Source organism: Thermobia domestica, chromosome 8 (assembly GCF_964235325.1).
Source record: "Thermobia domestica chromosome 8, izTheDome1.hap1.1, whole genome shotgun sequence".
Lineage (NCBI taxonomy): Eukaryota > Metazoa > Arthropoda > Insecta > Zygentoma > Lepismatidae > Thermobia > Thermobia domestica.
Genome location: NC_137461.1, coordinates 139,143,169 through 139,431,526, shown reverse-complemented (window position 1 = coordinate 139,431,526; position 288,358 = coordinate 139,143,169). Strand labels below are relative to the sequence as shown.

Below are 288,358 nucleotides of genomic sequence, written 5' to 3'. Positions count from 1 at the left end.
TTTTTCTAAGGTGTTTATAAATTATAATGTATACACCACGTCTTTGGATGATTTCAGTCAATTGTAGCTTATCTTTTATGGCTATTTTTACTTGAAAATACACAACTTTAACAGGCGAACACGAAACAGGCGAACTTTAACTGAACTGTTTGCTGCCGCGTAGTGCTTTCAAACGGGTCAGATCAGGCTTTCATGGGTTAGGGGTCGAGTCAAGCCTGCTTGAGACATGGGTCGGGTCAGGTCACCTACGCTAGGGTCAGGGCTGCTCTAGCCACGTTTCGGCTCGGGTCAACTTTCTTATGCGCCGTTTCGGCTAAATCCTTATCGGGTCGAGTTGAACTTTGACCCGACCCGACTCATGACCCGAATAGGTTTTAGCCGAAACGACGCATAAGAAAGTTGACCCGAGCCGACCCGTGGCTAGAGCAGCCCTGACCCGACCTATGACCCATGGAGGTTCGACTCGAGCCCTAACGCGTTGAAGCCTGACCTGACCCGTTTGCGAGCACTAGCTGCCGGCACTGGGCTCAGTAAGCGTTGGTGTAACTTCTAAAAGTGATGAATACTTATGCTGTCAGTCAAATCAGTGTGTATATTGTGGAAATGTTAACTTCCCTTTAGTTATTTAAAGATAATTAGGGATGGTATCGAGACGAGACGAGACGAGACTTTGTACAGTCTCGGTCTCGTCTCGGTTTAAAAATAGCTGTATCGGTCTCGGTCTCGTCTCGAGTCAAAAATCGCCGTCTCGGTCTCGGTCTCGTCTCGGTCAACAAATGCTTGTCTCGATCTCGGTCTCGGTCTCGAGGGCCAAATCTCGGTCTCGTCTCGAAAGTCTCGAAATAAATAGGTGAAAGTAAAATTGTAAAAGTATTATTATTGTAAAGTGTGTCGTTTCTGCTTTTTATTTTTGGCCTTATTCTTGACTTAGAATTATAGTATGGTGTACTTCTTCAGAGCTAATTTGCTAGTGCTGATGCCTTCCATGCGTGTGTTCTAGTTTCATTCATCAGTGGGTATATCATATCTGGGATAAAATTCTAATAGTAACCCATATTTCACTTTCAGCAAAAGACATTCTCATATGGCCTCAGTACTGCCTATAAATTAAACTCTATTAAATTAACTTCAGTACTATACAGTAGTTTATTTCCTTCCTTAGAATAAGAATTGTTCAATACATTCTAACGGATAACGCAACACATAGCAGCATGAATGTATTTAATCGTACCGAATTTGAAATTTTACAATTTCTCATTTATTATCCAATACATTCTGTTTCGACTGTCATTTTAAATGCATAATATAACGTTCATTATCTGAACAAATAGGGTAAATTATTACTACAATATATTTTGTTTAAAATTGATCAAATGCTTTATTACCGTTTTACATCTACGTGTTTAATTGACACCTTATAACACAAAATTCCTGAACTTTGTGATGGGGGCTACGGCACTCATCTTTGCTATGTGTGGCCTCGGGTTGCATCACGAAACAATTAGATTCAAAGTCAGATGTTTCGCATAGTTCGCGTCTAAATTTAAGTACATTCTGTTTCTTATACTAGTTCCTAAAGTTGTAATGCATTACATACGCATACGTATATTCACTGCCGTAACATAGATTAAGCTTATTCCTGAGCTCTTAGCGGTTCATGTGATCTTTATTCGAGAAAACCAATTGTGCGTTCATTACGTTGAAATTTTATATTGATTGAAAATTATGCGAAACATGATATATAGGTAATTCGAGCTAGCTGTATCTATTTTCTCTCTCTCGCCAAAACAAGTGATTCTTAACATTCTAGTATTCTTTTGTATTCATTTTCGTAGTTTTGCAGCAACATAAAGTATTAAATAGTCAAAATATATATATATTTTTCCCTGTATGACTTTCGTTAAATTTTGGATTCAATTTTATCCTACCTTACCTAGTAAATTTATACAGTATATATATATATATATATATATATATATATATATATATATATATATATATATATATATATATATATATATATATATATATATATATATATATATATGAACATTATGAACATTAGTGGTAGACTATGTTAAGTCACTTTTTGGTCAGATTGAGTTAGAATATTTTTTTAATAGACTATGTTCTCTCTAGTGGTGTAATGAGCCTAAAGCCATCTTACTACTTTGTAACTACTTAATATAGTTTGAAAAACAGTATTATAGATCTTAGTTAAGGAACCGATTTTTCGCTTCTCCTGTAAAATTACGAAATTATGACTTGGTTTAGTTTACCTCTGAGGTCTCGATATAAAATCATCACCATTATCATAATCAAGCATTATCAATCCACTGCTGGATGAAGTCTTCCCAAGTTTTCTCTACAACTATCTATCTTGAGTAATTCTTTTCCAGGTTACTCCCCCGTGGTTCCTGATTTTGTCACAATTTCTTGTATGTTGACATTTCCTAGGCTGTTTTTGTCACGTGGTATCCAATCTAAAATTGTTTTCGTCTATCGATCATAATTTCGTCTTGCAATATATCCATAACATTTTCCGATCTATTTTAAAAATTATTTCATTAGTACCAGTCATTAGTTGCCAAATAATTCATTTCTATATATTTGGGCTACAAATAGTTCATATCCTCTACTTTTGGAGCACAGACACGCTACTTTTTGATCTTCGGATCTGGCAACACTGACTTAATTATTTAAATCAACACAATGTAAGAACCCCCATTTGCTGTAATGGCTAGTACGCTTGATTTTGGTTCGCATGGTCCCGAGTTCGATTCCCGGTGGCGGTAATGTTCAACGACTGAAGTTTTTCGGATTAAACTATGATCAGTAACTCCACGTCTCCTTTAGCCGCCCTAGCATAATCGTGAAACCTTAAACTAAAACAAAACAAAAATCAACACAATGTGTATTACTAGCTGTAAGTCTTTGAATAATTGCATATAGCTATCGAGTTTGAGGTGGTCGGTGGTCAGTGGTCAAACTATAACAAATGAAATGCAGTTAGGGTGTAATTGAAAGTTTAATAAAGCAGTGTTTTAATCTAAAAAAATACACCAGGCCTAAGGCTTAGGGAGAACAACTAGTGCTACTGAAAAGTTGTCAGTTACGTTTAATTTCAGTTACAATTTGCTTTTACATGTACTGCTGGAACGAAAACTTTGACAATAACATTATAAGTAGCCCAAAGACTATGAAAAATATCGTGTTTTGAAAACATTCTTGCACCATAAAACAAATTACGAGTAATTTTAAAATATTTTGCACTTTAGCTACGTTATTTGCACTATATTTATAATAATATTTAGCAATTTATTTAAGTTCGCAACACTGCTTAAAATAATGTAACTGCGACTTGTTGTAATTTAAACTACTGAACACTAATGTTATAATGTTCCTGCCATTTGAGTTATTAGAGATCTCCAAAATGTTGATTTTAGTGATATGTATTGTCCTTTGTTACATTGAATAATATATGTGCTTTTGTGGTTTAATTTAATATCTAAATTAGAAATATATAGAGCTTTTTCGTGGCTAAGCAGTTAGCCTATGGCGTGACAGACCCGGGTTAGATTCCCGGCGGGAGCTCATGTGGTTTAGATTCAACGTTAATCAGTAGGTTCAGTTTCATATAACCTCGCTGCTGAAAGAGGCGTTAAACTCAATTAAAAAATGAAATGAAATTTTTGAGTTTTACGTCCCACGGTTATGCCGATTAGGCTAAAGGAGACTGTGATGATGAGAGATGAATAAAATGGTGGAATGAAGAAAGTGGGAGGAAACGAGAGAACCCCGAGAAAACGCACGCACTAAACTAAATTAACTAAACAGAAATATGTAATATCAAACGCAGTGCAATTTGAGAAATTACAACTTTATGTTGCGTTGGCAACATTGCTTGTTTATCTAGTGGTATTGCAGAGTATCTGGAAGAATTTCCCCTTCCATATTTCACACAGCATGTTAAAAAAAATTAGCATTTTTAATATATATGACTATTATATATAACTAGATGAAATACCCATTTTTCGCATGGGACCAGTATTTGGAAGTCAAGGCCTGTGGGAGTATCACTATCTCAGCAACCGCGAAAACTACTATATGCATTTGACACTAATATCGGTCATTTTGTATTATTTTTGCATGTCTGGGTACCCCCTCCCCAGCAGGTGAACCCCGGCCCGCATGCACTGGTAGCTGAATTTGAAAGTCATCGCTTATGGAAGTGACACCATTGATCTCAGCGACCGCAAAAACTATACATTTGACACTAATATCGGCCATTTTGGATTACTTTTACATGTCTCGGTATCCCTCCTGTGAACTCCGGCCCGCAGCTGAATGGGGTGAATTTGGAGGTTAATGCGATCGGAGTTTCACCATTGATCTCAGAAAACGCGAAAACTATTTCACACTAATATCGGTCATTTTGTATTATTTTTTAGTCTCGGTACTCCCCTCCCCCGCAAGTGAATCATGACCCGCATGCACTGGCAGCTGACTTTGAAAGTCATCGCTAATGGAAGTATCATCATTCATCGCAGCGACTGCGAAAACTATGTATTCGACATTAATATCGGTCATTTTCTACTACTTTTGCATGTCTTGGTAAACGCCCCTCATTCAAAATTTAAAAAAAAAAAAAAAAAAAAAAAACGCTTCTTCTTGGTCTAAGGATTGGGACATGATACTTGTCACTCAAATTTCGTAACTCTTGGACTCTCGTCTGGTCCCCAGGCCGCACACAGGCAATCACAAAGACAGACACGCAGACACACAGACAAACAAACTCTTCCTTTTACTTATATTAGATATGATATACAGGCAAGGATACAAGGGGAGTGTTAAAGGGGTTATACCTCCCCTTGACGCTCAGCTATACACTGTATAAAATGGGCTTCAATCCTACTTTTTCTTTACATTGGGTAAAATGTCAAACTATGCTTTAGCCCCTCCCTCGATCATATCCTGGATCCGCTAGTATATATATATATATATATATATATATATATGTTTAGAGAGGGAGAGCGAGAGACAGAGATGACTATACACATCAGCAGTGGATTTTGTTTCGGGAGAGGCTTGAGAACGAGTAAGAAATATTTGTGTTGTACGTGCAATGCGAAAAAAATGATCACAAATCTATTTCGGGAGGGGCTTCAGTCCGATAGCCATCCCCTAAATACGCCACTGAACATTAGTCAACCGTTCCCATATTACCTAATACAGCAACGAAAGAAATTTTGAATAAAGGTCAATCTTAATAGTTGTCTATATCAATATTCGAGACGAGACCGAGACTTTCGAGACTGACCTAAGTCTCGTCTCGGTGTCGTCTCGATTTATAGAGGTCCGTCTCGGTCTCGGTCTCGTCTCGGTAGATAAAAGGCCGTCTCGGTCTCGGTCTCGTCTCGGTATATAAAAGGCCGTCTCGGTCTCGGTCTCGTCTCGATAATTCGAGACGATACCGAGACGAGACCGAGACTAGTCTCGGTCTCGGTACCATCCCTTTAGATAATTTAAAATAAAAGTGTAGTAAAATGTAAAAATTATTTGTGATGTGCAAAGTAGGTATTCATATGAAAAGAGAAGTTGGGGCCAGCCGAGGAATGGGCGGACTACACTAGATGATAGACGATATCTAATCTTTCTGCGACATGAAGATATGATATTATGACTTACTTATGTCAAGGAAAATCTTGCGTTTCGAAATCTATCGCAAATTTACCTTCAATCGCATTGAGACCACAAAGTTACAGCTTTTACAAGTTTCCAATACTGACGCCATGTCTGTTGTCTCACCTGACACGCTTGGGGAGGGGGGGGGGGGGCTTGTGTGCTAAGAGCGGGGCGTACTTCCTCGAGATTATACAGCAATATTTAGACGAGTTTGTGTATGTGGGTTTCAACATTTTCTTCTCGACAAAAAGACAGGCACAGAGAGAGATTGCGGCACATTCGCGAGCAGACTCCCGATTGAAGTAAGTGGAATGCCAAGTACATTTTTTACATTTTTACACAGTGGGCCCTCATTTCAGTTTAGCAGGGTGGGCCCTATGGTTGCCAGTCCGCCCCTGCTTTAAATGTTGTTAATACGCAAAGTTCATTGATCTCATCACTTATTCATTTATTCTCTTATGATCATCACAACCTTTAGGGTACTTTCCGTAGATATAGAAAGGTGAAATGTAGTATCCAGGCTTGGTGTAGCGTGCAAGTAAACAAATGAAAAGCAACAGGATAATATTTCCCTCCTCCAAACTCCCTAAAGTGGAGTGTGTTGATTATTCAACAAAAAGACTTGAAATCCAATCGAAAAATTCATAAAATATAAAATATGTACCCAAGTCTCGACTTTGCAATAATAATAATAATAATAATAATAATAATAATAATAATAATAATAATAATAATAATAATAATAATAATAATAATAATAATAATAAAGGAATAACAGAATTACAAAATCAATTACATAAATGAACCTTCCAATTAAGAAAAAAAATGATTGCCACGACCCATCACCGTAACTTGAAACCGCCACTACCCCCCAGGGAAGCTCCATGCCCTTCGAGGGGGGCCCATTTTAAGACAAAATTGTCTTACTCCATATACGATACGAAAATGAAATTATAAGTGAAGCATCAAACAGGTTCACTACATTACATAAACAGAACAGCCCACAAAAGGTAATTAAAACAATAATTAGTCGTGGACCCATTTCAGTAAAAAATATCTACTACTAGGTGCCCTAGAAACAATATATATTCGTATATTATTGTCAGATTTGTCAATATTGTCCCCTTAATTAATTTGTCGTGTATGGAACGGGTCCAGAGGCATAACTAACGACCCTACAGACCTCCGGGGGCCCATAAAGAGAAAGAGAAGGGTTAAAAGAGGGGGCCCAAGAATTAGGAAAATGACTTCTTCTAGGGGGGCGCAAATACGTGTATTAATGCTTGCCCCTCCCCAGAAAAAATCTTAATTACGGCAATGTCACGACAGAATTCGAACCTGTGTCTTTGCCATACGAGTTTCATAATTTGCCAATCTACCACAAATTCCTCATACGAAGATAAAATAATAAACTAGTAGTTACGGAAGATAAAAATAGAACTTTCTTTTTCTACACGTGTTGATGCAATTCAAAGAATGCGAAAATAATGTCTGCCGCAGGTACGTAGCCAAGGGGTGGGGGTCCGGGGGTCCGTACCCCCCTTCGAGATCAGAAATGAAAAAACATTAAGGAAAGGTGAAACAAAAAGAGACAAGAAAAAGAAGAACCAATGTTAAAAATATAAAGCTACAGCAAGCGTTCGGTTACTCTTTCTTATGAGGAGCTTTGTGTGGGGGAAACAGGGGGGGGGGAGTCAAGTTAAAAATGGATATTATTGTAACGGAGCATTCTGAATTACATCTAGCTCTATGCTAATCCTATGGACTACAAATGACGATCAGATAGAGCCTTAGGTAGAACTTAAGAAATACCAGTAATCCCCAATAGTATGAGCGTGGCAACATAGGTTCCAGTGACACTTGTTAAAGAAATTTTCAATTTTGCGGCAACACTAATCCATTTCGCGACAGGATGTTTTCACTGTCGAAAGAGATCTCGTTGCCATCCTTAACGGCATTAAACGAAGACAAGAAAAAGAAGAAAAGACAAGAAGAACCGAGTTCGAAAGACCTCGGAAGACTATATCTTTTTCATTTTTTTAAATATCCTTTTACTCGAGATTTCTTCATAGTTTGTTACCAAAATACTTACTAACATATTCTCATTTTATTGTCCTAATAAACCAATATGGGTACGTTGTCAGTAAAATAGTTTAGATTGATTGAGCCTTTTGTGGGTAACCACAATATTTCATGTCACGGCCTTTCATTACAAAATCCTGGCTACACGAACCAAAATATTTTACCAGTAAAATATTTAGAATGACCCAGCTCCTGATGTGATAACCTCAATATTTCACCACGGATCTCCGCTATTACGAAATCCTGGCTACGTCGAATGACAATAAAACAAAAAAATAAATCCCACCTAATCAAATTCGGATATCCCATTGGTAACATTGCGAATCGAATTCATATTTTAAGGTTGGTAGGTAATGCCTTCTAACTACACCACCACATCTCAAGTAGTAACCACCAAGATACTGGTTCAATACCTAAAATTATGTCATCACCGAGAATCGAACCCGGAAACACACACATAGCTACATACATTAACTTATCAAAGAAATCATTTCTATGCTAACAGAAATATGGAAGAAAAGAGTCTTTTCATATGCTAACACGGACCCGTATTTAGGTAATTGCTATTCTGTGCTCGAGCACAGAGCGGCAGAATTTAAGGCCGCCAAATTTTGGATTTTTTAAAATAAAGATTCGCAATAAAGTAGGTCTAATATTTAAAACTAGCAACCAGTAGAGTCCCGCGCGAGCGCGAGAAAATATGTTAATGTGTTTAATTCGCTCTAATTACAGTAGTTACTAATCAGCTAGCTTATCTGATTACTTTAAAAAAGTCATCCTCTCCCACCCCCACCCCAAGGAGTGTGGATAAACTTGAGCATCATCAAAGCTGATACTGTAACACTCAACAACGTAGAAAACAGAATTAAACGCTAATATATGTCGTTTTCCCATTACTTTTTTATTCGAGTAATCTAAAAACACGAGAAAACGCATACAGGAGAAAAAGCATTTCTTTGCAAGTCCTTTGGGAAGAGATTTTTTATTCGATTAACCTAAAACATAAGAAGATGCATACAGGAGAAAACAGTTTCTTTGCAAATACTTTGGGAAGATATTGTTTTATTTCGGTCATCTAACGTCTCATGAGAAAACGTACGAGAAGATTATTTATTTATTTTTATTTTTATTTATTTATATTATTATTATTATTATTATTTTTTTTGCAAATACTTTGGGAAGTTTTTCTTTATTATTCAATTAACCTAAAACATGAGAAAAGAAAATGCATACAGGGAAAAAAGTGTATTTACAAATACTTTGGAAAGAATTTATCTTATTCGTTCGAGTATCTTAAAAGCGTATAGATCAATCCATACCAATTGATAGAGGAAAAAGAAAAATTGCCGCTCGACCTTTTTTTAAAAAAATCCATTTTTTTATGAATGTTTATACTATATTATGGTACTTCAAAACCACAATTAATTATTTTTAAAAACATCTCGTAGCAACGCAGCTTCTGCCGCCATTTTGCGTTTTCACGATTTCAGTCGTTTATGTTGTTTTGAATCTCAGCATGTATTTGTCCTAGCAAATTGAAAATTGCTCGGCGTGTCCAACTTGTGTAGAGCTAAAACTTTGTCCTCTTAACAATTTTGCCTAAAACTACTTGAATGGGGTGAAATCAGAGCCTACAGTGGCATCATTTTTGGACATTGAAGACATGTTTGGGAAGAGGAAGCAACTGAAGTAGAGCTCTTAATTTGTGTGTGCATGTAGTCCAGGGTCATACGTTTATACTAAAAAATTTGCAGACCTATAGCTGCTCCGAAAGGCCTGAAAAAATATCGTAAATTTGGGGAATTATGCCAATTTGGCATGCCCAATATCTCCAATGGGCCTGGATAAAAAATCTGAAATTTTGGGAATAGTTTTAGCGTAACATACCATAACACACAACAAAGCGCGTTTTGTGTCTTTGAGCCGAAGGGGATCAAAATATTAAGGAATGACGCCAGTTTCTCGTTATGAAATTTCCGCCATTCCCGTTCCTCTTGGGTCCGAATATTTGATTCAGGATCTTGTTCTGAAACACTTTCAGTCTACGTTCTTAATATAGACTAATGTATTGCTAATTTTAAATAATCGCTTTGTATGATTCATATTATGTATCAAGTTTTAACATTAAAATGGTGTTTTTTTATGAGTAATAAATTAATTTTGTGAATACTTAAAATATTATGTGTCCGTAAAATGAATGAACTACCTTTTTAGTAACATCTCTTCCTATATAACTCAACGTCAAAATTAAAGCAAAAGGTGGGAAAATAGTTATTTGAATATTAATCGAAGCTACATTACGGATGTTTTGATATAATGTATGATTGAAATATTATTATTATTATTATTATTATTATTATTATTATTATTATTATTATTATTATTATTATTATTATTATTATTATTATTATTATTATTATTATTATAGTGTTGGTTGGATTGGAGTTTAACATCCCTTTTAACACCGAAGCTATGTGAGAAGCGGACCTACAGCTTAACGTGGGATCCGAAGCACATAAGCTACCACTGGGAAACGAACCCGTGTGTCTCAAATGGAAGACGTGTACGCTAACCATATAGGTACGAGGTAGCACATCAATTACTGTAGTTAGAAAATAACCCAACATTTTATTATAACATTTTTCAATAAATAAAGTTCATTAAGAAAATAAGTTTCAATTAAAATGCTTGTTTATTGTGTGAATTAAAACTGTACTTTTTGAATTATATTTTTTTTATTGAATAATAATCTATTATTTCTCTATTCATTTGGGAGATACGCATTTTTTTAAATTCCTATTATTCGTTGTGTCCAGGGAACAAAACAAAACAGGTGGGTGACAACCAAACTCTATGAGGAAGAATACATTAATTTCCCGTCTGTTCGTAGAGCAGGGGTCGAACAATGGGAGGAAAAAGCTGTGTAACGAATGTTAATCAAACAGAATATACGCAATATACTACTTGTACTATATATATAACCAATATATATACGTATAAAGGCACAATTCACGATTCAAGGTTTTGAAAATTATAGGTGAAAAAAAAAAAAAAAGACCGATTACTCATTCAGAGGTTAATATATTAAAACGAATATTTATTTACCTTTTGTGGTAACACACAGCAGCGCAGATGAAGCGACTGACATGTGTGTAAGTCCCCGTCCCCTCTCCGGTTTTTTTCCTATATTTGCTTTCCACCACCTACAACATAACAAGAATACAATTAGTTCCACTCCTTCAGTCTGTAAGTTCATTTCACGCCTTGTAATGAGACGTAACGAATGCAAACGTACATACATACACACACACACACACACACACACACACACACACACATATATATATATATATATATATATATATATATATATATATATATATATATATATATATATATATATATATATATATATATATATATATATACTACCACTATAAAGGTGCATTATTGTATACTGTGTTCCTTCTCTCTTTCCAATGGATGAGATAGAATTCGTGTATAGTGTATGAGCAACTAATACAAGCACAGTAGTTTTTCCTTTACTGATTACGCAATGAGGTGCCGAAATTTATTTAATTATTTGGACAAAATTACAACTTCAGTTGATCTTAATTTCAACAAAATGGAGGTACATGAACTGCATAATAAAAGTTCCCATCCTTTCCCCCTCAATGTTCCATGACAGCATAATGTCCTCTCGGTAAATTCACCATCTGACTTACTCTTAAGAAAGAAAATAGTAGTGCCATTAACTTATTATAATTTTCAATGATATTCTTTTATGCTATCTTTATTTTTAATAAATTAATATTAAAATTGATGTATGAAGTAAAGTAATAATATGACATTTTAAAACATATCTACACATAAGCTTTTAAAATTAAAATAGTACCTCCACTGTAGATACCAGTGTTTCTTCCAGACATGTTTTTGTGAGGGCACTGTCCCCTCGGAGCTCTGAGAGTCCCCCGGAGCTCTGAGAGTGCCTCCCCTGAGGAGTAAAATAATACGTCTGTAATATAATAATAAATAGAATAGTACCAACACTGCCTCCCCGGAATACTAAATGTGCCTCTCCGAAACATTGTTTCTTAAAGAAACACTGGATACATCACTTTAAAAAATTACACTTTAATTTGTTTTTTATACACAACTAAACACGTACAAGGACTTTATTTCGGGGGTCCAAACTTATATGAAGGGAGTACAAATTAAATATGATGATAATTCATATTAAAATTTGTAAAATCACTCCTAAAATTAGACTATATTTATAGAAAAGTGGGATTTCATAGGGTTCGAACCCCCCAGGACCCATCCCATGCCTACGTCTCTGTGCATAAATGTAATGCATAACATTATTTAAGGAAGGATATAGGTTTTATGGATGAGTTAAGTTGTTTCATCACTACCAGTAACATTACAACGCAAGGAGACCGCGTTGGCTCAGTGGTAGAGCGTTCACCTCTGGGGAATGGGGTCCATGGTTCGATTCCAGCTCGCGTCAATTGGCCTTTCTGGTAGACAAACACCGTGTGCGTGGGTTTTCTCGGGGTTCCCCATTTCCTTCCACTTTCTCCATACCACCATTTCATTCATTTCTCATTATCATTGTCTCCTTTAGCCTAACCGACATAACCGTGGTACGTAAAACTGAAAAATTTAATTTCATTACATTACAATGTAAGGTTTATTTATTTTTTATTTATTTTTATTTATTTATTTATTATTATTATTTAATTTTATTTTTATTTATTTATTTAGTTATTTATTTGCATTTTCGGTTCCGAATAATATGGCTACTAAGTGAACAAATCACGAGTCGGTATTAGGATTCACATGCAATATGTTCATTAACCTTCCTTTACTCTTGATATATTTACTGTTTATTCCTTTCGGTTTCGGAAATTTTCACAAAAATTACAATTGTCTTTTCCCTTATAGTATTCATATGTCAACACAAAACATAATATTGTAATTCCCATTACTTCTGGAGCCCACCGAAAATAAATGACCAGAAGTATATCACGCTTGAGCCATCCGTTGGTCCCAGATGCAAGAAACCAAGCTACATTATTAGTTGTAATATAAACTATTGGTATTTAGTTCTGCTGTGTTGTTTGTTTATTAAAAGATAGCGTCCCTTTTCAACAACGAGGCTATAAGTGAGGTGGATTTAAAGTTTAAGGTGAAATTCGAACCATCATAATGCGTTCAAGCTTTGTATGCTCTCCCACAGGAATAGAACCCAGGACCACTTGAACCAAAATGCACGCGCTAGACTCTAGATCAATGGACAAGGTTCTTTGTCTTTTATTGATTTTTGAATTTGTACCCCACAGATACTAGCAAACAACTATTGAAAAGACGTATTATATCAAATAATATCAATAACAATCTATCTGTCTATATAAATAAAAAATGAAAGTGAATAGGTTTGTTACTTAGTAACTCTTGAATCACCCAACCGATATCCATCAAATTTTCAATATATATGAAGCTCGGGCCTGAGGTGGTTTTTTATCATTTCTCTTTGACGGTGCAACTTAAGGGAGGAGAAGATATTTAAAAATGATCGAAAATGACTAATCGACTGCTGACTAATATTAGTGCCGAATCCATAGGTTAGTTTTCGGGGTTGCTGAGATGAACAGTGACGCTTCCGATGTCGATAAAATTCAGCTCGGAAATTTGAGGAAGGGGGGAGAGGGATATATATGTATAAATGATCGAAAATGACCGATATCAGAGAGCGCTTCAGTAATGCTAAAAAGTGTCTAAAGGAAAATATCACTAATTTTTGTTATTTTAACCAAGTGAAATGGGTAATTGACACTAGTAGTACAATAATATTTAAGATTCATAATGTTAATACGCATTTTATTCACTACAATTAATTCATACCTGCACAAAAAATCTTTGATAGGAATCATATACATTGTTAGGAATGGAGGTTCAGTCACTCAGTGACAAAGCGAACACATCTGGTGCATGGGGTCTGTGGTTCGATCACAGCTCTCGTTAATTGAGTTTTGTGGTGGAAAAACACCCGTATTTTCTCGGGATTTTCCTATTTCCTTATCCATCATAATCCATCATTATCATCCATCTCATCATCCATCTCAGTTCATTCTTTACAATTGTCATGTGACTTTTTTGCTTTTTAATACTGAGAAGTCCGTTCAAAAGAGTATCACATAGTCTCAGAAATTCGAGAAAGGCTATATAACTATAATGGAGACTGCAAAGACTTTAATTATTTAACGACGTATAAAGTTTGTAACACATATACTACAATACACTACTTCAACTAATCACCAAAGAAAATTTCACGTAGCGTGACGATGGGTCTTAGTTTCACCTAGGAGAATTCAGATAACAACCCGAAACTTTCCCACTAATTACGAAAAAGCGTATTAATGAGTTCTATGTTATGTATCCAGGTAGTATAGACTATAGCTATTCTCTGGTTTTATGTTTTCACCACGTATTGTTTAGGGAATAACACCTAGGATACGCAACACAAAACAGAGAGTGAATTATGTAGGGTCTAAATTAACAAATCTAAATAATAGGAAACAAAACACAGTGGTTGCTTCAGTTCACAATTCAGAACAAAGATGTATCTGCAGTAAGTGGTCTCAAACTTCCTTAACAAGCTAGTTATTATTACATGCTCTTTGTATAGATGTTTTAAAAAAATGCACAACATAGCTGCATCCTGTTTTTCCGTTATTGTAGATGAATAAGCGACATAAAAACGAAGAAATGTCATTGTCTTCTGACACCTTGATTGGTTGACTACAAGTCCTTCTTCTTCTTTACGAAATTAATTTGTTTATTGCTTCACCCCAAAACCAGAATCAAAAGCGTTGTATGGTAACATTTCATCCCCAAGTGAAGTGCATATCTATGGAAGATAATGTGATCTCTATATACGTATGAGGACAATGCGTACCTGTAAAGCTATTCTCTGAGGCAAGTTAACTTTCACGCAACTTAATATAAACTTTTAATTGAAAAACTTGATCTGGAATATTACGGATACTCATAGCTTATGATGTAGTGTTTAAAATAGTAGTCATTTCGTATCTTTTCTAATGGTTTGCAACAGCATGAATAAATCTAATGATCATTTCCCCTCAACTAAAGATTGGGGAGTAACACATAGGATCACATTATGTCTATCTAATACAGAAAGGTGACAAAAAATTAGTCGAAGACTGAACAATTGCATTATTACTATTATAATAATATATTTATTATTATTGTAAGACCATGTGCTCGACTGGACCCTTGTAAGAATAACTAAGCTTCATATTCTCTAATAGGAAGTTTTAACTGTCACTAATGTTGTCAGAAAACAAAACGTTTTGATCAAGGAAAGAGATCCTAATCCTGGTTTATTTACTTTTATTTATTTAGGTCCGAACATAATTCCAGATACAGTTGAATGTCAATTTACACTGGAATATATGGGATAATTACATAGTGCAATAATAATAATAATAATAATAATAATATCTAAAGTAATAACAAGAAAAGCTGATAATAGCAAACTAGAATTTACTCACTAAAATGACGTCGTAGTATGGGGTTATAGGCAGCTTCAGAATTAAATAACTCAGTGGGTGTATGTGGCACTTCGTTGTATAATATAGGAAGTCTGTAGGACGGAGACTATTGAACTATTGAAAGTTTAGGCCGCATTAGCACTGTTTGCTTAGTCTGCAGAGTAGCAAATGTTTTGGCGTATTGAACTTACCAGAAAAGATCGGCCTGGTGACTAGCCGTAACCGAAACAGAAGCGTCCCGGCCCAAAACTTGACCGAATGGTCCGATTTACCCGGTGTGGAAAATCTAATTAAAAATGGTAATTTCGGCTTCCAATTTTTTCGTGCTCTGTTTAAACTGTTAATACTGTTTAAACGCAAAGAACTAAGTAAAATCTCATCTTTTTTCTCCAGGTTACCGAGTCTCAATGAAATAACCGGGTCAGTACGCGTTCGAAACCTCGACCCAGTGATGTTTCACATCACTCGACTGACGCGATGACCCGTTTCAGCTCTGACGTGCTTATTCCAGCCCTTCGCAATAGGTGAAATCGAGAGTGGATGTTCGGAACAGATACATTTTTAGAAATGATGATGGCTTTTTTTCCTATTTCAAAAAAAGATTTTATTTATATTAGTTTGTCAAAATTCGTGTTCATTCTATAATTCAATGTATCTTATTTAGTTTGAAATGTAAAACATGCAAAGTCTGCTGCGTCTATAAGAACATCCATCGGTTTCAACATTTGTAACTTTTCTTTATGATACAGTTTGGACTTCTAATATAGAAATTTAGCAATAAAATAGCACTCATTTTTTTGTTCACTTTGCGTTAGTAGCCTGGGATAGAAGGTATGACCTACACTACCTACTGGGTTTATTATGATGTATTTCGGATTAGTACGTTCAATTAACCTAACCGAATTTGCAACCGAACCACGCACAAAAAATTCATGTGTGTTAAACTTTTGTCATTATTCTAAATGTGTCTCAGAGTTCTACAATTTTCCAAGAAATTGACTACTTAATTTGATCACCAAGTTCGTTGTTCATTTTGAAAGAGACTTAATAAATTTTTCAAGCATCCTCTACATATTCGAATAGTCCTGAAAAAAATATAAAATCCAAATGTTACTTCTATATTGCTGTTGGATTTCTGGAAATGAAAATTTATAATGTTAGGTTCTCTCTCTTTTTAAGAAATAAGTTTAAATTCCATATTTTTATCTATGCTCCCTTTTCTTCTTCTTCTTCTTCTTTCACATTTTGTCCCTCCGTCTCACTCCTGTACCTGACTCTCCGTTTCACTTCTAACAGATATCCATCGGTTTCAATTGTTCATTGTGTGTGTGTTTAAGTTTCTCCCTCCATCAACTTATGTATTTTGTTTAGTCTCGCTTTTATTCTTTCATGTTATCGATACTATAAAGGTAACCAAGAAAGTTCTGTTGCTTTTTCACCCACCATCTTCGAATACTGATATGATACGTGAGACGTACCTGAAAGATCAAAAATAGTCCCCGTCAGAATCGATTACTTCTGCCAACGTTCTGGAAGGCCATGGATTCCATCGCGGTAGAACTTGGTAGGCCGTGAAGCGAAGAAAGTATCAAGCGCATTTTGCACCTCTACTAGGGATTTGAACTGGCGTTCTCTAAGGCGATTTCCAAGGAATTGGGGTGATAATCGGACGGTGCATTGTCCGGCGAGTATGGCGGATGTAATAGTGTTTCCCATTCAAGGCGTAGAATGGTGTCTTGGGCGGGCTTGGCGTTGTGCTTAGCATCTTAACAGGAGGACCCCTTTGCGATTCAGAAGTGATGGCTCCAGAGTTTTGAGTTTTTCTTGAATACGATTCAGCTGCCGACAGTGCACGGTTGCGTTGATGCTCTGAGCAGCTGATAGCAGTTCCCGATGCACGATGCCGCAAGCAGTCCACCAAACACACGGGAGGACCGTCTTCTGGTGCAGTGTTGGTTTCGGCTGTTTAAATAGCGGTACATGGGATGCTAACCAATAATGACGGCGCCATGGAGCTTCGTACAGTACCCACTTCTCATGACTTGTCAACACCCTGTCCAGAAATGGCTCCTTCCTTACACGAGACAGTAAAGAAACACAGGTATCTGCTCGCGTTGCCTTCTGGCCCGGAATCAAATCATGTGGGATCCATCGATCCAACTTGTAGTGCTTCCCAAGTTGGTGGAGGTGCTGCCAATTGGTTTCTCCATTCACACTGAGTTGTTGTTCCAGTTCCTCACATGTCTGGCCATTGTTCGCCTCAATTGCTGCCTGGAGATCTTCATTTTGTACATGTGTTTGTCTTCCGGCACGTGGCGTGTCTTCGAGTATTTTGTCACCGTCCTTAAACTTGTTAAACTACCGCTGCACTGTCCGTGTAGTCATGACCCCCTCACCAAAGGCTTGACATATCTTCCGCCCCATTGCAGCAGCGTTTGACCCCAGATTGAACCCGTACAGCATACACGCCTTTATGACGCTCTGTAGAGGTTCTGTGTTCACTCTGTTCGTACACAAGTTCTCGGTGTAACTGAACTGCTACAACCAGATAGTATGTTGGATATACCCACACCAACAAATGACCTTCGCTTATGTCCATTCAACTCGCGTGTGAGGTCCAACTGAACAGACCCACACAAAAAGAGACAGAACTTTCTTGGTTGCCTTATAATACATGAATATTTCGAAATTAGAATTTCGCTCATGGTGTTTGTTGGTTTTAGTATAGGAGAGACGAAAGCAGGAGAGAGAGAGAGAGAAGGTCTCTTTACCAGACACGATTATGGGATAAGAAGGTGTAAGTTGGGTGGCGTTTGCTGTCGCATTTTTTTTTTATGCGAAGTATACCACCCCGTGGCCTATATATAAAAACTTTAGGCCTCAGCCTTAGGAAGAGAACCCAATGCTTTTAATCTTCATTCCAGTTCTTCATCATATCCTACGATATAACCTGTACTCTCATTTAGAGTGATTTCTTAATTAGAGTTAAAACTGAATCACCTTACCAAAACATCTTTTTAGTGCATTTTATAACAGCATGCTTTTGAATACTTTTTTTTTCGGTTATTAGAATTTGTAATCCTAAGCCCGAGTACGGCTTGTAGTAGTATACAACAGGGCGAAGCTCGAATCTAGATCAGGTCTTACATATTAGTCTCTCACAAGTAAAGAGTCCAAATGGAATAATCGAGTTGCGGGATGAGACATAATGCACCTGATAGAGGATGTGAAAATATGTGTATGTGCAAAGTTATAGCTGCTGAGTGTAATAAGAAACGGAGGGGGTGGGGGTCAAAGTTGGTGGGAGAAAGGCTGTGCTATGTTATTGAAATACATCAAATAAACTTTTAAATTCTAGAAACAGTGAAAGATGCAATAGGTGATAGTTTCACATATGGGCAAAAGATCACGAATCTCCGCCGCCATCTTGAAATCCATTGTATTGAAATATCTCTGATATATATATATATATATATATATATATATATATATATATATATATATATATATATATATATATATATATATATATATATATATATATATATATATTGAAATAGAAAGGTAGTCATATGATATATCAATTAGGGCCAGTTCTCAAAACGTCAATTATGAACTTCAGTTACTGTCATCTGTACCTATTTGGAAGATTTAGGATCATCTTTATAATTATTTACGAAAATCTAGGAGACTGATACTCGTATGTTGAAAGTTTGGATTATCACGAAAACACATGTATAAGTTGAATATTTCCACCAGCCAAGAAAACTAACTGTGAAATTTGATATTCAAGTTGTATATTATTACATTATTAGTATCATATTTCATTGTTGAATATAAAATTTCTCTGTTAGTTTTCTTGGCTTGTAGATACTTTTAGCTTTGATGTGTTTTCGTGATAATCCAAACATTCAACATATGAGTATCAGTCTCCTAGATTTTCGTAAATAACCATAAAGATTATCCTAAACCTCCGAAACAGGTACAGATATCGATCACTAAAGTTCATAATTGACTTTTAAAGATACAAGAAACTGAAATTTGCTAGCTACGTACGTCCAGAAACGAAATTATTATTTATACATATGTATATTAGGCATATAGATACATTATAATCTACTTCGGTGATGCCATTGAATTAAAAGGTTATTTTTTTTTAAATCGCTGTGTTCAAAGAAACCTTTCGAAGATTGAGTTCTGATAGGAATTGCAATTCGAAAAGTATTTCTACAAAGTATTATGCTTGAGAGAGGAAACTGAAGTAATTATCTCACGTTGTTTCAAGATGTTTCTGTGAAAGTAAATGTTTGATGAAAAGGAGTCAACATCCTCCGTGATTTTCTTTTCGTCTGATTAGGATTTGGGGGGAAAGGAAGAGATTTTATAGTGTACAGTTTATTTTATGTACATTTTATACATCAATTACGTGTGTTTTCAGAAAACTATCTGCATACTCAAAAGAGAGAGAGAGAAGTATTTGATGAAAGTGGAATATTGTATCATCCCGATGTAAACAAATATTCTAATGAGATGCTAATTTGCAGTAGTAAACAAAAATTTGTATTGGTTAGTGCAATGCATTGCACTAAGAAGAGTGATGCAAATTTCGTTGTTGCTTCGATACGTTCCAATGGTCACGGTTTATTTGCTTTCAATTCCCATGAACCGTCTTCTCACAGTGTAACGGTGGTGGTCTTGCAGTGGCAAATGAGAGTCAATCTACTAGAAATTTTGCATTGTATTTGTGAAAGGGAAGTTCGGTGCTTCATTTCATGATTAGATGCTACAATGACTGTTAAAAGCAACTTCTATTCATAAAGAAGAAAAGAGAAAAGATTCCTTTATATAGCGTATCGTTTCGTAAAAAGAAAAGTAATGTACGTACATTGTTTTAAATGCCTCTCACGAAAATCTTAATGGTATGCTATGCATTAATGTGAATTGAGAACGCTTTGTGTGTGTTTCTTTTCCTTTAAAATAATAAATGTACTTTGACTTTCGAGCAATCATAGGAGCGAAGAGAATTTTGCAAGTTGTAAATAAATAAATAAATAAATAAATTATACATTTTGTGAACCTTGTATGCCGAAAAACATTTTTGGATGTCATCGATGGATTCATCCGAATGAATAGAGCGGGTCCATGATTCAACGAATCGATAACAAATTTTAGATTTACATAATTTTACACAATATTTTACAATTTGGACGTACTATATTATGATACCTGTACTTCGTTACGGAAGTTAACTAATATCAATGTCTAAATGTTGCTTGCATGCAACAATGTTACACAATAATAAAAAGTTGAATTGGTGGTCCTATTCTTATAGGTATATCTTCTAAGTATCTCCAGAATATATATCTATGCAAAATGGTTCATACTGACTTTCAATTATTTTCTAATAATGTATATTAGAATATTATAGTACTATTATATATATGCGTTTTGGAAACATTAATAAAATATGTATAAGGTATAGATAGAATATTGTTCAAGTAAGAATATTTCAAACATGTTGATAATTCTTTAAAAAAAGGGTATATATATATATATATATATATATATATATATATATATATATATAGATAGATAGATAGATAGATAGATAGGTAGCTGCAATGGGTCTATTCCGGACGTTTTCGTTCAGTTTAGACCCCTTTTGCAATGCACGAAAATACACAAGGGGTCTATACGGGACGAATGGGTCTATTGAGGACCAAAAATGGGTCTAAGCCGGACGATAGGGGTTTAAATGGGACGGAGGGGTCTAAGTAGGACGATCAGTGCTACCAACATACTTTTATTAAAGTGTTTACTGAAACTTTATAAATTATGCTCATCTGATGGTGATTTGAAGTTTAGTGTTTCTTTTCAGCAGTAAGGCTATTAGACACTTGAATCTAAAGTTTGAGGTGGAATCCGAACTACAATTTCTGTTCTTTTTCAACCGGGAATCAAACTCGGGACCCCACGTACCAAAGTCGTGAGTGCTAGCCACTATAGCAACGAGAATAGCAATAATCATGACATAAGAGCTTGTGGTAGCATTATAGTATCAAACTACATATATCCATTATATTTCTTCCATCTCATTTGGGATTTTTTTTTTTAATGAGAAATATTATACTAGTTTCCAACTCTACCATTATACCAAGATCACTAAAAGTACAGTCATCCAAGTAAATAAAACACATCTTAATTCCAAGTAATTCGGAATACTTAATAAATAAAAATATAAATACACAAAAACATTAAAATAGAAACTTAAAACATTAAACACTTGATGTAGCACTTACAATTTGGGACATCTTTTCGGTATAGTTTATAAATATCTTATTGATAAAGTTAAAGACCGTTTATGGTGGCGTTTCCTGGTTCGATGGTGGCTAGTGCCAAGTCAGATTTGGAATAGAAAAACACGGTGTGCATCGGTTTTCTCTGGGTTCTCCCGTTTCATCTATTATCAAGTGTGGGAGGATTCAGTAGTCTCCGTAGAAATAATCATTTTGGAAGCTCCACTATTTTCACGAAATATGGTCAAAGTCCTTTTTCAAGTATGATGTTGCAAACTAAATGTGTTTCAACTTTCATAAAACTCAAACCGGTTATAAGTGTGTGGGGGAAAGACTATGATGATTATTGAAGTTTAGCATCTTTTTTATGCACCAAGGCTATATAAGACATAGATCTACAGTGAAATATGGAATGTGAACGACCATAATACTTTAAAATTTAGGTACTCTTTCATCACGAATCGAACCCATGATCTAATGAACCAAGGACGTGTGTTAATTACTAGACCAGCGAAAAGTTTGGGGAAAAATTAAAAGTGTATATATTACATCTTGAAAATTGATCTACCAGCTTTCACAAGAACTAAAAAGAAAAATTAAAGTCGAGATACACGGAAGCGAATTAGATTAGTCTTAACTTATGGAACAGTAAAGAGATACCTGTAGAATGCATTCAAAGTTCACTACTCTTACGCTTTTGGTAAGGAAAAAATTTAACTTGGGAAAAAGTATTTTAAATCCATCTAGTAGCAAACGGTTTCTAGTCACCGTGCTCCAATCACCGCAGGCTTCTTAGAGGTACACATAATGATTTATTTATACTTTGTCATTTACCCTACACTTCCCTGGCTACAACCCAATTATGAATTAGATATTTGGAAGCTTCCAGTAGGATGGATGGTAAGTTAGGCATAAAGCCTAAATGTATATCAAATAACGAAGGGGCACTATTATGTTTGGTTTAAGTTAAACATGAAAGATATATGTCATCTCATTGAACCCGTGCCCTTATATGTGGAAGACATACCATGAATGCGCACTTACAAAAGGGGCCAACCTGTTCCAAAATGAGTGTTTCTTTAATTGACAATTTTGTAATACGAATTTTGATTACTCCCTCAGTAATCACCATAGCTAATAGGATCATTAATAACAACTAGCTCTTTATTTGTGTTAACATTCTCGGATTTACAGATTCTATAATTCAAAGAGAGAAGGATTACAATCATTAGATTGAATGAGTGGAGAATTGCAATATGTGTTATCAGTGGCGTATTTAAGATTTCGTTTCGGGAGGGGCTTTGCTAACTTTCGGGGGGGATTTGCCTGTAAATGTGAATATTTTGCAAGATATTTAATTTACTTTACTATAGTAAGTAAGATTTCCGAGGGTTTAAGCCCGGAAGACCCTCATAAATACGCCACTGTGTGTTATTGTTTATATTATTAAAAAAATATGATCATTCCAATGCAAAGTAAACATTTTTAATGCACTTAATTTTCCAACTTTAAAAATTTCTAATGTTTCTTAATATGCCAGTATTTACTCTAATTTCTCATCTAAATTTATGTTTTGTGCAGTTTGTGTTTAGAGTATATTCTTCTATAGTTATTTTGCGTTTTTTTAAAATTCAATTATTGTCAAATTACTTTAAGTTTAAGGCCACACGAAAATTCTATGAACAACAGGAATTGATATAGCATAATTAAATAAAAATATTGTTAAACCTACCCAGGGATTAGTGGCCGCTTGGCTTAGTGGTAGAGCGTTCACCTCTGGTGCTTGGGGTTCCTGGTCGATCCCAGCTCGCGCCAAATGAACTTAGTGGTGGACATACACCGTGTACGTGGGTTTTCTAAGGATTTTCCTATTTCCTCCCAATTTCTTCATTTTACCATTTCATTCATTTCTCACCATCACCGTCTCCTTTAGCCTATCCGGCATAACCGTGGGACATAAAACTCAAGGATTTCATTTCATTTTCTACCCACGGATCAAGGCCGGATTAAGGAGGGCTTAGGGGGCTGTAGACCTGAGCCTAAAGGCGGATGGGGCCCCCCAATTTGATCAAAGTCTCAACTGGCTGTCTAAAACGAATCATACAAGATACAATCATCATAAGATAAAATATGACCAAAAATATTATTCTCTTAACTTTCCTATTGCACTTTCACAGAAATGTATTAAGCAAAGTCTACAGGGCTCACTATTTTTTTTCTAGCCCCGGGTTTCCAGATGATTTAGTCCAGTCCTGCCAGGGTTCTGCTACTAGAAAGTGATGCCTCTGTGCATGCATGTGTACTTGTAAGGACGTATTCTGCTGGACACAGTCGAGATTAGTAGACTAACAGTACACAATTAGAAAGAGCAATTCTAACTTGTTCAAAAATGTATGTAAAAACTGCAGAGTATAAAGCTATAGAATTAGAGATTTTACGTATACAATAACAGAGTAACTACGGCTTCATCATACTGAGGTTTACTTTCACACAAATATGTGTATCAGTAGAGGTCAAAGCAGGATGTGTATTTACTGGTCGAACATTGTTTACTGATTTGCAATCGGAAAATCCTGTAACCAATCATTCTGTTCAAAATAAAAGTTAGCAAATGGTTTTATGTACATACAGATACAAAAGTATTTTAAACTCATGATGAAAATTTTCTATTTTTGATTACTATATTACAATATGTTGATGTTCTTAGGTTTAGTATGTTTGGTTACACCAGACCCACCACTCTCTGCTAATACTTTAATATATTAACAGTACAAACTATTTCTGTCTCCAACTGCTTTTTCATCACGTGACCATTTTTCTATATAAGATTGTTCTGTTTCAGCTTCTAAGCTGTAAGTTATCTTCTCGTAATTGATTCTTCGAGATTTCTTTCCTTCACAGTTTAATTTATTAAGACTATTACGGTGTTGCTCTCGTCTTTTAAGGCAATTGGGAAACCCTTACATTATGAGCTATCAAATCTTTGTTTCGAAAAAAAAAAAAAACAATAAATACTATTGGAAGTCAACACACTGCCCACACACTATTGAGTCAAAGTATGCCATTTGATTCGCTGTAGCCATTTGTTGTAAGTTCAGATAGATAGAAACGCTTCATATCCAAGTGGTCTATTCGGATCGTTTCCGGCGCGTTTAGACCCATCTTGGAATGAACTAAAATATGCAAGGGGTCTAAAACGGACAACTAAATGAAACATCGTTTCCGACTATTTTTCTATACACTGTTATTACTCCCGTTTTAAAAGGCTGAGGTAGCTAGCTACCATGAGACAAAAATAGCCAACTTGTTACAAATATGGTTTCTGGCTCGCGCTAGTTATAAAGTATAATCTACATTCTCGATATGCTTTACAGTATTTTCATTCTCTCTGTGAAGAAGAAAAGATACTGCAATTATACAGTAAATAGACATGATTTATGGACACTACAGTGCGTCAATGCAAGTTTTCGCTTACCCTCAGCTAGTATGCCTTCTATCTATTTACACGAAGCAACTCGGAGATTATTGCGTGTTTATAACTGACTAAATATGGAACATGGTAGGTATTAAATTTTGAAAATAAAAAAATAACAAAAATATTACTGAAAATCATAACAAACACACCATTTCCACTTACTTGTTATGGTATATCGTGTATAAGTTGAAACTACAGGTAAAGTGAATTCCCAAGAGGAAAAGAATATTAGTGAGGTACTGACACGTGAAAACTAGAGGTGATTTATTGCTTTACAATTCCTTTTGTCTGCCATTACAACAGGCTATGCAAAGAATATGCCAATCAATGAAACGAGCTGGTGAGTACCGTAGATTTTTGCTTAGGTGGCAAATAAAAGGAAGTATTCCTGGGTATATAGCGTCTTGCAGTGATAAAATTGCGCAAAGTATAACAAATAAGTTTTCGATTATTTTATTAGGTGCAATCTGACGTTCTTGTTCATAAACGAAGCTACATAATATAATGTTTCTGTAAAGATATGGTCCGTTTTGTCTGTTCTTCATTCATGGCTTAGTATGCTACCGAGAATTACTTTTACCACTATTCTACGTTGCGGCACTAAGCTATCTCACGTAGTCACATCTCGACTTTTGAGATTGACTTTGTTTCTAAAATGAATTATAATGTATAATTGTCTAGTTGAATTCTCATAATATAGAGTTTTATCGTCATCCAGTTATAATTCTTTAAAGGAGCAGATATAAAAATAATAGAATGGAACACAAGATAAGGAAATTCAATTACACAGTTTACTTTCGAAACTATCTTCATTTCCATTGTTATTTCTACGGCCAAATTCTCTTGTTACTTAAGAGTTCCAAAGTGGAATTGGACGTAAAGAGAAGCGTAAAGCCATGTCTAATATTCCCTTAAGAATTCTTCTATCAGCGTATATTTACAAGAAAAATATCCGTTTTCAAGAGTCCATAGTCCGTTCGATAATTATCGTAATATAATCACCTATTTATGTGTTACTCTCTTGAGGAAAGACAAATAATTTCAGGAAAACTGAAATTTCAAACAATTTGGACTATTTTGCAAGGGTTTCAATACTTTTCGGGGAACTGAAAATGCACATTCCGAAAATATAGTTACAACTACAAATTGATTTGCTGGTGTAGTCATGTGGGTCGTGTATTATACGTCATTATCCTCAGCACGGACGTACTTTCCGAACAAAACCACACACACATGTATTCTGAATTCCTAGTTCTGGTTATATTCGTGAATATTTAAGAATATCCTGCCAAAATAGTGATTTGTTTACTTTTACACAAAATGGTGCACAATCGCGGCCTCAGAGGCCGGTTAAGGCACGAGAAATACCACGAATAGCCTTAGAAAACTGTCAGATTACTACAAGTAGGAATGGGCACGAGTCGACTTTTCAGCCGAGGCAGAGAAATTTTCTGTATTCTAGTCACAGTTTTTAGGTCGATTTTCGAGTCGAATCGAGTTTGATACTTCGTTCACCCGTGCGGCTCCTTTTAGCTCATTTAGAGATCATAGATTTCTTTGTTTCGAAAACGAAAGCTATGAAAAAATAAGCAGTACTGTAGAATAATGTAGAATAATTTTAGTGTTGCTCCCGAGAAAGGGCAATTCTCACATCTCGTCACATCCCGAAAACGAGACGAGACTACATTACCCTGAGACAACACGAGACAATCTCAAATATCGTCTCATGAACATTGCTGCATGTAGCAAAATCAAGCTAAAATTTTGTAAAAAGGATTCCTTAACAGTAATTCGAGAAATAGCTAACACAGTGCTTACTAACCTGCGGATGCACTCGGAAGAATAGTGTGAAAATCTATTACCGTAGTACCCTGATACTCCGCCGCAAGGAGCCCTGACCCGGACACCGACGAACCAAGCGTAGGTATAGGCTCTCATATTCCATGTTTCTACGCATGTGGGTTGCGTCCCCAAAGCTCCTCTCGGGGCTTCTCCCTCAGACTCCGAAGTAACTTTTTTAACTTCGAGAATTAGAAAACACTACTTTTTGTAACAGTTATCACTTAAAATTTTCAAGTTGACCTCAGAAACACTATAACAGGGTTCTTTGGAGAATTTTTACAGAGTTGAAACTTTTGAAACTGTTACACTTCATTGTCATCCATTTCCCTCACATGCATATAGTTATTTTTTAGGCTGGTCTTTTGATTCAGGGGTTACTAATACGAGTACCTTGAGAGCACTTCTTATATAGAATTTAAAACTAAGTTTGAAATTATATAAAACTTTTATTTTCATTCATTTTAAACCTAATAGCACCAATTGAATGCATGTGTACCCCAACTTCAATTTTTCATTTACTGTTCCCATTTTTTTGGTGGAGAAATTTACTTATTCAAAGCATTGTTTTCTGAACGCTACGTTTCTGTAAGAAAATATTCAGATCATTTCAACAAAGTGGACAAGGAATAAGTATTTTTTTCTGTTGAGTGCAGCTGCACCCCTGCTTGCTGTTTAACATTCTGCAACGATTCAATTTCTCAGGGATTTCCAACAATGTGTTACAGGTTTTGTGAAAGATTTGTTTTCAATATTATTAAAAACATCTGAAGTATGATTACTTTCATGAGCAACAAACGTCCATCTGCACAGATTATCCCCGTATATACAGTATATTATATAGGATGTGAGTGTACTGTATAAATAAACGGTGTCCCATAAGTCTGGTTGCACAGGCCATCTAGATAGCGATTAAAGATATGAAAAAGTGATGAGACATAAGAGAGCAATGTTACTGGAAAGTATAGGCTTTCGGTCTAAAATGTTTCAATATTTCAAATTGGACCAAACATCTGAGCTCTACAGTGGTGTAGCGCTCAATTAAAGAATAGGCCTAACGTAGCGTTACCACACTACGCCATTAGTAGACAAAGTGAATGAAAGACGGGGTAGTTTGAAGTGTTCTGAACCACGAAAGATGAAAGATGGAAGAGACGGGCACATAGGCGCCGACTTTGGGGAGGCAGGACACTTTTGGCCCCCCAGTATTTAAAGGTGGGGTCCTCGCCCTCCCTAATATAATCCAGTTGAGGAAGAATTACCAAAGAGGAGCAAGAATTTCTGTCGTAAATTACGTCGTTCCTTTAATTCAATATTAGGAACAGCCTTCTTATTCGATAAAAAGCACCTTTTTCAAATCGGCGTGTAACCCTTTTAGGATGTCCACTTTTTGAGGTAAATTTTAGACTTTCACTCAAACAGCTACTGCTTCCTTACTATTTATCGTAGGATCGTGGTTTATACCTCGTTTTTCACAGGATAGCCCATACTTTCCAACGGCACCACTCTCTTGTCGTATTATACACCAGAAATAAGAAAATTAAAACAAAAACATGAGATTTTTCGAAAAAATCGAAATTTTTGTGCCTCTCTGGCCCGGACCTGGGTTCACGTAGGGACCTGAATCTTTTAAAAAAAAATCTTGTTATATACATAATACGTGCGCAAAATTTCGTTGTTGTATCTTAAAAACTGAGGTCGGGAGAAATTTTTGAAAGTCTGAAGGTGACCCATCTTTTCATATATGTATATAAATAGAGGAAGTTCGGGTATTATGGAATAGTCGGATAATATGGAATACCTCATTATCTCGCCTGTGATGTATTGCTTCCAAGCGGAGAGGAAAGAAACTACTACCTCACGTCCCCATGATGCTCTACAGTCAGTCTCCATGTGATTGTGACATTCGTTGTATTGGTAGACGTGAAAATCTGCTTTCTTATTCAGGAATATTTTTACAGATGAGTGGTTTACAACCTGTATTTTTTATTGGAATGTAATAGAACAACAATTCTTTATTTACTATGACGTTGGATATACAGATGTAGTTTGATAAGCGCCATTATCCTATACGCCTTCGAATGCGTTTAACAGCTCTTTCGTTTCCAAGGTGGCGTGGAGGGCAATATGGAATACCCGCAAGAAAAGCATGGTATTCCGTATTCCGTATCGTATTCTGAGTACTAAAATATCTATCGGTATTGGGCAATTAAACATACATTTATGATGACAACAATGCTAACTGTATTTTTTTTATTGGGGCCACGGTGGCTCAGTGGTAGAGCGTTCACCTCTGGTGCTTGAGATCCCGGGTTCGATCCCAGCCCCCGCCAAGTGAACGTTGTGGTGGACAAACACCGTGTGCGTGGGTTTTCTCGGGGTTCTCCCGTTTCCTCCCACTTTCTTTATTCCACCATTTCATTCATCTCACATCATCACCGTCTCCTTTAGCCTAACCGGCATAAGCGTCGGACGTAAAACTCAAAGATTTTCATTTGTATTTTTGTTACAGCAGATTTTCTGATGATACAAGGGGTGAGCTTGGTTCCAGCGTTCATCATGTTTAATGTGAGCACACAATGACTGTGCCGATACTGAAGCAGAGTATCATATTTATGACTTTTGCAAGTAATCACAATCAGTTATGGCTTGGCATTCAGAATTTTCATATATTGTCACTGTATTCATTATATGTTCAACAGAAAACACATTTCTTTTCTGTATAGCATTTGTATTCCATGCTCGACTATTTCATATTACCCTCCAAAGTGGTTTCTTTACAAATTATAAATTTTACCCACCCCTGTAACGAAACTTCTTTATCAAGATATGCATAAATAAAGCCAAATATGTAAGGCGTATACTTGTTTTCCTTTTTGTTTCAATGTGCAATTATTAACTGAGTTACAAGCGAAACAAAAATGGTATTCCATAATACCCGAACTTCCTCTATATATACCTAGGTATAAAATATTTTAAAAATGTACTGCGTCATTCCTATTTAGCCTAGAGTCATGGTTCAAACGCCATTTTCTTCAGTATAATAAGCCCTTTCCAACGTTATCACTCACATGTCCGTATCGTACACCTGAACCAGATAATTAGGGAAAAACTCGGAAGTATTTTTGCAAATTCAACCCAAAGATTTTGCCCCTGTGGCCTAGGCCTGGGTTGACGTAGGGATCTGAATTTTTATTTTTCTAAAAATAAATTGTTATGCACATAATACGTGTGCAAAATTCCAATATTGTATCTTAAAAACAAAGGGCAGAAAAATTGTTGAAAGTCTGAATTTAGGCTCTCTCTTTATACACACACATACGTATACATTTATTATAAAAATTTACTGCGTCATTACTATTTAGCCTAGAGTCATGGCTTAAACGTTATTTTCTTTAGTATAACAAACCCTTTCCAACGGTGCGAACACATGTACGTATGGTATTCCTGAACCGGAAAAATCGGGAAAACTGATTTTTTTTTCTGAAAAAACTCAGCCCCTCTGAACATTCGTGCCCCTCGTGCCCGGACTCGGCTTTACGTAGAGATCTCAGAAAATTTTGAGAAATATCCAATGGTACATACAATTCCAATCTGATATCGTGAAAACTACAGGCGTGAAAAATTGTTGAAATTTGGTTTAAGAAAAAGTAAAAAGTCACGCCCTCCCGCCCCCACTTGGCGCAGCCAAGTTGACCATCCGGTTCCAAAACGCATCTGGGGTGTTCTTTGGTCTATCCTTGACTTGACTAATAGAAAACGACTCAAGTACCTGTTATAGAACCTAAATAAGAGGTCAAAGACCATAGTACGCCATGGTAACAAAAGTAACAAAAAATCCTAAAAGAGTTAATAGTGCACTGAAGCTTCAACCAACACTATGGTAACACTGATATGAGAAGGGAAGATCAATGTGGTGCAGTGAAGCTCCCAGAATTTGAACTTGAATTTGTTTTAATGCGTTTACACAAATTTGACTTAGGTCATGAATTTAGCAGTGGAGCGGATGCAGCAGACCAAGATCTGGAGGGAAGGAGGCCTTTATCCAGCAGTTGGTAGAAAACGGCTGAATATGATTATATATTTATTCATTGTTTTGGCCCCCTCAATATTTTCTTCAATCGGCGCCTATGGACGGGCATATGAAAGATGAAGGATCACGTCCCACTTCAACGTTCACGGCACTGGCGCCACCACCAACCTTAGTAATACATACGTTGATTCAACGTTGAAATTTCATTTATTGTGAAACGAATAAACCGTTTAATAGGCAGACATTTTTCCTTTATCCAACGCTGGAAAACAGTACGAGTTAACATGTAACTGCCAGTTGTTGTTCTGAAGACAAATTCTTTAATCTATTAGGTCACCTCTGTTTAGATAGTAATGCTCATTGCTCAGTAGACAGATATTTCTTTTTTTATATTTTCGGTTATTAATCATAACTAAATATCAACGTTTTAATAAACATATGTATAGTAAAATTCACCCTGTTTTAATTTAATTTTGTTTTGTATTTGCCCCTTCCTCTTGTTTGTGAGTAGTAACGGTACTGCCATGAATATTGAAGTCGTGTGTAATCACTCAGCCAGTGGAGTAGAGATCACTCTGCCTGCCACGCGTTATTTAGTAGGTCGAGGTTGGCAAGAACCCATGCTCCGGTAGGACATCCTGACTGAGGGGTTTCCTGATTTATTCAGTCCCTCCAGGTGAATGCTGGGATGATAGTTACTCTTTTAGGCTAGAGCCGCATTCTTTCTTAATCCTAGCCCAACCTAAAGGGCGAATGTGACCTCGGTGCTGAAGGTCCGAACTCCTCCTTGTATCCTTCCCTTGAACAAAGAAAATGCTCGCGTGTGATCCTTTTCCCCTTCATATATCCGCCCATCCAGTGAACTTCAAACTACACAGGATTTGACTCGAGTCGAGTTGGGTAAATTTTCCAAGCCGAGCTCTCGAGTGGAATTGAAAGAAAACTCGCTCGGACTCACCATTTCCATCCCTAACTACAAGCCATCATGGCAGTAGATTCTGTCTTTTGGGAGAGTTTTGTTCCGATTCTTTGATTTCTATATTACTTTGTTTTTACCACTTCCAAATTTAATCGATTAAAAAGATAGAATTATGACGTCGTTCTATTAACATCTAGCACTCCAGAATTTTCCGTGCCTTCGCAGTAGAGACTGAGATGAAATGTTTAGAATCTGTGGAAGTTTATTTTCTGCGATTGCCAATTACACAGAAGTATTATTAGCGAGGAAAAGGGGGATTAGAGGGCCAATAGCCAGCCGGAAAAATGAAATGAAATCTTACGTCCTAAGGTTATTTCGGCTAGGCTAAAGGAGAGGGTGATGATGAGAAATAAATGAAATGGCAAAATGAAGAAAGTAGGAGAAAATGGGAGATTCACGAGGAAACCCACGCATACGGTGTTTGTCCACCACAAAGTTCACTTGGTGAGAGCAGGGTTTGAACCCGGGTTTATTTATTGCATACAGAATCTGGGAAGAATTGAAGCTCCTTTTACAAAACTTATGATATAAACTCACTTGGCTCATGAATATTTATGCTGTAACAGACATGCCATTTGTGTACTGTAATAGAGATGCATATTACGACACACAAATCCAAGACTAGAATGTTTTATCAGCAATACAAGAAAACTAGAAAATACAGCGGTACATAATTTAATTCAGTTGCATACTTTAAGTTTACAGAAAAATGCAAAATATTGATTTTAAAATACTTTGGTTTGAAATTCTTGAAATAACAATATCCCTGGGGAACACATTTGCTACATCTACTAAGAAGCATATCAAATATCACGCTTTATGCAAAAATAAGTAAAATGTGCTTTATTGTTCAATATCAGTAATAAAGACATTAAAAGATAAATTAAACGAATGTATTACGTGGTCTAATCAACTAGAGAATTATAATCCCAATTTTCTAGCTATGTGATATATGAATGCTACGTCGTGAAATAAAGAATAACATAAAATAATAATAGTAATAATAATATACAGTGAAACCTCATAATGACACCGATAAGATAAAAGGTTGATTTAAAATTGTGTATACACCTTTGTAAGTTGGAAATTATTGTACTGATTGCAATGGAATTCTCGCTATAGCTATTCTGGTTGACGCTTTTATTGGTGATATATTTTAAAACCTATAAAATATACCCATATTTCTTAGAACATAGTAAGGAGAGAGAAGCTGTTAAAAATTCGACACACTAAGGAATTTGCTACATGCATCTAAATATTGCCTTTAGGAGTGTTAATAAGAATATATCATAATTCATGTTATACAGACATTAATAATAACTTATACCAAACATACACACATCATGCCCCAGATGACTTAATAAAAAGATGAAAATAACGGAATGTAACACTCATAGGCGCCGACTTGAAGAAAATATTGGGGAGCCACTGGCGGAAATCCCGGGAGGATGAGAGGGACATGTCCCCCAATCTTGGACCTGGGGGACAGTCCCCCCAATAATCTGACGTGAAAAGTGCTTTTTGGGATAAGTGTTATGATTTGTGTCCGTCTGCCATAAAGGAATGTATGATGGAATTTATTTCTCTTAGCCTTTACCGGTATATATATATATATATATATATTAGAAAGAATCGTATTCTGTAGTATTTCAAACTGAACTTCGTGCTGTAGTGCGTTTAGTAGTTTCATCAATATGTATTAATTCCATATCCGCTACTTGGGCACAAATTGCAATAAATGCCAGAGGAGAATATGCCCCTCTCCTCATTCTGGAAAATTGTCTCAGCTGTAGGTACGGGCAAAAATCCCGGGGAAATTGGGAGACATGTCCCCCAACATTGGAACAGAGGCTCCCCCAATAATCCGTTTTTAAAAGTGCTTTTTGCAGATAAGTGTGATGATTTGTGTCCGACTCCCTCAAAGATAAGTGAGATGAAATTGATTTCTTTTGGCTTTTCCATTCTTAATGAAAATGAGGGTGTTCGACTGTGCGTGACGTAACCTGATGTGAAATCTTATCTCCTCCTCTCTCCTAGGCCCTAGCACACGAAGAGTATATAGACTACCCTACGTCAGTAGAGCCCATCTTTTCAGTAAACGCGCATTTCATCTATTTGTAGTATCAGCCTAGGCATCTACTCATTCTTCGTAAGTAAAGAAAATAATTTAATTGCTGGAATATTTTTCTCCGTAATCTTAAGGTTACATCTGTTAACTAAAGTGTATATGACACGTGTCAGATTTCTGTAACGATTCCTGTAATGATGTTGAGATTATCATCATTTTGCTCAAATAAGAGTATTGTTGCGTCATACATAATTTTCTTTCTTCATAGTTTTGGGAAAGTCATTATTTATATTATTATAAAACAAGTATCCAAAATTTTAACGTGGATCATTGTTGATGCCTAATTGGAAACATACCAATTATAAATATTCATGTATTAAGATTTCAGAATGCGTTCACGGCAGTGATTTGTAATACGGATGTGTACTACTACTACTTCATCTACATCGCCTAATATATAATATACTCTACAACGTGTTCATCTCAGAAATGAGATTCATCTACCGTAATATGAAAATCTTTGAGTTTTATGTCCCATGGTTATGCTGGCTGTGCTAAAGGAGACTGTGATAATGAGAAATGAATGAAATTTTGGAACGAAGAAAGTGGGAGGAAACGGGAGAACAACGAATAAACCCACGCACATGGTGTTTGTCCATACAAAGTGCACGTCGCGGGAGCAGGGTTTGAACCCGGGACCCGATGCATCAGAGGTGAACGCTCTACCACTGAGCCACTGCGGCCCTTTACCGTAATATGGATTTCATCTCCCTTCCCTAGAATAAGTCTCAAATCTGCCCACCTCGCAATGTTGCAGACAACCAGTGGGGCCTTTAGGATTTTGTTTCGAAGGGCTACGCAAAACAAAGGGAAGGAAGTGGCAATTGCCCACCTGAGTTTGAGAATTAAATGTATTTTAATTTATGCATGAATTGAAATTTCAATGGCAAGAATTGCAGACCGATAAATCCTATATGCTATAATACAAAAACTTAGGAGTGAATCTCACCTTTTATTCTATCCATAGAAGAAAAAGGAAGTATATTCTTGGCCTACCTAATTTTCCAGGTTAATTATTCTCCCGTTTTGATTTTCTTTAATTCAAACATTTCCTTCTTTTTAAAATAACAAAACGATATAATTTTTCCTTTGTTATAATAACTAAAGTTCCCTCATGTTGATATCCACTCAAGTTGGTATGGAACACCAGTTTCGCTTATCAACTCCTGTTAGTTTAGGTGTTACTGATGACGGCCGACTTGAAACAACGGTCGATAAAGTATGATAGGCGAAACTAAAGATAGTAACATCAAGAAAAAGAAACAGAAAATTAGAAAGGAACAAAGAAAGAAACAGAGGACGTAATTCTTATATTATATGAAATTTGGCAAATACAGTATTATTTCTGAACAAAGAGCATAAAAAAATGGAAAGTCAATGAAGTTCTTAGAAATGCTAAGAAGGATTATTGATTATTGTTCTAAGTGGAATGCGAAAAACCAACATATTTATTACGGGGTGATCTTGAGCCCGATAGCACCCTATACGCCACTGAAGACAACTCTGCTCCCCTGATCCTCCACAACATTGTTTTTGAATTTCATAAATATTTTGAACATTGCTTATATATATATATATATATATATATATATATATATATATATATATATATATATATATAGGGTGGGCCATTTTAATCAATCCACGGAAATGTCTGAAAAATTATAAAACATAGAAGAAATGTTTGAAGTACACGTTATATATTGCTAAGGGGGTAAACCAATTCAGCCAAAAGTACCCCTTCCCGCCCCCCCCCCCCGTAAATGGGGGTAACAGGGGGTAATTTTGAAATGTCAAATGGGAACACGGGTCGAGTAATACCTCGTTCGAAAGGTCTTGGAAAACTAAGTAACGCTGTACCAAAAGATGTGTCATATGGAGCACCAGTTTCAAAATGGCCGCCATGATATGGTTCCGAAACTCCAGTACCCGTAGTATGAAAACCATGGAAGGTAAATGAATGGAACAAAATTGAAATACGTAAATATCACAGGGCATATCGAATGATGTGATCCCTGTGATCCCAGTGGCCTGCGTGAAAGGTCTTGTGGGCTAACTTCAAAATTTCAATGTCCGACCGGACAACGGTTCGGGCGTACGCTTGACCTACCCAATGCTGATTGGAAGGCAGACTTCATGGATAGAGAATTGGTGCACTGAGTTAATGCGGATGGCCACAGTTACATTTTGATTAACTATTAGCACTCATGTCATATTGTGAGCTTGACTGTGTACGTATATCCCCGAAATGCTTTCCGAATAACCAGCAGGCATTGCATAAAAGTTTCTGTGGCGACGGAGATTAGCAAATTCACACGTTTGTAAGTGTTAGCAACTGCATTATTCGACAACTTCTTTAGTATACCATTCCTTCTGTTTTCGCATCAAATCATACTCAGCCATACAGATATGCGTTACCATTCAAATAAATTTTCACCTTTTTTTAGTCACTACAGCGTCATCCTTACAAACAAATGTTTCAACCACATCATACCTATTTGTAGCGTAGCCTTAATTTGCGAATTAAAATAGAGTTCTCATTTGAACTTTCACTGTTACTTTCCACCCCACTCACATACAGAGCGCAGGGAGAGATTATTTTGCAGTACTTGGATTTCCCTCTATACATTATGGCAACTTTACTCAAACATTTTTATCTGTGTTGTATCATTCTCGAGCCATGGAACGCCTCCGTGGTTTTCCTATTTAATTTTCGTTATTTTCATTTATCTCTAACCTAGAGATGCAAGAGCTCGAAAAAAAACCGGCTTTTTTGGAAAAAAACTTGGCTTTTTCTGCTTCGCTTTTTTGCTTGGGAAATTTTGGGCTTTTTTGAAAATTTTGCTTTAAACTGATAAAGCAGACTTTGTTTCGCTTCTCTACAACAAAAAAAAAATCATTTAATTAGTGGCTGATGCAGATAATAATATGAAACCTCGAAAATAAACCATGAATTTCAAAAAGATTTTTTTTAAATTCTTAACATATTTACATTCCAAAGGATTAACCAATATATGTAATAGTATTTTAACCTCTTATATACAATAAGTACTTTTAAAAAATAATACACAAATAACTACCAAAATTGTATGTAGTATTTTTACTTCAAAATATCACACACCCTCTTTTTGAAGCAAAATAAAGAAAAACATGAGAGAAATATGCTTATCAAGAGCTTCGTTTCGGGTGGTTCTGTACATTCTTAAAATTGTTCAGTTAAGTTTTAACTTTCATATACATTGTATGAATATTTCGAACAAATTTTTCACTGATTGATCACATACGTAATAATCTGTTACCACCTATCAGGTGCTTCGGATCTACAAAATCGGTAAAGCTCCAAATTCTGTAATGCACTGACTGTTCCCTAAGCTTCTTCAAAATCGGGAAAGTATGAGCATATGGTTTCCTAGGCTTTAGAATATATAACCACTATCACGGTTTACCCAGTCCTTAAGGTTTCTGAATTTTTAACAAGAAAATTCAACATATCGTTACGAAACTTTTTTTTTTTTTTTACAAAAAAGAAAAACTATGGAATACATTAAAAAAGAGTGGGAGAATCAATCACTGTTCCAATTCACAAGAAAGACGACAAAATTGATTGTAATAATTATCGAGGCATTTCTCTTAACATTCTATTAATAAGACTGACCCCATACGCAGATACAATTATTGGAGATTATCTGTGTGGATTTAGTCGAAATCGGGGTCGCGTGGCTCAGTGGTAGAGCGGTCACATCTGGTGCTTGGGGTCCCGGGTTCGATCCCAGCTCCCGCCAAGTGAACTTTGTGGTGGACAAACACCGTGTGCGTGGGTTTCCTCGGGGTTCTTCCGTTTCCTCCACTTTCTTCATTTCATTCATTACTCATCATCACCGTCTCCTTTAACCTAACCGGCATAACCGTGGGACGTAAAACTCAAAGATTTCATTTTTTCATTTCATTTAGTCGAAATCGACCAGATATTTACCATTCGACAAATACTCGAAAAGAAATGGGAATATATTACCCAGTACATCAACTGTCTATTGATTTTAGAAAGGCTTACAACTCGGTTAGGAGAGAAACATTGTACAACATTCTTACAGAATGTGGAATACCGAAAAAACTAGATTTATTAATTGTTTAAAAGAATCCCAGAGTAAAGTCCGAGTAGAAAAATGCGAGCTTCCACGTCGAGATTGACCTAAAACAAAAATATGCGTTATCGCCGTTATTATTTAGCTTTGTTCCGGAGTACGCTATAAGAAAAATCAAAGATAGGAACCAGGGCCTAGAGTTGAATGGTATTCACCAGGTTATTGTGTATGCTGATGATGTAAATCTGATAGGAGAACAATCGAAAGAAATGCAGAGGCCTTATTAAACGCTAGCAAGGACATGAGTAAATGCAGAGAAATCTAAATACAAGGAAGTTCACAAGGATCGTAATACGGCAAAAAATATGAATGCGTTAAAATATCAATTAATACTTTCGACACAGTGGGTACTTTCAAATATCTTGAATCAGTATTACCAGACCAAAATCATATACACAAAAGAATTTAAATGTCGACTAAAATCAGGAAATTCGTGTTATTATTCAGTTCAAAATATTTTGTCGTCGCGAATTCTGTCAAGGAATTTAAAGATTAAAATATATAAAATTATAATCATGCCTTTTATGCTTTATGGTTGTGAAATATGGTCGCTTACAGTGTGGGAAGAACGCAGACTGAAATTATTTGAGAATAAAATTCTGAGACGAATATTTGGACCCAAGAGGAACGGGAATGGGGAAAACTTCATAAGGAGGAACTACATAATTTATACGGTTTACCAAACATCGTTAGAGTCATCAAGTCTAGGAGGCTCAGGTGGGCAGGTCATGTAGCTAGAATGGAAGAAAGTAGGAACGCTTTCAAAGTTTTAACTGGAAATCCAATCGGGAAACGTCCATTAGGAAAACCTTAGCCCAGATGGGAGGACAATATTAAGATGGATCTAGCAGAAATAGGAATACAGAGTAGAAACTGGATTGAATTGGATAAGGACGGAAGTCAATGGAGAGCTTTCGTAGCCATAGAGAAAGAGAGAGAGAATACATTTAAATTAAGCACGACTGCACAACAAACATGAGTGAGTGATTAGCTTTCGCGCTTCTATCGTGAAGTCCGGGATTCAACCATTTTGACAAAAGTTTTTTCTTAATTCCATCTGTGAATGTAGAGATAGTGCGTGTACTGTGAGTCCTGGCCGACTTCCTTTCTAATCGTTTTTAAATCTTTGTTATTACTAATTACCAGCAGTGATGGATTTGCGAAGAGGATTAGGGTAGGGATGTCTTTCGGATTGAAGCCTCTACCCCGAAATTTCTAAAACAAACTAAATATCAGTTTTGCCTTTACTCATAAACTTCAAGCTGTCCTCAAATAAAATATTAGGAATTTTTAGAAAAACTAAGCATTAATAAGAAAAGCCCCTCCCAAAATACTTTTCTAAATCCGCCACTGATTATCAGTATAAAATGGTCTTCAAGGTTGTATCTGGAAGATTATAGCTGAATATAGAAACGAAACTAAATATTTGTTATTCCTGTACTCATAAATTTAAGCTCCTCTTAAATAAAAGTTAGGAATTTTTAGGGAAAAAAAAACAAACATTATTCAGAAAAAAACCTCCCAAATATTTTTCTAAATTCGATACTGATTTATTTCTATCAAATGGTATTCAAAGTTGTGTCCGGAAAATTATTGTTAAATCATTGCACAGCTACAGTAGAACGGAAATGTGGAAGTACGCTCTGACAGATATATATTGAAAAACATAAGTTTAATTATGTGCTAGAAGCTAGAGTACTAAGCCCTAAGAAATGAAACACGGATGACTAAAAAGAAATGATCTAGAGAAGAAAAAAATGTTGATAATTCAAAAGTTAAATAACTTCTAAAATTGCTCTCAAGTACTACGTACTTTATGTTTACTTTAATTCATAAACCATGTGCTCCATCCACCATGATGGTGAATTCCAGAGCGAAATATGGCACTTAGGTCATAGAAATATGGCATTTAGGTCATTTAACTTTAGACTATACTGTAAGAAAGCTATTTAAACAGAAAAATCATGAAAATGAAAAAAGCCAAAATTTCCAAAATTCTCGTTTTTTTTTTCAAAAAAAGCCGGCTTTTTATGTGCAAAAAACCATCGATTCAAAAAAGCCGGCTTTTTTGCATCTCTACTCTAACCGTATTCATACTATGGGCACTAGACGTTTTCTTAGACACAGTCACCATGTCTTGGCGATCATTTTGAAAACGGTGTCTCATGTCGAAAATATTCTTACAGAAGCTGTTTAATATTCATTTGTCTATGTAACGTGATGTTACTTACTTCAAGTTGCTATTTGAAATTTTGAAGTTGGCCCCGGATACCTTTCAGTTGACCCTTGGAGTCACCCCGACAACACCTCTCGATGTGCCTTACGTCAGTTACCTACTCCAGTTTTTCTTCTGTTGATTTATCTCCAATCCCTTTCATACTACGAGTACTAAACCTTTTCTCTGGCACGGATACTATGTTTCGGCGGCCTTTTGAGAACACTGCCATTTCACCTCAATCGTTTTCTCCTGCAAGATGTTTGATTTTGCAAGAGTTATCGAACGAGGTACCACTCGATTCATGTTACTATTTGAAATTTTGAAGTTAGCCCCCAAGATCTCTTCAGAGAGGCCACTGGAATCACAGGGACCACATCATTTGATATGCCCTATAATATTAACGTATTCCAATTTTGTTCCATTCATTTACCTTTCATGGTTTTCATACTACGGGTACTGGAGTTTCGGAACCATTTCATGGCGGCCATTTTGAAACTGGTGCTCCATATGAAACATCTTTTGGTACAATGTTACTTAGTTTTCCAAGACCTTTCGAATGAGGTATTACTCGACCCATGTTCCTATTTGACATTTCAAAGTTACCCCCCGTTACCCCCATTTACGGGGGGCGGAGAGGGGTACTTTTGGCGGAATTGGTTTTCCCCCTTAGCAATATATAACGTGTACTTCAAACATTTCTTCTATGTTTTATAATTTTTCAGATATTTCCGTGGATTGATTAAAATGGCCCACCTTATATATATATATATATATATATATATATATATATATATATATATATATATATATTACCCGTCCTGCTCAATGTTGAAGACGGATTTGCACCGATCGGGGGGGCAAACAATGAATAAATATATCATCATATTCAGACGTTTTCTATCAGGTGCTAGATGAAAGCCCTTCCCCCACAGGATCTCGGTCCGCTCCATCCGTTCCGCTGCGAATTTCAAGACCTAAATCAAATTTGCCTAAAACAAATTCAAGTTCAAGATTTGGGAACTTCACTGCAAGTTTGCGCACCACATTGATCGTCCCTTGTCACATCAGTGCTGCGATAGTGTTAGTTGAAGCTTTAGTGCTCTATTAAACACAACTTTGGAAGTGGCGTTTTGTATCGAATAAGAAGCCTGTTCCTAATATTGAATTAAAGGTACGACGAAGTTTACGACAGAAATTCTTTCTCCTCTTTGTTACTTTTTCCTAAACTGGATTATATTGGGGGGCGAGGACCCACCTTGAATTTTTTGGTGGGGGCAAAAGTGTCCTGCCCCCTTCCCCCGAAATCGGCGCCTATGATGCCCGCTATTCGCACGGGTAGAATAAGTTTTATGGAAAATATTTCAAAACATTGCAACAATGAAAAACTCGATCGACGGATTTTAGACATAGAATTAAACATAGAACTTACTCGTTACTCGTAAGTTGTGTTTAAAACTAGGGTTAAGTACACTATTTTTAAAAATAAAACTCATAATTGTAGAAAACTCGACATGAAATGAAAGCTTAACCTATTTTTGTTTTTGGTTTGTTTAACGTCCCACTCTTACGCCGTGGTGGCTGAAGGAGACGTGAACCTACTTATTATTGTGGAATCAGAACCACTTTTTTACGTATCACGTGGGAATCGAACCTAGGGCTACGCGCGCCGAAGGCAAGCGTCTAACCTCTAAACCAAGCATGAGTCCTCAACATCTTCGTTTTACTCCCATTGAGATGAAGAACAACAATGATGTACAGTGAATTATAATGGAGGAACCCATGTAATGAAAACGCAAAAGAAAGGTAGAATAAAGCTCAAACACCGCGTTGTACACTATAAAATTCACTTTTCTGCCATTGAACAAAGGACGAATATCACCAGATGTTATACCTTTATCACTTAGTCACTGCGGTACCCTTTAGGGATCATTAACCCGATGACCCTTTTCCCCTTTTTCACAGGTGTCTCTTTCAAAAGTACTTGTGATCCATGTGACCTCTATAAACTGCATCTCAAGTATCCAGTTGTGTGAAAAAATCGGTAGTGATAGTTGGGAAACGGAAAAATCGCTGCAAAAGGTTTCATAATGCGGAAGGGGAGGAACTCCTTCCATGTGGCAAGTTGTTGGTTCAATACATGAAAATAGAACAAAAATTTTACACGCCTGCAGCATTTTTGTTACTGACGGGAGTGAAATAGATGTTCTATCATCAAGTTAAAGGTTTATTTTGTGTTCTTAAATCCTTTGAATTTCCCTTTACGATGAATGATTAAAGAAAACTATGTCAGTTGGTTTTTCATTCTTTTTTCTTATTATAAAAAAGCAACGCTGTCTTGTCACTTGCTCAAGTGTTACGAATGAGCTAGTGCATTTAAAGTAGATAATATTTGCTTTCATTGTTTGTAGGCTCTACTGCCTGTGTACCCTAGAAAACTTCAAAGATATGTCTGTCTTTCCTTTTTATCTGGCAGATACAGTAGAAATAAGCTTAATAAAACATGGTACCATTCTTTATCATTCATGGCATCAGCCATTCAAATTTTACATATAGTTGTATCTGACACCGCCTGTGTGAACAACAGCCCTGGTGATGATTTATGGTGATTTATTGATTACTCTCAATACCTATATGAATGATTCGCTAATAATGATCGCAAATTGATATAAAATTGATCATTAAAAATCATTAAAACTTTCTAAATTAAATTATAGTTTTTTTTTTTTTTAGTCTAAAGCTCTTTTAAAGAATCGTTGAATTTGAAGGAGTTCGGGTAGGGATGGTATACACACGAGGCTGCAGTTCCGGTTTCGTCTCGTTTGACAAGTGGTCTCAGTCCCGATCTCGTCTCAAAGTAAATAGTATAAAATAAACAAAATGTGTAAGTAGTATCATTTTTTGCTTTTATTATTCAATTTGAATTATTGTGTGGCATATCCATTCGTAGCTAGGTGGCCAACACTCGTGCTTTTTATGCGTGTTCGCGGGTTCAATCATTAGGGTGTATATCAAACATTGGATAAAACTCGAATAGTGATCCACATTTCACTTTAAACAACAGATCTTATCATATAACCTCAGTACTTGCTATGCAGAGAAACTCTTCACAGTCAACTTCAATACTATAGTTAATTTCCTTCCTGCTGAATCAGAGTTATTCAATATCCTACCAGATAACACAGTAGAAGCAAGAATGTATTTGAATTATAGGAAATTTAAATTTTACAATTTCTCATTTATTGTTCGCTACCAGAATGCCCGTTCTTTGCACAAGGAGAATAAGTTTCATTTTGGACATATAGGGCAAAAATACTGTCACCAGTCAACTATGAATTCGACACTAATATCGATCATTTTCAATTATTTTTAAGTCACCATCCCCTTTAAGAGCACTAATGGGAGCTGGACTTAGAAGATTTAAACAGCATCGGAAGTGTCACTGTTTGTCTCAGCGACCCCGAAAATTATGAATTCAACACTACTATCGGTTATTTTTATATATAGTATATCCTATGTCCTAAAAATGGCGCTTACAAACTACAGAACACTATTCTGCAGGTCAAAATAAAGGGAAAATCTTATATGATGGAATGCTCTCCGGGGCCTCCCTCAGCTGGTATGGGGAATTAAAATTTCACTATGTGGCAACATCGCCTATTAATTTGGAACATTAGCATCGCTCTACAAATCCATCAAACAGTTATATCGATTGTTAAGATAATAATTGGTGCTAGTATCAACGTCTATTGACTTCACGGGCGTCTCTGGCGGTCTAAAGAGGGGACGCGTCCCCCAAATATTCTGAGTACGAGATAAATGCATCAATGCTGAAAGTATTTAGATCTATGTGGAAGAAGTAAAAATATAGACAGAACAAATTAAAGTTATGCCTGTTCTTAAACATTAGGTTAACGTGAATAGAATGTCCGCCTGACGTATGTCACTTTGAAAGAAGGATTTTATTTATTTATTTATTTATTTTTAAAGTTACGCTTCTTGGTTAGTCAAAGTAGTATCTGCTGCAGGAACATAAGTTTTTCATAGCTTAACCAGCAACAATTGGTTTCCATGACGAAGGGAGACTGGATAAGGGGATGTATAGAAATTTATCTGCGAATTAAGAAGGGGAATCTACAAGGACGGAAATATACACTAGAAGCGAAGGTGACCAAAAAGAATTTTAAAAGATAGAGAAATTTGAATATTATATATGAGAGTAAATTTCATGCGAATACTGTAGAAGGGCAGCAAGGGACAACTACTATGACAACATATAAACTAAAGATAGAAATGAGTGTTTAATGAGTGAATTGGGTTTGAAGAAGATTGAAAGAATACATTGAGGAGTCGGATGACACCAAGAATAAACAGTACATTTTAGACATTAAAACGGAAAATGAAGTAAACGAGGATGGTTCATTGGAGAAGTTCAAAAACATACAGCGAAATGAAGAACAAAAAGTAGATAATATATATACCCATTCCTTCCTCCAATTTGCAGAGCTGAATTTGGATTTAAACGACATCGGAAGTGTCACTGTTCATCTCAACGACACTTAAAACTATGGATTCGACATTAATATCGGTAATTTTCGATCATTTTTAAATTAATCCCCCTCACCTTCCCTTACATTGTACCGTTAAAATGAAATAATAAAAACAATCCCAGGTTGGAACTCATCTATGTTGAAAATTTGATTGTGATCGATTGGGTGGTTCAAGAGTTATTAAGTCACAAAAGTAGTCACTTTTATTTTGCATATAGCCTATAGATTACATTCTGCTTTGACTGCCATGTTAAACAAAGAAAATCACGTTCATTATCTAAACAAATAGATATTTTACTACTACAATAATTGTTTCAAATATATGAAATGCTTTATTACCTTTCACAAGACCAACTTTAATTGACATTTTATAACACGACCTTCTTACAATCTTATGATGAGCTTTTTCTCCATAATACTATAGCTGCACATTAAGTTGTAGGACCACTTCTTAAATACTCTCGGTGCAGAAGGGAATGCTAAACTTAAATCAAACAATCACCTTTTATTAACTATAGTCTCAGTGGCGTCTTCAATCGAGTTAGGTTTGAACTCAGATGTCTCTCGTAGTTCGAATTGCACTTTCCGGTTTTTTACAGGCTCATACAATCGTGATGCATTATATAGGAGTTTTTTTTTCTGTTGTAAAGAATGAAAATTACAAATTGTTGTATACTTCCGTGTTTATAGTGGAGCAAAACGAAACTGCTAGAATTTTTTATATAATTACGAAAAAAGCACAGTTGCGTAACGATAACAGAAAATAAAAATTTAAATCTCAGAGTGCTGAATACTATGATTGAATTAAAGTTTACAAAAAAAAAATCCCCTTTCGGGTATCATGGCTTAAAAATCTGTTTGTGGCACTCATGCCTGTGGGGGTGATGAGTGATCAGTACATCGAGTCCCCTCGCCGTTAATGCTGGCTTTCTCAACCGGAGTCCGCTACTACTTTCTTTCAAGTAGCTTCCTAATTGTCCTTATGACGCTGGATGCATGCAATAATGCCAACACTGTCTAGTGAGTATGCATGGTCGGCAATCCTTCCTCGAGCCAGACCCGACACTCCTTGACTTCGCTGACCTCACTAGGGCATTGTCGAGTTATTTAAACATTTACAACTTCGCTTCCTACTACATTAATTAGTTTTACATCGTTATCTACGTGAAATAGAAATTTATTTTTATTCCATACATACAAGCGGTTGTAATCAAACAACAGGGAATTTTAAACGTATATTTCTGTGGATAATTCCTTAACTGTGTAACCAGGGACAGATCCAGGCTGAGTATTGCTAGGGGAGCAGTCGTTCGAGCTCAAAACCAGTAATAATATATTGCAAAAAAAAAAAAAAAAAGTCAAACAATTTTATAAAAGGGAATGGACTCTTCTGTACAATTAACTTGTTTAAACATTGATACTGATGGATTACTATTATTATTATTATTATTAATAATAATAATAATAATAATAATAATAATAATAATAATAATAATAATAATAATAAATAGTAGTAGTAGTAGAAGAAGAAGAAGAAAAATACGATGCCAGAACCTTAGGTCTATTAACTTTCTGCACTATCAAACTAGAATTTCTAAAACTGCAATATTGGCAAACACTTGCGAACAGATAGCGTTTAAAGCTTATTGTCTACCAATTGTTTAAGAAAGCAGAAATCGGTTTTCAGAACGGTGCTGATTGTCATTGCTGCTGACTACCACAGCCAATTATTGGTGCTGATTGCCACGACTGGCGCTAATTGTCAATATCAAGGTGCTGATTGTCACGATGGCGTGCTGACTGCCACGAGTCTGAGAGGAAGTTGCTAGACGTAACATTACCGGACGTCAAGAAGCATGAAAGAAACGTGATGAACCTTAGGATCGTGTTGTTCACACCAAATTTTGTACGTACAAAATTGGTACGATTTATATGTTCTCACTTGAATTCCCTATGTCAGCATGAACTGTGTACAGCTGAGCAAATTGTTTCGAGCAGTTCTTGGAAATTCCATCAAAAAAAAAAAAACACTGCTGGCTGTCCCTCACAAGGGAAGTTCGGAAGAAAGCACTCGCCTGCAGAAAAACTAAGCATGCCATTTGAAGCCCTAATTCATGCTGATTACAACAAGCTAATAAAATTCCTGTACGGTTGAGAATTGTTCGAGATATTCAACTTGGCATTATATGAGAAAATGAGGATATGCGCATTTAAACGCCTTAAGTACAACATAATTAGCAATGAATATTGACATACGAATTGAATGCTATCGGAAGTAACAGAAAAAAAGACTGTTTTGCAATAACTAACGGGTTTGTTAGATACAATTAGTCATTATATTGTTCACAATAATGATAACTAAGAGATGAAAATTAATCACTATTGTTCTTCTGTTTTATGAAGAAATGACACAGGCAAAAGACTTCCTTCCATCATGAACATTTTATATGTGCAATTGCGTTGCATTCGTCAAGGAAACAGTTCGCAGAACCAAACCAGAAAGCAAATTCGATAAGTGATTCAAAAGGTATAGGCCTATAATTTGTTCGTAACCTACCTTGAGAAACGCAAACTGAAACAATCCAATGTATTGCGGTGATCGGAACTGATTCGTATGGATACGAACTGTATTTGATTATTTCGTTGGTACATCATAACGTCCTGATGAAGTTGTTTCATACTCTGTACAAATCTTCTGCCATAATCTTTGATTGGTAGGAATCCAAACACATCAAATAGTTGTATCCCCGTGTGTAGCAGTTCTCTGGTATCTTCTCAACCATTACGTCTTTCGTCATCCGTCATGCAACTTGTAATGAACAATTTGTCTGTGAATGGACCCAGTGATCAAACAGTAGCAAGTTCAAAACATCAGGCTTCGCTATGGAAGAAAATACTTAACGCGTTTAAATATGCATCCACTCATTTTTTCATATAAACTTCCAAGCTGAATATCTCGAACAGTTCTCAACTGTACAGGAATAATATTACCTGTTGAAATCAGCATGAATTGGTCCTTCAAATGGCATTGTTAGTTTCTCTGCAGGCGAGTGCTTTGTCCCGAACTTCCCTTGTCAGCACTGACTTCAGACTATCATATCCAAAACACAAAATCCGTTTATCTTGTTCCAATCTATCGTACTGCAGAAAGGAAGTTCCGTCTTCTAAGCAAAGATGATCATCCGGAAAATCTAGTTCTTTAAATGTGGAATTATTATAATTATTATTATTATTATTATTATTATTATTAATGCCAAGAACTGTCCATCTAGCATTGTTTAAATAGCCCTTCCTTTGACTTTAGAAACATTATTTGGGTGAATAAATACACACTAATTTTACATTATAATACTGATCCATTAAATAATACAATAAAACAATTAATTTAAACAACGAAATGTGCAAATTGTACATATAACAGAAAAGACAATCCCTTTATAAACATCCAAGCGTATGTCGTTACACTTAGTGAGTAACTTGGTAACTTACAGGATGCTACATAGATTTGCTGTGACGATTAGTAAATTAATCCCGCATTTAGTATGAGGGATTAATTCCGCTCTTTCCAAATAGTTTCTCTCAGGCTCATGGCAGTCAGCTCACCGTCGTGGCAGTCAGCACCTTGATATTTGCAATCAGCGCCAGTCGTGGCAATCAGCACCAATAATTGGCTGTGGCAGTCAGCACACATGGCAATCAGCACCAAACCTTCAGAACGAAGCGATAGCGCAAAATATCAAATCTTAAAAACAAAGAAGAAGAAATGGCTACCTGCATTTTCGAAGGTCGAAATTTTCTGAGCAAGAACGCCAATGCAAGTAATTTCTTGCGATGTATTGCTTCATTAAACTTCTACAACGTAAAAAAAAAAAAAAAAAAAAAAAAAAAAAAAAAATCCTCTGGATCTACCCCTGTGTAACAAAATAATATTGGAAGGTTGAAATCTTATGTGCTTGTTTTACAAAATTAGGTTTCGGAATTTGTTGAAAGCATGCTATTTGACTAAAAATGACTGGAAAGGGAATAGATCTACAGTATATTAAGTCACAACTCAAAATTTGAGTTGTTTTAAACACTTTCGATATACCTTGTGAATCACCTCAAAGGTGGAATTCCTCTTTCTCCCGTGTATATCCCTCTGAACAAGGTCACCCAAGGGTAATTGTGTACTATCAGAAATATAACTTAACAATGCGTGCATTTTGAGTAAAGACAATGGTGTATATATATATATATATATATATATATATATATATATATATATATATATATATATATGTGTGTGTGTGTGTGTGTGTGTGTGTCTATGTATTTTTTTGTCGACATTCGAAACGAGAGACCGAGACTTTGGAGAGTGAGCTTGATTTTTTTTTCTTTTTTTGTGACGAGTTAGTTTCAGGAAGTTACTCTCTCACGAAGTTATTCCCCAGTATTTCCAAGTAGCGTGTTGTTTGCCACGACTCGATTTTCGTGTTGATTGCCATGATTTTGCCACGATTTGCATTCCGATCTTACCACATTCATTATCGTGAAAATTCACACACACCTGGAGTAAAAGGAAGGGTTGTAAGGCACCTCTGTTTTTGATTCTCTGGAACAAGTGGTAAATGTTCTCGCCTTTGAACACAAAAGCTTAGTAAATTGATATAACTGCATTTTCTCTTTTAACTGAGTTTTTAATATGGGCTGTTACAAAATGTTACGTTTTCTGTTATGCTACGCGACTAAAGAACTGGGTTTTATATACTTTAGAAAAATGAAATGAAATATTTCAGTCTTACTTCCCATGGTTATGACGTGTAAGCTAAAGGATATGGTAATGATCAGAATGAATGAAAAATAGTGTAATGAAGAAAGTGGTAGGAAACAAGAACCCACTGCATCACTGTCATCTAAAGTGTTTACTCTGAGACTTGCTGGAAAAATTAAGCAAATATTTCTCATTTCTGCACCCCGAGAATCCACCTGAGATACGATCTTGTGTACGATTACATCACAAAAACAATATTTTAAATTATTCTTTTTTTTTCTGGGGGTGGTTCAGTATCGAATGATTTATCTTTCGATTGCGGAATTCAACTTCTTACATTTATATAGTCTAAATTTTACCTTCAAACGTCCGAGAGAATTAATGGTTCAAGAGAAATGTAATCTGCTAGTTTACTTCTGCCATAGGTTTTATTGTATCAAATCGTACACAGTACTCCCTTGTGGCTATGTGGATAGCCCCTTGTGGCTATGAGGATGGGCGTACGCGCCTTTGGAGTGGGAGACCTGGGTTAGATTACCGGCTGAATCTTATTTGGATCAGATTCCATGTTAAGCTGTAGGTTCATGTCTCAGTCTGCTGCTGAATGAAATGTTTAACTCAAATCTACTCCAATTCATGCACATTCCATCTTGTTTCAAAAAAGCTATGAAGGGATTGCTGACCCATGTATTTTAATAATCTCTGTTGAATTGATTTGATTTGATTTTTAGCTCGAGGCTATATGAGATGTGGACCTACAGTTTTAACGTAGAATCCGATCCACATGAGCTCCCGCTGGAATCGAACCCGGGTCTTCCAAGTTAGAGACGCGTACGCTAACCGCTTAGCCACAAAGGAGCCTTCTGAGTTTGCTTGAAAATAGCCAACTAACAATACAAAAGTCACTAAATTTTTGTATTACCAGTAGAAGTTTCCTTCCTCTCACCAAAGATGTTTAAAAGATTGCTAAATCCATATATTTAAATCTAAATTTGTTTAATTTAATCTCTAGGAAAGCTATGAAAGATAAAAGAAAAAGAAAAAAACATGCCTCCTGAAGGTCCGGGTTCACATTTTTCGGGATGGTTATCTCCTACTTATGGGTGGTCCTGATGAAATGCCTACATTCAACGTTGGCTACATATTCGAACACACACAAATTGTACGTCATATAAATTTTGAAAATGCATTTGGGGAAATTTTAAGCACACAAATGATTACCTCGAGTGCTCGAACTCAACTTGAATAAATTTAACAGCGTAACCCAATAACGTGCTTGGGACAGTTTGTATTGTATGTATTATGTTTATAAATATAATAGATTTGATTTTTATGATATGGTCATCTGGTAACCCTCGGCTTATGAGTCCATTATCTATAAATATTCACGATTGTGATATAAGATAAGCCAGACATAATACCGTGGCAAACAACACCAAAATGAAGTCGTGGAAAACAACACGTAAACTATTTCAAGCCCTTAAAAAAAAAACTCTTGAAGTTTGGAACTTCACTCCTAAGTCCTCGCAAACAACTCCTAAACGATTGATATTCACGAAGAGTTTGACTAATGGGAGACCCCACTATTTTGTTGTACTGTATATCCAGAACTTTTAACTCATAAACTTAACAATTTCACCCATAAATCCTTTGAAACAAATTCAAAACAATTAACGTAGGTTTCATTATTCGTGACGAATGGGCCCTCCTTTATTTTACTGGCTGTATCTTGAGAAGTGTAAACTTCTAAACTTTAGGATTTCAGTCTTAAATCCTCTCAGACAATTTTAAAACAATTGATGTAGGTTTTAAAATTATATGTGACGTATGGGGTGCTAACTTCACAAAGTTGGACCCAATTTGCGGTAATGTATCTTTAAAATAGTAACTTCCAACTTCGGGACTTCACTCCTATATCTTCCCAAACAAATCATAACCGATTGGTGTACGTTCTAAGAATATTCGCGAGAAGTTGGACTAGATGCATAAAAGTTTCGCATAGAAAGAACTTTCAATTTTTAAAATGTAGGCTAGAGATATGCATCCCCCACATTTAAAATGGGGGTAAGTCGAAAGCTGTGAGAACACAAAACTCGGGGCTTTCAGCAAAAAACGGCACCAAACTTTAGCATAGAAAACACTTTCTATTTCTAAAGTGGGTTGTTGCATTTCTCCAGCCCCCTCAAATTTATTGTTGCTTTAACTTGAGAAATGTGAGCACGGAACTGGGGATATAAACTGACATAGAAAAGACTTTCAGTTACTAAAGTGGGAGGTTGCATGTCTCTATTCCGCCCTCCAAATTTATTCTTGTTATAACTTGAGAACGACAAGAGCACAAAACTGGGGTTTTCAGAGTAAAAGGGTTTTAAAAAAGTTTGGCATAGAAAAGATTTTCAATTTCTAAAGTAGTGGCTGGAGAGATGGGTACCCCATATTTAATAGAGAGAGAACTCGAAAACGGCAAGAGAACAAAAGTAGTAGTTTTCAGCACAAAACTAGTACAAAACTTTTGCATAGAATGAACTTTCAATTTCCGAAGTCTCCAGCCCTCCCAAATTATTCTTGCTATAACTTAAGAACAGCGAGAGCACAAAACTTGGGGTTTTCGGTACAAAAGGTAAGAAAATACCACAAGACTTTGCCGTACAAAAGACTTTGAATTTCAAAATTGTGTGTGGGGGGGAGGGAGGATTGAGACCTGGACCTCTAAATAGGGGACCGCGATGGGTCAGTGGTATAGTATTCACCTCTGGTACTGAATCCCTCATTCAATCCAGATAGAAGATAGAACGTAGAAAATGTCTAGAAATGTCACGTTAATTTTGAAACGAGTACAGGGATTGAAACGAGTTCATGCAGACATGCTTAATTTTACACACCTTTATTTTTGTTAAGGTTACTGATCAGAACGAAATAATTATTCTACCATCCAGTAAAATGTTTTCTTTGTTTTGAACTTTCTTTTATGATAAATATTCCAGGTAAATTATGTCAGTTGTCTTTCTTCGTTCCTATTTTCTTTCGTTTTTTTTTCATCACTCACTTCTTGTCGCACTCTCCCATGTTTGAAATGAGCAAGTGGATTTAAAGCAGATAAAATTTCTGCTTTTATTGTTTCCGTTTGTCTTTCCTTTTGTTTAGCACATAGAAATAAGCTTCACAAAACATGCTACTATTTCTTATCATTCACGGCATCAGCCATCTAAAATTTTAGACATAGTTATATTTGTCACCGCCTATGTGAACAGTTCCAGTGGTGATTTCTTGAATATTCTCAGTACCTGTGTGAATAGTTCCCTAATAATGATGGTAAATTGGTATAAAGTTCATCATCAAAAATTCATGAAAATTTTCTAAACTATGTTACAAATGGTTGTTGAGCCTGTAATTCTTTCAACTTCTTTTAGAAAATCGTCCAATTTAGAGCAGTTCCGATTAGGGGTGGTATAGAGACGAGACCGCAGTGTAGGTCTTGTCTCGTTTGACAAATAATGGCCTCGATCCTGATCTCGTCTCGATAAACACACTGTACGCTTGTCTCGATCTAGAATGTCAAGTCTCGATTTCGTCTCGGAATAAGTAGTGTGAAATAAAAAATGTGAAAGTAGTATCATCTTACAGACTGTCGTTTCATCTTTCTTATTTTTAGCCTTCTTAGAATTATTGAATGGCGTGTCCATTCGTAGCTAAGTTGCAATGCTCGTGCTTCCTATGCGTGTTTGCGGATTCAATCATTAGTACGTATATCAAGCCTTGGATAAAACTCGAATAGTATCCACATTTCACTTTAAACAACATATCTTGTCTCATATAACCTCAATATTTGTTATATAGTGAAACTCTAATCAATCAACTTCAATACTATAGCTTATTTTCTTCCTGCTGAACCAGGGTTATTCAACATTCCTACCAGATAATGCCGTCGATAGTAGCAAGAATGTATTTAAACGATAGGAAATTTAAATTTTATAATTTCGTATTTATTATCCATTAATTCTTCTTTGACTGCCATGTTAAACAAAGAAAATCACGTTCATTATCTTAACAAATATATATTTTACTAATACAATATTTGTTTCAAATGGATGAAATCCTTAATTACCTTTCACAACACCAACTTTAATTGACACTTTATAACACGAGCTTATTGCAACCTTACGATACGCTTATTCTCCATAATATTATAGTTACACATTAAGCCGTAGGTCCACGTCTCATATAGCCTTGGTGCAGAACGGGACACTAAACTCAAATCCAACAATCATCTTTTATTATCTATGGTCTCGGGTTGTGTCACCAAACACGAGATTCAAACTCAGATATCTCTCCTAGTTCAGATTTCACTTTCTGTTTCTTATACAAGCTCATAAGACTGTGATGTCTTATATAGGTATACAACCTTTTTTTTTTTACCTAACAGTATGAATACTTCCAAATTATCGTACACTTCCGTGTTTGTAGTCGAGCAAATCGAAACTGCGTTCTCCATTTTCTCTTTCGATCCCCAATACTTGAATATGTTGCTCCCCCATATCAATTACTTGATTATGTTGCTCCAGCAAAGTTAGCTCCTTATGGCACACTTTCTATGCGTGCCGTCTGCTCACACTTGTTCTTAAGAGTAAAACTGAGATAAGTCACTGGTGTGAAATAAGTCTTCTGTATGTGAAATATCGACAGAAAGCCAGTGCGTCACCCCATGGGATGCATAAAAGTATAATTGGAAACGTTATCCCACTTTTACTAGTTCTTCAGGATTCGTGGTAGAATTATTGAATATACTCATAACCTGTTACAATTAACTGTCTATCTCTTGAGTAGTTTCAAAGGTTTTCTTCCCTTTTTGGAACAAAGACAAAGCCATGTTACTTCCTGAAAATTCATATAAAAATATCATCATATCATCCATGTTTCCTCCTGTATTTTCATGTATTTAAACATTTTGACTGATTGATGAAATCTGCTTTCTTTATGATAAATCAGAAAAATACGCTTGAGAGAGAGAGAGAGAGAGAGAGAGAGAGAGGGAGAGAGAAACAGATACAAAATTAAACGACACAACCCTTTCCTCCATTTGTAACTTTATATCTACCTAACCTACAGAGATTGTACTTTATATCAAACGACAAGAAATTTGTTTACATAATATTTTGTTATAAGTTTCAAAATCGTATAATTGAACGAAAGGTAAGAAATCAAAGAAACGTGGATATTCTATAGACTGCGGCGATTACATGAGATATGGCAGGCATATTGGGTGAAGCTTAAGTGAATATCTGGTCACTTTTACAATATGCCTATACTTGATGGGAAGAAGCTGTCCCATAAGTTTTATTGTTACTATTTTTTTTCGGTTCAGACCCCTGCATACTGCACTAAAACAGTTCGCACTTAATTAAAAATTTACAATTTTAATGGTGATGCTCGATGTCAAGCGTATACTATCTATACCGTAATTGTGCTTATACTGATCTTTGGTGCTTTGTTTAATTTTATTTTATGAATTATGCAAACTCTCGTCGAATTTGTGACTTCATTTTATATTTTCTGTAATGATTTTGCAACTCCATGTAATATTTTCATATCTTGGTGTCAAACATATAATATCTAGTCATATAGTGTAATTGCGCTTATACTGTTTTGATGTGTACTTTTTATTTTATTTTTTTTTTTAATTTAGAAACTACAAATTTCTTAAATTGTGTCATTTCTTGTCAGTACTACCAATATAATTTCACATTAGGCAATCTTGAATTCAAGATTTGCTTACACTTTCTCTTGAGTTAACATCTGCAAATTTCATTGCCTGAGGTTATTAGACGAATCTTGAATGGCCGAATGTTGAAGTCACCGAGTTCAATACTTTCATTCAAGTAGTTCCCCAATTGTCCTCACGACGCTGGGTGGATACCGAAATGTCGATACCATGTAATGAGTACGCATGGTCACTCGGGCCAGATCCGGTACTATTTAACTTTGCTGATCTCACTAGGACATTGCCGACTAAATTAAACATTAACAACTTTGCTTTCCAGTTAACATTAATTAGCTTTACATTGGTATCTACGTAAAATAGAAATTTCTTTTTATTCCTCGCATGCAAGCGCTTGTAATAAACAAGAAAAAATTTTAAATGTATCTTTCTGTGGATAATTCCTTAATTGTGTAACTAGAGGCGGATCCAAGTTGAATATTGGGGGGGGGGCAGTCGTTCGAGCTCAAAACAAGGTCATAATAGATTGCAAAAAAGAAAGAAGAAAGAAAAAACGAAAAGTCAAACAATTTTAGAAAAGGGAATGGACTCTTCTTTAGAATTAATATGAACAAAAACACCAGAGGTACAAAAAGTGCAGCCAAGTTCGTCAGCCTCAAAAAGTGTTGAGATGAGGATGGATGAGCCAAGTTTTTTACCACTGCATCTGAAACGAACACTGGAACTTGGCGCGAGATGTCTAACATATTCGAATACATTAAGATGTCTGTTCCTAGTTTCACGGCCGGGACATTTCAGCCATAAGGCTAATGGTGACCCCCAAATCCACCACGCTCACAAACACCATCCCTAAGGTTCGTTAACATCATTTACCTTGACACTTCGTGAAGGAATGTAAGTTTTCCTTGTCTGGGTTTCGAACCACCAATCTTACTGCAATATACTGTATATGTGCCATAATGCCTTAGCGAAGTTGATATTCCTAATGTTGGTGGTGGTCCCAAACCCACCACGCCCACCACCACTATTCCTAAGGTTCCTTAATATAATTTTCGTTGACATCTCGCGCCAAGTTCCAGTGTTCGTTTCAGATGCAGGACCAAGGAACTTGGTTCATCCATCCTCATCTCAACACTTTTTGAGGCTGACGAACTTGGCTGCACTTTTTGTACCTCTGGTGTTTTTGTTCATATTTCACTTCTTTTTGTAGTTCACCATGTCAATATCGTATATCTTAATTGTGGCATATTTTTTGGATTTAAATTTAAAATTGTACATTTTTAAAGGAGTCATAATGTGTCACATGCAACATTAGTTCCCAAGGGCTCTCCCACCGGAAATCGAATCCAGGACGCCGTACAAGAAAGGCGCACATGCTAGCCACTAGAACAGCGGGGAGGATTCATTCTATTAAATATACATATGTGAGAGAGTTAGGTCCAAACGAGATTCTAATTCATTAACCAGAACTACAAAATCACGATCGCTAACATCTCATTTTTCATTCCCTAAATACGAAGAGTATCAACAGGGACCAAAACCCTTAATGCTGAATCCTCGCAGCTACATAATTAAACATGGTTGGTTTTCAATATACTTAATTGTTCTCTACCATTCCACATTGCGAAATTACGGAGTTCATTACATGGCGCGCATGTTGCGCAGTTTCATACTGCCTCGGGTTTTCCTTCCAATTATATGCACCTTTCAAATAGCTTGTAATCTTAATAATATTTGCCACCAACATATCCTAACTGTATATAAAACTACATGAACTGACATAAATTAAAGAGGTGCTTCCGGTTGACGTGGAAAGTTGAAATGATGAGGGGGGATGAAGAATTTCCCCATGTTGTTTAAATGGGTCTTTTTTTTTTTTTTTTTACCTATAATCTCATGTTTTAGGAACTTGGAATTGGAATAGGAACTTGAAATTCAGTATGCTTCTACGTTTTTGTTAGTATTACCTAAGTAATCAGTAAAAATAAACAATTCCAACTTTAGAGTGGTTTTATGAGGAACTGAAAAAACATTTCCTTGTTATTTATATTGGACGTCTTCTACACCCCAAAATGTTTATTCACTTCCGGCAAGATTAGAATGATGAAATTTGGCACGATTGTAGCCTCTCGCGACTAACCTACAAGAAAATTGCTAAAAGTGATTTTTTTTTTTTTTTTTTAATTTTAAGGAATCTAAAGGGAGATGAAGAAATCCCCATGTTATTTAAATAGGCGTTTTCCTGGGATACAAAATCTTATGTTTTAGATAGTTGAAATAGGAAAAGAAATGTGAAACTCGGTAGAATTGTGAGCTTAAGAGGTGTGAGGAAGTAGGCCGAGCAAAGGCAGACGCGTGGGGGCGAACCCCAGGTGGGCAAATTCAGGGAATATGAAGAGCAAAGGCACAAAATTCACTGTTGATGAAAAGGCCGATACGTAAGAGATTCACACACTGTTCGCAGATAGAGACACGAAGCATCAAGAACATTTTTACATAATGACTGTGGTAACCATAATACAACTCGTGGTACCAATATATTTACGAAATCGGTTACATTTTGTTGCAAGTCTCACGTAAACTCGAACAATTAAATTTCTCATTTCTTCGGAAACTTCATTAATTCTAAATATCCTCACTTCTACAATCTCTTATTTATCAATTAATTTTAATATCTATTTAATACAAATGACTGCAATAAAGGAAAAATCTTCACTGAAAAAAGAAAAAAAATATTGGCTCCCCTTGTCTGGGTTTCCAACCACGAAATTTACGGCAGTATGTACGTGTCTTAGCCCACATTTTTAAAAGTTAACTGATTCTCAGAATGTGCCTCATTAACTTGCTTAAGTACTTATTACTAGCTTTCACTTATTTTACTCTCACACTGAGAAAAAATGTACGTAGGGACATAGGTTACATAGGTAGGTATGTGGCGTACGTAGGTTACATATGTAAATCCTGTAGTTTTTGGACTTAACGTACACTAAACGCATAACTGAAAGAGTATATTTTAAACATAGTTTCCGTATAAGTGTTCCGAATAAACGTACTTTCCGCACAAAGGAAAGAACTATGTAGACAGTCAGGATCTCACATACAGATGGCCGTTTGTAACTTATAGTTGACGTACGTAATGTACGGAAGACTTAGATGTCAGACATCCTGCAGCGACATTGTGTAACATCTAAGCGGGAAAGAGGGCAGTACGTATGTAGCATACGGATAACATGTGTTAAATATTGATTTATGTAGTAAACATAAGGATCCCGTATATTTATACACTATACCGGTGTCCGGATAACGGATTTTTCTCACTGACCTTAACTCGTTTTTCTATTAATCTAGAACGACAGGGACACGGACACAGAAACATAGAGGAGAGTTAAAATTCCAAAGGCTCTTCTACCGGAAATCGAACCCGGGACCCCATACTCCAAAGGCGCACGTGATAGACAGCGAGGAGGGCACCAAATCGACTACTCGGACGATTGACAACATTATCACAATGCACATGATGTGTTTAATAACGCAAAGTTTCACGTCTCTATCTCACTGGAAAATACCTAATCAATTTAATGAGTGAGTGAGTGAAACGATTTCTTGCTTGGTTAAAGACAGTTTCTTGCCTATAAAAAAATTTCATAGCACATTTCTCAAATTTCAGACTTTTCCCATACTCAAGTCATTGTAGGGTACCTTTATGCAGAATTTCCCATCTCTATCTCGTTGGGAACTACCTAATCAATTTGATGAGTGAGTGAGTGAAACGATATCTTGCTTGGCTATGGACAGTATTTTGCCTATAAAAATTCCCATAGCACAATACTCAAGTCATTATAGGGTACCTTTATGTAAAGTTTCACGTCTCTATCCCACTGGAAAATACCTAATCAATTTGTTGAATGAGTCAATGAAACGATTTCCGCCCTGGCTAAGGACAGTTTCTTGCCCATAAAAAAATTCCATAGTACATTCCTTAGATTTCTGACATTTTCTATACTCAAGTCGTTATAGAGTACCTTTACACAAAGTTTCACGTCTCTATCTCATTGGGGAGTACCTTATCAATTTGATGAGTGAGTGAGTGAAACGATTTCTTGCTTAGCTAAGGACAGTTTTTTGCCCATGAAAAATTTTCCATAGCACATTCATCAGATTTCGGACTTTTTCTATACTCAGGTCATTATAAAGTACCTTTGTGCTAAGTTTCACGTCTCTGTCTCATTGGGAAGTATCTAATCAATTTGATGAGTGAGTCAGTGAGTCAGCGAGCCTGAAAACTGCATATTTTAGGGGTCCAGTACTCGAATATGGTTGAAGGTAGGAATGTGAGATTTGGTATATGAGCACATCTCTCGGATATCTCCTTAAATTCTAAATTTCATGTTTCATCCCGTTACTAGAATCGGTTTTACAGAGCCTCGAAATCGGCGATTTTACCCAAAACTCTTGAAATCTTTAAGTTTTACGTCCCACGGTTATGCCGGTTAGGCTAAAGGAGACGGTGATGATGAGAAATGAATGAAATGGTGGAATGAAGAAAGTGGGAGGAAACGGGAGAACCCCGAGAAAACCCACGAGCACGATGTTTGTCCACCACAAAGTCCACACTGCGCGAGCTGGTATCGAACCAGGGACCCTAAGCACCGGAGGTGAACGCTCTACCACTGAGCCATCGTGCCCCCCACCCAAAACTCTTGTTCGTGTATAATATGCTTACGGCAGTGCAGGCCAGTTTTCATTTTCTTCGCGGAACTTGGCTGCCATGCACTGCCATGCATGTTGACTTGTTTAAACGTTGATACTGATGGATTACAAATAATAATAATAATAATAATAATAATAATAATAATAATAATAATAATAATAATAATAATAATAATAATAATAATAATAATACACAGTAGTAGCAGTAGAATAAGAATAATAATAAGAATACGAATTCTTCTTGAATCATGAACTTTAATTTCTATTCATACGCTAGTTGTATTATTTCCTTCTTTATATATTCAATTGCACTTGCATGTAAAATGCCAGAACCATTACGTTTATTGACTTTCTGTACTGTCAAACTGGACTTTCTAAAACAGGAATATTGGTAAACACTTGCGGATAAATGGTTTATAGCTTACTGTTTACCAATTGTTAACAAGAAGCAGAAATTAGTTTTGAGAAGGAACGGATAGCTCAAAATATTGCATCTTGAAAAGAAACAAGAGAAGCGGCCACCTACATTTTCGAAAGTGGGCATTTTCTGAGCAAGAATCCCAATGCAAGTAATTTATTGTGATGTATTGATTCATTTAACTTCTGCAATTGAAGATTACTTATTTTAGGTTTTATTCTACAATTATAATACAAAGTTTTAAACAAATCAAGAGCTACAACTTTGTAATGGGTTTTATTTTTTTAAATCCTATTCTTGGGGTTGCGATCGCCCCCGATCGCTATCCTGGATCCGCCCCTGTGTTTGTTTTACAAAATTAAATTTCGAGATTTTTAGGGAATGCTCTTTGAGTACTAAAAATGTCTTAAAAGGAATAAAGTTATATTTCTTATGAGTGGGGAGCTAACTTCAGGAAGTTACAATTAATAGGGATCAGGTCCCTGTATTTCTCCCCTACAGTCTCCGCTCTGTTCTAGTGGATAGCGAGCGTTATGTAAGAGGCTCCGAGTTCGATTCTTGATCAGTCTTAAAATTTGAACTCATTAACGTAGATCTGATTCGATCTTAAGGTATGGATTCACTTATACGGAAACCTCGGTGGCGCAGTGATAGAGCACCTACCTACTTCTTAGGATATGTGGCCCCAGCTTTGGTCCTGGTTCTCGCCAAGCCGGTTTCATTGAGGATGAAAACTATGTGCACGGGTTTTCTCGAAGACCTTCCATTACCTCCTTCTTTTTATATCACCAAGATTTTACCATCATTTGTTTGTTTCATTCGCTACCATCTCCTTCAGCCTTGGAGCATAATTGTGTGGCACTAAACTCAGAGATTTCATTTTCAAGCAGTGATTATTTCAGAGAGTGACAGGGAGCCCCTTGGAGCTATTGAATTCCTCCTGGACATGGTGAATGTGGATTTCCCACCATTTCAACAATATTACTTTTCACACCTAGCGTATTAAAATCCTCACCCCTGAGGGAAAATCTAAAACCATTACTGTTTTCAAGCAACGTATAGCTTCGGTACTAGAAAGAGGTCATAAATAAATTTCTAATTTATTCATTGGTAAATCCTTTGGTAAAGATGATGCTGAAATTATAACAAAGCAAAGTTTTTATAAAATGCATTAAAAAGAAGAAACTATTATTGAGAAGGTAAAATGAAGAAATTAAAAACATTGAGTGCGGTTTTCTGGAATATCAGGGATGTAGTTTAGTTTATAGAAACATTTAATCTCGCAAATCCTTTTAGTGTTAGTTTCATTTCTTTAATTTACCACCACAAAAACTATTTTCTCCCAAAGTTATTGTTTTCAAAATTTCTTGATGTTATTAACTATATTATTTGAATACCACTCATTCTAGCTTTGGAACTTCTTGTATAAATTAAAAGACAAATTCTGACCAAAGCATATATATACTAATAAATAATAGCGTTACAGTTTCAGCAAATTAATTTGCCGAAACTGTAATATTATACTATTATTTATTAGTTAATATATGCTTTGGTCAGAATTTGTCTTTTAATTTAAACTTTATTATTATTATTATTATTATGAATATCTCCATACCTAAGCGATTAGCGTACGCGTTTTGGCGTGGGGTACCTGGGTTCGATTCCCAGTAGGAGCTCATGTGTTTCGGATTCCACGTTAATCAGTACGTCCACTTCTCATACAGCTTAACTGCTGAAACGGATGTTAAACTCAAAATCAACTCAACTTACTAATAATGTAATAATAATAATAATAATAATAATAATAATAATAATAATAATAATAATAATAATAATAATAATAAACGACACAATGTAAGGAGTGAAAGGCAAGAAACCATATAAAAAAACTGCATGCGATCAGATGAAGTCGGAACCTCTCCTTTCAGTGTAATTACCAGTGAGACACTAAACCATAAATAAAACTAATATAACGGTCTTATTGATGGTGTTCCTAAAAATATGGGATATATTGTAGAGTGGTGTTACATTGGATTATTTAATTATCATTGAGTAACATGTATTTCTTATTCTATATACATGTATTGTAGTTATATATTATAATATTTCAAATGGTGTGTCTTTTAGTCTAGGGCAGTGGTGTCCAATTATAATGAGCCTGAGGGCCATAACCGTCTTAACTAGTAAAGTGGAGGGCCGCAGCTAATAATAATAATAATAATAATAATAATAATAATAATAATAATAATAATAATAATAATAATAATAATAATAATAATAATAATAATAATAATAATATGCTAGAAAAGAAAAATATAAAAAATATATATTTGAAATATTATATACCTATTCAATGTGACAAATGAGGGTGACTAGCAGCGTTTACAAGAACTGGGATATCCATATTCATTCCTGTTGTTGTGAGCTGCAGGAGATGTAAAAGAGAAAAATCTCCAAGACAGTTTCTGAAGCGATTCTTCACAATTTTCATGGTCGTAAATGCACTTTCACACAAATAAGTACTATCAAACATTGACAACCAAGATTTAGGGAAAGGTGTTACCGTGGATTCCCGCGCCTTTTTGTTGTACAGAAGCGATAAATGGATGCCTTATTTCGAAAGAAGAGTGGAAACATTAAATAAGTGAATAAATATAAATGAAAATAGTATCAGTAATAACAATCGTAAATCGTGAGAGCTTTGTGGGCCGCAAAAATGATTTGGCGGGCCGCATGCGGCCCGCGGGCCGCCATTTGGACAGCACTGGTCTAGGGCTTCTACATATTTTTTCAGCTTTAAATATGTTTGTGTAGAGCACAGCCTATACAATTGTTATTGAAATCTGTAACCAGTCTTTCTTGTTCGCTTTACTGCTTTATAACCAGCGGAAGAAAACAGCTATAAAGGAACTTCAGGTGTCAATCAACTATTGAGCTGCTTCGTGACGCACGTGGGGAGGCCTCCTCCTCTACATACTTCCCCCTTCTCAATAGCGTTTGTTATGAGCGAACGGTGGTCCGACTTTCTCCGAAGCAATTGTGTATGGCGATTATGTTCTATCTGCAATGTTGGTAGACACTGTTTTAGTCAATTTTCCATCCTAATTTCTGTGAACTGTTTAAACAGAATAGATTATGAAATGAGAAATGCTTGAGAAGAGACGTTTTAAAGAATACGCTCACAGTTGCCGACATTTTCTTACACATTCTGTTGAGAGTTGGATACCTGGAAATAACCAAAAATCGTCCCGAAAAAACCCCTTGACCATAAAAAATATCGTCATATCAATCAACGTTATTTCTATCGAATTACTGACACATCTCGGGAAAACGTTTCTTATGCTACTTAGATTGAATTATGTCAGATTCATTGCAATAAGATGTAAAATGTCGTTGTTATTTTAAAAAAATCCAAATTATTGGAAATATTTCGTCCCGTTTAAACCCCTCAAAATTATAGATATGTATAAATATGTTATTTATTAAAATTAATTAACGAAACTTTCTATAACGATGTTTCTCACAGTCCTTTACCACTCTCAACAAAATTTATTGGAAAATATAAACTTTTTTGTCCTTCGACTTTTTCGCCTCACAGAAAGATGCCTTGGTGGTATGTAATGAACAAAATACATTTTATTTCTTAAAAAAGAACAAAATATTTATTTGTGAATAGATAATAGGGTCGATAAAGCTTTTTATACTTATTTCTTTGTAAAACGGTGACATCAAAAGTCATTTCTGCAAAAAAAAAGTGAAATTTTAGGAAAAATATCATGACATTCCGAAAACTACATTAGAACAGAAGTGTTGATGGCAATAGCATATTCATAGTTTTATTCCTTCATGCATTTCTTCAGATCAAGATTTAGTCAATATAGTATAGAGAGGAGCAAATAAATCAAAGTTAGAAAATTTAGAATATATCTATTGTTTCGTCCTTTTTAGACCCCTAGCAGCTAAAGATAGATAGATAGATAGATAGATAGATAGATAGATAGATAGATAGATAGATAGATAGATAGATAGATAGATAGATAGATAGATAGATAGATATATATATATATATAGAGAGAGAGAGAGAGAGAGAGGGATAGTAGATTGATAGATATAACTCTCTTAGGAAACAAACCATACAAGGAAGACAAAAGCAAATCTTTTACTGGATACCACAAGTGCCAAGTAGAGACCGACACAGCGAAGTGACGAAATTAGGTAGCACTGCGAATATGTTGGAAACGAATTATTCAAGATAAATGGTTGTCAACGAAGCTTACTCAATCTCAGCAAGCACTCGCCGGAGCTAGAGCTTGCTCTACTCATTGAAGCTCGCGCATAAAAATTTTAGATACGCACTTGCTGGAGCTGGAGTTCACTATCTTCAATGTACCTCACGCTCACTCAATCTCAGGCACTCACTGTTTGGAGCTAGGGCTTGGTATCCTTAATAAAGCTTGCGCTCACATAATCATGTGTTCGTTAACCTTATTGAGCTCGCTCGCTAAGGGATTAGTGTTCCCTATTCTCAATGAGGTTTACACTCGCGCTTGTGGGCGCATTCAGTAACCTCACTGAGGTTTGTGCTCACATGGATTCACACTCAATTATTAAGCTCGAGCTCGAAGACTGGATTTGGAAGTTTGAACATCTCTGGACGAGATAATGCTCGCTGTCAATTGTACCTCTCAGATAGAGAATTTCGAATATAATTAAAAACTAAAGAAATACTTAACAATTAAAATACCATAATTAATATAATATACCGTATTATTTCGCACTAAAATCGGTGTAGGGGCAATCCAAATGAAATCGACCAATTTCCAGATCAAAGGTTGCTGACAAAATTTATTTATTTTTTAATTTTTTACCTGAGATTTTACCACATTTAAGGAGTTGAAAACGGGTATTCATTTATTTTTTAGCCGCGCAGGTTTGTTTGTGGCGGCCATTTTGTATAGGCGCCTGAGCGTCGTTTGAACTTTTCAGAGGATTCCGTTAAACGCTGTAACTTTTTAGCTCTTAAAGATAATGAGTTCAAACCAAAACCATATGAAAGATAATGGAACAGACAACATTCAATGTTCTTTGCACATTGAGACGTACTTCAGAACGTAGAGGAAAGATGATAACCCAGAAATTGCAATTTTGGAATGTACATTTTGAAACGAAATAAATGAGACTCACCTTCAATTCTTTGTGTATATGGAGACTAGATAGTAAATAACGTCCCAAACAAGTTTCAGATCTGAGACCCGTATACTTGGTTTTTTGGAAATTTTTAAACATTACTAATTTTCGAAAATCGTGTATTTTCACCATCAAATATCTCAGGAAGGACAGAAGTCAAAAATCCCAAATTTACACAAAATAGACGATAGTTGTGCAGCAACAAGTGAGCAAAACTGCATCACTGAGACTTGAGTAGTTTCTGAGTTATAAGTTGTTGCAGTGATGGGAAATTCACGATTTTAAAAACTGAATAGATGTGGAGGTTTTGTGTTGATATAGTATCTCAGACATACAATTTATCTGTTTCATCAGAAGTGCAGTCAAACAGCAAGAACTTCGAGATTTGCTATTTGTAAAAGAATTATTAATACCAGATATCATAGATTTGTACTTCTGACGAAAAGACAGATCAGATGTTATGAATACGCACAACCAGATGAATTTACTGATTGCACTACTTCAGTACTTCCAGAACATAGAATTTTGTCATTTGCACATACTGATGGCGTAGCCTGCATTTATGACAGAAATGGTGGATTGGGGGAATTGAAGACATCAGTCAGGAAAATAACGATCTTTTTGATCACTTTTTCCATCCCCATGGCCAAAGAACTTCTCTTAAACTATGTACGAATGACAAAGTGTGGGTGCTAATCACTAAGGTTCACCGGAAACTCACACCCACAGAGTTCATAATCCTTGCAGGTCGTAATTTCAATTATCAGTGCCAAACTCTATAGACAAATTACTCAACGATTTACCTCACTCATGTCTTAACAGCAGCGATGTAGGGAGAAAAGAAATAACAGACGACTTTCGTTTTTTGTACAAGATGTGATTCATAATTATGCATACTTTACCCATTTAACATTACAGTCGTGTTATTTTGACTTTTGCTACGAGCTTATATTTACACCAATGGCGCTTCATGATATTAACTCCCAGTGAAGAAAAACCTTATAGCTCAGAAACTACTCTAGTCTCAGTGATACAATTTTACCCACTTGTTACTGCACAACTATCGTCTATTTGTGCAAATTTGGGATTTTTTACTTCTGTCCTTCCTGAGATATTTGATGGTGAAAATACACGATTTTCGAAACTTCGTAATGTTTAAAAATTTCTAGAAACTCAAGAATATAGTTCTCAGATCTGAAACTTGCTTAGGACGTTGTTTACTATCTAGTCTCTATATACACAAAGAATTGAAGGTGAGTCTAATTTATTTCGTTTCAAAATGTACATTCCAAAATTGCAATTTCTAGGTTTCTAACCTCAATGTTCAGATCTTTTCTCGACGTTCTGAAGCACATATCAATGTGCAAAGAACATTGAATATTGTCCATTCCACTATCTTTCATATGGACTCATTATCTTTAAAACCTAAAATGTTACAGCGTTTAACGGAATGCACTAAAAAGTTCAAAATGCGTTCAGGCGCCTATACAAAATGGCCGATACTACAAAACCTGCGCGGCTAAAAAAAATAAATCAATACCCGTTTTCAACTCCCTAAATGTGGTATAAACTTAGGTAAAAAAATTAATAAAAGACTAAATTTTATCAGCAACCATCATTGGTCGATTTCATTTGGATTAACCCTGTAATGTGTTATTCTTAATTTACTACTTATTACATTCTCTCGATACAGTTGTGAATGTAAAGAGTCTTAGCGGATCATTGCTTTAAAGTTCTGCTCAAAAATCATCATTGCTACTCTCTTAGCAGTCTAAAACATATGGGACGTTCCGAGCACAATGGAATCAAGTACAATTATCCAGTTGTGAGAAAAAGACATGAAATCTTTGAATTTTACGTCCCACTGTTATGCCGGTTAGGCTAAAGGAGATGGTGATGATGAGTAATGGTCAAAAAGGTCAATTTGATTCCCTTATGCACTGAACGTGCCACCCATAAGTCCTTATTAAAATTAGTATTGTTTTTATTATTTAAATATTGTAGGAATGCCTATTTTGTGTTGAAAATTCTATTGACTTACCATATCTATTGACAAATTGCTTCACCTTTCCCTTTAATAATACAATTCATAATTTTCTATTTTATCCTTAGAAAAAAAGTAATATTTTCTTTTCTTTCCTTGTTTAGTATATTGAATTAAATACAGACATTTAACAAAAACGAAAACAGAGTTCATAAACAAGCTAGAATGTTATTCACAATACAAAATATTAGCCAACCAAACCATCCAACTGCATCATGTTGAGATTTTTTAAAGTTGTTCTATACATCTATCCAGCTACTACAGAACAGTTCTTTCTTTCCATTATATATATACATAAAAAATAGAGAGAGAAATAATAGAAAAAAAACTGAAGCTATTCTACTGCTCCAAACCTTAGAGGGAGAGAATGAAGTAACAGAGGAACCAGCATCAAAAGCGCTGAGGTCAGAGCGCGAGAGAGGGCTTTATCTTGCGTCTCCAGCCCAAACAGGTGGAATTCTTATTCAAAAGGCCACAATACGCCTTCAAAACCCAGTATACTGGCTTTTCTGTGCTGCCTGAATTTCGTTCTGTGTTCTCTCTTAATTGGATTTCCTCGAACCGTCAGCCATGTGTTAAATTGACGCCTTCAGTTGTTAGTATATAAGGGATAAAGAATGAATATACAGGGCGGGGGATAGAAAGGGGGAAAGAGACTCTAGTATAATCAGGGTTGCAAAATGCTATAATCTTCATATGCTGCAGAATATACTGTAACTAACGCTTAGACTAGTCAGTACTTTTAAGGTTTAGCTGATCTAATGATTTAGCTAAGTATGCAGTAGGAGCAATATTTAACATAGTCCGAACCAGCTCGGTAACTTTTCAAGGAAGTCACAATGGTAACAATTAAGCTAAGGGGGAAAAACCTTATCTCATGCTCTATTTCTTGTATACAAGAATAAGGACATTAAGTGACTTTTCTTCCCTTAGTTAATAGTGATAATAGTTCAATTGTCACCGGTGTGGCTTCCCACAAAAAGTATTACCGGTACAATTTATGATCAGTATCGCCAGCAGTGTATATGACACGTGCAAATTAAAATAGTACTTTATAAGGGGAGAGAGAAATACAGTATAAATATTTTTCGGTAACATTTGGGTATTTCTCTTCTTAAATTAAGCCTTAAAAAAAAAGTAAATAAAATGTATTAACCGACTTCAACGAAAGCGCTAAAAACAAAAAGTAGAAAATATTAATAATAAAGCGCTCAAAAGCATTAAATAATTCATTACTATTATCTAATATATATAAAAAAAAACTCTATGGCCTATGGAACCCGGAGGTTCAATGCCGCGTTCACAAAAGCTCTTCACTCACTTCTATCCTTAGCTAACTGCATCCAGTTTCTACTTTGTATCCCAATCTCTGCGAGATCCATCTTAATGTTGTCCTCCCATCTGCGCCTAGGTCTTCCTAATGGTCGTTTTCCGATTGGTCTTCCAGTCAAGACTTTGATAGCGTTTCTACTTTCTTCCATTCTAGCTACGTGACCTGCCCATCTAAGCCTCCTAGACTTGACGACCCTAACAACGTTGGGTAAACCGTATAAATTATGTAGTTCCTCGTTATGAAGTTTCCGCCATTCCCCATTCCCGTTCCTCTTGGGATATATATATTTGAAATCTGTTCGAAGACGAGCAGATTAATGCCTAATATCAGCCCTTTAGAGAACCAAACTAACAATACATTTATCTTTATTTAAAAATAATATTATGAAACTATATGTACAGCAGTTTGTTCCACGATCTTCTGCATTTTTTTATTTTTTAATTTTTTTTATTTTTTATTTTATTTTATTTTATTTTATTTATTTTTTTTTTGGCAATATCATAATCCCTTGCTATAGAACTTCTGTGGTTTCTGGTAAAAAAAAAAAAAAAAAAAAAAAAAAAAAACTGGTACACGTGGTGTCCACAATCCTGTTTTGAAACTAACTTAAGATCATTCAGGGAGTTCTGTAAAGACCGAAACAAATAATGATCTGACAGTCCCACGTTCGGACTATACGTTGGATCACTTAAACCTTCCAGTCAAGTTCTCTCAATTTCGGATGGATCGTTAAATGCACTGGCGGCTCGTAGAATAAAAGGTAGGGTGTGCCAAACCTCAAGATAAATACTTCATGGTTACTACTACTACTACTAATGTATTATTATGGTTATTATTAAGTGAATTGCTTAAAAAACTCGAAATTGCAGTCAGAAAAACTTATCATACTAACACGTTAAGTATAATCATAGGGTAACAACACTATGGCCACCAGTTTTGACACCACAGAAAATATATCTGTTAAGTCATTGTCACGCAGAAATAGTAATAAATCACTTTTGTTATTAATTGCGCAAAGAATATAATTGCTCAACACGGCCGATAGTTCGGATTTGAGCTTTTGTTTGTTCAGCATCGGATAGGAACAGGATACAACTGTTAAGTCATTTTCCGGAAAGGAATGTTTAAAAGTAGAAAAGTTCTGAGGGTTCACCTATTGGAAACGCGCGTAATACTTTCTAACAGACGTACTTTATTTATTTTCGCACAACCACACGAAAACACAGGGGAAATATAGCACAAAAGACACTAAGAAGATGCACGTCTAAACTGAGAGATGGACAGGCGGTTGATTCTGAATCCCTTTATTAGTCCACCAGCGAACGAGTGCGGGCGGCCGATTTTGGAACTAAAATACAAACAACAGTGTTTCTAACCGGATCACTTGTAATTAATCTATCACAGTTGTTTTTGCCCTGTTCATAATAAACCACTTCACGCATATGTTCAAGTTAAGACAAACACAATTTCAAAAGTTATGGAAGTTATTTTCAGAACATTTTAAGGGACTGAAAAAAAAAGTACATACACCCCCCATATTAATATGACAATAACTTGCGAATAAACTAACCTCAGTGTTGTACAAAGGAACACTGAGAACTTCGTAGCATTAGAGTGTAAGGAATTCCTAATTCATCTGTTAACAAAACCTCGAAGTTCATCTTTGTGAATCAAAGTTATACTTTGGCAACTGCGCTTTCATTGTTTAAAGCAAGTTCTATTGTGTAGTTTTGAGATAAGGCGTCTTCGAAATTGCTACCAATTTGGACCATGTGATCGATCGATTGACAGTACCTTCAGTAACAAATTTGCATTGAGATCATTTTCGGATGTGCTGCAAAAGACTGGTGAGAGAGAAACTGATAATCTAACCGCCTCCGAAGGAGATTTGGATCCGCCCCTAATTAAGAAGGTAGATAAAGATAACTTTCTCTGATATCTAACCTGTCATTATTTAGCATGATTTGGTAATTTAAAAATCCAGTATTTCTACCATATTTTGAAAAAAAAAAATATTTAAAAGAAATAAACCCAATGTTACATTGAGGCGGTAGGGGAGCGATTAAAATTTAAAGTGGGGAGCGTGACAATTGATTTCTTATAGCTCGTGAAATTCAGAAAAAATGAATTTCATATTAAAAAAGAAATACAAAATACATTTTCAGGGTAACTCTTACATTCATTATGTTATTATAAAGTTAATGGTACTTTTGAAATTGATTAGAGTAAGTAACAAAACCACTTGGGTAAGTTTTTCAAAATATCAAGTTAGAAGAACGAAGTTTGTCTTCCACTGCTATCTCATTGCTCAAAGATACCGGCGATGAAACAATTGGCCGGAAATCTACGTAGCACATTTTAGTACTTACACTTGAAATAAAAATACAGCTGTTTAAAGACGATTGATTACCTTTGTCTTTGAATTTCATGTGCACACAGGATTTGCTAAACAAGACCGTACATCTGATATGTTTGAACTATATGCAACTTATGTTCACGGGCTAAACTCAGTCTTCTGAAGTCAATCGACAAATGATTACGTATTACAGACACAAAGACAACACTAGGCTCCCAAGTTTCAAAATTATATTGTGTATGAAAACAGATAATAGAATTAATTCTTTGTCATAAGAGACCTAGGGTCTGAAAGAAATTCAGAGGGAGTTCAAAGGGAATTTCTATACTCATAAATAAAAGTTGTGAATTTATTGTGTATTGAACCAATGATATTTATGCTTACATTACCCATACGCTGATGTTTTATCGATACTTTTATTTCACATTTACCAAAAGGCTGGATTACGATTATAATCCTAAAAGAAAGATACATTGTAATCAGGTTTTACAAGGCAATCCCGAAAGACAAGCTATCCGATTCCGTAGCCCTTTAAAAAATTAAGGAAAATTTCTTCTTCACTTCCTTTTCCCCCAAAGGGTTCACATTAATCGAAACAATGAAATGAAATGTCTTTAGTTTAACGTCCCATGATTATGCTCTTTATGCTAGAGGAGACAGATGATTAATGAAAGTGAAAGATTGTAAAATTAATTGTTGGACTCTTACAGAACCACGTACAACAAAGACACATGCGCTAGCCAATAGACCAACGGAGAGAACTTCCACAGTTCTCGAGTGAAAACGTATCGGAATTCTTTCTTGGCTACAACTCAAGAAAATAATTTAGTTGTCAATCGATAGACCTACATTAAAACAAATACAAGCATCGCGAGTCTTAACTTGATTTAAACTTACAGTTACAAGATATTGCGCAAGTATCTAAACTACCAACCCATAATTAATATTTTAGTCATTACATCTTATTACTGAGTTTTACAGGTTTGTACTGTTTTATAATGAAATCAAATAAAACTTAATCAATTTTTATATATATATATAATCTGCTTAATACACGGTAGAAACTCACTTGTATGCTATCTTGTTCTTAAATTGTTAATTTCCATGCATATGCCATTATCCACAATACATCTGCATTACTGCAGGAATAACCATTACTGCATTCAATAACAACTATATAATTTATGGAGTTCTTTATTAAGCGAAACAGATTAGACTACTTATAACATGTAAACTGCAACTTTTGAAAATCGTTGGATACACTGCAGAGTGACGCTCTCCGTTCCCCTGTCCCACCGCGCTTACCTAGAAACTAATGTAAACACTACACTAGCGCCCTCCACGAAAAACCGCACTAATATCCTGGTCAGGTAATAGCAGAAGTTACACAGGAGAGCAAGGTCAAGGAACAAAACAACTGAAAGTGCGGAATCAACAACCTCTACAGACAAAACAAATTTTGGCAACAGTAAGCTTCAAACCTTTTCGTTCGGAAGGAATCGGCTGCAATCGTGTGATGAGGGCCTACGATTCTTGGCCCATGGCACCTACACTCAAACTGGGTTTTCACGTTGTTCGCCACACGAGTCAATGCGAGATTATACTAAGTCCACTCTGAAACAGCACAGGCCCTTTCTGCCTTTATTTTGTACTGACCGCGTGAATAGCGTGCCCATAAGCGTAAGTAGTACATGGAAAAACTGATTTGAAGGAGTCAGTTACTACTGTTTTTGGTTAAGAGGGAAATTATAGCAACAATAATAGCAGAATAACTTAAGATACATACATTTATCTATGTTAATACAAAAACGATGGGAGAGCCTCTGGTTAAATGTATAGTATGCGGTTAGGCTTTGTTACCACAGTATACAACACCCTTTCTGTTGACCAATTTCCACCGTTTCTTTTGATTTGCTAGGTGCACTCGCGCTAATTGTTGACAGTACAGGTCCGAATTTCATTCTGCCGGCCGGCAGCAGCTCGTGATGAACAATGGCCATCCAATCCCAACAAACGTACAGCATAACCTTCCTGGACATCAGTGGTTGATTTATCACGTCATTCTCTGCCGAGACAAAACCATCACTGTGGATCATTTCAGCGCTAAATCCATGAAATGCACCACAATTTTGTCCACAAGCACGCAGAGATATTTAAAAGATATGTCCTCATATTGCACTACAACGCTTACGCAAATGTTGCGTTAGAAACGTTGCAGACTCTTCATAAGTTGCAGTATGGAAATCTTCCTTATCCACCGTATTCTCTTGATGTCTCCCCCATCGATTACCATCTCTATCGACATCTCGAGCACTTCTTGGAAGGGAAGGCCATCCTTGATTATCGGTCGATGTAACATGCTGTTGAGGACGTCTTCACATCTTTCGTTCGGTGCAGAATCCAGTCGTTTGCTGAGCAATGGGAAAAGCGTGTAGTTGCAGACGGTAGCTGTTTTGCTTAACCAGATATTGTAGTTTTTTTGATATTTGGAAAACTGGAACGGACATTTCATTCGCACCGCCCTAATAAACGACAGGTATGTCAGTGCTGCTGTACCGATGAAGCTACGTAGAGCATATTAAAGTCGTAATTTATTATACAAATAATCGAAAACTCCCCAAGGAAATTTATTATCATCAATTACAACTGTATGTCCATAAAGCTCTTATCGGTATAGCTGCACTAGAACATCTGTAATTTACACCGAATTACTGCATCAATTTTTCCACACACACACACAAAATATATGAAGCATGTTTTAGCCCATGCTAAATCGAAGCAGTGTCCACTCCTTCTCCCTCTGAAGCCAGAGCGTGCATGCTAACTGTAATTCTCATTACATTCGTTCGCTCTTGCTTTCAACTATAATAATAATAATAATAATAATAATAATAATAATAATAATAATAATAATATTTGGTCTAGGAATTAATTCGTGCGGTTGGTACGCACACATTGAAGCTGTAGTACAAACACAAAATACATAAATACCTTAAGAAAAATATTGTCCATCGCTAGCCACCACTTTCGCCCATCTGTCAGGCAATGTACGGATTCCGTGGCGAAAGAAGTCCTCATTCTTGGAAGCGATCCAGTCAGAGACCCATGTTTCGATATCTTCTGAAGAAGTAAACCGCTGTCCAATCAAATCGTTGTTCATGCAATCGAACAAGTAGTAGTCCGAAGGAGCAACGTCTGGTGAATACGGCGGGTGGGGTAAAACTTCCCATCCGACATTTTCTAAATAGGTTTTGACCGGTTTTGCGACATGTGGGCGAGCGTTATCATGTTGAACAATAAGTTTATCATGTCTGTTCTCCCATTCTGGTCGTGTTCTGGCCAGAGCTTGCTTCAAACGCATTAATTGTCGTCGATAACGTTCTCCATTCATAGTTTCACCCGGTTGCAGCAGCTCATAGTACACCACACCTTTCATATCCCACCATATGCACAGTGAATATCTCGTTTTGGTTGTGATGGACCTGATTCACCTGGTTTCACCCAGGCCTTTTAGGGTTCTCGTAATGGATCCACTTCTCATCACCCGTAATAATTCGATGCAGAAACCCCTTTCTGCTCTGTCGTTGAAGCAGCAATTCGCAAATGGTTTTTCGTCTTTCAACGTCTCTGTCTTTCAATTCATGTGGAACCCAATGTGACATCTTTTGAATCATTCCCATGGCTTTCAAGCGTTTGGAGACTGTTGTTTGATCAACGCCTAATGCTGCTGCAAGTTGTTCCTGCGTTTGACAGAATCCTGCTCGAGCAATGCTGTCAATTCTTCGTCTTGAAATTTTTTTGACTGTCCAGCTCGCTCTTGGTCTGCCAAGCCGAAATCACCACTTCTAAACCGTGCAAACCACTTCTGACACGTTCGCTCAGCTAGAGCATGGTCACCATACACTTCCACCAAAATACGATGACTTTCAGTCGCACTTTTCTGCATGTTAAAGTAATGCAGCAGGACACCCCGCAAAAACACTTTATCAGGCACAAATTGCGCCATGTTCACTTAACTACAAACTGGTGTTGTTGACGCTTTAATCCACTGCCCTATACTACGAACGATACGCGATGACAGGGGTTTGCAACACATGTGTGGATACACGGAACTGTGGGACGCTCCGTTCGTTGCGCCATCTCTTGTCCACCCGCACGAATTAATTCCTAGACCAAATAATAATAATAGGTATTTCAAGAACGTTTATTAACCCATTACACACACAAATTCACTTGAGTAACTTTTGAGAAAATCGTCTGAAAAAACTCACCCCAAATATAAATACCGCTTGCAGATGTTTTGACAAGAAACGACTAGCTTGTTAATGAAGTATGCTCATGAAATATGAATATACTATTCTTAGCAATTTTTGAGAAAAGCGTAGAAAAAATTATCACTTTCTAATATTTTCGAGAATATGGCTTCCATATATAGAGACATGAAGCCGCGGATCCAGGACATGATCAAGGGAGGGGCTAAACTATAGTTTGCCGCTTTATCCAGTGTAAAGAAAGTAGGATTGAAGCCTATTTTATCCAGTGTATACCTGAGCGTCAAGGGGGGCTATAGCCCTTTCCTTGGATCCGCGAATATATATATGAGAGCGACAATGTTTGTGACTTTATACCTCTTGAACCACTTGATCAAATTTTCAACATAGATGAGGTTCAGACCTGGGGTATTCTTTATCAGTTCACTTTGACGGTGCTACTTAAGAATGGAAGAAGGAGAGAAATATTTAAAAATGATCAAAATGACCGATATTAGTGTCGAATCCATAGTTTTCGGAGTAATAGAGACAAACAATCACACTTCCGATGTCTTCTAAATCCAAATTCAGCCTCGCAACTTGGGAGAGTTGGCGGAGGAAGATAATTGAAAATGATCTATATTAGTGTCGAATCCATAGTTCCGAAGTCGCTAAGACGAACAGTAATACTTCCGAGACCGTTTAAATTCAAATTCAGCCCTTTATGTCCAAAACGAAACGTATTCTCCCCGTGCAAACAACGGGTATTCTACCAGTAACATTATATCATAACTAATGAATAGACATCGGATTGTTATGCAAATGCATATTTTGTTTTCTTATATGCATCTCTGTTAAACTTGGTAGTGGTTTCTAACAACAATAATACAGCTTGAATTTGAAGTTTTATAGAGCATATAAATGCATATTTCAAAGGATAGTGCATCTATTAGTATTTAAGAGCATATTCAGCATATTCTATAAGTTTCTATTTTATGGTTGTAGCATGGAATAAATCGTTTTAGTTTGTATTTTCAACGCATTTACATATCAATGCAACAGAACGGCTTTTAACGTGCAAAGTTTATGGAGGACCAATAATGTTAGCAACCGATGAGCAGGGCAAAGACGTTTACAATTGCCATGACGTTAAGAGAAATCTGATAATGATAAAGACATTGTAATATATTGTCGATACCAATTCAGAAACAAGAGACGCGAGGAATGCAACTCAGTGAATGCTTAGCTTCTAGTTAATGGAGTCCAGCACGAGCTCCAGTCAGTTCCTAGTAAATTCTGGTGCTCTGTGGAAAAGAAATTGACGGATGATGTTGCCAGAAATTCCGACTACAAGACAATTGAAGCCATGGGAATATATCTTCAAGGATCAAATTTCGAGTTGCAAGGACATATAGATACTAACTTGCTCCTCTTTATAAATATTGTCCAGTAACATCTATTGATGTTAGTAGGACAATAAGTGTCACCAATTGATACAGAAAAAAAGCACCTTGTGATATACTGTAAGGTTAATTACGGAAAGAAGTAAATCCTTAAACACACAAACTTTTTTTTTCTTGTACAGTGGAAGCGCGTAGAAAAATGCAGTAAAGATGTGTATTCTCCCTGCCTATTGCTTTTTCTACATTTCTTCATCTCATACTTCTTAAGAGGGAAATTTCTGCAATTACCTCGAAAATTACCGATTTTTCAAAGGAAGTAGTTATGAGAAAAATTTCCAAAAAACATTCCTTATTTTAAAAAAAAGTAAAAACAATAGTTTCGAAGATTTAGACTGAAATATGTCTGATGAAAAAAATGTTCGAAATCTCAAATGAGGACCCCCAATTTTTATTGAAAATTCGAATTCTACGAGTAAATTCTATTCGAAAATTTTTTCTCGAATCGTTATAGATGATGCTGTAATCAGCTGAAACTAGTCTCAGTAAGGTTTGTTCAATTGGAAAAGTCCTACTCGAGGCAAATTACTAGAAAGGAAGGACAAAACTTAGAAAAAAAAAATTCCCTGTCAAAAAGTAGCGAGTAGTATAAAATAATAATGAAACGTTGCCTCTGTTAATTCTCGGGCCAGTTGACATCCACGTTCTTTGCTAAATTTGGGCTTTAATGTTATTGGAATTCACCAATCAGCTTAGCAACCTCGGAAAACTATAGTTTCAGCACTAATCTCGGTCATTTTGGACATCGTATTTTTCACCCCTTCTCGTGCTGCGTGCAGATGAGGATTATGATTGAACTTCACTTAAAGGGCACTCACTGGGAACGTCACTATTCATCTGAGCGGTCCCGAAGAATATGAATTCGACACTGAAATTGGTTGTTCTTTACTTTTACACCAACCCTTCCCATTCGTCTCAGTGCTAGAGGTGTCTTACTCACAGATATTATATATATATTCAGATTGTAAGTCATGTGTGTATGCCCATTTGCTTTTAAAAATACATTTACAAACCGAGTTTCTTCTCCCTAACATAAGGAACACGTGAGATTGTTGGCACAAATCTTAACCCTACAATGCTTAGTGGGACAGATACGGGTCATAGTGGTAAATAATCTGTGCTTTCCTACATAACGGTATGTAGTTGCTAATACACGTTGAACCAGATTGAGAACGTTCGAAACTAGCAATTCCAGTTTCCGCATAGATGACACTATTAAGGGTACTGGTACTTCCGTTACTCATTTTTGTTTTCTTTTGCAAAACTATTTTTTCACAGAAAATAAATCGTACATTGTAGAGTTAAACCACCACCTCCTCTACGATTCCTCACCTCTCCTCTTATGGTATGCATCAAAAACTTTAAATAGCATACGATCTCTTCGATACTCTTAGTAAAGTAGTATGTCAAGCAAATGATGTGGATTTGTATACCGGACAACCAGCCAACCATACATTTATTTTTATATATAAGGTAAGGACAAGAATAAACGACCAAAAATACCATTAAAACTAATTGTATTTTGGTCGTTTATTCTTGTCCCATACTTTAAGATTATACTGGTGTGCGCTATTTCTGTACAGATATACTGACGAAAAACAAAGTATATTTCTTGTGAACCTTATAAACTCCAATTCTTGTCATAACTATTTTCCTCAAATTTATAATCTTCGAGATAATTGCTGAGGATATCAAAGTAACGTCCTCACAAAAATCCAGTTTGGTCGGAATTGTTTCAAAGTCTAATTTTACTGAACTAAAAACAGCTGTCGGTTTAAGTGACCGTGACTCATATGGGCAAACGTAAAACAAGTAATTCAAAATAAATAAATAAATAAATAAATAAATAAAAGAAGTCATAATATAACTGAACACAATCGTACACGAGTGGGTGATAACCGTTGGGAATTAGAATATAAACGCATTGCGAAAAACACGATAAAAATTAACATTTGTGAGGAAGAAATGAAAGAATTATAAATTGCTTAGCTATATGATGAGAATTGAGGACAAGAGAAAATGGTGACGGGATATGTACACAAGTTTTGAACTCATCTTTAATACACTTTTACCAGTTGATAGACTTTGGATTATGGGAAATTTATACTTAAAAAAAAAAAATAAATGGAACACATCCCGTGCCAAAATAATAATTTAGTGCAATTCATTTTGATCCAATTTAAACTTCATATAGGCAGTTGGATTGCTATCCGTGTAATATTATTACATTTTGCAATGTAAGGAATACCATTTATTATTTAATACATAACTTCCTGGCTAACTTAGTGACGTAGTTGACCTAGCCTAATGGTTGCAACTTTTGTTTTGATGAAACCTTCGATTTGGTAATATAAATTGAATTTTTAAGGTATGGAAACTGTGTAGTTAAGTAGAGTAATGGGCTAGTGAATTATGAATGATAATTACGCCATTGTAAGGCACAAAATTCTATATGCATTAGTTCCAGGTATTTGAAACAAAGGAAATCATATTAACAGAGTTATGAACAAGTTGAATGGTTTCGTGTTAATCTAAGTACAAGGATTCAAAGCTCAAATTTTCTGTTCGAAATACAGTGGACTCTTTTTAATTCGAAGTCCAAGGGGACACGAAAAAACTTCGAATTACCCAACAACATTCATTTTCACATATAAACAACGAACAAACCAAAGTACTGTGCATCAAAAACATATTCATATGGTGTAGACTTTACCTTTAAAGCAGCTTATTATTTGCGTGATCAAATACCGCAAACTAACAAACGACATTGACTCCACATAATTCAAACTACGTGTACAATGGAAAATATAATTACGCACAACACTACAACATACATTGAATTGCCCAAACAATCAAACACCAGTAACAACTTTTGTTGTCATTTTTAAGAAGTCGTAAACCTCTTTTGCTTAAATTTGATTGTTTTTGTACAGTCAAAAGATAATGAATTTAATGTATTGCGTGGAATACGATATTAATAACATTTGGTTGACTTTATCAATAATTCATCTTAAATTTTCAACCAATTCTGAAACAAGATGAGATTGGCACACGTTCTCAATTTTTACTTCTTCCCCGACTCACCATCTTTATCATTACATAGATTTTCTATATATCTTTTGCATTACTCTTCCCTATGGCTGCATCTGGATAACTGAAAACACGTTAAAACAGTATTTCACTGTTTTCATCTGTCCAACATTAAAATTTTTCAACTGTATTTACTTCGAATTATCCAAAACATAGATTCAAAAGTTTGATTTATCCACGATTTTTTACTATTGTTTTCGATATAGTTTTCAAGGGGAATTGACTTCTGTTCGAATTATCCAATATTTCGAATTAACGAGACTCCACTGTAATAGGTTAAAAAAAAAAAAAAGGTGGTGTGTTTCACTTTATTTTCACGCTTTCCTATCTTTGATCCATTTGCTCTTTAAAGTTCCTTCTTTCGGGAACAAACAAATAATAATTATAGTTCCCTCTTTTCGTTGTGTCGCATATTTCTGAGTCCAAGACGAATTATTTCTTGTAAGTTTACGTCCAAGAATATGGGGTCGTCTTGGTTTCGCGACATTTGGTGTGGAGTTTTACTTTACGAACCAATCATAAGATTCCATTTTTAAGCCCTGACATTGCCCTCTTTCTCAGCTATCGTTTTGGCTCTGAACTTTCGTAGATTCAGTGGAGCCTTCCAAATGAGGAGGTTCGTATCTGATTTTATTTTTCTCGTAGTTTTTTAATAAGTTCTGAAATTATGCCCCAGTATGGTAATGTAGATGATTTTTTCCCCCTTGTTAAAAGCATGGACGTCGTGTTGGATTCAAAAATATATGGTATCATTTACAAGTCAATATAAAACAAACATTTTAAATTCTATATGAGACTTTGACCATCATCCATCGACAATTGTATCCATGACACCATGCACCAGCAGGGAGGGTAAGTTCTATTTGTAAAGATATTGTTGGTTTGAAAGTTTGTCCTGTTGTGCATCTGTGAATATTGTATTATCAAAAACTGCAGATAACACTGATGCTTGTTTCTCTACATCAGCGAAGAAAAAGCGAGTAATGTACGAGTATGTTCCATAAATACTGGCTGGATGAGTAAATTCATCAGATAGCTTGCTGCAACCGAAGATCAAAGTGTTAAATTTGATACTCTGAAAGCTGTTCACGTCCACGCTGAAGGGAAAACAAAGCTGCAGTAAGGGAGAGGAATACTACAGTACGCAGGAAATAAGTAAGTTCTTTGTTAAGCAAAACTTCTACTGAAATAGATTATGTACAATATCAGCAATTGAGGCCAGCAAATACATTTCACACCGTCAAACATAATTCTTAACAATAATTCGTCGTACTGTGGGAAGAAGTTATGTATGCAAAATTCTAAAGTAGCTTCTAAAATTAGACTACAAACAGCAAAAATGAGAGAATCGTCAACAACATTGGGTTATTTTCTGTTGAATACATTTTAAATAAACTAGAATGGAGCTCTTTCTCCGTATCAACCGTGTAAAACACTCCGAACTTCTGTGGAATTTTATAGAACTTTATTTACTTTTACGGAATTTTATTAATAATCATCATAGATTTTCCATCATCGCTAGCAGGTTCCTTGTCGCAATTGAGAAACTTCCATGCACTACTATCTTCAGCTAGCCTCCTCATCTTCATACTAGCTGTAATTGATTAAAAAATAAATAAATAAATAAATAAATAAAAAACTGACCAATTTTCTCAAGTTCAAAGTAATATTTACAAGGGAATGTTCATTCCCGATATCTAACTATTTGTCAGGCTCTCATATTTCAAGATATAAAATAAATTTTAAATACTGATTTTTATTTTCTTTTCCGCTGAATATCTATTAGTCTTTTTAGTGTATTTACATGGGTTGTTTCAAATGTTGTGCAACTGTAGGTCCGAATTGAGAACTCAATCTGTGAGGATGTATCAGTAATTTTAGTTTTCAGGTGTTGCGAACATTAAGCTTAGTATAATTCTACATTTATTGTGCGATATTTTGGACCTTGTTTGTTCGTGTAATGATTTATATAATAAAAACATCTTTTAGAACTAAGAAGTGAATTATGTTGTACAAGTATCACGTAAAGCTTTAAAGCAACAGCCAGTGATTTTTTTAAAAAACTTACGCTCTTCTAGTTTCGTATAAATAAGCGCAAATACAGTACTAAAGGCTGACATTGGCAACTGAAGGATACTAATCTGGAAAATGTACACTCATGTCCAAAATAATTGTCGCATATCTATAACTGCCTTCTTGTAAGAATATAATTTTATAATGATTTTGCAGGATACGTTTAATACTGATACTATGTATATAATCGGGAAATGTATATTTGTGGTAAATTTCATAGGAAAAGAGTTATAAATACGAAAATTAGAATGAGTACAACAAAATGTTGCTAAATGGACAAGAAAGTTTTATTTTCGTTTTATTGTTCTTATTTACTGCTCTTTTGACATGAAATATGTCACTTACATGTCCTTTCCGATTATACACATACTAACATTATAAGAAATACCGGGAGAAATCGTTACCAAATTATATTCCTACAACAACATATTTATAGACATGCGACAATAATTTTGGACATGGGTGTACATTTAAACCAAAGCATATTTTATATATATAAATGAATGAATAGATCAATCCCCCCCCCCCCAGATGAGGATATTAAAATTCTTGATAGTTCTGCATACTATTATGAAAATACACCAGGAGACAGCAATGCCAACCTGTCTTATGGGATTTTTTGACACTTCTTTTTTTCGGAAGGAGATAAGGAAATTTTCGTCGAAACTGGCATATATATGGAATTGTTCATATATATGAAATCCACGTGAATAAAATTCTATAGGAGCGAAAAATAAATATCAGTGATCAAAGAGCGTGACATTAGTGTTAATTCTCAAACTTTGACCAGACTTTATCTCAGAACTTCATGCTACTGATGAAGTGTTTTGTGGAGAGTGTGATAGTAAAAAATCAACAGCCAAGGAACAAAAATTATGCTCCTGTAAAATAAAATAATGAACAAAGGAATGAATAAATGAAAATATCAAACAAACAAAAATTAAAGAAAGTAAAATATCAAACTAGAAACAATCAACTTACAAAATTTTGAACACGAAACATGTGGAAAATGAAGTTTTTCTACTATCGTTAAAGTCAGCATGAAGTGATGGCTCGAAGGTATGATAGACATAATGCATTTCCAACAACAAACGATAATTATTTTCGATTAAGGAATAATTAGTCACAAGCTATTTTATATTTATGGAATTGTATAGTTCGATTGCACATTTATTATTATTATCTCGTAATTGGTATACCGTGGGAAGTTCAAAAGCAAAATGGGACTTTTTGACTCGAGGGATGGGATTTTGTAACTTTCCAGGTTGGCATCACCGAGGGATAGAAAAAAAAAAAAAAAAGACCTCACCTGGATGGTTACTAATTTCATTAATCTGCAAAGGATTACCTGAATTTAAAAAAATAAAAACTAATTTCTATCATATTTCTGCATAGCTTTATTAAATCAGTTTTTTTTAAATATTTTATTATGCATTTGTTTATGCGAAAAAAAGTTCGACTTCCTCGTTTAGTTTTAATAATAATTGTACGGTTTACCAATACCACATGTTTTAACAGCAATTCTTTCGACATCATGCCTTTCTTTAAAAAAAAAATAAACATATCACTTTTCTTTTCTTCTATACTTAAGAAGAAAAAGATTTAATAATAGAGGACCAAGTTATCTGGACGATAATTGAAAAAAAAATGTACAAACAAACAGGAAAAATTTATTTTTTATACAATAAAGCAGTCTCTCTTGTTTCCTATGATCAATAGATGTAACTGAAGGCGCTCCGAATCTAATACGAGAGTCTCTTGATTTATCACTTCTGAGTAAAGAACACAACAAAAAATGTATTGTTTTCCGCTCTTGAAAAACACACACAAAACATGGCGTAATATGTATATACGTATGTATAGATATTTATATATATATAAACAAGAAGTTCAAAGGATTGACAGAATAATTTATAGACTAAAACACTAAAAACACTATTTACATTAAAAATTACATTACATTCTTACATACTCACAGTATAAACTTCTAGCTTAACCCCATGACAATCATTTACACAATAGACCCTAATAGTATTCTTGTTGATAAACACAATAGTACTGTATAGTAAGCGATTGGGAATGTTTGGAAGTAGTTCGTTTTCCTTAAAACCATGTATGGATAGCCTTTCTTGGGAACAAAGCTTTCACATCTTAAAACTCTTGTGTAGTTCATATTTCGGTAAGATTTTTTTTTTTTAATCCACAATTTTACTTTAGATGGCACCAAAGTATGGTATATTTCAAAGTGGATGGACGTTTCATGGGAAGTAATGGCAGCTGATTTCCCCCTTATCAATAGCTGAATCATCCAATGAAGATGCAGTGTGAATGAGGACACCTGAAACTAATTTTGCGACACAGCAAAGTGGCTTCTGCCACAAACTATGAACTACGCTGGTCTTTATTTCCTATTGGTTAATCGGGAATCACAGGTAGTCTGGGAAAGATCTGAAGAGATTTTTACAATCCATACATTGACTTACGAGTCTTTACCTGCAGCGCTGTCATTACTTGTAATCAGTGACGATTTCAGGGGGTGGCCCGGGAGTAAATTTCTTTCCTGAAGCTACGAAATCTCCCGCGGTAAATCTCCGATTGTGCTCAATAAGGGTTACTAGTATTTTGCAGTACTCCTGCGTACTAAAATTTCCTTCCGGGAGAAATCGTCTGAAACCATCACTGCCTGTAATATTTCCACTTACAATGGTGCATTTTATTCGCGATCTCAGTCTGATTTAATTGACTGGTGTCGATCATAAAATATTAGTAAAGAAAAGCGTAGGGCGGAAATACAAAAGGTGTATTTCCTTTCTTTCCCTTTCTTTCTTGTTTACAAATAAATAACTACATATGCACAAAAATAATTCCTTTATATTATCCAGTCCAGTATCATGATCTTGCATTTCAACTAATTCTTCCAATCAATATGATAGGTATTGTGTATCTGTAATTTCTCAAACTCAACAAGTTAATCAAATTCTAGCGAATTCCCCACCAAGCTTTACTAGTTATTAATAGTGATCATTTTCAAGACTCAGAGAGGTATATTCGAAGGTTTGTTAGGTATTAGAGAAAATTATTGAAATATATTCTCAATGTAAGAGTTGGGGCGGGCTAGAATGTCATTGTTCTATTTGATACTATGCCAATCACGCTCCTCACAAGAACAGTTTTAACTTAGAATGTTTCTAGTTTGATTACAGCATAAATTAATTTCGGAACGAATATGAAAGCTTGATCACTAGATGAGGGGAAAATTGAAGTTTTTACTAAGATCGCGAGAACTTAAGTCTATTATAGTATTATTGTTTCTGCAATGAACAAGAATTTTAAACCAACAGGAAACTTAGTTCCTCACCATTTTGCAAGTGTTTCTTCCATTTTCTTACCAAGGAAACTAAAATATAATACACAGTTTAACGTCCCACGATTATGCCTGTTAGGCTAAGGGTGAAATATCTCGTATACAACTTAAAATCGAACATATTTTCGTATTTTTGTTTTTGAATAGCAATCTGCTAAACAAATGTCATATTTGGGTATCATTTTATAAGTTTCTATATCTTTTCAACGATAAAAAAGAAAACTTCCGCCACTAAATTCATAAAATACCATATCTTCAACACACAAAATACAATACATTTCCACCATATATTTACTGGTATTTTTTTTTTTTTTATTATTATTGGTCTAAAGATAAATAACCTCATAATATATTACGTACGATTGTAAATGCACATTCACGCATTTAATCGTATCGTATCGCATTTAATCGTAATCGCATCAAATGCAATTACGATTATGCTATCACATTCAAGTGTTTATACCGTAATTTGAGATCGGATATCAATAAAGTATAGGATGCGTCAGGTATAATTAACATATTTCTCAACTAAACAATAGTGTCGTCCGAGAAAAGGAAATCGCTTTAGTACGTAGCACAATTATACAGTAATACCTTTTCCTTTAATAATAAAAAAAAAAAAAGAGACCTGAAATACTTAGGTTCTTTTAATTACTGAAAATATTATCAACCCGCAGTATTTGTTCGAAAAGTTAAGTTTTGTGAATATGACGTATAGATATTGAAAATTTACGTACTTTAATAAATAAATAAAATTGTCTCCCCTATCTGGGTGCATTCTAGTAGAATGTTAAAAGTTATGCTAGTTTAAAACCGGAAAAACTGCTTTTATTTGACTAATTTTCAGTTAAACATTTAAAAATGTATTATCATCTAATGAATAACTTCATTTGTTATGTACGCTTTAAGAAACTGCGGTTTCAAGTCAAAAATATATCAGTAATAGATAATAATAGGTAACGCAGAGGTTTACTCACTCAAAATAATCTAAGAGTTAAAAAGGAAATAATTATAAGTTTTTTAACACTTATAAAATGTTTAAAATTCTTGTTCAATGTATTTTTATAACAGACGTATGGACACACAATTACGTAGATATACCTTTTCATCCTTCACAATTTGAAGTGTCTATATATATACACTATATATAATAGTTTTTCCCATCCATTTGGTACCTAGTATACAATGTTTACTATTACTAATATTACCCTTTCATCCAAAGTTTGTACATCTTTATTCTTAACTATACAACCAATAAAAAGTCAGTTTAAAACAGATGGCAACATTTATAACAACATTATTTCCTGCGATTTCTCCATATGCGCTTATTTATTTGTTAACTTCTGACGCAAATAATACAGTTTGTTTATCCTATTACGTATGATCGGGTCAGAAAATAACAGTCAATGGTCTCCGAAACTCTGAACTGCCAGTTTGATAATGTCCACTGTATTGGGACATTTGTGCCATCGGAATAAGACCTGGTACGGGGCCTGCTTGTTGAAGGCCACTTCCGGGACCTGCACCGCCTGGATAATAGCTGGCTAATCCTGCTGGGGCACCTGCTGCAGCAGCCGATGCACTAGCTATTCCACCAGAGGACGTAGATGATGCTGACGACGCTGATGATGGTCCTGCTTCAGGGCGTTCTTGTTTGATGTCAGGAGACTCCGTCGGTGTCCTTGTGGTCGAAGATTCAGAATACACTTTACCAACATCAACGTAACTACGCTGTGTCTGCTCCGATGAACCTGACGCTCCACCAGTACTTGTACTACTGCTGCTGTAAGGTTTACTGCCGGAACTTGCTCCGCTGGATTCCATGTACATTTTGGCCGCTGCTGATGACTCAAAATATGCCTTGGTGATTGCTGAAGTTGAGTCCAAATAGCCCCTACCCATCGTGGGGTCCAGGTAGCTCTTGGGCGATGAGTCCATATATTTTGAGGCAGCGGACGGGTCTGGTGAGTACATTGACATGGCCGCATGAGCGCTCAAGGAAGACGCCAATGTTGAAGGAGGCATGTAGGCTGATCGGTATTTGTCAGCTTCCATTGAGTATTTCATTGCATCCATAGATGTCACAACCTGTAACGACAAAGTTAAAACAAAATTTTAGGAACAATGAAATCTTTAGATTTTAAATCTTTAAAAATGTACATTTCAATAACCACATTCAACTGACACTTTTTAGTATTTTTTTTAAAGTTTCATTTAATATTAAGAAATGAGACATTTATTCTTACTTTCCTTCAGCCTGTTGTAAACTATACATTATTTTGTTCTGAATTGTAATTAAACTGAAAAAAAAATGTAATTTTTAAGTTGCAATTAAATCGTCGTAATATTATTTTAAAAACTACAAATTGTCTGCACGCTACTAGTAGAAATTAACATTACACGCAATCTCATATTTTATAAATAAAAATAGTTTTTGGCTAGCTGGGGGCTTCGCCCCCAGTCCTCTGCGTTTACTCGGCCTACAGCCTCGCACCTTTTAACTCCACACTTCTACCAAAGTTTTTCATATTTCAACTGCCTAAAAGATAAGATTTTGTATCTCAACAAAACGCCCATTTAAATAACATGGAGATTTTTTTCATTTCCCCTTTAGACCCCCTAAACACTTGAAATATTCAGTTTCGGCAATTTTCCTGTGAGCTGCTCCCAGAAGGCTACAATCATGCCAAATTTCATCATTGTAGCCCTACAGGAAGTGCTTAAACATTTTGGGATGTTGAAGTTGTCCCATATAAATCACATGGGGAAGATTCTTCAGTTCCCTATAAAACTACTCTAAAGTTAGAAATTTTTATTTTTTGGTATTTACATAGGTAACGCTAACGAAAACGTACAAACGTACTGGTTTCTGTTCCAATTTAAAGTACCTAAAACATGAGTCCAAAGACCCATTTAAATAACATAGGGAAGTTCTTCGTTCCCCTTTTAGACACCCTAAAAATTAAAAATATTCACTTTTGGCAATTTTCCTGTGGGTTAGTTCACAAAAAGCTACAATCATGCCGAATTTCAACTTTTCACGTCAACCGGAAGTACCTCTTTATTTTATGTCAGTTCATGTAGTTTTATATATAGTTAGGACTAGCCTTTGGCAAGCTGGGGACTTCGCCCCTAGATCCCCACGTTTGCTCGACCTGCAGCCTCGCATCTCTTCGTATCGGCCTTTGCGTCAGCAGTGAATTTCGTTAACTTGCTGTTCATACTTCCTGAATTTGCCCAGGTGCTGGCTTCGCCGCCACACCCCACCTTTGCTCGGCCTACGACCTCGCACCTCTTAAACGCACAATTCTGCCGAAGTTTATTTTCCTATTTCAACTACGGTACTTAAATTTTGTGTCCCAAGAAAACGCCTATTTAAATAACATGAGAATTTCTTCACTCCCCTCTAGACACCTTAAAAATATTCATTTTTGGCAATTTTCCTGTCGGTTAGTCCCGAAAGGCTACAATTATGCCAAATTTCATCATTCTAATCCTGAAGGAAGTGTCTAAACATTTTGGGGTATAGAAGACGTCCCATATAAATAACATGGGAAATATTTTTCAGTTCACCATAAAACCACTCTAAAGTTGAAACTTTTTACTTTTAGTGATTTACTTAGGTAGGTAATGCTAACGAAAACTTATAAGCATACCGAATTTCAAGTTTTTATTCCAATTTCAAGTACCTAAAACATGAGATTGTAGGTAAAAAAAAAAAAAAAAAAAAAAAAAGACCCATATAAATAACACGGGAAATTATTCATCCCCTTTTTAGATCCTATAAAAATAAAAAATATTCACTTTTGACATTTTTTTCTGTCGGTTAGTCCCGGAAAGCTACAATCATGCCAAATTTCAACTTTCCACATCAACCAGAAATACCTCTTTAATTTATGTCAGTTCATGTAGTTTTATAGATATAGTTAGGATATTATTAAACGCATTACTAAGATGAAGGTGGAAACCTAAAACTTTTATTTTTCGGGCCTATTTTAGCATATCTCTCCACAATCTGAAAATCAAGACATTTTAGAACATCATGAACGAGAGGAGTAGAGTATTCGAGGATACAAACATTAACGAATAATTACACAGGGCCGCATAGGTTCTGTTGTTTTTATAATTTTGGGTGTTTTATAAGTATTTGAACATGCTGAAACCGAAACTGGCACTAGCTTTCTCATATCACGTAAGAATTTCTCACAATTCACGATTTATATATGTTGATTACGGTATGCATGTTTAAGCGTAATTCAACTGATTGACGCTAGATGTCACAAGTACGTGCTGAAATTATCTAGGCGGTAATAAAAATGAATATGTTTTAAATGAAAGGAAATTTAATTTAATTAAATTAATTAAAAATTTGCCTGCATGAATATTTAAAATATTTCTATATCAAACCTTGTTATCTCATTTCAAATAAATTTCATATTTAATTATCGCAAATCTTCGATGTACTTTAATAGTATGAAATGTTAATATCGTCGCCTAGTTCTCTTTTGTAGTTCGTTGAATACTGTGTTGCCATGGCATCTCGTGGTTGTAGGAATAGACCAGATTTATTTTGTTACATCTGTGGTGAATTTGTTCCATACAGAGACAGAAAATTACAGATTTTGTAAGAAGGGCATATTTCGCATACTTCCGTATGGAACTTGGAGAACAAGATAATCGTGGACTCCACACAATCTCTGTTGATTTTGTGTGGAATCGTTACGTAATTGGAGTACTGGAAAGAGGTCATCTATGCCATTCGCAGTACCAATGGTATGGAGAGAACCCAAAAACCACAGCGAAGATTGCTACTTCTGTTCCTGTGAAATTGTAGGACAATATACTCGAAAGAAGACAAATATACTGTATCCCAATATTCCCTCTGCAATGAGACCTGTGCTGCACGACCTAGACTTGCCTGTTCCGACACCTCCATCAAGACTTCAGTTTGTAAGTGATCCTAGTTCATACAGTGATTCAGTGGAAAATAGTGAAATAGAAGATGTTTACAACCCCCCTAGTGGATCTCGTGACCTTATACCACTCACTCAACGCCAGTTCAATGATTTAGTTAGAGACAAATCTGTTTAAAGAATCTGCTGAATTTCTTGGTTCTAGACTTATTGAAAATAACTTGCTGGCCTGTGGAACATTTTCCTGGTACATATATCGGGAAAAAATGTGCAGTATTTCTCAAAAGAAGTTTCTGTCATGTTTTGTTGTGATGTGTCAGGTTTGTTGATCAAGTTAAATTTCCCTTGCCTTTGTGTGATTGGCTTTCTTATTCATTGATTCGAATGAAACAAGTTTAAAATTTGTTTTGTTATATAATGAAAATAAGTTGCCCTCAGTTCCTATTGCTCATTCTGTGTCACTGAAAGAAACATATGACAACGTGTAATTTATTCTTAATAAAATTAAATACGAGGTAAATGGTTGGGTGGTGTGTGGAGATTTGAAGATTTTGAGCATTGTACTTGGGCAACAAGATGGGTATACAAAAATACCATGTTACATCTGCGAGTGGGATAATAGGGCACGAAATGACCATTGGGGAAGGAAACAGTGGCCATTACGAAAAACACTGAACGCGGGATCAAAAAACATCATTCAACGAAATTTAGTCAGTCCTGAGAAAGTTATACTTCCTCCCCTTCACATAAAATTAAGATTGATGAAACAGTTTGTTAAGGCACTCGACGAGGGAGGCAAATGTTTCAAGTTCATATGCAACAAATTTTCTTCACTTTCATGTGCCAAAGTTAAAGAAGGTGTTTTTGTTGGCCCAGACATTAGGAAGTTAATGAAGGATAAAAATTTCGAGACAATTGTGAGTAATGCTGAAAGGGATGCTTGGATATCATTTAAAAGCGTGGTGGTGAACTTCCTGGGGAACCACAAAAGTGATGATTACAGAGAAGTTGTTGAGAATATGTTAGTTAAATTTTAAGAACTGGGTTGCAACATGAATTTCAAGTTGTATTTTTTGCATTCTCATCTTGATTACTTTCCACCAAATCTCGAAGAATTAAGTAAGGAACAAGAGGAGCGGCTCCACCAAGACATGAGGGATATGGAGAAAATGTATCAGGCACTTTGAAGTGTTAGCATGATGGCTCACTACTGTTGCACATTGCACAGAGAAACTTAGGCAATCGCAAGAAAATTAGGAAAGCTTATAAGAGAAAGCGTGCTAAAAAGATGTGAAAAATAAGTATGTTATATGACTGTGTTGATTTCCATTTTACAACGTATATATTTCCATATTATATGTATATATGTAGTAATCTGTATGTGTAGAGAATTTTATATTCTTTTCTTTGTCTGTCTGCATCCACATTAAACAAAACATGTTCAGTTATTTAGTATAATAAGCTCTTTAGTCTGATAGAAGATAAGAAATAAGGTATAATAAAGCAGTATTGAATACGGAAGAAGGCCCAAATTTTGATATTGATTTTTAAGAAAACCTTACGTGACGAAAAAACGAATTCATTATTCGTACTCAGCTAGGAACAAAGAATTAAGTTCACCTATTAATCAAAAAACAACATGAACTTTTTTTCAATTTGCAGCCCTGTGTTATTGCTTTGGGAAAGGGGAGGAAAGTGACGTAAAAAATTTAGTTATATGTATCGGTGTCTTCCTGTTTCGCCTACAGCCCTGTCACCCTTTTTAGTCTATTTCTGTTATGCCTAATCTTCCTTATTCTAAATTTTCCCCTATTTACTTTCTATCCTGTTTAATGAATCTTGTTCTATCAATTATTCAATGAAAATCCAAATAACATATTTGTTCTTAGAATTTCTTTAACAAAGTTATTTCTGTTTGCTACCTATTTTATTATGAAGTTCTACGTTCACGTATTAAAATGTGGAGTTTTTCAGGAAATGAAAATAGGGGAGGGCGGGGCACATTTGAACATCGCTCTTATTGCGCAAGGGAGAGGAAATTTCTCGTAGTCTTCGTTTAGCAGTCGAAACTTCTTCCATACTCAGCAGTCTTATTTATTCCCTTGCCTATCGTCACCTAGTAAATGTGGTTGCTTTTCAGCTGAGTTCGTAAAATTTTTGTGGCAAAGTAATAAGGAATTACGTCTACATTAAGTAGTCTAAGGTAAGTTCATTTAAACATTATTGCTTACGTAGTCATTGCTCTATCTAATTCTTACCATAAATAAATAAATAAATCTAACGCTGTATAGTAGGGCACATTTGAGTAACTAATCGGGTCACATTTGGAAACTATTCAAATGTGTTTGTTGTCTCCCACCCCTAATATATTTGAAAATCAAGCTTCTGCACTTTCAGTTTCATCTCGCTTTTCTCTGAGTAATAGAAAAACCGTGTTCGGGTCAAATGTCATGATAATTATTGTATTTATATTAATTTGTTAATTCACATGGAAGCTGAATGATAAGAGACAAAAATTCTTGATATTAACTATTAATCTTCGCTTGTTTTGGTTACTTTAAGATAATAATATAAATTGCTGATAAACAGGAATGAATCGTTGTGTATCATTGACTCTGATGGATAATTATGAGTACTCAACAAACCTTTCCAAAATAATGATTGATTTTGACAAAGTTTGGGGGGAGGCGGGGGAGGATACAGATTTCACAGAGTTAGTGTCAAATGTTGGCAACTCAATCCCTATTTTACCTATGTATCGATATAATTTAATTTCGTGGAAAAACTATCTGAAATTGTAAAATAATTACGTAATTGGTTGAAGCAGAGTATTGCTAACACCTTCGGAACCTATGGTAGTTGTAAAAAAAAAAAAAAAAAAACTACGGAGGGATTCAGTAGAGACTGATAACACATATTAAGATATAAGATTGACATTTGAAAAAAAAAAGTGAAAAAGAAAATTGTTTTAAAAAGACTTTGGCTTTAAGGTTAGGTATGAATGTCGGAGAGAAGACGACTTGTAGAGTAATGAAATTAAAGTATGAAATAAAATTTGTAAAGTATGAAATTAGTTAATGCAATAAGTTAGTGTCTGAAATTTTCTGTTATATTGGGTAAGTAGTGTACCATTTGACCAAAAAAAAAAAAAAAAAAGTGAAGTTGTATAAGTTCTACCTAACATTCGCAAGAGCAGGACATTTTAAATTTTCAATTTAACACTATCAACTTCTCGTTAACAACTATATATACATACACACACACACATATTATATATATATATATATATATATATTGCTTTCAAATCAGTCAGTGGGAAGGTAATTCATGAAGTACGCCATTTCATGCCAAGCTACTTTTTTTTTTTTTTTTTTTTTTTTTTTTTTTTTTTTTTTTTTTTGTCGTCGTCGTCGTCAAAGGCCACCATTACACATTTGAAACAGCTTTAATTTAAACTTTAGTATTTATTAACGTTTTGGAAACTGTAATAAACTACGTATTATATATATATATATATATATATATATATATATATATATATATATATATATATATATATATATATATATATATATATATATATATATATATATATATATGAACAAAAGGAAATTTTCAAACAGCAGAAAATATTTAACTATTGGGAAAGTAGCTTGATACAGTTCGTCTGCAATCCGTTCTGAATCACGGACAAATTCTTGTTGAAATATGAATTTTATAAGTTGTTAAAATGAACTGGTAATTGATTTAAATTTCAGATTTTCACTTCTTTTGCCTTCACATTTCAATTTTGCTTGAAAGAAAAAAATGGTAACTATAATATTAGATTAGATTTAACCTTCTTTATTAATCTTTAAAAAACCTTAAACCTTGTTTATTAACCTTAGCCTTAAAAAAAGGAGGGAGAGAAAGAGAATATTTAAATTAATAAATGACCCAAAGGCTTATTTGTGTTATACCCGAGACTGCTAGGATTGGTTCCGTTGTGGGGAGAGGATTTATTCCTGTGGCTGCGATTAACAGTCACAGACAGACCGTTCTTCCTCAGAACAGAAGTAACCCTGTTACTCCACGTCACACCTAAACGCACAAAACAGGAAGCAAAAGTACGCAGAACAGAACGAAAATTGAGAACTAGTTTACACATACACATTTATTGAACAACCGGTTCAGGGGAAGGGAACGAGTTTATATATATATATATATATATATATATATATATATATATATATATATATATATATATATATATATAAAAGAGAACGTACAAATCCTTTGTTAGCTCATCACGCTAATACGGCTGAACCAATTTCTTTCATTTTTGGGGGGTTATTAAGATTTGGACCCTAGATGGTTTTTATCATATCACTTTAATTTTCAATTACCAGTGTCTTGAGATAATTGACCATTCAAGTGTCCATAACGTACAAATCCTTTGTTAGCTCATCATAGCTAAATCTAACCGTATTTATATGCAACCCACATGACCGTGTCACTCGGCGAGTTAACATAAATGACAGGCGATATAATGTTAACATTTACTCCAATCTTCTATGGTTTTTATCATATCACTTGAAAGCGAAAAAGTAAAAATTATCTAAGTAACAAAGTTTATTGCGTTCCGGGGTGACCCCAGCGAAGCGGGGTGAACGCTGCTAGTATATATATATATATATATATATATATATATATATATATATATATATATATATATATATATATACTAGCAGCGTTCACCCCGCTTCGCTGCGGTCACCCCGGAACGCAATAAACTTTGTTACTTAGATAATTTTTACTTTTTCGCTTTCAAGTGATATGATAAAAACCATAGAAGATTGCATTAAATGTTAACATTATATCGCCTGTCATTTATGTTAACCCGCCCCGCTTCGCTGCGGTCACCCCGGAAGTTTTCGCTTTCAAGTGATATGATAAAAACCATAGTAGATTGCACTAAATGTTAACATTATATCGCCTGTCATTTATGTTAACCCGCCGAGTGACACGGTCATGCGGGTTGCATATAAATACGTTTATTTTTACCTATGATGAATAACTAACAAAGGATTTGTACGTTATGGACACTTGAATGGTCAATTATCTCAAGACACTGGTAATTAAAAATTAAAGTGATATGATAAAAACCATCTAGGGTCCAAATCCTAATAACCCCCCAAAAATAAAAGAAATTGGTTCAGCCGTATTAGCGTGATGAGGTAACAAAGGATTTGTGCGTTCTCTTTTATATATATAGATATATATATAAAACGAAAAATGAGATTTGCTCCTATCCCGGCAAACTATGAATAGGACGCTCAGAATATCAACATAAATATATTATTTGCGATGTATGCGTAAGGCATAAAATGATCTGTAGCTCCCAGCGAGAAACGCCGACACCGTGCAAAATCGTAGGAAATTCAGATTTTTATAGAATTCTGTCCGTAGTTCACTCCCTAACGTGTCCCTGTTTATTTTCATGTATCAACCATCATTGTATACCCTGGTGAGTTCTTAAAAAGAATAAAATAAAATGAAATCCGTTGGATTACATACTGTAGCCCTCTATTATGGTGACCAAAGAGTTCTGAAGATACGCGTACTCCGCTAAACCATTTTACTGATAATTCTGTTGTAGTTATCGTGTGTTATACTAGTTAGAGCTTTAGTGGCAGATTTGAGCATTAATTGGAATAAATAGATATGCTTGGATTACACCGACAATCACCGCAAGGGCTTTTCCCTAACACTTATCAACGTTCTTTCAACAAGTGACTTCAGAAGAGAAAGGGGGTAATAGTTTTCCCCCTCATCTTTTTCTCTTTACTCAGCCGAGATAAATGGGTGTTGAAGATCTTCAGCGACAAATTTATACCCTTGGGGATATATATGTCTTTTCCCTCAACTGCCCTTGAACCATCTTGTGCAAACGCATCCCTTTTCGTATCAAATCACTTTTCCTCGTAAAGAGGAAGGGGATGATGATGCAGGGTAGCGGAATGAAATCTACTGACACTTACTTCCTGCTTTTGTGGATGTGATAGAGAGAGATGAAGAAGGGGGAGTTATTCTCTAAAGGCTGTTTCTCGATGAGAAAAAAAGTAGAAACAGGGGAAAGGGGATTTTTCCACCATTCTCTCTGTCTATTTATCCCCAACTGATAAATGCAGTGATTACTGCTTAAACGGCATAAGTAAGTGGTTGATGTATTTATTATACAAATCAAAACTACTCTGCGATCATTTCTTTAGAAGAAAGGGACTGTCATCAATTTACTTGCGGTTCCTCGACTATCGCAAATGTATAAATATATTTGATATAGTAGAGTAAGATGAATTCTGTTCACTAATGAAATAATTTGTTCAATACGGCGGGAGAATGAATTCTTTTGTACCAGAGGTCAAGCACCAAAGCGTAAGTGTTTTCCAGTCAGATTACGAGTTCGATCATGAAAATCCAGTCCTTCAAAGTCCTGCAAAGCTTCAAATTCTAAATTCCTATCGTGAGACTTACTGATGTTTAGCAAACGTTTACTTGATCGGAAATTGACGCTATCTTATTTTAAGTGGTAATTTGACGTTTGAACAAAATACTAAGTAGCGGAAGTCACTAATTTCAAATGATTATCAGGGGAAAAAAGGTCCATTAACAGGGTGTCTACTAAAATTCCAAAATGAAATTTCGTGACCTTTTCTTTACCAAACCATAAAATTTCCTAACATTCTCAAGAGCGAATTCGGGTGCAAATTAGACCGAATTTTCATGCATGCGATAGAATACTTTGCTTGCGATTCAGTAGCGTCTAAAGCCCACCATAAAGACATTTTTGGTGGTGAATTTTGACATTTTATAGAACAAAATTTTCCAGTCTGTGCTTATTTTTGTACAGATTAAAAAAAAAATCGTGAACCAAAAGCTAAATTTCTTGACTTTCATGACCGATAGACACCCTGATTAAGGTTGTAAGACTAAACCTATCCAAATATTTAAACATCATATTTAAAATACGCTCTGCTGTATTAATATATATTTTTTTAATAATGCGTTGTATAAATATGACGCAGTTCGAGTATAAGCCCTCCAACAACACTGTAAACATTAGTCCGTCTTAGGCTTATAATCCAGAAGAAAGCAATTGTGAAATTCACTAAACCATAACATGTGGCATGAAGTTTTTCTTTGCTTTCTATTATGAAATGAAATACCTTCTTTGGTATCCTTTGACAAGTTTCGGTATGACGTCACTGTTTCACTCACCTAATCTAAGTATTAGATAGTGATGAATAAGTTAACCTGTAGATTCATTTGAGATTTTTTTCTACGTTATTACATTTAGGGGTCATTTTGACCCCTTGACTTCTTTTCTTGTTTTTTCGAAGTATTGTTTTGTAGTTCTTGTTAGAAACCTACTGCTAGGACATAATCAATACTTTCCTAACGATTTCCCATTTAGGTATAAGGGCTCAACTTTATTATCAATTTTTTTTTATAACAAATTGCTATTTTTGCGAACTTTGATATATGTCTACATTGCAAAACTTATGCAATGGGTGAACTCTTCATCTTTTGTGTACAAGGGTTTTAAACTCGTCACTCCCATATCCGCGTACAATGTTATTCCTGTTCCTCTAAAATAAGTACCTGCAAAATTTCATCGTTTGTGACAAAACTCATCTTCCACCAGCCTGTTTTGACCACACAACAACTTATCAGACTAAACGCAGTCCTTAGACGTGAGTTATCTGACGTAATAAAAATCTACCAGCAATTAGAGAATCATTAGGCCTTTTCTCTTACATTTCTTCCTCTTTTTCTTCTTGCGCTTACAAAAGACTGTGTAGTAACTATCATAACTTAAATATGAAACCTTGTACAAAATTCCACCAAAAAAAAAAAAAAAAGAACAAAATTGAAGATAGGGCCAAATTAACCCCTAAATGAAAATACGTGTACATGTAATAACTACATTTCTACACCGCTATTTTAAATAAAATTATTAAATAAATACAAAATAATAGAGAAGAGCCTACTACAAGATGTCAGAACCATTATGATTTTTTTTTAAAATCATACACTTACGATACAAAAAAAGAATACCTAAGGGGTCAATTTGACTCCTGAAATGCATCTAAAGGTTAAAATCTCTAACTCAGCAACCATACACAGTAGAGAGACCATTTTTTGCCAGGCTATAATCGAACTTTTCCACAATTTGAAAGGGGGCCGCGGTGGCTCAGTGGTAGAGCGTTCACCTCTGGTACTTGGGGTTCTGGGTTCGCCAAGTGAACTTTGTGGTGGACAAACACCGTGTGCGTGGGTTTTCTCGGGGTTCTCCCGTTTCCTCCCACTTTCTTCATTCCACCATTTCATTCATTACTCATCATCACCGTCTCCTTTAGCCTAACCGGCATAACCGACGTAAAACTCAAAGATTTCATTTCACAATTTGAAACATTTTGGTGGCCATTGCTAGTATGATGATGATACAGTGGCATCGCAATTTTGAAAAAAGTTTCATTTAAAAATGCGCTTTAATAATTCGCACTGAACAAAATATTTATGAAACTGGACAAAACTGAGTGAGTTTTCCCAGTGGTTCCGCCTAAATATCTTTAGGATGTATTCTTACGAATTTCTTACGTTAGCGAGATTAAACTCCCATTAGAAATAACTTTATGTATTACAGTGTTTTCGAAAATCCCGTCCCTAAAAAGAAAGAGGGAAATTTTCTATAATATTCAATATTCCGACTCTGTTCAGAAAATTAATCGTTCAAGATAGAAGTGTTTATAAACTTGTAATTAAAAATGAATGTAAACCTGGTTCAAGTTTTTCGAAACTCACTCCTAAATGGTAAAACAGGGTTAGTTCATATACAATGTATTTAATTATTCAGAAAATACAGAACTGAATTTTGTATATTAACTCTACAAACTACGGAATGCGTGGTTTCCTAAATGTGAAAAGGGGGCAATTTTTATAGTACTAAAAATAATAGGATAACTTATTGTGCGCTATTCTGCAATATTAAAGTTTTGTACTATTTTGTTAGCATTTGTTTACAAGTGGATAACTCGAGTTTATTTTTGAAAGGTGAACAGTTAATACAACTATACCCTGGCCAGTGAACGATGATTTCTGACAGCTTTGCACAAGGTCACGGCGAGCAAGCAGAAGACAGCAGGTCAACCAACCTTAGGCTCAGAACCTGTCGCGTCTCCATGGTAACCACCGCACATTGCCAAACTTTCATTCACCCTCTCCCACCCTCAACGAGGAAGCAGATGATTCTTGCCTTGCGCGAGAAGTACATGGCAACACCGCACTCCTCAGTCGTCCTCGCGAGCTGAGCTGTCAGAAATCATCGTTTGCCGGCCAGGGTATAAGTTTTTACTTGTTTATTTAAAGCAGTAATATTCCATATGAAACGAAAGCATTATTACTTGATACGTATATTTTTTCTTGCATTTTACAATCAATTGTAAAATAATATATTGCTTAAATCACAGATTCTCTGATAACCATTTGTGTGCCCTTTTCGAAATTCCATGCTACGTCACTGATCACCATAAATTGATTCATTGCTTTGCCGATGCCATTGGTGTGCGAATTATCATAGTAGTGATCTGACGGGCACACACAAATTTTTGTTGGAAGGGGTCAATACTACAATACGTTACCTCTATATAACAACATTCAACCGAGGTTATTCTTCACCCGAAAACACGATAAGTAAATGTTAAATACTACCACCTATTTTTTCAAAAAAAAAAAAAAAAAAAAAATTATATATATATATATATATATATATATATATATATATATATATATATATATATATATATATATATATATATATGATAGAACTATACTCCTGTCGCTGTTACTCCCAGCCTGGCCCAATTCACTTGTTTACCCTCGATGAACTGGAACCACGTGGAGTTAATGCTACGTTGCAGTTTAACACACACTCCCTGAACTTCCCCATTCAGTTACGTCTGTGCCCCTTTTGCTTAGTCGCGTGCCGTTGCAACAGCCTAGTGCCTTCAAGGACATGAAGTCATCAGCCGCCAATGACAAGAACGCTGTATGTCACGGTCTTCTGCTTGAGACGGTGGCGCTACATGATTGGAGTACCGTTCATACAGTGGCACGACTATAGATTGCCTTTTTTATGAAAAGAAAAAAATACAAATGAGTGTCAATCGCGTCATTAGGACATATCAATCATTTCTCTGCTAAACAAGTATAGTTTTATGAAAAATGTGTAAAAAGGTATGTCGAGTTACGTGAGTTTTGAGGGAAGTCTGGACACGGTGGATCCCGCGTGGGTGCGCTCCTGGTAGTGATAAAATAACATTGAACTAAACATCCCACCAATTAACATGTTCAAGCTACTGACAATCGACAATACGTTTCAGTTAGAGAGTCCATACAGTTCAAGAAAAAATATCAAAAGAAAGGTACAAAAAATAAACTAAAATTTATCTTATATTTCCGTCATTGAAGGCTCTTCAACGAAGTCACATCTATATATATATATATATATATATATATATATATATATATATATATATATATATATATATATATATATATATATATATATATATATATATATATATATATATATATATATAAATGCTAGAAGATAAGGAAAGACCTGGTGTACAGTACAAGAATTGGAACATTACGACAGCGACAATGTCAGTGATTAAAGACACTTAGCATATTGTCAACACAGGTCTGCAAAAATAAAACAATGCTAAGCTGTTTCGGTTTAGTTAACTGATTCGTATGTCTTGGAGTGCGCTGAATCCAGGAATGGCAACCGTTTTGTCCTGGGACGTCTGGGTTTCGAACAAACGGGTGGTCATTGTTGAACAAAAATATGAACACAAATATGCGATTTACAGAAACACCGTTAACAGAACAATTAATGTAGCACAAATTAATGTAAAACCCGGGTTCGATTCCCGGCGGGAGCTCATGTGGTTCGGATTCCACGTTAATCAGTAGGTCCACGTCTCATATAGCCTCGCTGTTGAACGGGACGTTAAAATCAACTCAACTCAACAAATTAATGTACAGAAACACGCACACACGTAAAGACAAAAAAGTAATATCACGCTCAATCAGATTGCTTGTAAAATCGTCTTTTTTTTAAAGGTCAAACTTCGTTTGGAGCTTGTCCTTTTGTAGGTTGCTTCCGGAAGATCCCTAAACAACATCCAGCAGTAGTCTGCTATCATCGTAATACTCCAGTTCCCCTGATACCGTCATTCCATTTCTTTGATATCTTGATGGAAACGCTCGCCCTGCTCTTTACTCACTGCTCCTACGTTGTCAGGAAAGTAGTCACGGTAGGAGTTGAGAAAATGGACTTTTAATCTCATGGAGCAACCAAGTTTTCGGAACGCGTGCAACATTTTTTCCACCATTTCCTTGTACTGTGGGTCCTTTCGGTTTCCCAAAAAAGTTTTGATAATCCCAGTAAAGGCAACCCAAGCCTCTTTTTGAGTTGGAGTCATTGAACTGATGAAGTCTTTGTCAGATATGAGTTTTCTAATATCAGGGCTAACAAAAACCCGCGAACTCTTAGTATTTGAGCAACAAACAGTGTAGCCAGAACTACTTATCAACGTTTTACAAATCTAAGATGTAATCTTACTAAATTCGTTTTACGAACAGATTTATTGTTTTTGGTTTTTCTCTGTAATATCGTACTCTCATTCATGACACATTACCATACGTGTCAGTGATCCCCATCCGGAATAATATACATATATTTTTATGTTTCGGGGAGCACAAATACATTTAATCTTCCATGTTCATTTTTATTTTCGTGTGATACATTTGCATTTGGATTTCCAGCTACCTGTTTGATCAAGTTACATTTCGATTGTGCAAAAACTAGACGTCCCAGGAAGAAATGGGGATCATTTTCGACTTTGGTGCACCCAAAAGCGTAAAAGTCAGCTAAACTTATGCAAACAGCCTTTTGGTTGCAGACCTGTGTAATTTGCTTGACAATACAATGTAATTATTTTATGTTCTTATATTTTGCAACAAATAAAATTTTAAAAGAAGATAGTTACAAACTGTTGTGTGGGGTGTAGGTACTGAAATGTACTCAGACTTTTTTCTTTTATTTCAATAATACAGCGCCGTTAAATAAAGTAAGGGAGAGTTTAGAATCGAAACCACCAAGTGAAATACATTCTCAACTGAGAAGAAACCTACCATTATTTGTTGAAAAAGAGAAAGAAGTAAACCGATTTCTTTTTTTTATAAAACACAATTCTGAAAAGAAACGGTTGATATAATTCTAACTACCCTTTGAGAGAAATACTGCCAATTCGACTTTTCTTTTCTTGAAGTTCTTTCAGAATAGTAGTAGCTAGTAGGCAACTGAAAAAGAAATTCCAAAAAAAGAAACTCTTTGTAAAGTGTGGAAACTGTAAAAAGAACTTTTTTAAAAAAAATACTAGGAATTGCCACAAGTACTATTGCTTCCCTTTTTTGGACCATTCAGTTGCACTGAACAGGGGAACTATGAAACCAAAGCACCTCAATTTTGGTAAAACCATTTAGCAAGCTTGTGTGTGTATGTGTGTGCTGAAAGAGAGAGATTGCAGAGGGACAAACGTTGTAACAGTTTGAAAGACTATTTTACTTGCAAGAAGAAGAAAGGGGGAGGGAGGGAAATTGCTTCTCACACGCCTTTCAAAGAGGTTTACATATCCCTTTTATCGACCAAGCAGACTACTTTTCGTTTTCTTTTATGGTTCTAATAGCAAAATGCTTGCATTTTGGAGTTTGCCACTCCAGGAATTGAAGGCATGTCAAAGTTTTGTTGGTTAAAAAAAGAAAAGAAAAGAAATAAGACTGTTGAAACCAATCCTCATGATGAAGCTTGTTGGTGACAATGAAGAAATAAAAAGCATAGTGTGTAAATAGTTCTCCTTCCTGCCTTATGGAACTGACGGTTGTAACTGAGTTTCTGATACTCCCTTCCCGATTTAGATTTCTCCCCTCTTTAGATCTCAGATATTCTCTCTCTCTCTCTGTGAGTGTGTGTGTGTAATTGTGCTCATACTCCTAAATGCCAAGTTTTACCTCAAAATCGCATGTGGTAGTCCTTTCCCCTAGTCTTTTATCTTACTTGTCAGATATCTTATGTGCTTAATGTCTGTTACCTTAAGTGTCACCGTCATTTTGACAAGTTCGTAGAGGAAACCTGTTGCCGTTTGTGATAGCTTCTGCTTTCCTGCTGTCTGTACGCGTGTAGCTACTTTATTAAGGATCACGCTTATCGGCCTAAGATTGTATAATCTTAGAACGTCCATTCCCCTCCGATAACTCTTGAACGAAGGCGATTTTTTTTTGTTTAATCTGTTTTGTGTTTGCTAAAGCGATTATATCAACTGAGTTCGTTAATGGAGTGCATCTGTTTACGGGTGACGGCGACTTTACCTTTGGCTATCAATATTCCATTTTCTATTACTAAAACAGGAGTATATGCTAGAAGAACATATCGCGTTGATAGATGACAGAAAACATCCTCCAGTGGTTGGTTGAAATCTACCAAACGATACTGAAACATCTATGCGTGATCCTCTTTTTACTGTCTTTAGCTAAGTTGATTTCTTTCTATCTTTTTACACGTTATCGTTGCAAAGAAAAGATCACTGCGATAACCGCTGTTCGCAGTTCGAGTTTCTCTGTTGTTGCAATTATATATATTGAAATCGCTGAATTATAAATACATCATCATCTGGCATGAAATTTTTCAGTTCAACATCCTACAATTATGCCTTGTATGCCTTACACGTTGCCACGTTAAATGAATCTTGTGGCTGTTAAAAAAAAAAAAAAAATCTTGAAACCCTACCATATTTTACCATGTAAATATAGTCTTGAAAGAGAGAGACAACACTTTTTCCATCTTGCAAGGAGTTGAACAATGTGCAACTTTCTGGGACGTCTTGCTTGTTACTTGCTATCGCCCTCCCGCTGACATAAAGGAAAAACCAGTTTCGCCGCTTTCCGAAACAACTGATTCTTTTTAGACAGGGAGGGGAAGTGCGCCAAAATACACATTTTTAATGAGGAGACTCACTGTTTGTCCACTAGAGTGCAATGTTGCATGTGTGGAGACACTTTTCTTGCTTTCAAAAAGTTGTGAACATCTAAATAGTAAACAGGAGTAAATCGAGAGAACCTACGGACACGATGTTCTCCATCACTAACTTATCTAGTCGGGGATCTATCCAAAGAGGTGAGTGCTCTTTCACTATTATATATATATATATATATATATATATATATATATATATAGTGTGTGTGTGTGTGTGTGTGTGTGTGTGTGTGTGTGTGTGTGCAATGTGTATGTTGTTTATTGTAAATATGCTGAAGACAATTTTTAATTGTTCTCATTGAAAAAAAAAGTTAAAAAAAATTACATCTTTCCCTGATTGGAGAGATTTGTAACTTATTCGGTATGAAAATTACCGGGAGATGATGGCTACTTTTTCCCCCTCTGAATCGCATTTTGATTCCCCCAAAGAATCAAACTTCAACACCCCTTCTGGAGATGTTTGCTCCGCTCCTCCCCCTCAAACTATGTTTAGTGATATAGACTTTTAAATAGGCCTATATTTTGTCAAATTCTACTGGTTTTGTCCTTACATGTATGATAATTTAAATCTGCTAACTGTATTATTTTGTAATGAAAGATGTAAACTATTCACTTCTGGCCACTTACAATATACACATTCTGTCTCCTTGTTTCCACTGTTGTCAGATTTAACCATTTTACTGTGTGTCTATAGTTCTCACTCGTATTCTCAATCTCCAGTTCGTTGTCGGAGCTGAATTTGGATCACTACACTAACTACGTATAACAGTCATGTATAGATTTGCAAACTTATTATTTTGTACATTTACAATGTAATATACTTTCACTTACATAGAGCCTACTCGAACATATTCGGACAGCTTAGATGCAACTAGGGCAGATAGTACATACAATTTTAGTTATTGTTCCTAAGTTTATTGTTTTAATAAATTTCTAGTTTATTACTATGTCAGATGATCATACTTGTGGAGCCGATAAAGAGGGTATGTATCTTCAAGATCTCTGTTCAGTTGGGCCTAGTTTCATTCCCCCGATATCAAATATTTTATGTTCCCAAATTCCTGAAAAATAGAATGTGGAGACATGTAGAATATTTGCAAATGTAAATCTGCAAAGGAAAATGAACTTAATTCAAGAAGGAGTATTACCATTCACCCATAAATTAATTTTTAAAAAAATCCCCATAACATAATCTTGCCTCAAACAGGACTGGATTACCAGACCCACGCCACAAATCCCACCTAAATCTGTGCTTAAAATCTCAATGTCAGAAATAATCTCTTGAAATTTAGAGAATTCGCCTTAGCACTTTGACCACAAGCTCGACACGAAATTCTTGTTTATTTTCAAACTACAGAGGAAATTGATTATCCATGTTTACCATTCCTGTAGCATAAAAATATCTTGCAAAATAAAATGGTGTGTTCTTGGATTTCCTACACTGGATAGTACTTTTGTTCAGGCCGGTAGCCAGCCCAAAAATGTAGGGGGGGGTGAAGTTAGGGGGCCCCGAACCAACCATATTATAGTTTATCATTATATTATAGTTCATTTGCAAGCCTATCGTGAAAATTTTAGGAAAGCAGCGAAAATTTAGGCCCCCCTCTAGACTCCCCTGGATAGGGCCTGCTTTTGTTCCCTTCTATCGTACCACTGAAAATGTCAAATCAAATAATTTTTGTGCTCCTGAATATTACTTCTATGTTTCACCCTCGTCATCAATTCAATATATATGTACTATTTTGTAACATTCACTAACTTTTATTATATAAGCTTGTGGAAATAAAAATTAAGAGCTTTAAAACAATAATATTTATAATACTACTAATTACTTTCCCTATTGCACAGAAATTCTTCGTTCATTGATTGTAACAAATCTTAATTATCAGTACACCTCGGAATCTTACCACATGATGCTACAGCATTGGGTGTGCTTTGACCTCCGACACTATCATATTCGCCTCCAGCATTCCGTCCTGTTCTTCGCTTCCTTCTTCCAGTTTCTCTAGTCTCTGTATTGCCGTTAAGTCATCTCCCACTTGGTTCATCCACTTTATCTTTGGTCTTTCTCTTTCCTTATTGGAGTATACTCTTCCTTCCGTCAATCTTTTTTTGGCATTCTTATTTCACTCATTCTTAATACATGTCCAGCGGAGCTAGTTCATGATTTCACGAATCTGTCTCTTTCAGTATATTGTTTACACCTTCATTATTTAGTATTCCTCACCTTTCTCCTTTTATTGGCTCAGCTATATATATATTTCACATTATTTTCCTTTTAAATTGTATAGAACATTTATATCTATTCTTTTAGGACCCAAATCTCGGACTCGTACGTAACGCCTAGCCTAATTAGTGTCACGTACATCTGCATTTTGGTTCTTCTTGTCGTTATTTATTTTTTTATTTCTTCTAGTTTTTGGTTACCATATAATACCCTCCACTTCCTGCTTACACTCTGTCCTTAAACAAAAGGTATACGTAGGAAAATATTTTATCTACACATTAAACTAGCCTGTGTACTTTCATTGACAAGTTTGATCAAGATCAAATGAGTTCTCTAGATCACGAACGATAAATATTAGCCTTTTTGGTTGACTTTTTAAAATGAAATTAAGAACAAAAATGCATCCAGTTTTTTGTATGATTTTGGAGCTATTAAAATTTTGAATTCTCTTCAAACTTTCCAATTATCACTAAGATTTTGGTAAATTTCAAAACATTTTATTATTCCAGGTTTTCATTTATTTTTTTTAAAGGATGTATAACTTTGAAGGATATATTTTGAATCTTTTTTTTTTTTTTAATCCTTATTCCTGTTATCCAAATTAAAGTCATTCGGAACGCTAAATATCCGGATCAATATCACGAAGTAGTAGTAGCAATAAAAAATCAAAATATAAAGGAAATATTTTAAAATGTGAAGTGCATATATTCGTTCGTGAAAAAAATATAGTTTCCTTCAAATTCCTATTTAAGCCAACATCGAAATTTATATTTGAATGAAATTTCCTCTATTTCTGAATTGATTGTAGTAAAAGTCATCTTATTTTCAATATACATTAGGACTACTTTTTTAAAATTATTTAAACGAAAGCTATTTTAGATCTTTTTAAATTTCACATCACCTTTTTTTTTTTTTTATTTCCCCATTAGAATATATGCAGATTTTTGTATATCGAGATTACGTCCAGAACTAATTAATCCGGATAATTGGAGTCTCATTGTAATTCTCTCTCCGGCATTATTCCCAGTTCATAAGCGCATATAGCACAGGTTCAATACGGTGATACACAGTAGCGGATCTAGAAGATAAAAACTGGGGGGGGGGGGGACTGCCAGAACCCAGACTACGATAGGTATACCATGAGATTAATATAAACTTTCAGAAATATATAAATAATAGCTTATTTTCGTCACTCTGAAAACTGTAGGGCCCTATGTCCCCCGGACCCGGGCTAGATCCGCCACTGGTGATACATGCTCAAGCAAATCAGACTTCCAATGCAATTAAGTTTTGTGTTTTGTAAGAATAGACAAGAGTTCACTAATTCACCCCCACAACACAACTACCTCTTAATGCCTCGATAATACAAAAAAAATTCGGGGATTTGAATCAGAAAGCATCCACACCAGAGAGGCGTGATGATATTGGAATACTTGCAAACGCACTATATCATATTTCAAATAAATAAATAAATAAATAAAAATAAAATAAAAATGATGTGGACAACGAAACCCCTCTCAGCCAGAATTGATATGAAAAAGGTCAGACATATACGGTATATTATTTTGCAGTCATTAAAAATACAATTGAATTGTGGTATTACCATTATGACCCAAACGGTTAACACATACTCATGATTCATATTAATTTTTTCCTGTAGAATATATATATATCAATAAACTCGTACATACAAGCGGATAAAGCTATTGAGGGGAGAAGTGAATATGTATGCACATAAAATACATAAAACATCTCCCCTCCCCAGTCTAATGAAAATACACTACTGATTCCCCCCCCACACACACCCCGTTCCGTCTGTCTGACAGGAATAAATAAAATAAGAGAAAAAAAAACTCTCTTTATTCTCCCTTTCCCCTCAATCTCCAACCCTCTTGTGTAGTGAAAAACCGCGCTCGTTATTTCGCCACGTCACTTCCTGATGTTATCCGGACGTAATTAACCGCTCAGTATGTCCATGGCAACGAGTTCGACCCTTGAACTTATAACCTCTTCATCTTTTCACTAACGCATTATTCACACCAACTCGGCCGTTTATTTTCGCGCTTGGACTAGCAAATATCGGGAATTTAACGTTATTTGTGTTTTGTCAGTGTGCATGTATCTATATATGCGTGTATATAGTTATTATATTATGTTTATATGTACGAAGCCCTTTCTGTAGTGACGTCATCGTTTTCTCTATTTTGTTTATCATTAAAGTTGAATTGATTTTTTTTTAAATGTGTTTATATCGCTATTTAACTTCTGTACTTATAAAAAAAATAATAAATTTATTTCCTTATACATATGTAAGCTTATTATTACAAATTAAGTTTCTGTGTCAGAGGTATCACTTCTGATTAGTGTTGTTGACGAGACTACAGCTGGGGCTGTCCCATCTCGAAAAGATGTCGTGAAAATGCTTTCTCGTCTCGAAGATAGGAAGGTATCCTAAAAGCGAACTTTCTTCACACTTACATTTAACCCTTCATTGCCGAAATTGTGTTGTGGACCCAGGGGTCCACCGGGTCCGCTCCGTTCCTCCTTCCAAACTCAATATACATGTGTAAACTTTCTCAATAAAACAAGAGAAATGACTGATGTAGCATGAAAATTTGATCTTGCACTTCATCTGTACCCTTTCTCTTATAAAAAGATTCTAGTTCTTTCATATTTTTTTTCTGAAAATATTGGAAGTATTTTACAATTACTTATCGTCTTTTGGGATGGAGAATAATACCCGTTGAATACTATACAGACGTAGTAGCTTGTAGTATTGGATTCCCCCCCCCCCAACAAAATTTTCTGGGTGCACGCCTGGTATCTAATTCCCCAAGCTATTTAGGTATGTACTTATTATATGGCTATAGTCCGTGAAGAGAAATGTTTGTAGCTGCACTCGTAATGAACCAACCATTTCTTTCTTGGCTTGCTTTACTGCTTCATTGCAGTAGAAAACATAATGCAATGGATGATTCGATGATTCCAGCAGTCAACACGAGCGAAAATTTGTGCAGCAAATGAGATATAATACTCATCATTACCGCTATATTAATACAAAATTAGCAGAAAATTGTAACTAAAATTATAGTAACTAAAGTTTATTTGATCAAGTGGTTAAGAAGGCAATTCTAGTAATTATTAGCCTCGTTTGACTGAGGCATGCGCGCTGCTATTCTGTGCTCGAGCACAGGGCGGCAAAATTTTGAATTTTTTGTAGCTAGCTTATCTGATTACTAAAATGTCATCCTATCCCACTTCCAAAGGGTGAGGATGAACTTGAACATCATGAAAACTGATACCGCTAAACTCAGTGGAATTGAACTGGGTTAAAATTATTATTTTTTTTTTTCTATTTATCACAGCGACCCCAAAAACTATGAATTCAATTCTAATATTGGTCGTTTTCGATTATTTTTAAAATGTCCCCATGCCATTATTATAGGAATACCCCCATATCTCATCTCAAGTGTGACCTAGGACCTAGAACAGGTCATTTAGATAATTTCTCAGAGCTTTCAAAAATATTAAAATTTCAGGTTTCTATCTATTATGGTTCTCAATTGAAAAGCGCTATAGACAGGCAGACAGACAGCTTATTGTATTATTATTATAAATGCTATTAAACCATTACTAACGGTGAATAGTGTAAACAATAATTTTTCTTACCAGTTACCAGTGATGCTGGTGCGGGAGGCGGCAAATTAAATAGAGCACAGGAGCACACATTATATGAATACGGGCATGGACTGAGATGAAACCTTGATATTCTAAAAAATTCAAGATGGCCAGTCACACGATTCAAACTAGAGACCTTTTCACTGTGAAGCTAGAATCCTGAAAACTCTATCTACAATAAATGATTCCAAAATGTTACTAGGTATTAGTTTAAAAATGAGTTTTGGTGAGTATAAATATAGTGTAATAGATGATTAGCAGTCAACACGAGCGGAAATTTATGCAATCCTTTCTTTTGCAATCAACATCTAGAGCGATTATCTCGGCTGAGTTCGTAATGGAGTCAATTTGTTAACATCTAGAGAGATTATCTAGGACGAGTTCGTTTATGGAGTCAATCTATTTACATCTAGAGCGATCATCTCGACCGCGTTCGTTTATGGAGTCAATCTATTTACATCTAGAGCGATCATCTCGACCGCGTTCGTTTATGGATTCAATTCGTTAACATCTACAGCTTTTATCTAGGGCGAGTTCGTTAACGGAGTTAATCCGTTAACATCTTTCACGAGTAATGGTGATTAACTGTGGCTATCCATATCACACACATGTAGGCTAATACTGATCGCTTCAACTACCAGCACAGATACTTCATTTATAAATGTAAGTTTCACTAGATTCTCTTTACTCCCTTTAGCAGAACTTAGACCCCTATTGTAATTTGAACTTCATATTCAGTATCTTCCTATAATGTACCTTTTCAAGAAAATAATAGATAATAAACATGTTATAGTGCGTTTACTCAACAGAAGTGCACAGTTCGATCAATTTCTTTCAAGTTTCCATGCTGATTTTTACAACAGCATCCCTTCCTCTCTCTCTCCATCCCTTTTTTAACTGCATTTGCGGGGTTGCAACGTCTTAACAACTTTCTTCTCAATCCTATTGCTAATATCAAACAATGTTAGACAACGTAAGAACAAGGAAGGTTGTTTTAAGAACAGAGAATCTAGCACTAACTTAAACAACAACAATTGGAACTGTGGCAACTAAGACTACTCCACGTGGAGTTGACAAGCGACTGTCAATTGTTTGAAATGAGGGTTTTAGTTGGCCATTTAATCATCGGGGTGTTTCTCCCAAGACTCCTGGAACAATGACTTATTTTTGGCACGACGCACCTCACACAGAAGGCGGCCTTCTTTATATACGGACTGCACTTCGATTGAAGAAACGGAGTATATCTCGACTTGACTTAGAGAAGTATATAAATAGAGCGCGTCCGTCAAAATGACAACTACGTCTGAACTGACGCCAAATACGTACTTTGGAACAATAGCAATTACATGGTACATACTTAAAACATTTTGATTTTACCAGGTTAAGAAATAGCATACATCAGTAGCATTCATCTCCCAATCAAAACAACCAGTTCTCACCCTATTTACTACACTGGGATCTCCTTAATGGGCACTTCCATAATACTTTTTTAAAAAAAATAAATAAATAAATAAAATATACATGTATTATTACGGGACGGAACCTTCTTTTTAAAGAAAACACAGGCAGTAATTATATTCAGTTCAATCGTATTTAGAATAGAAACTAACTTTCTGCAATTTGATAATAAATCTGCTATAAAATATATAGTAGAGCAGAAGCAGGTGCGTACCCACAGGGGGGTCAACCGGATCATCTCCCTTCAAAATTTTCTAACTCGGCACACGTTTTCGTAATAGAATTATACTTGTTCAGCAGAAAAAATTATTGATGTAGCATAAAGATTATATCTTATTCTTCACGTACTCTTTCTTTCCTTATAAAAACAATCTAGTTCTATTTTTTTTTCTGAGAATACCGTATAGGTGGTAGTACTCAACAATTACTTGCCGTCTTTTCGAGTGTAGAATTTCACCTGTTCTCTAAAACAGATGTGGTGTCTTGTAATATTGGATCCCTTCAAATATATATATCTTTGGGCCTCTTCCAACGAAAATTTCTCGATGCGTACCAAAAGACATCTTTTTAAAATAGTTTTGTCATAAATCAATGACCTGATGAATCACCACACACAACAATTACAAGCTGAATTTCATATAATTATTTTCTGTGTTCACAACAAATTGTTTTCTGGTAGGAATCGTAGAAAACATGCAATGTTGTAACGCCGAATTTTTGATAGGTATATGTCCGACTGTTTTCTAGACTACTTCGTATACCCCACCCATATACGCTCGTTCTTTCGTATATTAAAGGTGAATATATACTGGACTATAAAAATATTACCTGAGTATGTTCCCCTACATGCCTCATTTAGGATTACCAACTCTGAGAAACAAAATTACCGGCATAATCCTCAAAACAGATAAATAATAATTGTATTTTAAATGTTGAAATACATAGTTGAGTCTGACAAAAATGTAGGTCAGTTCGCAATCCTAACCCCATTACATTTCTGAGTAAAGACAATCCTGGAGAGCCAGTCTCCAGTCTACCAAGAATTCTACGCACAACTACTCCTGTTGTTCGAGAAATTCACTCCTATTTTCTTGGGGCACACAACTACAAAGATAAAGGAACAAATGTCTTAATTTTACGATATCATTTCAATGTATTCCTCTCTCACTCTTTCGAAAATCTCCCTTCAGAAATCGGAACAATAAGTAGCCTACTGTATTTCGATATTAGCCTATAATTCACATTTATAACTAATCTCAGATTTACGTATTCTGCATCCAACTACCGTAGAATAACGAATTAATTTAAATTTGTGTAACATCTCAGTAATGGACACCTTATTTACGGACAAATAATCCTGTCACATCGGCGTCCGTTATTCGGAAGTTTCACTCTAGACCCCTTATTAGAAAATTCTGAGATTCTTTCTCAAACTTTAAGAAAAAGTATCAAAGTTACTTAATAAAATTATGTCAAACCATTATTTGTTACGGTTTGTTCAATACATTAGTCTACTCTGTATTGTTCCTTTGGCTCCTTTCAAAATTTGTTATCCTTTAAGCTTGTTCGTAATTTCAGTTTAATATTTATAGCCTTTTCAAGTTTAATTCTTTAACTGAGGCAACGCTGTTCTACATGTAGACGCTAAAGAAAATATAACACATTAATTAAATTGTTGCTACTGCCGATGGCGATAGCTACTTGTGTACATTAAGTGCTAAGTGTATCACCACTTAAAAGTGCTTCACTCTATAGTGACGTCATTCCATTTTACAATCTTTACTAGTTTTTATGTATGCCGTTCCTCTACAAAAGAGTGTTAACTCAACTTTTACGGAGAGACGAACGAAAAACGTTAACACTGAAAAAGAAAGATAGCCTGTCTAATATAAAGACGCCATTTTCCTCCTATGTTTTCTGTGTAGAGTTCTTCTTCTCAAGACGCAAGAGCGGGTTAGCGCGGGGAGGAAGGGAGGGAAGAATAACAGCCAAGTCAAAAGGAGGAGAATAGGAGAGACAAAAATGTTCTCGTTGGAAGAGCAAGAGAAAAGGAAGGGGTGGGGATAGACGGAAAGGAAAAGTGGGAGGAGAGAATGTTACTTCAAGCGAAGCTTCATCTCCAATCACGTGGTTTCTCAACGTTAATGTTGCCTCCCGCTCCAGCAAAAGAGAAGAGGCCAACTGTGTATCCATCCATCCACATGGATGCCATAAGATGTTTTTGTGGTCTATTTAATGGAAAGGCACAGGTTGTCTTGATTGCGACTGCTTTTTATTATTATTATTATTATTATTATTATTATTATTATTATTATTATTATTATTATTTAATCAATGTCCATAGGAGCTAAAAGCAGCTAAATTTCTCCGGATTTACATTTTGAGGATTCAAAGTCTTAACTTAGATAACGTTCCCTTTATTATGTCCAACTTGTCCGTATGTGAAGCTGTTCAATCGACAGGGTTCAAATTTTAGGGGCCGGGGCAGATGGCGCGTACCTATATAATTCAGCTCTCTGTGACAATTAATCTCGCATGACGATGGTCCGTTGATACACTGGCGTCTCTGGCATGTAATTTTTTTTTGGGGGGGGGGGGACATAAAAAAAGCTATTTAAATGGTACTACCTAACCCAAGCTATGTATTATCTTTGATTCCATTTGTTACTTTACAGACCCCCTGAGAACTCCGAACTCTGTTATAATCGTTTCACAGCCTGAATATTACATTCCAAATACGGTCGTTAGTAAATAAATTAAATTAGAATAAAATATGGAATATTTTGTACTTCAAAACATTGGGGGGACGCGTCTCCCTTGCCCCCCCCCCCCCGCCAGAGACGCCCATGTGTTGATGCGTCAACTGCACTACTTCCAAGCTCCAATCGAGTTTCAGAGCCCACGTTAATATTACTTCCAGTCTTTCATAACCTCGATGTCGGAGAACACAAAAATTCAAATTTTAAAATTACTGTGAAATTTCCTTCTACTCTCTACATTTGTCTTGCAACTTAGTTACAATATAGTTTTTACATTCGTTTTCATCTACATATCACGGATTCCTTTAGATGAGGCACATGAAATTTGGTGTTGAGTTTTCATCTAAAGCGATTAAATATGTAGGTCTATTTCAGCATTTTTAGATGTTTTATCTAGGAAGGGAAAAGGGTTAAGAGTGCTGTCCACTACGAGGTGCTCATTAGTCAATGTTCAGTGGTTGATTGGTTTCAGCAGCGAAGTTGTATGAGATGTGGATCTGCAGCTTAATATGGGATTCGAAGCAGACCAGCTCGTTCCGAGAATCGAATATGGGTTTCCTGCGCCACAGGGACCTACACTAGCTATATTCTACAGCCACGAGTGAGCTCCGCGTCAGAAGAATTCTACATGAAAGATTCAGAAAGATTGCCCACACTAACACGTGGGGCTGAAGTGTTTTAGATACAAAATCTGAAAGTTATATACAGACAGACAAGTTCTGTAGACCTCAAGTTGTTAGGCGGTATAAGTCTATATTAAGTAAGGTTATTTAGTTAATACGCGTACATTTTAGTTTTTGTACACGCGCATAACACAGCTGTAGCAAATGAGTTAGATACAGAGGTTCTTCAACATCTCCCCCTTTTTGAAATCATTAAATTGAATATGATGCTCAATACGATTTAAAGGATAACAAATCATTACAAAAAGCAATTACTCCACTTTTGTCTCTTTCCGCACTTCTATAATTACGTATGGTAATACTAAAGGTATTAATTTTTTAAAGTACGAGATCCCCCCCCCCAAAAAAAAAAAATCAGCTTGCTTTACTACGTATTACCTAATTGCATCTTATAATATGTTGTCCGTTCTTTCTACTATATCCTACCAATAGGATAGGTTTGTAAATGTGTTTCGCAGAGCAACAAATTATGAATTATTCTTTATCGAGTGTTTAGACTTAATGTTTGTCGAACAGATACTTCCGGTGCAAGGTATTCCTAATTCGATCCTACACTTATATATGAGTTTATGGAAAACAATATCGTATCTGCGGATTTTATTCTTTATTTTCCAGTTCCTTTCAACGTTCCCATTTCACCTATTCTTACACAATCATCCATTTTCATCAACCATGACCTGTTCTGCCTACAAGGAATAATCATAAGACAAAACTTTTATATTATTATTATTATTATTATTATTATTATTATTATTATTATTATTATTATTATTATTATTATTATTATTATTATTACTTTTTTGAATCAAGTGTAAGTCAAAGTATTACACATTTTAATAGTAGGGCCGATTTATGCATAACTGCAGAGGGCATTCAGGTTTGCCAAATATAATCTAATAAGACATCAATGAATATTTTAATCAAAAAAGCGCAAGCAATCTTCAGATTGTGGCCGGGCCCCCGAGGATCAGCGCTAAGGTTCTCAACTCTGAAAAATAAAATGACCTGCACCTGCTTATAATACACAAAACAAGTGAAGAATAATTATATTTTAAACGTTATACTTGAGCCTGGGGACGTATGCAAGAGGTGAGTCCAAGGAGTCCGGGCTTCCCGCTCCCCCTCCCCGAAAGCCATACTTTTTCTGTAAGTTTAGTCTATGTAATTTTAGGGGTGATTTTACAAATTTCAATATAATTTAAACTCATATTGAATTTGGACCCCACCCCTGAAAAGCTTTGGATTTCCTCCCAAAATAAATTTCCTGCGTACGTGCCTGGTTAACCTTACAAAAATATTGGCCAGTTGGCAGTCCTAATCGACGATGACTTTCCAAAATAAAAGAAGGTAAATGATGCCCATACATACAAAACAGGTACTGTATTTAGCAGGGTTGAAAAAAAACATGTTTTTTTTTTAAAAAATCATAAAAAACGTTTTTTATGTTTAAAACATGTTTTTTTTTGTTTAAAACGTTTTTAACGTTTAAAACAAAGTACTTTGTTTTAAACAAGAAAAAAACATGTTTAAAACGTTTATTTTGTTTAAAACAATAATCTACATAAGCATATATATTACATTTTTACACTCTTAGGTACTGCTTGCCATCTATATTCAACCGCGAGATCAAATTTCGGGAACTTCCCTAATCTCGATCCGCCCAAATGTTCAATTCCGGAGAAAAAATCGGGATTTTCCCGATCTCCGTTCACAGAATATGTAGTTTAGTTTCTTTGTGTTACGTTCTATCAGGGCTTTAAACCTCAATGGCTCAGTCTTAAACCTCAAATTAAGCTGGAAGATGGTTTTGGTACCAATTTGTTCCTGAAAGATGCAGCTTTGCTGGTGTGCATTTTATGTATGTGGGAGGAGGGTAAATATCGTTTTTTTTGTTTTGTTTTGTTTTCAACAGTTTTTGGGGGGCCGTTCCCCCTCTTGGGGGATAGATTCATAAAAATTGTTACATGAAGCAATGAAGTAGGTTACTACATGGTAATATCGTGTATTTGTACCAGAGTTGGCTGGTTTAAACCAAAAAACGAAAAATGGTAAAATCTTGATGAACACACGTTTGTGGGTTATCACGTTTCACTCCCGTATATTATTCGTATTATATTCAGACCTAAATTCCCCATTCATTACTCAAAAAGATTGCAATCAAAGAAAAATTCTAAATATTGTTTCGTTTCAATGTTTACTATTGATAAAATACATCGAAATGCCGTACTTTTTGTGTGTGGGGGGAGGGGGGTCAGACCCCACGAGAGACATTTAGTGAAATGAGAAGTCTCTTTGGTATTTATTTATGTATAAATGAGTCTGAGCCAAAGTGGACTCAAATAATTCGTATCTTTATTCACTTTTCTTACTAATATGCAAATTAAGTCGTTGTATTTCTTTAATTTGGACCAATAAAAGTTGCTGTTAACTAACTCGAACTAAATTAGTTTTTCTGTACTCCGTAGTACTTTGAAATTGTCCATATGTAATTCTGTATAATGGTTTCACTTGTGCAACTGTTTATCTTTTTGTCCTTCTGAAATGACTCTTGACAGTTATATTAAGAAGCATGTAAAGATCAGTGCAACGTATTTTTATCAGGATTCCTTCGTGAGTGAGTCGGCAGACGTATCGCATTTGTGGCCAATTAGTCCTGGTTCCGAGTTCAAATGGAGGACAATTTCTCTCGGATGTAACTCGAGAAACGATTTTTATTCCACTTTAAGCTTATGTGATCCCTTCCAGCATAACCCGGTTGTTGCATAATAACATCAAGGCGAAACAAACTTATTTCTGTCCATATATGATATGAATATATAGAGCAAATTATTTAAACCAAAAGAACCTGGTTTAAACCAAAAAAACGGTTTTTTGTTTTCTCAATAAAAACCATGGTTTTTGCCAACCCTGATTTGTACTTCTTGCTTATTATGGGGAGCAGGGAGGGGACAAAGTTAGCCAATTTTTGGAGTTTCAGTTTTTCGACGTAAATTACATTTATTTTTACAACAAGCATCAATAGCTCAGTCCTTAATTAAGCTAGAAAGGTGATTTGGTACCAAAGTATTTTTGAGAGATAAAGCTTTCCGTCACTTGCATTTTATGTATATACGGGGTACGTATGTACGGCCTAGAGAGGGAGGATGAAGTTTTTTTTTTCATTAATTTTTTTTTCATCAGGTTTTGGCGGGTATTCCTCCCCTCTGTGTGGTACATCCATAAAAATTGGTATGTGAAGCAATGAAGTAGTCCCCTACACGATAGTAACCTGTATGTGTACTTGTTGTTTATAGAGGAACAGGGGGTCAAATTTGGTTAATTTACATTTATTTTCGGGACGGTCCCGTATAACACAAGATATATTTCACTTAAGTGGTCTAGAAGCATAATTCTTGTTCGTATACATGATGTGTGCAGCAAAAATGATTTGGATATGGACGTGGTACTATAGTGGGGGAGGGGAGAGAATGTCTAATTCAATGAATGTTTTTCTGCGCATATTTTTTTTTTTTTAAATATTTCCTACATAAAACGAATTCATTACGCAATGGCAGCAATGGCTACCATTTCTTATATTATTGTCACAAGTATGTGGCCTACACATTAGCATCATTTTGTCAGCGCAGGTAACTGCAAGGGTTGCAAGGGCCCCGCAAAATCAATATTTTCATATTTTTAATGATTTTTTATGTCTGTTCTTTTTCTACGAATACGGCGGGAATTTCACGCATATTATCTCGTTGGAATTTGTGGTCTATAAGCTTTTCAATGGTATATATCTCATGAAATATTCAAATACTTCACTTGAACTTCTGTTGGTTTAGTTATAAGCACACTGATGTGCAGAATTTCGTTCAGTAATTGCTGTTATAATAAGAATATAACTCTGCTTGTAATTTACTCCATGCACAAACCCTGCGGAGGATGGGTTGTTTGTTAGAAAATTAAATTAGCTTCTTCAATCTGATATTTTAGTTGTTTTAAACATGTCCAACCAGCATCGAAAAAAAACACGTTTAAAACAATTTGTTTAAAACGTTTAAAACAAACTGAATAAAACAACAGCCCTCGTTTTAAACATGTTTTAAACACTTGTTTTAAACCTTTTGTTTTAAACATATCAACCCTGGTATTTAGGGTGACTAGGTTTTTTAGAAATATTTTTCTTAGCTTTCACAAAACGACATTATACATTGTTCGCCAAACCTCTAATATTCATAGCTACTCAATGGTGGCTATTATTTACCCCCTTACCTTGTAACGGTAACATCTACATTTTTACCAGTTTGGTTTCCCCTCAAGAAATGCCATTATTGTAATGTGTACAACTAAATATTCAGAATATCGATTACGATTATTAATTTTCTCTCCTTCGTTCTTTTGGCTGGGGGGGGCGTAGGGTGGCTCAGTGGTAAAGAGCTTACCTATAGTGTGTGGGGCCCTGGTCAATCCCCGGACAAGTGGGTTTTCTCGAAGTACTTCAGTTTCGTCGCATATTTCATTGTACCAATTCTTCCATCATCATTCACTTGCCTTTATCATAGTCTCCGTTAGCCTAAAGGATATAATCCTGGGATATAAACTGAAATATTCATCTCTTTTAGCTGGGTATGTTGTATTTCTTTGAATATTGAACCTTACAAGAATATCATCAAAAAATATTTTTCGATTTCCCTACAAATCCACCTGGACCACTCTTTTGGGTCGGGTAACCAGTGGCACGTCTGGTAATCATAACTGTATTTCTATAATGCAATCATCTAACCAATGATCGGGACTGCCTGAACTATATGCGACAACTGCTATGTATTATTGTCTAATACAAAACAATTTAGTCACATTACTGACTGCACAATGTTAAGTCATGTTCGAACATGTCAAAATTACTTTCCCAACGTTTTTCCTATAATCTCTGGAGACAATAACGTTATATTCAATATATCTACAATCTAATATTTTAAAATGTTCCCTCCCCCCCCCACAATTAATTAGGCACACACTTTTCTAGATTTACGTTTCCTAGTATAGTGCAATACAGTGGCGGCTTTAGTGGGTAATCCGGGTAGACACGGGCCTACCAAAATAATAATAATAAAAATATATAAACGCTAAAAAGATACAATAAAGAGTATATATATTTTCCACTGTTTATATTAATTTAATAAATATTTAAGAAATATTAATTCTATAATTATTTAAGAAATAGCATCGGCCATTACTGTAAAAGTAATTTCCTACTGTCATTAATCAATTAAATATGTATATGTAGCCACAAGCGAGAGAGCGTGCCTACCCAAAATTAAAATCCTAAAGCCGCCCCTAGTGCATTATTTTAAAATAAGTGTGTGTTGCAAAAGATCTGAACTGCAAGAGTTTACGTCCGTGACCCATCTTGTGCTGCCGCCTAATGGCGAGAAATTTCCTTACCTGAGCAGGCGCGGACAACCCAGAGATCGCCGACTGTTGTGCAGCCGCCGCGGCCGCTGCAGCTGCCATGCTTGCGGCGCTTAGAGATCCGTAGGCAGCCGCTGGACTATAGTATGATCCTACTTGACTCATCTGACTCGCTGCCATGCCTGCAAAATTAAAGAAAATAAATTTCATTTGCGAAGTTAAGAATATGAAATTTACACATTATGTAAATTAGATTTAAACCAAAGCGAACGGATTTTCTATTCTATTTTTTTTTCTTTTTACGACTATGGCGAATTATTCTGCACAAAACCAAGAAAAAACTATGAAAATGTCAAAAAGTAGTCATAGCAACTGAATATCAAGCCAATTAGTCATGTCTCTTCGTTGACTGTTTTACCAAGGGGTCTATAGATAGTCTATCTATTGTGCTTTCCCCGGTAAGTATATAGGTACAGCAAAATGAGTAGTCTTTAATTTCATTTATAGACAATATGTAAGTTTTCTTTCTTTCTTTTCTTTTTTTTTTTTTCACAGTTATTGAAATAAAATACTATATGACCATTTATCCGGAATAATGAGTTCTGGACGCAAACCGGATATGCAGAAATAGGATAATTGGGGCAATTATCAAAAAGGTTAAATTCTGAAATACAAATTTCTCTTTTTTCGTTTGTTTAATAAAAAGTTAGGCTTAATATTTAACACTCCTGTTTTTCATTTCTAAAAATTTTTTTTTTTTAATTATCTTAAAATATGAGAACAGAGAAATAAATTGTATTTCTGGAATTTCTGATATACCGACTAAGAACTATCCAAATAAGAGAATTCGAAAATTCCAATTAAACATCGGACCGTCAGATGTTCGTATTTTGTACGGACAGTTTATATTTTAAGATTTGTGTCCAGGTCCATATAATTAAAAAAAAAAAGTGATAAAATGTCAGTGTTTTTGTTTCAAACTTGGACAATAGATTAGTTACTATTTCCTTATAATTGCACCGATTACACACAGACAAACATCAAGAAAAAAAGCGGGAATTTTGATTTAATAGATACATGCAGGGCCGAATTCAGAGGGGTGCGCGTGCACCTTTGCACACACACCCCTCTTCGTTGTAAATATACACTATCTAAAATTAGATGTTAGCAGTGAAAATAGCAAAACTTTTTGAAACTTTCTGCCATTAAGTTTCCTTTTTTGGGGGCTTACAAAAAAAGAGCTTTGCAAAAGCAATAGTTTAAATCGATTTTGTGAAGGTTGAAGGAAAAGGATTCACCAAACGAAAAAATATAACATTTGTCAAGTACTGAAGAAAACGGAAGCCAGAAGGAGAGAACATTATTTTATCCTGCATAACACTTGCGACCCTTTAAAATACTTTCCTCCGTTCTATGCATCAGTGTTGTCAGGGGTAAAGAATATTGTCACATGTCACTTTAAAGAGTTTCCGTGTGATTGGTTATTTTTGTAGTTACTGGTGTATTGGTGCACCCCTCCCCCCAGACAATCCTGGGTACATGAATGATCAAGAAATGAAATGTGGCCTCTTCTATGAGAGAACTGCTACGATCTATGGAGTAAGTTTACATTAATACAGTGAAGAATTGTGAGCGAGAAGGAAAAAAAGTTTTCTAGTGAAATACATTATTTCGATCCTCAGACAAGAAGCTTCGAAAGCTAATCACAGGTACAGACTTGAGGCCCTTAGCTTCTATAAATATTCCACTGCTGAACACATTTGTAAACATAGGATGTAACGAATCAACTATCATTATTCAAGTTAAAATACAGTGTCTTGTGATTTAAATAAACAGATTACTCTATCTCAACTTTAAGAATACTAATTTTAGGACCGTATAGTTTTACTAATTTTTGATTTAATTAAAAATTTCATTAAAAATATTAATATGATTACAAACGAATATATACAATTTGCATTTCAACCAGTTTTATTTATTTCTGGGTATTTAATATATATATTTTTCATTTCCTGATTCCTGATTCGGATTACTAAAGTTCCGATAATTGGAATTATAAAAAGGAAAATTATCGAGTGATGAATATGCAAATAGCAAATGCGATAATTTTATAGTAGTACTGCGCCACCAAGGATAAAGATTAGGGTCTGTATTATACAAACACGTCATCAGTGACGGATCTAGAAAGTATAAATAGGAGACAGGCAGAACCCAGATTACTATAGGTAGATATAAATTTACTATAAACTTTCAAAAATATAAATAATAGCTTCAACTATATAGATCCCTTGATAGACATTTCAGGATATAATTGAACATTTTCCATTTGATATTGTTACCCAATTGAGTCAAGTGGCATAAGTAAACTAGTAGTTCACAGAAATAGACCACCTCTGATAAAAATTAATAGACCATTGATAAAATGTCTCCCGGTTTAGCCGGTACAGCCTCGAATTTCCATCATGTCCTTCAGCCCAGGAATTGTTCGAAATTCCTAATGTCCCGGTTTATCTTCAAAACTAAGTTAATGCAATTCGTGTGATTTTATATGCAGTATATCCTGCTTTTGTTAGTCATCGATATTCAAATGATAGACAAGTTTGGTGAGTGCTGACCTAGTACAGTATTTAATTAACATTGTTATTTCGCCTAGAAACAAGTGCCTAACTATGAACATACTGAAAATTTTCATACGGTGTCCCCATTTCTTTTCAGGATATAATAGTCTCACTCTTATAGCGAAATAAATTGGCCAATCAATCTATTCTTGATAATAATAATAATAATAATAATAATAATAATAATAATAATAATAATAATTAAACTTCAGTTAACACTTATAGTCATTGTGAAATGTTTTGCTTCATTTCGGTTATATTTCTTTAATACCCACATAATTATTGTAGATTGTGTTAACACAATTGATGACGCTACTCTGTCTTTATCATGACGTACAAAATTCTTTTATTGTAGTGTTCTCGTTACGACGCTTACAAATAAGCACAGAAGAACATATGTTTATCCTTGTTATTCTTTGTTCGTCTGGTTGTGTTGACAACAGTTGTGTTGTGCTCAACCATAGAATTTGTGTTTAAAGAGTTGGAAAGACAATTAAAGCTCTATTGTTCATTTGGAAAGTGTGTTTTCTTCCTATCTCCTATTTAGTACAGAAAATAGTTATTCATGCTAACTACCTATAATTACTTTTTTTTAAAAAGAATTTTGTCTTTAGGAAAATTAGACATCTTTTAATAGACTGATAAACAATACTTTCTTCTGTTGTCACTATGGGAGAATGTATAGACATTTGCCTTTTTTCACAATTTGCTGTTTCTTCACTTGTTGTTTACAGATGGTACTCTAAATGATTTGTATGGAATATGTAGTAAAATACTGTTAATGTAAATCCATATGTATTAGTTCCTTTTCTTTCCATACAAACAATTGGAATTTTGTTAGCCGAAAATTCTGATTTATAAATTTTTGATACTTTTTTCCTCCTCTGAAACCTCTAATAATGATTTTGCATTCAACCTTGTACCCCCAAGATTTAGCTATCTTTAATTCAAATTATACGTAACTTTATCATCAACAATTATTTACAATGCTAAAAAAGTTTATATGTTTGTGGCCAGTCCTTTCGACAATGGAATATCAAAAACCACAAGTGATAGAAACGTGCGGTTTTAGCTGGTCGATTCTAAATTTTGTGTAATTTGCCAGTTCTCATTCAAATTTTCTAAAAACACTTTATGATTCTATTCCACATTTTAGGCGTGCGTCGTTTTGGCGCTATTGACCCTTGTGAAAGGCAACCGGCAGAGAGGCTACGTATAGCGGGTTGATGGACATTCCAGGCGCTTTGCTTTAATCTCAATGACAAAGCTGACAACTTCTTAGGCTTGTGGATCCACAATGAGGCGTACTCAGATATGGAATCATACGAAAAAATATTTGCATTTGGTATCATCTAGTATTACGCAGTGTTTGTCCACCGTAAAGCCTACTGGTCGAAAGATTGGATCGAACCAGGGACCCCACTTATTCAAGTTTGCTACAAACTCACTCCAACATTTTATATACTATATTTATATGTTTGTCTATAGCAATTCACTTCCTTTGAGAGTCTTCCTGTCCTTTACTTGTGTTTGTAAAGGGACTTGTCCAGATATAGTTTGTGTAAATAGCGCAGATTCAGCTAGTAAATTATTAAATTTTAACACAGCGTTTCCAATCCCAGCGTAAAAGTGCTACTCTAGTATTCCACCAGCGAAATCCTTCGAATTGGTATTATTCAATTATTAAATGTAGATGACTGTAATCACTTCTTTATTGATAGCAATTTACGCAATAATCTACTTCCGTAACTGATATTGCTATTTGTTATTGAATACCAATTTTCAATAAAATACCAATATTTGCATAATGTTTCACTTTATTTTAACATTTTTAACGAATGATTAGAGCATATTGTTTTTATTTTGAAGTTTAATGTTCAACGATTTTGCACCGAGGCAAAAGGAGATAGTGATGAAGAGATGGATGATAGTGGTGAAATGATGGAAGCGGGAGAAAACGAGAAAACCCAAAGAAAACCCACGCAGTGTTTGTCCACCGTAAAGCCTACTGGTCGAAAGATTGGATCGTACCAGGAACCCCACGCACAAGAAGTGAGTGCAAGATAAAGCACATGTAATTGTTGAATAAACTTTAAGAATATTTCCACAAGTTCAATAGATATAGGTTATCAGGGATGCACCCCTTCCCCCCTAGGGCTTGGGTGCAAAAATCAAATTTACCACTCTTCCCCAAATTTTCCAAACTTACCACTCGTGTTCCAAATGTACTTTCTTGTCCAAAAATTTACCATTCTCTTAGTTTGGTTGTAATATTTTCAGCGAAAAGTTATGTCCCCTAATATTCTCATGGGCGCAACCTGTGTCCTAAAACCTGTCTGTGAGTATGTGAAATTTGAAACAATCACTGATTGCACATTCCAGGTTTAATACCTCTGTAATATACAATATATTTTATTTAATTCTTTAAATGCAGGACAATATCTAATTAACATATCTATCTATATCTATTACCGGTATATAATTTATTCACAATCATTAAATAGCATAGTTTTTGTAAAGTTTACTTCACTCAGCGCCGCGTAGCAGCGAAAATCAGAAGTCAATTGCCATGGCGATAGTATAGCGTGCATGTTGTACAGATGTTTTGCATGGTGGGGTTCAGTCTTCAAGAAAGAAAGAAACAAGAAGAGGTAGGGGACTGATAAATTGCTGTATGCCGTGACACTCGGTAGCTATGGTCTTTTCCTTTAGGTTTTCTTTTTTCTCATCCAACCAAACCCTGATAATACAAAGCCCTCTCCTCTCTATTTCTTTTGTTTATTCTCTGGTTGCTTGGGTTTGGTCTCGTATCTATTCACAGAGTTTATCTCAATCCTTTTTAATGTTTATATTCACCTATTTCTTACCACATTAAGAGGGATAACCAAAGCTAAGCAGGCGTAATTAATCTTTAGCTAAAACTAAAATGTGGATTCTTCACGCTATATTATTCATATTACAAGCTGCATTCGTACGAACTGCAGAAGTGTAATTTACATGTTAGATAGCTGTCAAAACGAAACTTTTGTGTGTGTGTGTGTGTGATCCTAAAGGCTAATCTTGGTCCACTTACCTTAATATAGCAAAGTGGGATCACCACCCACATAGCACAATAGTAAACAGGACGTCCTTTCTAAGCTCACAGGTTCAATATCTGTTCCAGAATAGTGAGGCTCGCAATAGAAACTTTAAAACTGTGGAAACACCCATGTGAGTTCTCTTGAATTTTAATGGGATATTCTCGTCACGGGACGATCTTTGAATGTCCAAAAGTTGTCCTATGATTATCCCACAAAGAGACTAGAAATGTTCCAGAAGTTTCCCGTAGGGAAATCATCTTGCCGAGGCATAAACATTTCCACAGAATGTGTACTGGCAAAGCAAGACGTCTCGTAGACATCCGAATAATTTTGAGACTGATGTTCCTTGAATATGTCTGTACTATGTGATCAAACTTACTAGGAGGCAAGTTTCTTTCCTTCATTATTATTTAACAAAAAAGTAACAAAATGGAAGATCTATTAGATTATTTCCTTTCATATGAGACGTGGACTCATACGCATAACTAGAGATAGGTCCTTCCTAATAAAGTATTTCCTTGTAGGTAAGGTTCTTTCAAGCCTCAAAAGTGAGGGGGCATTGCCCCCTAGCACAATATCCTATGATACTTACACCAATGCGTGGATCTATAGCTTAACGTGGGATTCCATCCACATAAGATGCTATTGAGAATCAAGCGTAGGTTTCCTGCATCCAAGAAGCGTACGCTAACCATATAGGTGCCAGGAAGCTCTCCCGTCACTATGAAACTTCTGTGGTTTCTGGTCAGAAATTGTGGCACATGATTTCCACAGGTCTCCTTTGAAACTAAGCTAACACCATTTAGAGAGTTTTACAGAGACCGAAAAAACTTCTAGTATAACGGGTCAGGTCCAGGCTATATGGTGGATGCATTAAAACTTCCCAGAGGCTCTCTCAATTTCTGACAGGTCGTTAAATATTTATGAGGTCTGGCCTAGTATACGACACTCTCTCTCTCAGTTGTCCGGGTTCTGGCAGTTTCTTTTGACTTGCTGGGTGCTTCACGCCAATTGTCGAGAGTATAGGTTCGGATCTATCGTTAAGCTCGACGCGACGCCAATAACTCATAATACACGATGCCCTTCCAATTTCACCAAACGCACACAGCATAACCCTCCTTGGCGTCAGGAACAACTTCTCGCTTCGTGCAAAAAGTTTTTCGCACCCTAGTGTCGTAGGTAATCTATTTTTCGTCACTAGTTATCAATCGCTTCAGAAATGACTCGAGTTCGTTACACTTCAGTAGAGTAAATATTTTAAAGTTAGATCACGTGGCATCCAAACATCGTACTACTCTTTGTAGCCAACTTTCTTCAAATGGGTTTAAACACTGTTTGATGATGGATCTTCAGGTCATTGACAATGCCAAAACTACATACAGGCGCGTCTTGCTAGTTAACCAGAATATTATCCACGCATGATAGATTTTCCGTTTCCAGATGCTGAAGATTTCGTTTTTTAACTTATCTCTTATAATTGCTACCACCGGTAGTGGTCAGTGTTACAATTAGCTCTTCTAAATGACCGAAAATTAATTATAATAGACTGTCTTCTGTCTACTAAGAAGTTATAAAATTGATTGCGTTTTTCCATCTGGTGAAGTCTAAATATGTTTATGAATGTCACGATGTGAGAATGTTGTACTCTTCACGATAAAGTTTTCGGATGTTCCAGATGATTCGAGAACCTTTCAGAATGTTCACATATTTAGGTCAATGCAATGTACTACGATTGATAATGGAATGTTCCCAAGATCCTCACGGGATTACTGAATTACAGATTGCACCAGAAAAACATTATCGTTAGGTCAGTTACAACCTTACTTCACCAGTACTGACAAATTGGCAAGTTGCCACATTGGCACCCCAGGTGTCTCTCCCAACATGGTCACACGAAAATCATTGTAGACTCCACGTCCATTCTTGGCCCAAGTTGACATTTGGCATACTTATATCGGACATAAGGGGCTACCTTGGTACCCAATTTCAAGGAAATCAAATGGGCAGTTTCTGAGATAACACTGATCCAAACTTTTCCCGCAATTTTCTGAAAATATTTGATTTTCAAATAAATCCCGCAATTTCCTGACAACTTATAACCTATTATTTCCTCTTCAAAAGTATATATTATTTTTTCTCTCTAGCTTAATATTTACGGGAGACATGACCAATTAAAGTTAGCAAAGTTTCACAAAAAACAACAAATTTGTCCATTTTTACCACCCTGTATTCTGAAACTACATGGGGTACGGGGCTAAAATTTGGTGCATGATCATTTCTCATAGACCACGTTTCATCAAATTCTGAGACGAGTTTTTTTTTTTTTCCTGCAAACTTGGTTGATTTCACATGGAATGGCTCATCTATTTTCCTGAACTCCTATCAGGTCCATCCTATATTTCCGTAACTCATTGTTTCGGTTTTATGTAAGATTTCCTTAGGTGACGACCATTTTTCCTAATCATCCATTTTCTTTTCCTTGACCGTGAGATGTAAAGCCAATTTAATTTCGGAACACTGTTAAGATACGGAGCTCCGTGGCTAAGCGATAAGCGTACGCGCCTTTGGCATGGGAGACCCGGGTTCGATTCCCGGCAGGTGCTCGTGTGGTTCGGATTCCATGTTAATCAGTAGGTCCCGTCTCATATATCCTCGCTACTGACTGGGACGTTAAAAATCAACTCAACTGTTAAGATACGCTATCAAGATTGTACTTAAATTGACCTGTTTATTCTGAGGTATTGAATGTAATTATGGGATACACATAAAGAGGGAACAGAATGTATTATACACTTTTGCTGCGACTGTACCTAGACACACACACACACACACACACACACACACACACACACACACACACACACAACCAGTGTACATATCTACTTTGTCTACTCTGTTAATAAAAATGTTCCTCAATTTTTTTCTTTCTGAAAAAGGAAATCTTTGTACATTCTTTACTTTACAATATATATATTTTTCCTTTCTTTCCAAATAAAAAAGTAGAAAAACAAACATTTAACTTAGGCTTGTTTCTCCTGGTGTTGCGCATACAGAAGCCAGATGATCGTTTCTTGTTTCTTGCTTTCTTTCACTTCAAACTATGGCATGACCCTTCCATTTAAGTGTCCCGAACATCAATCCTGCTTAAACAATACTAATTGCTTAACCTAACAAAACTCCACGCTCAAATATCCTCCAATTATCTTTCTGTGAAGAGGGTCATGTTTGCTCACGCGTTTGGAGCAGGGCGATAATTTATTTTACCCTACTCAACAAACGCATGTTCAAAACTAGATTTCTTATGACAGACAGACTTTGTACTGTTTTCCCCTTATTCTCTGGAAATTCTCTTTACTTTTTTCTTTAAAATTCTTTCTTCGTCTTTCTCTTTCTACCTTGTTCCAGATGAAAATGAGCACCTGTTGAATGGTCCTATAATTATTTGTGTAACATCTTTTTATTGTTGTTTGTTTTCAAGGACGAAAAAAAAAATATTAAAGAAACACAAGACAAGCGGAAATGCGTGCCTTTTCATTCAAATGCGTCCAACGACTTTTGTCTCTTGTATACGTTACTTAAAAGAGAAATTGTCACAAAAGTTTACTAAGGTGTCTAGACGCTTGAAGGACCAGTAAGTAGCATTCTTGGGTTTTTCTACTAAATTCTGTTAAAATCCCAAATAATATCTTCCGGTGGCTCAATGGTAGACCTCTGGTGCATGGGGTTCCTGGTTCGAACTTTGTGGTGAACAAATACAGTATGCGTCGGTTTACTCGAGGGTTCTCCCGTTTCCTCCCACTTTCTTCATTTCATTCATTTCTAATCCTCGCCGTCTTTTTACCCTAGCTGACATAACCGTGGGACATAAAAGTGAAAGATTTCATTTCATTCATTATTTTGCTTTGCAAAAAACGAAATGAAATCTTTAAGTTTAACGTCCCACGATTATGCCCGTTAGGCTATGGAGACGATAATTAAAGCAAGTGAATGATACAAGAATTTATGGAATGAGATGCCAGAGGAAACGGAAGTACGTCGAGATAACCCACGGACAGGATGTGTTATCCACCACAAACTTATTTGCTCGGGGATCGAACCAAGGATCACACGTATTAGAGGTAAGGAAAATACCGTTGAGCCACCGTGTTCCCTCCCCTACTTTGCTTTGCGTCCTTATACAACACAGAAAATTTGCGTCGACTCTGAAATACACCGGGGCGAGCGTGCAGCCTATGTAGGGCTAATATTACTTTTCACCAGGCGCGCACCCAGGAATTTTTGTTGGGAAGGGTTCAAAATTCGGAAAGGTCAATACTACAAGCTATTAGGTCTATGTATATAATATTTAACGAGTATTATTCTGCACTCGAGAAGACGATAAGTAATTGTAAAATACTTCAACCTATTCTATATTTTCAGAAAGAAATTATATAACTAGATTGTTTTTATAAGAGAAAGAGTACAGATAAAGTGTAAAATCAAATGTTCATGCTACATCAATTACTTCCCTGTTAAGCAAGTATGATTTTATTGAGAAAGAGTTTAATTAGGAAGTTTTCGGGAGTCTGAACCCGGTGGACTCCCCATGGATGCGCACATAACTTGTCCCCATGTAAGTATTAGAGCAGAGAAGGGACCTGTCCTTGGCATGTTGAATCTTAAAATAAGCTCTCTCTTGCTGTATCACTCTCAATCCAATACTCAAGAAACCGGCGCTGGGAGATTACTAGTACATTCTATTTCAACAAAAGAGGGAATTATATACTTAGAACACTGAATCTACTTAAAATGCCATTTCTCGGTATCTCCTACAATTTCTGCTATGTACCGTGATCCAACACTGAAACCGGAACTGATTTAAAAAAAAAAAAAAAAAAAAACGCAGATGGAATCTAGTCTTTATATGTTAAATTTCATAACTCCAAAAGAGATCTTTCTTCCATAGTTTATCATCTCTGGGGATCTACTCGTAATACTGAAACCGGAAGCGGTTAACTATACCGTTTGTTGTTTCAACGAAAGTATAAAAGCATAGATGGAATTTATTTTTATAACACTGGGTATCTCCTAAGCAAACAATTTCTCGCTATCATTTACCATTTGGCTCTATACACGCCGATCCAATATGGAAACAAAAAATAGTAGATCCTTCTTCTTTGAGTATAAGGGTAGAGGAGGAAATATAATCAGTTCCTCTATATGAATCAGTATTGAAACGTTTTCTTCACTATATGAATCAGCGAATCCTGCGTTGAAACCTTAAGTCGCAGTAGATTTCTACAACTCTCAGTTACATTGGAAAAGTGGTTCCCAACCTTGGGCGCTCTCCTTAGGGATCCTAAAAAGGAGCGAACAAGGATAGTAATTACTGATAAAAATGAACCGTGAAATTATCAATAATTCACCACTTTTAATGGTCATTTGCAACTTGCAAGTAGCTTTAGGAAGCTTCGCAGTCGCCCCACGTTTGGCATTTTGTCTGTCATGAGAAATCAGGAAAGGGAGGGAAGTATGCAGAGTACATTCTTGAGATGATTAAACTTGCTATCCTTTAATTTTTTTCTCCGTACTAAAACTGGACATGGTAGTAATTTCTAGCACGTGGTTTCAGTAGAATAGTAAAGGCGAGTGACACTGAATCCACATTTATATTACAATTCTCATTATCATCCAGAGTTTGTGCTGTGTTAACCATCAACAGACGACTAAACAGAAGCGTTATATTATGCAGAACATAGTTTAAAAATCAAAAATAGCAAAAGTATTTGGATATTTATCGAGTACAGTTGAGGTATAGGGTCTGGCGCTGAAGAGCCGTATATGTCATCGTCAAAAGTTAAATGAACATTTTACAACTTATGATAATGTAACTCTCGCCGAGACGAAACTCAGTCTTTCCGATATGAGTTTAAAAAAAAACACGCAGTAAACGACGCACAAGAATAGTTTAAAATAAAATAAGCATATGACGTTTTTCATTTATTATTTTTTTTTTAAATTTTGAAATTCGTATAGTATTAGACCTACTCTGGAAGGAGTAAAGTGGCCGAGCCCCCACAATAGGAAAATGAAATTAAATCTGAGTTTTATATCCCACGGTTATGCCGGTGAGGCTAAAGGAGACGGTGAAGATGAGAAATGAATGAAATGGTGGAATGAAGAAAGTGGGAGGAAACGGGAGAACCTCGAGAAAACCCACGAGCACGGTGTCTGTCCACCACAAAGTTCACACGGCGCGAGCTGGAATCGAACAAGGGACTCCAAGCACCGGAGGCCCCACATTAGGTGTGTGTAATGGATTTAAGGGGAAGGTGTTCAGCTAGAATTGATCGCGAGACGAGACAGGTCTCTTCCAATAGAAATTGTTTTTTCGAGACATCACTTCAACACCTTTTCGAGATTAAACAGCCCAACTTCTGTCTCCTAAGCAAGCCCACAATTAACACACAACCTGTAGAACTACTGTATACGTCCTCCCGCACAGAAGGGTGCTACAGATGTCAGGCGCAGGACTGCTTCACAAAATTTGGGTAGATGTTACGGGGTATAGGTAATATCACTAGCTAGGCCTCCCGCTTACGCCACTGATAAATAATGTCTGAGATTTACAAAAGGCAACTTAGCGCTTATACTTAATAACAACTCTTCAATTTACAATTTTCTTTCTTTCTTTCTCTCTTTCTTACAAACTAAAATAGACGACGAGTTTCATGTTAAGAGTAAAATGTATAACAAGCTGTCCAAATGTCTGAGTGATGTATGGTCGACAAAAATAAATGGCCTTCATATGTAAAAATGAGCCATTATTCCCTTCCTTCCTGCCATCTAATGAATGAATACTTAATCAACAGTCACCGTATTTATAGTATGCAATATTATGCTTGATGGTGAAAATTTTACTCATAATTAATTTTCTGCTTATTGTATATGGTATGTTGTTATTATGTTTTACGAAATATAAAAGAAGATATTCCGTTATGCATTATAAACCTTTATGCATTTCTCTACGTTTTCTTATCTTTTTTTAAAAAAGTTTTGATATATTGAGCTTCATTCTTTCTGCATACATACTGCTGCATAGGAAAACAAAACTAGTTTTGTGTGTCAACAAAACTATATATCTAGTCTTTTACATAGAAATCTTGCTATTAACATAAATTACGTGATTCTCTTAATTAACTGGTACATTTTATTCGTAAAATTATAGCAAGTAGTACCGTAGAGTATGTGTAGAAAATCCTTTCTCAACCTATGGTGCGTGGGACTTCTTGAATCTCAAAATTAATCATAATCAAATTGGAATTCGTAAGACTACCCCAATAAAGTTTATTTGAAGCTGCTTGTTTCTTTTTCTCTCTTTCTTTCTGTTTATACTTAGTCACGTTTGACTGTGTTTTACATCCTATTAAACACCAAGGTCATCAGAAACGGGCCTACTATTTATGTGGGTTTCAATCCAAACTGCGACCGGGCTTTTGTGTTTTGCAGTTGGTGAATACACAGACCATTACGTACGATCAACTTTTATAGTTAGGCCGTTCCCTAACAGCCGTGTTGGGCATTAATTACAATTAACCCATTAAAATTTATTGCCCTGGAAGTGAATTTTGATTGATTTCAATTACAATTAATTTCAATTTTGAGTTTACAATTAATATTAATTGCAATTCATTTCAATTTCAGTTAATTTTAATTCACCTTTTGCAATTAGCATTAATTGCGATTGAATTAAATTTTAAAATCTGCACATTAAAATTAAGGAATTAATATTTGTTAATTGACTATCAAGCACCTGTAATTGTTAATCGCAAAGGAGCAAATGAAATGTTTAACTGTTAATTGCAATGGAACAACTGAAGTCAGCAATTAGAAGTGCAGATAAGATACGTATGTGTATATTGCGTTGTCCGTCTGTTACTCAATTCACAGATTGGAAACAATTTACTATGAAGTGGTACGTAACAACCTTCCCCTATCCCCATCTGGGAAGCCAGAAAAAATGACCATCAGGTACTAGAAGGGTAAGTCATAAGTATTGTAATATTCTGGTACAGGATGTACTTCTATTTATTACATCAGTGGTAAAGCGTTCACCTCTAATGCATGGGGTCCTTGGTGCGCCCCCAGCTCACGCCAAGTGAACTATGTAGTGGACAAACATCATGTGTGTGGCTTTCCTCGGAGTTATTCCGTTTCCTCCCACCTTCATTACACCATTTCATTCGTTTCTCATCTTCACCGTCTCCTTTAGCCTAACCAACATAACTGGCACAGCCTAGCCTAGCCTAGCCAACGTAAAACTTAAAGATTTCATTTTTATACTTATTACAGTACTGTGGTAGTATAAGCTTCGATTTTATTTTATTTTATTTTGGATTCATGATTTATGTGATAGCAAACTATCATCTAAGCCACGAGATGTGAGTGTCTTAATCTGAGATTTTATTTTGTGTCAAATCTAATGTTAATTTTAGGGGGAGGGGGGTAAGTTAAACATCAGAAAATACGGAACTAAGTTCACTTGTAAATAATTGTATGTAAAATATTGGAACATGATGTAAACACACTGTTATACAATCACGCCTGTAAATATATATCCTATGTGCTGATGACGTCTTACTTACCCAACGAATAATCTCATTACGGAAAGCTGGCACTTATTTCTTAGTTCCTAAACTTTGAAATTTGTTCTGGAACTTCCGTAACCTGGATTCGGAGAAGTTTTCAGACTGCATGTGGCTTTATGTCACCTTCACGAGCATTTAGGTTTTCTACTGCAGCAAAAATCCTAATATAAAATCTTAGTTAATTTTAAGGATGGCGTCCAGTGGTTTACTCAAGATCTATGTCTGTAGTCATAGTGGGCAAAACTTACTCTGTTCAATATTCTGCGTTTAATAGGGTTAGTTTTTATGATATCTTTCATAAGTGAAACAGTATTCATTTTATGGTTATTACCGCCGATAGAGTGCTAGGATTAAAGTAAATCTCACATACCAACAGTACAACGAAAGCAGGTTAACAATGTTAGACCGTCTTCAGCCATCTTATTTTCCATTCCACGATTCCTATTCGATACTACATCTTGTCCTTTGAGACAAAGAAGTCACTCACTGCTCTTTCCACCTTCTATTGAGTGAAGTATTGTGGTTTCACAAAGTATACCATGAACCTAAACAGGTAGTAATAGGAAGGAGCAAGGTCAGGACTATATACTGGATATGAGATCAAAGCGATATTGTCAAGTTTCCTAATGTTTTCTTGCTTTCTCGAGCTAAATGTTTTGCGTTATTCTGTTGCAGCAGGGCGCTCTTTCGGTTCACCAATATATTTATGTATTTTTGCACCAATACAGGATATTTCTGGCGTACTCGAAGTAAGTTATCCCCTCATAGTACCATCACACACAAAACATGATTTTATGCTCAAAACGAACGTTTAACGACTGTTTCTAGAATTGGCCCTTGTTCAACATCTGTAATTGCACATTCGGGTTTCGGAAATACACCCACAACACGCCCATTTCTTCTGGACCTGAGCTGAGATAACCTCATGTGACACAATGTGGCAGCATCTGATACGCTTATGGTTTTGCTGAATTTGTAAAAGTGACGCATTATTATTAAATAGTACTTACGATTGTTGACTGTTGGTGGAAACTAGATGGCGTTAGTAGTGAAACGTCCGTCCAGTGCCATGGTGAGAGTTTGGGAGCTAATCGAAAAATCCCTTTGGGGAGAGAATTCCATTCAAGAAAACCAGGAATAATGCCAAAATTATGTGCTCACAAATAGAGCTGTGCAACATTCTTAAATATCAATATTGAAAAACATCACTGATCAATATATTGGTATTTTGATGTAGTAGAGACCTGCACGGGCCGAATTTTTCGGCCCGAGCCCAATCCAGCCCGAACGTACCTAGGCCCGGCCCAGCCCGGGCCCGAAAAATTTTGGAGATTTTCGGCCCAAGCCCGGCCCGGCCCGATAAGTTTTTCAAAATTCTTGGCCCAAGCCCGGCCCGGGCCCGATAAATTTTAAAAGTTTTTGGCCCGACCCCGGCCCGATAATTTTTAAAAAAAAATAGCTCGAGCCCGAATCTTTCTCAAAATTTAGTACTAAATTTGACCTAACCCTCAGAAACATTTTCTAAACTTTGGTTCACAACCTGACACTTGCCTTCCGAATGGTACCATTGCCTGCTAGAACTTTGCCTGTCATTGAGAGGACAAAAACTGCATTCCCTGTAACAAAAATCTAACTTAATTGATTTTTAGCATAAAGTGAAGATGGCAATATTGTTTAGCGTCAGGCAATCAGAGCTCAATTTACCGCATAATGCCTGCAATCCTCTATAGTGAAAGTGGAGCCGTCAAGCAACACAAACTGTAAATAGCTATTGCATTCTTTGTAACATTTTTCACGGACACACTTCTTCAACGTTTGGCTTTATTCCAATTATCATTTAACGGAAGTCAATAATTATTAAAGAATTGCAATTGATCGGCCCCAGCCCGGCCCGACCTGAAGAGAAATCAGTGTCGGCCAGCCCAAACCCGGCCCGGCCCAAAGAAATAACAGTGTCGGCCCGCCCAAGCCCGGCCCGGCGCAAAGAAATAACAGAGTCGGCCCGCCCAAGCCCGGCCCGTGCAGGTCTCTATGATGTAGTCAATATATCGAACACAGATATTTTATAGATTTGGAACATCAAAAGAGATGATTGGTCGATTTTTATCCAACTTCATATATAGTATTGCATAGCTCTACTCCCGACGTGCTGACAACATACACGTGCATGTCCCAAGTTAAAAACCATGGATTGGTCGGATTAACAGCTTCAAGGTTTCGTGGCAGCTTATATTATATTATATATATATATATATATATTCTGTGATTATCAGTTGTTAAATAGATCACTATAATCTTAGTTTCAGCACCCGATTCATTTTCTGTCCTATCATAAGTCACATAAAATCCTGGTTATTTGCCTAATAAGTACACGTTTTGTGTCTTAACAAGTAACCAGAAAATAACTGTAAACCCTTGGGAGGTGATACGATTATCATACTTACTTTGCAATCAACTGGTTTTGAATTAGAGCTTAGCGACAGGGCATTTTTTTTTTTTCCAAGTTTTGACCATTAGCATTGACGTAACTAGAAGATTTTGTAAAGGTGGAGATGGCTTCTTGCCTCTGAGCGCTGGAAGTACCTTTCAGGAGATCCTGATATAATAGTATTTATCGATTTTAGACAAATTCTGAAGTACTGCCAAAGAGACAAGATTGAAAGCTCTGTCGTTGCACCAAAAAAGATAAAAGTACTATCTCTCGTCTGGAAAAATACTGTTTCTATTGAACTGTCTCATCTTTTGTCGAGTCACGAAGTGCCTTGTCTAATAGATAACACTAATTTTGAGCCCTCTACCCCAATTTGTTCTTGGACTATACTTGGCAACTTAATAGCAGTCTATGTTTCGCCTATTTGAGGTTAATCTCATGATTTGAGAGTCCGCACCGAGACGACGCCAGTTTTAATTCCTTGGAGGACAGTTTTGCGTATATCAAATACCGAAACTGATAATTTTACTATATTATTTAGCCTACCTTAAAATGCAACATGTCAGCCCCCCCCCCCCCATCGTCATCAATGTTTCACCCACTGTCACAATGTAGCAGCGACTTATGACACATGCAAGAAACAAAATAAAAGTCGATGGGGAGTCAAAATAGAGACTGTATTTAACATATAAAATGTAAAAGTAACATAAAATCGCTTTCAGCAAAATGGAATGAACACATTTATTGTTGTCCAACAAAACTTAAGAAAAGAATGCGCTCTCTGCTCCGTCTAGTTACACCTGTGCCCATTAGTCTCATTTGCGGCCGCGGTGGCTCAATGGTAGAACTCTCACCTCCATACGTAGGGTCCCTGATCCCATACCACCTCGCCGCAAGTGGGCAAACACTGTGCGCGATTTCCCTATGGGTTCTCTCGTTTTCTCGCATACTTTGTTTATTCCACCATTATCATCCGTATCATCAGTCTCCTTTCGTCTTAGAGCATAATCGTCGGACGTCAAACTTAGTCCCATCAGATGAATGCTGAGCTAGTTTATAATTTTATATATATATTATACCTAGGTATAATACACAGTAGCTGTTGGAATAAAACTCTTCCATCAGTCAATATCTCAATGCATGTGCATAAGCCTATTTGTTTATGGGATATAATGTAACGTGTTCCCTGCCCTATTCTTTGTGCTGTAGTGTAAATTTGTCCCCCTTTAGAACTATAGTAAAATGCTTTCGTACTCTAATCCATAGATCAACAAAACTTTTGATAGAAATAGACGGGGTCCTTTTGTATTGGTTGAGAGACATTTTTGAAGACTAGCTTTATTGCACACCTGGCTTCTCTCTGTAGGTAGCCGTGGAGGAATGTCTCTGTTATTCCCGCCACAAGAATTCCAAGCACGTGTGAAGGAATGCCCGACGAAATAAGGTGGGTGAGAATGAAGGAAGAAAAAAAAGTGTCATACTAAACAGTGAGAGACTATAGAAGCTTTTGAACATTCGGTCAATATTTGTTGCATACACATGAACGAAAAGAGAAAAATTGGATGCACAACATATATAGACCTGTAATACGATATGCACGTTACGTAATAGGCCCTATTACTATTACAATGAATACTAGTAAGGAGCAAAAACACCTAGGCTACAGCGAGTAGTTTGTATGTGATCTTTGGCTGTGCAAAATATGATTGTAAGTGTCTGGGTGCAGTAAAGTATACACACAGTTAAAAAACAAAGCTGTAAGTAGCGTTGCAGAAGCGTCATGCTATTCTGACTGTACTTACCAGCGTTTCTCAAACTATAGTTCGTGGACCGCAAGCAGTACTCAAGGTCTGCCTTGTGGTTCTCTTAGTGTGATCATGAGTTTGAAAAAGGAAAGAAAAAATATGCGAATTGCATCATATACATACTATAGTTGAGTCTCAAATATAAGGGCACAGTGGCTCAGTGTAGGGCGCTCATCTCTGGTGCGTGGGGTCCCTGGTTCGATTCCACCAAGCGGCAAGTGGACCATGGTGTACAAACACCGTGGGTCTTCACAAAGCTCTCTCGTTTCCTCCCACTGTCGTCATTTCATCACTGTCATCCATCTTATGACTGAGTCCCTTAGCCACGGTCCATAACCGTGAGACGCTAAAGTCAATAAATAATAATAATAATAATAATAATAATAATAATAATAATAATAATAATAATAATAATAATAATAATAAGCAGAAGAAGAATAAATTACTGTTGAACTAGTCTGAATATAACCTTCCCTTATAATAGTGATGACGGTAACTTATTGCAGACTATAAAGAAAGTAAAAATTTTGTCACGATTTTTGTACAAATTTTTGCGAATTAAAACAACAACAGGTTAACACTACGTTTGGAAACATGTTCTCATTCTGGTTGTACATTGCTTACTGTGCCATAGGTTTCATTTTAGTCCATTTTATTTTCATGTTTTGAACTAGAAGACATAAGAAATACTAGTGTTTAGAACTTGGCTATCAAAGTTCGGTTTTGGACTTCGTGGAGTTTTCATAAAAATAAATCCCTCTAGGCGATACGTGATCGATGAAATTTTTGACAAACTGGTAGGCCTCCATAAGTCGTGGTACGCAAGTCTTTGGTTCCAGAGTTATGGGGGTCATTAATGGCTCGATTTGGATTTAGTCAAATTTTTGAAGAAAAGAAAAGATCTTACTAAATTGATATTTAGAACGACAGTACACTTCTTGTTAACATTAATTTGATGCATTAGAAAGTCAATGATAACATGCTTCATTAGTTATGTTGTATTGTCGATTTTTTTCAGCAATAGGGAAATTTATTAAAGCACGGGACGCAATTTATGGCGTGCGTGCGCACTAGACGACAGGAGCTAAGGTTGAGACAATGCCGCCAAGTGGTAAAAGGGTGTGGCTAAACAAACGAGTAAATGGTGAATAGCTTCTGTCGTGTATAAAGTGACGTGAATATACACATAGACGTGGCAACACCACTGCTCTCTCATTTGTTAACAATATTTAAAGAGAACTCAGAGCAAACCCTTCAAATGCCACAAACCCTGTCCCTTAACATAGATCATTTTGTCAATTGTGAAGGAAGGGCTTTAATTCTGTTTCCGAAGGCGTCCGAAATCATCTCTCTATAAATATTGGCAACGTCATTGATTAATAACGTGTCAATACCAGACATTTTGTTTACTTATCAGACTCACCATCCCAAGAGATCAGTCTTCAATAGAGGCAACAAAATCATTCTTGCAAACACGAGAATGAAATGACTTAAAAGCACTGATTATGGCATCATCTTGGTATTCATGTATACTTGGTGCTATCGATTTCTTAGTGCAAAAAACAGAAACACTTTATACATTACCATTGTGAATGCAGAAATAACACCTATTAATGTCAACAAACATAATAGTAATAAAAAATAAACCAGAAGTGTGTTGCAATTTTCCTCCCATAGTCTCTATGTGGTTTGACAGTGGTGAAAGTTGTTTCAATATGTGTTTCTTTGTATTTATGTCTTCGCAACATTGTTTGTTGGGCGTGTATGTGTGTGTGTGTATGCAACAACACATTTATAGTTTCAACTGTTGTCTCATTTGGCATTTGACGTGCAGAATTTACAATATAAACAGGTTGGGGGAATTTACGCGTTATATTTCAATGAGGCACCCAGCACCCTTAACGCATATCTACAGGTCTACACAGAGAAAAGAAGGAGAACGATATATCCCGCAGAGATAATTAGGGCGTGGCTGTTGTACAATAAACATCAAGGAAATAAGATTCCGAGGCAACTTTAGCCACACGTTTGCTCTTATGATGCCTATATTTATTTGCTATCCAATTACAGTTAGGTTAATTAAAATAACACTGATTTTAAAACTTTAATAAAGTATTAGGGAAAAAAGGGAGATACCGATCGACAGGTCTGATTGAGCTGCACAAAATGACATACATCAGAGTATATCCTCATGTGTAGTTTTCGAGAAAACAAATTTTATGGCACTAAAACTATGTCATTCATGGTCAAGAAAGCAGACTCGACAAAGCCTTCTATTAGCCGAAATGCATATTAAAATAGGCCTATACCCCATCAGGACCGGATCCAGATTGTTTTGACGGGGGTGCACCAATAACTACCATTACATTTGAATTAAATTCAAACTTTCTAGATACCTTCAGGCATCTGCAGTGTGAATAAAGAATTGCCCTGGAAATGCAGGTCTGTCTGGTCTCGATGATCGAACCCACGACTTTCCGAATGCGAAGTCAACACTTTACCAACTGAGCCATGGCTGCTTTGTATAATTTTCAGTACATAATTAGCTTGCTGCTTTAGATCAGGAATTTCTTTAAACATGGACACTTGGAATATGATGGATGTTACTATTTTCACTGCCAGCTTCTCATTTTAGATAGTGTATATTTACAGCGAAAGATGGGTGCACGTGCACCTCCCCTAAATTCGGCCCTGTACTCCATCAATGACACTAAGAAGGGTCACTGCAATTAATGAGATTTAATATAGAACTATCATTAACTCAACTTTATTTTTAAATATCCTTCAATTAAGGTGGATCACCACCGGAAGTCAGTACATATTTTAGCTCTTTGACTTAACTACTGCGCAATGAAACCTTACATATTATAAATATCTATATATATAAAAGAGAACGCACAAAATCCTTTGTCCGCTCATCACGCTAATACGGCTGAACCGATTTCTTTCATTTTTGGGGGGTTGTTAGGATTTGGACCCTAGATGGTTTTTATCATATCACTTTAATTTTCAATTACCAGTGTCTTGAGATAATTGACCAATCAGGTGTCAATACGTAGAAAAAATCCTTTGTCCGCTCATCACGCTAATACGGCTGAACCGATTTCTTTCATTTTTGGGGGGTTGTTAGGATGTGGACCCTAGATGTTTTTATCATATCACTTTAATTTTCAATTACCAGTGTCTTGAGATAATTGACCATTCAGGTGTCCATACGTACAAATCCTTTGTTATTAGTTCATCATAGGTATAAAAATAAACGTATTTATATGCAACCCGCATGACCCTGTGACTCGGCGGGTTAACATAACTGACAGGCGCTATAAATCACTTGAAAGCGAAAAAGTAAAAATTATCTAAGTAACAAAGTTTATTGCGTTCCGGGATGACCGCAGCGAAGCGGGGCGGGTTGGGGTGACCGCAGCGAAGCGGGGCGGGTTAACATAAATGACAGGCGATATAATGTTAACATTAGTGCAATCTTCTATGGTTTTTATCATATCACTTGAAAGCGAAAAAGTAAAAATTATCTAAGTAACAAAGTTTATTGCGTTCGGGGGTGACCGCAGCGAAGCGGGGCGGGTTAACATAAATGACAGGCGATATAATGTTAACATTTACTGCAATCTTCTATGGTTTTTATCATATCACTTGAAAGCGAAAAAGTAAAAATTATCTAAGTAACAAAGTTTATTGCGTTCCGGGGTGACCGCAGCGAAGCGGGGTGAACGCTGCTAGTTGTACTATAAGATAATGTTTCAGCTACAGCACAGGACACTGATTCATTTGACTGTCTCTCCTGATATCGAAAAATGTAACAAATAAAAGAAAATATTTGATTCGTTTTACAATGAGTACACAAGATGGCACTTGCATTAAGATCTTACAAGAAATGCTCAGTTTTACGAAATGTTTATTTGTATGTGTAAACTATTTTAAAGTAACGATCTTATTACGAAATATAAATATTGTTTGACTATTTTTCGTGTTATGTTTCATATTTTATTTAAATATTAATTTACATTTAAGGAAATAGATTTTGAGACGAAACTTGCGCACAACGCCTTAATGCGTTGTTGACAAATTTGTACGTTTACTGTAGTAGTTACAATAAGAAAATTCCTGGATTCTAGCGTCGCAGTTCGAGAAGCGGAATTGCGGTAAGAGAAGAAAACTAATTTCTCTAGTAAGTATCCAAGCAGAATTCCATGATTACTTCCTGTATTATCTGGCATAAGTAAACACTCGACACTATCTGGCAACGCGACACTATTTAAGCAGTGTTTAGCATAGCACTGGGAACACCTAGTGATCCACCTTAATGTATACACAGAGTTGTACATCTCTCTTGGAAAAAATTATTTTAGGAATATTTCCATATAAAGTGTGTTATGATAATATTTTGTGAGTAAATTGTATACAATTTATATCGAGAATCATTCACGTTTTCAATATATTCTTTGGGTTCAGTGGGAGAGATATATAAGAAAGAGAATATGAAAATGCGCCAATATGTCCCCTTATCGTGAAAAAAAAAAAAATACCGGTACACTTTATCTGCTTTTATATTTATGTGTACTATTTTATGCACTACAAAATACTGTATTTGTATTAATCCACTCAGTTTGAGTGTTCTGCAGTTTAACATTCATTTTAATACAATATTGTTGATTATATCTTATTCCCACCACGATGACTGGAAATAAAACAATCGTAACTTGATTATAAACATGTTTCTCAGTTATAACATTAATTATACATCGTCTAAGAGAATGTTAACCTCATTATTCTGTGTATTCCAAGTTCGCTAATTTCTACAAATTTACGAAACTATTTTTTTTTTAAATGTTAATTTAGTCTCAACTGCGTATCAATAACCCTATATAGTTTCTCAAGGTATGATATGCATATATCGAAAAGAAAGCAACACTCGTCACTAATTAAAACTTAACTATTTTCTATTCAACTTTACGAAGAAATACGTTGCTGGATAATGAATGTTTTTTTTTTTTTTTTTTTTTTTTAATTTCATCTTCAGATGGTGTTATATACATGTTTAAATCACATGGAAAATTTTTTTAAAAAAATGTAAGAGGTTAGAAATTCTTCGAAAGATGATAGGAATTTACATTTTAAAGGGCGTCAATAATTGTTTAAGAGGCATCATAAATTTAACTTCAAAGGGAACCAATAATTGTTAGAGAGAATATTGGTTCATACCAGTCTATTGCTGAGCGTCTAAATTTTGAAATATTCTAATTTAATTTAAATTACTAGCTGAGCAAAACAATACATTTATTTGTAAAAAAAAATATTAACGTGTAACAAACAGTTTTGCCAACTATCCACTTTGGCTTCATCAGACCTTATATATCTGATATAGTGTCTGACAAAGCCAAGTAGATAGTTCGTGAAACTGTTACACGTTAATTTTTTTTTTTTAATAATAAACGTGTTGTTTTGCTCAGTGAGTAGTTTACATCGGATTTAAGTCTACTATAGCAAAGCTTGTGCAATGGAAAATATTCAAATTTGCATCAAATGCTACTTTTCCAAATTTGAGGAATCGTTCTCCTTTGTTAAGAATTACGTCTTAATACGCTAAATGTAAATTCATACACTTAGGAAAACCGCCAAGACAACAAAGAGCAAGTAACAAACATTGACTACTTACGTAATGTTCCGTTATTAGAAAATTAATAATGTTAAATTTTAAGATGGAAGAGCAGCTAAGGGGCTAATTAATACACGCAAAATAAATGCTATCAGGAAAAAAAAATATGAAACGAGGGAGATAAGATATAAAACATAAGAAAATATTCCAAGAATTTCCGGATAACAATCCACTGTATAATTACTTGCATTCTCATTCTGTTTTTCAATTTAAGAAAAAAAAATCTCAAGACTATTCTTCATAATAAGAACCGCCCGTTTGTTATTACAGCATACTTTCGAATAACATACAAAAGAGAACGTCATCAGAGAATAACAATATATTATCCTGGAACAGACACTAAGCATGATCTATTTTCGCCCAACGACGTTTCCACCATACTCAAGAAAAACGTTATTTATGTATCAAGTTCCTTTGGCAGTCCTACAAAAGACCATCTCCATGAGAACGGAGTTGTTCTTTTCTTTAGAATTCACTTTTGGAGTCTCAAAAGAATACATCAAACGAGTTATTTTACATTGGTAACACCTTATACAAACGCATCTAATTACGCTGATGCATAAAATTATAAAAAGCTTAAGTTTTTATTCGTATTATACGGAGCTACATATATTAGTTCATAAAAAAAATGTATATCATCTTTTTTCCTAGCTATTTGCAACATTCTTTCTTGTAATTTAAAACTGAATTTGGAACCATCATTCAAAATACACATTTTTGATGCTGTGGTTAAAACTTAAGTCTCTTCAAATTGTACAAGTTATCGAAATATCCACGACTTGAATAATTTTCTACACACTTATAAGTGAACATTATGAACATTCGTTTATTATTAGGACCACGTAATTAGAACTTAGCACATCTGTCCGTCCGTTACTCCACTCGATTACTCTTGAAGGAAAGCTTTTTTCAGTAGATAGATAGATAGCTTATTTTGGCCGAATTCGTTACAGGAGTCAATCTGTTAATATCTTAACGGGTAACGGTGACTTTAACGATAACTTTATATGCCATACATTTACAAAGATTTGAATGATCCTCTTTACTGTCTTTAGCAGAGTTTATTAGAAAAATTAGTTGACTATTATTAAAATATCCCTGCTTTGGAGTAAAGCTTAGCTATTTGAAATAATTTTGCAAACATTTCACTCGTTTCTAAAGTTATTACATGTAAGTACACAGTGACCCATAATTATGTATGATGTTTGACTGACTGAAATATTTGTAATTCTGGACAAAAAGTTTCAATATGGCAACTCTGTGTAGCCTGAGAGTGGAGATAACGGTCACTAGACTTATAGAATCTTAGAACCATACTAGTGCGAGAATGGCTAAAAAAAAAAAAAAAAAAAAAAAAAAAAAAAAAAAAAACAGTCCCGAATTCTTGGATCGGTCGACTTGGGTCTGTGGAGTGGCCAGCTTGATCTCCCGACTTCCTACCACCTGACTCTTTCTTATTGGTTATTTCAGAGGACTTTTGTATCAACATCACATACGTAATTTGGCCGAACTACCGGAAGCTATCATACAAAAGTTCCATATGATACAAGTAAGCGTCTGCGAAGCTGTGTATGGAACGTTTCCCTTTTCGTCTCCAGATGTCTTGACTTGGGTGGCGCATTGGGGGACCATGCCATAGAGAACACAGATTAAAATTCTTGTAAGGAAAGTTATAAGAGTAATGTGTTTATGTTTAAGTTATGTTGCTAGTTCCTTTACCGCGGGCTTCGAAACACCATATACATAACTATGGGTCACGTAGTTTAGAAGAAAATGACCAAGAAACATCAATTTTTAATAATTTTCAAATTTTTCTGAATTTTGTGAAAATGGAAAATATTATTGAAAATGAAAAATATGTTATTCCTTTTCACTTATGAACAAATGAGTAAATGATTATACATTTTATGTATTTATGTTATACGTTTCACAGTTATACCCTTTGCGTATGCTAAAGGACACGATAACAAGTGAATGATAAGGAAGAATGAAAGGGCGGGATTCGAACCCGCGACAGACAAGTCTTGCGATGTTTAACCTAATTAACCATTTAAGACCACTTGATTATGCCAACCAACTACCAGTATTCTTTTTTGTTTCGCCTTCTTATACAACATCGAAGTGATGAAGGACGTACTTACTATAAATATGCTATAGGCAGGGAAACAACCACGAGGGGATCCACCGGGTCCGGACCCCCTCCCCCCCGCCAAATAATTCATAACTCTGCACATATTTGTACACTTTCTTTGTAAACCTATGCTTATTAAGCAGAGAAATAATTGGTGCAGCATAAATATTAGATTTTACACTTCATCTGTAGTCTTTCTTTTCTTATAAAACAATCTAGTTCTATTATTGTCTCTGATAATACATAACGTTTCAATACTACGTACAGTAGCATACATAAAAAAACTGACATAAGAAAATGTTCACTTGCTTTCTTACAATTTCGTACCAGTTAGACATACAGTATGAGAATTTTTCTACTATGTCACTTATACTAAAATTATCTCAATATTGAAGCATATTTTCGCAGTTTCTTAATAATAATAACTTACCAAGAACAGTACCAAGAAAAGGGTATCCAGTTTCAAAACATAATGTTTAGTTTCCGACCTATTTTTTTGAAAGGGTACTTTGGATATAGAGTTCCATAGGACAATTGTACAGTATAATGTATAACCTATAGTTAGGTCTAATTAAAACCAATACAACGAAATATACGAGTCAATATAATAATAATAATAATAATAATAATAATAATAATAATAATAATAATAATAATAATAATAAGTCGAAACCGCAGGTTTTTTTGTACATAAGAACAAGGAACAATAATGAAGATCCTGATATTAAAGAATAAAGAACTACTAAACACGTAATTGTAACACCGATAACATTTTTAAACTTAAATCACATTTTCTGAATGTGTCAAATAACAATAGAGTAATTAAACAAAGCTATCATACTGTTAGTGGCAATTATATTTGCAAAATGTAAACAACAAACAATATTTTCAAAGTGATGAAATCAAAACTTAGAAGTGAATTAAATTCAGTGGATAGTTTTTTTTATTTTTCTACTGGTTGTACAACGGAAAGTGCTCATACAGTGGCAAAATGTTGATTGTTCAGTGTTAGCGAGATAATTACCGTTAACGGATGGGTACCTGTCCTTGTACTGAGAGTCAAGATCAACCAACACTCATGTACTGTACAACAAACACCTTGACACCCATACACAATACTAAGACCCTGAAAAAGATTACCAAACGCCATTGTCTTCTGTCTGTCATGGTAGATTGAATTCTTTTTTATTATTATTTCGTTTAAAACTCTTCCTGATAAAGAAGATACCTTGCATTTATATGTATACATTTTACACACAATGTATGTGCTATTACAATTTCTACCAGCAGACGTTATCATTATTATATGCACGTAAGTACATAGGGAAAAAAAATCTCCATGTCATTATGATGATCTTCGTAGTCTCTGCTGCTATATTACATTAAAAATTTATTCAAATACTGCAGATACTCCAAGAAGACAACGCCAATTTAAGGATTTACAATGTAATATACCGTGTGAATATAGAACATGAAAAAATATGTATTTTTTGATTTGGAAATTATAAAAACGTAACTTCAGTAGTTTAGCAAGTTGTATGCAAAATAGCTGGAAGTGCATCATCCGTTTTCTCGTATTATATGTGCATAATTCAGTATTTTTTGTTTCTCCGTTATTTATTCATTCAAACCAAAATAAGGAAACTAAGAATTGTATGTATATGACATTATTGTTTAATTGATGTGTGTCGAATAAGATATTGCTACACAGAAAGCTATGCCTATAGCTCGAGCCTCAGTGTAAAGGCATAGCCCAAAAGTGATGGATATAAGTACAACACACCACTAAAATGAAAGTGGACTCTCTGGCTATCAAAATTTAATCTCCCGGTAAAACAAGAATACTAAACTTTCTCATGGGTTAATGGTTTTTAATAGTTTATTTGAAATGCTGTAATTTCACTCTTTTTTGTTTTATTTCTTTTAACGAAATAAAAAATAAATGTTAAAAGATACTACGGAGAAGAGTTTTTTCTGTTATATTTATGCCAGTTTCAGCGTTCAATTCAGTTGGACGACCCGTGATAATGTGAATTTTCGATGTTACACATTCATGAGCGGATATATCAGTCATCCTTTGCTTTACAGTTTTGTGCGGATATATCCGCATTGGAAGGATAAACGCTTAATCTTCACAAATTGTGTCCCAACTCTTCTATGGAATTATATCTGATTGAAGATAATCAGCTTTTTCCCCCTTTCCTTCATTCTATAAAAAAGAATAACTCATTTTCTTAGTCTCCCTATTTACAAGATTGTCAAAATATGGCAATTTCTTTTTAAGAATAGATAGGTACATATTATAAAGTGGGTCTTCAGTAACGTTATTGTTAGAATTTTTGCTCTTGACAAGTGTATTAGAAAAAAAAAAAAAACAAAGATCAGATAAAGTGAAACAAAGATACAGGATTGAAGGTAGCGCTGTTACAATTGTTCGCATATTTGTTATTTGAAATATCATTTAAATATTCCTTATTAGAATAATTTCGTTGTTATTCGAATACTCGTCTTCAATATTCAGTATCATTATCCAAATAATTGTTCGAATAAATTTCATTATCCGAATAACTGTTTGAATAATTATTCATTATCCGAATAACTGTTCGAATAATTATTCATTATTCGAATAACTGTTCGAATAATTATTCATTATCCGAATAACTGTTCGAATAATTATTCATTATCCGAATAACTGTTCGAATAATTATTCATTATCCGAATAACTGTTCGAATAATTATTCATTATCCGAATAACTGTTCGAATAATTATTCATTATCCGAATAACTGTTCGAATAATTATTCATTATCCAAATAACTGTTAGAATAACTACTTGTTAACCGAATAATTATTGGAACAATTACATGAATAACAAATTTTATTCCAATAACGAGTGATTCAAATTGTAACAGAACTAGTTGGAAGGTACGAGAAAACACATGATACAGAGAATAAAATATTACTTTCTTCCTCTGTAACATGATCTATATAATGTACTACGTGTAATAATATTCAGAAACAAATGCATCGTTCCGGGTATGTAAAATATAGACAGATCTACTTACCAGCTCTAAGGGCGTCCATTGGCACTGAAGGATAAGGAATAGAGTACGGATAACCTTCTTTCCTAAGAGTCTTGGGTTTTCTTCTCGGTCGGTATTTGTAATCTGGGTGTTCTTTCATATGCATGGCTCGTAGCCTTTTGGCTTCGTCTATGAACGGTCGTTTCTCGTCTTCAGTCAGCAACTTCCATTCGGCACCTATAATACACAAACGTAATCTTTTGTTATTATTATTATTATTATTATTATTATTATTATTATTATTATTATTATTGGGTCAAATATGACGTACTTCCTGTATCATTGAGTTAACGAGAAATTCTATACATTATGGAAGTTAGTGTGTTACTTCATTAAAGGGCATGGTCTAAAGCAGGTATTTGGACTGTTAGAATTGGTTAGAAATAAGATCTTACGGGTTTTTACCAGTACATATTTATTGAAATTAGTATGATACGGGAGGGGAAACGGTTCAAAATACTTTTCACGAAACTATAGTATACTCCCCGTGCAAAAAACTGGCATTTCATCTAGTTTAAAATAAATAATTTAAATCATCTCAATGATTAATAATTATAATAAAAGGGAAAATTGCCTAAATTTAACAAACAATAAGGTTCAAGGAATAAATAGATCAAAGGTAAGGCACCTAGGGGGGGGGGTATTGCATGAAAATAAGTGTGAATCACAAATCATGGGGAATCAGTTTACAAGAGGAAGAGAAACTTATTGTGGCATTGGCTAAGAAGAAATTGCATCACGAGGAACTTGCTAGAGGATATGGTGGCAGGGAAGAGGGGGAGGGGAAGGGGAGGAGGAGGAGACTATAATTGATTGACAATATCAAAACAGAAAAATTGTATGTGAAGACAAAGAGGTTAGCGGAAGACCGTGGAGCATGGAAGCCTCTTAGCTGCGGCAAGTGACCTGCAAATAATGACAGAATATTAAGATTATGATGATGATGACATGCCGGGATATGCTTTCTGTACATGGTCTTCTTTAAAATTTGTAATGCAACATTTGGAAAACTGCACTATCACAAGGAAGTGACCAGATTGCTGGGATTCATTCTTAAACAGGAATGTCATAGGCGAGTTTTAGGCGCAAGTTGTCCCTATGAGATTATTGGGGGTACATTTTTTCACTGAACACAGTAAGCCTATAATTAACCTGGAGAATGGCACATTTCGTACAATGGTATTTTCGGAAAAAGTACATTTTGGGGGCAAAATGGTAAATTTGAGGGGTATGAAAATAATTCTGGGAGTTGCATCCAAAACCCTTGAGGAATGAGGACCATTGTTCATGCAAATAGGCTAACAATATGCATATTTGTACACAAATTTAGATTTCACTAGCCGAAAAAGGAAAGGAAGGATTTCACTAGCCAATAATATTTGTATTTTAATTCTACTGTTTATTAAAACTTATTTATTTTGTACTCTTTATTACAAAACAAATACAAATATTATCTAAAAAGTAGTTAACAAGAAACACAAACAGCATGATAAGTTCATTTTTATTTTTCTAGTCGCTGCCATAACCTAGATTTTTGGGTAATTCAAATTCTGATCACACTGTAATTTCTATCGATGGCAACACTGAAAATTCTTCCGATTCGTATTTTCGGGTGTAGAATGACATTATCTATTAGCAGTGAAGCCATATCTAGCATCTTGGTGCTAGATCTAGCATAATCCACAAGCATTTAGCATCTAGCATCTTGACTTTACCATCCTGGCCAAATCTAGCATAATTTCATTTTACCCTTTGTTAAAAAGAAAAAGAACGAATATTTAGGTAGTTTAAAGACCGTCAGGAATTATTCTTTTTAGTTGAAGCGATGGTTGGAGCAATGAAACCAGTCAGTATTTCTGCGGTTTTTTTTTTTTTTTTTTTTTTTTTCAATTCAGAGCAAACGCAAATGTTCAAAAATAGCAAACGTGACTGCAAAACATATTTACTTACCCATATATTTATTACTGCCAACTGACACCTGAATGTGTGTTTATCTGGGACGTTTCTGTTCCTTTCAATTTACAACTTGAGAGGGGAGGGATTTGTGCGTCAGGGGACAACTAGTAATACACTAAAAGAAATGCTTCAGGGTTGTGTCGGAAGCGTCATGTTGTATTTCATAAAATGTTATCCATTCATAAAATATAAATTCGATCCTCCCCCCCTATAACGTGCCATTTATCATTATTCCTAACAGCGTCATATTAAATTTGTACATGAATACAGTTAATACACTTCATTAAAATAATGAAGATAAGTAGGGGCGTGTTTTTAAAATTAGTTAGGAAAGATAATTTGAAAATCTGGCATAATTTACAAAAATCTAGCATAATTCAGACCCGTGTTTGGCATCATCTCGAATTTCGAGTGTGGCAACCCTGTCTATTAGTGTGGTTACATTTCATTATCACTTTTCACTTACGTAAAACTGGCAAAAGAAAAATTGTTAGCTTTTGAAAAATATTTACTAGTCTGTCCCCTTAATTCTATCGAAACCGGAAGCAGTAGATCCATAAATTCAAAATTTAGTGGAAATAGCCATTAGAACTCAAATCAAATCCATTCTTGGGATCTTGAATCCGCATTTAAACACCATTTCTTGCTATTTATTAACTATTTATTAACGATCAATATTTGCATCGAAAGTGGGGGTATAGGAAAGGGGGGCAAGAGTACGCAAATTTTAATTAAACTTATATATTTTGGTAAAAAATAGTTACAACGGAAAACTTTTACATGGAACACAAAACTTGAACTCTCCTTTACGAAATGTGAACTCAACTTTTATATACCTCTATTCTTAGAGGAAGTAGAACTCATAAAATGAAAACATTCAAATTCGTACTCTTGCCCCTATATGTGGGGCAAGAGTACGAAATCAAAGGGGCAAGAGTACGCACCCAAAAGAGCATTAACAATTATCACAGATGAAGGTGCTACTCCTTTATATGATGTGCATTGTTCATGCCACCATTCATGGCATCTTGCGCACTTGATCCAGTCTTCTATTGGTGGATCACTGTAAATGATATTGCATAATGGACACTCGTACACTACTTCCTCACTGACCTGAGGAGTTGTAGCTACAACTTCGGTTGTAGCTTTCCTGGTGCAAGATGATGTTTGCCTTTGCTCTTTGGAGGGCGCCGTTTCGAAAGTAAGTTCTGCTTGAAAGGAGAGGATGTCAGAATCTCTGATTGACTTCGAGAATATCGAGATCTACTGCTTGAGTGCTTGGTAGCAGTTGGAGGAGGACTGACAACCACCAAAGGAGTGCATGGTGTAAATGGTCCACATGGGCCCCTGCTTACCTCCAGTTAAGATCTAGTTTATTGGTTGAAGGTTTGGTAACCGATGAACGAGCAGTCAGCAGAGAAGTGTTTGATGTGGATAATCCGCATGAGCTCCTGCTTGCTTCTAGTGAGAATCCAGTGTTACTGGTTGAAGGTTAGGTAACATATGAATGAGAACGAGCAACCGGCGGAAGAGTATTTGAAGTGAACAGTCCGCATGAGCTCTTGCTTGTTTCTAGTGAGGATCTAGCGTTACTGGTTGAAGGTTTGGTAACAGATGAATGACAACGAGCAACCGGCAGAAGAGTGTTTGAAGTGGACAGTCAGCATGAGCTCTTGCTTGCTTCTAGTGAGGATCTAGCGTTACTGTTTAAAGGTTTGGCAACAGATGGAGGAGGACGAGCAACTGGCAAAGGAGTGTTTGATCTGGATGCACCGCATGGGTTCCTTTTTACTTCCAGTGAATCATCCGCTGAACGATTTTGGGCTCTATTCAGGTCTGATGCTTGATTTTTTGCTTCAGGAATGCTTTCGTCTTCAGACCTGGCTTCTACATTTAAGTCTATCACATCCACAATAGAAGGAAGAAAATCTTCTTCAGTGAAATACATCTGGGTTCAGTAGGACAACTCCTGATTCTTGAAGGCTGGATACCAATGGTTGCAGCGTTGTAGTCATCATCATCATAGGTATTCTGCCTTTATTGGCAGGTCACTTGCCGCAGCTGAGAAGCTTCCATGCTCCACGGTCCTCCGCTAACTTCTTCGTCTTCGCGTATGATCTTTCTGTTTTTATATCATCCATTAATTGTAGTCTCCTTCGCCCCCTCCCTCTCTTTCCCGCCACCATATCCTCTAGGACGTCCCTCATGATACAATATCTTCTTAGGCAAGGTCCCAACCAGTTTCTCTTCCTCTTCCTAATAATATCTAAAAGTGTTCTTTTCTCACCCACCATTCCTAACACTCTATCATTCGTTTTCCGCTCGACCCAACTAAATCTTTCCATTCTTCTCCACAGCCGCATTTCGAAGGCTTCCAGTCGATTTTCATCACCTTTACGTACTGTCCACGTTTCCGCCCCATACAGTACAACACTCCACACAAAGAATTTTATGAGTCTCTTTTGTAGTAAGCCTCAGTAAACAAACTCGCAACTTGGAATTATGTGGGATGGATGATTCCTCATCCATTTATCACACACAGTTGAATACCAGGATTTCATCGGGTCAAAAAAGGAGCGATCTAATAGTTTCAAATTATGACTGGGATTTGGTGGTAAACTCAACATCACTATCCTATTTTGCCTGCAGAAATCAATCGCTTCGATTGAAATGTGAGAGGTCTGATTGTCAACAAGTAAAAATACCTTTTTCGTAACCGAATTTGATCGCACAGGTTGATGTAAATAATATAACCATTCTACGAAAAGTTGTGAGTGGATGAACCAGAATTAGATATTCCCACAGAACCTGGCGGCGAGCCATCGAATAATTCTTGTTTCATTTGTTTTGTGGGAAATATCTGGGGAATAAAGGAACCAGATGCACTCACCATGAAACAGCTGTTATGTTAACTCCAAAATCACTAGATACAGTTTTATTCACAACTGATTTTTAGTCGACTTTTGGAACTTTATGAGGAACCGTATTTATTCCAGTTTCGTACATGTTGTATATATCCCGTGGAGAAAAGCCGTTTTGTCTTACAAGATCTTTTAGACAATTAAAAAAACATTCAACTTGTGGCTTGCTAAAACCACGAGCTCTCCCCAGACCAGTCTTTTAAGGGAGTGTTGAAAGCAATTGTTAAATATCTACGACGGAAAGACTCTGTCCAATCTCTTCCTGCCATTCGATTCACACGACTAAAGGATATGGGGTACCTAGTTACGTTCAGCAAAATTGTATGCCATTCTTCTTAGATCTTTTAAAGTTAATTCATAAAAGAATTGATCCAGTAATGTGATATATTACAGTAATTCGTTCTCCATTTCTTCGGTAAATAGGCCTACTGGCTTTATTGTACCTAAAGACGTTGCAGATTCTCATTCAAAAAAAGAAAAGAAAAATCCTTAATTCTCCTTATATCAATAATGGGAATGCATAGGATACAAAAAAAATCAGATAATATTTAGACCCTTTATAAAAATATATTCCCAGCTTATTCCATCAGTTACAGAATGCTTGTCACCTACAAGGGTAACTTGAAAACTTCTCGACCTATCCTTGATGAAGCTACATATTGTCAAATGTTAGGTTAGGTTAGGTTAGCTTCATATATCTTTATAGAATCCCATACCAACCATTGGACTGATACCGCCTTAGCAGAGTCGTTTTAACGTATGATTACTAAAGGACTGACCACTACAGGAAACATACGGTAGTCGAACCTTTTAGTATGGCACTAATTACGCGTCAGAACGACTCTGCATAAGGCCCATTGAAATTTATTACTGAAGACTACTGACATTTAAGATAAAAGAGGACAAAGGGTAGTATTTCTGAAACCTGAATAAAATAAGAAACGTAACGTTATTCAATAACTGCAGATGTCACTATCTCACACGTTTATCTGTTTCGAGAACTCAAACACCACCTTAGATACTGTTATGTAAGGAATGGTATTTAGAATAAAAATTTTTCCCTCGTACATAAGAAAATAACAGGATTCTTCAGAATTCTTAACGTTAGAGGCTACATATGAGAACCAGTATTCGTAAAGTTTGCCGTCACTCTCTATTACAACGGAATCTACATTCTTTTTTGATTGTTAGTTCTAAATCAAATTGGATTCTTTTTCATAGAACAGAAGGGGCATGAGTACGCACGCGTACCCTTGCCCCGTAGGTATCTGCGTACCCTTGCCCCCTCACTACACAATTGACTTTCCCGTGATGTTGTACAGCCAACTGTTGGAAGAAAGTCAATTTACTCCATCCTGTCAAACAATGGATATGTTAGAAACTAACGTTTTATAGTACTTTGAAATCGTTATAAAATTGTGTAAGTTATTCATTAACTACTTATGTCCCAATATTATATCAAACTATTAGAAAAACATAAATAATTACCTAGATGGCTTGTAGTTTGCCGCAGCACAATCAAACTTGTTTAGGTTCTAGACGCCATTAACATCAAACTCCACGTGACGCATTATTGCCATACGCGAATATATTCACCTGATTTTAGGGAATCGTATCCTTACCCCCCACGTACTCTTGCCCCCCTCTACTCTAATTTCTTCAGTTTACGGGTTTAATAGAGATAAAGAGTAGACGCAGAATCTATTTTTGTAAGTAACAATAATGAATATCCATATTTAAAAAGAAAAAAAAAAGTCTTACAATCTACTATGACTATGAGTGTTGAAACGGAAATTTTAAGATTTCTACCACTTCCGGTTTGTATAGAGGGATAAATGTGAAGAAAAGACTTGTTCTTGAATTCATTTATTTTAAACAAAAAAGAGTCTCTCTCTCTCTCTCTCTCTCTCTCTCTCTGATAGGCCTACCTATCAAAAGGGAGGACGAATGGATGCACTAGATTTCCGATACTTACGCATAGCATGGCTAGGAAGACAAAAAATAATGTCCTTTTTCTACTACCCTCCTCTCCAAACAATGTTGGCTATCAAGGGTTAAAATACACAATGACTTGTTATCAAACATATATTCGTTCTATCAGCGGCGTAGCCCCCCCCCCCCAAAGATGTCCGACAATGTACTTTGGTACTTTGATGTTTGTAATTTTTTTATATATTTTTATGTTTATATATTTTTTTGTTTGCAATTTTTCTATATGTACCTATAACAGCACTTGCCCCCCCCCCCCCCAAACACACATCCTGGCTACGCTACTGCGTTCTATTACGTTTCGCTGTGGTTATGTGGACACGTACGCGCCATCAAAGGTCCGGATTTAGGTTCCCAACCGGAGTTCATGTGGTTCAGATTCCACGTTAAGCTGTAGGTCCTGTAGGTCCACGTTCTCATGTAACCTCGCTGCTAAAAGAAAATCAACTCAACAATTAATTTAATTGTATTTTAACAAAAGGCCATGCATAAACGTAAAAAGAAATATTCGATGGGAGGAATGTCTCAGCTATAGAATAACTGCTGAAGGCAGTAAAAATGTCACACCTGCACTTTCAATTTTGCCCGGTAGATGTCAGGCACTGGAGGATGTTTGTTGCTATCTAACGGCGCGAAGTGGAATTTCTAGCATTCTACAATTATACATCCTTGTTTCAATAGAAAATAAGACGGATAGCACCGTTACCCGAAGATGTTAACGGAGTAACTCACGAAACTCGCCTGAAATAGGTCTAGGCGCTCTAATCTGTTGCAAAGAACAGAAATCAAAAAATTTCTTTCGTTCAAGAGTTATCGTGTGGAATAACACGTACTAATAGTACAATCTTATAATGAATAATAATAATAATAATAATAATAATAATAATAATAATAATAATAATAATAATAATAATAATAATAATAATAATAATAATAATATCTTCAGGTCTCTTCTCTCAGTCGTAGACCCTGTCCCCCTCTATATGGAAGACTTTACATACAAAAATAATAATGCATTTTGATTTTCATCAACTCCTCGCCTACTTCATGATCTTATAGCGCGGTGTGCTACACAAGTTCTTCATCTGGGAAACTAGAAATGCATGTATAACAATCATGGATTTAACCCGTATACTCGTGCTAACGCAATTCTATTCCAGTGCTTCAAATAATCGTTTATATGTTCTCTTCAATATTCACGATTGGATTCACGGTCAGGTTTGCATGATTAAACACTTATGCCGCTATAAAATGACATTTGCCTATTTTTAAAATTCCCCGTTTGATTTGTTGAAGTTTAGCGTCCCTTTACAGACCGAGTCTATAATGAAGTAGAATCCGAATATGAACCACCGTTATGCGTTCACATGCTCTCCTATTGGCAATCAAACCCAAAACCATGCGCACTAGCTCATTAGACCATTCGGGAGGGATAAAAAATCTTTCTTTTCTTATCATCTTTGGATAAATAATGCTTAGAAACACCAGGATCTGGAAACACATCAAATACCTGAGTTGGAACCGATAATGATATTTAGGACCAACTCTGTAATACGTGAGGGTCAGTAGAACGGCAGCGTGCAATGAACTGAGTAGACGAAGATAGCGTAAAATAGGTTACCTCTCTGCTTTCCAACGAGGGCAAGTTGCTGGCGCTACGTTGTATGTTTAGGTGTGTTTCACGAGATAATGCCCAAAGTGATGATGGTATACAAAACTCACGACAAAGGACATCAGCAAATAGAAATCACAATCCTTCAGTGAAAGGTCTGGTCAACCGTGAGAACAGTCCAATACAACGCAAGTTTAATGGTATGATCATAGGGGTCGGGTGGCACGGACGAAACTGCTGATAGGGAACAATCACGTACTTTAACACAATACCAATGGTGTCGCGAACACGCAAGATGAACCACTTATAACTGAAAATATATGGTATGATCGAATGAATCATCGTTCACTTTACTTCAAACTGCGGGCCATGTGTGAGTGTGGTGTACAATGAGAGATCCTTATGATCACTTCATCAGCAGTGTGTCTCTATTCACCTTCGGAACATGGTGGCGACTCTGTGATGCTCAGATACGCAATAAGCTAGTTTTCAGTGGATCCTGTCTAAGGCTAGATAGTAATGCTGCAAGAACCTTGTAGCTGTCATTAAAAAATCTTCCAACCCCATCTTTCTATTTTTACATATTACAACTTTCTGAAAGCAAGAACACTATCTCCACTCACGCAGCACTGCACTCTAGTGGACAAATAATGAACCTTCTCATTAAAAACGTGTATTTTGGCGTTGCTCTTCTCAGTGTCCAAAAGAATCCATCGTTTCGGAAGCGGCGAAACTTGTTTTTTCTTTGTCAGTGGGAGGGCGAGAGCAGGTAACAAGCAAGACGGTCCAGAAAGTTGTAGTTCGACTCCTTGCAAGATGAAAAAATTGTTGCATGTCCCTTTCAAGATTATGTTTACATGGAGAAATTTTGTAGGGTTGCAAGATTTTTTTTTTTTTTTTTAATTACAGCTATATATAAGATTCTTGCAGTATGGCAGCCTAGCTTTACGCTTACCCGTTTCGTCAATGCCCGTGACTATGTCGCCATGTTAGAGGAACATGTGCATGCTAGGGTCCAGATGTTGTTTCTGGCCAATAATGCCATATTGCAGGATGATACTGCGCCCATCCATGCAGCTAGAGTTGCTGCAGCATAGTTTCAGGAACTTTGAGATGAAGTTTACTACCTCCACATACCCACCCAATCCTCGGGCCTGAACATAATTGAACTTGTGCTGACTGTTTTGGAGACAAGTCCGGAGCAGATTTTCTCAATTCTCTCTCATAGAACTGAATGAAACACTACATGGAGAATGGTGCGATATTCCACTAATTCCCAATCACGACCTTTAGGACTCCGTTCCACGTTGTATCAGAGCTATTCTGATTTCAAAAGGTGGTCCAACACCAAATTAGTATAATCTTACACTTTTTCCAAGCTGTTTCTGTTAAATTAATAAGGATTTGTATAAAGTAGTGTTTTCTAACCTTGTTCACCTAGCGCCCCCTTACTATGCTTTCCATATTTCGCGCCCTCCTCCTTTTCGCTGGTTGGTCATACATGCTTTCTCACTAATCTCTTCAGCAATTCCAGATGCAACATTAAACTCTCAATAATAATAATAATAATAATAATAATAATAATAATAATAATAATAATAATAATAATAATAATAATAATAATAATAATAATAATAATAATAATCAGGGCCGTAACTTGTAGGGGCAGGGGGCAACTGACCCCCCCCCCCAATGGAAGCTCCCCGCCGTTCAAGGGGGCCTATTTTAAGACAAAATTTTCTTACTCCATATACGATACGAACATGAAATTAGAAATGAAGCATCAAACAGGTTCACTACATTACATAAACAAAACAGCACACAAAAGGTCAATAAAACAAAAATGAGTTGTGGACCCATTTCAGTAAAAAAATGTCTACTATTAATGACTCTAGAAATAATATTTACTCGTATGGCTTTGAGGTTTGTCAATATTGTCCCCTTAATTAATTTGTCATGCATGGAACGGGCCCAGAGGCGTAATTAACGGCCCCACAGGCTCCGGGGGAACCATAGAGAGTAAGAGAAAGATGGAAAGGGGGCCAAGAATTGGAAAAACAACTTTTCTAGTGGGCCCAAATACACATATTAATGCTCCCAGAAAAAATGTAAGTTACGGTGCTAATAATAATAATAATAATAATAATAATAATAATAATAATAATAATAATAATAATAATAATAATAATAATAATAATAATTCTATGAAAACTTGCATCAAACTGTTAATGAAACCGTACTCGTAATTATGAATTTCAATTTATTTTTGTCAGTTACTTGCTCCCCTTTGATCATTCTTCAAGGGTCATCCAGGCAGTGATGCCAACCCATGGAAAAAATCCCCTTTTGTGGGATATTTTACATTAATTTTTCAAATAGGGATAAAAATAATTTTCGTCAAAATTGACAGCATATAGAGCTATGGTATTTTCTATTTCTTTGACGTCAATAAAATTCTCTATCGGCTGGAAGTAGCCTATTGATGCTTCAATAAACGTGAAATCAAGTGCTAATTAACAAATGTTGTTATCGGAACGCGCAAGTTAGTGCCAAAGTGATTTATGGCAGGAACTTGTGAATCTCAATAAAACAAGCAACGTTATACTTGCCCTCTAAAGCTTAAAAAAGAATCATAAAAGGAAGAAACTAAATTAACTGGAGAATTAAGTTTGTCTAGTTTTATAATATTGAGTAGAAACATTATGTAGCACAAAAGCGTGATGAAAATACTAAATTTTGATAAACAAAATGTGCTTCTTTTCATCAACGATTTCAATAGTCTCTTTTAATTAATGAAAATACTTATTAGAAATTTAGAAGATCGGAATTTACGAAAAAAAGTCACTCAAATATTCAATAAAATAAGTGGCATGTAGTCAGTAGTTCCAATTTTTATATTTTATTAATTTTGAAAAATTTCCAATTAGTATAGTGTATGTGAAATTCCAGAGCAAAATAACAATTTCTGTCTTTCGAGATGGGATTTGATAAGGTTCCACGTTGCCATCACTTCCTCCAGGAGGGGCCGAAGTTGGGAACCATTGGTATAAAATATATTGCTGCCCAATCACATCATCTAAATATATGAGAGTCATGTAATGTCACTATTGTTAATCCTTCTTCATATACAGATTTTTCCATTTCCAAGATCTTGAAACGGTGAAATCCTTTCCATTAAAATAGTATATGAAAAACTCAATGGTGGGGTACAAACAAAACCCGCTTTGATGTCCCATTCGTGCTGTGGTAGAAACAATAACACAGCCACACACAAGAAAATAAAAGTTCTCTGCAGTGGAGACCCCAGGGTTTGGATTCGATGTATTTTGTTACATAGAATCCAACTTTCGAAACCTCTAGACTGATCGTACCAATTTTTGCTATGGGCGAAAAACTGGAGCAATTTTGGATAGGGAGGATACATGTAGCACAGTCATAAAAATAAATAAATAAATAAAAATCTCTCCAGCGGACCCCAGGGTTTGGATTCGATGTATTTTGTTACACAGAATCCAACTTTCGAAATCCTAGTTTCGATTAACCATTTTTTGTGGGCGAAAAATTTGAATGATTTTGGATAGGGAGGGCACACATTTATCGCCCATAAAACAAAATTGACGTGGTCAATCATCCTAGGGTTTCGAAATTTGGATTTTATGTAACTAACTACATCGAATGCATAGCCTGGGGTCCGTCCGGTGCACAGAACTTTTATTGTGTGTGTGTGGGGGGGGGGGCTGTTCAACTTTCGAAATCCTAGGACGATTAACCGTGTCACTTTTTTTATGGGCGAAAAATTTGAATGATTTTGGATAGGGAGGGTACACATTTCTCGTCCATAAAACAAAATTGACACGGTCAATCATTATAGGGTTTCGAAATTTGGATTCTGTGTAACAAACTATATCGAATGCATAGCCTGGGGTCCGTCCGGTGCACAGAATTTCTATTGTGTTGGGGGGGGGGGCGTGTAGTTACTCGTATATTTTTACTATTTAAAAAAATATATCTGACTACACAGTAGATAAACGAAATGAATAAATAACAGGAAATACCGTATATGGCTGTTTACAGTCTATTGATGCGTGTAGTTATAACTTCTCAGTTTCTCTTCTCGTAAGCACTACGATACACAGTGCTCCTGTAATACGTTTGACTCTTATTATTACGTAAATTAATTTCATCATATATTGCAGCTGGCTGCTAGCCAGTGTCAGTCACTCGGTTGGTCGGCCATTCAATAGTTAGACCCTTCCTCCTCCACCTCGTCGTGTGTCGCTTGTCTTGAGGGTTTAAGGGAGGGGTAAAGAGAACATGAAAAAGGCAAGCTACTGCTTTTGGTATTAAAAGGCCAAAGCGAGAGCGTGGTGCGTGAACGAACGGTCAATGAATAGAAAAGACTCTCTTGTCATATTTTATGCTGCACTGATTGAATTAATTGGATGGAAAGCCTTTTTCGTCGTCGTCTTCTGATGGACGAAACCAAAGAGAGAGAGAGATGGAGAATTAGGGAGCGCGGAAGACCATGGGAACAAATTCCGGACTGGAGTGACGAAAAGGGTTAACGAATAAACAGCAAAAGAGAAGGAGGGGTTAAGTTAAAAGATTTTTGCTTGTCTAAACAAGAACACGAGGCCACTTCACTTTATTAAAGGCGGTGCTGAAACTAATTTGGATTTATCCTCCCTTCCGGCGGCAATTAACACGGTCGTAATCAACGACAAAATGGCCACCACTTTCTGCAGTTTCTGTCAAGTATACTTTCTAAAACATAAAAACAAAGGAGGTTTTAATTAATAAATATTCCCTTCGCTTATTTTAAGAAGGAATAGGTATGCATACATATCGAATTTATAAGTGAATACCCTACCCAATACATTCAATACCTATCAATGGTAGGTATTCCTGCAGCATTCAAAATGAAATAATTGTATATCCTACTACTTCAGAACTATTAGATTCCGCGTAAAATCATTAATTTTACACCTATTTGACTTCGTCGAGCGAAATGCACCATATTGGACATTCGCCACTATGCCTGCTCCATACAATCCACAGTAGGTCTTTGTATCTGCTCTAGAATGGTTCTCTATTTCTTTTGCTTTTGTCTATTAGCTATCCAATTTGTACGATTTATTATCCCCTCGTTCCTCGGTTCAAATTCTCGCGAGTCGCAACTATATTACATCATCGATTATCTAATCTTCCCTTCTTGTAATTAGGCTATCTTACTTAAACACTAGCATTATTATTATTATTATTATTATTATTATTATTATTAGGAAAAGAAGATGAAGGAGAATGTTTTACGTTATTATATGCTTTCATCGGTGATCTTAAAATGTTCGCATTAATGACATCTACGACTAAAAATAATGATTACCCGTTTTATTCAAAATTCCGTTAAGTTATGGCTGTTTTCTCATTTTCCCAACTAATTTTCCGTTGGTCAGAGTCGAGAGGAGGCATTTCTGTATTCATGTTGATCTGTACTTTTTGTGTGTGTGTGTGTGTGTGTGTGTGTGTCAGGAATCACCACAGAAGGCGTTCAAACACCTTATATACAGGGCTAAACAGTAAGAGGTGATTCCTCACATCAAAATAAGACAAAAAGCTCATATAGACCTGTGGGGAAAAGTGTGTAGTTTCAAAGCTGGGGCCGTCCAAAGTTATGGAAAAGCTAAAATTTCAACACATCCTATTTCGAATTCGAGAAACCTTGGAGTGGCAGTTCATATCAGAATAAAGGAAATCGTACATATACAATCCAAAAATGCATATTTTATCTATGTTCAATGGGTATGTAGCAAGAGATCCTCTACAGGATATAATTCCCAGACATGATCAACAGAATTTTCAGATATCCTATGCTCTGATTTCAAGGTGGGTTCAAGTAGGCAAAAAGCATGCCTTAACAACAGTGGATACGGAATGCACAGCGGGAAGTGTGAGTAACTCCGAAGATTGCAGTTCATAGTCTTCGGAATAACTTGTGCTGTGATGTTTTGTAAAATATACTGTGCCAAATACATGTCATTATCAGCCATCTCATCACTGTTTCCCTTCGTCTTGGCACGTAATCCTGGAACGTTAAACTAAAAAGGTAATGGTCTGAAAACTAAACTTCTAGAAAAACATATTTTCATTGTCTATGCGTAAGAGAACTGCTCGCCTTCATATAGCGATTATTGTTGGCTGGTGTCAGTGGTAACCATGAGTCCATTTTTTCACCTTAACAATTGCATAGAGCTGTTGAACGGTAGTGTTATGATGTATGCCTAACTCACCTGCAATTGTACGAATCCTTTTCCGAGCAGGTCCGCAACTAGAGTTTGTGTCATCTGGATCAAACATTAAATTAAGTGCTCCCAACTTATATTGCCCTTGTAGGAGTCCCTCCAACCATTCGCCCCGCTTGCTCTCTTATTTCCGAGAGTTTGCTTGAAAGGTGTTCCTAAAGAGCTCATTCGAACATGATTATGGTCGGTGCTTACCGGGTTTATTTTGTAATTGGAACGAAATTTAACAAATCACCAACAGCGAATGATGAGTTCATTTGCCATTTATATCTCAATGCATTGTTGTTGTGTTTTTTCGGTTTGTTGTTAAGAATATCTGCCTAACTCCGTTAAAAAAATCGCTCTCATTATATGTTCTCCATGGTGCCCTTTCATATTACCCTGTTCAACAACGCACTGTCTCCTGACTGTTTGCGTACCCCAGCCTGTTTGCTGGATGTGTACAGAGTTTTTGACGTTTTTGCGTCTATTGCTGATCAAATCTGGACATTTCATTCTCACCAGCCCAATATCTGTATTCTAATTACAACTGCTATATATTTAGTAATGCAGTAATATAAACTACTATTCATTTAGAAGAAAGACGAAACAAATACATGAAAATTATCTAATTAAAAGAGAATTATTTCCTTTAGTTTTGAAGAGCTTTAACAAAGGCCGTCTACTCTTCAAATTATGGTGCTCTCTCACGCTATAAAGAATCCAATTATATTTATTTATATTCAGTTTGAAAACAAAAACCAAATTTCTTGATCTAATCTTGACTATTCCATACTATATTAAAGTCAACGAATATTAAAATAGAAGATTTTTTAAAATGCGAAATCCTGTACAAATATTTATTAGCCTATTCTACAAACGCAGTAATTAGACAAAATTAATGGAATTAATTCTGGAATCATGGAATATTCAGTTCCGTAGATTGCACGTTTAAAGGAATATAATATACTAATGCACGCAATCATGTTATATTATTATTATTATTATTATTATTATTATTATTATTATTATTATTATTATTATTATTATTATTATTATTATTATTATTATAAGCATTTTCCATCACACATGTTCAAAAATCAGGACTTCACCAAAATTTTGTTACCGACAGTTCAAAATTAAACAATTCTCAATAAAAGAAAGTCTCAAATATGCCTTTTATATTCTATTATTATTAAAGTTTGGTGGGGACCTAAAATTTAATATTACCACAACTTTAATACTAAATATTTTGTCCGGTAACCACGTTACTTATTAAATTTACTCTGCAATAAATCCTCAATACATTTATATTATGAACTAGCAGCGTTCACCCCGCTTCGCTGGGGTCACCCCGGAACGCAATAAACCTTGTTAATTAGATAATTTTTACTTTTTCGCTTTCAAGTGATATGATAAAAACCATAGTAGATTGCAGTAAATGTTAACATTATATCGCCTGTCATTTATGTTAACCCGCCGAGTGACACGGTCATGCGGGTTGCATATAAATACGTTTATTTTTACCTATGATGAACTAACAAAGGATTTGTACGTTATGGACACTTGAATGGTCAATTATCTCAAGACACTGGTAATTGAAAATTAAAGTGATATGATAAAAACCATCTAGGGTCCAAATCCTAATAACCCCCCAAAAATGAAAGAAATTGGTTCAGCCGTATTAGCGTGATGAGGGAACAAAGGATTTGTGCGTTCTCTTTTATATATAAGATGATACGAAAAGGTCATAGCACATCAATCATTTCACAACCAATTTTGTGGTATATTCAGGGGTAAAAGTGCGGGGAAACGCGGGGGACATAGTCTCCCCACTTCCGGAAAATACATGTGGCGCCCCCCCACACTTTCTAAAAAAGTTACAATGGGGAAAGATAGGCACGGGGGACGGCGTGAGGTCAAACGTCCCCTATCTTTTCAGTTCCACTTTTACCCCTGGGTATATTTAACAAGTGGTTCTATGATTAGTATTTAACAACTGGTCCTAATTATACTATAACTAGTATATAACAGTTTCTTTGATTAGTATGTAACGACTGGTTCTATTATTAGCATAATCATCATCATAGGTATTCTGCCCTTACTGGTAGGTCACTTGCAGCAGCTGAGAAGCTTCCATGCTCCACGGTCCTCCGCTAACCTCTTCGTCTGCACGTATGATCTTTCTGTTTTTATATTATCCATTAATTGTAGCCTCCTTCGCCCTCTGCCTCTCTTTCCCGACACCATACCCTCTAGGACGTCCTTCATGATACAATTTCTTCTTAGGCAATCTCCCAACCAGTTTCTCTTCCTCTTCTTAACAATATCTAAAAGTATTCTTTTCTTTCCCACCATTTCTAACACCCACTCATTCGTTTTCCGCTCGACCCAACTAATTCTTTCCATCCTTCTCCACACCCACATTTCGAATGCTTCCAGTCGTTTTTCATTACTTTTACGTAATGTCCACACGAAGCATTTTATGAGTATTTTTCTCAACTCTCTATTCAAGGTACCACAAAACAGACTTTCCTTCCTCCCTAAGGCCTCTTTCGCCATTCCTATCCTTGCTTTTATTTCACGTTCGCACTTCATGTCATTACTAAAAATACTACCCAGATATCAAAACCTATTTACTTGTTCTATTTGCTCCCCTTCCAGTTTATATTTGACACAGACCTCTTCGTTCCAATCACCATGGTTTTTGTCTTTCTAACATTTATTTTTATCCCATGTTCTTCAAAGCCCATCCTCAGGTTTTCTAACATTTTAGTGATTTCCTTTTCAGATTCTGCAACAAGCGCCATCTCATCTGCAAATCGTATGTATCTAATCACTCTACCTCCTACCGAAATGCCATCATCATCATATAAACTCTTTTTCACTATCTCTTCTAGATAGACATTAAATAGTGTTGGCGAGGGGCAACATCCTTGTCGAACTCCGCTTCGAATTGCACTCTCTTCCGTCAGTTCTTCCCCTATCCTAACACTTACTTGTTGGTTTATGTATAAGTTTCTTATGAGTCTGCGATCTTTCCATTCCAACCCTATCTTCTTTAGAACTCCCAATAACAATTCCCAATTCACGCGGTCAAAAGCTTTTTATAGATCAATAAATACAACATACACCTCTTTCCCTTTTTCTATAAATCTTTCACCGATCGCCTTTAATAAATAGCACCTCTTGTGCCCTTATCTCTTCTGAACCCGAACTGCTCCTCCTCAACTTCTTTATTTGTTCTTCCATATAACCTTCTGTTCAGTATTCGGAGCAAAATTTTAGCTGCATGAGATATGAGACTAATAGTTCTATAATCCTCACATCTCTTTGGGTTCGATTTCTTAGCAGTCGGTATCATGATCGTCTTCAGGAAGTCTTTTGGCCACTCCCCTGTCTCATGTATTTCATTGCATAGTCGGAACAATTCTTTCTTTCCCTTTTCTCCTATATTTTTAATGAATTCGATTGGTATATTATCTATCCCGGTTGCCTTTCCATTCCTAATCTTGGATATAGCTTTTTCAAACTAATCCCGAAGAATACTAAATCCTTTATCATCCTCACCTACTTCATTTTCTACTTCAACGTTTAGGCTACACGGTCTCTCCGTACTCTCATGTAAGTCTTTCACGTATTCTTTCCATCTTTCTATGACCTCATTTCTGTCGCTGACTACCTTCCCATTTTTATTTTCTACTGCCATCGTAATACACCCTTGATATTAGCATAGTAAGTAGATTTTTTGATTTGGATTTAGCGTCTTGTTCAGCAGAAAGGCTTATATGATACGTAGGCCTACGACTTAACATGGGATCTGAACAGTACTCTAGCAAAATCTAAGGTGTACCTTGCGTGGAGGTATGCCCAGTTTTTTTTTTTTGAATTTGAAAGATCTTAATCCATAGAGTAGAAATCCGAAGGGTGCCACCTCGGCATTGTTGGGCATTTTGATATACAAGCCCTTTTCAATGTGGCGCCTGCGCATTAATGGTTTCTTTTCTGGAGATATAAATTTGCTTCTTAAATCAGCAAAGATTTTCAGTTATTGCTTTGAAATTTTGCATATCAAAACTTTTGTCAACGGAAATTTTGTACTATAGAACAAACTTCATATTCATGTTTAACAGTGTTGCCAACTGAAATTTATTACTAGTGTAAACATTTTTTCATATGAAAGGACAACGTTCATGAAGGTGTAATAAATATTATGAACGTTTTCTTTTTTTTTTTTCAGTCCTTTAGGTATAGAACAAAATTATATTTATGCCCTGGATTATTGTACGTTGACATACACTTTTCTGACATTAACTGAGGAAAGAAAACAAATGTTACAATTTTACGTCCAAATATCTAGCAAACTATCTACTTTAATAAGTTTGAAACATTATGTTCTTTCTTTCTCATGTAAGACTCTAATATGGATTAACAAATAAACCTGAAAGGTCTGGATCAATTGGGCCGAAGAGAGTGTAATCCATTATTCTGGCTAGTGAGCAAAGACATGATAATTTTCATGTAAAACTGCAAGAAATATTAAGTCAATATTCAGATCAAGAATTAAAAGATCATAAATCATGTGTATCTTTATACGCTTCAAAAGAACATATTTAAGACAGTTTACGAAAAAATAAATATAAGTATAGTTTAAGCGTAAACATTCCTGAAAAGCGTATACGTAGATCACTACTGTCTAAATTTGACTTTACGCAGCATTGCTTGTTTTGTGGTGAAGACTGTGTCATTGAAAGAGATTAAAAATAAAAATTAAAGATTAAAAAAAACATCTAAACAGGTGAAGAACATCAAAATTTTGCAGAACAGCTAGCCGTGGTGTAGAAAAGCCAACATTCAAGGAAGCTATTTTGAATGTTTCTAATCAAAGAAAAGTGGGCTGGTGAAATTCGCGTCCGTGTTTCCAGTGCAATAAGTAGTATTCATGCAGCAGAGGCGAGGTATCACGATAAATGTAGAAAATTATTTTTGAGTCAGCGCTATACAATGGCAAGTATTACTAATGTTGAAAGGTAAAATGAGGAGCAAGAAGCTCTGTCTGAGGTCATCAGCAAGTCCAAAATGAAAACCATTTTGGCTGTGGAACATTCGCAAATGTTTTACTTTGCAGTGGATGAAGTATTTCTTGATCGTTTTGCTATATTGTGGATAGTTGCATGGACAGCAAATAGAACAGTTAGAAATTAGGTTGTTAAATTTTCTGAGTATCTGGAGAAGCATCTTACGCACTCAACAGCTTGATTTAGTAATAATATTAGTACCACATGATTATATTGTTATGTATTTTTATATTATAATATATTCCAATGATACTAGTACATCTAGGAGTGACTAGTATTAAGTCATACAGCATGTTTTACTCTTTGTAAATTGATATTCTAAAGTAATACTAAATATTTTAGAGATTGGAATTAGATTTCGGAGCTTTCGGCAATTATGGCCATGTCAGTCCGTCACGTATGAGTAGTGACGAAACTTTTTCGCAACAATTTTTCATATTTTGTAGCTTTAATTATCACAATGTTCGCATTTGTGTCGCATTTTTTTTTAATGTGGCACATTTTTTTATTATTATTATGGAACAGTATATTTTTGGTAGTAAAATGTATCTAATACAAAAAAAATGAGGACTAATGTATTCACTGAAATGCAGAAATTAATGCAAACACTTAAACACTTTTTCTAATACCATAATTAGTTAAAGGACAACATGCAACAAGACATTACCAATTCTTCTTTTAAGTTTGTTCTCCTGCCAGTAACAATGATATTATACTTGGAAAAGAGTCTCTCGGTATCAACACTCGCGACTGGCAACCACATTGAACGTAGCAAATGACCTGTGGTTAATTTCTAAACTATTTAACAATGACAAAATGTCAACTTCCTTTCCTCACGGTTGAGAACTTCAATAACCTTACTTTTAAACTCACAGTATAAGCAGGTATTTATTTGTAGCCAGGGAAGCCTGGGAATTTCCCCCCTTCTAAGTCTTGACTTCCTGTCTCTAAGTTTAACTCATTCTTCCCAGCCTGGAAAGATATTTTCCCCCTTTCATAGGCTACATAATCTGTTTTAAAGTACAATAATTCAACTGCATGTTTTAGTGGCAATTCTTTATAAATATTCTCCCCTTCTACAAAATCCACAAATAAACCACTGAGTATAAGCAATCAACAGATGAACATTTTGACCACAAAACACAGTCAAGGATTTAAACAACTAGTAGAGGCAATATACGGTTTGACCCGGAAATAATTGCAACACAAATGGTTTTTTCGTCTATCACTTCCAAATAGCGTTGCTAATAATATATTCAAAATCCGCTTTCGTAATGCTTGGGGAAAGTCCGCCATCTTAGATTCAACATGGCGGCCACACAGAGACATCGACTCACACTTAAATGACAATATCTACTCACAGATTTAAGCTAAAAACTTCGTTCCTGCGCCATTTTTAAGATAACAGCATACCTTAAGGGATGCAAGTTTGATTGCCTCTATGTATCACCGCCATATTGAAAAATGGCGGCGATTATTAAAAATATAGTTTATTTTTCAATTGACAATAATGTTTTATTGGAAGATAACTCAGAAACTAACAGAGATATGCAGAAATTTCTTGAAATAAACGTAAAAGCTCATGATCTTAGCTTTCCAACGAGGGTACTTATGTTCGTTTATCTTACAAAGTAACGGAGCTAGTCGAATTTATGTGGCACTGGGTGTGCGATTTTCGATAATAATTATGACTTTTTTCTCAGGTTCCTGCTAGAAGCTAAGTAGACGCAGTATACGGATTGACCAGTAAATAATTGCAACACAAATAATTTTTGAACCAGGATGTGTAACAAGGTGTAATTAGCTACATATTAAAAATTTTCTACTCACCTCCTTGGGGAAAGTCCTCCGAAATTTCGAAAAATATGACTTCTGAGATTTCGTTCAGATGTCGCTACAGATCGCGATAATCCATCATTGAAATGAAAGAAGATGTCAAAAATTGCTCAAAATTACGATATTTCTTCAGTCCTTGTTATGGTTAACGCTACATGTCTATTTGAAAGGCAAGAATTAAAACAGTGTAGCAACCTCTTCACTGAAAAAAATGTCCTCGTCTTTACAAAGTTTACACCGTTTTCCACATTATCACAAGTTTCTTCCAGGCAACTGTCACTAATTTATATTAGTAATAGATCATGTTTCTGGCATGAATACTTCATGTCTCTATTGTTTTCATGTATGTGTACATATAATGGATAACAAAACAGTGTAGCTATCTAATCATTAAAATGAATGATCATCTTTATAAAATTCTAGAATTTCTTTACACATTGCACAAGTTTCTCTCACATAATGCTCACATTCAATGTACAAACTATATCTACTTTGCACCGCATACGTGTATGTTCATACCTTATATGCATATTCAATACATAAAAACTACATTAATAACTAAAACTAATAATTTTCATTTTCAAAAACTTCAGTTTTGTCTCACATTGTCAAAATATTTAACCAGAAACTGGTCACAAATTGATGTACAAAACTGTCCATACTCCTTGCATCAACACACCATACTGACATAGTTTTCTGCGGATATGTATATTTAGTAAATGGCAAATAAGCAGCACACCAACCAGCATAGAGATATTTCATTGAAGAGGATGAGTAGGGATGCAGCTGATACTAAAAACAAAAATACTTGATTTCTTAACATTATGTCAGCCGTTCCGAACTGAAGAGGAATTTATTAATATTACGAACGGTTTAACTGCCCAAGATCGTGTCAATATTGATAAAGCAAAATGTGTTGGACAAAATATTTTACTGAAAATGAAGGAAAATTCGTCAGACTCATTCATATTTTCAAAGAAGGATAAAGCCATTACAATGGCAGACAAGAAATCCATACATACGAGTACCGGATCAATCAATATGGAACATAACAAGCTTTTTCAATGATTAGCAATTGTTGCTATGATAGGAAACATGAATCTAGAAGACGTTTTCTCCTATGAGCTTTGTTCTGTTCCAAGAACTTTATTTGAAGATTATGAGAATCTACAACCAGCAAATAAATCAGCACTGGCTAATGCTTTATGGAAAATGACAAGTTCACCTTCAAATACACCAATGTCTTGTAAATATGTGATTGACGGTGGGTGGTTGCTCCATCAGGTCAATTGGCCAGTGAATCATACATTCAAAACAGTATTTGAGTCCTACGTTTCTTACATGAAGACACACTTCAGTGACGCTTCAGTTATTTTCGATGGTTACATTAGTGGTCCATCGATAAAAGATTGCACACACCTAAGGAGAACTAGAGGTTTGAGCGCTCCTGAAGTGCTCCTTTCTCCAGAAATGAAACTTTCTATGAAAAGGGAGAGACTAATTCGAAAATTGGGTTCGGAGCTTTCTGCTGTTGGATTTCAAGTTTTGTATTCAGACAGGGATGCTGACACACTGATAGTCAACACAGCTATTCAAGAGTCACGAAACCAAGATACTTGTGTTGTTGGAAATGACACTGATCTGCTCATTTTTCTCCTAAGTCTATCACCGTCAAACACGAATGCTTTGTTTTATAAAACAGAAACTAGACTTTGGGACATTAAATCTACGAAAACAGACCTTGGCGAACTCTGTAACAGTCTTCTATGTATCCATGTATTTCTTGGTTGTGATACAACATCACGATTTTTTGGAAAAGGAAAACAAGTGGCATTTCAACTAGCTAATTCCGATGAGGTCTTTCAGAAATCCATCTCTATTTTTAATTCTAAAAATGCCTTTAAAGAAGAAATTATTCGTGCTGGAGAACAGGCAACAGCAAGGCTGTATAAATGCAAGGAAGATGAATCTCTTGTTGCTTTAAGAATAAGAATGTTTTCTAGCAAAATCAGTACAGCAACAGATTTTGTGCGACCAGAAAACCTTCCCCCTACTCCTGATGCACTTAAATATCATTATCTGCGTGTTTACTACCAAATCATGGAATGGAAGAGTCTATCCTCTCAAATGCGAACAGAAGATTGGGGATGGCGACTACATAAGGGAATGTATTTTCCAGTGATGATGGACAGGAAACTTGCTCCTGATAATATATTGGAAAACATTCATTGTAATTGTCATGGAAATTGTATAAGCATGAAATGTTCTTGCAAGAAGTATGGTCTGTTTTGTACATCATTTTGTGGACAGTATTTGGGACAAACTTGTGATAATGTAGAAAGGGAATCAGAACATTCTGACAATGAAGACGACTTGTTTTAGAAATTAGGTTGGTATGCTGCTTATTTGCCATTTACTAAATATACATATCCGCAGAAAACTATGTCAGTATGGTGTGTTGATGCAAGGAGTATGGACAGTTTTGTACATCAATTTGTGACCAGTTTCTGGTTAAATATTTTGACAATGTGAGACAAAACTGAAGTTTTTGAAAATGAAAATTATTAGTTTTAGTTATTAATGTAGTTTTTATGTATTGAATATGCATATAAGGTATGAACATACACGTATGCGGTGCAAAGTAGATATAGTTTGTACATTGAATGTGGGCATTATGTGAGAGAAACTTGTGCAATGTGTAAAGAAATTCTAGAATTTTATAAAGATGATCATTCATTTTAATGATTAGATAGCTACACTGTTTTAATTGTTATCCATTATATATACACATACATGAAAACAATAGAGACATGAAGTATTCATGCCAGAAACATGATCTATTACTAATATAAATTAGTGACAGTTGCCTGGAAGAAACTTGTGATAATGTAGAAAACGGTGTAAACTTTGTAAAGACGAGGACATTTTTTTCAGTAAAGAGGTTGCTACACTGTTTTAATTCTTGCCTTTCAAATAGACATGTAGCGTTAACCATAACAAGGACTGAAGAAATATCGTAATTTTGAGCAATTTTTGACATCTTCTTTCATTTCAATGATGGATTATCGCGATCTGTAGCGACATCTGAACGAAATCTCAGAAGTCATATTTTTCGAAATTTCGGAGGACTTTCCCCAAGGAGGTGAGTAGAAAATTTTTAATATGTAGCTAAATACACCTTGTTACACATCCTGGTTCAAAAATTATTTGTGTTGCAATTATTTACTGGTCAATCCGTATACTGCGTCTACTTAGCTTCTAGCAGGAACCTGAGAAAAAAGTCATAATTATTATCGAAAATCGCACACCCAGTGCCACATAAATTCGACTAGCTCCGTTACTTTGTAAGATAAACGAACATAAGTACCCTCGTTGGAAAGCTAAGATCATGAGCTTTTACGTTTATTTCAAGAAATTTCTGCATATCTCTGTTAGTTTCTGAGTTATCTTCCAATAAAACATTATTGCCAATTGAAAAATAAACTATATTTTTAATAATCGCCGCCATTTTTCAATATGGCGGTGATACATAGAGGCAATCAAACTTGCATCCCTTAAGGTATGCTATTATATTAAAAATGGCGCAGGAACGAAGTTTTCAGCTTAAATCTGTGAGTAGATATTGTCATTTAAGTGTGAGTCGATGTCTCTGTGTGGCCGCCATATTGAATCCAAGATGGCGGACTTTCTCCAAGCATTACGAAAGCGGATTTTGAATATATTATTAGCAACGCTATTTGGAAGTGATAGACAAAGAAACCATTTGTGTTGCAATTATTTCCGGGTTAGGCCATTTTTCTCGTTTGTTTCTTCTACTAAACAGTTCAGTTTTGTTGATGTTTACATCTTTGTCAAGTGAAACAGTTTCTGGATCAAATAACTCTCAGAGCTTTTTCGTAAATGTAACGTTTTTAAAGTTAAATAATATTGGAAATGCACTTTTTAGTTATTATTGGCAATAATTAACAAGAATTCCACTTTTTCGTTTTGATTCGCATTTATCGCAAATAATGCCGCATTTCGCAAAAATTCGCGGTAATATAAACTTGATTTCAGCTTTGAAACGAAAAGTTTGAGGCTTCCTGAAACATACGCATTTCTTTAACGTTTCGCACATATCGCATTAACGAAAAAGTTTCGTCTCTACGTATGAGGGATGACGTCCTTCGACGATCACACTACCCAGCAGGAATTTCGGGAGGAAGAAAGAAAAGCGGTCTCAGACCATTATGTTAGGTACTATCCCGGTATATGCCTAGTGTGAATAAGGAAAACCTTATTCAGGCTGGTTGGCCTGAAAAAGCTGTTAAGACATTTTCGACCGAATGTCCTCATCGGGAACTATATATTCTTCGTAAGCAAGGTCCGTTGACCCTACTGTTCCTTCCCTAAAAGCGCGGAACAGTAGGGTCGACGGACCTTGCTTCGTAAGTACTGAATTTAGAGGTGAAAAGATAACTTTAACAACCAGTTCCAGGGTCCTAAGAAATTTTACCAACCAGTTCGGGCAAAGCGGTGCGATCCGGTTAATTGACACCATTGTTGGATACCGCCATAAATTAAGAGCTAACAATTAACATTTAATTTTTTGTTCTACGATGATATTGTCCAAAGATAAGGCATTTATACCAAGTTGATAGACCATATTAAACTGAACAACGTTTTTTTTTTTTTTTTTTTTTTTTTTAAGTAGCATTATTTCACCATTTTCTTGGAGGGTCCCCGGTAGTTCCGAGTTTCTCATTAGTATATTATAATACTGACTGAATTATTATACGAATATATTGACTGAAATCATATAATATAGTAAAACTTGTTCAAAGCAGAACATGGATATGCCGGAAACTTGTCATGGTACTGTACATAAAACGAAATTATCCACTTCGTTAACGGAGAGAAATAATTGAAGAATTCATTAGAAACTACGTATATATTACGGAAATATTTTCACAATAATCCACGATAGAGATATTTATTTTTAGTATATTCCAGTATTTTTATAGCTTTCATCTTGTTCGCCTACTCCATGCTGTTTACGGATATTTCAGTATACATCTTTTGACAGGGCACGAATAACAGTGTCCGACAGGTAGTGAAAAGATGAAATGAATAGTATAATATGAAACCTTGTGTGCAAGTCTAATAAATAATTAAGCGATTGGTAAATATAGACCCTACTGTATTTTACCACATGTATCAATCTAAGAATGAAATCAGTGAGAATCTACACACCCAAACAGCAAATATGTCTATTGATATTTATTTAAAATAACTATAAAGCTATTAAGATTTATAATAATGTGTATGCAATTTTGTACAATGTGGAAACTTGTCTAACTTGGGTTCGATTCCCGACGGGAGCTCATGTGGTTCGGATTCCACGTTAATCAGTAGGTCCACGTCTCATATAGCCTCGCTGCTGAAAGGGACGTTGAACTCAAAATCAACTCAACTCAATTGTCTAACTTGGAAAAACAGTTCGGTCCCTTTTGAAACTTGAAGTAGTGCAGAACTGTTCCTCGGTCACTGAATCCATATCAAAAAAGGGATTACTCTCTATTCCTTACTGATTATGTTCTATGGTGATAAGGGTTGAAACAAAAAATAGTTATTTCAACCACTTCCAGTTACAATAGAAGGCTAAGGGAACAGATGAAACTTATCCTTGGAACGCCGAATCGACTGTAAAAAACCGCAACTTTATACTATTTACGGGAATTAGTATTTAAACTGTATGGAATAGTAAATTCAATTCACTTCGAGTATGATACTTATCTTGAGACACTGAATCCTATGAAAAAAAGAAAACTGTGATAAATTTTCGTATAACTTCTTGTATCTCCCCCTCTTCCTCCCCTACGTTGCACCGTCGAAGTGAAATGATGATAAGAAGGAAAAAAAAAAAAACATCCCAGGCACGAACCTCATCTATGTTGAAAATTTGATTAAGATTGTTCGTTTGATTCAACAGCTATGTAGTTTTATTTATTTTTTTTATAACTCCCCTCCACCCCTATGTTCTACCGCCAAAGTGAAATGTTAAAATCACTACCATGCCCGAACCTAATCTGTGTTCACAATTTGAGTGAGATCGGTTGAGGGGTTCAAGAGAGTAAGAGTCACAAACACAGTCACTTTCAATTTTATAATATAGATAATTATTATTTTTTCAAATCTTTTATAATTTAAAACCCTCCTTGAAAATAGTTTATTCGAGTAGTGAAAATATGCATGCATGCAGGTCAAACATAACTTATGTCGGTTAAAAATAAATAAAAATCGTTCAAGCCTTTTCGTGATTTTTTTCTTTTTCTTTTCATCTTTCAGTAAACTACCTTTATTTTGGGAGGATAAGGAAATTCCTCTGGAGAATCTATTTTTTTTTTTTTTTTTAAGTACAGATATATTGAGCGGTATGGCCTCTAGAACGAACAGAACGATCAGAACGAACAGACATCGAAATATCATCTTTTCGATACTTTGGGATCATGAAACGTGTAAAAACGTTGAAATTTCAATTTTTTCACGATTATCATGCTTTCTCCTCTTCTATTGTTGCTCCAAAAGTAAAAGTAGTGTCAATTGAAGAAAAACATCGAACTAAAACTTACTAGTATATTTCATATTACTCACTGGAAGTCTTCGATTACAATGCCCTTAAAATTATAATTTTTAGGGCTCTACTTTACAGACTTTTAAGAAACCAAGATAAAGTTACGTGATTTTTTCTTGAAATGACTCTTTAAACAAAGAAATGTAATTATTACATCTCTAGTACTTTCCATAATTTTACTAGTTGTCGCTAATTACTGTTAATTTCCAAAAAAGAAAGAAAAAATGACCCAAGCACTGACAAAACAGGAACCTATATTGCGCAGGTGGCCAAAAAGCGTAAATCCTGATTGTGTTTGGAATTCTTTAAGAATACTATTGTCAACTGAAGTTTAATTCTTTGGTAAGAAAACGGTTGAATAGAGCTGCTTTTTTCTTCTTTATTTAAGTTATTTTCTCAAGAGACAGTAGTGACACAATCAGAGCCATTCTTTGTCTTTTCCAAGATATACAAAAAAAAAAAAGATTGAAAGACAATTCTTTCTTAAATACAAAAACCTCCAAAAAATAGCGAATAAAAGCGGAGGGATATATAAGAGCAAACAAAAGAAAACAGAATTGCTGTGTCATCTAATTGTGTGAAGTCTCTTGTTGGTTGGTTAATTTTTGAAGTTCCGTTCCAGAAAGAAAAACAACAGTAGCTCCATCGTTTTTCCACGGGAAAATCCGAATTTAGAAGAAAAAAATGGACTGAGTAACAAGAAGTAGAGATTTAAAAAAAAAACTTAAGAAACGAGAAAAGAACTATTTTACAAAAGGGAAGAAATAACAAAAAGTAAAGAAGCTAAGAATTAAAGAACAGAAGAACAACAACAGTAACAAATGTAATAAAAGAACGAAAATTGAAGAAAAGATAGTAGTGGGGAAAGCGCAGATCCTTGAGGAACTCCTAACAAACACGAAGAGCACAAATAAAGAAAAAGAAATTACTAAATCCATTCTTCAAGAAAAAACTGGTAAAAAAAACAAGAAGAAAATACAGAAGAAACTTATCAACAACGAGCGTCTGTTCTTTACAGGGCTCTTCGTTTGTTGAAGCGTGATAAGATTTAATTACAAGCTGATAGCCTAGTGTTCTAGCCTCTTCTGGAAATAAGACTAAGAGTATATATAGATGGATGAAACAACAAGGGCTTGCTTTGCCTTCTAAAGAAAATGGGAACTATTTCTCTGCCAAGAACAAAAGGTGGCTTTCGTCGACCAATAGAATGAGCCGTTCTTATTCAAAAACATTTAGCACGCTCTTCAGGTTAAATCCAGACAATCTTATATCCCCTCCCTTCTTCTCGTCGATTTCTCCCCCCCCCTCCTCCTCGACCCTTTCTCTCTCATAACCACCCGAAGTATTTTCAATCTACGCCATTGTTAGGTGGGTAGTCCTTTTATTAGTCTGCAAATGGAAACCAATTCTTATTGTTGGTAATAATTAATGGAAAAGTGAGCACGATCTATTGTTATTACATACGTACCTTGTTAATAATTTATCGTTAATAATCTACAGAAATAAAAATAAAATATCAAAATCATGTAATTGTATTTGTTGTATTAATTCTGAATTATAGAATTGTTCTTTGAAAGAGAACATAATAAATCAAGCTCCGACTGTGTAAAATATTATATTATATCCAAAATCTCAACGATCATTCGGTTACATAGTTCATAAATATTTCAGGGAAAATAAACAGATAGTGATTAAAGTTTGTATGTATATATGTGTGTATTTCCATCCTGGGTTTACAAGTGATATGTACATCACTGTTAGAAGAGTATGTGCTTAATATAATAATAGAAACAATCTACTACTATTTATTTATTTTACGCATGCATAAACCTACTCTTCGAGCTGATCAAAAACTATCGATTACAGTAGACTTTCGTTAATTCGAACTCGCTAATTCGAATAAAAATGTATTTCCCCTTCTTTACAATTGTATTGAAAACAATGGTAAAAAGTCGTGAATAAATTGAATCAGTAGTTTTGAAAAGGTCATGAGCCAGGAAATGTCGATTTTGCTTTAGTCTAACGTTTGATTTATTTATTTATTTATTTTGAAACACCAATTGCTCACAAGTTGTTCATTTCATACAACGACAAGAAAACTGTACTTTTTTCAGAGATCGATCAATTCATGTCTATCAGGATTTTCAAAAAATAAATCTATTTTCTCATAACTACTTTTCTGATTCATGACTATTTCAAAGCTACTGATTCAACTGAACTTTTGAACCTCCTGTTCGATAATTCGAACAGAACAATGCGGTTTCAACGGATTTTCAGATATCCAGTGGCAGGCCGTAGCGAAGAGTATATACTAACATATGCCAAATTCATCTGAAGATTCCGAAATGGTGGAAAATTTTAAAAAGAGATTTATTGAATCTAAACCTATTTGTTATCAATGATGTATTTCGGGCAAATAGATAAAATTATAAAGATTTTGTTGATCATGTATAATAATAATAATAATAATAATAATAATAATAATAATAATAATAATAATAATAATAATAATAATAATAATAATAATAAAACGGAGATCAGGAACTCTTTAAATGAGAACAGATAATTAAGATTGTTAAACCGTGTATGTGGTTTTCTGTTAGAAATCAGTGTATGTAGTACTGTCTTAATATCTAAGTGAGTTTTCTATGGTATGTGATGCTTAATGTACAGTATGTGCGAAATGTCGCTTGTTTGTTTACTTGACATCCTTCGGCAAACATACTCCCCGGGGAATTGGAGAGGAAGGAAGGAAGTAGTTCTGGGACTATTATGTTAGGTAACAACCCGGCATTTGTCAAGTACGAATGAGGAAAACCAAGGCAAAATTTCACTCAGCTTGTTTGTTTACGAGAATATATCACAAACCTGATGCTGCTTTAAATAGGTATACGTAGTCTATTTGCTGCCTATTATTATTATTATTATTATTATTATTTTCATGTAGGTACAATAATTTAGTTCGTTTGATTTTTTAAAGTATCTACGAAAATATCAATATTTTTTGGATATTACGAATTTTTGGATAATTCGAAATTTTTTCGTCCCTTTGGACTTCGAAGATTCCGTTGTATCATTGGCAATAAACGACGTTATTTTATGAATTAAAAAATAGCTTTACTATTTTTTTTTTCTAAATTTCCTTAGGGTTTAGGGTTTAGATTTCTGGGTTTTTGGCATCTAAGGCCATTTAGCCTTCACGTTTTGAGAAATGCTGTCCCTCGGCGAGCACACAATCCGGGGAAAGGGAAGAAAGGAAGGATAGGGGAAGAAAACAAGCGGCCTGGGACCTATAAGTTAGGTACCACCCCGGTATTTGCCTGGTGTGAATGAGGAAAACCCAGGAAAACCTCATTCAGGGTGGCTGGCCTGAAAAAGCGTTTAACACTTTTTCGACCGAGTGCTCCCACCGGGAACCCGACACCACTCACACCGAAGGCGAGAGCGTTAGCGACTACACTACGCGGGGCCACTTTTCTAAATTTGCGTCTGATAATAAATCCGTAAGTATAGAATTTAGTTCCACTAGATGTCTTATGCTATATGTCTCATCTAGTGTTGACTATGAGGCGAGAAACATTACAGTTCTAATCTGGCTTTCGAGATTCTCGTAAACGATGCTAGCTGGCCCAATTTTCAGATCTGAACACTGTTAAGTATAACGTGATTCATAGCATACAAAAAAAAAAAAAAAAAAAAAAAAAAAAAAAAAAAAAAAAATTGGTAAAAGTGATTGATGAAGAGCATTTATCAACCTTTAAAGATACGCAAATCATTACACAACACACTCCAATAACAAATATTTCTTTAAATGTTATACCAAACCCTCTGTGCACCTCTTATGACAAGGAAGGATTCTCATAGCTTCTACCAAATTAAGACAAAAATTCAAGGCCTAAAATTTTGTACTAACTTTACAAAACAAAGACGAGACATTTACAAAATTTACAAGAGGAGACGAGAATACCTTAGTTGTCGTCTTGTCTCCTCTCGTGAGCAACACTAGTCTCTCTCTCTCTCTCTCTCTCTCTCTCTTTTTTTTTTTTTTTTTTTTTTTTTGTTATACGCTAACGATATTATAGTAATTCCATTTTAAATCATTATGTTTGTATTTCGTCTATCCTCAAAGCCACTCTGGTCTGCTGACTTCTGTGAGGTCATCAAAGTAAAGACAGAAGTCAAGTGATGTGAGTGTTGATCATGACCTGAACGGGTAACCGTTGGGGCACAAACTAGTAGAAATGTCAGTGCACACCACGTGAAGGAGTTTGGTTTGTATGGTGTGATATTTTCTCAAGAGTAGAAAGATTAGAGTGGAGACAGGATATATTCTTGGAACGCTTAATTGATTGTAAGAGACCACTTTATCAACATCTTTACTCTATAGTGATCAACGTTAAAACCGAAAGCAGCTGATTTAGTCCGTTTTCAGTTTGAATACAGAGGAGTATCTATTCTTCGAGTGTTAAATCGATTTCAAAAAATACTGTTCTCCCTCTCTTATCGTTTCTGCTTTATTAGGTCAATATTGCAACCTGAAATTCTATTGGATTTCTACCATTTCCGGTTTTAGTATAGAGATAAGGATGAAGATTAAATGTATTCTTGGAAGACAATCGATTACAGAAAAAAGCTTCTCGCTATCTATTACCGTTTTTGCTCTATAAGTAATCAACATAAAAACCGAATTTTTTCGACTACTTCCGGCTTTAATATCAGCTCCATCAATGAACCTAACTCCTAACTTCTGACTCTACAACCTGATCAAAATTTGTGATGACCCCCTCTTGATTTTTGTCTGCCAGACTGAAGGACAGAGTAAAAATTAGATCTTTTCATTCACCTAGCCTACATGTTATCGATTGTGTTTCACACTAGAGTAAATATATGAAGGAGTTTTGAAAAGCCTAACTCATTAATTAGATCGTTCCATTTGTTTAGCCCACATGTTATCAATTGTGTCTCACGCTAGAACAAATCCTTATTCATTTTGCCGATTATACGAATTAACACAGGAATGGAATAGTTTATTATTATTATTATTATTATTATTATTATTATTATTATTATTATTATTACACGCTTTCCAATACTGATGAAAAAATTTGGAAATCATGAAAAAATATAGGTGGTTTCGTCAAACTGTGAAAAAGGAACATTTGAATTATTTCCTGGAACATTTGTGCGTTTGGACATTTTAAAAGAACAAGGAACAAATAAACTCATATAACAATATTTGTACCTATTGGAAGGAACATTTCAATTATCCAATAGATAGAAATAAAAAAAAATCACATGGAAATAACATCAATTGTTATATGAACATATATTCTTCTCTAAATATAACTAAATGGTGTATGAATACTTTGAGCGCTAACTGTACATTGTTTGGTGTAATTATCTTTAGACAATAAAGTAGGCCGATTTTTTTTTTTTATTTCGATTCGTCGGGTTGCGGAAAAGTTGCCTCGTCTTAGTAGTAGTCTACACACAAAATTTGGATTTTTTTTTTTTTTTGGTCATCGCCTTCCATTCTCTCATGGAACCTGAATATTTTTATCGCTGCGGCTATGCAACCCGCACGACATTACGAAGAAAATTGTGCTGCACAGCTATAACCTTTCGTTCTATTTCACACTGAAGCATTCCGAGGCTGACAATAAAACGCCAGAGAAAAGTGAGATGCGATATTGTTCCTATGTGTTAAAAATTATAATCAGTTAAAGAAAGAAATTGTATTGATGTTTTCGAAACACATAAATATACAGTAGGTCATGAAAAATTGTTGACAAACCTTCCTGTGCAGCTCTTAGCTCGTTTCGATACATACCCTCCGAAACTTCCCAGAATCCACCACGAGGAGGTAGCTGAAAATCGAGTTCCACAGGCCCACCCACTTGCTTCCATCTTTTCTCATTTACATTTGATAGTCCTGTTCGGAATCAAACCTTTTTTTTTTTTTTTTTTTTTTTTTTAGTCTAATTTTGCCCTGATGAAGCCATCTCTTCGATCCACTCTACATACTGATGTTGACGTTTCTGTAACTATTTTATCATCCTCTCCACCGCTTGTGTATGGCACGGAAAACATCGAATTTCCTCAGAAGCTGTAGTCGTCGTCCTAATATTTTCTTCTATCTGACTCGAAGAAAGTTCTCTTGTTAATCGTAGCTCATTGACGTCCGGTGAAATCCAATGGATCATCTCATGATATTTACTTGCGTCCAAGTTTACAGTCAGAACAACGAATTCACGCTGACTTGATCTATTTCTCTGCCGAAACTTTTATTTTTCTCCATCCTAAAAATTGGATGTCCTGGCTCCTGCTGGTGATCATTGCCAACAACAAGTTTTCCGAATGGATAAAGTAAGCGTTGGAACTAATCACAGTATACACGATTCTTCTTAATTTCTCTGGAAGAATGGATACAGATCGAGCGAGTAGACACAGGTGTTTCGTCCCGTCGGTGAGAGAAGAATTCCCCTATATCCAGGGTTTGCTGGTTTAAACCATGAATATTTAAACCAGCTGGTTATTTTAAAAAAACAACTGGTTTAAACCAGCTGTTTAAAAAAACTGGTTTAAACCAAAAAAATTAAATCGTATGGACTTCATGGTGACGTTTCTACATATCAAACCATCTTCATTAGTTTTATCTCCTTTTCATCTTTTAATCAAGGCGTCCCACGTTCAATTCTCGGTCAAACCAAGACAACTCTTCTTTCAAGTGTAAACCAAGTAGCGGTTCGGATGTTACTTTAAGCGAAAGTCCTAGGTGTTACATAAGGATGTTCAGCCTAAACATATGATACGAAACTAAATTGTATATTTCTGCTTGCCTGAATGTATGTTGTTTTATTTTAAAAAAAGAAAAAGAAAAAAAGGTTGTTTAAATATATTGATAGAAATTGGCAAAATGTATCGACTGCCGATGTAGCTTTCAACATTAGCTTGGATTGGACTTTCAGTTTTAATTTAATTGAATGATATCTACATACTAAATTTGTAATTTAATACCTCAGTTTTAGCGTACTGATTATGATACGTTGACCATAAAAATTTACATGTCAAGCAATAACGGAATTTTTCCGTTATTCCTTAGCATTCAAAGTAATAACAGGATTTTCCCAATGGCTAAGGCGGGAATTTCCTGATTTATATATAATTCTATATAATGGTTTCATTTGTGCAACTGTTTATCTGTCTGTCCTTCTGAAATGACTCTTGACAATTATATTAACAAGTATGTAAAGATCAGTACAACGTATTTTTATCAGGAGTCCTTCGTGAGTGATTCGGCAGACTCATTGCATTTTTGACCAATTAGTCCCGGTCTCGAGTCCAAATGGAGAACAATTTTTCTCGGATGTATGCCGAGAAGCGGTTTGGAATCCCGTTTAAGCTTATGTAATCCCTTCCAGCATAACCCCATTGTTGCATAATAACACCAAGGCGAAATAAACCTATTTGTCTATATGTAATATCAATACATAGAGCAAATTATTTAAACCAAAAAACCTGGTTTAAACAAAAAAAAAAACTGTTTAAATAAAAAACTTTTTTTTTTGTTTTTTCAAAAAAAAAAATAAAACATGGTTTTTGCCAGCCCTGCCTATATCTCAATCCAAACTTGTGCATATATTTTGCTGACATACTGTGCAACCCAACGAAGTCGTTCTTGGGGATTTTCGGTGCTAATATATAATCGGAGAATTCGAGAAGCTATCGTCAACCATCGGAACATGACAATTGGTCCAGGCTTTTTCTTCAGAAGGTCTGACGAACACAAACCTGAAACGGCTCGGCAAATGTCCAAAAGGTATTGCTGATCATTACTGGACTGTGTATAAAATCACAATGTTTCCTACTCCTTATAAAACAATGCTTTACGTATTATTATTGTCATGTACAATGTTGTAGGTAAATATATATTTTCTATTATTGCACAGCCGATTTCAAAATTACTTGATATCAGATTAACATTTTCTTTATAATATAAATGGGTCTACAAGAAATTGTTCACGATATACGTAAAAAAGCTGCAATGTAAGATTGACAATGTATTTTTCACGCTATAGGCCCTATATGAAGAACATTGATTGAAACATAAAAATACAGTTTTTCATCTAATTGATTGCCATTTTTAACCACATAGGAACAATATAGTACCTCACTTTTCTCTTGCCCCGCTCTCAGAATGATTCAGTGTAAAAAAAGAACCAAAGCTTATAGCTATGCAGCACAATTTTATCCGTGTTGTGCGGGTTGCATAGCTGTTATAAAAATATTCAATTCCGATGTGCCAAAGGAAGGGGTTGACTAAAAAGATCCAAATTTTGTGTGTAGACTACCACTAACACGAGGCAACTTTTCCGCAACCCAGCCAATCAAAATTTACAAAAAAAAAAAAAAAAAAAAAAAAAAAAAAAAAAAAAAAAAAAAAAAAAAAGGCCCACCCTATTAGACAATAAGCAGGAAAGGACGAAACACAGAAGTCTCCATTCAACACCCTACTTATTTTCACACGTGGAAGTAGCAATGCCACAAACATATAGGAGGTTTTGTTAAAATATAGGAACTATAGGAGTTTATAGGAAGAGACGCAAACATAGGAAAAATAGGAAATATAGGAGCATTGGAAAGCCTATTATTATTATTATTATTATTATTATTATTATTATTATTATTATTATTATTATTATTATTATTATTATTATTATTATTATTCAGCAGAGGAATACCGAAAAAATACTGAGTGAGTTAGTCAAAGTTTCGTAGTGGCGAGATGAGTGGTTAAAAAACTATTAAAAGTGCGAGGATACTGGCGAGGTGAACTAATAGACAAGGTGGTTGGCTATTAATACAATGCACTTATTGAAAAAATTGACGAAGTGAATTGAAAAGGGGACAGCAAAGGGAACTACTCGCACTATACTTTCACACTTAGAGAATTTATCTTAACGCCAAATTTGAGCATTGAGCGGAGGACCACATTGCATAAAAGTGAAAACAAAATTTGCTACAAAGGGTGATCATGGTTATCTCTTAAGCTCGTCACACTTAAAACTAGGAAATTATTACATTATTGTGGTTTAATTATTTTTTTTTCTTTCTTGTTTAATGCACCAAACTAGAGCCTAGAAACTGAAAGGAGGAGGTAGATTAACTATTTTCGTAAGGTATTTGTCTGTCTCTCTCATGCACACTTACATTGCTTAACTCCTTCTCAGAGAGAGAGAGAGAGAGAGAGAGAGAGAGACTCATTGTTGTATACTTAAAAGAGAAGCCCTTGAAACTTCCTCTGCGAGAAAAGGACTGCTTTTGTTTAGTCCTTACTGCCCTATCTACTTTTCTTTTCTATTGAAAGACACGAAGAAGAGACAAGCGAAAAAAAATAAATTTCAAGGGAAAGAAGAAAAAATGAAGTGATGTTGAAGTGAAAATTTTCGGAAGTTCGTGAGAGAACAGAACAGAAGCAAACGAGAGAGAAGAGGAGTGTTGTAATCTTTGGGATTGTTTCTTGGAAGAAGCAAGCGCCCCCCTTTTTCTTTCCTCTGTTTGAGTTGGTAAGTTAATTTATATTGAAGTACACAAGAGGTAGGCGCTCCCCGACAAAAGTACTTTTACTTCTTCTTCTACTTGCACTATCTCTTAAGACCCGCCCCTTCCCAAACTCATGGTGCGCTACTAAACGATAACAATTGAAGTTTTTGTTTCTGCCCTCCTCTCTCTTGCCATTCTAAAGAAATTTTTGTTGGTTCGCAAGCCCAAACTGTAAGTACTTACTTAAGTGTTAACAAAACTTGTTTGCGCCTTGAATTATCTTAGAATTTTGGGTGGTGGAAAAATACATGATACGACCTTCTCTTTAGAATTTGCACTGGAGGGTCTTCGTAGTTACTGTATCACTGACATATTTAGAGAATATACAGTATATTCCTAACATTAGCATTGTCATAAGGGAGCACCAGAGAAAGAAAGGTCGGTTGGTTTCTCTTTAGTAGAGAATTTGATGCCATGAGACATTTCTTTGTGAAGGTCTCACAAGAACAATTTGAGTTATTTCAATGCAAACAAGTTTGCAAAAGCTCGCTCAGAGACGGGTGCAACAGACTTGCGCACACTTGAGATCCAAGATTGCGCACACATTTCAGTTATACAGATCAAGATCCAAAAATCCAGATTTGCGCACAGTATTTTTTTACAACGTTGCCAAACTTAGATGTTTACAGGGTGTCCCAAGAGTAGGTATACAGTACCGTACTGATCAGGTTCATTGCATTTTATATCATTTCTTATTGTTATCTTTCAGATAGGCTTAGTTTCTTTATTATTTGTTTTTAATGTGTTTTTACTTACATCTTAAGCTACGAAGAAACGAAGCAAATAAACCCATAAACTAGAATGTTATACTTGATCAATGCAGGGGTGTATACCCACTTTTAGGCCACCGTGTATTGTTATGAAAATGAAAAACTAACTTTGCGCTAACTAGATCAAAACAGCATAGTCAATGTGCCAAAAATTTACTTTCTCTGGCAAGTATGAACTACTATTTGAGACTCAGCATCCACAAAACGGACTTTTCTCCTTTCGCCGTAATAACATCTTGGATCTCTGCCATCTGCTTAATAGGTTGGGAAGTGCATATGGGTCGAGTAGGGGCTAATTTATTTCGACAATTATACATTGCTTCTCTGCAACTCCTCATATCTTTATTAGGGATGGGAACGAGCGAGTTCGAGCAAGTTTTCTTTGAAACTCGACTCGACTCAAAACTCGAACTCAAAACACTGACTCGGCTCGGAACTCGAGTCGAGAAAATTACCTTTGACTCGACTCGTGCCCATCTCGAATCTTTATGGATAAATTGTACACAATCGTCATCTTTGAAAGCTCCTGCCTGATAATCTTGTTAGGTTTCTCACTAACATATTCCATTGCTTTTCTCTTACATGCTTCGTTTAGAATGTGCTTCTGAAGTTCAAGTCCAATAGTAACTTCAGAGTATGCTTCTGAAGTTACTATTGGACTTGCACATTTTACAAAATTATTGACCTGTTGTTAGATTTTGAAAACTGGAGAAAACAGAAAAATATTACAATTGAATCATTTAGAATAATTTTGATTCCTGATATCCTGAAATTTGTCTTTACAAATATTTTCTTCAATAGATGTTGTGCACAATTCTGTTTTTAACTTGACAACGTCGATTCCCGATCCTGTGCGCAATCCTGGCCAAAGATACTGTCAATCAACCTCTTATCTGGCATTTGCTGATAAAGAAGATAAGCGTGCGCAAGTCTGTGACTCCCTCAGAGACAGGGCCGGATCTTCAATCCTGCGAACTACGCATTCGCAGGAGGCGCTAGGTGAAGAGGGCGCCCAACTCGAAAAAGAAATTTTGTGTTTTGAATGTGAATATTTATTAGAGAAAATATTATGATGAAAAATTTTCCAAATAGCTTCAAATAAATATTGTACAGACTGAGGTACAGATAAAATACATCAAAAGGACAATAAAGTCGAATCTTTGTGTGGTTGGCTGTAAAACAACCTTTACAACTGAAATAGATTCGTACATCAATTGGAACCAATACCGCACTCACGGGCGATGGTAGTTTGACAAAAATTTCCCGCGGCACAGGGAGACTTAGGAAAGAATTTTTAAAGAGGGAAAAGGGAGATTTTACGAATATGATATGAAATGTACGGAAATTTAACTTTTCAATAGATGTTATATTATGCACTACAGCAGTGCGACTAAAAGACAGCGGCATTCTTTCCACAATTTCACCATATGTGCGAAATAAAAATGCAACAAACTCTTCATTCCTCTCCCAACGACCCTTCCGCGACCTTTCTAGAGAATACCATTGCCAAATATGTCTCTGAAATGGGAATGAATCAACAAACAAAGGACAGTCAACTGCATGTGTTGCTTATGGATTGGGTGGCATTATTATAGTAGAAAGAAATGTCTTGAAGCGTGCTCCACCTTGCTATAAACAGTGTCCCCATGTAACACATAGGTTCAATGATCACACTTAAGGGTTAAGAAAACTATTCGCATTATCGAAGTTCAAGGTACTAGGCTTTTGTTGTTCACTGGCACAAGGATGAGGTTGAATATTATGAAAAGATGGGCGGTATTAATGGGATTTTTGATCATTTCTGAGGGAAATCTTAACTTAAATTCCTATCATCACTGCCATTGCTTAATGCTCACTTTGTTAATGTCTATTAGTCCCTTTGTCATTCGCCAATATTTTTGTTTCTATCCTGATACTTCTTTAATCTTTTATTTCTAATGATGTGTGATTTTCTTTTCAATAGTACTTTGTTTTAAATGTAATAATAACGGCCAACGATAAAAAGAAAAGAAGTGGATCATTTTATCGGAATATAAAGCTACGAAACATGAAATACGATGAGAAGCAAGTGAAGGATTAAAAAAAATAACGAAGCATATGCAAGTCGACAAACTTTTGCAACTCTTAAGTTTATTTTACTTGATTGCAGTAATTTAATTGTGAAATTAAAATGGAATGAATACGACCTCTTCGGTTACGCGTCTGAGTTAAATTTAAAAAATTTCAAAAGTTGTTTGAATGCAATTAGTTTTCACGCAGTATATGCGTATATAACTCGAAAAGGTAACTGTGATCGAAAAACACCATTTTTTTTTTTTTTTTTTAGAACTCTCTCAGTCAATCACAGCAGCGTATACCTCGTTTTATTATAACAGAGTAACAATAATTATTATCAATTCATTCTCTCGTATTAAATTCAGATGGAGCGATACTTTTAAACGTTTGGTACTAGTCCTCATGCAAAGTAGAGTTTTGATTATTAGTTAGTTGTGTTCAGGGATGCACCACGGTCCAAGAATCTGGATCCCCCAGAAAGTTTAACTTTTAAGAAAATTAGCACAGTTTCAGGGCATTTGTACAAAATTATTTGCTACTACGAAAAATCTTCGGATCTAAAAGAGAAATCTTGGGTATGCCACTGCTAGTGTTTACATTGTGTTACTCATTGCCTCATTTCGAATGTCTATGCTGGAAAGAGTCATGAAAGGATAGTTGTTTTATAGGCCTAAGGAGCCCTGAAAATAATTATTGCGGGGGCGGGTTAAGAACATTTTGCGGTGAACTTGATTTTGAAGTTCCGCCACTGGATCGAAGACAAATTAAATATCGATTACGGCACATACTTTTGTCATTTGTTGTGTATTAAACAAGTTTAGCTAAAATTAATAAAGAATTATTTGAGATCAACTATATCCCAAGAACGATTAAATAGACTAGCTTCGATGGCTATTAAAAACAAAATTGTATACAGATGTAATAAAAGAAATTTTGCCAAATTGAGAACCAGAAATGTGTCTTTATAACATGAAGTTTTCAGTAAGAAAGAAAACAAGAAATTAAGCTAATTAGTATAATCGTATCATTTAAAAAAAAAAAATGTGAATATGCTTTTAATGAAGCATAAGAGCATCCTCTGTCAAAATCAAGCCTGTGTTACTGTTAGAATTGAAGTTCAAGACTTTTATTCTGTTTCAACTTTTTTGTTTCAATCGTACTTTCCAAAATACATCTTAAGTATATATCTTAGTTGTGACTTGTGTTTAATTAATAAAAAATGCTATTAATTATTAAAATTGGAACTTTGTTCAGTATTCATTCATAGTCAATTAGTATAATTTCGCCATTTTCCTTAATATTTACAGGGCCACTACAGATATTGAAGAAATTTGCATTTGTAACAATTATTTGAAGAATTTTTGTCCATTACAACTTTCTACTCTTTTATTATCATTTAGCTGAGGGCGTCGATGTATTGTTTGCTTACACTTAAAAAGTGTCTAGAACCGGCCCTGCTCAGAGATGTCAGATCTTGATCTCGTCGGCGGGAGACCCGGGTTCGATTCCCGCGGGAGCTCATGTGATTCGGATTCCACGTTAATCAGTAGATTCACGTCTCATATAGCCTCGCTGCTGAATGGGACGTTAAACTCAAAATCAGCTCAGCTCGATCTCGTCGGCTTCAAACTCAATAAATAAGCACAATCCCATGTGAGTCTTATAAGTGAATAAGTGACGTGAGAGTCCATGCTCCAATAAAACTAGTGAGCATGATTACTACTGAGTGTGACTATAGCGAGACTCAGCTCTTACTTTGATTGAAAGATTTTACGAGACCACAGATAAAACGCTCCTCGTAAAGTAAATGATTCGTAAAGTAAATGAAATCCAGTATAAGGACCTTCGCAGACTACGCGATTTCGTGTGTCGAAGACGCGTGACAATTTTCTTTACTGTCGCAGGCTTGTTGTGAGGTAATGAATTTTCATTTGTTGCAATGGATGTGGCGCGGGACCTTCGCACACTAGATGACAAGCGTTAAGACCTTCGCATATTAGGAGACTTAGTGTGTCGAAGATGCGCGACAGCACCAGAATTTATCTTTTCAGCAACCAGATACTCATTCTAAAAGATGAGCGCAATGGAAGCTTTCCATACAAACGCTTTCTCAGGCACAATCTAGTATAAGGAACTCCAGCAGTGATTCCTATAGCCACAGAATTGAAAAGATGAAAACATAGGGAAAAGTGTGTTGTGCATTCCACAGTAGATTCATGGATATGCCATCGAAAGAGAAGAATCGTATCGGTAATTACCTGGATGTTTCTCATTTTGTTCTTTCTTACATTTTCCAAAATTCGGTACCAAGCCAATAAACTGTTTGGTGAAAATTGCAACATAAAACTATATTGTTTATCGCTTCAATTGACTATTTCAAATTGACTCAAAAAAAAAAAAAAAAAAAAAAAAGCACAAATGACCAGATATTCCCAAATACATTTTACACATTCATAAACTGCGATCCCCAAGGGCAATATGTGATTTTATAACATTTCGTTATTATTTTGTTCTGTGCATTTAATGTGTATACTGTACAAAAATATAAAAAGGACTTAGGCATAACGCTGGAATAACGATGAGATAAGATGTTCTTACATACATATAACAGGATATATATATATGGTTTGAATCTCAATGAACATAATATGTCCTCAAACTACACTGCGTAAAAACAATTCTGTAAATGCTCGAAGTCAGTATAGTATGGAATACAATCTAAGCAACCTTACCCAGTCTTTTCGATATCTCCGAGTTGTGCATTTTAGGGTTTTCCTGAGCTATTTTCCGTCGTTGCAGCCTGGACCACACCATGAAGGCATTCATCGGCCTTTTAATGTGGTCATCCTGGCACTTTTTATTCGCCGCAGAAGCACCACCATTTGCACTCCCGACACCTAAGGGCCCTCCTGAAGACACCGGAACAGGCCCGGAACCTAAACCTGCGGCCATTCGACTCAGCCCATCACTAGCACCAAAACCACCATCGCACATCGCCCCGGCCGCCCTGAAAAGAAAAGTAGGAAGGATATAAATATTAAAAGCTGCACATTTGCTTCCTAAGAATATTTTAAACTATTTTACTGTAAATTCACACACTCATAACTAGCCTAATGCAAGAGTCTCAAAGATTTCTTACAATATGTGCACATAATCCTATATAAAGACCTGAAAATGCGAAAAGTGTCCTCCAGATGAGCGCCACGATTACTGACGGACAATCACAAGGCTGCACGTGTGGCATGTTGTCCGGCAATGTTGGCGCGTGAGACGGCATGACTGGGACTTTCTTTTCATCAATAGAAAATACTTTCCGTGGTCGAATATTCACTAGCCGTCCTACTATTAGATCAGCGATTTTCCAGTGGTCAAAAGATACTCCTAAAAAGCGTTCGTTGCGGTAAAGTAATCCTGGCGTAGAAAAGTGACAACTTTTTATATGATTAGTTAGTGAGAAAAAATAGACATTATAACTTGAATGCACCTCGTATTTCTGATTACATTCTAAAAAAAGAGAAAAAAGAGAAAAGAAAGAAAGAAAGAAAAAAGTATATTTTCCAAGTGATTAGGGTTACTGCTTCACAAACGGGACATTGCGCCTTCAAAACCCTTGGATTTAAGCACGTGAAAGCCGGGAAAATGTTTTTAGATATAGATCCTGACCAACTTCCCTAAGTTTTCCCATGTTGTAGACGATAGTGTTATTTAATATTCACGATTCCGGCAAATTGCTTCCATAGATTGAATCTAAAAGTTCGTCAAATAAATATGGGTGGAAATATGACTAATTTTTCTCCCAATTTCTAAGACTGAAAAAATAAACCGGTATTAATATAAGTAGCTTTAAATTTGATAATATGTAAAAATAAATAAACGAAATATGATTAATTTAAAATATGTGTAATAAAATTAGTAATACTCTATATTATCGCTGTTAATTATTTCCTATTTAAACTATAATAATAATTCGAAAGCAAACATATACACTTGAAATATTCTAAACATCATATGGTAAGGTATTAGTTTATCATAAAAGTAACAATAAAATGCATTCTTAGGCATTATAACATGTCAATAATTATTTTCGATTAAAAGTCCTATTCAAGTCTGCAGAAGGAAAATAAAACAAACCTTTATAAGCAAGCACTAAGACTGGAACGTGAAAAGAAACTTGAAATAAACGTAATAAATGAAGACAAAACTTGTTATCAAATCGAGTTTTATGTGTCATTACTTTGTCACTAATAGTGTAATATATTCCAAAACTCTCATTAAAACCAAATGAGATGCCTTCCACTCATTTTTTTTTCTTTTTGAAACTGTTAACTTTTAAATTAGCATTCTTTATTGTTAAAACCTGAGACATTAATTCTGACGTTTGTCACCATTTTTAACATGGCTATAACAACGTGAAATGTGGTCAAGCACTGTTAACAGGTGTCCATCCAGAAGCTATTGACAAGTTAGCTAACGGAAGTATAGTATTTATGCGCGAAGAAGAATGCTGACAAACTGATCAGTTGTTTTTAAGATGAACATGTCAGGAATGCCTAAAACACATTTTAAAATGAGTTACACTGTAACGTATATACCACGTGAACAGTAGCAAATCTAGAAGATAAAAAACAGGGGTGAACCCACACTACGATAGGTATTTCAAGAGTTTATTATGAACTCTCATTATTTTTTGTCAATCAAAAACCTGGAGGGGGGATTAGGCCCCCTGGCCCTGGGCTAGATCAAACTGTACGTGAAGAAGTTTGGTTTGAATGGAGTGAACATATTTAAACCGGAAAAGGTGGAAAAAATACTACCACTTCCGGTTTTGGTAGAGAAATTAGATTGAAGATAGAATCTATTATTGAGACGCTAAATTGAATACCGAAAACAACTTCTCGCTATCTATTACCGTTTTCACTCTATACCAATCAACGTTAAAACGGGAAATGGATTATTTCTGCCAGTTTCGATTTAAAGAAAGGACTGAGGAAGAAAATGTCTCTATTTTAGAACACTAAATCTATTTTTTTTTTTTAAATCTCGCTGTCCAGATGTTCACGAGCAATTATTGTTGGGAGGGGTCCAACCTTTCAAGGGGGAGAGTCCAATACAACAAGTTAATACGTTTATATAGTATTGAACGGATATTATTCTGCACCCGAAATAACGATAAGTAATTTTAAAAATAATACTTCTACTTATATTTTCAGAAAAGAAGAAACGATAGAACTAGATCGCTTTTACAAGAGAAAAAGTAGTTTTATGCTACATCAATCATTTCACTGTTAAACAAGTATAGTTTTATTGAGAAAGTGTTCAAATAATGTTGAGCTAGGAACAGGCCGGTAGTCAGCCCAAAAATTTAGGGGGGACCCGGCTGAAGTTAGGGGGGCCCGATCCAACAATATTATAGTTCATTTGCAAGCCTACCGTGAACATTTTAGAGGGGGGCCAGCAAAAATTTAGGGTGGCCCTGCCTCCCTAGACCCCCCTGGATACGGGCCTGGCTAGGAAGTTTCAGAGGTTTTGGACGCCGGTGGATATCTGTGGACGCGTCGGACGCCTGTCAATATCTCTTATTCTTTCTTCTCTGTAGATCAGGAAGGTAATTTCTATCACTTCGAGTTTTGGTAGAGAGTCAAGGATGAAGAGACGAAATGCATACTTGCAGCGCTCTATTGTTTGCAGGAAACCACTTCTTGCCATCTATTACGTTTTTGCTCTAGTGCAGTGTTATTCAGCCATGGGTACACGTACCTCTGGGGGTACGCGAAGATATTTCTGGATGTACTTAATGCTGCTTCTGGGGGTTTGCTTGAAATGTCTGTCGACAGTTTATTGCAAATGAAATTCGTTAACTTCTCGATTTGTGAATGCTCGAAAAGAGTACAATGAAATTAGTGACAGTGCTATTTCGCAACTTCTTGCATCTCCATCAACATATTTGTGTAAACAGGGTTTCTCTGAATTAACATCAATAAAAACGAAGCACAGAAATTTCTTGAGTCCAAAAGTAGCTCTGATTCTTGCACTCTCAAAGATTCGATCAAAGATTGAGTTGGCGTTTCGCAAACAAGCTGTCATCTCATTAACAGTTTAGTCCTAAAGTTACTTTTAGTTTTTGAATTTTTAACATTGCCCTCAGTGTACGAATTGTCAGGGAGGATGAGGAAATCCTCCTCAGTAGAAATAGACGTCTCGCATATGTTTTGATTTTTTTTTTTTTTTCGGATGTGCATTTTATCCTCCAATAAATAGTCTTGTAATTGGCACACTGAATGTCCTTTTGTTGGGTCTATATTTGCCCCCCTTTTTAATCAACAGAACATGTGTATTAAGTTTAATAAGTTAAATTCGATTTATTTTAAACAGCTTCAGGAGTGCACGATTGGGTGGGGAACGGTGTCTAGGGGTACGCGAGACAAAAAAAGGTTGAATTGTACTACTCTAGTGTGATCAACCTTAAAACCGGAAGTGGTTAATTTCTACCAGTTCCGGTTTGAATTCCATCTCATGAACGAACTCAATACCTAAGTGTATGTTCTATGAACTCTTACTTCTAATTTTGGTCCCTCTACATCTTGGCCAAAATTAATGGTAATCCATTAACTAGTTCTTGAGATCGAAGACAGACGAAGAAACGAATGGACAGACAGGCAGGCAGAGTAAAAATACAGATGGTGATCAGAAAAATGGAAACACCTGTAGTTGGCAACACGACAGATGTATGGGTTGGCAGTGGTGTCGTGGCGCCCGCAGCGCCGGACCGCTGGTGGTGGTGTGTTAGGTCGGTCTCCATACTACGTCAGGCGCATTGGAACAGCAGTGTCCAGTGGCTGCAGCAGACGGAGGTAGTGTAAAATGGGAGACCTCTCAGATTTTCAAAGAGGGCAAATTGTTGCTGCGCGGTTATGTGGAGTGAGTGTGACGGCAGTGGCTACTGTGTTAGGTGTGTCGCGTGGGACAGTGTCGAAGGTGATAACGGCCTACACAACACACGGGAAAACCACATCGGGGAAGCGGAAGAAAATCATGAATGACAGGTCACGCCGGGTATTAAAGCGCATTGTCACGCAGAACTGTCGTGCCAATGCGGAGCAAGTGAGGAGGAACTCAATCAGCACCTCCCCCACCCTGTTTCGACAATCACAGTCCGCCGCTAATTACATGACATGAACTTACGGGGACGTATTGCACGGGCCAAACCGCTCTTCAGGGACCATAACGCTTTCGCACGCCGCAAATGGTGCCGCGACCATGTAACTTGGACCGTTGAGGACTGGAAACGTGTAATATGGTTGGATGAGTCATCCTTCACCCTATTCCCAACCACGGGCCGTATTTATGTGTGGAGAACGCCCAAAGAAGCTTATAATCTGCATGTCTCCGCCCAACTGTGAAACATGGCGGCGGCTCGGTGATGCTGTGGGTCGCCATATCATGGTTTTCATTGGGTCATGTGGTCACACTTAGCGGACGAATCACTGGCAATGATTACGTCGCAATTGTAGGAGACACTTGCATCCTATGGTCCGGATGTTGTTCCCGGACAATGACGCCATCTTCCATGACGCACCCATTCACACAGCTGGCGTTGTTGCAGCGTGGTTTGAGGAACATCGGGTGCCGTCTTGGAAACACGACTCCGGCGACCATTTCCATCTCCATCCTCTCTCACAGAACTGGCCGATGCCCTGCACGAGGAATGGTGTAAAATTCCACTTGCTACCATTCACGACCTCTATGCCTCCATCGCACATCGCATCAAGGCTGTTCTGAAGGCGAAAGGTGGCCCGACACCATATTAATCTGGTAAGTTGAAATTTCGTTCAGGTGTTTCCATTTTTCTGATCACCATCTGTATATATAGAAGTTTTGGTAAATCAAAGTCCTAGTATGAGTTCTGACTCATTCCCCAATTTCCCAATTTCCTAATAGATGCTAGATCAGTATCTAAAATTATATGCTGTAAATAATTTAGGTATAAAATAACTATCATTCTTCAAAAATAATTACCTGAATAAAGGAAAAAGATTTCAAATAGAAATTATCCGAATTTAAGGGAATATTATTCAAATAATAAAAATCTTCCAATAATAATTATTATAATTGTACAATAATTATAATTGTACAATATTGTTAGTGTATAACGAAAAAAAGAATCCGAAGATGAGATATCGTATATACTAACTGATAGAAGTCATTGGAGCTATGAAAAACAATAATGAAAGGACGTATAAATTAGGGATTGGCAAGAAAAACCGGAAACCGGTTTCTTGAAAAACCGAAATCCGAAAACCGAAATTTCTGTTTTCTTCAAAGCCGGTTCGGTTTTTTTTTACCGAAACCGGTTTCAGTTTTCTCCAAAAAATGGTTCGGTTTTCACCGAAACTGGTTCCGGTGAAAACTTTTCGAAAACACGAAAAACTATTTCTGTGAGAACGGAATCAGTTTCCGGAGAACAACAAAACATTATTATGGTCAGAAAAGGCCAATTTTGGAAAACCGGAACCGGTGTTAAAGAATACCGAAACCAGTCCGGTGAAAAAACAAACCGGTTTTGGAGAAAACCGATAACCAGTTTTTGTGAAAAACCGAACCGGTTTTGGAGAAAAACCTGTTTTTTTTTAATCTTTCAAAAACCGGTTTCGGTTTCCCTTAAAACCGAAAAAGAGGTTTCTGTGTCCACCACTAGTATAAATAAATCTTCTCGTAATTTGAGGGAGAAAAATATTCTAAAAATGAACGCCAATTACTCAAATGTTACTGAAATAATTTATAATCCTTACCAAGCTTTATTCTGACACCAAAACGATGAAAGTCACAATATGGCTAACGAGATACGGTACAGCCCGAAATTATGCTTATAGGCCCTATATTAGTTTCTATACATTATACATTAGGTTTTGGTTATATATTGTTCAAAATATACAACATACAAAATAACTTAGGATAAATTGTTATGCGTAGTTTTTGAGAAAATAGAGAAAAAAATAATTTCTTTGGTGCTGAAAAGAATGTCGTTCGTTGCCAATAATAGATTCAGTAGAGTTCCGATTACCCGGACTAATTGTGATCGGACCCTATCCGGTTAATTGAAAAAACATTTTAAAAAAGGGCTATTGCGCGCTATAGGCGTAGTGTGAATGAAAACAAAATCTTTCAGCTTAATGTCCCACGATCGTGCCTATTAGGCTAAGGGAGACGGATGATACACGCAAGTGAATGATGGGATAATTGGTGGAATTAGAATGTGGGAGGACACGGGAGTATCCCGAGAAAACCCACGAACACGATGTTGTAGACAACAAACTTACTTGACCGGGGATCAAACCAGGGACCGCACACACCAGATGTACGAGGGTGATTCAGAAAATAATGCCTGCAAGCTCACTAATATTACTTGGCCAATAATATTGCAAACATTCTGAACTCTTTATCATTAATGCATTGACGTTTAAGCTATAGAATGTTACTTGTTTCACCTTCCTATCTCTTCTCGTTTCAAAGTAATGGGGCAACCCATGGCATCCAGGGGTGACGTCCGGTTGAAACAGCGAGCTGTCATTGAATTTCTGACTGCGGAAGGTTGTGCACCCCCGAACATCCATTACCGGCCATGAGTCGTGGATACAACATTACGACCCGGAAACGAAGCTTCAATCGATGGAGTACTGCCACACGTCCTCTCCTCGGCTGAAAAAAAAATCAACTTTGTTCCATCTGCTGGTCAAGTGTTGCTGACATTCGGTCTCATCCTACCTATAATCCGGATTTTCCTCCATGTGACTTTTGGCTCTTCCCCAAACTTAAGGATCACCTAAAAGGCCAACGCTAGAGCCTACAGTTGTGATACTGAGGTGGGATCAACAGTTCGAGAATGGTGTCATGAGCAGCCACAACAATTCTTCGCCGATTGCATGCGAAACCTTGTTTCGCGTTGACGCAAGTAGGTTTCCCGTAATGGGGACTACGTTGAAAAATGATGCCACCATTGTAGCTGACATTGCAAGCTTTCCACTGATACCTGTATCGGTGCTATCTGTCAAACACAAATAAAGGTATCACCTTGGAGGCTTTGCTTTCTACATCACTTTTGTAACAGGTCCACTACTGAGCCACCGTGACCCCCTATGCTATACTTGTATTAAAATACTAAACTTTGTACTTTAGTAATACAGATATAATTTTACAAACCATTAAAAAAAAAGTGTACAGCATATTGGCATACGTCTGACAGGTTCGCTAGCCAGTGTAGTCACCCGCATCACTACACACAGTTCATAGTAAGATCACACTAAGAATTCTTATAGTATTCTAGGCAATTTCGTGATTTTTCGCAGCAATTTTTTTGTCTGATCCGGATAATCGGCACTTTACTGTAACTGATAATTTTTATTCTTCCTTGAACAGATGGATTATTTGCTGTTTATGATTAAAACACATGCATACATACACAGATCGAATGTATCAGAAATCCGGGGCCATGGGCCAATTAGATTATGAGTAAAGATATGAACAGATGGAAAGAGCTGAGATTTGTTGGAAAAATGTAGTTTTCAATCTAAAATGGTGGAATTTTTTCAAACCCATTAGTTGTCTTGACTAAACACTAGGAAGGCGCCCTATATTAAATAAAAGAACAACGTTTCCAGTTTAGCAAGCTATTCGAACAGGACGTAACGGCATGCAAAAGTAACACGGTGCTATGAGAAAGAACCCAGAACACTTTGAATCAGTTTCTCAACAATGCTGTATTGTTGCTATGGTGAGGAACCCAGGGAACACTACAAAACAATTGAAGTCATGGGAAAACATCTTCTAAAGTTAAATTTCAACTTGCCAGAAAATATAGATACTAAACTTGCTTCTCTCCCTAAATATTGTCCAGTAATATCTAATGATGTTAACAGGCTATCTTTTGGCTACAAATGTCACAAACTAACATCGAAAAATAAAGAGAAACATCTTGTGATATACAGGAAGGAGTAAATCCTTAAAAACCTTTTTTTGTTGTTTTGTACAGTGGAAATGTGCAGAAAAAATAGACTTGTATTATTTCGTGTAACGTAAATACACTGTAAAATACAAATGTGAAAAGTAGAGATCGTGCTCTTATATCACTGTGTTCATTTTAATTTGATAATTTGTATGTTTTAAATGGTTAGGAATATATAAACAATAACTGTTACAAAAAGAACTTCTGAAGAGAAGTCCCTGAAAGGTAAAGTACACTTTTGATATATTTCATCTACAAAACCTTGTTCCATGTTTGAAAATATTCTCTTTTATTGCATTGTTAGTGTATATTTTAACACATTTAACAGCATATTTGCATGCATATTTCAAGAATTTTAAGTGCACAAAAATCCGATGTCTCCTCATTAACTGCATTGGCCTCTACCTCCGAAATTTTGATACACCCGATAGATTATATCTATTGTTATATCATCTTATAATAGTGATATACACAAACTACTTGTTCTAATTCAGAGAACTATCGAATAATGGTCTGATTTAACGAATATAGTTAAAATATTAAAGACTTTTTTCAATAATTATTGTACAGTATTCGAATAGTTTCAACAGTACTTCTGCATATTAAAAGAACAAGAATTGACCCTGTAAACTTGTGAATGTTTCTTGGTGGCAAGATCTATGTTAGTTTTGTGTATATATATATATATATGTGTGTGTGTGTGTGTGTACGGCTGCTCCTCGAGTTTTTCTAAAACTTTTCTTTTTCTTAAGAAAAGAAAGGCCTTCTACACACATCAATTATCAGGTGCCCACTGAACAGTTTAACAAGCAGATCGTGAAAGAAGAACAATAAAAGTGGGAACAGCGCGTAATGAAACTAGCATTATAGCAGACTCCTCCTAATTAATGGGATTACTCGAATTACAAGCTCGGGAATTGCCTAGGCACGATCTTCTATCCCTTCAACATATGTACCTATATAAAAAAGATAAAGTTTGGAGAGAGAGAGAGAGAGAGTCCTTCACTATTACAGGAGGCAACTCTCTTATACCTATATCAATATTATATCAACTCTTCACGTCTTTTTATTAAGTTTTTTTAAAGATATTTTATTACTTATTTCGCTTATCTACTTTTACTAGGTTTTCTTCTGCAATATTATTTTTCTCTTCTCTTTGTTAATGGTTGTTAAATCTTTTTGGTTGCTTTTAATAAAGCTATTGTTTGAGCAGTGGTAATCAAGTTAGGTGAACCGGATTTTCATTCAGAGAAGAATGCTTGTTTACGACTGTGAAATTTTCTTTTGTCTGTCTTAGGAAAATAAATACATCTTAAGGGAACTTATCTTTAGATATTTCTTCAATGCACGTTTTAATTCTTTGTTTTCTAATCTTTCCTACTGTTTTCTGTTTCAACTCAATCTTACAGTCTCCACTGATAGGGTATACACACCGACAGATACTGGTGTTTAAATTAGCGTTGTCAAAATTATTGGTATAGTCTTTCTTCCATTCTTTGAATGTACAGGGTGATCCAAAAGTCCTGTTACACCAATGTACAGGACAAAAAAATACAACAGTGAAACCTATAGCATTGTGTTGTTAGACTGACTTGTCCCTCAACCCGGGTTTGGTTTTCAACAAGATGGAACACCAGCTCATTATTCACTTGTCATGCAAGAATATCTGAACAAAATGTTTCCTAACAGATGGATTCCTCATTAGTCCCGTCTCTGGACTCGCCTCCTCGAAGTCCCGATCTCTCATTGGGTGATATTGCCTTGTTGAATTAAACAGGAGGTTCACAGTATACGTTCCCTGACAACTACGAACTGAAAGAAGTAGTTTGGCATGCATTTTCCACTATCAGTCATATAATGTGGCGTAGGATTTCAGAACGTGCCTGGAAGCACTTGCGTAAATGCTGGTATCCACACACACATTTTGGATTAAATTACTATTTCGTCTTTCATCACTGAATGTTTTTTTTCCGATTCACAGCCTTACTTCATCGCAAAATACGATGTAAATACATAAGGATATAACGGGATTCTGGATCGCCCTGTAGATTATTTTTGATATTTGGTTATTCCAGTAGTTATTCGGTCATGAGAATATATTATTGAAGTGTCTCGAGGTATTGTTTTGTTCGAATCTTATGTTGGTTGTTTGGAGTTTATCTCCTTTTCATAATTCCTTTATTAAGATTGATTGATTGGTAGTCAAATCTTGAAATTAGGCTATGTTATGCACTTCCACACTAACTAGGAATCAAAGTTTCTGCTAATTCATAAAAGCCAATAGGCCCTAATAATATTTCTAACAATTTTCGCTCTGGCTTATGATTTCACTGTAAAATTTATTAAATTATTACAAAAGTGCCTATTTCCCTCTAAATAAGCGGTTATCGTACTCGAATTTGGCATAGGAGACACTGGGTTCGATTTTCGACGGGAGCTCATGTGGTTCGGACTCTACGTTAAGCTATAGGTCAACATCTCATAATAATCTCGCTGCTAAAAGGGACTGTGAACTGATAATCCAATCAAAGATTGTGTAGATATATGCGTAGGCAACGTCAGGTAATTAAACATTAACTTTAAATAGAGATCAGAGTGGTTCAGACTGCTGGTTGCAGAACTTTATGTGACGCCGTTAACGGCGAAGTTAGGAACTACTGTCTTCCACAGGATATTGAATAAAGACTAAAATGAAAATAATAACCTTGAAAAAAATTAAAAACAATGCTTTTATAAGATGCACTGAAAAGAAGAAAATTTCCTTGGAGGGGTAAATTGAAGATATTGGGATTAGGAGTGAGGCTAAAAGCATTTAATGTTTCTATTACCGACTACCACAGGTCTCTTAAGGTTGGTTTAAAGGGACAAGCTTTGCCGATAGATATCACTACAGTCTTTGTATCTCATGTATTTTTTACTTTTCACGAAAATACAAGATTTCTCTTACATTTCAATCTAGAGACTTGAAATTTTTAGAGAAGGAACTTCATAACCTATTCAAGACAACAATCCGTGCCGTTTTTTATTTAGAATTTTCTTCATTGTTGAAATAGCTTGATTGTTGAAATGGATATCCAAACCTTTAACAATATAACTGTTTCAACAATGGAGAAAATTCTAAATAAAAAATCGGCACGGATTGTTGTCTTCGATAGGTTATGAGGTTCCTTCTCTAAAAACTTGAAGTCCCTAGGTTGAAATTTGTAAGAGAGATTGTAAATTTTCGTGAAAGGTAAAAAATACATGAGAGACGAAGACTATAGTAACATCTATTGGCAAAACTTGTCCCTTTACACCAACCTTAATTATGAAGGAACGCCCTTCACTTTATCCCATCAAAAAATCTTATTTTCTTCCAGGGACGCACCCATGGGGAGTCCATCGGGTCGGGATTCCCTAAAACTTTATATCTCATCACAAATTTGTACACTCTCTCAATAAAACTATACTTGTTTAACAGGGAAATGATTGATATAGCATGAAAAATTGATCTTACACTTCATCTGTATTCTTTCTCTTATAAAAATAACCTAGTTGTATTACATTTAATATAGGTGAAGTGTTTTATAATTATATACAGTCTTTTCGGGTGCAGAATAATACCCGATCAATAGTACATAGACGTAGTGGTTTGTAATATTGAACCTTCCTCCCCGCAAACAGCTTGGATCTCTCCCAACAAAAATTTCAGGGCCTGTTTTCTCCTTTTCCCTGTATTTTGTAAAAGCATTGTTTCTATATACAACTTTACTTTCTCCAAGGTTATACGAATCTTGAGCATAGCGTAAAGTTTAACATAATATCCATGTAATTTTTGACTAGAACTCAAATTCTAGTTCCATACATAAAAAACGAGACTTCAAAACTAGCTAGATGTTTACCAACAAAAGAAGTGAAAACAAACACGGATTTTTAAGTTTTAGAGATCAGAGAATAGTTCGAACGAATTGATTGATTGAGAAAATACTGTAAAAGTAAACGTAAGAACTTCGAATGAAACTATTTGCACGATGTTGTCTGCCACAAATTCATATGACAAGAGTCGAACCCAGAAGCCTTCGTATCCGAGACTAGCGCTCTACTATAACTAAGCTACTGTGACTCGTATTCAAGTAATCGAAGAATATTTTGTTCGAATATTCAAAACTTAGAATATTCATGATTTTATGCTAGTTCATAATAATACGTATACTGTAATACCAATCAATTGTAATCTTGGCTTGGCTGTTAATCTCAAATTACTATAATTTTATGTATGTAAGTCTATTTGTAATAGCTATAAAGTTAATAAATGTACTAAACAAAACAGCTTTAAACACAAGATACAGAGATAATCTTATTACAAGTTATGTTTATGAACATTATCGTTATAAGATACAGGGTGTCCGGAATGGGACCGACGGTTTTGAAAAGTGTATACTTTTAATATGGTCAAAGATACAGAAGGAAAAAGACATTCATATTGAAGTAAAACTCCAAAAGTTTTGTTCAGCAAATTTTCATACTTGAATAACTACCGGTGATAGCGCTAGTATTGCCGATGAACAGAAATGACGTCGGCAGTCGAAAAACCACAATACATGTGGTGATATGCAGACAAAAAGTGTTGTTCAACGAAACTTTCGACGTGTTTATTACAAGGATTTTCCATCACGCAAAAGTATCCAGGCGTGGAAGGATCAATTTTTTATCCACGGATAGTGTAGTGAAACAACACAGCGGTGGTAAATCGCGTGTGTCAGAAGAAAATGTGGAAGCAATAAGAGTGTTTCTCACGTAGCCCGAGGAAGTAAATTCGTGCAGTAAGCAGGCAATTGGTAATTCCAAAGTCAACAGTGCACGATGTGGTACACAAACGATTACGTTTGTGCGCGTATAAGGCGCAATTGTTGCAAGAAATTAAGCAGAACAATAAGCCACAGAGAGCAGCATTTGCTACTGAAATTCTGGACAGGATTGATTGACCATAATTTCCTATTGAACGTTGTTTTCTCTAATGAGGCAACTTTTCACTTGTCTGGCTGTGTTAACAGACCCAATGTTAGGATATGGGGATCTGAGAATCCGCATGCGTACATAGAACATTCTAGAGACAGTTCCAAATTGGATGTTGGATGTGCTTTAACATATAATACAGTTATAGGCCCCTTCTTTTTCATAGAGCAAACCATAACAGAAAATGTGTTCTCAGACAGGCTTCACTGTTCCCCAGTTACAACATTTGCAACCTCAAGTGATATTCCAACTGTATGGTGCCCCGCCACACTTGAGCCTACAAGTGAGGGAGTACCTTGATACTGAATTTCCTGACCGTTGGATAGACCGTGAGGGGCCAATTAGGTGACCTCCACGCTCTCCTGAGGTTATGCCCCTGTCCTTCTTCCTGTGGGGGTATGTGAAAGACTTTGTGTATTCTGGTGAAAAGTTGCGTAACCTTGTTGAACTGAAGAACCGTATTAGGAATGCGATTGCTTCAGTAGCACCTCAGATGTTACAGAATGCGTGGATAGAGATTGAGTTCAGGCTAGATATTGTAAGAGTTACAAATGGAGCTCACATGGAATTACACTGAGTTAGAATGACTTGTAAGTAAGACCAAATAAACTTTTCGAGTTCTCCTTTAAAATGCATTTTTTTTTTTTTTTTTTTTGTAGGCCTATCGCTGACCATATTAAAACTATACACTTTTAAAAACCGCCAGTCCCATTCCGGGCACCCTGTATATCAAATTTTAGTTTAATGTGTCTTAGATGTCTTTGTTTAACAGGTCTTCAACCGAGTAGAACAAGTAGTGATGTTTCTTACACGAGATTTTTCTGAATATAAGTTAGTATTTTTATTTCGGTAGAATTCCAATAACTTTTTTCCCCTACAATTTCGAAACAGAATCTAATATCGTATATTGATACATATTATCATTTTGGTATAATTTACAATAATTTCCTTAAAAGCAATCGGAAGTAATATCTACATTCCGATATCTTATTTTATCAAATTGCAATAAGAGCTTGATCGAAAAATTCATTAAATTCTCGTATTTAGCTTTAAAAATGTAAAATTTAAATTTACATATTTACTTTCAAAAATTTTCATTAGAGATTTTCCATTGAATTCCTATAAGAATTTGTAAATTGTAGAACAGTTTATTAAATTCCCATAATAGTTTAGAGAACATAATTTGTAAATTTAACAAGAATTGTCGTTCAATCGTTACAATAATTTAGTGAAGATAATTTCTCAATTCAGGAAGAAAATTTTATCCCGTTTCCATACGAATTTAGAAAAAATATATTTAAAAAACACACACACATTGAAAAAAATATATTTTCATGCATAATCAGGTAAGTTGCACAATGTAAGTTAGCATTTCCTAGAAACTATGATTCATATTTACAAGTACCATAGTATCTTCTTAAAAAGCTTTGTCTCAGCTCCACGCTTTACTAATAGAACTTAAGGGGAATATTGGAGTTCACGACTAACTCCCTTTCTCCAACTCTAAGTACACACTGGATAAAATGGTAATTCTCTTGTCCTTTCGTCAACGTTATAGATATAAGTTCGCTTCTTAAACTCTTAACCATTAGGCTTTACAGAAAAACTGTAAAAATCAGAAATAGTTTACTGACTGAAGTAAATTGTGTCAATCTTCCATAGGCAAATATTTCATTATTCATTTACAGAACGACATTTTAGTCATTATTCAAATTCAAACTTAAAATTACTTTCTTTTTTTTTTTTTTTTTTTGTAAATGATGAACAAAATTAAGATTTTACTTTATTCACAGTATATGGAAATAGACCATTTCTAGACTATAATGAATATTTTGAAAAGGGATCAATTTTTATAATCGTCAAATAAGGTTCAACTAAAAAGTAAGAGAGCGATTTGGGTGAAACGTGTAAAATATTATATGTGATACCGATACGTAAAAAAAGACTATTGATTACTTAACTACAAATTGAGGCGTTCCGCGTATTAAGGGACAACTCAACAAAGGCTTGTTTAGGAAAATTGCAATTTAAACTTTCTCCATCTGGGCGAATTCAACGAAATGTTTCTCGTTACTTACTATTATTATTACTACTATTGAAATTTATTGTTATTACTTCGTGTAAACAACAATAAATTAAACCGAAATCAGTTCGTCCGTACTCCTAGAACGAGTCAATTCTTCACCTCTTTTTCACACAAGCACCATTTGAAATCAAGCAATAATATCATAGCGAGATCCCAACGTTTATTCGATTGCAGCTGTGATATTTAATCAGTGATATTCTACTTATGTAACCACAAATGATGAAAATTTTCTGGAGATACAACCCGCCTCAGGAAAGAGCCTTTTTTTTCTTGTTTCTTCTTTCTTAAAAAAAAAATAAATAAATAAAATCTTGTTGATTAGATTGAAAGAACTATGTGATTAATACAATACTTCTGTTTCTGATTTTTTCCCTTTTTTCTTTTGCCAAAAATTAGACCATATTGATCCGTGAATTACAATGCCTCTGCTTCATACATAATATGTACAATATAACATAAAATACTGCGTCATTCTGTAGTCCTTTCACTCACAGGTTGTATCATACTATTGTATATAAAGACTAAATACATTTACATAACATTGCGGATGTCTAATAAACGTCTATTAATGAATTTCCGGAGAATTTTAGAGAATAAAAAAATTAATCCCAAAAATTTTCAGATAAGACCGAATTCTTTTATTTACAAGTGGTATGTACGTAAAGGAACGTGTATGTCACAGTGGGAAAATACAAAAAAAAAGTCCGGTTTTCCAATTTTCTCGAAAATATGCATGGGAATTTTGAACACAAGTACACTCATGTCCAAAATTATTGTCGCATATCTATAAATACGTTGTTGTAGGAATATAATTTGATAACGAATTCGCTCGGTATTTCTTAAGAAGTTACTATGTGTATAATCGGCAAAGACACGTATGTGGTAAATTTCATGTCAAAAGAACAGTAAATAAGAATAAAACGAAAATAAAACTTTCTTGTCTATTTATCAACATTTTGTTTTACTCGTTCTAATTTTCGTATTTATAATTCTTTTCCTATGAAATTTACCACAAATATACATTTCCCGATTATACACACAGTATCAGTATTAAAAATACCATGCAACATCATTATCAAATTATATTCTTAGAAGAAAGCAGTTATAGATATGTGACAATCATTTCGGTCATGAGTGTACATTATTGTGTTCAGATCAATGTGATATATTGACTGATAATATTTCCATAATATTTCACTTCAGCAGAAATTAGAATTCAAGAAGTAACTAAAATTTAAAGCTATATCTCATTATCCATTACTATGTATTACCGTCTTGCTAATGTCCTAATAAAGATATCAATATTAGGTTTTACCACAATAGCTGACTTGGTTCTCGAACAGGATCAATTTTTAGGTTTACAAAGAAATTTGATTTTCTCAAAGACTACGCATAAGATTTTGTACTCACAAATATCATTTTCTTTAGCTCAGATAGACTCATTAATTAATATATTTTATTATATTCGTAAACGCTATTAACATTGTAGACGACTTATATTTCGACGACATTCAGTCGGAACTGGTGCTGGAGTTTTTTTTTTTTTTATTTTAATAATATATGATGCGGACAATATTTCTATCGATAATTATTCTTTCTTTAATTCCGAATAATTTACATATTTTTTTTATTATAATACCTACAAAAATATACTCTTTATGTTTTCCACACTAATATAAAATAGGTAACACAACATAATCAGTTTCCCAAAAGATTCAGCACTGAATACGCTAATTTTTGTTATATAAAGTGCTCTTGAGCGGAAAATTTTTCTTCAACAAACGAAAAACTATCGTCGCTGCACTCTATGAAATGCATCATACACTTTATTACAACAATTTGAAAATAGATTTAAAGATTTACACAGTCCTTTAATAATTACAGTATTAACTTGATTAGGAACGATAATTTTCCGTTTTACTTCGCTGCTCCGCCCTTCGTTACTGATTAGAGTATATCACATGTGGACAGTAAACGATTACAGTTTCCACTTCAAGACCAACAGTTCCCAGGTTCGAATCCCACAGCCGACCATTCTAATATTTTCTGTGATTTTTCCCCTCAGTTCCACTATATTATTTTTGGTGAAATCCTAGCAATTTACCTCTCTTCAAAATTATTTCCCATATTTAATATTGCTTCTAATATAAAATGGCTCCATAGCTTTTCCGGGGGTTTTTAATGGCAAAAGTTCGTTAAAATGACACGTATTCAGTTTTGTTAAAACAATCTCTCAAATGCTACCCATCGAATTGTTACAACTTCACTGTCTCCATATAAAGTACAACAAAAAATAAATGGAAGAACAAGCGAGTTTTAAGATAATAGCTCAGTAATGCTGCTTCCTTCTTATTTTTCTTATTTGACTCCACTTTTAACAGGTTCGCTAAACAGCGATAATCACCCGAGATGCATTCGTTGTTACTTGTAACCCACAAACTGCTTTAATTATAAGCATTTGTTGTCTCCTTCAAGAATTTCTACAAAAGAAAGAAAAAAATATACACAGAACACTAATTAGAAAACTCCTAATTGTTGTCTTAGCAAAAATATCCTATGTTTCTAATTAGTAAGTTCTCACGCAGGAGACAAGGAACCACAAACCGTATTCTTCTGCTTTTATTACTACGTATTTTTTTTTTTTTTTAAAAACTATTTCTTGTCTTTGCGATGTTTAGATCCAAAGCCTCACAACAGAGATATTTAACGTTAATTGGACCAAGTTAAGTTCATTCGACATGTTTCTGTTCCTCTTGTTGTCTTCAACTGTTAGCGTTGTTATAACGGCGCGTGGAATATCAATGTTTTTTGGTTACCGGAAAATCTTTTAGAAATAGTCTGCACGATTTTTCTTCACTAAGCTTTTTGGGAGCACGGGACATCGTGGCGTATAGTTTGATATCTGCTTTTTACCGCGCAAACCCATGTTAATCAAACTTGGGTCGAATTCGAAAGTAGATTTAATTTCTTGCAATCACTAGAAACAGCCAGTTGGGAATGACTGCTTTAAAGCACTATAATGACCTGTATAAAAATTGGAATATTTTTCTCATCTTAATTTTGACTATAGCAGCATACACGTATGAGCTGCCAACACCCTACCCTCACTGGAATAACGCTTTTCGTGACAAAGTCAAAGAATGTAGGGGTTTGGTCAGAGGAAAAATGGGTCACCATTTGTACTCACTGGATGGTGTTAACATTGTAGCGTTCATTCATCGTCGTGAGTACATTGGGAGGAACTTGAAAGAAAGAAGTCGCCATCTCCAGTCTGGAAAACCAGCATTAACGGGAGCAGAGGGTGCTGACCGTACATCACCTCAAATGCATGAATGCCACAAGCTGGCTGCTCAGTCCTGCTTCCTTGAGGATTATTGCGTTACAAATTTAGAGAGTTTAGCAGCATACGAACTAACTATTTGGTTGTTAAAACCATTAAGGTTTACAGATGCAGAAACAAAATTCTGTCAGTGAACCCAATCAGGATTCATACCTTCTCTAAAATCCTAATTTATATTATTTTCTAATCTCTTTATTGGTCTTCCCATCTATTACAGACAAGAAAGAAAACTAAAAAATAAAATAAAATAAAATATGAATTTATGAATAAAATAAGGTTCTCTGATCTACCTAAGTACAAAGCCAGAAATAATGTTATTCAATCTGACCACATATTACTCAATAAATTACTGCTCCTCATTTCGGAACTATGGGTTAAACAAAAAAAAAAAATGTCCAAAGCAAACACCTATATTTTAATAAATTGTGTTACAGTTTTGGCAATATACACAGTGATAAATATGTATCATCGCCTTTATCAAACGCATTATCTTTTAGGGGGCCGTGGTAGAGCGTTGGCCTCTGGTGCTAGGTGTCCCGGGTTCGATCCCAGCCCCCAAGTGAACTTTGTGGTGGACAAACACCATGTGCGTGGGTTTTCTCGGGGTTCTCCCGTTTCTTCCCACCTTCATTCCACCATTTCATTTATTACTCATCATAATCGTCTCCTTTAGCCTAACCGGCATAACCGTTGGGACGTAAAACTCAAAGATTTCATTTTTTAAAAAAAAAATCTTTTCGATCTCTTTCAACAATTCTTCATCTTTAGGACAATAATAGCTTGTTACACCGAATACACTAGTTTTCTTGCCTTGTCTTTTCTTTTTTCACTTTGAACTTATACCCTAAACTAATTATTCTATCTTTAGTTCCATATTTACCATATTATTACTTCAGTACTTTATTCGCTTTGGTTCTTCTTCCTATCTTAGTTTTTTTTTTTCTCTTGTAACCTCTATTTCACCTCCTCAACCAGTTCTTTTTATTATTATTATTTGATCAGATCTCTTCTCTCAAACATTGACATTTTATCTTCAAATTCCTCTTTTTTCATATTTTGTCACCGTTCCACTGCCTTCAATTTCTCTTGTCTGCCCCAACTTATTTTCCCCACTGTTCGCGGCTCTTTTGGTACTATTTTTTTTCCCCAACCACTTTAAGAAAACTATTTGCTGCCTCCTAAATACTTGCTGTCTTTCTTCTGTCCTAATGGAAACATCAGATAATGTCTGCTGAAGGCAATAATATATTGCCAGAACTGTAACGCAGATTATTAAAATATAGGTATTTGCTTTGGCTATTTCTGAGTTTTATTAAATTATACATCTAAAAACAGTTTGGACAGCCATAACCCTTCGCGTGCTGTGCACCAGAGACTTTTAGATAAGTTTTTTTTCTTTCTTCTCAAATTTCCTAAACAGAGAATTAGTATCAAATGTCTTCAACAAGTATGAGAGGAGAATTTCTAACTGTGACGAGTACTGCTCTGGAGTAACTAAATGATCGAAGCATTTATCATTGTTGTTCCTCGGTTCCGTTCCCAAGACTCACAAAATTATAGATGTTAACAGCACTGCACCAAACACTTTCCTCTTCAAAGAAGCTGGTAACCTATTTTAATTTAAAAAATAGTAAAGCTCTATCTTGCAAGCCAGAAATACTGATAGGGATTGTTGCGATGACCACTCATATCAGTTAAACAATTTCACATATCATATCAAACGATTTCAACACTTATTGTTAGTCAATTAGTAATTTCAAAAAGTTATTCTATAAAAACAGTTTATAGAGCACATAGCAATTAGCAAATGTTTTGCAACATTATATATTCTGCATAATATATGCCAGGCGTAAACTTGTGTGATTTACTCCCCCACTGAAGTATATAATCATAAGTACAAGATCGCTTCCTGCGGGAATTGAGGAGTCCCGTATATGCATATTGCATTAGTCAATTTAGAACCATCATTCAGTACTGACTATGTACTACCACTGGACATGCATAGAGACATTCCCAAGCCCTTTGAAACAATACAGACGGGATGAATACGTCTGACCGCGCATAGCGTGGGAGGAAAACGCCAACCAGTGCTTGTGTGAAACAGTACAGCATTCATGTAAATGATGATTAGGGCAACCCAAAAGCATAAAAAGCATAACAGCAATTTACACATATGGTTGGTACCTTCAACATGGTTGTGGTTGTATAAGGGTCCAGAAGAAACTTATTTTAAAAGCATAATAAAGCTAATTTTGGAAAATAAAGCATAAAACATAATTTAAAATAGAAATATATAGCACAATTCTTGGAAAATTCTGTTTAATTGCAAGTTTAACATACTATATTAATATTTTTAACCAATATTTACAGTGCAAAATCTTTGAGAACACAACAATGCAACAATGAAAAGCTTATTTTTATTTCTGTAAACTTTTCGGCGTAATCCTTTGAAGTGGAGAAAAGAAAAAAGGAAAACAAGAAGAAAACTTTCCGTCAACAATGAATAAACAATAGTTTTATTCTAAGTGTAATTGCGAATTTTTTAATGATGATTCGAAATGCACAAAAAGTACACAAGAACTCCACATGTGTACCCCTTGAACTTGAGCATTTTTGGTGGCATTTTTTACTTTCCCTTTCTGCATATATGCAACTAACAGCGTTTACACACGTCTCCGGCAATGCCGGAACCTGAATCGGGGCTGCTTTGCACACGCGGCCGGTAAAACCGGTGCCGGCGCTGCTTTGCACACACCTCACGGTAATGCCGGTGCCGAAGAGTTTGAACGTGAAGGAGAGAACATGAGTCCAGCAATAAACAAACGATATGTCACTCAGTCCTATTCACTAAGTCCACAATCGTTCTATGGAACAAATGCCAGGCTAGACACAGAGTACACGAATATTTTTATTATGTTCTATAAGGTAAAGCAGCATGCAACCACGAGACTGGAAATTGTTTTGTTCTGTTTGTACTTTTTTAAAAATAAAATAAAATCTAAGTTTTACGTCCCACGGTTATGCCGGTTAGGCTAAAGGAGACGGTGATGATGAGAAATGGATGAAGTGCGAGGGAACGGGCGAACCCCGAGAAAACCCACGAGCACGGTGTTAGTCCACCACAAAGCCCACACGGCGTGAGCTGGGGTCGAACCAGGGATCCCAAGCACTGGAGGTGAGCGCTCTACCACTGGGCCATCACAGTAATCATGTCACCATTAGTAATATTTAATCAATTCTGTTCGATATTGTTTTTGTTTATACATACCGGTACCTAAATCCGTATACCTAAATGGTGGTAATAATAATAATAATAATAATAATAATAATAATAATAATAATAATAATAATAATAATAATAATAATAATAATAATAATGCAATTGATACCATATGTATATTTAAAGTATTTGAATATTAATTTTCCTTTTTGAAAAATGGGATAAAAATATTAAAACCACTATAATAAAATGTAAAATATAGGCTAGGAATAGGGGGCGCCAAAAAGTAATTTTGCCAAGGTTAAAATTTTGCCTTGGTCCACCCCTGTCAATTTCACTTCCCTTCTATTTTTTCTCTTCTGTTTTAACTCTTATTAGTTGGTATATAAACAAGTCTTCGATCATTCGTTCGTATCCCAGTCTTCTTAGTATACTACTCAAAAACCTTCCAGTTTGTTTGAACAATATATTTATTTTATAGTAAAGTATCCCTGGCAAAGTAAAGAGCGCTGATTTCATTATTAAAGTAGAAATGAATCAGAAATAGTCCTGGTTTGGGAGGAAAAACAGAGAAAGATCTCCCGTGAAGTTATAATCACACCCATTAGAGAAGACGAAAGTTTCAATGCATTAGTTGCAGATGAAGTTGTAAAATAACTTTAGGCAGAACATCAAATTGGTTGAAATATTTATGTACTCCCCAAATAAAAATAAAAAAAAAAAAAAATCATAGCTCTCTCCATGGTACCCTACCCCATGTGCATCCGTGATCCAATACGAATAATCTGGACTTTTACTTCATGTGCAGCAGTTTTAATGGTTATAAAAATAAACACTTTCTAAAATACGAGTAAACCTACTCACCAATACCTGAAAAGTCAATAAATTATCTGTTTTTCACACTGTTTTAGGACAGACAACTAGCAGTGAAATTAAACTTTCATAAATATCAGTACATTGATATTCAAGTATCGACCATAGCCGATGTGATCAGCAACATTGACGGTGAAACGTTAAGAAAAAAAAAGTTTCAAATCTTATGATTGGTTATTCTCTATAAAGTCAACCAACGTCTTCGACGTATATATCAGCTATAATTATACATCACTTTGAAATTAACCTTTCAATATGGACTTAAGTAAATTAGATTCACACAAAGGAAAAAGATTAAATTTTAAATTGATATCACCCAAATAGCCATACATTCAATAACATACATTAATTCAATCATCATCTAATTTATAAGTTATTCTGATTGTGATTCCTAAACATCTGATAGGTAAAATTTAATTTATACTTTAAAAGGTTACCCTTCCTAAAATAAACCATGACGTGAGCCATACGTATCTAAGCACTATCTACAACAAGGCAAAGACAAACATGGTCTTCACAGGGAGGAAACTTAAATGGAGCAGTACATGACAGAAGTAGATATTACGCGTACAATGACAGGGTTTCGACCATTGGGTTGTATATCAGTTGGTCGGCCGTTACTGCGAACTTGGCGCAATTTAATTGTATTCACATTTATTATTGTATACAGTGCGTTATCCACTCTCCTAGATTTCGGGGGGGGGGGGAGCTCTACGGACGGAATCATATTTACCGCCTATATGCTGCATCTATATCTTAAAAATCTGGGAAATCCTAGATGTTTGGTAGAGGGGAGAATTTTACCACTCGAACACCTCTGGATAAAACACTGATCGTATGTGTCGTTATACATGGGACCTATATTGTAATTCCAATCAGCAAAGTTACATCAACTTCTAGTTTTGATACAACTCTCAGCTTTTGTCTTGATATGAAATATTTAATCCTGATAGGTCATATTGGAAGGAGCTAACTAAGGATAAATCTGACACGAATGTTCCAACTTCTCGAATGGATTTTATTCATATTGTATATCTTCATTAAGATCACGAAAGTGGGACATAAAAAATTGTAATGTTAGTACGTTGGTTACTCCCAGTGATGCCAACCTGAAACAACATGAAATCCCATGTCGAGAGGCAAAAAATCCCATTTTACGTATGAGTTTCCCAAGTTATACTAATGAAAAGTATGCTATAATATTTAAAATTAAATTTCTCTTTGTTAGTCACTTTTTACAATATCTAAATGAATAAGTTGTAAATTTCGATCTTCTCGAAAAATCCCATATATGCTGCTTTTTATCCCTTTTCAAGAAAATAAGATCGAAAACTCCCACGAAATGGGATTTTTCCCACTGGTTGGCATCACTGGTTACTCCACGCAATAACTCTTGATACTATCTCGGTTGAGTTCGAAAATGGACGGGTAACGGTAACTGACAGTGGCTATCCATTTCCCATTTTCTACTATTGAAACAAAAATGTAATTGTAGAATACTCTATATCGCATTATTAGATCTTAACAAATATTTTCCACCGGTGACATCTAGTGGATGAAATTAAAACTTCTAGAAATAGCATGAAATTTAGGTTTCGCGTTTTCCTTTCTTTCGCAGTTTATTGTTGGGTCAATCCATTCGAAATTACCCAATTTCATATTAAAATATTACTGACATTTTTTTTAAATTTTTGTATATAAGATTGTACTATATTTTGAGAATAGAAAACAAACATTAATTCATTTTTTTAAGATATTCAGTTTTTGTTTGATGGCCATTTTGTACATGTAATGCGCGTAGCATATTTTGTACTTTTCAAAGTTTTGCAGTAAATGCTGTAGTTCCGTTATTTTTGAAGATATCAATTTCAAACAAAAATAATTTTTCTAAGGTGATTATATGTACCATATTTTATGACCAGTGCACACTTAAGCCTTCTAGAACACGCATAACAGAAAACATGTTGAAAGTTAAAAGTTTGAAAGACGCAAATTGTAATTTTGGAAATCAAAAATGTCAAAGGAACAATAGGACTCACCGTTATTTATTTATTTATTATAAATCTTTAAATATTGCGATTTTTGCGAAAATCTGCTACGTTCGACCTGAAATACCTCAAAAAAGGGCACACTTGAAACAGCAAATTTTCAGTCACAAACCAATCGCTATTTGCGTACCAATCGTGGACACAAAGCTCATAAAATACACATAATATTACAATCTGTTCTAAAACAAAATAGATGGTACCGTAATTACGGGCTACTTGGACCCTTAAGGGGCTACTTGGACCCATACCAAAAACTCGTTTAAAGTCCCATATGCAATGCAATAATGAGTGAGTTTAGAGTTAGATCCGTTAGATAGGATCAAAATGCAGGCATACACACATTGAAACAAGTTCTGTGGTAGACTACGATTTAGCAGCACTGGCGAGAAAGGTCGTTGACGAAAACAGTGTATTTATTGACCGCCAAACTTTTATATGTGGACACTATTTGCAAGGAAGTGGAACCAATGCTAAGTAAACACATAAGTAGTTACATATAGGTTAATGAAACTGACATGGTAAACTTTTTCATATACAATAAGATGTGTGCGTAATTGCATTATTTATGAAGTGTGTACATATGACCTGGAAAACGTGGATATTTTGTCCCACCACATCTTCTGTTATCTTTATCCCACCTCATCCTTTGTTATCTTTATATATGAAAAATAAAGGTTTGTTGTCACGTGTCACACAAGTAAAAACTTTTCATTGTTTCCCTAAGGATACCGGTACAAAATGGTACATCAATATAAAAGATTGCCTGCAGGTCGAAAATATGCTGATTTTTCATAACAGCTTGAAGAATGTTTACCAGCAATTCAGTCGAGGAAAATGTCGCAAAAAGAAACAGAACCTCACTTTAAGATAAGTCGATCCACCATAGAAAGAAGATTAAAGAACAGATCAAGGCAGAATCCGGGCCATCTGAAAGTGTTCATTGAAGAAGAAGAATTAGCCTTCGCTGGTCATCTTGATAAATTTTGTGATTTCGGATTCCTCGTTAATTAACTTGATTTCAGATTTATTGTGAAGTCCTATTTAGCCATACATGGGAGAACTGTCATTGCTTTCTAAGACAATCTTCCCAGTCGAGATTGGGTGAAGTTATTTTAGAAACTGCACCTCCAGTCAACGACTAGATTCGCTGCTGATATAGATAGAGCTCGTGCAGCTGTGGAAGAAAACGTAATCAGCTATTACAGTCATTATATTTTATAGTACCTCTTAACATGTTCTCTTTGTGGTTTGCACTAAATAAAAAGTGTTGTTCTTTGAACATCTACGTCCTACTAAGTCTCAGAGCAGATTTCAATGGTTTTCTGTAGGAAAATATGGGGGTGGGTTCAAGTAGCCCGAACGCGAGTTTTACTTGGACCCATTTTTTACAATAATCGCCTGTGCTTTGTTTTCAATATATGTAACTAAAACTGTCCTTAATATGTACAATAAAGCCTCTAGTTCCACTTAATATGGGTTATAGTCATAACCCATATTAAGTGGAACTAGAGGCTAGTTATAACTTTCGAGTTTTCGGGAATGAAAACAGGCCGAAAGAACGAATTTATTTCAAAATTGGGTCCAAGTAGCCCGCATCTACGGTAATTTTAAAGTTTTTTTTTTTTTTTTTTTTTTTTGCATATTTTGCCAATTTTCAGTTTTTACCTTCTTTTTTATTATTTTTGAATTTAGGTCTTTTTTTTTTTGCAATTTCATTAAGTTCTGGCGATTTCTTTTCGTAATTTTTGGTAAATCTCACTAATTTTCCATTATCTTGTGTCGTTCTTATAATTTTGGCGAGACCTTTTACATTTCCTAATGAGAATTTTCAAGCAAAAGAAAGATGAACTATATAGACACTGGTCTTTGTATCAATCTTGTCAACACAATGGTAGTATACTTAACCATATTTTAAATAAGTGGAAAATCTTGGGAAATTTTCATTTTCATTAAATATTTTCAAAATTTATTTGTGTTTGGGTGTAATATATTTTTAAAAAAATCATTTCTGAAGTTTAAATTTGTTACCTTTTCAACGGTCTATATTTTGGCGGAGCATGGGTAGGAAGACTCCCTCCCTCAAATGTGTATCTGATTTTCACTTTGATTTTTCATATACAATTCGTTAATTTAAAACAAGCAGCAAACCCGCACGTCCTGCGCAAACGCAGGACACTATTGTTGTGTGAATAATTGAACACGATACAAAATTAAAAATATTTATGGCTGGCAAACTAGTTTTAATAACACGTTACTCGATAATTACTCGAATTTAAGACGTCCTCAAATCTGACACACACCCCGATTTCGTTGAGATAAATTAAGGAAAAATAGTAATATGTTCCATTTTTACTATTACTAATGTTGCTGGGCACGGCATGATAAAAATTATCCCAGGCCTCAATGTCATGTATGTTGAAAATTTGATCGAAATCGGTTGGGTGGTTCAAGAGTTAAGTTCTATTTATTTTTATATATTAATCTCTCGTTCTTCTTTCCTAGGTTTACCGTCAAAATGAAATTTAAAAAAAAAAAATCCCCCTTCCCCTCCCCTACATTGTGCCTTCAAAGTAAAATGATAGAAAACATCCCAGGTCAGAACCTTATCTATGCTGAAAGTTTGATCGAGATCGGTCTGTTGGTTCAAGAGTTATTAAGTTGTATTCATTTTCACATATTTACCCTTCTCCCCTCTCCTTCCCTAAGTTATACCATCAAAATGAAATAACAGAAAACTTCCCAGGTTCGAACTTCATCTATGTTGAAAATTTGATTGAGATTGATCAGGTGGTTCAAGAGTGATTAACTCACGAACATGGTCACTTTTATTTCTATATTTATTAATTCTTCTATATCTCCCGTACCTCACCATTCCCGTATGTTGTTCCGTCAAAGTGAAAAGGTAAAATCCATCCCAGGTATTGTTAGGATGAAATGCAATAAACAGATGGTTCATCAAAAATGTTTCATAAGTAAATATATTGTCTATGCTGGTGAAAATTAGAAGAAATTTAACAACACGCTGTGGTTATATCTATGGCTACAATGAGCAGATCTTATTTGTGAAGTAATTGTCATAATTTATATATGTATTCGTTTATATTTCTATATGGTTTTTACTTATAAAATATACCGTAATAATTATAATGTAACAAAATACTTAAGTTTTTATATATATTATGCTTCGACTGTACATTATTGTTCACATAAATATACATGGTTAATCAAGTAATGGTTGTTATGCCTAACACTTTATGAATGGAGCAAATCTTCATTGGCACAGTTCAATTTAAAAAAAAAAAAAAAACTAACAGGTACGAACGTCATCTTTGTTGAAAATTTGATCCTATATTTTGTTTTGTTACTCCCCTCGGGTAAACGGCTCCTGAACGGGACATGTTATCATCTGCATGATCTTCAAATACACTCTCCATAATTAGTCAGGTTTCTAGCCTCAGTAAGCCATTATCGCACTTCCCTCATCCCTCACCCTAAGTTCTACCGTCAAAGTGAATAGCTAAAAAAAAAAAAAAAAAAAAAAAAAAAAAAAACACTCCCAGGCCAGAACTGCATCTACGTCGAAAATTTGATCGAGATCGGTCGGGTGGTTCAAGAGATTAAGAGTCACAGACATAGTCACTTTCAATTTGGATCTGAAGTTTTTTTGCTCACAGACACCGCTATTAATATGTAGATAATCACACGATTTACGTGGAGGCGTTATTTATTTATGATTGTTGTTGTAACGCACAGGACATTGAAGCACACTATGCTACATAGTAGGTCAGGATGCAGAAATAACTATTTTATGTTGAATAATTTGCTATATTTGTTTCAATCAATAAATTGTTTAGGCCTATATTTTGTTTTGTTACATACAGTATTTCAACTGAAGAAACTACCTTATTTTTCTGGTATCACGGACACAATGCTCACTATTTGGAATGTTTCTTGTACTCTTTTGAAGTTACAGTTACAAATTTATTAGTCATTTCCACAATTTTTAGATCATTTTCCTACCTTCTTTTAAGGGCATTTTATAGTTCATATATCTATAATTGTTAGGTCATGAACTTCCGCCCCCCAAATCAATCACTGAGACTTGATCAGTTTTTGAGTAGCAGTCTTTTTGTTTTGTGTAGTAAAATTTGTTTTCTTAGTGACTAAATTACAATTCAACTGATGTCTCATTCTACAACTAAACGATTTGTTAGATATTAAAATATATATAGTTCAGTTCAATTGTTACGCTGTCTTAAGTATTGTAAAAATGTTGCTGGAATAAACTAATTATTAATTATGTTTTGAATGTAATAATTATTAAAAGAATCAACATTATCTTGTCTTATGTAGTTTTTGAGCTTATTTACTTCATAAAGTAGTTCAGACTAATTTATTAATAACAGGTTGTATTTAGCTTACTGATTAAGTAAAGTACGAAAGAATGCGAACAAAAAAAAAAAAAAAAAAAAAAACTTTTGAAGTAGGCATACCCAAACAGTCCTCAGCCGTTTGCCTTTTCTGTATTGATATTATGGCATCTTTCTCTCTCTCTCTCTCTCTCTCTCTCTCTCTTTCTGAGAGAGAAATTCTAAGGGAAAGATTCTGCCACCGTGCTGTACGAGTTTAGTCCCCCGCACCTAGTTGTGCTGGGCAAAGGAGCTAGAATACATTCACACATATACATATCTTGAAATAATCAGCAAAAATCCAAATATTTGAAAATTCGTGCCACCAAACCAGTCGGCCAACTGAAGATCGATTGGTTCCGCCGACGTTCAAGTTGTTTTGTATTGGATTTCTTTTGTGATGTGTTTAAACAGCACGTTAAACAGAACCCACTATTAATAAAGTGGCCTCGACTACTTCATAAATTGAATAAGCTCAAAATATACATATGACATACAATAAGATCGCGCTTATTTTTTAAATAATTATTTCCTTCAAAATAATTTACAATTAATTTGTCCCAGTAAAAAGAATATTCAATATAACAACATGCACAATTGCACTGAACTAGACGTTTTAAATATCTAACACACACAATTCAGTCGTAGAATGAACTATATCAGTTTAGTTGTATTTCAGTTGATAAAAAACTGAACTTCCCCACATAAAAAAACTCAAAACACTAGTAAAATCTCAGTGATGAAATTTTAACACTTGTTACTATGCAAATAGCGATTGTTTTATGAAAAATCGAGATTTTTCATGTGCGTGAAAATAGTAGTTTCGTAAAATCCCAATTTTAGACACACACGAAAAAAAAAAAAATCAGGTATCAAACTAGTTTCGGAAGTAGTATAGCATGAAGTCTATGCCTAGAAAAATAATTAACGGCAGTTTTATGAATTCTTCAAAAATTCAAAAATTACAATTTACGTTTTTCAAACTAACTTTCATTTTTTTTTCTACGCTTGTGCTGGGCATAAAATGCAGTACACTTAATTCTTTTTTTTTTTTTTTTTTCTGAATGTGATATTAAAAATAACGGAGCCATAACCTGTACTACAAATATTTGAAAAGTAAAAAATAGGTTATACACATTACAAGCAAACGCGGAATTTCTTCAACGGGTGTGATTCATGCACTCAATTCCATATCCTTTAAAGATGAGCATGAAAATTATATTATATATATATATATATATATATATATATATATATATATATATATATATATATATATATATATAAATTTTCATGCTCATTTTGCATACGCCACTCCTACACATACCGGTATGTCCCATCGCGGATGAGAACATACACGAAGAGGAAATAAAAAGTTTTCATTTTCTACAAAATCTGAAGAATACTTATAAAGAAAAAAAAAAAAAGAAATAGATTCCAGCAATCACATTTTGAGCAAGCAACTTTTCTTTTTCTTTTACATATTAGGCAGAGCAGGTGACCTGATCTCTTAGCGAAAAGATAGTGTGGTAAAAAAAATGGCTATACAGTGGGAAAATCTAACATGGTGGCTGAAACACCCATATGGTCGCGTCTCGAAACCCGTGTTGATAGCACGTCTCAAATCAGTAAATTTGAGACAATTAATTGAATGCTACAAATGTTGTAAAGCAGGTGCGCTCTCAAAATTTTGTTGGGAGCCGGGGAGGGGGTTCAATACTAGCAGCCAATACGTCTATATAGTATTGAAAGGGTATTATTCTGCACCCAAAAAGATCAAATTTTCATGCTACATCAATCATCTCCCTGCAAAACAAGTATAGTTTTATTTAAAAAGTGTACAAATATCTGTTAAGAATCCCCGGTGGGTGAACCTCTACTGTAAATTATAGCAGAAAATTTCGTACAAATCAGATTCTCTCTTATTCCGTAAGTTATCTTAAGACATAAATTCTGTCAAGTGTATCAGGTGTCACAGTGTTATAAAATACTGTCAGTTAGGAGTACTGAAACCCGACATGCGCCAGAATTTGCTTTGATACATAGTGTTTTTTCTTCTTCTTTTTTGTTTTTCTTCAGGAAATGTTCTAAAAATTTACATCAGATCTAAAAAGAATCTGATGTAACAAATACATCAGTAATGTTTAACAGTAAAAATGTAGGATTATTATTATTATTATTATTTGAGAGTAAGCAATTTACAAATAGAATCATTTAGTAATAGTTAATCAATTTTCACCCTGAGAACTTCATGCCAGTCAGATTCATCCCGACGCTTCCCCCGATTATTGAAGTGCTCCCTTCATTTCACCAGCCGAACAATTCGTCGAGTTAAGTGTTTGTGTATGTCTCTGTATTCATGTAGACGATATAGGGTCATATATGAGAAGAAAGGAAGAAAAAAAGGAGAAGGGAGGCAAATGGGAGAAGAGGGGTCTTTCTGTATACATTCATAGTTGCTACTGAAAGTGTCTCCCTAGCCTCGATAGACGAGACAGGGAGAGAGGAGAGGAGAGAGAGCAATAGCCAAGGATTAAAACGAGTGCTTGGTTACATCCGTGGAATCGCGCATTCTCACATATTGACGGGAGTCCCACCACAATCTGCTCTTCACACTTGGAAGTAAGGGGAGAGAGAACCCCCTTGTGGTCGGTGCTTTGACCAACGAACAGAGTCAAAGTCCTTCTCAGGTTTGACACAAGCTGTTACTTAACTCATATCCTGCTTGTTGCTTTTCACGGTGACAGTGTTTCTCCTGGAATTCTCTTACTTCTCTTTGCGATAGCGAGGTTGTGTTACAAATACACCTAATTTATCCAAGCACAGTGTTACCTGCACAAGATTCCTCCTATTTATTTAAAGCAGTGCTATTCAACTTCTTTTCTCGTGTATCCCTAGATACAGTTCGCCGTCCAATCGTGTACCCCTAAAGCTGCTTAAAAGAATTTAAATCGAAATGAACTTATTAAACTTAATGCATATGTTCTGTTGATTAAAAAGGGGGAGAAATAGAGACCCAATAAAAGGGCAATCAGTGTGCCAATCGAAAGACTATTTACAGGGTGATAAACTGCACATCCGCAAATAATAACATGGGATTTCTAAATTTCCTTCAACTATAAGTATGATCATTCAATAAATATTGGAAGTATGCTTACTTTAGGTTTACGTATCCCAGAAACATCTTCGCGTACCCCCGGTTGAATAGCACTGATTTAAACCATCCCTAACTTCGTTTAACCATAGCAACCAAGAAATTATGAATACAAATCTATAAATTTTGCATGTTGTGCTAACGATATTTCAGTCAGGAATCTGGTTCCTTGGTTGTATAACAACTCTGTGCATCTTATTGAAGCGAATGCATAGAGCTACTGCATGCATTTCCATTTCACGATAACTCCCTTAGAACTTGTCCCGATTTTAATGATAGCCCCTGACCATTCTAATAAAGAATATTGTTTTAATCTAAATTCTAATTATCAAGAATAAAAGGGTAAAATATACTCATCTTGCAATTTTGCACATATATGTAGTATCCAGTACACACAAAACAATTTTCCAGTATAAGCTACGTAAAAATTAATCAATTTTCATAAAATATAGCGAGTACTTTCTGTAGTGCATTCCAATCATTCCTGCTAATAAAACTGGTCAAAGATAAACGGGATAAAATAAGGAAAGTTCTGTGGGAACTTACGTAAAAATTAATTAAAATTACGTAGATTTTATATACGGTTTATACGTTGTTTGAGTCTTTCCTGACAGTCTCCACTGCAAGGGATTAAGTCAAGAATGAGGGGTGAATTTACCGCCTCCTCAATTAGAGATTATCAAAGATAATTTTGTTCCACAGTATTCGATTTTGGTGCAATATGGTGTACACTTTAATGCGTCTTTCCAATCATTATCATTGTTGAGTTTTAAATCAGTTAAGAATGAGAGAATGAATTTGCATCTCCCGCAGATTTTCAAGAAGTTCTCTGAAAATTCTCCGACTTTTATGGAACAGTGAAATTGGCAAATGGTAAGGCAAAAAAAAAAAAAAAAAAGTCCAATAACAACAATACTAATAATAGCGACAATAACCTTTGCTCACTCCTGTCGAACCAACTAATTAATGTGTTTAAATAAATATATGTGTAATACATATATAATTACTTATATTCTTGTATTCCGTGACATAAGTCCTAGTTCCTTTTGAGCCACACACTGAAGCCATCCTACCCCACCCCTATTCTAGTCTGTGTACTTTAAGGAAATTGATTACAGCTTGCTTTCAGGAGAACCCTTAGATATTATAATAATACTGCGAAAGTTAGTTTCACAGTATAGATGAAAATACTCGTCCTAAGAATAAGACGTATGAACGAAACAGAATGTTGGACGACGAAGAGAAGAGGAACATAAATCACACATTGCGGAGATGAAAAGGCTGCGATGGATCTGTAGACTGACGCGGAAGGACAAACTAAGAATGAAGTGAATCGAGGAACGGTAACTGTGAGACCAGTAGAAAACCTGCAACGAAGTAGATTGCGATGGTTTGGACATATAAGAACGGAGTACGTAGCTCATCGAGTGATCCTATAGAACTGAACAGAAAAAAGAGCGCAAGGCTGACTAAACAAGTGGAGAAGATTGTATGTATAAAGAACGACATGGTGCAGTGTGGTATCACAGTGGATATGACACAGATAGAAGCAGGTGGAGGGGTAGAGATCCGAAAAGCTGATCCAAGCTAACTGGGAAAAAGGTGTACAAAAAATTACACTTAGCGGAACTTCTGTGTAACATGCGCTCTTTACCGAATAAATCGTAACAACGGGTCACAGCGAATGACTGCTGACAAACCATCAACGTTTTGTCTTTTAAAAATACTTGGGTTTATTTCAAAGTTCCCAAATGTGTATGTCAAAATGACTAACAACAAAGGATAGGTTAGATCTCTTATCTGTGGCCATTTCTTTGTATAGACGACACCAAAATGATCTGTTTACACTGATTTGTAAGAGATCATGAAAGGTAAATGTGGTGTACCTAAAACTAAACTCCTGTCACAACAACTTCTAGAACAAGGCTCTGCCAGCCGGTTTGTAGCACTCATGCCTTTGGGATAATGTGTGTAACAGAAAACAGTTTCATATAAATCGCTAAAAGCCGCTCTACATGTAAGGTATTTTTGTCTATTTACTTTAATGTAGATGGGCCAGTTTCATTTAGCTTTTTCCACCTGGTGAAACAATCATACCAATCCCTGAGTAACTTGCTACGTAAATTAGGTACGGAAATTGGCGAAAAAAAAATCTGGTTTCGGTTACTCGTAAATGAGTGATCATTTAATCATATCAACAGAAACTAGTGATGATAACGCCAGCTTAAATTTCTTTGAGTGGGGGTCAAGCGGAGGGGCAGAGAGATTTCTTTTTGTATACCGACAATAATAGTTTTATATTGCTTGATGTAAATTACAAGAATAACCACCCGTCTTGCCCTTTCTCTAGCGTTGTCACTGACACCAACCTGCATATTGGTCTAGCCAAGACTGCGAAAATTAGAAACAGTTAAAATAGAAAACCCACCACCATCAGCCATATTCTCCAGACTTCGGTCTTTTACATTTGCACCTGTTTTAATCCCTGTAGGACATTTTTACTGGCAAAGGCAAGGTAGTTTCATTCTGCAGAAGCTGAACCACAAACTTGTTTGCAGAAAAAAAAAAAAAAAGTTTTGCAGGCAAGAAATGCACAAGCTTACAACATGCTGGAAGGCAATTTTAGAAATTAGTGTCAAACTGTATCATAGATTTAGAAATCTAGTTTTATTTTAAAATATGACTGCTTCTATTTCATTTTCCTAAGGATCATGAAATTTTGCAAACAAAATACAATTAAAGAATTAACAATTAATATCATCATTGAATCTGCATGAATTTCCAATGGCTTCAGCTATATTAGAAAAGAACATATGTTGACATGTGTACTATACAACTATCGTGCTTTCATGGAAGTGATCAGATAGCAAGTAAGCTGGTGAAAAACCTCTTTAACTTTGTTCTTTCTCTATAAACCGGATTGAAACTTGAGCTTGCGTGTTTAGCTTAATTGTGTAACTAAAACCCTGTCAAGCTAGTGACATCTTGTGAACGCCATAGCAGAATATAAAACGAGACTTTAAAAAAAAAAAAAAAAAACGAACAAACGCGTGAATCTTTTACGCTAGAAGAAATATCAAACTGAAGTTATCTTTAAACAAAGGTATTATAAAAATAATATTCATGTCCAAGTACACTCATTCAATGATGAACCACCGTACAGAATGTGAATTGGAAAAGAACATCTTCCAGTCTTAGAGAGAGCAAAAAAACCATTGTTACTACACGAAGCTAAGCAATGTGGGTATTTCTGCTTTCTCATGGTGTTGCAGATTCCTCTTAATTAAGATGTTTCTAAGTGCATTCAACCTTAAGAGAGGCTATAAATTTCATGATTCTAGCTGAAGTAAACATTCTTCGATTAGGAGAAAATCCTACAATACTATTGTTCAATGAAAAGAAAAAATATCCACAGGTGAGATACATATCAATCGATGAGCTGTACGAACTAATATGGGCTTGTAAGTTCCCATGCGTAGTTTTCGAGATTTTTAGATCTTGTACGATAGTCACACCACGGTACTAATACTGAAATTACGTCCTCATCAACCTTTCCATAATGACACTAGAAAGACGAAAGTACACAGTATAATTAATGAAATATAACTATCAATCTCTAGAACTATTTTTGTTAAACTATATTATTGTTCAAAGATGATACATACATTAATTCACAGTTAACATGGAAGTGAACAAAATGACATGCTTAGGAGCAGGGGCGGCTCTGTTATGTACTCACAAAGTCACATGTCTTCCCAATTAACACGAAGGCAATATTAAAAAAAAAAAAAATGTGGACATTTATTTCTGTATACTAGTAAGGAAAGACCGAACAAGAATTTTAGTTATTATAATATGGAGTCTGCAACCCTGATTTAAGTTGAGAGAGATTACAACATAGCGTTTGTAACTCAGACTCCGTGTTCGTCCACCTCAAAGAGCAGTCCTTTAAACTTCTGCCCTTATGTACAATGTAATCATTACAGTTTAGGTGCTGTATTTTAACTTTCGCTCCCAATTAAAATATGCAAATATCCAAATTAGTTCATCTTGTAAAGAAAATATTAAATAAACACTTCTTACTGTTTTTATTGCATCCTATTGTACTTTTTTTTTCAAAGCAGGTAACTTTTTGCATCTTTTCTCAATATCATTGTCTTTTTTAAACATTTATTTATTTATTTATTTATTTATTTATTTTGTTTCCCTTCCCACATGTTATTTCTATAATAATTAAACAAGGAACACCAAACGCATGTGGAATCACATTACTTTCCCTTCAGTGCAGTCCTGCAAGCAGGCCGTATTTGTCACATTTTTTAGTTCAAGGCAAAAACTGGGGTATATTCACTTTTTTTGGGGGGGGGGGAGATTTTTTATCTACTAGCATGCATGGATAAAACACTGTTAGGAGAAAACTATTGAGTAGGAAGTACTTTTATACCTCAGTGAATTATGACGTAATTAATTTGTACTATGTATGTGAACATTAACAGCTGATATTTAGAAGTTCCTTCCGCAAAAAAAAAAAAAAAAAAAAAATCACCATTTGTTAAATCAAAATTTGGCACCTAAAATTTCTAGCCCTAGCGATCACAATTTTTCCGTTTTCCTCGTAACAGGCGAGAGGGAAGAAAATAAAGAGTGGTTGTCACATTACATGAATCTTGTAGCTGGCATTAAAATAATAATAATAATAATAATAATAATAATAATAATAATAATAATAATAATAATAATAATAATAATAATAATAATAATCTTGAAACCCCCTAATATTTCTCTATGTAAATATAAGTCTTGAAAGAGACATACAACATTTTGTTTCATCTTGCAAGGAGTAGTTAAATCATTTGCAACTTTCTGGGACGTCTTGCTTGCTACCTGCTATCGCCCTGCCGCTGAGAAAGGAAAAAAACAGTTTTGCCGCTTCCGAAACAACAGAATCTTTTGAACAAGGAGTGGAAGCGCGCCAAAATACACGTTTTTAGTAAGGAAGTTCACTATTTGTCCATTAGAGTGCAGTGCTGCACGGGTGGAGATATTTTTCTTGCTTTCAGAAAAGAGTAAATAGAAAGATCGAGTTGCAAGACTTTTTTTTTTTTTTAATGACCTACAAGATTCACGTAACGTGACAACCACACTTGGATTCTCAACCCTATGCTGACGCGAGATCCACACAATAAAGGTGGGAATAATTTTCTGCTTCTCGCAGAAATAAACACGGACTCATATTATTATTACGAAGGTGAGAGGGCTTCCGCAGTAAATCTGCATGCTTGGCGACGCCCGTATGCAAATTATTATGAAGGAAGAAATAAAATACTTTCTTAATGCATTTTACAATTTCGGAATTTAATTGCACCTGATATATGCAATCATTTAAGAAACGAATTACGCAATATTCTTGAACCACATTTTAACAATTTTAACTCCATTCTAGATTCACCTCTGAAATAAAACTTTAAGCAAGTATGCGAAGCCACAGACAAATAAATGTACGCTTCTGATTCAAGTAACTACGAAATATCGATATATAGAGAATAGTCAAATGTCAAATCATGCAGGATAGATATAGTGTAAGACAGGGAAAATTCACAGAGGGTTCAGTAAATTCGGATCCCTCTAGATTTGCGGAACATTTCATTTATATTTTGGAGCTTTCTCGTGGATATATGATTAGCGAATCCGCCTTCAGCATGGGATAAGGGTTCGATTCCTGGTAGGAGCACGTGTAATTTAGATTCAACGTAAACGGTCGGTCAATGTATTCCTGCTGGAAATGAATGGTTGACTAAAAAAACTCATTTCTTTTAGAAACAGATCGAAATTAATGCATCCTTGAATCTAAATGCACCATGAAAATATTATCGTATACCTATTCTAGAAGTTAATAAATGTAAATATACGAAAAGCTAGTTTCACTACTACTTAGTTTTATGAATCCGTTTCAAATACGTTGTTATGAGGATGTATGCTATGTTATTTGGATATGTAATATAATCTCTCTCTTTTTCTCTTTTTATAGAATTGATTGAGCAATCCAAATGAAAGAAATACGTTGAGCAATGTTGATAACAGCAGTTGTTTTTCACTTGTTAGGTGCCTTAAATTCTCTGTGCTGAGTAAAGTAAAATGGAGTAGTTCTGATTGTAAGGCATGTAGCTCTACTAGACATCCTGTGGATCTAATATTTGTGCCTCACATCAAACTTTAAAGATTGCCTTCGAACTGAAAATAAATCACTTTGCTCCAAAAAGGTGGAAGGGGACGGGGAGGTTTGTCGGTTTTGGCGTTACTGTCGATATGACTCCCCTCTTGTAGGACTCTGGAGTTGCCACTGCTTTAGAGTAAATTATCATATTTAGAGCTGAAAAAAAAAAGTATGTCATTCGATGCCGAAAATAAGGAATATTTTCATTTTGGGGTTTAGGAATTAGGATTCAGGAATTAGATTTCTGGACTTTCGGCATAATGGCCATGTCAGCCGGTCACGTATGAGAGATGACGTCCTTCGGCGATCACACTATCGGAAGAAAGGAAAGAGAGAAAGGATTGGGGAAAGAAGGAAGCGGCCTGGGACCTATATGTTAGATATAATCGACATTTTCCTGGTGTGAATGAGAAAATCCCACTCAGAATAGTTGACCTGAAGAAGCTTTTGCACATTTTCCCCACTGAATGTCCCCACCGGGAATCTTACTTTCATTCTGATCAAATATATTGTTTATTTTTATACTATGTATGTTTGAAAAAAAAAATATAGTAGTAACTACCAGATTGTTGATTGTAGTCTTGTTATAGTGACACACGTAATATACTACTTTTAAGATTAAAGTTTAGAATGTGTTCGGAGCAAATGAACATTTATGTGGCTCGCAAACATGTTAACGTGATTTAGAATTTACTGGATTCCCAAACATACCCTTTAAAATAACTTCCAATTAAGAAGCTCACAAGTCTGCATTTGTCATACAGAATTAGAACCCATTTCGCTACTTCACGGGATACAATTCCCAAAATTTATGAAAATTCAGGCACACGTATTCAGTTTATGAAATACAGCAACTTCTGTGCGTTTATGTTTAATGACTCAAAAATAAATAATGCAATAAATAAAATTGTTCATTTAAGACCTAATTTCTATGCTAAGGCTCTAGCCGTACTTGAATATCGCTTCTCGTGATAACAATGAAGTCAAGCACTGCCGGTTTGATCCAAGGAATGATAAGTGACCGACTAGTTGGCGCTGGCTTTGCTGCGTGTACACATCAGGCACGTAACCAGGATTTTGTAATAAGGGGGGGGGGAGTCCGTGACAAAATACTGTGGTTATCACACCAGAGGCTCGATCAATCTAAACTATTTTACTGGCAACATATATTGGTTTGTTAAGACAATAAAATGAGGATATGTTAATAAGTATTTTAATAAACTATGAAGAAATCTCGATTGAAAGTATTGAAAAAGATATAGTCTTCCGATTTCTTTCGAACTTGGTTCTTCTTATCTTCTTTCTTTTTCTTCTTATTTTCGTTTAATGGCGTCAAGGATAGCAACGAGATCTCATTCAGCAGTAAAGACACCCCTATAAAATGGATTTGTGTTGCCGCGAAATTGAAAATTTCTTTGACAACCGTAACTGGAATCTATGTTACCAGGCTCATATTATTGGTGACTGTGGGCATCTCTTAAGTTCTACCTGAGAGTCTATCTGATCGAACCGGTTTATCAATCGTCATTTGTAGTCCATACGATTAGCATGGAGCTAGATGGAATTCAGAATGATCCGTTACAATAATTCCATTTTTAACTTGACCGTCCCCCGTTTCCTCCACACAAAGCTCCTCATAAGAAAGAGTAACCAAACGCTTGCTGTAGCTTTATATTTTTAACACTGATTCTTCTTTATCTCGCTTCTTTTGGTTTTATCCTTATTTTTTTCATTTCTGGTTTCGAAGGGGGGTCCGGACCCCCCGGATCCACCCCTTGGCTACGTGCCTGCTACATATGCGAGTTGTGAGGACAACTGAGGAGCTATTTGAAAGAGACAGTAGAGAACTCATGTCTAGAAAGCGAGTATTAAGGCCGGTTGCACATTGGCCAGAGGCGAGGCCAGTCAAGCTAAGGTGGAAGGCAGAAGTGGATGTGCAGACAGCCATAAGTGTATGGACCATATCTCTCACGTCATAATTGGAGAGCCTTTGTCTAGTCTATATACTGTATATTATAGGCGTAAGAACGACAGAAATAATAATAAAAAAAAAATAGTTATCTTAATATGGAGTCTGCATTCCTGATTGATATCATGATAGATTTGCAATAGCGAATTCAAGATAATTTGTTACCCTCTGTCCACATGTTCTAGTTTGTCTATTTGTAGCGTTCGCCTGCCACACAGCTCTTTAAACCTGTTCTTACGTGCTATGTAAGTCACTTTCTCACCGTGACTATAGAAAGAGCTCGTTCTCTACTTCCTTATGGCGGGCAGGAGCGAAACTATGCTGACGCGCTCTGAACACAAGCAAGATGGGAGGGATATATTCTGCTTCTCACGGAAAAAACTGACTCGTACTAATTCAAGGGCGAGAGGACTCAGCAGCAGATATTCAAAGCATCGTGTCTGCTTTCCAACGCTCATACAAATCATTGAGAAAAATAAAATATTTTTTTCTAATGCACTTGACAAGCACTTAAGAAACGAATTAATATTCTTGAACTGCAATTTACGTCTGCAAATGTTACTGTGAAACCAACAAACCCACGGACAAATATGTAAGTGCTATACTTGCAATTCAAATAATTATAGAATATCAATAGTAAAGATTAGTCAATTGTCACGTCATGTACAATAGCCATTCTACAACTCTTGCGTAAACGTCATGTACAGTAGCCATTCTACAACTCTTGCGTAAACGTCATGTACAGTAGCCATTCTACAACTCTTGCGTAACTCTCAGAAATCCACAACATATCGTTTCAACAGTGTAAAACAGTGTTCATGTAATGCAAAACGAGACGGCATAATTCTATTATTGAAAACAGTACAAAATAGATAGAAAAAGCACAAAATACTATAGACATGAGAGAGGTAATTCATTTTACTCAAATTACTCTAACACTGCATTGGTATATATTCTAATTTCCTGTAAGTAAAGAATTTTATGCACAAGTTATGAAAGCTTGCATAGAAAATATGGTTAGAAAATACCTATTTTCGTAGCAAAAATGAACATTAACATGTTGTATTGCACAGTTATTGGCACATACTGTCATTGTTTATGAACACCGCTTTTAAATTCAAATATCTAACTTCATACTGTGTAATTAACGATCCATGCATAATTATATTTTTTTTTATGGCGAATGCAACTCATCAATTACACTGTTATGATAAACAAATGGCTAAACATCATCATCAACCTAGGAAATCACAAATGAATAAAAAAAAACTCACGTTCTCGCAATTTTAGTTCCAATTATTATGGTCATATAAGTTTACTATGCAAGCTCATTCATGCGTGATTATAAAATAATTGTATAATAAGCAAATATTTGGTATTTACTAAATAAGACATTTATGCATATAAGTACAGTGCAAGTTTGTTACGCTTGCCATCTGACTTTTTTTTTGTCAGAATCAACTTTATATTTCAAGGTTTAAAATACAACTACCGGTATTCTTCATCTGTTTTAAGGATTATAAGCGTTTACCGGTAATTTTATTTATCAGTTACAACCATAATAGTTGGTCATAATTTCTTAAAATACTTGTCCTCTTCACTTGGATAAAAATGAAGCACCTTGCAAAGCACTAGTTTTAAGAAATATCACCAAACTGTAACCTATTTTGGTAATATACTAATTTAAATGCAGTGTTTTGCATAAAATTTTATTAATTTTATCCATCTTGTTAAAATATCATTTTTCAATTTGTGAAACTACTACTGAAAACACTGTATTATGAAAATATTTTATACTGCTCTGCCAGCAAGAAAAAGTACCTGGTGGCCAACTTTTGATACCTTTAGTACCTTCGAAATAGTGAACATTTCAAAATAGGTTTAGCTTTATAATTTCTAAAGCAATGTCCTCGAACTAAAGATGATGGCCCTTTCCATAAAAAGTTTCCTTTATATGAAGAAGAAAGAAACAGTCGTAAAGGAATTATTGTTTCTGTAAAAATGTAATAGAAACCTGAAACCAATAAAGATTTATTACTATCAGAACGATTAAATTGACCACTGTCTGGTTAATCATTTGGACTAGCACCGATTTCACCTCTCCAGGATATAGAATTTGAAAAATCAAAAACAAAAATGAAAGAATTGCAAAGAATATGAACCGATTATTTAAAGTTTTTTTTTCTTTCTTGTTAATACTCGAGTCTCATTAGATAATTATTGCTAAAGTGCTGAATGTACAGTAGCAGTGATACCGCCAGCTTTAATTTATTGAGGGGCAGAAGAACTTGAGGGGGGCAGTTACTCCTTTTTGTATACTGTACACAATAGTTTTATATTACTTCACTTACAATATAACATGCCTGAAGAAGCGGGCGTACCTACCAGGATGAGTTCGCCCTCCTTGCCCTCTCCTCTGGCGGCGTCGTTGCACAGGAGTACACTGCTATTGCGCGGTAATATTTCATAGTGAAATATAAAGAAATTTCAATCGTCAATAAATGGCACTATGTTCCCCGTGTTGTTTTAATATCAAGCTTCTAGGAAGATGCAGTATTCACAATGATCCCATTCAATTTTAGAGTTCGTTGTTGGAATTGCGCCCAAAGACAAAAGTCAATCTTAATCGGAGACTACTCTGCATTTTTATTATTTTCATTTATTTACACGTAGTATGTGCAAGTATTGTGCTACCCTTAGAAGTCAACAATCGACACAATCTATTAATGTATTTTTCTTTTTTACACATATAGTTCATAAATAAATAAGCATCTTCCAGCATAGTAAAAACATATCCATTATTGTTAGGAACATGTGATACTTTCTGGTGCCATAAAAATTAGACATTCGATTTCGATTTTTCGAAAATTACGCATGGTAATTTGCCTTGAAATTCTTCATTTTGTTCAGCTCTATCCATCTCAGAGGCGGATCCAGGACGGACTTCTGGGGGGGAGCGGTGGGTTGTAATACTGTCAGAGCTACTTTTAAGAGCTCCAAACTCTGGGATGGATTTTATTTGTTCATAGTTGGACCTGGGAGAGTACCGTTGATGTACACTCATGTCCAAAATGATTGTCGCATATCTATAACTGTCTTCTTGTAAGAATATAATTTGATAAATGATTTTCCAGGGTGCTTTTAATACTGATACTATGTGTATAATCGGGAAATGTATATTGTGGTAAATTTCATAGGAAAAGAATTATAAATACGAAAATTGGAATGAGTAAAACAAAATGTTGCTAAATAGACAAGAAAATTTTATATTCGTTTTATTGTTCTTATTTACTGTTCTTTTGACATGAAATTTGCCACATACATGTCTTTGTCGATTATACACATACTAACATTATAAGAAATACCGGGTGATTTCGTTATCAAATTATATTCCTACAACAACATATTTATAGACATGTGACAATAATTTTGGACATGAGTGTACATGGCTATACTTGTGCTAACGGCCAACATGGGTCATGGCCCGGGGTAACAAGTTTGGGGAGAGTGCGAAAAATTTTCTCGAACCGTTTTTTTTTTTTTTTTATTAAATTAAATTAAATCAACTAAGAGAAAAATAAAGGTTCTCTTACCAATGAATGAAACAAAATGATTGAGAAGTTTTTGGATTAGTATATCCTATTATACGTAAGTTGATTCATTTTTTTCTCTACACAAAAGTTACAATTTCAATCTACTGAACCTGACCAAATTTATATTGGACATTATCCCGCCGTTCAAAAAAGATAAGGGAAATGTGACTTCTTTTTGTCAATTCGCGTAGGGAAAAAAACGAGAATGTGTTCGACAACGACATCGATGAATTCCAGTAAATGATTCCTCAAACGAACTCATTAAATAAATAAATAAATGAATAAATAAAAAGACCAATGTAGATGCACAAATTCGTGATTTCAGATCTATAGCCCGCCGAAAATTGGTCGGAGCGATACATACTAAAAGGACGTAATTTGACATCAAAATGTCGGATAAAAGAATGTAGTAATTATTTTGAGCAGCATATTCCACTAGGCAGACGTGAAATGTGTCAGTTTACAGCTTCTGATTTACCATTTTTCGTTTGTATCTAAGTACAAGGCTTAGAGTGATCATACATTCCGATTAATCGAGATTGCCCCATTTTGCGGACACAATATGCCATGACTTTTCTTTAAGACAAGAACATTTTGTTCCAATTTTTATTACAACATATATATAAACAACTGTTCAGCAGATAGATACGTCTGTCTTTCGTGATGCTACAATCCATATTTAACTTGGCTTGGACTAGCAAATGTTTCTACGTTTTCATGGATGTTATTAAAAGAGCTACCAAATTGTTTAGCAGTTGAAAACACTGCTAAATAATCAAAAAGATAAACGTATTGGTAGGCTATATAAAACAGTTCATTATCTTATTAAATAATTCACGTCAATGAAAAGTATATGTACTAAATAAGAATAAGCCATTGGATTGAAAACTAATGGTTCGTGATATTTTTCTTGCCCAATTGGTATACTGGAGCACAATATTTCTCAATGCTAGCACACAATATAGAAAGTTTTCAGTGTTACGTTCCGTCAATTTTTGCAGCCCGATGAATTCTCTCTCGTTGCGTCTTGATTCTTGAAAAGCTTTTCTACTCGAAGTAAATTTATGCCGTTTCTTCTTCCTTAATTTAATCTTAAATTTCATATTTCTTACATCATAGAATCCGAATCCTTCCGTGTCATGAAATATCCATGAAGAGTGTAACATCATTTAAACCATGTTTATAATATGGAGTTGGCTATATTGCTTGCCTCGTCTTTAAGCGTTTATAAACAGTCTTCATTGTGTTCGTACAATCGCTTTACCAATTTATAGCTTTTATATATACCTATGAATCATGTAACACTAATACCGTGTTTGAGATTCAAGACCTGGGTGATCTAGTGCTGCTCACGAGACTCAATAAATTTCTCGTCTCGACTAGAACATGAAAACGTACGTCTCGTCTAGTTTTAGAGAAGAGAAACTTTTCGTCTCAGAGTACTCAAGGAGTATTGCTCACCTATCTCAATCCTAGGAAGTATAGTTTTAGTGACTTGCACAGTCTTAATTAATTTGATTTCTTAAATGTAATGGGATCTTCAAGTAAGATGATTGAAGTACCTAACATAAAGAAATCATTTTCAATAATTAATACTATACTTGAGGATAAATCTTTTTGATGCTACAGAACAATAATACACTAGACTCTCGCTAATCCGGCCATTCCTGGCATATGGGTGCCGGATTACTGAGTGTCTGACATTTATTTGATTTATTTATCTTGTTTTTTTATTTATTTTGAAAACACAGGGAATAAGGTGTACTGTACTTTATTAAATCGAAGGATATAATTTTAAAACATAGAGTATATACTTTATTAAATCCAAATATAAATTAATTTTCAAAGAAAACTTAGTCTTTTAGTAGTATCACTCACTATGAAGTGCACGTGTTTTTGGTTGGATGTGCGCCGGATTTCTGAGAGGCCGGACTACTGAGGGCCCGATTAGCGATAGTCTAGTGTATTAAGTTGTAATATACGTTAAGGAATCAACACTGTTTCATTGTGCACTATTATCAACTACTATAAATAAACACTGTTTTTGTTTCACGTTTTTGACCTGTGCTACCGTTTAATTTGGAAGAAACTAAGCTACTCCAAAAATAAGTTCTGTGTGTGCGTGTTTGTGTATTGAAATTATGGCCCCACCATGATTCAAGGATAATAACCTCGTTGCCATCCCTGAACCACATCTCCACTCAAATGTCCTTACCCGATCTAAATCCGACATTACTGTATGTTTTCAAGTTATATCTTTTACTTTGTAGCTCTGATCAATTATGGTGTGCTATAACTCCCAAATTACGCATTTGTCCATCCAAATATATAAGGACTTGCAAAAATTTCCGTTAAAGTCAGGTTTCCGCTTAGTCGAGGTACGCTTTTCCTTTTTTTTTTTTTTTTTTTTTAAATACATGCTTATAAAGGGGCATATTGAGAAAATATTGCTGTACGTAGATTGGTTCGATTACAGTACTTCTTTCTTCTACGAATAAATACACAAAAACATTAAAATTAATACAAAATATGCTATGCACACGTTTTCTTTATTTTTCTAATAGCCAAGGAGAGTTTTCTGTGTACATTGCTGCTTGGCTGCTTGACTTTCCGCATACAGTTTAGCCTGAGAAATTAAACTAAGTGAATCAAAACCATTTTTTCGTAAGGCAAATTTTTGCATTTCCTTTAAACTTCTGAGAGAATCTTGATATGTATTTATTCTACACTCTTCTAGGAACTCGGTATCGTATTCTTCTTCTTCCTCTATCTCGTTTTCTTCTTTCCGACATTCCGTATGATTCTTCATTAAGTTGCGGGGATTGAGGACAATTTGTGGGGGTGAATATGAGTAGTGGTTGGGGAAGATCAACATTGTTCAGAAATATTTAACAAAAGAACGAACATTTTATCGCAGACAGTGTAATGTATATGTCTCGCAGAATGTCTAAACATCTTCTAAACGCTGTAGTCTGGAACTCAGAATTTTCCGTTAAATGTTTATTTTTCTTTCCGTTGTCCGCGTAATGCAGTTTCCGCTTAATGAAGGAAGTTTTACACGTTTTGTTCTCCAAAATTCATGGGACCGTGAAGTGTTTCCGTTTAATAAAGGGTCCGTTGAAGACAGGTTTTACTGTGTATATATATATATATATATATATATATATATATATATATATATATATATATATATTCATGCAAGGAATCTTTTCCAATTTGTTTCATTGTTCCCTTCGAACATCTGTGTGTATACAACATAAGAATCGAAGGTAAACTATACCTTCACACATAGTTCGACTCTTTACTAAATACAAAATAATATAGGTATTATAGGATTTCATTTTAATTTTCAACATTATTCATTTCTGAAACTAATTTTACATCTACCTAACAAAATGATACGTGAATTCACACAAGTTGTTTATCTGGTAAATAATACTTAGTACATTTGTGGTATACACACAAGTAAAAATACTAACGATAGAAATGAATATTCACTTATCATCACGAAATAATTGTGAAAAGTTAAAAATAAATAAATAAATAAATAAAACTGTTTCAGGTAAATTATCAATTAGCTTTCAAAACTATTAATACATCAAAAATATGTATTTTAAATTGCTCTATGTAACTACAAGCAATACATTAGGGATTTCTAGTATTACCCAGCTTCGGTAATTGTTCAATATTATTCACATATCAACTTCTCGATTCTGTCTATGAAGAAAGACATTGTAACCACTTTCAACGTTCACTTCTAATATTTAAAGAACTCATTATGAAAATAAATAGAAAGTATTTCCGAATCCCAGCCGCACCACTGACCCTTAAACGATCAAGGACTTTAGTAATTGAAGAATTGGTACATAAAACTAGTAATTATGTCGACAATTATAACGAATTATGATGACCGTTGGCGAAACAATCGGAAATTACTCGTATAAATAAAATATGTTGAAGAAAATGAACACGATGTTGACCTTACTTGCCACAACCAATTGATTTGGGATAAAGCATTCTTTGCAGATAAATTGGCTGAGAAATGAAACAAACATTTGAAGAGCAATCAAAATACCCTCCCTCTTAATTCAATCCTGTATGATTTTCACTCTCTCCCTGAGCAGAACAGGATTAGGATTGGGAACTCAATTTGTAGGTTTTCAGCACGTATGACCATATTAGCCCGTCACGAATGAGGGATGATGTTTGTCGGCAATTACACTACCTCAGAATTGAGGGAGGAATGAAGTGACGTGGGACCATTATGTCAGGTTCTATTCCGGCATTTACCTGGTGTGAATGAAGAAAATCTAGGAAAACCTCAAAGATAGCTGGCCTGAAAAAAAAAAACTTTTACACAGTTTCGATCAAGTGTCCCCATCGGGAATGGAATCCGCCCACACAAATAATCTGAATGAAAGAAAAATTAAATTCAACCGAAATTTCTGCTTATCACCATAAAGTAGTATACAACTGGCATTGGCCTATAGTAGCTTGAAAAGTTTGATATAAGTGACCTCAATGAAATGAAGCCTTAGACCTAATAGTGTAGGTTAAAAGAAACAACAACAAATTGGAGGATTATTGGAAATAGAAGAAAAGGATAGAATTTCAGAGTCGAGATGGGATTTGACATGGTCTGAAGTCTTAGCTCACAAAGCCATATTAGTGTTAGACCCTACTTGTATTTGTAATATACAGGATGATGAACAATAGAAGTGAACGCTCTTTACTACTAAGCTACAATGGGCCACCAGTTCCTTCCGGAATTTCTAAAAAAAAGCAGTTCGTAAAGCCTTCATAAATGGGACACAAAGTTTAAAAAGCTCTCACAGTTCCAATAATAATCTTTTTATAGCAAGCATTAAGCCACTGGCTAAAGGTCATTTCCTGCAAAAGTAGAGGCTTCCACGTGGGGGTCATTATTTCTTATGTTAACCCAGAAACGTGAATTAAATAGGGATCTAATTAAATAAAGCAGCCACAAAATCCAGTCTGGAAAACTACAAATGAAGGCGTTGAGAGCACATGCGCCTAATACACTTCTCTGATGTGCATCACGTGGCCAGCCAGAATACATCATGACCTATACAGGCAGCGAGTAACTTTAGTTTTTGATTCGTCTTCGTCTTTTTTTTAAGCAAGTAGCAGTGTCACATGTACACTACGTGAGAGAGTTTGGTTAGAATATCGAAAGTAACTGGTATATAACCAACTTCACGTTTATGTACCGTTGGGTTGCATATTACCTAGGAACAATTCATTAATAACAACCCCCACAGGAACATACGTGGGCTTTGTTTTCCTAAATCTTCGGATCAACTGGCAATACCATCAACGAAGTCGATTCCTAACCTTTAACCCTCAACATCCTGGCCAAAATTGACGGTGATTTATCAAAGTAGTTCTGAAGATTTTCTTGTCTTCCAGACGGAGAGACAGGAAAAGTATATAAAGGAATTTTCTTCGGTATTTGTTTTATCTTTAAATCCATCTATACTATTAATACGCATTTCCCTAACAAGCAACTAGTCGTCAGTATACCAGAAGTTGTGACTTTGTCCGACTCTCAAAAACAAAAAATTCAAATTAAGGAGAATTCTGCTGGCAAATGATGCTGATTCTTCAAAAACTTGATAGTTTATTCCACTGACAGTCTGCATATCAAGACTATTTTTGCGTTAGTCTAGTGCATAAGTAATAGGTTTGTATTATGAATTAATAATTGCCCGAGTCAAAATCTTCACGACTAATACCGTAGAAATTAAAAATGTAAAGAAATTGCCGATTATACTATAAGAATTTTCCATCTTAGAAGCGCAAATGGATCACGTTAATAATATGAAAAACAGTAAATATACATAATGAGTAAATAAATACTCATTATGTAAATTAACTGTTTTTCATATTATGGAGTTCAGCGTTATGGAGTTCTCCATTCATCCATCTGTTCGTTTCGTTTTGAATCACATATCATTCACAATTATTCGAAAACTATCACAGTTTATCTCAGGAAATTAATGTTTAACATACAAATTCAAATAGTTTAACACTTTAAGCGCCATGCAGGGGAAAAGGTGGATCTGAAAAGGTAGGGGGACGCATCACGTCACGCCGTCCCTCGTGCCTACCTTTGCCCATTGTATTTTTTTAGGAAGTGGAAGAACGCCATACATATTTTCTGGAAATGGGGGAACGGCGGTTATCAATGGTTAAAAATACGCAAGACATTACACAATCCACTCCAATAATAAATTTAAATGTTATATCACACCTATCCTAGTTCTCTCGTGACGCGGAAGAATTTCAAATAACTTCTTCTAAAATCAAGAAAAAAAAAACTTTATACACAAATTTACAAAATGAGGCTAAAGACATTTCAAAAATCGAGATGAGATCTAGAAAAGTTCTATTAGTATCATTAGCACCATTTACCAACAGAATTCTCTGAAATCTGAAAAACAGTCTCTATTATTGTTATTAGAATTCGTTGTACAAAGCGTCTGAACTTTTGTGCACCTGATCAAATTGCTCTTTGCAAAATTAGACAAATGGTAATTAGGAGATAAATAACTAGAGTGAGGTCAACGTTTGGAAATACTGTATATAGACAAATTTCATGCATCACATTACATTTGCCGATGACATAATCAGGGTTCAAACTATCGAACCTGTGCTTAACTTGTGGACGCTCCACCGCTCGCCCGTTATGGATTCACAAGAAACGAACCTCCCCTGTCGCTCTAATCTTCGAGGGGTCAACAATACACGTGTCTCTCCCTATTCATCAACTCGCACATTCACATCAACACCTGTACCTCTAAGCGCAGTAAAGACTACGGTCGCCCAGAAGGTATCTAATAAGTGTTATACGATCAATATATTCATCTCTTACCTCAAATAGGTTTCAAACTGTTCTTACAATGTTGGGTGAAGATCGAAAATTGTTTCTCCGTCGGCAATCGAACTCAAGATCACAGAAGATACTCTGCCTACGAAAGCACGACGCTCTGAATGAAATTTTATTGAACTAAATAAACCCTACATAATTTTATAGAATTTCCGTTTATTTCCTTTGTCGAAAATAGGCTTGATTAAATTTATAATTTAGGTTAAATTCTTTCATTTAAAAAAAAAAAAAAAAAGAGAGAGAGAGAGAGAGACCGACGAAGATAATTTCATTTCCAATCTGGACATCATGACTGCTTTTATTCAACTATAAAATGAAGTAATATTTTCAATATTTCCTTGTGCTTACTTGAAGACCTATTTTTATAGAAACAATTCGCACGCACACAAAAGCCAGACAACGAATTTGTTATTGCACTTAAAATAACTTCAAACTACTCGTTTTAATTATTTAATACTAGCAAATATCACAGTGTGTTATCCCCAAGAATATTAATTATTTCATATTAACTCATCCAATAGGCAATAAGCTATGCCGAACCCACATCTCCAACTTCAACTTGACGCCCTGTCATCCCATTCTTTGGAAACCTGATCCGTCGTTTTCCATTGCTTTGGTCACGAAATTTCGGAAAAACCCCGAACACGTATTTATTTATAGTATTACAAGAAGTCTTTTCACGTCTCCCGAAAGTTGGCCACCGAGATCAGATAAAAAAATCTAAGAGTCTGTCCTTAGAAACATTCTTTCGTACTGCTTGGTTACGTGATGGTTCGTTGATAGGAGCTCAGTTAGTTTGTTTCAGCACCGAGGCTATATGAGACGTGGATCTACAGCTTAACGTGGGGTCTGAACCACATAAGCTCTAACCAGGCCCTCCTCTCCAAAGACGCGTACGCTAATGATATAGCCACGATGGAACAACCAGGGTCTAGATCTGAATGGTATTCACTAAATTACGGCGTATGCTGATGATGTAAGTAGGGGATGATAGAAGAACAATAGAAAGGAATGCATAGATCTTATTAGACACTTCCAGAGACTCGAGTTTAGAAGTAAATGAAGAGAAAATTACATAGATGGAAGTCGTCGAGATCGTAATACTGCAAAATATGGATGCGTTAAAATATCAAACAATACTTTCAATAAAGTGGATATTTTTACATATCTAGGATCAATATTAACAGACGAAAACCATATTTTCGTCACGAAGAAATTAAATGTCGACTAATAGCAGAGAATTCGTGTTATTATTCAGTTCAAAATCTCTTGTCGCGAATTCTGTCGAGGAATTGGAAGCTTAAAATAAATAAAACGATAACCATGCCTGTTGTTCTGTATGGTTGCGAAACATGGTCGCTTACTCTGAAGGAAGAACGTGAACAAAGTATTTGATAACGAGACCTTGAAAATATTCGGACCCAAGAGGAACGGGAATGGGGAATGACGGAAACCTTATAACGAGGAACTACATAGTTTAGATCGTTTACCAAACATTGTTAGGGTCATCAAATCTAGGACGCTTAGGTGAGCAGGTCATGCAGACAGAATGGAAGATAGAAGGACCGTTTTCAAAGTTTTAACTGGAAATCCAATCGGAAAACGACCCTTGGGCGGAGATGGAAGGATATCAAGATTGACCTCGCAGAAATAGAACACAAAGTGGAAACCGCCTTAGTCTAGAAGTCAGTGGAGAGCTTTTGTGAACGCAACACTGAACCTCTGGGTTCCACAGGTCAGATTTAGTTAGTTTGGAGTTCTCGTGTACATGGCAGTTTCGACTTGTTGGTGAATGAGCCAGTCAGTGACTTCTTAAACCTTTCGCTATTGACCTAAGCGACGGGATTTATGAACATAAATCCCCTTTTAAAAAGCATAGAATAATTTCGTATTGACACCATAATGTTAAAAATACCTGTATTAGAACCATCCTGCGGGACTTTGTACTGCAGCTATTATTATTCACTTATCATTGCTGCTCCCATATCTTAGAAAAATTTTGTCCTCCTTGATTTGTTCTTCAGTTAAGAAAAAAAAAAGTGACAAGACAAAAGGCTATTTTTTTTTTTCACGCCGGTACCCAATAAGCAACAGCCTCAGCTACTTCTGGCTCCAGTAGGGTCCTAACGAGAAAAGTTGGTCGTTCTGTGGTCCCAATGTGATCCCTTAAATTTCTCTCGTGGATAACTTCCTTTTTTCTTTTATCTCGACTCTTCTTAATATGCTGCTGTCTCTGAAAATTTGCCGTGCGTAAATACGGATCTCAATCACAGCTTGATTACGGAACTGCAATAGATCTAACTCGCAATATTAGAGTCAAATCAACGGCAAGAATATCGTACATTTACCCAAAGGTAAACTGAATCTACAATCAAAAGGTTATTTGGACACATTCTTGAATCTTAATTTCTTTTCTTTTCTTTTTCTTTCTTTTTTTTTTTCATTATTGAGAAAAGTTGAAGTGTAAAATAAAGAGCTCCCCTATCATGAATGGAAAACAAATTACGCACAAATAAGTTGATGAATATTGATTCGTCTTTGGGCAAAGCTTCAACAACCATCTCAAAATTTACTGAATTAGTGTCAATATTATTGCTACGTTAAAAAAAAAAAAAAAGTATGACCTCAATGGAATCAATTACTTCCGAAGTTATTGACAAAAAAAAAAAAAAACTATAGATAATATTACGGTTTTTATGCTGGCCAATGTGTCCCATAATTTTTATTTATTCGTTTATTTGTTAAATGAAACAGTTTCTTTTAATTTCTAAAGTCTCGTACCCTGCCAGCGTTTTACAAACCGTGATCCTCCAGCTCTATCTTTGCGACCCGCTTACATTGAACGTTAGTCCCCAAAGAGAGAGAAAAAATTAAATTCAGCGAATTATGTGTAACACATTGTCGTGGAGAATCTCAAACATGCACATATTATAGGGATTACAAATAATAAATTTAACAATTTAATAAAATAACAATTCGACAAATTCTTACTGCCCATATATGGTACATGAACTATCAAATATTTTTCAGAACCGTCACTTATATTATCTTGTAGTATTAATATCAATAAAAGAAGATGAGTAAAGACCGGTACTTTTCTACCTATCATAGTCATAAAAAGTAAAAATGTCCATAAAAACCAGTATATTATATGAAGTTTAAGCATTAAACGTTATATCTATGCAAGACGATTTTTTGAAACATATTGTAGCAAGTTACATAAAGAACCCCAGGAACAAACCACGATTGTTAATATTGTCCCAGTTTAGATTTTTTTTTTTTTTAACAACAAAATCAGTATGATGTGTTTCATGAACCATTATACTTCTTATTCTCGTGAAGACTGGAATTAATAAACTTATTAACAAATAGTCGTGTATTGTGTTTCCTGAGACGCTTCATACTAAAATTATTGTTTCAAGTTCGGAAGAAATTCTCAACTGACGGAATATGAACAATCATGCTATGTCTTTGGGATTCTTTATGTAACTTGCTACAAATTTTTCGTGTGAATCTTACAGAGAAGTCACATTTAATACTTGAACATTACATTCAGACGATACAGAATCTACTGCCTTGTATGAACACTTACTTTTTGTGGCTATCATAGGTGAAAAACCTCCATTAAGAAAAATTTAAATATTATTACTTTAAAACTAATTCATATCATAGAATATTAAACTATTAACAAATATAATTACTGGTTTGTAAATAATAAAAAAATGAAATGAAATATCTGAGCTTTACATCCCACGGTTATGCTGGTTAGGCCAAATGAGACTGTCATGATGAAATATAAATGAAATGGTGCAATGAAGAAAGTGGGAGGAAACGGGAGAACACCGAGGAAAGCCACGCACACGGCGTTTCTCCACCACAAAGTTCATTTGGCGCGATCTGGAATCGAACCAGGGTTTGTAATTATATTTGTTAATATTTTAACGTTCTACAGTATGAATTAGTAATATATGATCAAAACATAAACAAGTGATAAATTCTCTATCGAAGGGGATACAAACGGTGCCCAACTGAAATAAGTTTGGGAAACGCAACCTAAGGCAAACATGACATTATCAAATTGCTCTATAAAGCGATAATTCTTGATGTAAAAATGTTGGAGACGGACCTAATAGTTTTTAATAAATTAAAGCTTCTCGTTTCTGAGTTCGTGTTTAGCCAGATCACCTTCTCGTCTCTACTTCTTCCCTTTCTTTCCGCCTCCATATATAATGGTAATAATAATAGCCTAGCTCGAGTTATACTCTTGAAGAAGGGGTTGAACTCGCGGGTGAGAGTCAAATTTTTCACACCTCTTTCTAAGCTCGATATTTAAATTAAAAAAATTAAATGGAAGTATTATTATTATTATTATTACTATTATTATTAAACTATTATGCCAGTTACAGAACGTAGCTGCTAATATCTTTTACAGCTAACAATCCAAAAATCCCTTTTCTTTCTTTTTTCCGAAAAGGACAACGTAACCGTCAAGCAAAACTAATATGTTTAAAAAATTATTATTCCTGGTTTGACGTAACATGTCAGGATAGACTAGAGTTGCCAAAAAATACGTTTTTCCCGTAAGTTTGAAGTTTTTCTGGCACGTTCTACGTTATAGGCTACTCTTTATTTTCAACGTAAAAGAATCTCTTCCGGATTTTTAATAAATGAAAAAATACACTCCTGGACAATTTTAATTTCTTTTACAAGTTCTTTAAAACTGATTCCTTACATCTGTTAGCAACGGAAGCGAACGATGTATCTCCTATGTAACCGACACCTCAACCTCACGTTTAATAATAATAATAATAATAATAATAATAATTTGAATTTAACATCATAGCCTTCATCTGTCAATACAGTCCGAATCGTGTCACAGTTTCCATCGATCGATATACTGATGTCAGGAGCAGGACCGCATTTATATATTGTACGCCCCTGCTCTCTAAATAATTCTCCCCCACCCCCGCACCAGTATCACTGATAACTGATAAGAAAAATAATTGTTTTCATTATTCACCCGTCACCGTCAGTAATGGTTTAATAGCACTTACATTAATAATACGATAAGCTGTTTGTTTGTAGCGCTTTTCAACTCGAAAACCATAACGGATAGAAACAGTAAATTTTAACATGTTTTAAAGCTCTCAGAGAAATGATTCAAATAGTCTGTTGTAGGTCCCTAGGTCACATCTGAGCTGAGATATGGGGTGCAAAGTAATCAAAAACGACAAATTAGTGTTGCTGTATCGGTTTTCATTATGTTCAAGTTCATCCCCACCTATGGGTGGGGGCGGAAGACCGGGACGTACGCAGGGATGGGTCCTGTGGGTCCGTACCCTTCCCCCGAAATCCGGACTTTTTTGTAAATTTAGTCTAATTTTAGGGGCAATTTTACAATTTTTATTATAATTTAGCCTGAAATTGTGTTTGGACCCCTCCCGAAATAAATTCCTGCGTACGTCCCTGGTGGGAGAGGATGATTTTTTTAAAAATAACCAGATAAGCTAACTAATTAGTAATTACTGCAATGAGAGCGAACTAAACATATTTTCTCGCGCTTGTATGGGACTCTGCGGGTTGCTAGTTTAAATATTACTTTATCGTGAATCTTTTTAAAAAATCCAAAATTTTGCGGCCCTCAAACTCTGTCAGCTCACGCACAGAATGGCACATACCTAAACACGGGTCTGGTCAGGAGTAGAAGATTGAACTCCTGCGGTTGTGAATTTCGATATGTCTTGCAAGGATAGTCTATTCCAAAATGTTAAAACTTTTACGAGGTACAATATCTTTATTAAAATACAATTAAAAGACAACAAAAACTTATGTAATATATTTGATTGGTTGAATTTAAGTTCAGCTCCCTCATAACACGAGGTTATGTGGGATTTAGAATATGTGCTCTCCACTGGGAATTGTAATAATTATACCTTTTGTTGCAACTGTTTAATAAAACAAGCGCAGTTCCCAATTAAAATTATTTTTATTATGTGGAGCAAAGTACCTGTTTGTCGTAGGCTATGTGATTTATCTTCCTTTTTCCTCTCCTTAAAAATCTAGCGCGCCAGTAATGACTATAAGATAACTAAGACGCTGAAACTACATAATGTCATAAAGGAGTACATCACTGTATTGAATGAAATCTCCTTACAATAGTTAATCGAGACAGTAGCTAATGCCTTCCACATTTGACGCTATATTTAAATAACATATCAAATATCTCGTTTCGTCTCGATTGAAAGATGAGAACTACTTCCTTAAATTGAGAGTCCGAACACAGCATAACCCAATACGTAAATCACAACAATTGACAATACGAGCAAAACACCGGTATATTTCAGGATTTGCTTTTGAAAGGGGAAAAATGGGAGGAACAAGACTCACCGATACACATTGTTTCATTTTCTTCATGGGTATATAAAAAATGTAAACAATAATTCATACTTTGAACCAGGGGCGGATCCAGGAAGGACTTTTGGGGGAGGACAATAATTACAACTGCTACTTAGAGCTACTTTTAAGAGCTCCAAACTCTGGGATAGGCTTCATTTATATAAAAAATAAGAAAATTTCCTCTTCTCGGGAGAGCAAGGATCGCCCCTGCTTTGAACACGTAACAATACCTAACAACACAAAAATATTTCAAACTGAAGACCTGAATTGAAAAACATCAAGTCCACAAACATACATACTTTTTTTTTTTTTCTTAACACTGATAGACCCTATAGCCCTATCAGCTTCACGCACTTGGAACTTTCGGACAAGGAATAAAATAAAGCAAATCACATAAAAGCGCATCCAAACGAAGACATTCAATTTTAAAATGCTTTAAAAACCTTAGGTAGACTTCTGACGTTCCTCAATTCAGGTCTTAAATTCGAGATGAGACGAGTCTCGTGGTATATACTAATTTATCCAAGCCTTAGATCTCAAACACTGTTTTAGTTTTGCAGGATTGATAGTACATAAACTATAAACTGACGAAGTGACTGTACGAACACAATGAAGAGCATTTATCATCGTTTAAAGATACACAAGACATTACATATTATAGACCAATAATATGGTTTAACTATAGTTAGCCCTATATTCTAACAATGGTTTAAGAGTCATAACAACCCTCGTTGACGCGAAAGGGCTCTGCCAACTTGTAGACGAAGTTAAGAAAAAAAAAAATATTAGGACATAAATTTTGTACTTACACAAATATACAAAACGAGACACGTTTTTCCGAGAAGCAAGACGAGACGAAAAAATCCTCATTTCTTGACTCTTGTGGACAACACTAATTCCGACCCAGTCAGCGATCAAGTTATTACGGTCGGGCTATAGATCTAGAAGATCCTAGAATCCTTATCAGACCCAGAAGAAATTTTCCTAACATTTTCGCGAATAGAATAGAATTAAAGTGACCAATAACTGGTATAAGCTGTCAAGTGAAATGTACATAAAAGGTTCAGCATTTGGGAAGTGTAAGATATTGCATTAATTGCCTATTTATTAAATATCGGTTATGTTTCCCGAAGAAACTAGAGGTAACTTTTTGATAGTCGTTACAATTCGCTTCCTTTGACTGTACCTGCATTAAAAGCAGGAACAAGAAGAATAAATACAAAATATTTACACGTGTTTTGTGGAAAGAATTGCTGACCAAGTATACCTAACCACCACAGCACAGTGTGCGTGGGTTTCCTCAGGGTTCTCCAGTTTCCTCCCACTTTCATTTCACCATTTCTCATCATCGGTCTTCTTCAGCCTCGCCGGCATACACGTGTGACGTAAAACTTCAAGATTTCATTTCATTTTTTTTATGAAGCATTAACTTCAAATATTTATTATTTTATTAATCTTACGTCAAGAGCTTTTATAACACCACCCTTAAAATAGATTTACCATTAAAACCGGATACCACCCACCGCTTGAGACTACCTGAAACGCTATACTAATAACAGGGTTTGAACCTGCTACCATGTATGCTGGTTCCGTATTGTCACGAGGTAACAGTTCAAATTAGAGTCTATATTTTCTCTAGATAAATTAGTGTACGGGTAAGTAAGGTTTTTAAAAATGCGGGCAGACGCATGTGCGCATATCAATATAAATGATCATCATATGTATATTAGTCTTCATAACATTTCAGGCTTATCATCATCAAGAAAATACAATGAGATAGACGTATATATTAATAATAATAATAATAATTGGGGAACTTATTACTTGAAGTAGGGAATTGTTTTAAAATTACAAGGAAGCTTGTTGAAAATCGGGTTCACAAGAAGCAAAAAACTCGTGCTAATATAGGCTATATCTAGTATGAACTGCTGGTATAGTAGGGTCTATGTAACAAACTGTTATCTAGCCATACAAACAGCAGTTTTCCTTCTTGGACTGAGCTTAATATTGTCTCAAAAATTATTCAATGAACGAACTTCCGAGGAATGAAAATGATTTAAATTTCAATGGATATCTGTTATGTTCTAAGTTAGTTAGACCTATGAACAGGAAGTATTAACTTACAAATAGGTATATCTTGTACTTCATTACGATAACATAAATCTAGTTACTTAGCTTACTTTTATGTACGTTCATCAGATAAGCCATGAAGACAGAACTGAGAGCAATAATAATAATAATAATAATAATATTTCCGATTTGTAATAAGCATCTTGATTACTGTCACTTATTGCTTGCGTAATATGTGTAGGCCTATAACCTTAATTTCAAATTGTATTTTAATATACAATTTTCCATCAGATTCCTTCCTCTTTCATTCCAATTTTCTAAAGTTTCTTTGGTAGCTCAAAAACTTTGTTTACTGCGTTTTGCTGTATATATCCATCAAAATAAGAAATTAAAAATAACATTTAAAAGTATATCACCCCTCCACTAATTAGATCCTGTTTACATTTATTTATTTAGTTATTATTTTTTGCAGCCCCAGGTTGACAAACACTAAAACAATATAAATTACTAACTTCAGCAAACCATAATACTAAGGCATTAAATGCGAAATTTAAATGGCAGCATTTTTTACAGAACGAGTTGTAAAAATATTGTTTGATGGATGCTGATCGCCTCCATCACGACACTCGCAAAACTGGTGCGAATATTGGAATTAATATTACGTCAAGTTTGAGAAAGTCCTAGTAGATTTGTCTGTCAATTATCACACTATAAAACTGGCAATCAAATTAACTGTTATGAAGTCAATATCACGTTGGCATTATATCTTCTAAATTCTTAACCTATGAATTTTAGTTGAGGTAAAAAAATAAATAAATAAATAAATAAATAATGAAAAAGTAAATAAAATAAAATAGATCTATTGCGAACATTTACTTAATTCCAGACGTTATTACTCTACATTCTCAACGTATTAATCTTACGATCCTAAATAAAATAAATAAATAAAAGACAAATCTATTACGTCACAATTCGTTGAACCACACACAAACTAAACGATAGCTTATTAACCTTAATTGTCAAATAACCTGATATTTTAAAACTTTAAAACACACTTATATAGAAACTACCGCATGGATATGAAAAGAAAACTAATCTAAAACTCCCAATAATTGAAATTTAACTAAAAACTAACTCAAATAAACAAAATAATGGCGGGGAAAAAATAAATATGCCCCTGATTCGATCTTCGGTTGTTTTAGGAACAGAACCTTGTTCTACCGTTTACTGGCTACACACATTGGTTATGTACTCTTTTCGAACCCCATTATCTATTAAAGGCTGCTTCTGTTATTACACTCTGACTATATCGGACAACATTCTAATTAATTTTCGGAAAATCTTAGAGTAAAAATATTATGTAATACTATTTTTTATACGGTACTAATAGAACAAAATTAAAAATTGTCTATTCCTGGTAAATTATTAATTTAAATGAATTATCTACGCTATAGTATCGCCTATATTTTAAAAATTGATCTTTAAACTCGCAGCCAAACATTTATTTCGACTTATCTGCGATTAGAACATTACCTGACATACACTGAGTGGAAACAAATTAAGAATTTAAACATAGTACTGTAGTACTGAAAAGGAAAAAACAATAGCGTGTATTAACCAACGTCCTACCTGATCAGGTGGCTGCTAGCTCGATGATGCAGGTCCAGCTCCAAGCCTGTCTGGTCTGTTGCGGCAAGAAACGTGGTGGCTGTAGGCCTAAATCGTTCCCGCTGACGAAGCAAGGCCTCGCCGCTGTAAGTGCCGTCAATATTGTCGCTGTTTCTGATCCACGTACGGAAAAGTCCGCCACCTTATGTCACACTTCCTTCAGTCTTAAAACAAAATTTTAAAAGAGAACAAACACCACTTATACAATATAATTGTTCATAAATTTGACCGAACACTAAAAACAAACACAAATCAATAATAAACCGCAATATTGTTTAATTATTATTTTAATAATTATACGTTATTTGGTATGATAATAAGATAACTTATTATAATTAATGTTCGCCTATTGTGATTCGCGTGTTATTGTTTGTTATTTTCACTCTATTGAAGCTATGGTAATGTTATGTGTCTATATAATCCTTTTCTTCGATTTCTAGCTATAACACGGGGTCCTATAACACGCAGGCTACTGATCCCACAAATAGTCCATTGACAACTCCGCGCACTTACACACAAAACAACACACCTTTTCCCGCCCGCCTCGCCTACCCGGTTCTCCGCTCCGCCGTAAGTTGTTTGGGGTTGTTTTCGCACGCGTTCCACGTACCACTCCGCATTATCCCAGTCTGATGACGTCACCACGACTTGAAGCCAATCACATTGAGGGGGAAGTTCTCTTGTCGTTTATATCCCCACTACCATCAATCGGTGTTTCTGCGTGGCTCCTGCACTGCTTCTGACTGTCTATGTACGGTAGAGAGAATAACACAGGGACGAGACGGGGTTTAAAGAGAGCGAGAGAGAGCTACGCGAAACTTCTTGTGGTAGCTGCTTGTATGTTAACAGTATGGTAGAGTTCCTATTGGTGCCTCTCTCTCCCCGTAGTCCTGTTTCTCTGACCTTCCCCCATTGTAATGGTAATGAGAAAATGTCTTGATATCAATATCTAAGATCAAAAGCTTGTAAGAAGAGAAGAATACACCCTGAAGACGGAATTCTCTTCTACTTTGTTACGAGAAATAGTTCCCTTTCTTGATTGTTAGATGGAGAGACGACACATGTAGTAAGCTTACATTATTTCAAAGGGAAGATACACGTTACCTACTGCGCTGTTTCTGTCTTTAATTGATGCTTTAATTTTTCAGCATAACTGACCTGTATATGACGCTGTCTTCTTCCATATTCTTTCCTGTTGATTTTATTAACAATCCCACTGTAAGCTGACCTCGCAGACCATGCAAGAGTGCGTTATATAAAAAAAAATTCTAATGAAGTAGTATATATATATATATATATATATATAGTAAAATTCTAATAAAGTATAGACAATTTTTCTATAAGTAAAATTCTAATGTGTCTTTTACTAATAGTCTAAGAATTATTTGGAAAGTAAACAATTGCTGAACAGTGAAGTTGTAAGTTCTGTTGAACATAAGCGTCCCTTTTCAGCACCGAGGCTATTTTAGACGTGGACCTACAGTTTTAAGATTAAATTCAAACCATCGTATTGCGTTTAAATGCTAATGCTTCCCAACAGGGAATGTTAATCAGAACCTCGCACCATGTGCACCGAAGGCGCACGCATTAGTCACTAGACCTGAGACTGTTAATATAATTCTAACAAAGGCGATTTTCTCTTTTCTCTCTCTCTCTGTGTGTGTGTGTGTGTGTGTTTTCTTTCTCGCTTCTTGTGTCAAAGCATTGCACTGAAAGATAACTACATAGTTTAACAGTATAAACGCATGAGAATCACAGAAAAGATAGAAAAAATAAGCTACATATTTTCCTTTGAGGGATCGTCAAATCTAATAGGGGTTCTTATGAGGGGTTTAATTTAGCGAATCTTCAAAAATCGTCGTTAAGAATATATATTCTAAAAGTTCCTGCTAAGGGCCCAAACAGTGTTTCGTTAAATCTTCTTGTATTGTTTATGTTCAAAAACTACTGTATCATTTTTATACTAGGTATGGGAAGAATAATAAACATAAAGTTGTATTTGAAATATGCAAGGTGTGATATCACACCGGAAATCAAACAAATAGTAAGTGTTCTACCTCGAGAAGTCGACAGTAATGCTGCAGAACTGATATTTCGGTTGCTTCCGAATCATCGAATCAGACGTGACACTCATACCCATACCCAGGTGACCCGGACAAAAGTCGCGGCTCAAGGGCGTAGGGATTCAGGGAAAATATCAATATCAATATGCCTTATAGAGCACAATCGGAGGCTTGCCCCGTGGGGGAATTCCCACGGGCCAACCCCATGAAGTCATCACTGCTAGTGGCAAGTTGCATCATCGGTAGTACATCATGAGTTTCTTCTGATAAGCGACACAAACGCGACGCTAAAACATTGCCACCATCTTGAACAAGACTTTTGGGCAATTTACACAAGCAATGAAAAGTGTGCAATATAAAATATGATAAGTAAGAAAATGGGCGAAAAATAATAAATAAAATACAGTAATAGGCAAGAGACAAAATAATAAATATGATGAAGTTGAAGAACGTGAAAAATGTCACAGTGGGGGAAAGAAAATGTCAAAATCGGGAAAGAAGTGCACATAGTGAAAGGGTTCAAAGGATTTAAGTGGGCAGGACGAAAAATCTAGGAAAGAGGCAAAAGTATAATGAAAAACAGTAGATGGGGAAAAGAATAAGTGAGCGGAATGTACGTATGTAATGTGTAGTCTAAGTGTAACCAGGGGTAAAGGTGAAAGAGAATGCGGGAGGATGCCGTACCCCCACTTCCAAAAAATATCTTTGGCGTCCCTCCACTTCCTAAAAATTACAATGGACAAAGATATGCACGGGAGAAGGCGTGACGTCATGCGTTCCTTTATCTTTTCAGATCCACTTTTACCTCTGAGTGTAACGAATAAAATATAGGGTCTGCGTAAATGTAATGTAAAGGTATGAAGAGAGCCCCATTTGACTCCTTCCTTCAGGCAGACACGACATGCACTCGAAGGCTAGCACTGATGAACTCTTTCGAGGCTATATCGTTAAGAGGCCTCATCCCGGCAAATTAAAATACCGCTAATTTTACAGTAATTTTCTAATATCTTCAAATAGATAAAAGGTAATCGAAAAAATGAAAATGAAATGTTTGAGTTTTACGTCCCATGGTTATGCCGGCTAGGCTAAAGGAGACGGTGATGATGAATAATGAATGAAATGGTGGAATGAAGAAAGTGGGAGGAAATGGGAGAACCCCGAGAAAACCCACGCACACGGTGTTTGTCCACCACAAAGTTCACTTGGCGGGGAAAAGGTAATCGAAACGTGGAACAAGAGCGTCCTAGACAATATTTTACATGAGATACCGTTATGACGACTCACTTATATGTTTTCGATTTCGAACCATTTTGAAAATCGGCATTTTATTTTCACGTTTCTAAACGGCTGAAAACGGTAAGCCACTAGGTGACTCGTGATAACGGTACCTCACGCATATTGTCTAGGGCGCTCTTGTTCCACATTTCAATTATATTTTATCTATTTGAAGATATCACATAATTACTGTAAAATTAGCAGTATTTTAATTTCGCCGGGATGAGACCTCTTAACACAAGATACCTAGGTTGTATACCTGGTGGGAGTTCTTGTGGTTTGAATCCCACATTAAGCTGTAAGTCCAGTTTCATACGGCCTCCTTGCACCGCAGTGCAGTTGTCGAACTGGAAATGAATTAGTACCGACAGTAATGATTTCAGAAGATCCGCCGGGGAATTTCAATACATTACGGATGAAAAGTAGTACTACTACGAAAATACTGGGAATCCACGTTGAGGATGATTGCCCCGGGGGAATTTTTCTCTGGGCCACTACCTGAATTCATCACTGATTATCGATATATATAATTATATGCATAGACCTGTTCTCGTTTAAGAAGTTGTTAAACAAGTTATCACTCTTGTTTTGTCAAAACTAATACATTTACTGTTATTATTATTCGCGCACAACTGTACTATCGTAGTTATGTGATATGCAGAAGTATGTCTAAAATAGGTGCATAGCATTATTATTGTCGTGTCGAAGCTAAATTTTCATAAATAAGGAAATTATAAATAAATACAATTTAATAAGTTAACTAAGCACTGAACTTTCCAGTACCAGGGCCGGCGCGACGGGGGGTCGGGCCGTGCCACCTCCCAGTGCGGCAAGTCTAATGGGCGGCAAAATTTGAAGAAAGAATATTATCAAAATATAATACTTCGTATTAAGTCCACATAATGTTCACCTGAGAATGTAATTAAACTTACTTCACTCACATTTAGAAAAATACTCATTTAGGAAACTCAGAGCACTTCTCATCATTTTCAATTATCAAACTACTAGCCACATGTATCTCGTTCAATATTTCTCTTGCAGCGACGTAGATAAGATTATCAGCTAGATTGCATAAGTTCCTAACGTTCCTCCAAATGACAATGAGTAAAAAAAAAAAAAAAAAAAAAAAAAAAAAAAAAAAAAAAAGATTTAAATGAAGAACTTAGTCAGTCAGGAAATATAACTCAGTGACTGCTCTCAGTTAGTGATAAACCTTCGATTTTACATTTTCTATAGATACAATGAATGACGATCTCACCACAAAAGCGAGCACAAATATCACACATAGCGATGTCGTTATAGACCAAGATCCACAAGTAAAATATCTTTCACAGTTGATGATAACAATTGGCGTCACATTTCTGAAGCTAGGTGATAGGTCTCCTATTCACCTTGAGTCGCAAAGAAGGTAGATGGAGCTTTCGATACGACTGAGGAGTGGTCTTACAATTGACGCAGAACACGAGAAAATGTTAAATGCCGAAGCACAACATTGGAAAAAAGAACGTAATAGAACGACTAGTTGCAATAATACAGTTTTTAGATGAATAATGTCTACCGTTACGTAGAACATCTGATAAACTTTACACGAGTAATAATGGTAATTTTCTGAAACTGGTTGAACGTTTGACAGCGTCATGGTCGAACACATGAAAAGAACCGTGGGAGGACAATTAAATACCACCATTACCTAGGTATTTAGGAAAATATGTCCAAAATGAAATTATTCAAATTCTTAGTGAATAAATTAAAAGTAAAATACTGTCTTTGTTGAGAGTTGCAAAATATTGTAGTATACGTCAGGAAGGAACACGTTAGCAGTCTCACTTTAAAGCCATTAGGCACCACAAGGAGGGAGAGCCGAATTGATGCTCTGACTCCACTTAGATATAAAATAGGCGAGGTTTATGATGTCTTACTTCAAATAAGTAACGATGATAGAACAGATAGAATCAGTGTTTCTTCCAGACATGATTTTGGGGGAAAGAGACCAAAATAATACGCCTATAATACAATAATAAATAGAATAGTACCAGCAGTGCCCCGCCGGAATACTAAGTGTGACCCCCGGAACATTTTTTTCTAAAAAGAACGACTGGTTAGAATGGTCGGCCACGATGCTTTGTGTATAGCAAACTAGCTGCGTGACTACTTTCTTTTGCTCACTCGTTATCTGGTATGACTTTTTACTCCATACAAACATAGTAAGCAAAAGTCTCCATAGCATTGATTCTCATGTGTTGGGTGCAATCTGGTTTCTTTAAAATATATCTGAGTACTTTGAGAGCAGCAGAAATGATACAAAGTTTCAATCTTACTTAGTTGATGCGATGAGTTGCCATCAGTATTAGATATGGACGATCCACGGATAAGTAATACAGCTGAAGTCGTAAGAAGAGACAGTTTCAGTACGAGGCAGATGATGAAGCTATTGAAAACACAGATACAAGATCCACACAGATCCACAAACATGATACAAGATCGATTTTTATTACAAAGTTCTAGACCTGATTATGTTAGCTTTAAGAGAAAGGTTTGAGCAACTTAAACATTACAGCGAGTAGGCCCTATTTCGATTTTCTTTACGATATAAGTAATCTTAAAGATATGCCACCTGAACTTTTGTCTGGAAAGTGTAGTAAACTTGCCAGCATTTTAACACGAAGAATCGAAAGATACTAACCCCATGTTATCCGTTATAATTAAGCCTAAAGAATAAGCTTTAAAATTAATTGAGGAACATGACTTTGTTCCCAATGTCAGTGTTGCACTTAGGATTTTGTTAACCTTACAGGTAACAGTGACAAGTGGAGAAGGAAGTTATATAAAACTATCTATAGTCTTCCAGGTCTGAAACACGCTTGAATGGTCTAACTAGGATATCAATAGAGCGTGAATTGGCTGAAACATTGAACTACGCGAATGTGATCAATGAATTTGCTCACATCGAAGCAAGAAAACTTTCTTTCAATTAAAATATGTTAAATTTGTGTATCTCTATTGTGTTTTAGTACATAAGGCTTAGGCTAATTACTTAATTTTGCCGTAATATTTGATTCACTACATTATCTTTATGCTCCATACTGTATTGGAAACACTTTTTGATATAAAATAGGCTTAAAAATTAAAATTCTTTGTCGTGACTAAAGCATATTTTTAAAATTTTATTTTCTGTATGCGCTGCTATATATCACATATATACCAAGACTGCATATATACAGCGAAATCGCGCATACTGAATATTGTGTCACGTATAGAGTCGTTTAAATATTATGTAGAAAAAAGCACTCGAGAGAGGTAGTTCAATTTTTGTTTACTTTTCCATTTTATACATGTTTTTAAATAGGGCATCTTACTTTTTCGTGACACTTGAACGTCTTGTGTCAAAATAAGGTTTGCGGATTAAAGGGGCGGCATGAGAAAGTACCGCTCAGAGCGGCAAAACTGCTAGCGCCGGCCCTGTCCAGTACAACTACATGAGAAAAAAGGATGAGGGATTAAAGAGAGAAGAATGATAAAAGAACGACTGTACTGCAGCATTACCAATATACAGGGTGTCCCAATAAAATGTATACACTGTTTAACATTTTTTAAAAATATATTTTACATTTAATTGTTACACTTTTTAACAGCTCATAACTGTTAAAAATGGTATTTCCAGCACCTCCCCACTACCATTGCGACGAAAGAACCTATCTTGACGAACATCTACTGAACAGATGGATTGGATGAAGAGCCAGTATCGAGTACCCTCCACGCTCACTGGATTTGACTCCTAAGAATGTTTCTTTTTTTTTCTGTGGGGACATGTCAAGTACAATGTTTATAGCACAAGACCAGCTACAATCAGTAAGTGGAAAGTAGCCACTGAAAACGAATGTGTTCAAATACCAATTGCAACAACTAGGAACGTTTTGGATTCCATCCGTCAGGGTTATCAGCTGTGTCTGGATCACAATGGCCAACACTTTCGATAAATGGCTGGTTTCTCCATTTGTTCACATTATATTTGAATTTTGAAACATTTCCGTATTATAATAATTATTAGTGTTACAGTCACATTTTATTGGGACACTCTATATTTTAAATTTTAACAGATAGTATATTTGTCTTTAAATTTCCTACTGGTACGCCATACCGGTAACCCAAAGCGATCACTACCTCGTAGTGTTATTCATGATACTAAGAAATAAAATTGGTCTCGCGTAACATAGTTGGTAACGCTCTCGCGTTTGGTGCGAGCGTTTTCGGAACGTTATCCCTCATAGCTCTACGTGACGGGCTTACATGGCCATATGCCGAAAGCCCAATAATCTAATCCTAATCCAAATGATCTCTTTGTAGTATACTTGTACTGGTCAGGTACACTACTACTTGTTTTATTTTCTGTGTTAAACGTTTGTACATCGAGGTGAGGAGTGGCAAACACCTTTCATAGTTGTACATTGCTCTCGCTTATCTAGACATCTCATGCACAGAGTAGAGCCGATTTAGCGAAAATGCCGGAATAGCGGAAGCAGTGACGCCGATTTTATGTGTATTTTTGGGAGGAGGATAAGTGTTCATGTATAAATGGGTTTCGTTGTCAGATATCCAAGCAAAGATCCAGGTAGGCCACCCTGTATACCGATCCTGAGGGAACCAAACAAATGTTGGGGAAGGACCGACCCCATCGCCTTCCTCCCAGGTTCGGCGCCCATAACTGGAAGAACTTAAAACTTTCGTATTTACATACTGAAATGAAATCTTTCAGTCTAACGTCCCACGATTATTCTCTTTAGGCTAAGGGAGACGATGATTAAAGCAAGTGAATAATGAACGAATTAATGAAATGAAAAAAGTGGGAGGAAAGGGGAGAAACCCGATAAAACTTACGGACACCACAAACTTACTTGACTGGGGTTCGAACCATGGACCCCATGCACCAGAGGTAAGCGCTGTACCACTGAGTCATCGTGTCCCACTTATTTACATAATTCAGCGGCTCAGGTGAACATAATGGCTAGCGCCATTTCGGATGAAATTCAATTATTAGGTGGAATGGGTTGTGATCGAACAACGGAAGAGTATGTAGGTACTTTTATTTCGGAAATTTACCTGCAGATGGCAAGAGAATCTTTTTTGGTATATATCATTGCATTGAATTGCATAGGAATGGTAAACTTCTTTTCCAGTTTATTTGAAAGATAGAAAATGTGACATACCATTATGTTCGCCCGAGCTGCTCAATTGTATGTCTTACACATGGACACAACATACGTTTTGTCACGCAGTAACACAAATTGTACAGTCCGCAGCAAAAAACCTGCAACATGAGCATGTAAGTTTATTGTAAAACGACGAGTTCTTTTGCTCCAAAATAAGTGTGCTGAGGAGGACGCCGAGGTTTCTCCTGGGAGATTCGTGCCCCTTAGACCAGGGTGACCAAATCATCAACTAGAAAAAACGGGACAACTTTTTACTTTTGGATAGGTTGCTCCCCTAAATATATATTTTGGCTCTCCCTTCTCTATTTCTCTCTCTCTCTTTCTCTCTCTCTGTATCTCTCACAAAAAAGGCAAATTTACACTCTTTCGTTTTAAAACCTATTGAAAAGGTTGTGGAATTAATTAAATAACAAGTAACTATCAGCAACTAACAAAAAATCAAATTTTGAAAACATTAGCTCTTCCAAGCGACAGAAAAGTTTTAAAATATCCATGTTGCCCACCCACCTATGGTTGAGGTGAACAAGAATACTGAAAATATATGAAACATTCATCAATATGTCAACAACAAAATCTGTCACCGGCAGAATTTATAACGAACTACTCTCAACATCGGATTCCAACTCCCTTTATTTTCTTTTTCTTACTTTTAAACATTATTTAACTTAGAACTAGTTTTCTTTTTACTTTCAGTTTTATTGTTCTATACTTTGTTCCCCTTTCGTAAATGACATAATATTACATCTTAGTTAAATCACGGAAAAGCTGTACTGTTCTGATGACAGCGCCTCAGTCTTCAACCCCCCAAAACAGAGAGTAAAAATAGTTTGTTTTTCATAAGACTTTCAGCCCGTTGCACTGTCCTCTGCGCAGTGGGAGTCTTGGAGGGGGAGGCCTAGGAGGGAAAACAGTGCAACCACCACATCCAATATCGCAAACGTCGTAATGACGTTGCTCAGTAATTAGACATATTCCTATATAATTACATAGCTTAGAAAATAATAATATAAATTAGGAAATTTTAGATTGGAAAGTTTTTTGTACCCAGTGTACGTAAATACGGGACATTTTGGCGTTCCGGGAAAATTTTTCGGGACACCGGGAATGGTAGTGAAAAAACGGGACAATCCCGTTTTTACGGGACGGATGGTCACCCTACCTTAGACGTTATGTTGATTCTCTGCGCTGTTAGGCGTAGTTTCGCAATGAACTTACATGCTCATGTTGCAGTTTTTTTTCTGTGTACTGTACATGTAAATCTGTTGATTTCTCGAATTCCAATTTTGGTTATCATGTTGTCGATTGAAGATGTTCTATGTAATACTTAGGTGTCGCCTGAAAGTTAAAAACAGCAGCAACAAATGGAAGTCTAATAGATGTAATTGTATTCCAAACATAGTGAGTTACTCTCTAATTTTTAAACCAAAGAAATGGATTTCTTACTTTGCTCTATCCTTGACATAAATGCAATTCTCACATATTTTATTATCATAAAAATTAACCATTGCATGGATAGGTGATAATTTAAGCTTTCAGCATCAATATATTTTTTTTTTTTTTTACCTGTTACATAACAATTGCTAATGTAGTTGATATCAGTTCAGTTGCTTCTATTGAAATGTAATAGTTGTTTTCGTAAAGAAAGACCTTTTAACATGATAATTGGGAAGGCAAATAAAACCTTAAATGATGCATATTGACGTCATTTATAGTCTTTCGATCTATCTGAAATTTATGTAAGTTCAGCATGTTGCATACACTAGTTTAGGTCTACTAATAAAGATACACAGTGGGTAGAACTAAGTGCTAAGAGATTTATTTGTTTTTTTATTCCATTTAAGCAAATCTATTTGTTATATGGTCTCTATTTAGAATAAAATCTATCACATAAACGATAATTTTATCTGTTAATCGAAGTAGATACAGTATTCATTTAAAACTAATTTTAGGGACAATTCATACAGTTGAAATATCTTATTATAATCACAGTAAGATGTGCAATACTAATATTTTTTTATGCTACATTTTTTTCAAAGCTGTACGAACCGAGCGGTATAAATAAGCAAATACAGTGTTCGCTTTGTAATCGAATTTGATTCCGAGATCGACCATTCTAAAAGAGAATTTTTCCAATGGTCTTTTTTCAATAATCCCATTTATTTTCAATATACAGCTAAATATAGGAGGGTGGTTTAATAATAATGCACCCAATTTTTTATGACGTACACGTTTATTGTTTGGAGAGGGGTCTACCTTTACAAGCCTTCAATATAATCTCCCTGCTTGGCAATGACGAAATCCCAACGTCAGGGAAGCTCCTGTATTTCATCTAGGACGCCAACCTTGTGAAGCTGTCGAATAGATTCGGGTAACGGCTGCAGAAAGCTCTTCCAGACGTGGAAACCGACGTCCGCGCGTACATTGTTTAAACTTTGGGAGCAGGTCGTAGTCTGATAGACTCATGTTCAGACTGTAAGGAGCATGAGCTACATTTCCCAATCGTATTTTGCGAAATTTTGAACGCACAGCATTAGCGATGTGCGGGCGAGCATTGTTGTCCGTAAAGCTACCCTGAGCATCTGCGGTCGGGCTTTGTACATTTTTCTGTGCAGTTTCAGCAGGAATTCACAATACGCTGCTGTGACAATTCTTCTATATGGAACTCAGTCCATTATGATAATGCCTTGATGATCGTAAGCAAAAACCATCATTTGTTTAACCTTTGATTAAGGCCGGTGACACTTTTTTGGTATTGGAGAAGATGGAGCTCTCCACTCGTGATTTCAACTCCAGCTCAAAGTCTCCACATTTCATCAATAGCAATAATGCGACACAGAAAATTCTCACCTTCGACGTTGAATCTTTGTTTCAGCACCGTTCCATTGCCCACACGTGTCTACTTAGAAACTTTCTCCTCTGGAAATCACTTGCCAGAATTCGGTATACTGACACAGATGGAATCACAGTGATATCAGAAAGTTCCTCACATGTCACAAGGCGATATTGTTCAAGCACATCTGCCACAAGTTGCACATTTCTTTCCTCGGTTGATGATTTCGGATTTCCTGTCTTGCATCATCCTTTATGCTCACACGACCACTACAGAAACGAGTAGCCCAAGGAGAAACTGTACTACGATCCACTGTTTGTCACAACAAACTTCACGTACGACACTGTTGATTCTGTGGGGTTTTTGCGAGACGTAAAGTTTCAATCTTTATGTACAACCTCTGATCTTCAATAGACACGTTTCTCGAGACACCTGCCGCCTCCATTTCCAACACTTGTCACAGCCATACTGTGTTCACTAGAATGCGCACAAGCACACGTCCTGGTGTCTCAGGATCTCCGCTTCATCTGACGAAATGTTTACCTCGATTTTATCATCCTTTCTACAGTGTTACCATAGTGTGCATTGTTTATGAAATTACCATCGTACTTGGTATTCTTCCAATAAAACAAGTAAAAGTGTCACAATGTACACTAAGTGAAGGAGTTTTGTTTGGTTTTCGGTAAATTTTACCAAACTTAAATGTAGCATTTTTATCTCAAATTAAATGAAATATTAGAAAATATTTGAGATTCTAGATTTGTCAAGAAGAAAGTCATTTAGTTTTATTTTAGCGTTATACTCCACGGACAGATTACGTGTTTTGCATCCTCAGCCCGATACTAACCTGGTAATCTCAACAACACTGCGGTTAGTCTATCAAGCAAGGATGGCAGACATAATTACTCCCATAAGAATAAATGGAAAACCGATTTTTGATTGTCCATATCTTGGGATTATCCGAACGGATCACTTCGATCAACGAACTTGATCATTAACTTTTAAGTCTCTACATCTGGCCAAAATTGATTGAACACCAAAAAGTAGTTGTTGAGATTTTGTGACTCCCAGTCGGACACGATAGAGAGACTAAATATATAAAGTTTTTGTGAACGAAAGTCCATAAATATCTCTCATCTAATATTGTCGTTCCCTCTGTAAAAATGTTTAAGAGTCTTCATCCTGGCAAAATTAAAATACCGCTAATTTTACAGTAATTATGTGATATCTTCAAACAGACAAAAGATAATTGAAATGTGGAACAAGAGCGCCCTATATAATATTATTTAACATGAGAAACCGTTATCACGACTCATTTATCTGCTTTCGATTTCGAGCCATTTTGAAAATCGGCATTTATTTTCGCGTTTCTAAACAGCTGAAAACGGAAAGCCGCTAGGTGACTTGTGATAACGGTACCTCATGCAAAATAATATTGTCTAGGGCGCTCTTATTCCATATTTCAATTATCTTTTATCTATTTGAAGATATCACATAATTACTGTAAAATTAGCGGTATTTTAATTTCGCCGGGATGGAGACTCTTAACATCTATCTGAAAAATTGTAAACAAACATGGAGATGCAAAAGAGAATATTGGAAAACGGATGCTAGGCAGAAAATGTTAAGGAGGATATATGAGGACTGATCAATAAAGAATGATATTTAACATTTAACCCTACTTCATAGCTCCCATTCGATGAGATAAATTGTCCTACTTTTATTCTGAATAAGATGTAAGCACTCGGCGTTGTCGGGTCTTCATTTAGAACGTCGGTTAAAAGAGAGAAAAAAGGCCTTACTCTGTTTTGTGGTATTTATCCTCTGCTGTTATATAAGCCCGCACAACCATGAGATAATGAGGGTTGCATGCACGCACAGTACCCAGAAATCGCAGACTACGCATACGTTTTTGCAATTTCACTCTCCGAGCCAGAACTCGAAAAAGGAACTTAATACTAATGGAACTAATAGATCTGGTAAAGACCTATCTGTGTACGAAATCTGTGGTTCTGCGTTACTTCTTTCTTTGCGAAAAGCTAAATAACAGACAGACAGATTCACAGACATACATATTATTTAATATATTAGTGCAAGATAGAATTTGTTCTTCGCACAGAAAGGATAGGATTCATGCAATATATCAAATTTCAAGGTAAAAAAAAAAAAAAAAAAAAAGTGAAATAAATAAATAAGGAAAGGTAGCATCAGTGGTGTTGCCTCTGTCAGTTTCTCTGGACCGGTTGCCATGTCCCTTCTTTCCTAAAGTTGGGCTCAAATATTATTAGGACTATCAACATGACAAATTAACGATCCTGGAGACTATGGAATCGACATTAAAATTGGTCATTTTGAACATGTTATTTTTCACGCTGCCCCTAAGTCCCATGACGATGGAGTAATGACGTCGGAGAATGTTACTAACCACCTCAGCGGCCCCGAAAACTATGAATTTGACATTAATATTAGTCATTTTGACATGTTATTTTTCGCCTCTCCCCATGACGATAGAGGCTAAAGTTGGACTTGAACAGCGGCGTGAGTGTTATTATTCATCTCAACGATTCAGAAAAGTATGAATTTAACACTAGTATTTGTCGTCCAATTTATTAACAATTTTCCTTGATGCATATATTTTGACCCTCATAATTTCTCTCCGTACTGAAATTTGTAATAATAATAATAATAATAATAATAATAATAATAATAATAATAATAATAATAATAATAATAATAATAATAATAATAATAATAATAATAAAATAAAATAAATAAGTTTCATGTAAATTTAGACCTGCTATCCGTATACCAAATTTAGTGCCTGTAGATCACTCCTTCCTATGCGAAAAAGCTGATGACAGACACACAGACACACACATATCATTTTATTATTGTTGTTACTAACTAGTTCAAATATCTATTCTCTGCATTGGGGAGAATAAGGTTTAAGCAGTAAACGTGTATATCATATTATAAGGTAAAGAAAGGAGTGAAATAAATAAAGAAATAGGGAACGCTTTTGGGCTTTCACTCTATCAATATCAGTGAAATATTTAAATCAGGAAGACCAACGCCTTCGGCGTTGCTCTTATCAATTCTCGACCAGCTATCATGTCCCTTCTTACCTAAACTTGGACTCAAACATCATTACTACTGTCACCAATCAGGTTAGCGATCTCGAAAACTATTGGATCACATCCTGCGTCAAGCCACTTCAATTTGGCTATTGCTAGACCTCCCTCAAGATTCTGCTCACACACCATCTTCGCATTTCCTATTTGAACCATCCAAAGGCTTTCTCAAAGGTTTCCCAATTTGAATATTCTCCTCGTGCATAGAGGGAGGTTACCAAAGAGCACGCACTTAATTTTCATATTCAAAAAGCTCCGAAAGTAATGAAGCAAAAATTATATAAATTGTACATAATTTTATTTGAAGTTTAGGCTACATCGTAAGAAATAGAAAACTTCACTACTAGATGTAGAAATGAGGATATACGTTAAAAAGTTAAAAAAAAAAAAAAAAAAAAAAACGAAATGCGTACTCTTAAGGACCAGTGTTCCAAAGAGTGTGTTTTGCGGTCCCTAAGAGGGCGCACTCAACACCTATCATACTTGAATCCCAAACTTCTTCGTAAGACGAACACTGTTCATGTCACCATTGTTCACAATTAATGCACTGAATCCAGTCTTCGTCACTTGGTTCTTCATTCAATTCGTGACACATTGCGCATGAAGTTTTGGCTGATCTCAGCTGCAGTTTTCTTTGTTGAAGTGGATGGTTCATTGGGATGATCAAAGAGTTTTCTCTTTGACTAAATATTTCCTTTGACTCGTTTGCTCTGAAGAAACTTGTGAAATGGAGAAATAGTAAAAATTTCAGATCGACATTTGGTACGTGCAATTTGTCGCATTTTTTTTATTATTATTTCGGAAGAGGAATGATGTATTTAGGATGAACAGACGTGCTTGTTGTTGCGGCTTCTGTAGGTTTAAAACGTTTCCTTTCTCTATGGTGGTAATGAAATTATAAGACTTGAGTTTGGAAAAAAAAATAACATTTTCTGAAAAATATTATCTAACGATGTAAAAGTAAAAAGGATTTTAAACTTTAATTTACTCTAAGGTTTGCTTCCAATTCTTAGTAATTTTATCCAAAATGTTAATTACTACTAATAAACACTACGTTATTTAACTATAGGTAATTCTAAACTATTTTGCTTTTGCATTCAACAATTTCTTGATTACACTTCCATGTGGTTTTAAAAATTATATTATGAACGTACACGAAATTTAAAATATTAAAGAAAATCTTCATTCAGTTTCATCCACAAATTATGATTTTTATGAGCAAAATTAATGATGATTTTTTAAATTCTTAGTTCGTGGTTTCATTACATTATCCCATCAATTGGAAAAAATTCCTGAACAACACCTTTAGTGTATGTCTTTTTTTTTAAATTCTTAGTTCGTGGTTTCATTACAATCGTAATCGAAGCCATATTTAGCTCAGCATCTTCCTTCAGAACACTTCCAGAATCTTTATTTTGATCATTTCCTCACTTCTTAGGACATCATCATACCATGAAAGGCAATGGCAAACTACCATGGACCAAAGGCCTACCTTCGGGCAGAACACATCATCATCATAATTGTAATTTAAGAAATTTTGTGAATTTGAAATACTTCTTATATATGATTTACAGTTGGTGCTTGAATCGAAGACAAACAATTACAAATAATTCTACAATCCATTCAAACATCAGATTACACTCCCAGAGTAACTGATGAGAATAACCACATAGCCTATAATATGAATGCCCGTACCCACACACACTCTCAAAGAAATTCTCCCAAAGAGTACGCGCGCGTTCTTTGGTAACTCACTAACGCGCACTCTTTGGGAAACAGCAGTCAACTCGAGTAAAATTCATCCATGTGGCTGCACATGCAAGACCCCCGAAACTAAGCCATGGTAAACAATTCTATCTGCATTCATGTTTTCTACCATGCAACAAGGGTACTGTACTTCGCTGCTATATCAGAATAATTTCTTAACTAAGACTATTAAAATATTACATCAAGAATTCAAAAGAAGTTATTTTTAGCTGTATTTTCTGTTTGCAGCGATACGTTAACTTCCCTTTTCTTCGTATCAACTCTCACACAAAGACGCATCAAACAGCGTACCAATAACAATTCTGTGTGTTACCACTTCAGCGTAATTGGCACTGCGCGCTCTTAGGGCGTGCGTGCTCTTTGGTAATCCTCCTCTATACATACTTCCAACTTCGAGTGAAATGTTCCGTCTGTAAGACATTATTTATTATCCATATGATATGAGGTGAATTCAGAAAGTAAGTTCTGAAAGTGTTCCAAGATGGCACAAATAGTCAGAGTGGAACGCGCTTTCGCAGGAATCGAGGAAGAAACAAAGCTGTAACGTAGCGCGAGTGCAGTTGGGTGAATAAGCGAGAGAAAACTCGGGTACGCTAAGCATGACTGGGTGCATATAGTCTTCCGCATAGACTTCATGCTCAATAATCTTTCTCTGCGATAAGAAACTGTCAGCGTCACTCAGAGATCCACCAGCAGTTGTGTGAAGAGTATAGACCAGATGTTATGAGTGAAGAAATGGTCATAAGTTAGTTCAGACATTCACAGTATGCCATATCAATGTGCACGATGAGCACCACAGTAGCCGACCGTCCATAGTTGTATCTGAATTGGTGCAATAGGTGCAACAACCAATTCCTCAGAACCGACAGTTCACATTGTCCAAACTCTCAAGTCAGCTTCCGCAGTGCCTGAGATCGTCATCTAGCGATTGCAGTTCGCAAATTGTGTGTGTGAACTGACAGCGGAACACGAAAAGCGTTTAGCGTCCACTTTGACCTTCCTGCTACGTTACCACTAGGAAGACGGCTAGTTCATCAATGGCATCGTCATTGAAGACAAAATATGAGTGTCTTACGGATTACGTGCAATTTGAAATTGTGTCGTTTGCCACACCTCGATTTGGTCTGAATTAGATTTGAGTTCAGCGTTTCGTTCAACAGAGAGATTATTTGAGACACGTGAACCTACAGCTTAACGTGGAATTCGAACCACATGAGCTCACGCCGGGAATCGAACCCGGGTCTTCCGCTCCAAAGAAGCAGTGCGCTATCCACATATCCACGAGGTAGCTCAATTCGAATTTGGTGTTAGAAACGATAAGAATATAATTATTAAAACTAGTTAAAATTAGCAGAAGGGCTACATCAGATCAGCTTTGAGCTTCTTAAGTTAACATACGTACTGTTGTTACAATTGACATTTTGCAAGTTTTCGTATTCTTGCGACAGCTCGAATTACTATCTCTAAATTTCTGAAATATATAAAACCTGGTTCTTTAGTCGCATTGTATAACGGGAAAATAAAACGTTATATAACAGTAGGTAATACAGTGTTAAGAGTTACGTTAAAAGGGGAAATGCAGTTGTGTCAATTTATAAAGCTATCGTAAAATCAGGGATATTTTGTGCTCCTTTGGTCTTTCTCGTCCCAAAGGCGGAAATATTTACCACTCTCCCACAGAAATCAATAATAGAGATACCTGGCAATCTTTAGTTGTTATGTGAAGTGTGTCAATCACCACTGTAATGAAACTACCGTGGCAAACAGCACCAAAATCGAGTTGTGGGCTTGCGGAAAAACTACACGTCTTATTGGCCTTGCCCTACAGCCCCGACTTCGTGCTCAGCGACTTTCACCTGCTCAAGATGTTCAAAGAGATGGCATGTAAAAATAATCGAAAGCAACTATTAGTAGACCCTATCCGAATCTAAAGCTTTCAGGTTTCCTGATATGAATAGCGATACTCCAGATGTCGCTTAAGTCCAAATTCATTCCCCACCGGCATAGCTGTGAGGCTTTAGAGGTGCAAAGAAGATGACATTACTTTCATTCTAAGGTGTATCCTAAGGGGGAATGGGGTTCGAATACCTTCCATAAACCTATCCTTCCTTTCTGAAGAAGAGGTCATTCAGCTAGTATATAATAAAATTGAAATATTTGGCAGGTCACAAACAGTTTGTATATAATCATAATCAAAGGTGCACCCACGGAGTCCAACGGGTCCGGACCTTCCCCTCCCGAAAAAATCATAACAATATACATTTGCACACTTTCTCAATAAAACTATCCTTGTTTAACAGGGAAACGATTGATTAGCAGGAAAATTTTGTCTTACACTTCATCTGTACTCTTTCTATTATAAAGGACCGTGGTGGCTTAGTGGTAGAGTGTTCACCTCTGGTGCCTGGGGTCCCTGGTTCGATGCCGCCTTGCGCCAAGGGAACTTTGTGTGGACAGACACCGTGTGCATGGGTTTCTCAGGGTTCTCCCTTTCCCTCCCATTTCATTCATTTCATCATTGCATTCATTTCTCATCATCATCATCATCTCTTTTACCCCAAGCAAACGTAACCCTGGAGCATAAAACTGAATGATTTCGTTCCATTTATCTTTCTCTTATAAAAACAATCTAGTTCTATCATTTTTTTCTGAAAATATAGGTGGAAGTATTTTACAGTTACTTGTCGTTTTTTCTGGTGCAGAATAATGCCCATTCAATGCTACATAGACATGGTGGCTTGTAGTGTTGGACACCCCTTCTCCAAAAGCTTGGACCCCTCCTAATAAAAATTTCTGGGTGTGCACCTGATCACAAGAAAGAAGATGCAATAAACGACAGATCTGTCATATTGGTGTATAAAATGCGGACAAGAAGAGAGAGAGAGAGAGAGAAAAGAGAGACATCACTTGGCTGGTTAAGATCAGTCTATAATCTGAAGTATGTATAACATAAAACAAACCAAACAATAATCACTGTTATTTCGATTACATGAACAAAAACACATTATTAGTATACAAAACGTATTTAAATCAAATATCCTTACTTACATTACCTATTCTTCAAGAATCTTTAAGACAAGTCATAAATAAAACATTGCGTCAATTTTCCAAGGTTATTCTTGTAAGTAATGAGAATGACTAATACATATTGTAAAAATGTCGTTTTGTGTGATTGTACCAAATCTTTGAATTGACATAAATAACAAATACTATATAATATCTCGAAAGAAACAAACAACGCTGCAGTGTATAACGTAAAAGAAAAGAAAAAGAAAGAAAATAAGCTGTGTACATAAAATTCTTCGTCTTCGTATATTGTAGGATGCCAATCAAAGACATTTTATAAACTGACATAAATATATGAGGAGCAATATTACTTGCCTTCTTTCTATATACATAAGTCTTTTGTAAATGATACTGGTATTGATCTAGACACAAGGAACTTGTCACAAAGGAAAACAAAATATTGAAATATAAATGTAGATCTTAAGAAAATAATATTAATAATGAAAAAAAAAGAAGAGAAAAGAAAATGGTTTCAAAATACAGACCATATTACTTTGTGGGTATTATTTTTTTTTTAATATTAATATTTTTTCCCCTTCAGAACAAGTGTCGTTGATGGATAGGGCAGAATTGAAATACAGTAACACTGAAACAGGATTCGTATTTATATAGGAAAAAGACCTACGGGATATTAATATTCTGTAATACTGTTAAAACTACTACTGTCCAAAGAGGAAAAATGGTTCATTCCAGCTTTTCATTCTAGTCCAATACAAATACATTATTTACCCTTGAAACTGATCGATAAATATATGTATAGGCCAATTGTAGTAATTTGAATACATTTATTTGTCTGTTCCACTTAGCCCGAACACAGCGTAAACTTGTAGGCGAACGTGGGTTGTCAAGGAACGTGGGGGCTCTGTCTGATTAAATCACAAGATCAACAAGTTTTTCTTTATTTTTTAAAAGGGACTACAAAATATTATGAAGTAGGAACATTAGAATATTAGTTATAATACCTCTAGTTTGTTGTCACTTTACTTTAGTTACATATAATTGTAAATATATATATATATATATATATATATAATAGTCCTGAACTACCATTGTTAGGTGAAATAAAATGAAATTTGCAGTTTAACAACCCAAGTTCATGTTCTTTGGGCTAACGGAGATGGATAATTAATAAATTTGAATGATTATTAAAGAATTGGTGGAATGAGAATATAGGAGGCAACGAGCCCTCTTGTCTACGTCACTGCCATATCTTTCAGTTAGTTTCAGAAAATAATCGCTTTAAATAATCTCTAATGTCAATACTTATTGCCCGTCTTTGTTTAGAATGGAGAAGTGAAATAGACATAAAATGTCTTTCAGAAACAACAATAAGCATGCCAAACACTAGCGAATACAACTTTGCTCTGGAGTTATTTGCCCCACAAAGATAGCCCTGCTTTTTAATACAAGACGTCAATAATTAATTATGTTTAGAAGAATGATCACGTCTTCATGAAAATCTTATTTTCTCACCAGTATCCGCAACTTTATCCGCTATTCACAAACAAACTAAAAGTACAGGGTGGCCCAAAAGTAGGTATACACTACCGTACTGATCAGCTCATTACATTTTATAATATCATCTCTTATTGTTATCCTCTAGGTAGACTTAGTTTCTTTATTATTTGTGTTTTTACTTATATCTTAGACTCGAAAGAGCCGAGGCAAATAAATCCATAAACTAGAATGTTATACTTGATCACTGCAGGGGTGTATACCTACTTTTGGGCCACCCTGTATATCTGCGAGAAGCTATACGTATATGTGCGGATATATATCCGCGGATATCCGCACAGGTCACTACCAATAAGGGTATTGTAGAAGGTAGAGAATATTACACTATCTCTCACACTTATAAGAAGCAGAGAACCGTATGAACTTGTACAGAAATGGGAAGTAAATTAAATAAAAATAAGAGGAACAATAAAATAACTCACTTGTGTAATAATTTATCTATATGAAGGATTGATTGAGGTTTCAGAGTAAAGGAACGTCCAGAATAGAATTTAAAAAGAAAAGAATAGAAGAAGAATAACTTAATGCAAATAAATAACATACTTTCTTTCATTATGTTCTGAGATTCTATTGAGTGTTATAAGAATTAAAACTTCCACCCCCATCAATTCAACAACAAATTTAACAACATACAAAGGTCCGCTGACACATACGTATTCATATAAAGTGCGAGAATAAACCTCTGACAAGGATAACAAAATGGTCATCCATAGAAAGCAAAAGACTTGCAATAAATGTCAAACTCAATCCTGTATATAGAAGCTTCCCAAAATGCAATTGTCATGATTATTCTGTATGGCATAAAGGAGGGAGAGAGATGCAGCACGAAGATCCAGGAGGTAAGTTTCGGAAAGATCTTTCTTTTTACTGCCAGGTCAAGGGCTTATAGACACTATATACAAGAGCTTTTTTATAATAGCGTTTGTGAGATAAGTGCTTCTTGAACAGGGCTACATGAAGTAGATTTATGGATATTTGGAGTCCCTTTCTTTTTTCTTTTTTTAACTTATTCGGATGAATTTCGTGTGTTACATGATGAGGTTTCCACATGCACATGCGGAGGCTAAATCACTCCAAATGTGCTGATTTATAGTGTAGAGGTAGCGAAGGGTGTTTGCATGCGTAGTTCCTCGTACACGTGTAGAAAGGATTTTTTACATTATAATACATAAAAGTTGCGATTTGTATGCCTTCTTGATTGTCAAAACTATAATACGTACTGATTCTTGAAAAGACAATGTACTACTATACATATTGTGAAGATATGTGTATTTGGACATATGGAAAAGTTTCTTATTTTGAACAATGGGACATTTTATTTTAAAAGAACATCTCAGTCAAAAGCATCATCATTCGTTTCAAATTAAATCACCTATCGACTTGTTTTTTCTAAGTTCATTTGCCTTTGCTGTCTGCCATTCATTTCTTACGTTGTAAATTTTTCAGTTAATAAAATAACAGATTGCTTCCCCGTCCGCATTCCTATCATCACCTTACCTTGGTTAATCTACGAGCATGCACTTTTTCCATCGAAACACAAATCAAAGTGAATAACCGAGGATATGAACCCGGAAGGAACGCCAGACAAAATGGATTGAGAGACTATCGGAAGGGACAGTCGACATGGAGCGAGGGACGAGATAGAAGGTAGACCGCTAGCTACATTTGAAATTGACGATTGATAGCCTTGCTCTATCTTAGAGAGCACCTTTGATTCAACGACGATGTATTGCTTTTTAAGAAGAAGTTATAAGTTTGTCTAAAGTTGCGGTCTTCGCGAAGTTGGTTACTCAGTCCGGGTTTCGCCAACTCTTAACCTTGGTTACTTGAACGACCAGCCAGCCAAACAGAGGGATGGACGGACGTCGGCCTGTTGGAGGAATCGTGGAGAGGACAACGATCAGACCTGCAAGTAAATGCGAGTAGATTAACCTATCCCGAAAGTTACTCCCTTCTTACCCCTTTTCACCCCCTTTAACATCACAGTCTGTTTCTTTTGTACGTGTTGGACTTCATTTAAATGCAACCCAGGTTAGATCCCGTACCTCATGTTTTGTTGAGTTCTATATTTACAAAATCCTGGGCGCAACTTGTCGGATCTGACATCCCCAAACACGTCAATCATTAACTCATCATCTGAGCTCTCAGACCGACAAGGGGCGACTGCACATGGCGGAGATGTGGTTTTAACTTGTGTGGATGCACACATATCTGAAATATATCCTCGATTTTTCTCATTTTTAAGATTTATTTTGCATTAGTTTGTTTGCCGCCCACCGTTAGAATTTGATGAAATTCTATTTGTTTTGCCACCCTCCCTCCACCCTCTCAATTTGTTGTGTTACTTTGTTTTATGTGCATTTTAGGTACATTATTTAGAGATATTTAGAGAAAATGGTGAATACTAGCATTATGGCACAAGCTCGACTTACGTCTCTAGATTCTATTGTGCGCCCCACATTTTTTCACGGCAAGTATGGGGAAGACGTCATTCGTTTTTTTGAGTATTTCGAATCTTACTGCGTCATTTATGAGTTCAATGCAGTAAAGAAGCGTCATTTGCTTCCATATCTATTAAGGGACGGAGCCTTAGCGTGGTTTCTAGCTTTAACTAGGACAGACGAATTTGTGAACTTGTCGTATGTAGACATAAAGAGACGAATGATCACATTATTTGGTGGTTTTGTAGTTAAGAAGGTGACGGAACATACTATTCGTTCCAGAGATCAAAAAGAAGGGGAACCTATTATGACATATATTTATGAGAAGCTAGATCTCATACTTAGTTTTGATAAAGCCATGCCTATTCAACAACAAATTAATTTCCTTATTGAAGGGTTATTGCCTCAGTATTTTAAGCTTACATGCAACAAATTGTTTCCATCTGTTGATGCGTTATGTGAGTTTTTATTACAAGAACAGTCAGCTGAGTTAATAGTAAATTACAAGACGCTCATTAAATCTAATTCGAAAGAACAAGTCTTGCAGTTTAGTACACCGGAATTTATCGCTAAGATAGCTGATGTTTCATTGCGCGATAATTCTCATGTTTCATTTCCTCTCGAAGAACAACGGGAAAAAAAAGAAATGCTTGCACGTTTGCATTATGATATCTTATCCGCTGAGAAAGAGTGCAGTGATCAACAGTCTGTAGATTCTATTCCGCCTCATCAACAGAAATGTAACTCTTTTTTTTCTTTTTGTTCCTCTGAATGTAAAAGTGCCGAGAATAATAATAATATGCATGATAGAATGGGCTCTGCGACGAATACCTCTGTTATGGTTAAGAACGAACAGAACAAGCGCAAACAGAATCATAGTACGTCTCACGCGAATAATAAAATACACTGTCCGGCCAAAGCATTAGAGTGCAACATGGCGCAAGTCAGGAGAAGTAATAATTGTAATGTTTTACATAGTGGAAATAGTTCAGGGAATAGTGAAAGACCTGTTTTTAAGACCCACACGATAACTACGCCTATTGTTAGGGATAGGATTCTGCCTTGCATCAAAATTACTATTGGAAATAAAGAGTATAAAGCGTTGTTGGACTCTGGGAGTCAAATTTCAATTTGCACTAGAGAGCTCCTTCCTCCGAACACTAGACTCGTTAAAAGACGTACTATTATCCGTGGCATCTCGGGTAAAGGACTTGAAACTAACACGTTAGCTGTGCTGAAGTTCAAAATTGACGGCTATTCGTTTACGCATACTTTTAGAGTTGTTGACAAATTTGCTTCTTCTGTTTTGTTGGGGAATGATTGGTTACTTCCTCAACATGTCACTATTAACCAGGATATTCACGTAGTTCATATAGTTAGGTTTGGGAAGCCTACTGATCACGCTTTACCTGAAAGTCATGCTATAGGCACAGTTTCTGAACAAACAGCGAACCTTATGCAAGCGTATTTCATAACGGCGAAATCTGTTACTTTGCCACCAAATTCCAGTGTTTCAGTACCTGTTCGAAAAATTAATGATTTAGTGGGAATTAAAAATGTTTTGCAACCCAATGAAAAAATCTGTTCTAAAGCCGAAATTTTTGTTAATGAATCTAGAGTGGATCCTGTTAATCCTGTCATTAGAGTAGTCAACCCAACCAACAAAAAGTTGTGTTTAGAGAAAAATCTTCATTTAGGTGAAGCTATTGACATTAGGCCGGGTGCTCATTATCCAAATGATACAGATAGTGTTCAAAATCATGGTTTAGCCAGTAAACAAGACAACAATAACTTTCCTGCTGGTTTTGATGTCAAGCGTGTGGACATTAACCCTCAACTTTCGGACGATCAGAAGCAAATGTTTTATTCTGTTATAGAGGAGTATAAGGATTGTTTTTCTTGGTCAGAGGATGATTTTGGAGTGGCCAAGGGCTACGTACATGAAATTAAAATGCTAGATAACGTCCCAGTTCACACCAATCAGTTTCCTATCCCCTTCCATTTAAGAGAAGAAGTTAAAAAACAGATTGATACTTTGCTTAAACAAAAGGTTATTAGGAGGTGTATCTCGAGTTATAACTCGCCTATTCTTCTCGTGAAAAGAAGTCCGGATCTTATAGATTTTGTTTGGATTGTAGAGCGATCAATTTACACATTGCACCAGACAATTTTCCTGTACCGTCGATAGAAGACATTCTTTCGCGTCTTAGTAAGTGTCGCTACCTGTGCTGCTCGGACTTGCTCAGTGTTTTTTTTCAAGTGAAAATCGCGGAAGAATACCAACACGTCACTGCCTTTTCAATCCCAGGAGCTGGTTCTTTTTGTTTTACAGCACTTCCCCAAGGCCTTATCACTAGTTCCGCTGGTTTAAACAGATTAGTGAAAATGACATTGGAAGGATTAGAATCTGAACAAATTTTCGGGTACCTTGATGATTTTTTTTGGGGTGGGAACACTTTTGAGGATGTTATCAATCTCACCAAGAAGTTATTTCAACGAATTAGAGAACGTGGTCTTAAACTTGCACCAGAAAAAACGAAATTGGCTTATTTTTCATTAACAGTTTTGGGACACGATATTTCGTACGATGGCTTGCGAATTTCCAAGAAAATAACTGACTCCATTAGTAATTATGAACGTCCGAAGACGAAAAAACATGTGAAAAGTTTTCTAGGATTAGCTAGCTTTGTAAGACGATTCTTACCTAATTTTTCTGAAATTGCGGAACCTTTGAATTCACTTCTCAGAAAGGATGTACCGTTTAAGTGGACACAAAAACAACAAGATGCTTTTGAGAAAATTAAAGATCTTATCATAAAATCGCCATATTTGATGCATTATAATCCTAAACACCCTGTATACTTGTTCTGTGATGCATCAACTCGCGGTCTGGCTGCCGTGCTCCAACAACCTATATCCTCTCCAGATGACCCAGAGTTAGCACCCATTGCTTATTGTAGCCGCAGCTTAAATAAAAGCGAGAAGTCTAGACACCCTTATGAACTTGAACTTTTGAGTATAATATATGCCTTTAGATCCTTTCGTTACTTTTTACTAGGACGTCACTTTTTTTTGAAAACCGATTGTAAGAGTCTTTTGTTCTTAAAGCAGACGAAAAATGTAGGCAAATTTGCTAGGTGGCTTAGTTTTATTGAACAGTATAACTTTACTGTGACACACATATCTGGGGTATCTAACATAGAAGCCGATGCACTTTCACGTTTTTCTCGTGCCCCCAGGGACATTTCTGATGAGCAACAAAATGAGGAAGACCCTCGAGTATTTTCTTCCACTGTTACAGAGTGTAACAATATGCTAAGTGACGAGCCTTCTCTCAGAGATGAACAAATGAAGGACCCGTTTTATAAGGATATTTTTGATTGGTTAGAAAACAAGGAAAAGAAAAATCCCAAAATTGAAAGACAGGCATTTTATTTCACGGTTAAAGAAGGAATCTTGTATAGAAAACAAAAAACATCTAGTGGTATGAAATTTTTAGTTGCTGTACCTGTTTCATTACGCTACAAAGTTTTTGATGCGGCTCATACTTCTGCCATTGGTTCAAGTCACGGAGGTTTTTCCAAAACATATGATCTTTTAGTGAAATCTGTGTATTTCCCTAATATGAAACAATATATTTATCAGAAATGCCAAGAATGTTTAATTTGCCAGTCCAGCAAAAACAAACCTGGTTCTGCTTATGGTACATTGCAAACGTATCCTCAAGTGCCGCCCTTCTATCGCATTTTCGTAGACATTGGAGGGGTGTACTCCTCGAGTAATATTTTGAGACACAAGTATTTGATTGTCGTAGTCGATGCAGCTACTCGGTATACTATCTGTGGTTCATTAGCAGATATAACAGCGTCTTCTGTAAGTAGTTTTCTTTATGAAAATGTAATTTTGAAATACGGTATTTTCAAAGAATTAGTCACAGACAAAGGTCCATGTTTTACAAGTAACCTATTCAAGGAGTTGTGTGCAATGATTGGAGCTAAGATTCGATTTGTAAATGTTCAAGCTCATTACGCAAACGGGACTGCTGAGATAGCTATCCGAAACATTGAACAGAAACTGAAATCTGCGTTGTGTAATAAAGATCAAGGAAAATGGGTCGAACTGCTGCCATCTATTATGTTAGCCCACAATTTAACTGTTAACTTATCATCTGGATACAGCCCTTTTGAACTTTTGCATGGATTCAGATGTAGAATGCTACACGAAGCAATTTTGGACACCCCTTGTCAATTTCAGGACAATGCTGAACGTTTACAGCAACTTGGAGAAATACGAGACAAAGCCCATGATAAATGGTTCCAGAGACATAAGACGGCAACGAAATTTTATGACAAACGTCATTCGAAACCCAATTTCAAAGTCGGAGACAAGGTATGGATTTTGGACAGCACCATGAAGAAAGGATCCACCAGAGCTTTCAGTGGACGTTATTTTGGTCCAGGAATAATTCAGGATATTGACCACCCAAATTCCTATTTTGTTAAGTTCAAGACTGCACGAGGAAGATTCAAGGTTGATTCGATTGCAGTACAAAGATTGAAGAAGTACTACGAGAGACAGGAGAAGGAAAACGAGGGAGAGGAAGAAGAAGATGATGTTGACTTGGATATACAAGACGTTGTCGAGGATGCTACTGCGAATGCCTGCTGTGCCGAAGAACAGGAAGAAAAACATAAGAGAGGGAAAGAAAAAGAAGAACACTATGAGATTATTTTTAATCCTGCGGTAAACATGATAGAAAAAGAAGAAGATATTCCATCTGTGAATCTTCGTGAGGTTGTGATTGCCAACCATTTACCCACTTGGGCTGAAACAGGGAAGAATTGTTCTGGCTTGAAACCGAAGTTTGGTGCCAATTCTGCAATCAACAAGAAAATCAGTATTTTTCGAGGAGATATCGCTATGATTAAAGCTGACGCCGTTGTCAATCCCACGAATGAATTACTTATTCCATTAGGAGGAGCAGATAGAAGTATCCAAGAAGCTGCAGGAGAAGAATTTCGTAAAGATTGTGAGAAAATACGTTCTTTAAAACCAGGACAAGTGAAGATTGCTCCAGGCTATAATCTCCCCGCTGATCATGTATTATTGACGTGTGGTCCCAGAGATGCGAACAAGAAGACTTTGGAGAATAGTTATAACAATTGTTTTGATTTTGTGTTGAAAAATCAGTTTTCAACTGTGGCTTTTCCTTGCATCGCTGCTGGTGCATTTCATTTCCCTAAGGAACCTGCTGCTAGAATTGCATTGTTGAGTACACGAAAATTTTTAGAGGATCATGTGGACAACGTAGACCGTATTGTATTGTGTATTTTCGACAAGGAGAATTGGGATCTCTATCAGCGTCTTTTACCTGTGTATTTTCCCTTGGAAGAAGGAAAAGAAGTGGAAGCTGTTTCTCTGCAATGAAGTTTTTTTTTTAAAAAAAAGAGGAAAAAAGAAGACGGTTCTCAAAGGAAGATTTGATGGATTAGGAACATCTGTGAAGTTGGTGACGAATTTTGTTTTGACACTGGCCATGTCATTATGGAATTTGTTTTAGTTTGTTTGTATTTCTAAGTCTTGCCGGCAATAACAATTACAACGAAGATAAGGAGAAAAAGGAGTACTCATATAGACATCATTTTTTTTTTTCAGTCACTTAGAACTGTTGGTTAACTTTGTAGAACACGTTCTTTTTCTTGGTCATCTAATCAACATCTTATTGATACATTATGTCTAGCAGAAGAAAACTAGGGAGATAGACGCAACTATGAATTTATATTTGTTTGCTATCTATGTTATGATAGTGATGAAGAAGGAATTCTTACGTTTTTTGCATTTTTCAAGATGCATTTTATGATATTAATGTGGATGTAAAGAAGAATGCAGTTTTTTTTCTTTCCCTGGATTTTTGATTTGATCCTACGATTTGTTATTAGTTATTGGGAATATACTCAGTCAATGTATTCTTTTCAAAGGAATATACACTGTTATAACCTCTTGTGTGATTTTAGTGATCTTTTGGAATGATCAATTTTTCATCGCCTGCAGTGTATATAATAAATTTGTGTATTTCATCATGAAGATGACTTGGGATTTATGTATGATGAAGATTTGTGCTTATTTGATGTATATTTTTGTATATTTGTAGATTTGACTTAATTCCACATTTTCCTGTGGGTATACGTACTTTTACTTTCATATAAGAAGAAAGAAGTTTCTTTTCTTTTAGCGCATAATTAGTTAGGGATTTAGGAATATGTTTGGTGATAGTCTGTCATGTTGATTTCTTTTGAGGTTTTTAATAGCCAGTGCAGAGGGCTATAACTCTGCCAACACGTCGGTCATTGTGGAACTAAATTCTCCACAATTCGTTTTTCTAAAACCTGAAATCAACATTCTTTTGTGTTGTTTCATCTGTTCTTTCTATGGGTAGCTAGATTAATTTTTCTTCTACCGCGTAATGATAATTTTGATTATAGAGTTACAATTTTATTGGAATTGGAGTTTTATTTACTATATATAGATATATACGTATGGATTATGGTTTAGTTATTACTTTTGTTTTTTTTTTTCCCCTGATTTTTCGTCGATTTTTATTCATTCCATCATTTTATCCAATTATTGTCCCTATTCTCATATCTTACGTGTTTTGGGCAGTCATTGACTGTATCCCCTAAATTTTGTGATGTTACTATCATATACCTGTCTACCATACTCCTGTAATCTACTTGTACTGAATGAACTTTCCAGTTAAGTGATGTGTAAGGACATTGTACCTGTGATTTCCAGTTCTACATTTTATGCTTAGTGATGCTGTGTTTACAAGATCGACGTTGCTGTGCTTACGTCATTTGGCATTGACTGTTCTGCTGTCAACTGTGTTAGTGTGTGAACATTTCTGCTGTACTCATCATTTCTTATCATATGATTCTTTTCAGATTATATTTGCTGCTGTGTTTTTATCATGAACACTGAATGAAACTACAAAGATGCTTAAGTTTTTTTTTTAAACAGAAATTCTAAAAAGTGATTTTTTTTGTTTGTCTCCGAAATGTTTTCATTCGGGACTTTGATTTCAGGGGGGGGATGTGAAGATATGTGTATTTGGACATATGGAAAAGTTTCTTATTTTGAACAATGGGACATTTTATTTTAAAAGAACATCTCAGTCAAAAGCATCATCATTCGTTTCAAATTAAATCACCTATCGACTTGTTTTTTCTAAGTTCATTTGCCTTTGCTGTCTGCCATTCATTTCTTACGTTGTAAATTTTTCAGTTAATAAAATAACAGATTGCTTCCCCGTCCGCATTCCTATCATCACCTTACCTTGGTTAATCTACGAGCATGCACTTTTTCCATCGAAACACAAATCAAAGTGAATAACCGAGGATATGAACCCGGAAGGAACGCCAGACAAAATGGATTGAGAGACTATCGGAAGGGACAGTCGACATGGAGCGAGGGACGAGATAGAAGGTAGACCGCTAGCTACATTTGAAATTGACGATTGATAGCCTTGCTCTATCTTAGAGAGCACCTTTGATTCAACGACGATGTATTGCTTTTTAAGAAGAAGTTATAAGTTTGTCTAAAGTTGCGGTCTTCGCGAAGTTGGTTACTCAGTCCGGGTTTCGCCAACTCTTAACCTTGGTTACTTGAACGACCAGCCAGCCAAACAGAGGGATGGACGGACGTCGGCCTGTTGGAGGAATCGTGGAGAGGACAACGATCAGACCTGCAAGTAAGTGCGAGTAGATTAACCTATCCCGAAAGTTACTCCCTTCTTACCCCTTTTCACCCCCTTTAACATCACAGTCTGTTTCTTTTGTACGTGTTGGACTTCATTTAAATGCAACCCAGGTTAGATCCCGTACCTCATGTTTTGTTGAGTTCTATATTTACAAAATCCTGGGCGCAACTTGTCGGATCTGACATCCCCAAACACGTCAATCATTAACTCATCATCTGAGCTCTCAGACCGACAAGGGGCGACTGCACAATATTATAATATAATACTGTTATAAGCTCTACGATCGTATTTTTTGTACTGGTGTCAATACCTTTTCTACGAAAGTTCTATTGTCCTATTTATGTTAGTTGTTTCGCATGCAATCACGTAATGATGTTAAATCCTGTTACTATTCAGTGAATAGGATATTATGTCAAAATCCAGAGGAGACCAAAATGGAATGGAATTTCCTGGAATATAGTATAATAGACTCCAGATGTATCCTTATTCATTCTTCCTAGAATTTCAGATTTAGCGTTGGTGTGTGTAGCGTATTCACTTTGAAGTGCGATTTGGTGTTGAGTTCGGTTATCAGTGAAAGCATTGTTCCTATTTTTGTTGTTAATATTTTCTATTATGTAATAGAAAAACCCCACTAATTTGAGAGTTTTTATAGAGAGGCAATAAAATAATAATAATAATAATAATAATAATAATAATAATAATAATAATAATAATAATAATAATAATAATAATAATAATAATAAACGTATGAATGTAGGTCAAGATTCTCAAGAAGGAAGATACTTTCTAGAAATCATTTAGCTATTCTGATAAGAGCACTTTAATATGTTATTTGATAGATTGTCAGAACTAATCGATACGTATATCTACTCGAACGTCTTCTCAAATAGGCTAACGAAAATCAAATATGGAAGTTTAGAATCTCTCAAAACATTTTAACTTCTTAAACTTTATAAATTTTCTTTATTATTTTTCATTGTGGACGGAAATTCCGAAAGTACTGTACACGGGTAGAAACACATTTCAGAAAATTCAGTAAGGATTCACGCATTCTCTTCAAGTTTATACGCAAGAAGAAGGTATGGGAGACAGGTGTGCCCGTCACCCCAAAAGCTTGAGTGCAACCCCTCAAATTTAGTATTCTTCCCCTAAAACTTAACATTCTTCCCATCAAATTTGCCATTCTTCCCCTCCAAGTTACTGTTCTCGCCCCAAAATTTTCCATTCTCCAGTTTGATTGCATCATCTTCAATGAAAAAAAAAATGTCCCCCTAAATATCTTATGAGCGCAACCTACGTCCTACAACCCACCTGTAAGCCTTCATAATGATAGGTGTAGTGTTTCCAACATGGCGTCCGTGACGATAGCTGGAACATGTTATAGAAGGTGCTCAAAAACAAACAGTAGAACCAACTCACCTCCCTCAGCAGCCCCACAACAAGCTATTTGGGCAAATGACATGCAGTACAGATACTGAATGTCTGTTCTGGTTGGGATATGATATTCCACGCTCGATGTACGTAAGTACATGGACGATGATCGGTGCCGTAGTAACTTGGCGCTAGTGTTGTACACGATATGAGACGAGTCGAGAAATAAGGTTTAACCATCTAGTCTCGTAAATTTTGTAGATGTCTTATTTCATCTCGATTATCGGTCGAGGAGTTCATTTTCGTCTCTTTCGATTCTCAAGAAGATTTTTGCGTGTTGTCTCGTTTCGTAAAATTATATACAAAATGTATGCCCTATTTTTTCTTAATTTCGTCTAGAAGTTATCAAATCCCTCATTTGTTACATAACACCAAAGTCCACAGACGGTGATATGTAACTAACTAACTAGCTCTATGGCCTATGGAAACCGGAAACTCAATGAATCATTCACAAAAATTCTTCAATTACTTCTGTCTTTAGCCGACTGAATCCACTTTCTATTTTGTATTCCTATTTCTGTGAGATTCATCTTAATATTACCCTTCCATAATTATTTGGTATTCAAAAAACAACGAAAATCGATATTTAAATCTCAAAATCGAATAACTCTAGCCCCTGGTGCTCACAGTAGTTAAATTCAGGATAATGTTAATGTGTTTCTTACAATTATCATGCTACTTTACTTTTTCAACCAAATGTCCCAAGTAGATTTCTTCATTCAGGTTTACGGCTAATTAATTCCCTTTAAAATTACAGACAAGGAAA

At 35.5% G+C, this 288,358-nt stretch overlaps 1 protein-coding gene across 1 annotated transcript; it reads right to left on the bottom strand.

Annotated features, from left to right (window-relative positions):
• Positions 1 to 83,761: 83,761 nt before the first annotated feature.
• Positions 83,762 to 255,882, bottom strand: LOC145693243 (uncharacterized). Its single transcript, XM_081769050.1, has 5 exons — positions 255,069 to 255,882; positions 193,896 to 194,170; positions 150,435 to 150,629; positions 121,038 to 121,186; positions 83,762 to 87,840 (listed from the first exon to the last, which is right to left on the bottom strand). The coding sequence occupies exons 2-5, from the start codon at positions 194,155 to 194,157 to the stop codon at positions 87,142 to 87,144; spliced, it is 1,305 nt and encodes a 434-aa protein (XP_081625176.1). The 5' UTR covers positions 194,158 to 194,170; positions 255,069 to 255,882; the 3' UTR covers positions 83,762 to 87,141.
• Between the last annotated feature and the right edge of the window lie 32,476 nt (positions 255,883 to 288,358).

What these genes read in the sequence shown, in the direction of transcription:
- LOC145693243 (XM_081769050.1), bottom strand. Translation starts at nt 194,157, where the DNA reads ATGTGCGATGGTGGTTTTGGTGCTAGTGATGGGCTGAGTCGAATGGCC. An exon ending in GGAGATATCGAAAAGACTGG is followed by an intron (nt 150,630 to 193,895) that starts GTAAGGTTGCTT and finishes TGTGTATTATAG; the next exon opens with GTGCCGAATGGAAGTTGCTG. An exon ending in GGTTGTCCGCGCCTGCTCAG is followed by an intron (nt 87,841 to 121,037) that starts GTAAGGAAATTT and finishes TTGTCGTTACAG; the next exon opens with GTTGTGACATCTATGGATGC.